At 52.2% G+C, this 269,326-nt stretch overlaps 14 protein-coding genes and 1 pseudogene across 26 annotated transcripts; 6 read left to right on the plus strand and 9 right to left on the minus strand.

Moving 5' to 3' along the window:
- The first annotated feature begins 4,190 nt into the window (after window positions 1-4,190).
- TLX2 (T cell leukemia homeobox 2) lies at window positions 4,191-7,668 on the plus strand. The gene is made up of 3 exons (XM_014876157.2): window positions 4,191-4,572; window positions 6,921-7,158; window positions 7,437-7,668. Exons 1-3 carry the CDS (start codon window positions 4,191-4,193, stop codon window positions 7,651-7,653), a joined length of 837 nt encoding a protein of 278 aa, XP_014731643.1. The 3' UTR covers window positions 7,654-7,668.
- Window positions 7,669-8,170: 502 nt separating this feature from the next.
- On the plus strand, window positions 8,171-10,356 carry LOC106853130 (alpha-internexin-like). The gene is made up of 3 exons (XM_088162939.1): window positions 8,171-9,121; window positions 9,751-9,875; window positions 9,939-10,356. Exons 1-3 carry the CDS (start codon window positions 8,672-8,674, stop codon window positions 9,988-9,990), a joined length of 627 nt encoding a protein of 208 aa, XP_088019065.1. The 5' UTR covers window positions 8,171-8,671; the 3' UTR covers window positions 9,991-10,356.
- A 635-nt stretch (window positions 10,357-10,991) lies between these two features.
- LOC106853129 (interleukin-12 subunit beta-like) lies at window positions 10,992-14,367 on the minus strand. The gene is made up of 7 exons (XM_088162940.1): window positions 13,085-14,367; window positions 12,863-12,932; window positions 12,298-12,519; window positions 12,009-12,117; window positions 11,742-11,923; window positions 11,493-11,641; window positions 10,992-11,233 (listed from the first exon to the last, which is right to left on the minus strand). Exons 2-7 carry the CDS (start codon window positions 12,930-12,932, stop codon window positions 11,093-11,095), a joined length of 873 nt encoding a protein of 290 aa, XP_088019066.1. The 5' UTR covers window positions 13,085-14,367; the 3' UTR covers window positions 10,992-11,092.
- A 103-nt stretch (window positions 14,368-14,470) lies between these two features.
- DQX1 (DEAQ-box RNA dependent ATPase 1) lies at window positions 14,471-20,563 on the minus strand. The gene is made up of 12 exons (XM_014876158.2): window positions 20,538-20,563; window positions 19,647-19,944; window positions 18,350-18,543; window positions 17,783-18,158; window positions 17,341-17,577; window positions 17,122-17,221; window positions 16,854-17,009; window positions 16,505-16,696; window positions 16,289-16,414; window positions 15,381-15,571; window positions 15,109-15,299; window positions 14,471-15,036 (listed from the first exon to the last, which is right to left on the minus strand). The coding sequence occupies exons 2-12, from the start codon at window positions 19,926-19,928 to the stop codon at window positions 14,856-14,858; spliced, it is 2,226 nt and encodes a 741-aa protein (XP_014731644.2). The 5' UTR covers window positions 19,929-19,944; window positions 20,538-20,563; the 3' UTR covers window positions 14,471-14,855.
- Window positions 20,564-21,833: 1,270 nt separating this feature from the next.
- Window positions 21,834-67,030, plus strand: LOC106853112 (dedicator of cytokinesis protein 2-like). The gene is made up of 53 exons (XM_014876159.2): window positions 21,834-22,647; window positions 24,148-24,231; window positions 24,335-24,375; window positions 24,629-24,684; window positions 24,792-24,885; window positions 24,966-25,114; window positions 25,470-25,605; window positions 25,699-25,853; window positions 26,254-26,335; window positions 27,201-27,336; window positions 27,645-27,720; window positions 27,873-27,952; window positions 28,125-28,250; window positions 28,332-28,456; window positions 29,023-29,121; window positions 29,532-29,604; window positions 29,704-29,807; window positions 31,762-31,951; window positions 32,807-32,904; window positions 33,036-33,125; window positions 33,404-33,504; window positions 33,787-33,921; window positions 36,903-37,014; window positions 37,531-37,601; window positions 37,990-38,096; window positions 38,255-38,382; window positions 38,911-38,961; window positions 39,612-39,707; window positions 57,911-58,009; window positions 58,125-58,219; window positions 58,458-58,536; window positions 58,625-58,725; window positions 58,867-58,925; window positions 59,080-59,228; window positions 59,383-59,468; window positions 59,972-60,128; window positions 60,442-60,482; window positions 60,666-60,756; window positions 60,829-60,948; window positions 61,475-61,564; window positions 61,675-61,779; window positions 62,261-62,402; window positions 62,577-62,658; window positions 62,756-62,840; window positions 63,064-63,150; window positions 63,785-63,961; window positions 64,041-64,124; window positions 64,223-64,360; window positions 64,671-64,760; window positions 65,147-65,308; window positions 65,549-65,657; window positions 66,040-66,173; window positions 66,246-67,030. The coding sequence occupies exons 1-53, from the start codon at window positions 22,302-22,304 to the stop codon at window positions 66,333-66,335; spliced, it is 5,793 nt and encodes a 1,930-aa protein (XP_014731645.2). The 5' UTR covers window positions 21,834-22,301; the 3' UTR covers window positions 66,336-67,030.
- On the minus strand, window positions 41,408-48,091 carry LOC148223839 (uncharacterized). Of its 2 annotated transcripts, XM_088162942.1 has the most exons (4): window positions 47,045-48,091; window positions 46,590-46,954; window positions 44,312-44,386; window positions 41,408-41,854 (listed from the first exon to the last, which is right to left on the minus strand). In XM_088162942.1, the coding sequence occupies exons 1-4, from the start codon at window positions 48,089-48,091 to the stop codon at window positions 41,626-41,628; spliced, it is 1,716 nt and encodes a 571-aa protein (XP_088019068.1). In that variant the 3' UTR covers window positions 41,408-41,625. The 2 variants fall into 2 exon arrangements, with proteins under 2 accessions (XP_088019068.1, XP_088019067.1); XM_088162941.1 differs by having other exon boundaries at window positions 46,590-48,091.
- Window positions 67,031-67,219: 189 nt separating the features above from the next.
- Window positions 67,220-69,322, minus strand: LOC106853113 (BCL2/adenovirus E1B 19 kDa protein-interacting protein 3-like). 4 transcript variants are annotated; one of them, XM_088162945.1, is made up of 6 exons: window positions 69,050-69,322; window positions 68,394-68,523; window positions 68,164-68,293; window positions 67,995-68,089; window positions 67,760-67,881; window positions 67,220-67,564 (listed from the first exon to the last, which is right to left on the minus strand). In XM_088162945.1, exons 1-5 carry the CDS (start codon window positions 69,135-69,137, stop codon window positions 67,773-67,775), a joined length of 552 nt encoding a protein of 183 aa, XP_088019071.1. In that variant the 5' UTR covers window positions 69,138-69,322; the 3' UTR covers window positions 67,220-67,564; window positions 67,760-67,772. The 4 variants fall into 4 exon arrangements, with proteins under 4 accessions (XP_088019071.1, XP_088019070.1, XP_088019069.1 ...); XM_088162944.1 differs by having other exon boundaries at window positions 67,760-67,909; window positions 68,215-68,293; window positions 69,050-69,272; XM_088162943.1 differs by having other exon boundaries at window positions 67,760-67,909; window positions 69,050-69,272.
- Window positions 69,323-69,436: 114 nt separating this feature from the next.
- Window positions 69,437-77,235, minus strand: AUP1 (AUP1 lipid droplet regulating VLDL assembly factor). The gene is made up of 12 exons (XM_014876216.2): window positions 77,095-77,235; window positions 76,668-76,805; window positions 76,099-76,249; window positions 74,845-75,032; window positions 74,659-74,731; window positions 72,657-72,730; window positions 71,798-71,864; window positions 71,171-71,276; window positions 70,912-71,058; window positions 70,623-70,783; window positions 70,401-70,489; window positions 69,437-69,620 (listed from the first exon to the last, which is right to left on the minus strand). The coding sequence occupies exons 1-12, from the start codon at window positions 77,142-77,144 to the stop codon at window positions 69,572-69,574; spliced, it is 1,293 nt and encodes a 430-aa protein (XP_014731702.2). The 5' UTR covers window positions 77,145-77,235; the 3' UTR covers window positions 69,437-69,571.
- Window positions 77,236-77,370: 135 nt separating this feature from the next.
- HTRA2 (HtrA serine peptidase 2) lies at window positions 77,371-83,143 on the plus strand. Its single transcript, XM_014876162.2, has 8 exons — window positions 77,371-77,943; window positions 78,761-78,965; window positions 79,048-79,242; window positions 79,373-79,405; window positions 79,778-79,886; window positions 80,285-80,354; window positions 82,461-82,556; window positions 82,800-83,143. Exons 1-8 carry the CDS (start codon window positions 77,582-77,584, stop codon window positions 82,963-82,965), a joined length of 1,236 nt encoding a protein of 411 aa, XP_014731648.2. The 5' UTR covers window positions 77,371-77,581; the 3' UTR covers window positions 82,966-83,143.
- Window positions 83,144-84,699: 1,556 nt separating this feature from the next.
- On the minus strand, window positions 84,700-102,200 carry LOXL3 (lysyl oxidase like 3). 3 transcript variants are annotated; one of them, XM_088162949.1, is made up of 15 exons: window positions 102,085-102,200; window positions 95,528-95,849; window positions 94,626-94,789; window positions 94,051-94,262; window positions 90,687-90,906; window positions 90,307-90,487; window positions 89,250-89,404; window positions 88,354-88,527; window positions 88,041-88,196; window positions 87,650-87,812; window positions 86,844-87,087; window positions 86,195-86,310; window positions 85,954-86,090; window positions 85,476-85,587; window positions 84,700-85,309 (listed from the first exon to the last, which is right to left on the minus strand). In XM_088162949.1, exons 2-15 carry the CDS (start codon window positions 95,835-95,837, stop codon window positions 85,236-85,238), a joined length of 2,418 nt encoding a protein of 805 aa, XP_088019075.1. In that variant the 5' UTR covers window positions 95,838-95,849; window positions 102,085-102,200; the 3' UTR covers window positions 84,700-85,235. The 3 variants fall into 3 exon arrangements, with proteins under 3 accessions (XP_088019075.1, XP_088019073.1, XP_088019074.1); XM_088162947.1 differs by lacking the exon at window positions 88,041-88,196; XM_088162948.1 differs by lacking the exon at window positions 88,354-88,527 and having other exon boundaries at window positions 102,085-102,198.
- Window positions 102,201-102,920: 720 nt separating this feature from the next.
- On the minus strand, window positions 102,921-115,957 carry LOC106853115 (protein O-GlcNAcase-like). Of its 6 annotated transcripts, none has more exons than XM_088162951.1 (17): window positions 115,392-115,957; window positions 113,599-113,650; window positions 112,756-112,853; window positions 111,860-111,990; window positions 111,241-111,313; window positions 110,894-110,992; window positions 110,330-110,614; window positions 110,095-110,223; window positions 108,265-109,649; window positions 108,013-108,187; window positions 107,097-107,153; window positions 106,334-106,419; window positions 106,035-106,139; window positions 104,744-104,835; window positions 104,198-104,390; window positions 103,946-104,117; window positions 102,921-103,651 (listed from the first exon to the last, which is right to left on the minus strand). In XM_088162951.1, the coding sequence occupies exons 1-17, from the start codon at window positions 115,429-115,431 to the stop codon at window positions 103,515-103,517; spliced, it is 3,309 nt and encodes a 1,102-aa protein (XP_088019077.1). In that variant the 5' UTR covers window positions 115,432-115,957; the 3' UTR covers window positions 102,921-103,514. The 6 variants fall into 6 exon arrangements, with proteins under 6 accessions (XP_088019077.1, XP_088019076.1, XP_088019080.1 ...); XM_088162950.1 differs by having other exon boundaries at window positions 111,241-111,412; XM_088162954.1 differs by lacking the exon at window positions 115,392-115,957 and having other exon boundaries at window positions 111,864-111,990; window positions 112,760-112,853.
- Window positions 115,958-117,924: 1,967 nt separating this feature from the next.
- DOK1 (docking protein 1) lies at window positions 117,925-124,623 on the plus strand. The gene is made up of 5 exons (XM_014876238.2): window positions 117,925-118,048; window positions 118,499-118,792; window positions 120,984-121,092; window positions 121,435-121,607; window positions 123,114-124,623. Exons 1-5 carry the CDS (start codon window positions 117,986-117,988, stop codon window positions 124,254-124,256), a joined length of 1,782 nt encoding a protein of 593 aa, XP_014731724.1. The 5' UTR covers window positions 117,925-117,985; the 3' UTR covers window positions 124,257-124,623.
- A 1,194-nt stretch (window positions 124,624-125,817) lies between these two features.
- M1AP (meiosis 1 associated protein) lies at window positions 125,818-137,731 on the minus strand. Its single transcript, XM_014876239.2, has 9 exons — window positions 137,422-137,731; window positions 135,070-135,252; window positions 133,346-133,520; window positions 129,541-129,714; window positions 128,864-129,014; window positions 128,189-128,330; window positions 127,492-127,698; window positions 126,818-126,973; window positions 125,818-126,656 (listed from the first exon to the last, which is right to left on the minus strand). The coding sequence occupies exons 1-9, from the start codon at window positions 137,668-137,670 to the stop codon at window positions 126,513-126,515; spliced, it is 1,581 nt and encodes a 526-aa protein (XP_014731725.1). The 5' UTR covers window positions 137,671-137,731; the 3' UTR covers window positions 125,818-126,512.
- Window positions 137,732-163,089: 25,358 nt separating this feature from the next.
- Window positions 163,090-228,294, plus strand: DNAAF9 (dynein axonemal assembly factor 9). 2 transcript variants are annotated; one of them, XM_088162956.1, is made up of 37 exons: window positions 163,090-163,204; window positions 172,282-172,361; window positions 177,544-177,663; window positions 178,494-178,618; window positions 181,935-182,031; window positions 183,114-183,220; window positions 185,504-185,581; window positions 186,678-186,776; window positions 187,545-187,600; window positions 188,371-188,506; window positions 190,033-190,114; window positions 190,754-190,790; window positions 193,417-193,504; window positions 193,944-194,020; window positions 194,301-194,345; window positions 194,809-194,854; window positions 195,201-195,312; window positions 195,770-195,840; window positions 196,506-196,556; window positions 197,368-197,455; window positions 199,430-199,533; window positions 201,970-202,116; window positions 204,760-204,848; window positions 205,084-205,182; window positions 205,443-205,560; window positions 206,347-206,435; window positions 207,532-207,690; window positions 209,522-209,647; window positions 211,578-211,615; window positions 215,789-215,924; window positions 216,275-216,361; window positions 217,823-217,929; window positions 218,594-218,668; window positions 218,822-219,024; window positions 220,576-220,641; window positions 220,962-221,055; window positions 222,382-228,294. In XM_088162956.1, the coding sequence occupies exons 1-37, from the start codon at window positions 163,122-163,124 to the stop codon at window positions 222,492-222,494; spliced, it is 3,528 nt and encodes a 1,175-aa protein (XP_088019082.1). In that variant the 5' UTR covers window positions 163,090-163,121; the 3' UTR covers window positions 222,495-228,294. The 2 variants fall into 2 exon arrangements, with proteins under 2 accessions (XP_088019082.1, XP_088019083.1); XM_088162957.1 differs by lacking the exon at window positions 163,090-163,204 and adding an exon at window positions 168,921-168,985.
- Window positions 228,295-233,055: 4,761 nt separating this feature from the next.
- Window positions 233,056-260,099, minus strand: LOC148223840 (uncharacterized; annotated as a pseudogene).
- Window positions 260,100-269,326: the final 9,227 nt, after the last annotated feature.

A 269,326-nucleotide genomic window follows, 5' to 3' on the forward strand; every position in this document is an offset into this window, starting at 1 on the left:
GACCCTGGGGAGGACGGGGTGGGATATGCGGGCACCCTGAGGGCACCCGGAGTGGGAGAGGGTACCGGTGTGCCCAGCCATGCTCCCGTGGCTCCTGGGCACTGGTCCCACTCACCAGTGGGGCTGGAGCTGCCTGTCCTGCAGCCCAAGGGGTGGGGGCTGTGTCTGCCCCCCATTCCCCCAGCATCCCCTCCTATCCCCTGCTCCATCCCCCTCCCCACTGCCCTCACCCCACCGAATGCCTGGGGGGCTCAGCTCCTGCTCCGCTGGCATCTATCACCTCTGCAGCCCCACAACTCAGACTGTGCCCCCCAGCCCTTCTGACCCTGCTCCCAGTCCAGGGATCTCGGGCCCCCAGGGGGTTTGAGGGGGATGGCCCGTGCTACACACCCCAATTCGGAACCGCAGCACTCCCTGTCCCCAAGGGCTGCAGGCTGGAGGTGGCCGGGGGGAGAAGCACCCGAGCAGCCGGGTGTTGGCGTCACCGTGCAGCCGCCCACGCACCCATGTGGCACCCGGCTCCTCCCCGAGGACACCGCGCAGACGCCGAGGGCCACCGTGACGTCCGAGCGGGCGACTCGGCTGTCGGGTCCCCGAGAGCCCGCGGGGGCCATCCGCGGCCACAGTGACCCCATCCCAACCCCACACCGGTCCCATCCTCGCTCCATCCCGACTGCATCCCATCCCCATCCCGGCCCCATCCATCCTCATTCCAGCCCTCTGTGCGTGTCAGCCGGGTCGGGGTGGGCACCGCGCCCACCGGCTGCTGCCGCCTCACCCCGCGCACCCCGTCCGGGTGCCGGCGCCCGCGGCGGGCGGGCGGCGGGGGGCACCGGGAGTGTTTCATGCGGTTAAGAAGTGTCTGATTGAGGCAGGAGGCGCCAGCAGCTCCCCCGGGAGCCGCAAGCCAAGGACTGGAGGACCAAATGCAGGCTAAAGTAATCCAATCTGGGCTGGTTCATCTAATTAGCCCAGAATTAACCCAGCAGCCAGAGAGGAGCTGACTGTCCCTCCAGTTTGCCAGCGGGTTTGGGGGGAAGCGGGAGGAAGAAGGGGACGTCCAGCGGTAATGAGATTACGGGGGGGAGCGGGCGGGAGCGGGCGCGCGGCAGCCTCTGGCCGGTGGGAACGTGGGGCCCTGCCAGGTCCCCGCCGCGCCATCGCCGTGATGGCCGGGGCACCGGGGAAGCCGCCGGTGGCACCAGGGACAGGCAGAGACCCGTCCCAGCGACCCTCACCCCGGCAGCAGCTACAGAGCCCGCGGCGTCCCCGTAGGGGGTACGGGGGCATCGGCACGGCCGGCACTGGGGACGTGGCACCACGAAGCCGCGAAGCTGCACCGGCAGCCCCGGGGCTACTGTGAGGGACGGGGAAAGGAGCCCCGGCAGCTTCGGGCAGCACCCCCGTGGTGGGACGGGCAGGTGGCAGACCCCACAGACACCATGCGTGACCCCCTGCTCCCAGGGGCAGAGGGACATGGAGGGAGCGGGGCGGGGAGATGCTGGTGCAGCTCTGGCGGTGGCAGGGCCTGGTGCTGCACTGGCTGAAGGCTGATTCCCTCCCGGAATTGGGCAAATGCCCTTTTCTGCCGCATTCCATCCAGCTGTCAGTGCCACCCACAAGAACAGCCAGGCCCAGCCCCTTGGGGTGGGAGGGGGCACACACTGAGGACACGGGGGTGCCCGCCGTAGCCGAGAAACGAGGCAGATTCTGTACTGGCACACTGGAGGGTCCCGGGTTGTGGGACCCCGCCTGGTGCAACATGGTGGCTCAGGGGACCCTGGGGCAGGCACAGGGACACGGCTTCCTTCCAGGTGGCCCAAGAGTCACTGGGAAGACAGAGCCAGCGGCACAAGGAGGTGACAGTGAGAGGCCCTTGACCAGCGGGGTAACTGGGAGGGAGACACCCTGCACCCACAGCCAGGGTGGGAAGGGACTCAGGACTCCTTGAGCACCCTCAGTTCTTCTCTGCGCCCTCCCAGGGCAGCCCTGGTCGTGGAGCGTGTGGGTGCCGGGCAGGGGGGCTGCTCCGGCCGGGGGTGCCGCCTGCAGACCCCCGTGGGCATGGGGCGGGCCCTGGCGCAAACAGGCGCCGAGTGAGCCCGAATTGCCCCCGGCCCCGTCACAGCCCCCCAATCCATCTCCCAGCCCGGCAGATTCCAGCCCCTGGGCACGGCAACATCTGCCTCCTGCTCCGGGTTCAATTAACCTGCTGCCGCCTCCTGCTCCGGCACCGGCCATTTCCTCCTCCTGCCACTGTCACCGCCACTGCCGCCACTGTCACCGCTGTCACTGCCACTGCCGCCGCCACGGCTGCACCCCACGGGGTCGCAGCGGGTCCCTTTGCCGTACCAGACCCGGAGCCAGTGGCTCTTTCCAGGTGGAAAAGCCACAGCGAGAACACTGGGATTTCTCCCGGCACCTGCCGGGCTGCGAGCAGGAAACGCCAGAAATCCATGGCGCCTGCAGGGCAGGGTCCCGGTGGTGTGTCCCCCTCCCCTTGTGGGCACACGAAGCTCCGTCCGTGCCTTTGGTGTGGAGAGGGGCAGTTCGGCCGTTCCCGGTACCGTGTGGGACGTGGGCATGGCCGAGGGTGGCACGGGCGTGTGCCCGTGCAGCCCCGGTTCCCGGCAGAGCTGCGTTTCAGGGATGGGCACCCCACACTGAGGCGAGCCTGGGACCACCCAGTGCCCCCCGGTGGCTGCGGTGCCCCTGGGATGTGAGGTGTCCCGGGGTGTGCAGTGCCTCCGGTGCCCCGGGGCGTGCCGCGCTCCCGGTGCGCCAGCTGCAGCCCCCGGTGCCGCCGTGATTTACAGGCGCAGGCCCCGGTAATGTCATTTGCCCCAGACCGGTGGCGCCAGGGTGCCCGGGAGGCCGCCTCCGCCCCGCCAGCCCCTGTCCCGGGGCCGTGACCCGTCCGAGAGCCGCCGGGAACCCACCCGCTGGACCGCCGCGTCGTTGTCGCGATAGTCGTCGGAAGACCTGGCCCAGCCCGTGCCGCTCTCCGCTGCCGTTACCGCCCGCCGACGTGTCCGGGCTGGGCTCTGCGACCGAGAAAGGCGGGGCGGGGAATAGGGGTCCATCCAAGGGAACGGCGGGTCGGGGACTGGGGGCTATCTCCGGGAACGGCGGGGCCAGGGTTGTGGGACTCCATGCCCCTGAACAGTCTGGTCATTGGAAAATGAGGTCCATGATACCGGGAACGGCAGGTCTCGGGGAAAGGGCGTTCGTGGCCCGGGAACGGCAGGTCTCGGGGAAAGGGCGTTCGTGGCCCGGGAACTGAAGGTTTCCTGGGTCGGTGCCCCAGGAAAGGCAGTTTGCTGAGAACTGAGATGCCAGCTACTGGCAACAGCGGCCCGAGGAGATTGGGATCCATATCCCGGGATGTGTCCCTGTTCTGGGAACGGCGGGTCGGAACAACCCCTGGGTACCCGCACCGGGCGCGTCCGAGGCCGCCAGATCCATTCCTCCCGTATGGACGGGCTCCGTGGGAACCGGGCTCGGTGCGAAGCCTGCGCACCCCATGAACCGGTCCGTGCGCCCCGCGATAACGGCGCTGGGGTAGGGGCCGCTTCGTGCGCCCTGGGAGGGGCGGCTGGAAGCGCCGACGGGGCTGCGGACAGAGCGGGGACGCGAAAAGGCGCCGCGCTGCTGCTCCATGCGACAGCGGCTCCAGTGGACCGAGTGTGGGGTCGGGCGGACGCCCCGGCGGGGAGAACGGGTACGGAGCACGTCTGTGCACGGGAGGCGTCCCGGGCGCTCGGGACCCGACGGGCCCGTCCGCTCGTCCCGGAGCCGGGGCGGGGGCCCGGAGCGGCGGGGGGCGGGGGGGGTCCCGGGGCGGGGGCGGGGCCCCGGGATGTCAATCACGGGGCGCGGCCGCCAATCAGGGCGCAGGCGGTGGGAGTTCGGCCGGTCCGGATGGAGCGGGGCAGAAAAGCGCGTCCCGCCAGGGCCCGCAGCCCACCCGCGCTCCCGCCCCGGGGCCGCCAGCGGCTGCGAGCCATGCCCCGCACCCTGCCCCGGGCCCGCACCCGCACCCGGCACCTGCCCCGCACCTTGCTCCGTGCCCGCACCCGCACCTTGCACAGCGTCCTGCCCTGCACCGGGCGCTCCGCGCCCGTCGCCGCCGCCGCCCCCCGCCGCCCCCCGGCCATGCCCGCGCCCAGCCGGCTGTGAGCGCGGCCGGGATGGAGCGGGAGGGCGGCGGCCCGGGGCCCCCCGCGCCCCACGAGCCCATCAGCTTCGGCATCGACCAGATCCTGGGCGGCCCCGAGCCCACGGGGCCGCACCGGGCGGCGGCAGAACCCGACTACGGGCTCTACGGCAGCGGCTACGGTCCCACGGGTCCGCTCGGCTCCTACAACCTCAACATGAGCATGAACGTGAGCGTGAATGTGACCCCCGCGCCCGCCGCGCCGCCCGCCGGAGTCATCCGCGTCCCGGCGCACCGGCCCGCGCCCGCTCCGCCGCCCGCCGTGCCCGCCGCGCCGCCGCCGGGGCCCGCGCTGCCGGGGCTCACCTTCCCCTGGATGGAGACAACGCGCCGCATCGCCAAGGACCGGCTCTCAGGTGAGCGGGCGGGACGGCTGCTGGGGGCTACCGGCAGCTGCTGACGATTCCGGGTACTCACGCGGCACCGGCCGCTCCCGGGGTTCCGTCGGGGCAGCGCGTTGCGGCGGGCGCGGCGCAGTCCGGGGCGGACACGGGGATCGGACGGGGGTGGCGGGGACCGTGCGCTCCACAGGTTCCCACAGCGCCCGGTCCTCGCTCGCCGCCGTCGGGGCCCGCGGAAGCGGTTCGGGGTAGACGCGGCCACCGGCGTCTCCACCGCGGCACCGGGCAGGGTCCGGCGGGTCCGGGTGGAGCTCGAGGGGTCCCAGCAGGCTCCGGTCTCGAGCTCCACTCCGTGGCCGGTCCCTTCCCCTGTTTGGAAGTGCCGGGTGGTGACTCTGTCCCACCGTAACGGGGAGCTGCTGGAGGCTGTGGGGAGCCGGGATGTGGGGTGGGTGCTCTATGGGGTGCGGAGTGAGGGTTCCCTTGGAACGGAGAGTCGGGTGGGGGCTCTGTGGAGTGTGAGATGTGATGGGGGGGGGGGGGGCTCTGTGGGGACACGATGAAGGGTGGGGGATGCACCGTGGGACTGCAGGACCAAGCGTGTCCATGCACAGAACAGATGCCCCGGCCTTGTGAACACTGGAGGATGGGGGCGGTGGTGAGGAGGGAACTATGGGGTGTCTGGGGATGGGATCCCAGATCTGAATGTGCAGAGATCGGTGTGGAACACTGACTGCCAGTGCTGTGGGAGAAGCCAGGGCAGGCCTGTGGGTGTTGGGGTAGCAGCGAGGGCTTGAGGAGCTGCTGCTGAAGCTGGGGCTGAATGCCGTGGTGGGGGCTGAGCAGCAGTGCTGGGGTGCTGGTTGCTGCACCCGAGAAGCAGGAGGGGTGCTGAGGTTGGGGTCCTGGGCACTGGGACCGTGTGTGAGTGCTGGAGACCCCTGGCCTGGCTCAGCTCTGCTCCCACCCAAGATGGCGGCACTGCCACGTCCACAGTGTGTGGCCGCATGCGGGGACAAGACTGGAGGCCGTGTGGAGCTGGGGGCCGGGTCCCAGCCATGTGGGCAATGGGGCGGTGTGGGGCGGGAGCCTGGGGACTGTGGGGGTCCCACCCGGGCGCCAGCAGAACCGTGTTCGCCTCCTGGCCCACCCCGCCATCGCAGCGGTGACGAAGCACCGTCCCCGCGCAGGGGTGGCGGGTGACGTCCTCGTCTCCTGCCTGGCGCCAGCGTTGGGTGGATGGGGCAGCCCCTCCCCGGCACGGGGTCTCCCAGCCGCAGCCATCACTCAGCACCGCTGGCCTTGGGGTGGGCTGTGGGCAGGAGGCATCTGGTCCCAGTGAGGGGCCGCCCCGTGTGGGGAGGGGGCACGGGGGCCTCCATCCCCCTGACTGCACAGCTCCACCTGCGTCAACCGTGTCCGCCCCCGCCGGCGGCCAGGCGGCCTCCTGGGCGTGGGTGGGAGGGAGAGTCTGTGGGCGCTGAGGGGTCCCTGGGGTGCTGTGGGCTGTGCCCCACATCCCTGTAGCCACCCATGGCCACCTATGGTCCCAGCCATGTGCAGCCCTGCCCATGCGATGCTGTCCCTGGTGACGGCTGTGGTGCCATGGCGCCATGGGGATGTGGTGCCATGGAGTCATGGCTTGGCCGAGGCCGCTGACAGAGCAGGAGGGGTGCAGGCATTGGGGGCTGACCCTGCAAAGCCTTCACTTTCCTCCATGCTGCTTCGCTGCTCTGATGCTCCCTTCAGCTCTGGCAGCTTCTGGGGTTGGGATGTGGCATGTTGGCCTCACCAGGGCTGGCTTACACCTCAGTTGAGCAGGGACATCTCCTTCCTCAGCCCCTGGCAGTGGCCAACCCAGGCACTGGTGGCACATGGAAAGAGGCACTGTCTGCCTCCCAACAGCCTCTGTGGTCCCATCCCCTCACTGGCAGGGCTGGGCAGCCCCTGCAGTGCCGCAGAGGCTCCTCAGGAGCTGCAGCAGGGCTCGATGTGAGGGAAGGGTGGGTTTGTGCAGCCCCACCTGATGGTCCAAGATCAGTCCTGTGACCAGGCCAGCCCATCCACCCCGACATTCCAGTGCTGACTGCCAGGCTGGGGAAACGATTGTGCTGTGGGGTAGGACAGGGGATGAGTCCTCCCTCCTGCCATGTCTTGAGCTGTCCCCATGTCCCCATGGTGGGGGAGCAGGAGGGGATGACTCTGGGTGTCCCCTTCCCCTACTCTCTCAGGGAGCACTGGTGGCTCCCCTGGAGCTTCCCATCCCCATAGCCCTGAGCCTCCTGGCATCCCCCCGGTGTCCTGCTCTGCTGTGCTTTGCTGGGGTCACCCCGAGTCCCCCCCTCACACCGCTGTCCCCACAGCCGCGCTGTCGCCCTTCGTGGCGACGCGGCGCATCGGGCACCCGTACCAGAACCGGACGCCGCCCAAGCGCAAGAAGCCGCGGACGTCCTTCTCCCGGGTGCAGATCTGCGAGCTGGAGAAGCGCTTCCACCGACAGAAATACCTGGCCTCGGCCGAGCGTGCCACCCTGGCCAAGGCCCTCAAGATGACAGATGCCCAGGTCAAGACCTGGTTCCAGAACCGCCGCACCAAGTGGAGGTAACGGGTGACTTTGTGACAGCAATGATGGTCACATCTCTCTGGCAGCCACCCCAATATGTCCCTCTGGCAGCCCCAAACCCCACATCCCTCCAGCAGTGAGCCCAGTGTTCTGGGAGAGGATGGGACTGGGACGGATGGGATGGGCTGCCCATCACCGTGGCCTCCCCGATGCGCTGCTGGGTGAGGTCTGGTGGTGTTGTGGGATGTGTGGGGCAGCGGCCCACTGGCACGTGGCAGTGCCAGCTGCCGTCTGTACCAATGGTGGGTGTCTGCAGGCGTCAGACGGCGGAGGAGCGCGAGGCGGAGCGGCAGCAGGCCAACCGGCTGATGCTGCACCTGCAGCAGGAGGCTTTCCAGAAGAGCCTGGCGCAGCCGCTGCCGCAGGACCCGCTCTGCATGCACAACTCCTCGCTCTACGCCCTGCAGAACCTCCAGCCCTGGGCCGAGGACAACAAGGTGACGTCGGTCTCGGGGGTGGCCTCTGTGGTGTGAGGGCCCTGCTGATGTGCCAGGAGGAGGCAGTGGGAGCCCGGTGGGCTCTGAGCCTGGACCATGGCAGGGACGGGGCTGCAGCTTCGTGAGAGCCCCCCACTGGCAGCCCCCTCCCTGCCATGGAGAGCCTCCCAGGACCATCCAGGAGGGAGGCCGTGCCCCTGCGGTTGGACTCAAAGCTTCACCAAACCCCACCTGGAGCACTGCTGTGGGCAGCCCCCTGCCTGGACCCCCAGGAGCCCAGGGATGGGCCCCCACGCCCTATGGACCTCTGCAGCCCCCTGCCTCACCCCCAGGAGCCCAGGACTGGGCCCCTGCACCCCACGGATGTCTGTAGCCCCCTGCTCAGACCCGTGGGAGCCAAGGGCTGGGCCACTACACCCCATGGACACCTGCAGCTCCCTGCCCGGACCCCTGGGAGCCCAGGGATGGACTCCCACACCTGGCAGGGTTCTGCAGCTCCCCCACCAGCAGCTCCGTGGGTCACACTGGCTCCCTTTGGGCCCCACAGCCTCCAGCCCACCTGGAGTAGGGCAGGACGTGGACCGCTCATTCCTGGTGCTGGAAGCCCCCCACCCTGAGAGCAGGGTCTGCACCACCCACACCACTTGCCTTATCCCGGTCGGAGTTTGTCACCTCCGGCTTCTATCTGTGCCCTCCGGGCTGGATGAAGGACTTAACCACCCTGGCCCCACCCCATGGTGGGACAGACTGATGGTCTGGACCCCCGGCCCCCCACCCACTGGTCTGTCAGCTCCCTGTGCCTGGACATGCCCTTGCAGGCCCCCGCCGTGGACTCGGGGTGTCCCCCATGCAGATTGCACCAGTCCCTGACTCCCCCCGGGACTGCCATCACCTCCCACAGACTGAGCCGTGGCGTGACCCACAGGACACTCGTGGGGTGCAGAGGGGCTGAATCCCCTTTCTTCTGGCAAATCTCTGCACCTCCCTCCCCAGTGACCCCCTAAGAAGGGGTTCCCCCGGCCAGGACCATCCAGCCCGACTCCAGCCTCTGCTGATGATGGTGGAGGGAATGAAGGGGGTGTGGTGGGGGGTGACAGCGGTGACCTTGACCCTGAACACGACCTTGCCCCCCACCCTGCCGCTATCCACGATGCTGCAGCCCCTCACCCCACTTTTGAGGGACAGGCTTCTGCCGGCTCCCCCTCTCCGTTGCTATCGGGAGGAGTCGGCCACCCGGTACCGGCGGGATTGGCTGCGGTTCCGTGACGCGGAGGGGTGGAACCGCATTACCACCGGGATGAGCGCGGCCGAGGGCCGGCCCCGGTGCCGGTGGGGCGGCGGCGGCGAGGCGGTGCTCCGTGCCCGTGCTGAGGCCGCCGGTTACCGGAGGCTGCTGCGAGCCCGAGCCGCCGAGGTGGAGGCGTTGCGGGGGGCGGTGGGCGCGTTACACCGGCAGCTGGAAGGGCTGCGGGACCGGCGGAGCGGGGAGCTGGCCAAGTACCAGGTGCGGGATGGGGGGGAGGCCGGGGGGCGCCTGGGGGTTTGGGAGGGAGCGGCGGTGGGGGCTGGGATGTGAGGAGGGGGTGGATGTTTTGGGGAGGGGGGGGCGGTGCTGGAGCTGGATGCCCGGAGGGATGGGGAGGAGGGGGGGGATGGGGAGGGGCGGGGGTCAGGGGTCCGGATGGGGCTGGGGGGCCCCGGGAGGCAGCGGGAGCGGATGGGGGAGTTCAGGTGGGACTGGAAAGTGGGATTTGTGTGGGTCGGGCCACCGGCTGTCCCTGTGGGTGGGTGTCGAGGCGGGGACCCCGTGGGTCCATGTGGGGTGGGGTCGGTGTTGGGAGGGGGTCTGAGCGGGGATCCGTGCGGGGTGGGGGGCGGTGCGGAGTTCCAGGGCTCCGTGCAGGCGGGGGTCGGGCCAGGGTTGCTGGGAGTCCGTGTAGGTGGGGTTCGGGGCGGGAGCGGGGGTCCGTGCGGATCGAGGTCGGGCCGGGGGTCTCGGGGGTGGGGGGGTACGAGGGGTGCAGGCGGGGGTCGCTATGGGGAGGATTCGGGGCAGAGGTCACGGGGGTCCGTCCGGGAATCCCGGGGGTCGCCCCGCGTCCTCGGCGCTGCTGACGGCTCGGCTCGGCTCAGGAGCGGGTGGCGGAGCTGGAGCGGGAGATCGGGGCGGCGGAGGCGGAGATGGCCCGGTGCCTGCGGGAGTACCCGGCCCTGCTGCGGCTGCGGATGGCGCTGGAGGCGGAGATCGCCGCGTACCGGTACGCGAGGGGGGCGCGGGGGGCACAGGGGGCGAGGGGCTTAGCCCGGCCCTTCTTTTTCAGGGAGATGCTGGAGAGCGAGGAGCTGCGCCTGGGCGGCCTGGCCCCGCCTTGACTGGACCCCCGGAGCCCCGGTACCACCACCGGATCCCGGTCCTGCCGTTACCACTGGACCCTCGGTCCCAGGACTGGATCTTCAGCCCCATAACCGGACCTCGGTTCCTCCGCCGGACCCCAAACCCCCGACTCCGCGCCCACGGTTCCCTGGGAACCTCTGGAGCTCTCTGGACTCACGGAGCCCCGGTCCTTCTGCCCCCGACCCGTTCCACGGGTCCCCCGGACTTCTGCGTGCCCGCCTGCCCCGGGACCCCCGGGAGGGCAGCGCCCGTGGGGACGCACACTCACCAGCCTCTCCGGGGTGGGGGTCCCGGCCCAGACCCGTGTGGAAGCACCTCAATAAAGCCCCGTGGCATCACCCGCAGCCGGCCCATCTGGAGGGGGGTGGGCAGCACCCCCGGCTGTGCTCCAGGGGTCTGTGGTGGGGCAGGGGCGTGCGGGGCTCCGTGGGGAGTGGGCTCATGGAGGGGTCTGGGTTTCCTCCTGCCTGGTGCAGCCCCTCACCCCCGAGCTGGGCACTGCCCAGGAACACTGAGGGGGCGCATTGTGAGGCTACAGCTTCAGTAGAAACTGAGCCCCTTCAGTAGTGATGGGTGGCCATGACCGTCCCCACTGTCACCGGCACTTTGGGGTTCAGGATGGGATCTTGCTGCCCGGGATGTGGGGATGGGGTGTTGCCCCCAGGACTCGCTGGGGGCTACCCTTTTATCTGGGAACGTTGCCCCACTGCAGAAAGGAGGCAGAGCTGGGAGGGGTTTTTGAGGGGTGGGGGAGTTCAGGGAACTCGTGTGTGTGTAGCTGAGCAGGGCTGTGGGGACCTTCTATCCCGCCTGTCCCCGAGCTGGGCTGGAGCACGGGTGGAGCCTGTCCCAGCCATGCAGATGGACCCCAGGGCTGAGTCTTGTGCCAGCCAGGAGCCCCTCGGGATGCTGTGGGGGCCCAGCACCTCCCTTCCCACACAGACACCGACCAGGGTTTGTGGTGGCAAAGCCAGTCCAGAGTTTTAATAGGGGGAAAAATCCTTTTCCGAGCGGTAAAAGGATGGGGGTTCTGGGGAAAGGAGGTGCCCGTTTGTGGGGTCAGCACTCTCAAAGCCACTGTTACCAGGGTGCATCGAGGCTCATCCATGCGCTCCAGGGGCTCCAGGCCGAGGGATTGTAGGGGTCCTGGCAGCTGATGCGCACCCGCCGCGCACCTGCCTGCACCGGCATCTCCTCCACACCCTCCACAAACTGCTCAACCTGCAAAGGGGGCAGGGCACGGTCTAGGGAGATCCTCGGGGAGAGGGGCACCAGCACTCCCTGACCCCAGCAGCGCTGAGGGGAGCAGGGGTGACAGCCAAGGGTGACAATTCATCACCCCAAGAAGGGAAGCACCAGAGTGAGGAGTGGCCGTGGCTGAGCATCTTCCCAGGCACAGGGAAGAGTCAGGGATGGGGCAGGGCGGGCAGAGGGCAGGGTGGGGACATGGGGTAGCTTGGTCAGGGACCCCCCCTGTTACCTGGGTGCCGTTGTGGAGCTCATACTGTAGACGGTAGAGCAGTGCAAAGTAGGACTTGGGGAGTGGCCAGGAGGCCGGGGGGGCCCAGGCCAGGTGGAGCTGCTCCCCCCTCTGCTGCAGGATCAGCTCCTGGGGCGGATCAGGACGCACTGTGGACAGAGGGGGCTCAGAACAGGGGCTGAGACTCCCCCCGGAGCCCCCGGTGTCTCTTGCACATCCCCCACCCCGCTGCTCCTGCCCTGAGCTCACCAATGTCGCGGACAAAGAAGTGCCTGGAGAGATTGAGGTAGGAAGTGTCCGAGAGCCCTTCCAAGTGCAGCTGGAGTGGGTGCAGCTCCTCTCCGAAGGGGCAGAACAAGGGATCTGCCAGACTGGTGTTGAACCAGCCATGGTCACTGGCCACTGGTACCCACGGCCCCACGGAGCCATCACTGTGGGGAGGGAGGTGTGAGCAGGTCTTAGGGCTACGTGGCCGTGGTGCTGGTGTGGGTTTGGGGGGCGTCTCGGGGCACCCACCTGCGTGTGAGGCGAGCACGGAAGATGGCAGAGGAGGGCCCGGGCCAGGAGCAGTGGAAGGAGCCATTGTAGGACTCAGCGTGGCAGGACACGTTGATCTCCTCCTCACCTGAGGGGGATGAGGGATGACCAGTCAGAGGCTGCAATGAGGCCAGGAGAGGTGCCCCTCTCCCTGTATGGCACTGCTGGGGCTCCCCACATCCATGCCCAGTGCAGCCCCATGGGCTGGGCACAAGAATCTCCTGGTTCTCCCCTGCACCCCATCACCCCCAGCCATGCCCCTCCGTACGGGAGCTGCTGACCACCACGTAGGTGGTGTCCAGCAGGACAGGGCCGGCCCAGCAGCTGTAGTTGCCAGTGGCTGGCAGGTCCAAGCCGAGGATGGTGAGGTTCTGGCCCTCAGGCACCAGTTCAGCCATGGGGTCCTCCTCTCCGTTCAGTGTCCAGTAGATGTGCTGCTCTGAAGTGTCACATTGCAGCACCATGTCCTGGTTGAGCTTCCCCACCTGGACTGGAGAGGCAGAGCCTGTGGTCAGAGATCAGCTGTGGTGGGGGCAGATTGACCCCCAAAGGGACAATCCAAGGGTCTGGGTGCCCCTTGGCCTCACAACCATCCTCTCCCATGGTCCTCACCCTGCTCCTGCAGTCCACATCTGTCCCCCCATTTCCTCACCCCATACCCACGCCACATCACCCTCACCCCCATCCTCTAATCTCCCAGCAGAGCTGTCCCAACTCTTATCAGAGGGATGTGGGTTTAGGGTGTCCCCCACTCCCTCTGCTTCCTCTACAGCTGCCCCAGCCAGAAGGTCCCCCTTCCAAAGCCTCCCCTGTGCCCTGGGAGCAGCACTCACACTTTGGGGGGAAGGCAGTCAGGGATTCTGCAGGCACAAGGAACAGCACCAGTCCCACCAGCACCAGCATCTGGGAAGGGAAAGGGAGGGGAAGGGCTGGAGATAACCCAGGAGAACGGCACACCCAGTGGGGCCAGCCAGGGCTGAGCCCTCAGCCCTGGGAGCAGCATCCCCAAAGCAGGATCCCCCCGAGACCCCCCAACCCTGCCGGTCTGTGCTTACCTCTGCGTGTGTCTCTCTGGTGGGCTCGGCAGGGTCGAGGGCTGTGGTCTTATAGTGGGCTGGACTCCATGGGGCTGCCCCAAGGTGCAGTCACAGCAGCATCACAGTTCTCAGAACTGGAGAATGGGACACACGCTCAGCCCCCTGCCTCCCACCCACCCAACCTCGGGACTCACCACTGGTACTTCCCAGGGCGGGGGGCACCGCACCCCCTCGTCCTGCCCCCGAATGCCAGAGGATGGGTCCCCCGGTAACAGCCGGGCAAGGGGCAGTGCTGGGCACCTGGAATGTTGGGGTTCTGGGTGGTCCCAGAAGGGTACCCCTCTCAGAGGGGTCTTGAGCCCTTGCACCACCTGAGGGTCTGCACATCCCCGTGTGCTGCACAGAACCCCTGCTATGGGGTGGGAGGACCAGTGAGGTCTATCAACACCTGTGCCAGGGGTCTGGAGAAGGGCAGCTCAGGGCTGGGCCCCTCTGGGTCCCCGAGGAGAAGGGAGGGTTTGCACAGAGGCTCAGGGTGAGGCCTCCAGCCTGGCACAGGTTGTCTCATCCCTTCCCTTCCCTCCTCTCCTCGGGCCACTGCATCTCCCACGGGATGCTGTGCAGAGATGAGGACGTAGGGACAGAGATCAACATGGGCACTAGCTGCCCCTTTGCCATCCCACTGATGCCAGCCCATGTTGAGGGCACGTAACAGACCCCACCCTGAGGAGGGGAGCACTGTACCCTTTCACGTACTTTCTGGAGTTCCTTGAAAGCAAAGGGGAAGTGGGGGCTGTGGGAGGCTGGGGGAGCCCAGCTCTCACCTTTTGAGGCATTGTGGCCAGGACTGGGCAATGGGACCTCCAGGCCCCTCCCTAAGCAGAGCCAAGCCCCTGTGTGTGGGTGTCAAGGCAGGGAGGGGAAGCTGGGACCCCCAGGTCCCCGGGCAGCAGCTCAGCCCTTGGCTGCAGCATTGTAGGGGACCCCGAGAGGAGAGGGAGGGATTGGGTGCCTTGCCCGGGGGTACACCCATGCCCTGCCCTGTCTGGGGGAAGTAGACACTGGCGGCAGGTTCGCCCCCACCTCGCCAACCACAGCTTCCCCTTGGCTTCTGCAGAAGAACCACAACCACAGAGGGGAAGTCCTGATGCAAAGGCCAGGGATGCCCTCAATGCCTTAGCATTGTTGGGACCCCAGCCTGGCACTCGAAACAAGGGTGGGAGGGGAGGGAGGCCTCACAGACAGAAACCATTCCCGGGAAGGGGAGCGAGGCCTCACAGACAGAAACCATCCCCGGGAGACGGGAGAAGCAGGGACAGAGCCCACGCCAGCCAGACCCCTCTGTGCTGATGTCCCTTGGCAGGATGGACCCCTCGCTGAAGTCACGGACACGAAGCCAGGAGCAAAGGTCATAAAACTTTATACAGGAGGGACCTGTGCATGTCCCCTCGGCGCCGAGCGCGGGGGGGAGCGGGACAGGCGATGCCTCCAGCCCCGCAGACCCCCGGGAAAGATGGGGTGAAGGAAGGAGCCCAGTGGGGAGAGCCCACACGACTCCCCCGGCGGGGGCCAGCGCTCCCCAATCCACGCTCTGAGGTGCCGGGGTGGTCCCACGGCCGCTGGCCCTCGACCGACTGCGGCGCAGTGCTGAGGCAGTGCCCACGCCTCCCTGGGAGCTGGGACAGCCCCTGCAGCCACACAGCCCCCCTGGGGCCTCCCCGGGGCTCCCCTGTCCCCAGGGTCATGGCCAAGCCCAGGCAGCCCCACCGTGGGGCTCCGGTGCTCCGGCTCACTGCAGGACGCAGACGTCGCCCTGCTCATGCTCGTGTCCAGCCGCCTCTGCCAGCTCTGCCGGCTCTGCTGGCGCCTCCTCTGCTGCCACCACCTTCTCCCGCAGCTCCATCAGCAGGTCCCGACCCTCGCTGGGCGGCAGGTTGCTCAGGTAATACTGCGGGGCCAACTCCACCAGCCTGTGAGGACAAGGTGGGGTCAGCCAACTACAGAGATCCCCTGTAAGGACGTGTCCCTTCCCGTCCCCTCACATTTGGGGCTGGATCTCCGAGACCACGCGCAGGCAGTTGTCCTGAGAGATGGTGAACTCGTGGTAGAGCACCCAGGGGGGCAGGCGGCGCGGGGGTGGCCGCAGCAGGTACCCGCAGGCGGGGGCCAGGTGGGCCACGTGCTTATGCGTCAGCATCACGTAGTTACCAGAGCCATCGATGTCTCGGGCGACCTGGGAGGGACCAGGAGGGAGTGGGGTGGCTGGCACCACTCCACAGCTCCCCTATAACTCCTCACAGCCCCCTGGGCCCACCTTGAGGAAATACCCGGAGATGAGGGCCCGCTGGATGTTGAGGGCGTTGGCGTCGGAGCCAAAGGCGGGTGGTGAGACCGGGAGCTCGATGCGGCGCATGACCTCGAGCAGCTCGGCGCGCACGGTGCCCGCCAGGCGCAGCGCCTCGGAGCACACCCCGTGCTTCCGGCACCAGCCCTCGTCCCCCGCGTCTGCAGGAGGGACAGCGGGGTCAGTGATGTGGGGACACGGATGGCACTGTGGGGGTAGTGATGTGGGGACAGAGATGGCACATCAGGGTGCGTGATGTGGGGACAGGGATGGCACAGTGGGGTGAGCGATGTGGGGACAGGGATGGGATACTGGGGGCAGTGATGTGGGGACAGGGATGGCACAGCAGGGACCACGATGTGGGGACAGGGATGGCATAATGGGGTCAATGATGTGGGGACAGATGGGATAGTGGGGGTAGTGATGTAGGGACAGGGATGGGATACTGGGGGCAGTGATGTGGGGACAGGGATGGCACTGTGGGGGTAGTGATGTGGGGACAGGGATGGGATAGTGGGGTCAGCAACGGGGATGGCACAGTGGTGCCATGGGGATGGGGACAGGTGAGCAGAGAGCCCGCTGGGCTGGGGGCCTGGAGAGCACAGAAGCACTGCTGCTCCCCCTGTCCGTGACCCCTTCACACAGTGGTGAGAGGGACTGAGCAGAGGGCACAGCCCCCAGGCTAGAACTGAGAGCCCCCAGATCCTCCCCCAGGCAGGCTGAGCACTGGGATGGGGTCAGGAATGTAGCTCCAGGGCAGGGGATATGAGGGGATGTGGGACACCAGGAGGAGCAGGAGTTGCAAAGGGGAGTTACAAAGTTTGTGGGATGCCCAGAGGGGTTCAAGCCCCCCACCCCCACCCCCTGCCCACACTCACGCTGCTGGAAGGCATTGAAGATGTTGATGAGGGTGAAGTGGTCCCCGTTGGGGTGCAGCAGCGCCCGCCGGCGCAGGGCCACGGCCTCCTCCAGGTGTGTGGACAGAGGCACGAAGCAGGGGGATGCTGGGGGTGGGCAAGGGGTCACTCTGTGTGCCCAGCACCTCCCCAGCAGTGCTGGCTCCTGAGGGCCACCCCATGCCCCCCACAGGGTACCTGTGAGCATGGCAGCCAGGCTGACCATCTCCTCCACGCAGTCAAACTCGCAGGAGGCGATGAGGGCCTTGGCCAGCTGCGGGTCCAGTGGGAATTCTGACATGATGATCCCCACCTCTGACAGATTCCCGTCGTCATCCAGGGCTGCCAGGTAGTCCAGGTCCTCCAGTGCTTGCATCAGGGACTCAGGGGCTAAGGTGGGACATCAGGCAGCTTTGCCCGTTCTGTCCTGCACCTGCCAGGCCCCCAGTCCCTCTCCAGAGACAACCAAGGTGCAGTGATGGCCACAGCCATGGCTGCCTCATCTGCTCCAGCCCCACACGCCATGCCTGGCCCCCGTGGGCTCTACCTGGGCGGTCAAGGAAGTCACACTGGCCCATGTCGGCGATGTCCAGGCGCTTCAGCAGCAGCACGAGGCGGCTCAGGCTGGTCTCACTGACGTGGGGCGCAGGGCTGGGGGGCAGGCGCTGCTCAAAGGCCTCCGAGTACAGGCGCAGGCAGGTGCCTGCAGGAGAGACGCCATGAGGTGGGACAGCGACAAGGCAGTGGCACAAGCAGGTGGGGACAGGTGCTGGCCCAGGCAGTCCTGAGGGGGGACATTGGAGCAAGGGTCTCACCTGGGGGGCTGCCAGCCGCTCGCTGCATGCGTGACTCAGCCTGGCTCCGGCTGATGGGCCGCAGCACCTGGGACTCGGCGCGGATGCGAGGGTTGTACACCTGCAGGAGGCTGCGAGTGGGACACTGCAGGGGACCCCTGCCATCCCTCACCTGCCAGTGCAGGGCCACCACTGCCACCTCCCCGGGGCAGACCCAGACCGATCCCCTGTCCCACTCACGCTGCGCAGCTCCAGCCCCGAGTCGATGACGAAGCGCACGGTGTCCAGCGAGAAGGACGAGTCCCCGAGCCAGTGGGTGACAATGACACGCCGCTCCCGGCTCTCCTCGGGTGTCTCGTAGAGTCTCTGTGCGGCCCGGCCCATGCCAGGGTGCAGTGGCAGCACCAGCAGCGGGCCCAGCGTCGGGCTCAGCGCCATGGCCTCCGTCTGGATGGCAGTGCAGCACTCGGAGATCTCCTGGGCAAGGACAACAGGGCACAGGTGACACTTGCCAACACCTGCAGTGTCCCCATTGCCAGGTCAGGGTGCTGCACCATTCCCTGCACCCACCTCCCACTGTAAAGGAATCCCAGCTCCCCCAGTTTTACCCCAGCCATACTTTGGGCTCCCCATTGAGAGGGACACCCCAAACCTTCCCTGCCCTGTTCCCCCATCAGCCCACCTGCTCACTGGCCAGGAAGACGAGGACGTGGCCGGGCTCCTGGCGCCGGTGGATGTCCAGCACAGCCTGGCAGGCAGCAGCCACGCTCCCATGGGCTGGTGGCTCCCGGTAGAGCAGCTGTGGCAGGGAGCTGTGCCCCGGGACCCGCACCACGGGGGGGTCCCCGCAGAAGGCACGCAGCCGCGGCTCCAGGGTGGGCGAGGTGACCACCACGAGCCGCAGGGCTGGGCGCTGGTGCAGCACATCCTTGAGCAGCCCCAGCAGCGCATCTGTGGGCACCGTGCGCTCCTGCACCTCGTCCAGAACCACCACCCCGTACTGCCGTAGCAGCGGGTCCGACGTCATCTCCCGCAGCAGCATCTCGTCAGAGCAGAACCTGCCGGAGCCCCACCCCATCAGGGTGAACCTCTGGCTGGGGGAACGCCTTTCCCCTCCCCACAGCAGCCCCCTCCCCACAGCAGCACATGCTGCTTTCCAGCGAGGCCAGGCTGGATTAAGGGATTACGTGGAGCTCAGCAGGATTAGGGCTCTGTGCTCCCAGCGCGGGCCCCGCCGTCCCTCCCGTACCTGAGGATGGTGTCGGCGGTGCAGCAGTCCTCGTGTGGCACGCAGTAGCCCACCTCGTGGCCCAGGTTCAGGTCCATCTCGTCTGCCACGCGCAGGGAGAGGCTGAGGGCGGCCAGGCTGTGGGGTTGGGTGCAGGCCACCAGCCCGTGGGCAAAGCGCATGGACAGGGCATACTCGGCGCACCACTGAGGGATCTGTGGGGACAGGGCATGGGGCAGCGTGGCTCCAGGACTGTCCCCTCCCTGCTGCGCCCCTCCAAAGGACACAGGGACCTTCCCCATGGATCTGGCTGCAGGGCCAGAGGCTGTCCAGAAGCACCCGTAGCTCAGGCAGGATATTCCCTCCCCACTCCTGTCATCTGTGAGCCCCACCCACAGTCTGTACCAGGAGCGCCATAGCCCCACACCTGCAGCTTCCTGCCCTGGTGTGTGGGACACCATGACCCTGTTCTCACATTAGGGACATGGGACAATGGCTTGGGAAACCCCAAGGAGAGACAGGGAAGGAAGCTGTTCCCACCAGGGAACAGCTGATGGCCAAGTGCCTGGCCTGACGGTGTGGGACAGTGCCAAGGCCACGTAGATGTCCCTTTGGCACCAGGGACCTGAGTCCTGCTTCCTCCTGTCACCTCTGAGACCCCCACGAGCAATGCCTGTGCCTCAGTGTCCCCAGGGCCCTGCAGGGACTGCAAGCAGGGTGTTGCACCAAAAAACACCATCCCTGGGGCCCGCACAGGAGCTTTGTTCCCCAAATCCAGCAGTGCCAGCCCAGCCCAGCCACTCAGCAGGTCACACCCAGGGAGTGTGGTTGAGATTTGGTTGAACACCTCGAGCCCAAGGCAAACACCCCGATAGCCTGCGGCGACCCAGCCCATTCCGGCCCCGCAGCAAACACAGCAGCGGCGCCGCTCCCTGCAATCCTTTCCCCGGTCAAAGTCTGCCAGGTGTTGTCCCCGTGTCACCAGCAGCTGGGACAATCTCCCCGGGGCAGCCGGGAGGGATTTGGCACCCCAGCCCTGCCACTGCCCCTGCACCAGGCCCAGCTCCGGGTTCCCCCCTCCCGCTGCCAGCCGAGCCCTTGGAAGCGATTCCTGGCTCGTGCTGCGGATTTGCCCGGTGCCCTGTGCTGGCCGCAGCACATCCCGGTGCCCGCCCACCCTGCCGGGCTCAGCGCAGCATTCCCGGGGGCCCGGCGCCCTCTCAGTGTGTCCCACGGCTCAGGCGCTGCCGTGGGGTCTGGGAGGATCCACACGCAGCCCCCGGCGGGGCCGGGCACCCCCAGCTGCCCTTGCCCTCACCTGTGTGCTCTTGCCGGTACCGGGGGGTCCGGACACCAGCACGATGCCGCTGTTGCCTTCCAGGTGTTCCATGAAGCTGTACTTGGTGGTCCAGACCGGCAGCTCCCGGCGCTGCCGCAGCAGCTCGTAGTAACGGGAGGAGAAGGGCAGCCCATCGTAGGGGTTCACCTCCAGGTCTCCGTCGCAGCCCAGGGACGGGTCTTCATCCTCCTCCTCCTCCTCCAGCGCGGAGCTGGGGCCACTCGGCCCGGGCAGGGGACCCGGGGCCCCGGAGCCGTCCATGGCGGGGACACCGGAGCTGCGAGGGCGGGTGGGGGTGGAGCGGGACCGGCGCTGACCCACCCTCACCTACGTCCCGGGAAGGAGCCCGGTGCAGCCCAGTGCCACGTCCCGTCCCGCGGGGAGGGGGGACCCGCGGATACCAGGGACGGGCAGGGGATGCGGGCACAGGGGCACAGACAAGTGCGGAGGGATGACACGGTCCGCAGAGACCAGGAACAGAACCGGAGTGTGAGGGACCGGGAGAACGGACAGGGAACCGGCAGGCGGGCAGGGAACCGGGGAAAAGGGATGGGGCACCGGGAGAGCCCCGCAGAATGCGGAGACCGGACAGGGCTGTGCGTGGAGACCGGACCAAGGCAGGGTACAGGGGCTGCGGGACAGGGCGGACACCTTGGGAGGGTCGGTCCCGAACGGCACGGGCCGACCAGGTCGGCGGAGCACCTGTACGGGACGGGCCGGGCCGGGCACCTGAGCACCGGCACCGGGCCGGACTTCAGCGGAGTAGAGCGGGGGGGCGGGGCGGGGGCGGGTCAGGGGCGGGTGACCCGCATCCCCCCGGACCGCAGCCCCGGTTCCGGCCCCGGTTCCGGTTCCGGTCCCGCCGCTCACCTGCGCGCGCCACCGCGGGCCCTGCCTGGGGTCACGGTCACGTGCCCCACGCGCCGTCACGTGCCCCACCCGCGGCAGCCAATCAGCGCCCGTCCCGGGCGGGGCCCGGATGTGGCGGCGGGACGGGAGCGGACGGGCCCCGCCGGGACCTGCGGTACCCCCGGCAGCGCTCCCGCCTCCGGCCGCGGCCCCGCCCGGCCCGGTGCCCTCCGCTGCCAGCTCCGGTGTGTGTCTCCGAGCCGGGCCCGGCTGCAGCCCGAGCTCACCCGCAGCCCTATTGGGATCGGACTTCCCAGTACCGGACATCTCGGTGCTGGTGCATCCCGTACTGGATCTGGGCATCCCGGTGCGCGACCGGGCGTACTGGAGCGGGGCATGTTGTACCGGCACATCCCGTACCGGAGTCGGGCATGTTGTACCGGCGCATCCTGTAGCAGTGCCGGCCATCCTCATTTGGGACATTCTGTACTGCTGTCGGATGTACCGGAGCCGGGCGTCCCGTACCGGTGTCGGTGTTTCCGTACCGGAGCATCCCGTAATGGTGCTGGTCATACGGTGCTGGGCATCCTGCTACCGGAGCGGGGCATCTCGTACCAACACTGGGTGTATCGAGGCCAGGCAATCCCGATTTCGGACATCCGTACCGGCGCCTCGCACCCGAAGCAGCTCCCTCGGCCGCGGCGGCTCCCGGCGGTACCGGCAGGTGGAGCTCCCTGACCGGCGAACGGCCCGGGCGGTCCGACCCAGCCAGAGCTCCCGCCGGGGCCGCGGGGCAGAGCCGCGTACCGGGCAGGGGCCGCTCACCGGGCAGCGCCAGGTGGGCACCGAGCGGTGCCTGCTGGCCCCGGGACTGCGGGAACCGGGAACCTCGGAGGCTGCGAGAAGTGCCATGCCTGCGGTTCCTGCTCTCCGACAGCACCGGCAGTCCCCGCACGCTGGTGCCCGTGCCTCATTTCTTTCTGTTCACCCCCGGTGCTGCCAGCCCCGGGGCGGGCAGGTCTGTGCAGTGGCGGGGTTCTGGCGGCACATCCCGGGCTTTGCCGTGCGGGGTGGCGGCTCCGGTGGCAGCTCTAGATCCTGCATGTCCCGTCCTCGCACCGGCAGGATCGCGTTTGGCTGATCCCACATCCACCCGGTCTCCCTCTCCCGCGGGGCCCTCCTGCTCTTCTCAAGGCCGTTTTTTTGGTCAGGGGGATCTGTTCTGGGGCTGGGGATGACCCAGAGCAGGATCAGGTTGCAGGGGAGTTTGGGGACATGCGAGGGGGTGGGGATGCAGGGAAGGAGCCGAGTCTGTCTCCAAGGGGCTGCTGGAGAGAGATGTGTCAATCTGTGGGAGCAGCAGCAGGATTTGGGGGGCTCAAGAGGGTCTCAGGGCAGCGTGGCCATGAGGGGGTGAGGGTCTGGCTGCGCCCTCATCTCTGTGGAACCGTCAGGGTTGGACAGCCAAGTGCAGCCAGCAGGAGGAAGGAAGTGGGTGGTGCTGAGCTGTTGCTCCATGCGCTCTCCTGGTGCTGCAGGAGCTGGACAGGGCTGGACAGGGCAAGGAGCCAGCGCTGGCACAGCTGGGTCTGGTGCTCTGAGGGGCATGGATGGAAATGTGGACAAGCCAGACCCAGCCACGATAGCAGAAACCTTGTCACAGCAGTGCCAGTTGGGAGCCTCATAGCTAGCACAGGCTCACGGCTCCAAGTGGATTCTCGTGTGGCCAGAGAATTCCATGCTCTCAGCTCCAGCTCCATGTCCTGCTAGCTGGAAGCTCTGGCCATGATGCTCACCCAAAGGGGTCACCACATGGCCCACCCAGTGACCAGAACCATCTTGACAGTGACCCCTGACCCACACCCTTGGGTGGGTGGTGTGGGGGTCCCGGGGGCTCCATCCCCACCGCGCTGCTCCCAACATATGGCAGGGGCAGGATGGTGGGGTGGGACCCCCGCGTCACAGCGTACTGAGGAAGCGGAGGTTTCACAAGCTGGGGGTACACGTGACACAGGGAGTGTGACAGGAGGAACCACCAGTGTCCCTGCAGCGCCCCGGTCGCCACAGCACGGCCCCGGTGGCCCGGTGGCCATGGCACCCTGGCTGCCCACCAAGGAGAAGTATGGCGTGGGTGAGTTGGGGCTGTGGGTGCTGGACCCTGCGGGGGTTTTCACTGGGTTAGAGGGGCACACGGGCTGGCAGAACGGGGTGCTCAGGGTGAGGTGACATCCATGGTACTCCCCTGGATCTGGTGGTGGCAGCTGGGTGATGGCAGCCGAACTGGTGCCATTGTGAGATGATGTGAGGAGGGGACCAGATCCCTGCGGTGCTGGTGCTTGCTGGGTGCAGGAACAAACAGGGCTAGCGGGGGCTGCAGGGCTGGTGACAGAAGGCTCAGGGAAGGGGGCCAAGCAGGACAGGTGCCAGCAGGACCCACGCACCAGGAGGCTCCAGAGCTGGTGCTGGTGGGGGTGGGAAGCACTGGGGTGGTTCCAGTCCCTCCAGGCTGTGGGTCTGGGCTCAGCCTGGCTGCTGAGGCTCTGGGGGAGCCTTGAAACACCTCAATAATTTTTCTCAGGTTCCAGCTGGGGCTTTGCCACTGCCTCACTGTTGGTGATGGCAAAGCCCTGGGCACCCCCATTCCTTGCAGCACCCCCAGCTTGGTCTCCCCGTGCTCTGCACCAGCCCTGGGCACCCCCACTCCCTGCAGCACCTCAGCTTCTGCTGGCTCTGGCAGCCCTGTGTTTCTTCCCGTTTCTTGTGGGGCCGTTTCCTGCACCCTTCCCTTGCACTTTCTGCAGTGCTGGAGTGAAGGCTGAGCTGCTGCAGGGTCCTGGGCAGCACCTGAGCGAGGGCTGAGCTGCTGCTGGTGCCAGCTGGCTCAGGATCTTCGTGGGGAGCTCAGGATGATGGGAGGGGTCCCGTGGGACCTTGGGGCTCTTGATGCACCAAGATATGAGGGTCAGCCTGAGGGGGCTCAATGGGCCAGGTGGGTCTGGGGGTGCTGCAGTATGAGCTGACCCTGGCTGGGACTCAGGGTGGGCACAGGTATGGTCCTAGGAGGGATCCCTGGGTTCAGGGACTGTACCCCTGGGGGCCAAACCAGTGCTGCCTGCCCCAGAGCTGTCCCTGCGGCCAGAAATAGCGACAGGGACAACCACAGCGCAGCCGGGCAGGAAGTGGCCGGCCATCAGAGAGCTCCTGTCCCCACTGCCCCCCTCCCCTGCCACCAGCTCCGCTGTCCCCAGACAGACCTGTCCCTGGGCCACCAGGGACTGGCACTTGCCTCCCTGCACCGCTTGTGCCAGGAGCAGGACTCACCATGGTGTGGGTGGCAGGCGGGGGGGGGGGGGGGGGTCCCACAAGAGACCCCTGAGTGCCAAAAGGGGGCTGGGGGCTTCTGCTGTTCCCGGCCCTGTGCAGGCTGTGCTGGGGTGTGGGGTCGGGGTGCTCGGGGGTCTCACTCTGTTTGTGGGGCTGGAGCTCTGCTCCATCTCTCGGGGGGCTGGGATGCTGTGGGGGGCACCCAGCCCATGGGGGGCTGGCTGTGGGGTGCAGGTGGTGCACAGCGCCTGGGGGCTGGTGAAGGGCTCCAGGCAGGGATCCCAACTCCCAACCCCTCTTCCCGCAGCCGTGTGGAACTTCCCGCGCACCAAGGAGCATCACCTCCCGCTGCAGATCGGGGAGATGGTGCACATCCTGCAGGCCTCCGAGGGTAAGGGGGACCCCCAGGTGCACCCCAACGTGGGTTCCTGCACCCTCCCTGCAGCAGGGGCCAGGACCCCCAGCCTGGCTGACGATGTCCCCTCCCCTCACAGGCTGGTACTGCGGGTACTCGCTCCGGAACAGGACTGCCCGGGTAGGTGAGGGGGTGCGCTGGGGTTTTGGAGGCAGCAGGGGCACTGCTGGTGGCTTTGCCTGTCCCTGCTGGTTGCCTGTGTGGGCAGAGGGGGCATGGAGAGCAGCTTGCCCTGTCCCTGGGGGGATGTTGGGGTTTGCAGGGAGCAGAGGGCACAACAGGCTGGGCACCTTGTGGCATTGGGAGCCCCCAGCTGTGCCCCACTGAGGGACATCTCCCAGCCCTATGGTGCCGATGGCTCTGGCTTCTTCAGGGCATCTTCCCAGCCTCGCTGATCCGGCTGAAGGGCACTGTGGTGGAGCAGCGGGGGTAGGTATGGGGCACAAGCACGGGCAGGGGCGGTGGGCTCCACCTTTTGCCCCGTGCGGGGTCCCTGCGGTGCTGGGGCACTCCAGGGGTCCCTGTGCCTCCCCCAGGGTGGAGGAGAGCGTGGAGGAGAGCACCCCCATGGTCCAGGAGATCACCACCACGCTGCGGGAGTGGGCCACTATCTGGAAACAGCTCTATGTGGTGAGGGACGAAGGTCTGGGTGTCGGGGGGATGTGGGAGCAGGACGGGGGAGCCCTGGTGACCCTGTGGTGCTGCCGCAGGCCGGGCAGACGGAGCGGTACGGGCAGGTGAAGCGGATGATGCAGGAGCTGATGGAGCTGCGCTCGCAGCTGCTGTCGGGGACACTGCCCAAGGACCAGCTCCTGCGGCTCAGGAAGGAGGTGACCGGCAAGATGGACTACGGCAACAAGTGAGGGCGGGGACTGGGCGCAGGGACCTCAAATCTGCCTCTGGCACAGGCTGAGCGGTGCCCAGGTGTGCTCCCTGGTGTCCTGGCTGGCGGTCCCTGTGTCCCCATCATGCCAGCTGGCTGTCCCGTGATGGCTGGGGACAATAAGTGTGCCACCAGCTGCTCAAGCCACCTGGCTAAGGGCTGACAAGCCGTGGCTGGGACAGGACAGTTCCTGGTGCTGCCAACTCCAGTCCCCTTTCCCAGTTGGATCTGTCCTGCCCCCTCAGACCCTGTGCAAGGACGAGTGAGTCCTGGTGGGACACACGGACCCGTGAGCCCCCAGTCCTGCCTTACCCCATCCTGTCCCCTGCAGGATCCTCGCGCTGGACCTGGTGGTGCGGGATGAGGACGAGAACATCCTGGACCCCGACAGGACCAGCGTCATCAGCCTCTTCCAGGCGCACAGGAGGGCGGCACAAACCCTCACCCAGCGCATCCAGGAGGAGACGGTGAGGGCGCTGCTGGCCCTGCCCCCAGAGCCTGATGTTCCCTGTGCTAGGGGATGTGACAAGGGCTGAGCCACCTTATGCCCCTCACCCCAGAGCCCGCAGCAGACAGCACCAGGCCACGGCACCCACGCTGCTGCTTCGCCCTCCCACAACCTCTACCTTTGCGTCCGCAATTTCGTCTGCCACATCGGGGAGGAGGCGCAGCTCTTCATGGCCCTGTACGACCCCGGCGAGCAGCGCATCATCAGGTGGGGTCCCGGGGTGCAGGACAGACCCCTGGCCGTGCTGTGCTGGGTGCTTGTCCTGCTGCTCCCCGTGACATTCCCCTCAGGCTGCCCGTCCTGCCCTGCCCAGAAGGACCCAGCGGGTGTCACAAGAGGAAGGGGCACGTCCCTTCCCAAAGGGCTTCTCCAGAGCGGGAGGGTTCGTCGTGGCGTGCCAGCCATGCAGCCATATCCCATGAGACAGCCCATGGCTCGTCATGTCCAGGCACTGGTGAGGTGGCCAGGGCGGTGACTGGGGACAGCCAGGCTGGGCCAGTGCCTGTGTCGCGACTGGGGACACTGGTGGGCTGAGGGGTGTGTGCGGTGGGAGCTGCCAGGGGCTCTGCCATCCCGGTGCCCACCTCAACCATCACCCGCCCCGCAGCGAGAACTACGTGATCCGCTGGGCCAGCACCGGGGTCCCCCAGGACATCGAGCTGCTCAACAACCTCAAGGTCGTGTTCACGGTGAGCGCAGACACCGGCGGAGCCGCGCTGCTGCCTCCCGCCGCCTTCTCCTGCAGATCTGCAGCATTTGGGGTGCCCCGTGTCCCCCCGCGAGAAGCCGAACCCCCAACAGTCCCCCAGCCCCTCCGCAGACCCCTGTCGTGGCGCCGGAACGTGGCGCTGCCCCTCGGGGTCCCCTCTCAGTTCTGGGGGTCCCAGGGTCCCCTCCCGGTACTGGGGGTCCCGAGGTCCCCTCCCGGTGCTGGAGGTTTCGGGGTGCCCCGTTCCCGCTCGTCCCACGCCCCTCAGCATCCGCTGACTCAGCGCTTTGGCTGCAGCGCAGCGCTGACCCCTGGGACGCCGCGGAGCCATCGATATGCAAATGAGCCGGGAAAATCAATGTTAATGAGCAGCATCAGCACTTCGGCTCCGCTGCCCATGGGCTCTCGTCCATCTCCGCCCTCTGCTCTGCTCGCTGCTGATGTCCCCGCGTGTCCCCACGCCTTGTGGCGTGTCCTTATCCCTTCTCCTTAGCGCCGCTGGAAGATTTTGGCGCAGGGGCAGCACCTGAGGGACCCGATCCCCTCCCCATTGTCTCCGGAGCTGGGGTACAGGGCCACCCTGACATCCTTACACCATTCCAGGTTGCCCTCTGCTTGCCAAACTGCCTGGGCTAGGGTGACCTGTTGGGACCATCGGTCCTGGCATTGTCCCCGTCCCTGGGGTTTGGGACTCCTGGGGCGCGCAGAAGCCTCCAGGGCAGCAGGGACCCATGGAAGCTCTGTGCCCACCGGTTCCCCCTGCGCAGCCCAGGACACCCCATGATCACCTGGCGCTGGCACGTCCCCTGTGGTGCTGCCAGGGTCACACGGCCTTTGTCCCCCAGGACTTGGGCAGCACGGACCTGAAGCGGGAGCGGCTGTTCCTGGTGTGCCAGATCATCCGGGTGGGGCGCATGGACCTGCGGGACAGCCACAGCCGCAAGCTCAGCACGGGCCTGCGCCGGCCCTTCGGCATCTCAGGTGGGGGTGGCTCCATGGAGACCACCAGGGACTCCCGTGCCACCACCCTGGCACCCCCGCAGCCACCACACCAGGCTGTATGATGTCCCTGGGCTGTTCCCATTGTCCCCTTTAACTGCCTGCACACCCCACCCCCCTGCATGGCTGCCCCCACACTGTCCCCCTCGGGCAGGGCTGTCCCTGCCCAAAGGACACAACACCTTGGGGGCATTCCCTGCCTTCACCTCCCCCCCACGATCCTGTTCTGGGCTTGGATCACTGGCTGGAGGTGCCACCCCTGCCACGGTGCCACTTCTGTGTCACTGCAGTGATGGACATCACCGACATCACCAAGGGGACGTGTGACAGCGACGAGGACAAGCAGCACTTCATCCCCGTCCACCTGTGAGCCCCATGGGTGGGGGGAGTGCTGGAGGGGACATCAGGCAGGGAGCAGCACTCCAGGGCCTGGTTGGCATGGGGACACCAGCTGCCAGGGGACAAGAGCTGCAAGGATCAAAGAGAAAAGGTTTTTCCTCTAAATGTGGCTTTTCCAGAGTGGCTGCTGATGGTGATTTCCTTCACAATATGATCAGGAAGGTGGTGGAGGGGAAGGACATCAACCACAAGGGACAAGGTAGGGACCCTGTGTCCCCGTCCCCACGCTGTGCCATGAGACTCTTCCTTGTGCCATCTCTTTGTCTCATGAGGCAGTCCCTGCAGTGTCGAGGACTTGCTGTGGCCCCTGATGGCCCTGGCTCCCCCAGCTCTTGCTGTCACCCCTTGAAAAATCACTGTGGTCCCTGCAGGGCTCTGGGTGTCCCTGAAGATGCTGTGGGGAGACCTGAGCCAGGTGAGGAAGGATCACCCACACCTGGTGGACCGCAGCACGGCAGTGGCTCGCAAGCTGGGCTACCCAGAGGTCATTATGCCAGGCAAGTGTGGGGGGCAAGCCTGGGGGTCCCTGGGGATGCCAGCATGGTGCCAGGACGTGGCTGACAAGGATGTCCCCACAGGTGATGTCAGGAACGACATCTACCTGACACTGGTGCAGGGTGAGTTCGACAAGGGCAACAAGAAGACGCAGAAGAACGTGGAGGTGACCGTGTGTGTCTGTGATGAGGCAGGAAATGTGGTACAGGTATGGCAGGTGTCCCCTGTATCACCTCACCTCGGGTAGAGCCAACACCTCCAGTAGCAAAACTGGCTGGAGGAGCCTCTTGGGCCACTGGAGCAGCTCGGAGTAGAGATCTGGGAAAGTGCTGTGAAGGGATAGAGAAAATTGTCCTCCCTTGGGGACAGGGGCCATTCCCTGTGCCCCCAGACAAGGCAGGGGGGAAGGAGCTGGGGGTGGGCAGGAGGGCAGGGGGGGTCAGACCCGAGTGTCACCTCCCGAGGCTGGCTCTTGCCTCTCTCCAGGTGTTCTGACACCAGTTCTTAGCTGGCTCCTGAGGAATGGGCTGGAATTGCTGAGGGCTCAGCTGAGCTGGTCCAGGGATGCATCCTCCATCTCCACCCACAGGGCCAAGCCCTGATGTGCCCTAGGAGGGCCATGTGTCACTTCAGAGGTGGCACCAGGCCTGGTGGAGGTGGAGGGGATGGGTTTTAGGAAGGTGTGGGCAGGGAGGCTGGGGGGCTGGCAGGGATGGGAATTCTCCCTCCCTGCGAGGTCATTTGGGCTGATCCTGAGGTATCTCCTCCTGGCAGAACGTGATCCATGCAGGAGCAGGGGACAGCCCCACCAGCCACTACCGCTCTGTTGTCTACTACCAGCAGCGACACCAGCGCTGGATGGAGACTCTGAAGGTCTGGGGAGCCCTGGGCCACAGGGGCTGGGATGGAACAGGGCTGCAGCACCTTCAGGCTGTGGCCTCACTCCTCCTGTACCACAGGACCCTGCTGCTGCAGGGGTCCCCTTCAGGGCAGGTGTTTTGGGGGGAAGTCCATGGTTCCATCTCAGGGATGATGGAGGTGTTGCCAGGGTCACAGCATGACCTCTGGATGGACACCCAGCATGACCAACACTGGGTCCTGGGAATGGGCACTGCAGCCCTGTCCCCATCCCAGTACTCCCAGTTCAGCCTCACTGGTTGACTGGGAAGGTTTGCAGCAGTGGACAGTGTGGCACGGCCCTTGCCCTGGCACAGAGGGACATTACCCAGGTGGGGGCTCACCCCATGCCCCCTGCCCTCACCTTGGCACACATTTCCACCCAGATTGCCGTTCCCATCGAGGATGTCCACAGGACGCACCTGAGGTTCACCTTCCGCCACCGCTCCTCCAGCGACTGTGAGTGTCCCCTGCCCCAGGCTTTCCACCCAGCATTGCCTCTCCCTGCCTGGAGGTGTGTCCCTGGTCCCCTCACCTCACCCTGTGTGTCCCCCCCAGCCAAGGACCGCAGTGAGCGGATTTTCTCCATGGCCTTTGTGAGGCTGATGCGCCCTGATGGCACCACGCTGCGGGATGGGGAGCATGACCTGGTGCTGTACAAGGTATGGGGGGGTCACAGAGCCCCTAGAAATGGGGGGGCTATGGGACAACAGCACTTCTGGGGCCAGGGTCTCAGTCTTTGCCTGAGCCACTGTGCTGGTGGCACGTACCCAAAGTCCCCGAGCGTTTGCAGTCCTCGTTGTCCTTGGTGGCGGGGGCTCCCTGCACACAGTGTCTCCAATCCCTGCGCTGCTCCTTTGGAACGACAAGTTTTGTTTGGGAAAAGGTGATTTAAGCGTTTGTGACGGGGAGGGAACGTCCCCGTGGTGTGGCTGCGCTTCACCTGATTTCACCAGCCCTGGCACTGCTCGGGTTTGCTCTGAGAGAGTGGAAGGGAGGGAAAATCGCTGTTCCTTTGGGAAAAACGCAGTCAGCTCCAATGTGAAGGGTCCCTGAAAGTGCTGGCCCCTTACCTGGTGTCCCCTCCCCAGACTGGGGCTGCTGTCACCAGAGGAGAGGAGGCACGAACTGGTCCCTGCTGCCAGGGTGAGCTCAGGGCTCTTCCCTGTGTGTTGACACCTTCCAGGATCCCTGCCTGGCCATGGAGCTCCAGTGTCCCTGGGGGTCACCTGCTCCCCTGCCCCTGGGCTGCTGCATGGGAGCGTTCTCTGATTTTGGCAACGTGACCACAGTTTCTCCAGGCAGAGCCACGTTCCTCCCTGAGTCTTGCCTTTTTTTTTGGGATTGTTTTTTTTGGATGAGCTGACTGGTCCTGCCTGCTGTGGCAACCCAGGACAGGGACAGACCACGCTGTTCTTTCCCGAGGCTCCTGTACATCTGAAATCATTCTTTTATCCCTCCTCCCTGCTTTATTTTTGAGCAAAAGACCCAAATTCTTTAACTGCTGCCATGGCCCTCGGCGCTGGCTCTGGTCCCTGGCTCTCTGGGGACTGTCCCCTCCACAGGAAGAGCATTGGGCACCTTTGGGATGTGCCAGTGCTGGCTGTGGCAGTGAGATCAAACCTCCCACACCTCCCTGCTAGGAGAACAAATCCCCCACACCTCTCTTCTGGGTCCCTGTTCCCCTCAGAGAGCTGTCCCTTCCCTCCTGAGCCGCCGCGTCCTGAGCTGCTCCATCCTCTCCCTTTCTGACTCCGGCTCTTCCCGGCACACACCAGGGGCTGGATTCTGGGACTCAGAAGCTATTTAATCGTTTTATTTCTGCTTACTAGAGGAATGTGAGTGAAGGGCTTTTAGCTGCTCAGACCTCTTGATCTCCAGGGTCTGAGCTCCACCCAGTTTTCCGTGTGCTGGCTTGGTCCTGGGAAGGAGCACAGGGCTCCTGTGTGTTGGATGCTTATAGCAGGTGTCCTGGAGGGGAAAATCCAACAGAAAACAGCTCTGTCACCCCCATCTGACCTTCAGCTGGAGGGGTTTCACCCTGTGAGGCTGCAGGCAGGGAAGGATGGATGTCTGTGAGCTGCAGCCTGGCTGACTGGTTCTGGTCATCCCTCGCATCCCAGGCTGGCCAAGGAGCAGGGAAGGTCATTCAGAGTCACCCCAGTGAGTCCTCCTGATGGAACATTTTCATCTTAGAGTAGGGGACACAGAAATAGGCTGGTATGCGGCTGTGGAGGCCCTGGAATGTCCGTACCGGTGCGAGATTTAGGGTGACAGTGATGTTGTGGGACTGGTGTCCTGCTCCAAGTCAGTGTCCCAGTGTCCCACTGCATGTCCATCCCTGCAGCAGTGCCCAGGTGTGTTCAATTTCCAGCCTCAGACTCCTCTTTGTCACTCTGCTCCTCCTGCCTGTTGTCCTGTCCCCACTGTGTCACACGGGGTTTGGTGTCACCCCCAGCCCATTGTCCCAGCTGAGCAGAGTCCCTCAGGATGCAGCTCTATGGGATCGATGTGGGGGAGCCAGAGGGTACCGTGGGCTCAGAACGGAGCCCCTGGGCACACCGGGGGCTAACCCTGTCCCCTGGTGCTCCAGCTGTGACCTGTTGTGCCCTGCAGGGTGACAGCAAGAAGCTGGAGGACGCCAGCGCGTACCTGTCCCTGCCCTCGGAGCGGAACCTGTCGGAGCCAAAGCTCCTCTCTGGCTCCTCCTTCCGTGTGAGCGGGACCACGACGGGTTTAGCCGTGTCCACCCGGGACAGCTTCCAAATCTCCACGCTCGTCTGCTCCACCAAGCTGACCCAGAATGGTGAGTCCTGGTTCCCCATGGCAGGGGAGGTGAGGCTGTGTCCCCTTCTCCAGTGGTGTTCCCACCCGCTGGAACACACTTTTCCCGATGTTTGAGGTGAAAACAGTGGGAACACTGAGTACTCACCGAGCGTTTGGCCGCAGTCAGAATGGCCAAGGCTGTTCCTGAGGAGATCAGCTCGATCTGGGTATTTTGGGGAGCTGCCATCCTCTGGAGAGGAGCAGCAGTGAGTGGAATTCCCACTTGAGTGTGGCTGCTGAAGTCTCCATGACCTTCCTTTGAAATGGAGGTGGGAATTGGAGCTCTGTGGTTTAACCCCCATTCCTGGGTTAGCTCAGGGGAGTTTCCAGCTCTGGGCTGCTCTACACAGGTCAGGACAGCTGAGAAGATTCATGCCCCCTTGTCCCTGACACATCCCCCTTGGCCAGGGGGGAATGCTGGGCTCTCCTCCCACCTGCTGCAAGGCTGGAAGATGGGAATGGCTCATCCTGCTCTGGCTAAAGTGCAGGGGGCTCAGGGGACATGGCCTCGTGGTGTGGGGATGTGACACACGGTGACACGTGGCTGCAGGGCACTGTGGTTCAGTGTGGAGGGGTCAGGGATGAGGCTGCTCCATTAATTCCCTTCCTGCAGCACAATTTTGTCTCCCACAGCCACGACCTATTTAAAGTTTGTGCTTTATGGCCCTGGCATCAGGGGATTTCAGCACTGAGCAGTGTGAGGGGGTTCTGGCTGCTCCTGACAGGGTCCTGGCTGCTCCTGGGTGGTGAGGATGGGATGGGGGGGCTGGGGGTTGGTAACACTGAGGTGTGACAGTGAGTGGTCAGTGCTGACTGCCCCATTCCTCCTGCCCAGTGAACCTGCTGGGGCTGCTGAAGTGGCGCTCCAAGCCCAGCCTGCTCTGTGGGAACCTCCAGAAGCTGATGAACGTGGATGGAGGGGAGGTCATCAAGGTACAGCCAGGATTTACTTCCCCACCTCCCTCCCTAGTTCCTGCACCCACGGACCCCCCATGCCCCGAAGTTGGGTCTTGAGCAATGCCGGGGTCAGCACTTGAGCCCTCACAGCCCTCCTGTCCCCCCAGTTCCTGCAGGACACACTGGATGCCCTGTTCTCCATCATGATGGAGCACTCAGAGACAGATGTCTATGACACCCTTGTGTTTGACGCCCTGGTGAGCAGAACCTGTGTGGGTCTGAGCCCCCCTCCAGTGCAGGGTGGGCTGGTTGGACTGGGGCAATGGGATTTGCTGGTCTGAGTAACCCAGCACAGGGCAGGGCTGCGTTCTGAGAGACACTGCCAATCCCAGCAGGATTCAAAGGTGTTTCTCCTACATCAAGACAAGAGTGATCCCAGTGATGGCACCAGGGCAGGGTGGGTTTGGGGTGGCTGTAGCTCTGCCCAGACATCCCCCTGCCCATGCCAAGCCATGCCCCTGCCTGCCGCCCTCAGGTTTTCATTGTCAGGCTGGTGGCTGACAGAAAATTCCAGCATTTCAACACCGTCCTGGAGGCCTACATCCGCCAGCACTTCAGCGCCACGCTCGCCTACAAGTTCGTTCTGTGGGATATGGCACGGGGAGGGATGGGCTGGGACAGCTGGAATGGTGGGGGACAGGGCTGGGACAGCCAGGATGGGGCTGAAACAGTGGGAACAGGGAGGGCCAGGGCTGGAATGCTCACAGATATCCCACTCTGCAGGAAGTTGCTGTCGGTGCTGACACAGTACGTGGAGCAGGCAGGTGGGGGACAGGGCTGGGACAGCCAGGATGGGGCTGAGACAGTGGGAACAGGGAGGGCCAGGGCTGGAATGCTCACAGATATCCCACTCTGCAGGAAGTTGCTGTCGGTGCTGACGCAGTACGTGGAGCAGGCAGGGCGGGGGGAGCCCTGTGAGTCCCTCCCAGGCACCTTCAAGGCCCTGGAGTACATCTTCAAATTCATCGTCCGCTCCCGGCGCCTCTTCGCCCAGTAAGTGCTGGCAGTGGCTCCCAGTGCTCCCAGTGCACCCTGCTGGCTGTGGGGTCTGTGGGAGGGAGGTCCTGTGAGGGTCCCTGTGCTATGGGAGCGGTGTCAGTGCCATCATCAGTCCCAGGGGTGTGGCAATGTCAGCTCAGCCCACCTGGTGCTGGCTGCCGTGGCACCCAGGTTGGCACCCACCGCTGCTGGCCATGCTGTTGTGTTGGCTGATCCCCAGGCAGGCTCCTCCATCGCTGTGGATCCTCTCCTTGAGGATTCTGGCAGTTTTCAGCTTCATGCCATCCTCTGGATGCTGCTGGGCAATGCTGGTCCACTGGGCAGTGCTGTCCACCTCAGGGTGGGAGAGCTCTCTGGCCAGCAATGCCCAGCAATGACCCTACCCCACAGTGACCCTGCACCACAGTGACCTCTGCCCCAGTCACCCCTGACAGGGGATTTCCAATGAGCTCTCAAAATCCTCCCACGATGGAGATGGCAAAATGTCCTGGGCAGTCTGTGTCCCTGCATGGCTGGCCCTGTGCTGGGAAGGTTTCCTGGAGCCCAGCTGGGGTCAGTGGGGGGTGTCCTTGCCCACGGCAGGAGGGTGGAGCTGGAAGGTCTTTGAGGTGCCTTCCAAACCAAACCCTGCTGTGATGCTGTGATGAGCAGAGGAATGGGCTGAGCACCTCCACAGCTCAAAGGTCAAGGTACTCCCAGGCACCTCCAGAGTGCCCACAGACCTGGTTTCACATCATGGGGTTCACATCCCGGTCTGGGTGATGGGACAAACACCCCTCCTCTGGGCTGGCGTGGGAGAGGAGGAAATCAGAGCACCACCATCGGCGTTACCAGAAAAAGCCGGTGACGTTCCTCTTTTGTTCCACTGAAAGCTGAAATGTCCTGAGCGAACAATGGGCAGCGAGGTGGGCAGTGAGGGACCCCCACTCACACATGGCAAGGGTCCACTGCACGGGGTGGGCACTGGCTGGCACTGAAAGCAGTGGGATCGCCCCATTCCCAGGCACTGTGGTTCAGGAGATGGCTGTTTTGGGGGGAATTAGGGTTTTGCCTCTTCCACCTCAAGCCCAGGATGTGTTGGGGTCCCTGTGGGTGCTCCCACTGGCAGTGAAGAGCTGTGCTGGGGTCCCTGTGCCCCCAGGGACTGTCACACACCTCACTTTGCCCCACTCTGTATTATTAACTGTGTGATTTGAGCCCTGTCTGTCCTCCCCACTTGTGTCCCACCCATGGCTCCAGGGTGCTCCAGAACATCACACCCAGCACCTGTCTCTCCCTCCTGTATGAGGACACAGAGCAGATTCCCAGCTTAGAGTGCTCCTGGCAGGAGAAATTAATTACACAGCGCGTTTGCAAACAGCCCCGTGAATGAGTTTGCCTGGAACAGAGACATCCCCGAGGACATTTAGCGATTTTATAGAGCTTCCCTTTATCTCAGCAATCTCCACGTGCAATAACACGGCCTCCTCAGATCCTCTAAGTGCTCTGAACGTGCTGCAATTTGTACAGGCTGTAATCGACAGGAATTGGGTTGTAATTAGAGTCAGTTGCTGCAGATTGCCGGGTCTGGGATTGCCTGTGCTGCCGCTGGAGCAGAGCCTGCAGCTCCTGTGAGGAGCCCAGGTAGCTGCAAGGATGATTGAGGGCCCTCTCCTCCACCTTGGGACACTTCCCTGTGTCCCCTCAGGGGCCCCCGTGGCACTGTGGTGACGTCTCTCCCTCGCTGCTTCCTCCTTGCTGGTTCCTCTGGCTGCTTCTGCTTTTTAGCCATCACCGAGGGTAGCAAAACTTTCCCTGCCAGTGCTCATTGATCCCCAGGATATTGAGGCCAAGTTGGACAGGACTTGGAGTAACCCATGGATGGGGGACCCTTCAAGGACCCTCCCATCCCAAACCATAATTCCAGGATTCCATAAATCCATAATTCCAGGATTTCCTTCCTTAGCTGGTGGCTGGATAATTTTTCCTGCCACTACTTGGTGTCAGTGATGGGGGAATTACCTCAAACAGTGCCCACTGCAGTGACTTGATTCCTGTCATCACAACTCAGCTTTGCAGTTTTCCTGCAGCTTTGAACATTCCATGGCTAAAATTCCCTCATTCAGTTTGCTCTGGTCCAGCTGGTGAGGGGGGCTGGGGGGCTGAGGAGCTCCTGCTCAAGTGGGACAGTGCTGAACTGCTTTGAGAGAGTTTTGGGCTGCAGAATCATAGAAAAGAGGCTTTTTTGAAACAAAGAGTTTTTGTGAGTGGGTCTGTGGACATGGTGGGTGCCAGGGCTGTGGTAGTGCCAGGGCTCACCACTAGATCCATAGATCCAAACACATGAAGGAAACGAATTTTCTCGTGTTCAGGCTTGGTTGTTTATGAAATCTTATCAAAAGTACAGAGAGTTCAGCAACACTTGTAGCCACCAGCTGAAAGTGAGCAAAATGGAGAGAGATCCAGATAGCTACAAGATCTCTTAAAGCTAAACAATCCAATAGAGAATTAACACCTGTATTATTGATACTTTTGACCCAATAACCAAACTCCTGTGACCCCCCAGTGCAGCACTGACTGTCCAACCAGAAACTACAACCTGAAACCATGAAGAAGGAAGATGAACAACAAAAGAGACACCACCCAAAATCCTCCATCTTGTCTCATACCTATTATTATATCATAAAAACTTCAAATTTAAAACCCTTCACCATGTGAAATCACACACTTCTATTTAACTACACACCCATGACTTTAACTCCATCATTCAAATTTGGAAGCTTCTCCAAGGCCTCAGGCCAAAAGCAGAGTTCTTCAGGGGGTCAGTGACAGAAAGCACAGAAAGCTCAAAAAACCCATTTTTTTGGGATCCAACACATGGATGAGTATAATTAACTGGGATGGCAGGTGACCCCTGAGCAGAGGCTGGCTGTGCCAGGGAAGGTGCGTGGCACGGTGGCAGCGTGGTGACAGCACAGTGACTCTGGTCATTGCAGGCTCTACGAGGGGAAGGAGGTGGCCGAGTTCCAGCACTCCCTGCAGCGGTTCTTCCTCGCCCTCAACCAGCTGATGGAGTCCCCCTTGGAGGGTCCCACACTGCTCTCCCAGGTAGGGGTGGTGCTGGGAGGGCTCAGCTCTGGTGTGTGGTGGGAGGGAGGGTGTCCAGGCCAGGCACTGGCTGTCCCCATGCTGGGGTGACACTGTCCATCCTGTGTGCAGACCTCCCACGGTGTCAGAAGGATCTGCCACCCTGTGTGCTGTCCCCAGGGTCCCCCCTCGTGCACCCTGAGACCCCAAACCCCTCACTGCACTGGGGCTGTGGTGTGGAGTGGGGTCAGCAGCTCAGTGGCACTGGGCAGACGCTGTCCTGGCCACCCATGTGCTGAAATCTGCAGAGGAAAAATCTGAGGAGGGTTCCTGGGGATTGTCCCCATCCTGCATCTGGTCTGTCCTCATTCCCTGCATCCAGACTGGCACAGGGGGCTGAGGGAAGCAGAGCTGGTGCAGGCTGGATGGGTCTGGCATGGGGCTACACTCTGCATCCCCGGCCTCCCAGATGGAGGGAGGCTCCAGAGGGTGCTGGAGGGAGCCCTGTTGAAAGGCAGCTCTCTGGTGTCTCTGCAGGGAGCAGCCCTGAAATATCTGCCCTCCATCCTCGAGGACGTGTTTGGGATCTTTGACTCCTCTGCTCTGGGGTAGGGTCCCTGTGCCCCCACCATCCCCAGCCCCGTGTCATGCTCAGCACCTGCCACAGCCACCTCTGTCCCCTCGTCCAGCACAGAGCTGGGGGTGAGGGCAGGCAGAGGGGTCTGGAATCACCTCCTGATCCCCTTCCCAGTGCGAAAACAGGAGAGTTCTGCTCAGTCTTAGCAGTTGCCTGTGCTTGGGCGAGGGCTGAGCCTGGGAACTCAGCCCTAGCTGGGTTCATTTTGGGCATTCAGGCAGGGTTTGTCTGCTGGGTGCCTGTGGTGGGCACAGCTGCCCTGTGGGACCATCCTGCCCCATCGAGGAGCTCCCCCCACCCAGCAGCCCCATCCTGACCAGAACCTGGAGCTCCTGGTTTAACTCCTCTCCTGATGGCAGGGCTGTACTGCGGGACTTTGTGGGGAACCTGGTGCCCCAGCGCCTGCTGAAGCAGAAGCTGCAGTCCCTGACTCACATTGCCAGCAGCAAAGCCTTCCAGTCCCACGGTGAGAGGGCTCCTGGTGGCACTGCCCTTGCCGAGCTCACCCAGAGGCCATGGCACACGATGGGGATGAGTCCCTGAGCAGGGATTCTGCCTCATGCCCGGGGTGGCTCCACAGGTGGGGACAATTCTCTCATGCCTGTGCCCTCATGTCCCCCCCAGAGTGCCGGGAGCTGGTGTTGCACGTGGCCCTGCCCATCCTGCAGGAGCTGATCCAGGCAGGTGAGGAGGAGGAGGCCTGCATCGAGCTGCTCAGCAGCGTCCTGGAAGTGCTGTACCAGGCCCAGAAGGTAAATCAGGAATCAACAGGGCAGTGACCTGAACAAACCCCTCTGAGTGAGGTTAAGCACCCATTCCTGTCCAGGATATGTTTGGAGTTCACTGCAGTCAGCCAGGGGACTGTGGGTGTCACAATCCCAGCAGAAACATGCCCAGGGTGGAGCAAAAACCTCATGCTTTCCACCTCAGTGAGTTTCTGGTGGGTTGCCCAACATCCACAGGGGTGGGGAAGGGGCTTCCAGGCCTCTGATGACACTGACCTGGGGGTGGTGGGGATGTCACCAGCTCTGCAGAGCTGGGAGAAAGGTGAAGGCAAGGAGGAAGAAAGTGAGGGAAGGGAGGAAGGTGAGGGCAGAGAGGAAGACTGGTCGGCTATTGCCAGTCAGCCCCCAGGCAGTATCACACTCCAAAATGAAGTGTGATGGCCCCAAATATGAGGCAGAGACATGGAGGGCACCCACCCACCCATGGGTGGTGGCCTGTCTGCGGTGGGCTGGGGGCATTCCTGGGGGTCTCAGCCCTGTTTGTGGTGATTGCAGAGTGCAGAGAATCTGCGAGCGCGGCACAAGGACCGTGGGGATGTGGAACTGGTGAGTGTCCCTGCAGCAACACAATATTTTGGGAATGCACAGGGCTCTATGCTCTGGTTTTCCAGGAGCTGTTCCTGCCCTTCTTGGCTGCTCTGAGGTTCTTTTCGGGGACCCTTTGGAGGTTCAGGTGTCACACCTGCAGTGCAGTGACTCGTGCTGTAGGAGTTGAGTTGGACACTGTGTCCTGGCACGGTGAGGTGGTTCTTTAATCCTCACAGCACCAGGAAGGCCAGGAATGGAATGGAAAGCTCAGAAATTGTGGTGAAATGTCTCGTGTTGGGCTTAACTCTTAAACCTGAAATAGCCTTTATGGAGGGCATGGTGGGAAGCTCTTGGGGGAGGGTTCTGCTCTTGCTTCAACCTCTTGAAAGTTGAATCCACCTTTGCCTGCCCAGTGCCAGTGCAGCCATCCCCATCGTCCTTGTCTGTCCCCATTGTCCCTAGCCAGGTGGCCACTTTTCCAGGGAGGTGTACAGAGCTGTACAAGATCCCAAATCCTATATTTATGCTGGAGCACATTGCCTTGCTGTGACTCCAGCTCTGGGTCAGGCTCCATTCCCATCTCACCACCCCAATGCCACCAGCCCTCAAATGAGCCACACCATGGGGGGACGTGCCCTGCCAAGTCCCTGACACCTCCTACCTTGCAGGCACAGGTGAAGAAGCACATCCAGGTGATCCTGGAGCAGCTGCTCCACACAGTCAATCGCAGGGTGATCGTCCTGGACCGGGAGAACCCGCTGAGGGTGAGTCCCACTGTGCCACTTCCCTTTGGGCCACACAGAGAGGCACGAGGTGTCCCGACTTTGGGGGTCTGGCTGTGTGTGTCTGGCTCTGCTCCTCGCTGGCCCTGCTGCCAGGACCCAGCAGGATGGGGATGGATGCCAGGGATGTGCCCAGGGGAAAGCAGGAGCTGTGCTGGGAGCAGGGCTGGAGCAGGGGGGAGTGGACAGAGGTGCAGGAAAAGCTGTTTTGGGATCAATTAAGGGTTTGGGCTGCATTTTCTGGGAAACAAGCAACTGAACCGTCGCGATTTTACATGCCAAGAACGTGTGTGAGGAGCACGGTGGAGGCGAAGGGAGGCGATCAGAGCTCCGCATGGAGCAGCAATGGGAGGGGATAGAACCAGGGCCAGCTCGGGCTCGGGATCTTCTCTGGGGACGTGCTGGCAAACCCAGGAGCTGCACTGCGTCTCAGGGTGGGCGATGAGCTGTGTTGGAGTGCGTCGTGGAAGCTCGGAGCGGGGAATTGCCGCGCTGTGCCGTGCCACGCTGTGTGCCGTGCCCGGGGAGCTGCGGGCAGCCGGAGCGGCAGCTCTGCCGCCGGGGCCGTGCCGCGATCTCAGCGCCGGGCTGTGATTCAGCCGTGACTCAGGCAGGAGATGCATGCGGGGTCGCACTGGGCTCCATCCTGCTTTTCGTCCTCTTTCCCAGGCTCTGTGACTCAGGGTCTGGGGCAGCGATGGAGGCGAGGGGAGGATGAGGATGATGCAGTGCAGCCCGTGGCAGCACTCCCATCCCAGGGAGGGATCCTTGGCTGCGCCGCGCTCCTGCTGCTCGCCTGTGGCTCCACAGGTGCTCCCAGCACTGCCCATGGTTCCCGTGCTGCTGCCGCAGCCCCTGCCCTCAGTCGAGGGTCCCAGACCCTCCGCCCTGGCTGCACCAGCAGCTCCAGCTGCTGGGAAGGGGTGAGAGGACCAAAAATACGCGTGCCCGCACCAGGACAGCGTCCCTCCATCCATCCCCTTGTTCTGGGCAAGAAGGGAGTTGTGTCCCCGGGCCACTTTCCTGCTGCAGTCCCCGAGTGTCCCTGGCACACGGGATGGAGTTTAACTTTTGTGCAGCTTCTGCTTTGGGGTGCTGCGGTGTGGACACCAACTGGAGAGCTGCAGCCAAACCTGCCCACCCTCCATTCCCCTCTGTGGCTGCAGCAGCCGCCCGTGGCCGAGAGTGGCCAGAGCTTTTGGAGGAGGCTGGACGATGTCCCCCTTCCTGAGGTCGGTGGCCCTGCTGGAAGAGCTGTGGCACTCCTCAGGGTGTGCTCAGACACCCTCTGCTGTCGAGTTTCCCCTCTCGTGGCAGCCCCACAGAGGCTGGGATATTTGAGCTCCTCGTTCCTGTCTCCCTACCATGAGCCACTGCATCTTCCCCCATCCCATCCTGCCCAGCCCACCCTTCCAGCCGGGGGTTTTGGGGACAGGTCTCCTCTCTCCATGCCAGAGTCTCATAGAGACCATTTTCCATTGTCTCTGACCAGTGGAAATCCTCGGTGTTCCCAGTTAACCTGCAGGAAGCAATGGGAGGGATGGGTGAGCAGCCCCCGCTGTGGGATAGGCAGTGATTGGAGCCTGGGAACCCCGAACAGAGGGAAATCCAGGGAAACAGCCGCTGCCCCCTCTTCATTCTCATCCTCCTCCAGAACAGAAGCGCACAGGCGGGAGAGGATGTAACAAAAATAGCGTCTCCGTGGAATTTATTGAATTCTCCTTAAATACAGCCGCTGCTCCCCTCGCCGTTTCCACACCCGAGCTCCCCGCGTTCAACGGAATGGTTAAAAATAGAAAAGCTGGTGCTACCCAAACCCTACCGTGGGAGGGAGGGAGGGAGGAGAGGTGGGCAGGGGGTCAGTGCTGGGACGGTGCCCAGGGCTCACCGGGCACCGCGCTCACAGGAACCAGAAGCATTTGCGCCGGGATTTCTTCACGTCCAGCTTTGCCGGCAGCCTGGACACGGGCGACAGCTCCTGCCTGGGCGGTGAGGTGGTCCCCGCCGCCCCCAGCGCCACCCCCGCCGCCCCCAGCGCCGTCGGGGGGGAGCTCGGCCCCGTGTCGCCCTCGATGTGGCTCAGCACCCGCTGGAAGCGACCTTCCTGCTGTCGGAAATCGTGCTCCACGCTGCGGCACGCGGGGCGAGGGAACCGTGTCAGGGGGCAGCATGGCATCCCCTTGTCGCAGCCCCCCGTCTGCCACAGCCCCTGGTACCCCAAACACAGCCCTCAGGGAGCTCAGTGTCCCCAAACACAGCCCCGTGTCCCCAACACAGCCCCCGGGGAGCTCAGATTCCCAAACAAGCCTCCAGGGAGTTCCTCCACTCAGGGCAGTCCCCCACAGCTAAGCCCTGCTGCACTCCCAAGGTGGCACAGGGACATGGCCAGACTTCCTGGGGTCACTGCACACCCCTGTGAGGGGACATCCTGCTGTGTGTCCCTTCAGACAGGCCCTGGCCACTCCCGTGGGCTGTGAGGGGGGGCCGGCGCTGGATCCCTCCCAAACAGCCACCCCATCCCACCGGAGCATCCCAGCCTCCCTTCTGCCAGAGGGACAGACCCAGTGTCAGCCTGACCTCGTGGCCCGGGGTCTTTTGGGGTGGATCCTTCTCAGCTGCCTCCCCTGCCCCATCCTTTTGCTCCATCCTCTGTATCCAGCCCACTGGCAATGCCATGGCTTTGTGTGTGGACACTGGCTTGGATGGGGACCAGTGCTGAGGTGGGGGGCCGAGCTGGGGGTCTGTGAGACTCCTGTGAGCAATGAGCCCCCTGGAGAGGGGTTGTGTGTCCCAGGGGCCATGGCTGAGCACAGCTGCAGCATCGGGAAGCAGCGAGAGCATGCAAGGCTCTGTTGCTGCCCATCACACGGCTGGAATTAGGGTAGGTGAGGGGGTCTGTGCCCCCCACCACAGCTCTCAGTTTTCCTGCCTATGCTGGAGCTCTCAATGTCCCCACAGGTCCAGGTCCCCGCAGCTGTTGCTGTCCCCTCCAGCCCTTGCTGTGCTCACAGTGTCCCTGCAGCCCCCGGTGTCCCCGCAGCCTCTGGTGTCCCCGCAGCACCCTGTGGTGCGGGCTGGCTGCTGGCAGCCGCGTGCTGCGATGTTCCCTCACACGGAAAACACGTCAATCTCCTCACACCAGCCATGTCCCATCGGATCAGCGAGGTGCCACCGAGTGTGCCCAGGAACGCGCACGTGGCGCGGCCACCTCGCACACGGGGAGAGCCCCAGGAGCCCCCCGGCAAGCTGACACCTCCTGTCACCTCCCCTCGTGAGGACAAGGAGTGTCCCAGCCATTTCTAGAAAAAAGAGTGAGGGGTGCAGGGTGTAATAGAGGGGGCAGTGCAGGGAGGGACCTCAGCTACCCCGAAGTGACACAGGGAGGGGTTGGCTCCGCTGTGGGGACAGGGGCAGGCAGGTCTGATCCCCTCCCTGGGCCATCCCTGGTCGGGTGCTGTCCCTGCTCCCTCTCTCTGTGTCCCCCCAGAGCCTCTCCTCATCCCATGGATAACAGTGAAACTCACAGCGAGTCCCCAGCAGGAGCCTGGCCATTCTGGGGAGCCACCTCCCCCAGATGTGACATCTGTGCCGCTGCCATGCTGCGTGGAGACAGGCTCGTCAGGCCTAATTAGCCTGAAGTCCCCCAGGAGCTACAGGGAGAGTGTGGAGCAAGTGTGTGTGTGGGAGCAGGAGTGCCGAGGCAGCACAGGGACACGAGGGGACCCCAGCCGGGCACCCCCAGCCCGAGGTGCCCTAAGGAGAGGGCACAGTGCTCACAGGGCAGTGGCACATGTGTGCCATAGTGATCAGGCACCACAGAACATGGCTTGAGACCAGCTCACCATGTCCTACACATCCCAGTGCTAACAGCATCAGCCTAATTAACAGCAAAACGGGAACACACCTGGCCAGCCACCTGCACTGCAGAGAGACAGAAGGACACCCAGGGGTGCCTGGAAGGGCAGACAGCTTTAGCAAAACTGCAACTCTCCCAATTCCCAAAGATGTCCCAAAGACAATGCTGGGAGGGCATGAGATGCCTTTTCCCACACACTAAATGGGATCTGAGGAAACAGTGCAGCAGAGGAAGGGGCTTCCACACCCTGGCCCAAAGCCAACGCTGGGAAGCAGAACCCGGGCCCTGTGTTCCCAGACTATAGCGAGGGGCAGGAACCCATCTGCAGCATCTGTGTGGAGCTGGCACAGGGACAACAGGATGCAGCCTGGATTTGGAGTGAGCCCACGCACCAGCCGCTAGCGAGGCTTCCCCGATAGATTGCTGTTACAGGAGATAAATGCTCTGCCATTGTGCCAGAGCAGCCTCCTTCCAGATGCTGCTCCTCCATGGAGATCACCCTGGCTGATCCTGGGAGCAGGAGCTGCTCCCCGTAGGGAGGAAGGGACAGATCCAGCCCAAGTGACAGCCCAGACACCCAAGGGTGGTCTGTGTGTGATGCCCCCCAACATGGAGACAGGAGATGCAGGCTTGACTGTCACCCTCCCTCCTGCCTCACAGCCAGAGGAGAAGTCTGGGAGTGCCGGGAAGCAGAACCCGTGGGATGCTCGGAGCCAGGGCTGGCCCTCACCTGTAGATGATGCAGGCACAGTCCCGGCAGGTCCCGCAGTTGGCGATGTCCTGCCCGGTCCGGTACGAGTGTCGCCTGTGACAGAGATGTGCTGTGAGCTTGGAGACCCAGCCTGTGTCCTCTGCTGCCCCTGCTCCCTCGTGTGCCTCTGGGCTCCCACCCCAGCAGCCAGGACTCTTCTCACTGGATCCCAGCTCCTTTTCCCCCTGGGACTCAGACCCCTTCTCCTCCTGAATCCCAGTTCCTCTTCCTCTTTAGGATCCATCTCCTCTCCTCCCTGGATCCCACCCCCTTTCCTTTCTGGCATCCCAGCCCCTCTCCTCTCATGTGATCCCAATTAATACCAAGCCAGGTGTTTCTCAGCTTCACAGATTTCCTGATGGGAGCAAAGCAGTGCTGGGCACAGTGGCATCTCCAAACCCTTCCCGCTGTGTCCTCCCATCCCAATCCTCATCCCAAGGGTCCCCACGGCTGCAGCCCCAGGTCACACATGTCCCCATGCCTGGTGCTAAGGAGGGAGCACAAGGCACATGGCAGGGCCCTGGCACGGCAGTGCCCTGGCAGATGGGCACCAGGAGATGCTCCAGACTAATCTCCAGCCTACGCCAGACTCAGAATTTCTCTTTTTGATGCTTTTGTACCAGAGCATCCTTCTCCTCCTCCAGGAAGGTACACAGGACTTGGATTAAGCTGATTCCTGCCTGAGCTCAGCTCATGCTGCTGCATCCTCCTTCCTCCCCACAGAAGGGGTCTTCACCCCATATGTCTCTACTGCTGGTGCCAGACCCCAACCCTGATCCCAAGGGCTGCACTGGGGTCCTCCTGCACCCCCGCACTGCTGGCAGGTGCTCCCTGCTGGTCTCTGCTCATTCTGCTCTGTCTAAAAGGAGCCCTGTGAATGCCGTTGGTCCCTTTGGGACCCCTTCTCCATTGCCCCTTCAGGGCTGTGGATTTTGGGGGCACAGCTGAAAGAACATGTCCCACATACACGTCACATTTCCCCATTGAAATTGTCCTCCTGTTACTCGACCTTGACCAGGGTTGTTCTCAGCCCTCAGAAACTGGGTCTGTTAATGCACCAAATTACACATTGCAATGGGGATTTATTCTGCCAGCACCTGAATTAGATCGTGAGGCCCTCTCTCTCTCTCTATATATATATGTGTGTGTATGTTACGTATATATGTGTGTGCCTCTGGCGTTGTACAACAGCCCCCCTCTGCTGGGAGAGCTCATTCTGGGATAGTCTTTCATGTTTTATATATATACATTTTTGTGGAATGTTGCTGGTGGTTGGTGCCAGGATGTCTCAGGGCTGCTCTGGTGCTCAGTGGGCACCTGGGATCTGACCTGTGGCAAACAAGGCTGTGCTGTTCTGCAGCATAAGGACACCAGGATAATGTTTTATGTGATTTTCTATCCTTGGATTTCCTATTTCTGGGCATCTTGTTTGCTTGTTTGACTGTAACAGTAAATGGAATTGAGGTCTTAATTAAGGTATCCCAGACCCCTGAGGGGTCTCTCCCCACTGACAGTGCTCCAGGGGTGGCACAGGGGCAATGTTCCCTGGGCTTCACCCACAGCTAAAACCATCTGATTTAATGGATAGATCATGGCAATCTTGGGCATCAGGAACAAGCCCCAGAGATTTTACAGGAGGTTGCCAGGACTGGCACCTCTTGGGGGTTTGTTGGTTGCCCTCGTGTGAGATGAGTTTGGAGCATTTCAGCTTCAGACCACTGTGGGCTGACCTAGAACACCTTGCTCTGTTTGGCAAATCTGCTTGGGAGGCCAAGGAATGCTGGCCTGGGAACAGCCTGCCCCACGGAGCAGGTCCTGGGCAGAGCAGGATGGGGGTGCTGGGCACCTCCCTGGGATGCAGTCACACCCATCACAAGGGCATCAGCCACTGGATTTGTGCCAAAGGTACCTCCATGGATGGGGCAGGGATGGGTGGCCTGCTGTTGGGATGTGACATTCTAGATCCCTGCTCCCAGTGACCAATGGACAAATCAGCTGCACCAGAGCTGGGCAGGGGCCCAGCACCCCCTCATCCCCCTGCACCCATCCCTGGGCACGGGGAAGGCACTGTGGGCATGTGAGGCCTCTCACCAAGACATGGAGCCACGTGCACATGGACAGCAACTCTGAGTTTCTCAGAGGGAAACACCTTCAGGAGGCAGCAGCAGCCAAATCTCTGTCAGAGTCCCCCATCCTACATCCCCAGCTCCCGGGGACATTGTCCCCACAGCCCCTCACTCTGTCCCCTCCTACTCACCCATCCCGCTGCGCCTCCTTCTTCTCCAGGTCCTGGATGACGTCCAGCAGCACCCGGATGGTTTGTTGGCTGGTCTCCAGCACCCCTTCCAGGGACTGCAGCTGGGAATGCAGGTCCCCCTGCTCCCCGGGCCCCCGGGGGCCCTCTCCCTGAGATGTCCGGGCGTCCTCGTCCCTCGCTGGTGGTCCCACCGGCCCCTTGGCCACCACCACCAGCTGCAGAAGGTCCTGGACGTGGTGCAGCTTGTCCGGCTGTTCAGCAGCGAGGCAGGGCTGTCCGTGCCGGGGGGTCTCCCCTGCCCACCCGGCCGCTTGTGTCCCCACGCTGGGGCCCTGTGAGGCTGTGGACAGCGGCTCCCTGGGCCCCTCGGGTCCTGCCCAGCCATGCCCGGGCTCGGCGGCGCGGAGCCGGCTGCAGGTGCCGAGAGCAGCTGGTGTTTTGTCCGGCGTGGCGGCGGCCGAGCTGTGCCAGCCCGGCGCTGGTGGGATGGGGGCTGGCGAGGCGCAGCAGGGCCCCCCCCAGAGCGCGGCGCAGAGCTGGTGCTGGGGTGCCGGGGGGTCCCGCGGGGGGTTGCCCTGAGGTGGCTGGCGGAGGCCGTGGGTGTCCGTGGCGGGGACGGGCTGCCGGCGGTGCGGCGAGGGCTGGCACGGTGGAGCCGAGCGGCCGCAGGGCAAGCTCCGCTCCGAGTCGCTCCGGCCGAGCCCCCGCTGCTCGGCGAGTGGCCGGGGCTGGCCGCAGGGCACGGAGGCCGGGCGTGGGGTGACCCCGTGGCTGCCCTGGGGGTTCCCGCGGAGCTGGGCACAGGCTGGGGGTGGCGGGCAGGGCTCGGGGGTGCAGCTTTGCACCGGAGGGGCGCAGCGGGCAGCGGGGCACCCGGCCGTGCCCTGGTAAGGAGGAGGGGGGTCCCTGGGTGGTGGCGGTGGTGGTGTGCGGCGCACCTTGGCTTGCTGGGCGAGGACCGCGGCGTGGTCATGGGTGGGGAGGTTGCCGGGGACCCGCGGGGGCACGGCCGCTCCCGGGCACCGGGCGCTCGCCACGGCGGGCAGTACCGCATCCTCCGCCACATCGCAGACGCTCTTGCTGCGGGGCTGGGGGGCCGGGAAGGGCTTCTGGAGGCTGGGGGAGGTCTGGATGGCGGTGCTCATGCACGCCTTCCTGGGCATGGGCAGCGTCAGCGAGCCTGGCTGTGCCTGGGGCCAGCTGCGCCGCGAGGCACGGAGAGCCGCCGGCTCAGGGGGGTCCCTGGGGGGCGGCGAGGCACGTGGGGTGTTGTGGCCGGGACCGGCCGCGGGCCCGGGCTGGGTGGGGCTGTCCGCCCGCCCCGCGCCGGCCTCCACCAGGTCCTTGAAGCGGACCTGCTGCGTGCGGTTGCGCCGGCGCTTGAGGCGGCTCTCGATGTCGGGCGAGTCGCGGTTGAGCAGCACCGAGCGCACCGTCATGGCTTTCTCCTGGCTGCCCTCGCCGGCGGGGGCCGGGCCGGGCACGGGCTCACGGCTGACCATGGCTCAGGGCCGCGGGGCCGGGGTGCTGCGGGGGGCCGAGCGCCGGCGGCCGGAGCCCTGGGCTGCAGCCGTCCCCGGAGCTGCTGGGGCGGCGGGCAGCCTTCATCCCGCGCCGCCACGGACAGGGGATGCTGGGCGGGAGGTGGGCGAGGGGCCGCCGGGCATGCTGCCCGCCGCCCGGCCCTACAGCCCCCGGCTCGCCGCCCCGACAGCCCTGCCCGGTACCGCGGCTCCCCGCCGGCGCCCGCAGCCCATCGTCCCGCCGCGGCCGCCCGGGCTCAAAGCCGCCCGCTGCGGGCCGCCCGGTGCCGGCCGTGCCCGCCCATGGCTCCCGGACCTGCGGGGACAAAGAGAGGTGCGTCAGACCCGGCCACGCCACCGCGGCCCCCCGAGGACACAAGTGTCCCCGTGGAACTGCCGGCCTCTCCCGCCTCGGCTCCCTCCCAGCTCCACCATCACCAAACGCGAAGAGACAGGCTTTGATCTGCGGCGCTGCCTCCTCAGCACAAAGGGAGAAAGGAAAAGAAAGCCCTTTAGCATAAACACGTTCCGAGTTCACAGCTCAAATCAAGCAGAAGCAGCTGTTAAAAATAGCTCTGCCTCGCCGGGGCTGGTGCCTCGTGTGCGGGGCGCGGGCAGCGGGAGGGCAGGGCAAGAGCCAGGGCAAGGGGATCCCGTGAGGGACAGACGGACACGGGGCACCGCCCGCACGTGGGACACCCGCCGCTCACGGGCACCAGCTCTGCCCGGGGGATGGACAAGGCGTGGGGCACCCATCCAACACGGGACATGGCATGGGGTCCATCCTGCCCGAGGGACACAGGGGACCCGTCACGAGTGAGGCATGGCCAGATGGGCACGGGGTCACAGATGTCATGTGTGGTTGTGGCCGGGCTGGGCACCTGAGGTGCTGGTTGGGCTGCAGGCATGGGGGACCAGCTCTGTGAGTGGTGGCGAGACAGTGGCTTGGGGACACGGAGCCACTTCAGACACATGAGAACCGGCAGGAGGGAGAACCTTCAGTAAGGCCGGGGGAATGCCATTGACACCAGCAGCGCTTCACAGGAGGCACAGGGGCAGGAGCCGGGGTCACAGGGGGGATTGCACCTAGCTGTATCTCCATCCCTGCCATCATCCTGGTCCCTGCCATTATCCCCGACCCTGCCATCGTTCCTGCACAGCTCTGCAGGGCTCCTCCTCCCCATACCTGCAAGGCGAACCACTCCGCAGCCCTGTCCCGGACGTACTCCCAGCTCCCACCCCCGTGCCCACCTGGCTCTGCCCCGGCCCATCGCGCTGCCCGGGCACCAGCAGCACGGGGCACACCGGGAGTCCTGCTGGGATGTCCCGGGGTGCAGGGGAGGCCGTCGGCTCGTTTTGGGACGCAGCCAAAGACAGAGATTCCAGCCGCAGCGAGCAGTGGTTCAGCTTTGTCGCACCACACCACGTCCCGTGTCCCACATCCCCCAGCCCGGTGCTCCCGCAGTGCCCCCGCACGCCGAGCCGGGAGCCTCGCTGGCTCCGCAGCCCCCCTGCCCTCACTGCGGACGGACACACGGCTCAGACACCCCCGGCCCCCTCCCTGTCTTGCCTTGTTTTTGCTGGCACGAAGCGCTGACTCAGCACAGCAGCCCGGAGTCCCCAGTGCCGGCACAGCCAAACTTCCAAGCGCTGCGTGCCGGTGCCCCGTGCCTGCCCACGCCGGCACTCAGCGGAGCAGAGAGCTCTCACAGACCTCCCTGCGCCCACCCTGGCCCCGCACGCCCCGGCGTCTCCGCACACCCTGCTCCGTGTTCGTCGGGATGCTGCTCCACGCTCCGGCCAGCCGCCCGGCGCTTCCCTTCCCGAGCTTGGAGCCGTGCCCAGACACCCGGAGATGTCTGCGAGGCAGGACGAGACGAGGGATGGGATGGGACTCCTCGTTAGTATGGACAGCAACAGGCGGAGGAGGGAGCTGGCTGGGGCTGGAGCCAGAGGCGCCCGTCCTCGCTTCCTGCATCACCACATCCCTCCTGGCCCGGGGCACGGGCACCCACGCTGGCCTGGGCTGAACCTGCCGGGATATCTGCGGCCGTGGGATGAGCCACCCCTGAGGTCCTCTGAGGTCACAGATGTGGGGTCACCTCTCTCCTTGTGCCAAAGCGATGGCCAGTGCCCAGAGCTTGGTGCCCCCGGCAGCATCCTCAGCTGTGACCGTGCCAGGGAGGGCAACACGCCGCGGGCAGAGGGATGCTGGCCACATCTCCGTGCTGGAGCACTCCAGAGGAGCCTGCGTGTGGCCAGCCCGCTCCGGAGGGGTCCTTAATGGGGGAGTGGGGCAGAGAGGGTGCTGGGATCGGCTCCAAGGGCCGGGCACGGGGCAGAAGCGCCGCTGGCACGGTCCAAGGGCAGGACCAGCCCTGGGATGCTGCGACAGGGCCCTAGCCAAGCCAAGGCTGGCGCAGCGTGGGACGAGGCCGTTCCCCTGCCGACGCAGCAAACGCGGCGCTGTCACTCAGCGGGGCCTCGCCGGAGCACCCTCGGCCTTCCCGAACCGCCGGGAGATCAGAGACGAGCCACAAGGACAAAGGGAAGCCTATAAATTATACATGGAGCAACTCCGTTTGGGAACAGTTCTGAGGATGTCAAACACCCACGCCAGGACCCTCCCACGCATCCCTGCGTTTTCTCTGTGCTGTGGTTGGATTTAGTGCCGTGCTCGGGCACTGTTTGCAGAACACTGGCATCTCCCAGCATGGACAATGTGTCCCGTTGTGGAATGGGATCAGGATGGTGCAACCTGGGTGCTGCCCTGTCTGATGGACTCTCCCTGGACTGTCCCTGAATCTGAGGAACTCAGTCTGCTGATGGCTCCAAAGGACATCTCTGATACACCTGGCATTCAGCTGCACCAGAACTTCCCAGCCACTCTTCAAACATTTACTGGGCAGTGGTGCTCAGTGCCTTAATCCTGGGGCTGATGCATCCCCTCCAAGGTCCTGAGCCCACCACAGCTCCTTCCAGGGTCTATTCCAACACAACCCCAGGGCTGTGGTCACTCTTCCCTCCAAGAGAGACCTGCACAACCTCCCGAGGCCAAAGCAGGAGCCCTGGTGCTCCACTCTGATGTGCCCTGCTGGACATTGGGCTCCTACTTGGAGTGATCATTGGACAGCGACCTCAGGAGAGCCCAGTGGGTGGGACAGGGAGCCACAGAGCCCTGGCATGGCAATCTAGGGGATGGAACCGTCCAGGGAATGGGTGTGGTGCTTGACAAATCCCCTCTGAAGGACAGCAGCGTGAACCAGCCACGCCAGCCAGCGTGGGGCTGTGGAGAACACGGCTCATCAAACCCATTTGCTGCCGGGCTTGATGAGGTTCCAAGTTTGGTCAGTGGAGGTAAAAGCCTCGGCGGAGCACACTCGGATTTCTGTGAGGCATTTGACATTTCAACGAAGAAAGCAGGATGATCCCAAAGCAAAGTGGCACACGTTAAGTGGATTAAAAGCAGCTAACCAGCACGTCTCTGCTCGTTACCATCCTGCACCCCTGACTGCAGAGGGAAACTGAGGAAAGGGGAGAAAAGGAAGAGCAAGGAAGGAAAAAGGTCAGTACAGAGGCAGGCAAGGGGCACAGGATGAGGCTTTGTGTGACAGCTCCAAGCTCCACTCACAGCAGCTGGAAATGCATGTTGGCAGGTCTGAGAAGCAACTTCCTTAAAAAGTGAAGCCAGCTGGCATAGGAACAGCTTGGAAAGGTTTTGCACAGTGGTGGACCCTCCATCTCAGCAATTTCTTAAGGTCTGAGTGTTTTTCTCCTCTGGTTCCTATGGAAATTCCAGGTACATGGATAAGGTGAGACAGCAGGTCACATCGGTGGCATACAGGTGAATGCAGGTGAGGCCACTGTGACCCAGTGGATGCCATGAGTTCTGCAGCAGTGGGTTCTGTTGGATGCTCCCACAGAGTGGGGAATGATCTTTCCTCCACTGAGTGACCCCGGGAGCTGAAGAAGCATCAGGAATCTCTTTTCATGGACACCCCTTAGAGAGCCCCAGCACTAGGTTTCTCTGGCCAGGGCAGATGGGTGGTGAATTTTGTGAGTAAGAGGCACTAAACCTGCCGGGTTCGCATCATGGAACACAACTCTGGTGGTGCAGGGCTGACCTCAGAGGTCACACTGCTTCACACTGCCCTGTGTGGAAAGTTACCTGCCAGCTTCAGCCCTTTCTCCACCTATCCTCTCCCTCACCCTTGCCAGTAATGCCGTGGAAGAGGGAAAAATGGAGCAGACACATAAATCTTTTCTTCAGGACACAGGAAGCCAGGAGATGAGATTTATAAGAGAGGAAGTCAGGTTCTCCTGGAACTGCAGAGGAGAGAAGTGAATGGCCCAGCTCTGCTCACAAGGTAGTGCCTTTGTGGGGCAACACGTCTGATTTTCCTGATTTCCAGAGGGGAGAGAGGTGCTGCTGGCAGTGGAGCAGGGCAGCACTGGAGGATGAGGCGCTGGAGGGGCAGGAACCAGGCACACATCACTCCTCAGCAGAGCCTAATCCCGCCTTGGCTCCGGGAGGACTCGACGCGTTTGTTCTCGGATCAGAGCATGTGTGGGACTCGAGGATGGAGGACTTGGAGCAGCTTCTCGGGCAGCTTGCACACCCGAAATCTGGTTCCTCGCTGAGGAAGCTCCACCACGAAGCCAGCTCATGCCCTGCCCTCATGCTTCTCTTGGAGGCTCTTCCAGAAGCCGGCTGATGGGAGCCTCACAGACCTTCTCATTTCCTGCAGGCGGTTAATCACGGCCCGTTTATATCCCACTGTACTCGTGCCAATGGAGCGCTTCCGCTCGAGCAGCTCTTCTCCCTCCTCGGTGCTCAGCCCTCGCAGTCCCCAGCAAGGAGACTCCCCTTCTCCAGCCACATTCCCAGCTCTCCCTGAGTCCAGCTCAGCTCCTGTCCCCAGGGCCAGCTCCCCATGTCCCTGATGGACCTCGCAGTGCCTGACCCTCTCCCTCTCAGCATTGCTCAAGGCTCTGCTCGAACACCACTGTGGCTCCCCCAGGATCCCTGGGCTGGCCCGGCCGAGGACACAGGCGCTGTCCCTGCCACCAGGGCCATGCCTGGGGTGCCTGTGCCCTGCAGTTCCCCCCAGCCCCGCATCGAGCATCGCCCAGGGGTTCTGGGAGTGGCACCAGCACGCCGGTCCCAGTGCGAGCGGCGGCTCACACGAGCCGAGGGATCCACACTCATCCCTATGTAGGTCACTGGCTGAAGTGCTCTGCGGGAACATTAGTCACTCTCCCAGCCACGGGGCCCAAGAGAAGGCTCTGGCACAGGGAGCCCCTGCCACCCACCTCCCCACGGCACCAGCACCCACGGCCACCCCGCGGGCTCCTCTCTGGGGCCACCGAGGCTCCTGGCTGGCGTGGCCACACGTGCCATCGCTTATGCCCATGGAAGGGATCCCATCGGCCAGGTAAGGAGGAGCGACATCCTCCCGGCACACCGAGGTCACCAGCCCCAGCTTCCATCGCTCCCCTCCGACTGCGGATGTGCCGGCGCTGCAGATGGAGGCTGCACACGGTCAGGAAGACGGGAGTACAAAGCCTCTGCACGAGCCTTCAGAAGCTGCAGAAACCAAATTATTCCTCTGTCTCCCGTGGATGCTAATACGGCTGTCATGGTGCCTCTGTTCCCTGTGCTACCTGCTGGCGTTCCCACCTCTCTGCCAGGCAGAGGAGCATCGGTATCGCTGTTTTAATGAGACATGAAGAGGTAGAGTGACCTGCCTCGGGGAGCACGGGCAGAGAGGGGCAGACAGCGCGTGAGGAGCAGGAGCAGCTCAGCAGGAGTTTGTTCCGTGTCCCAGGGCTTCCCTCAGCCACATCCGTGGAGGAGCAGGCGAACATTCCTGGAGCTGCTGCCGGCACTGTGGTTCAGTGCCACCCCCGGGGCTGCAGGAGACACCACCCTGGGAGGAAGAACACCCCGCACTGCTGCTTCCTTCCCAGTGAATGGGGTAGGGGCAATACCATCATCCTCCGAGCCCTGGAGATGCCCTGTGTGGCTACACGGACCTGGGAAGATGCTTGTGATGGAGATGCAGCCCAGAGAGCTCAGCTGGTGCCCAGCACTAAAATTCAGGGCTCTGCTGGCATCTCCAGCACGGGCTGATCCTGCAGCAGCGACAGGACAAGGGAAGTGGGACACGGCCCGGAGACTTCTGGCCACAGGAGACCCAGCTCATCTGCAGACCCCCGCAGCCCTGCACTCTCCAGGAAGGACGTTTCAGCTCTGAGAAGGAGTTGGGCACCCATCTGGAGCCCACCTGCCCCAGTGTGCAAAGCAGCTGCCTGGGCCAGGGCACCTTGGGCGACAAGGGCTCTGTGGGCTCCCTCACAGGCCAGAAATGGCATCAGAAAGCCACCAACTGTCCCCAGAGCACACTTCTGGAAAAAGCTGGAAAGGCTTCACCGCCCAGCAGTTCCTGCACCGCCCCAGCCGCCGCTGCACGCACCGGTCCAGGCTCGGGGGGCTCGGTCCCGGGTGCAGCAGGGACCCCCTGGGGCAGCCCCCGTCCCACCAGCTCCCACCGGCCACGGTGCCGGCAGCCAGCAGCACGGCCTCTGCAGCTGCAGCTCCCAGCACTGAGAACGTCCTTCCAGAATACAAATTCCTGCCTTTAAGTGCATTCCCGATGCCATCGAGCAGCCTGCCCCCCTTTATCTCCATGCGCTTTACACAACGCTGGCTACCAGGGGAATTTGGGAATTAGCAAGTGTCTTCCTGCCTCGTGCCTCAGTTTCCCCACCACCGAAGAGTCCAGACCATACAAAGCATGTCTGCAAACACGCGAGGCAGGCAGGCTCTGCCCACGGCACTGGTTAGACTGGAGTGGTGTTGTTAGCAGGAACAGGAATAGACCCACTGATTATCCGTGGCCTCTGGATGCCACCATGCTATTAAGTAATTACAATAATTATCATTTGTAAGGAAGACAACCTCAGTCCAAAGGAGCTTCTGCGACGAAATACGCCCAGCTCCTCCGAGCGTGCCGGAAGGACGAACGCTCCCTGCGGAGAGGGGACACAGGGAAGGGCCGGAGGTGCCATCCTCAGCCCGGCTCTGCCCGAGGGTCCCCCCGCTTCTCCCGGCCCCGCTCCTCGGGCAGCATCGCCGGGAGGGAGCGCAGCCGGCGGTCCCCGCGTCCCCTGCCGCCGCGGCTGTGCCGAGGGGCTCCTTCCCGTACCCCCGGGAGGGGCTGAGTGTGGAGATCGCTGCGAGCTGCTGCTGGCACTGAGCGCGCTGTGCCCCTCGGAGCGAGCAGCTGACACCGATGTCCCCGTATGTCCCCGTGCTGGCACAGCCGGGGCCCGGTGGTTACTCATACGTGTCCACCTCGTGCTCCCAAACACGAAACCAGCTCCGCGGAGATCTCGGCCCCTCTCCCGCATCGCTGCCGGCAGCCGCAGCTCCAGCGGGGTTTGTGTACGTTCCCGCGGGGAGGATCGGGACCGGAGCATCCCGAGAGGGACCGGAGCACCCCGGGAGGGACCGGCGCATCCCCATTTCGCGGGACTGCCTGGGGCTCGCTCCCGCCTCCCGGATCTCCGCCGGCGGACACAAGGCCTTGGGCGCGGAACGCGGCGCCAGGAGCTGCCGGGAGCAACGTGGGCTGAATCCCTCCAGCCTCGGCCGGCGTCACCGCGGCGCGCGGTACCGAAAGTGACATCCTTGGATGGATCTGCGTGTGCGTGTGTCACCCGGCACAGCCCCGGCTGACGGACGCGTTCCTGACGAGGGGGAGCGGAGATGAGCCCGCCTGGCTGCTCCCTAGAGCGGCTCCAAGCACGCAGCGACCCAGCGAGCGGCGGGGCCACGGGCCGGGGCGGACAGGGCGAGGCTGCGGCACCGCGGCACGACGTGGGGGTCTTCGGCCCCTCTAACGCTGCAGCTCCCACCATAGATGGATCTCTATAGGCTACACACCGTGTCACCGCTCCAGAACGGCTGTGTCCCCTAGAGACCCCCGCCACGGCAGCCGGCGGCCACCTCGGTGCGGGGTGCCCAGCGCAGGGGGCTCGGTGCACCCTCGGTGCGGGGTGCTCGGCGCACGGTGCCTGCCGTAGGATGCTCGGTGCGCGGTGCCACCGTCTCCGTGCCTCCAGCAGTTCCCCGGGCAGCTCCTGCTCGCCAGGAGCAAAGGAGAGGACAGGGAGGTGCCGCGACCCCCGGCGATCCGGGGACACTGAGGATCCCCCTCGCCAGCCCAGCTCGGCTCCTCGCCACGGCCCCGCCGGCCCCCGCGCATCCCACTGGCCAAGGGTACTCGCACCGCTCCCGCGCCCCCGGGGTCCCCGCACCGCCGCGCAGTCCCGGTTTGGGGCTCCCCGCACAATGTCGCCGCTCCCAGCCCCGGGGTTCCCACGCCCCGGCCGCGAGGCCACCCGGGGTCCCGGTACCGGCCGGCGCCTGAGGGCCGATACCCACAGCACCCGGTCCGGCCTCCGCCCTGCTCCCCGGCGGAGCCTCCTCCCCATCCCGCCCGGTACCTGGTGCTCGGCGGCGGCAGCGGCGCGGGTCCGGCAGCGGCGGGCGCGGGGCTCGGCGGGGCGGGGCGGCGCGCGCTCGCCGGTACCGGGGCGGAGCCGGCGGGGGCGGAGCGGGGCGGGGGGCGGAGCCCCGCGGTGGGGAGCGCGCCCGGGAGCCGAGCCCCGGAGCCCTGGAGGAGCCGCGGTCCCGGCACCGGGAGCGGTGCGTGGCTCCATGTCCCGGTCCCCCGCTGTGCCGGTGCTGCTGCGCGGGGCAGTGCTCGGCGGGGTGGCCGCGGGGCTGTGGCACCGCATGGATTCCCGAAGGAGCGGGAGCTGGTGGGGTTTGATCCGTTTGCTTTGCACAAGAGAATTCCGTGCAAACCCCTCGTAGCGAGGGCTGGCTGTGGGCGCGCGTTGCTTCTCCGTGGCAGCCCTCGGTGGGCTACGCCCCATGCCGAGGAGATGCCGGGGCTGCCCAGGGGCTGATGGTGAGAAGCTAGAGCCCCTGGCCACCAGCGGCAGTCACATCCCTTCCCGAATAGTCTGCTTTGGTCTGCATATAGTTGGTAAAGTGTGGCCTGGGGCTGCAATGAGGCTCCGGAATCCAGGAGGAATCTCTGGCAGTGCCCACCCTGCCCGAGCTGGAAGGTGCAGGGATGGGCAGTGGTGCCCGGAGTCCGGTGCTGCCCTCACAGGGCTCACGGCACGGCAGTCTCTGGGGATGGGTTGGCACTTGAAGCCATCCTCAAAGTTCTATCAGTGACACCGGGGCATGGCAGGGCCATCACTCCTCCTGAACGCGCCAGACGATGCTCTTACCCCAGAAACAGCTGCTCTTTCCCATAGTTTCCAGCCTCGGATGTGTCTCGGACAGCTTTCTGGGCAGCATCCTGCTCATGCACACTCCACTGGTGTTGATACAAAGCTGGGAGCCTCCTGGAGTGGAGCTGAGGACTCCATTTGCGACCCTTCACTGGAGGCACTCCAGAAGGGACCTGCTTGCCATTTTCAAAATGCCCTTACATCCACAGATGGCCTTAAATTATCTCAAAAATAACAGAGGTGCTTCAGCACCACTCTTTTATTATACCTGCATTCCCTGGCATCATGGTGGGATACACAGTCTGGGAACTGGACCTGAAGGGGCCAGAAGAAGAGGTCTGGGGATCAGAGAAGGTGGGGGTGAACAGACCCCAAGGCAGTTGGGGCTCTGGGTTACAAACTGACTGGAGGAACAAGGACAGTGTCCTTTTCCATGGTGCAGCTGCAGGAACCAGCAGGGCCTGACCAGCTCCTCTCCCCCAGAGCCACTACGTGGCCTGCATGGCCACCATCCTGAGCCAGATGGACAAGGACCACTACAGCACCTACATCCAGGCATTCCCCTCCCGGCCTGAGCTGATGGTGAGTGCTGCCCCACGGCAACACCGAGCCCTCTGGCACCAGCACCTCCCTCACAGCATCCCCCGGAGGGCACTGCAGTCCAGCCCAGCTCCTGATATCTCTCCCTCCCTTGCAGGACTTCCTCATGGAGACTTTTATCCTTTTCAAAGACCTGATTGGGAAGACAGTGTATCCCAGTGACTGGGTGGTGATGAACATGGTGCAGAACCGGTGAGGGCCTGGGGAGAGACCTGCAGGGGGATGCTGGGGTGGATGTGAGCACCTGGGAAGCCTCGGGACAGGTGGACACTGGAGCATGGCTCTGGATGTGCAGGACTGGTGTGCTGGACAGTGTGTGGGTGCACTGAAGTGGGCACAAAGGATCTCCCCCCTCTGTGTGATGATGGGCACACCAGGCTGGGCAGTGGGCATGCTGGTGCTGCCCTCACTCAGTGCTCACTCGCCCCAGGGAGTTCCTGCGTGCCATCAACCACTTTGCCACCACCTTAACCGAGATGTTCCTGAGCGACAGCGACTTCGAGCTGCAGGTGGGTGGGCTCTGCCTCAGTCTTGCTTCGGGCCAGGTGGGTCAGGAGAGGACCCAGCCTGGCACTCATCGCTGTGCTTCCACTGCAGCTTTGGAACAACTATTTCCACCTGGCCGTGGCTTTCCTCACCCAGGACTCCCTGCAGCTGGAGAACTTCTCCCCGGCCAAACGCAACAGTATCCTGGCCAAGTGAGTCCCTACCCCGCCCGACCTCGGGTCCCTGCCCCGGGCTGCCACCATGCCACGAGGTCAGGGATTTTTGGGATGAGCCAGCTGGGCTGTGCACACCCGGGGCTGCAGAGCGACGCTGACAGATCTCTGTCCCGACAGGTACGGGGACATGAGAGCCACGATCGGAGCATCCATCCGGGACATGTGGTACAGCCTCGGTGAGCCACGGTGTGCAGTGATGGGGGATTTTTGGGTACCAAAAAAATTTTGGGTCCATCAGCACTGTCTCCAGAGTGGGTGTGGGGAGCGGGGTTTTGCTGGTTTGGACATGGGTGTGGATCCGCCCCCACCCAGCTCTCCCTGTCTTCCTAGGCCAGCGCAAGATCGAGTTTATCCCGGGTATGGTGGGTCCCATCCTGGAGATGACGCTGGTGCCGGAGCTGGAGCTGCGCAAATCCACCATCCCCATCTTCTTCGACATGATGCTCTGCGAGCACCGGCTCACCGGGAGCTTCAGCCGGGTGAGAGCCAAGGCTGCTCCTGGAGGAGCAGGATGGGCTGGGATGTTGTGGGAACCACCCACAGCAGGGGAGTGGCACGGCCAGGGAGCAGGGACGGGACCCGTCCCTTTAGGATGGTCTCTGAGCTCAGCCCATCTTCATCCCCTCTCTGCAGTTTGAGGATGAGATCCTGCGCAGGCTGGACAGCGAGGTGGAGGGCGGCCGGGGGGACGAGCAGTACATGCAGCTTTTCAAGAGCATGTGAGTGTGCAGCGACATCCCTGCCACCTTCTCCCCAGGGCACGACCCTTTACTGTCACCCCTCCCGGCCATCCCACTCCTCCTCACTCTGTGCCTGGCTCGGAGTGTTCCACAGGGAAAAGGCGAGGAGGAAGGCTGATACCTGAGCACCATCGTGTGCTCCCTTCCCCTGCTTGCCCCAGGGGATGGTCCTGTCCCCGGTGACACCCCTGCCTTAGGAATTACCCTTGTGCTGCCCCAGGAATTACCCTATGCCTTAAGTGAGACCCCTGTCTCAGGTGATGCCATTGCCCCGGGTGTTATCTGTGCCCCAGGAATTACTCCTGTCTCAGGTGATGCCACTGCCCCGGGTGTTATCTGTGCCCCAGGAATTACTCCCGCCCTGGGTGATGCCCCTGCTCTGCCCAGGCTTTGTCCCTGCCCTTTGGTGCTGAGCAGGGCAGTGGTGGGAGCACTGCAGAGCTGGCTGTGCAGTGGGACTCGTGGCCCCCTCTCTTCCCCAGCCTGCTGAGCTGCTGCCAGAGCCACCCGGAGCTGGCCAAGCCTGGAGAGGACTTTGTGAGGCTGATGAGTGAACTCCTGGAGCGGCTCCTGGACTACCGGGCTGTCATGAATGATGAGAACAAGACCTACAGCATGAGCTGCACTGTCAACCTCCTGGTGAGCACTTGTGCCCTGCTCCAGCTCCCTGGGGCTGGTAGGGCTCATCCTCAGCTCCCTGGGGCAACTAGGGCTTGTTCCCATGCTTCCTCAGGTCCCCAGGGTGCCCCTGGCACAGCAGAGAGGGGGTGCACATGGAGCCAGAGCTGTCATCTCTTGGGAGTCACTATGCAGCTCCCCATGGCCATGGCCAACCCCATCCCTGTGTGGGGACAGTCCTGGCAGTACCATGACCCAGAGGGTGGCAGTGTGGGGGGCTGTGGCATGTGCCACCCCTGGGGCCACTCAAACAGCCTCATCTGCCTTTCCACAGAACTTCTACAAGGAGATTGACCGCCAGGCCATGTACATCAGGTGAGCACAGCCCTGGCAGCACCAGCAGCACCTGGGGTGGGGGGTCCTGAGCATTCCCAGCAGGATGGGGCTGGCAGAGTGGCCTGAGGGGCAGGGTGATGGTGCCCTGTGCCCAAACTATGTGAACTGTTGTGCCCCACACGTGGGACTGTCACTCCCCACACACAGTTCTGTCACTCCCAGGTACCTGTACAAGCTGAAGGACCTGCACATCAGCTACGAGAACTACACAGAGGGAGCCTACACGCTGCTGCTGCACGCCCGGCTGCTCACGGTGGGCACGGGGCATGCGGGGGGGGCTGTGAGGAGTGGGCTTGGTGTGACAGGTCCCCTCTCCCTTGTGCAGTGGTCAGAGGAGTCGAATGCAGCCCCTGTGCCAGGCCCACACAGCATCCACCTGCACACTCAGCGCCAGCTGAAGGAGGCTCTGTACAACCAGATCATCGAGTACTTCGACCAGGGCAAGGTGAGTGTGGCCACCTGCCCTTACAGACTCTGCAGCCTCTGAAACCCCGCAACTGGAGGGAGCTGGGCTGGCTTAGGGCAAGCCTGGCCCCCTTGTCACTACTTCCTGCTGTTCCAAGCTGCCAGACCCCATTGTCAGCACAGCCCCTCACTCCCCACTGCTGTAGAAGGGCTGGAGCTGCCCTGCAATGAGCCTGGGCTGGGTGATTCACCCCACAGCCACTGTCCTTCATCCCATCCCTATCCCATTCTGTCCCATGGCATCCCAGTGCAGTCCTTGTGCTGCCAGGGGCTGGCAGCTCGGACATCTCAGGACAAAAGCTTGACGGGGTGGGCTGGGGGGATCCAGGGCTGGAGGTGGTGGGAAGCCAAGTCCTTCTGCTGCCCCACTGGACCAGCAGTCCCCACAGGAGAGCCCTCTCCCCCTTCTCACAGGGGACAGGGTGGTCTCTGCTGGAAGTCCCTGGTCCCCCTTCCCCAGTTCACCCTGCACTGGGGGGCCCTGTCCTGGCCCCTCTCTTCTCCAGATGTGGGAAGAGGCCATCCACATCTGCAAGGAGCTGGCAGAGCAGTACGAGAGCCACCTGTTTGACTACGAAATGCTGAGTGACATCCTGGTGGGTGCCTGGCTGGGCTGGGGCTGCTGCTGGCAGGGCAGGATGGTGGGGATGAGCTGGGGGGGATGGGGGGCCCCATCCTGCCCTCATCCTACCCCTGTCCTCTGCAGCAACGAGAAGCCAAGTTCTATGAGAAGATCCTGAAGGTGCTGCGGCCCAGCCCAGACTATTTTGCCGTGGGGTACTACGGGCAGGGCTTCCCCACCTTCCTGCGGGTAAGCAGAACCAAGAGCAACTCCACAGCTGCCACCTCAATACCCAAGGAAAGCCACTCCTCGCTGGTCTGGAGCTGTGGACCACAACTCGCAGAGTGTCATCATCCAGCCTATTCCTTACCCAGCATCCATGTCTGTCCTGGAGATGGATGTGTGTCCTGGGGGCAAGGTCAGATGGTTTGCACAAGTACAGTCACTCTCCTCCCATCTGCCCATGCTGCCACGCCCTCGAAGAAGCCACCAAATTTGTCAGGCAGGATTTGTCCTTAGTGACATTGCTTGGCTGCCACCAATCCTGATTCTCCATGTGCCTTCTTTTTTCCTCTAGCTCCTCGGTTTGGGGCGATATTTTTTTTCTAGAGGGGGTTGTCTTCTGCTTGGCAGGGGGCTCAGCCTTTTCAGCACCAGCACCTCAGTGCTCTGGGGCTTGCTGGCCCTGCTCTGTGGCACAGGGATGAGCTGTCACCTTCCTACCCTGCAGAACAAGGTCTTCATCTACCGGGGCAAGGAGTATGAGCGGCGTGAGGACTTTGAGATGCGGCTGCTGAGCCCCTTCCCCAATGCTGAGAAGCTGAAGAGCACATCTCCCCCTGGCCAGGCCATCACCGACTCCCCAGGGCAGTGTATCCTCTGTGCACAGGGATGGGAGGGTGGCTTGGTCTCTGTCCATCACTCTCCACGTGGGAATTCTTAAATACCTCTGTCTACCCCTGGGGTTCACCCCTCAGGGCTCTGAAGCCCCTCTCCCCAGCATCCCTGTCCTCCAGTGTGTGCCCATGGCTCCTTCACTCCCACAGACATCCAGTGCTTCACCGTGCAGCCGGCAGAGGAAGCCAAGATCCGCCTCAAGGGCCGGAGCATCCCTGAGCAGATCACCAAGTGAGTGTCCAGCACAGGGAGCCCCTGCTCTGCTCTGGGTGGGTGGGTGGGACACGGTGGGGATCCTCTTTCATCTCTGCCCCTTTCCTCCCCGCAGCTTCTACAAAGCCAACCACATCCAGCGGTTCAGCTATTCACGGCCTTTCAAGAGGGGCCCGAACGATCCCGACAATGAATTTGCAGTGAGTGCTGGGAGGAGCTGCCAGGACCCTCAGCTGGGAGGGACAGGAGAGCCGAGGGGGGTTACAAGGAGCTGAAGGTCCAGGAGAGAGACAGGAGATTCCTGGTCCTGGGATGGGGAAGGTGGTGGTCCTGTGCCCATGGAGGTGGGAGCTCCCCATGCCATGGGGCAGCCAGGGATGATGGGAGAAGGATGGGAAGCAGTGACTGCTGCTCTTCCCACAGAACATGTGGATTGAACGGACAACCTTCAGAACAGCCTATCCCCTGCCTGGCATCCTGCGCTGGTTTGTTGTCACCTCCACTGAAACGGTGAGGAAGGGGCTGGGGGGGCAGCAGGGCCCTCCCAGGATCCTGTCAGGAGCTCAAGATGGGGCATGGGGAGCGTGTCCTGCCTGTGCCCTGCTCCAGGGGCAGCAGGGACAGTGTGTGAGGAGCAGCAGAGGCGCTGGAGGGGTGTCAGCAGCTGCTGCCACGGCTCTGTGCGTGGGCTTTGTTCCTCTGTCAGAGGCGGGTGCTCGGCCAGCATCCAGGGAGCCTCAGGAGCCATGGCAGTGGAGATGTGATATGTCCTGGTGGGCTGTCACAGCATGCTGCAGGCACAGGATGTATGGCTGCATGAGTGCTGCACGTGTGTCTGCTGTGGTGCTCAGGCTGTGCACCCTTCTGTGCTGCACCCCCAAAGTGGCACCAGTGCTTAGCCAGGTTTCCTGTAGCCTCACTGGAGCCTCGGTGCCCATGGGACTGTGCTGGGAGCAGGGACCAGCATGGCCAGCATGAGCTCTCCCTCAGCCCCAGGCACCTGAGGGGTCTGAGGGGCTTCGTGGGGTGAGATGTGCAGCCCCAGGGGTCCCTCCTGCTGGGCTAGGGAAAGCCCACCCTGCCAGCCTTAAGGAGGAGGGGCAGGTGACTGTGCCAGCAAGTGTTGACCCCTCCCTGTGCACAGATCATCATCTCCCCTCTGGAAAACGCCATTGAGACCATGATGAAAACAAACGAGAAAATAATGAGTGAGATCAACAGGCACCAGAATGACCCCAGCCTGCCCATCAACCCTCTCTCCATGCTGCTCAATGGCATCGTGGACCCTGCAGTCATGGGTGGCTTTGCCAAGTATGAGAAGGTGAGGACACGCAGGGGCTGCGTTGGGGCCAGCACCACTCTACCATCCCCAGTAGTGAGACTGAGGAGTGTCGTTGCAGGCTTTTTTCCAGGAGCCCTACATGCAGGAGCACCCTGAGGATGCAGGGAACATCGAGAAGCTGAAGGACCTGATCGCCTGGCAGGTACCAGGTGCAGCATCCCTCTGACAGGGACAGCTGCCCCTGGTGTGCGCTGTCCCTCCCCATCCCAGGGAGTCCCACGAGTCCCCGTTGTCCCACAGATCCCACTGCTGGCAGAGGGCATCCGGATCCATGGGCAGAAGGTGACAGACGACCTGCGGCCCTTCCACGAGCGCATGGAGCAGTGCTTTGAGCAGCTGCGGGCCAAGGTGGAGAGTCAGTACGGGGTGCGTGAGATGGTGAGTGCCACGGTGGGCATGGGCACGGCTGGGGGTCACAGGCAGTGCCTGGCACCATGGGGGTGACACTGGGCAAGCCAATGGAGGTGTGGGGCAGCAGGGAGCAGCTGGCTGAGGCCACAGCTGGGGCAGGAACAGGGTGAGGAGCACTAAGTGTGGGGATGTCAGGGTTCCTGCCTGCACCAGGAGGGGGCACAGCACTGCTGGGGGTGGCTGGCACTGGCACAGAAGCAGGACTGATGGCCCTGGCTGAGCCCAGGGAAGGACTGGGGGTGGTTCTACCCTCTCATCCCTCCTGGCTGTTTCTCAGATGTTCTTTGAGGACCGGCGGAGTGGCCGACCCCGGTCCATAGCCTGGGTACCTGACTGGGACCAGCTGAGCCACGCTAGAGCCAGGCAAGTGCTGCACTGGGGAGTGCTGGTTGTCCCCTCTCATCCCCTCAGCCCTCCCTGCTGAGCCTTCCTCACTCTGGCCCCGGAGCTTTCCTCCCACCTCCCCAGTCCTCTGCCCTTCTACCTTCCCTTTATGCCAAGTGCATCTCAGGGGTCTGTCCTGCCAGGTGGTCCTGTCCCTATGGGGGGCATGGAGGAGAGATACCCCATACCTCCCTAGGCTCACCTGGACACTGCTGTCACCTGAGCCATCCCCTCTAGTGCCCCAAACCTCCCCTGCTGAGCTCTGCCGTAGATGGTGCCTGGCTGAGTGCAGCTGCTCTCAGTGATGCTCCAGCTGGTCCATGGCATAGCCCTGCTCCTCCTTCCCCTGCTGCCCCTCACCTGTCCCAGTCACCCCACAGCATGGAAGCACCTCCGACCCCAAAGCCTGCCCTCCGCCCCTCTGAGAGTGAGGACCACAGGAACGAGCGCAGGGAGAACCGCGCCAGCTCCATCTTTGGGCCCCGGCGGCAGGAACCACGCCAGTCCGTGTCGGAGCTGCCAGAACCCAAGGTGATGCTCAGCACAGCCCTGGTGCTTCCCTGCTCGCACTCCCCTGGGCGTCCTGCTGTACCCAGAGCCCCTGGCCCTGCCTGCAGCTCCAGCCCTCAGTGTGGATGGGATCCCTCGAGAGGCTAGTGGCAGCTCCTGCTGTAGGTAGGGCAGGAGGGCACAAGGCTGGACGCTCAGGGCTGCAGGGGCTACCATCCAGCCTGGCTTTCCAAGGTGCTGAGCCTTCCTTCTGTGCCCTAGGATGAGAAGTGGAGACTCTCCTGCAACATGAGTGAGAGCAGCCTGAGCACTGATGGGAAACAGCCCCCGGCAAGCCGAGCTGCTGCCGGTGCTCAGCCCAGCGCTGCAGGTACAACCTGCCAGGCCACCTTCCTGACAGTGCCTGTAGCCCCACGAGCAGGGCTGTGCCCTCCCACACCACTCCCAGCACAGGTCCCCTCACCCCCTTGTGGTGGCACAGAGTGGGAGCACAGGCACATCCCCTGCTGAACACTCGCTGTGGGGATGCAGCCATAGATCCTGGACCTTGTGCCACTGGGTCTTGTTTCTGGTAGGAGTCAGGCCCCTGCTCCTGGCTGGGCTCACGTCCCATGGCACCTCTGTCCCCTCTGCCCAGCACTGCCACACTCCCGTAGGCAGGAGCGCTGGCCCTGACAGCCCTGGGCACAGTGATGGGCCCTATGCACCCCCAGGCTGGCTGAGCCTCCATCCCACCTCTCCTGCCTGCACAGGCTCATGTCTGTCTCCCACCGGCTTTGGAGGCCGCGTGAGAAGCGCCAGCAAGCTCCCACCACTGCCCCGCAAGTTCAGCGCTGCGGTGTACGAGACATTCCTGGAGCAGAGCGATGCTGCAGCAGGAGGGAAGGTACTGCAGGGGAGCCACTGGCTGGCCCTGGCCCCCAGCCCCACCACCCCTCACATCCCTCTCTGTTTGCAGGCATCCACATCCCCGACAGTGGACGGGAACAGAAACCTCAAGTCACCGCCACTGCCACCACCCAAGTCCAAGCGACTGTCACAGCTCTGACACCACCTGCAGCTGCACTGTCTGCAGGGGCCACCCCTGCCCAGAGTGCCCAGCCAGCTGCTGGACCCACAGCCCTGCTTGATTCTCACCTGCTGGAGCACCTCTTGACACCCAGAGCATCCCACATGGCCATGGGACTCCCTGTGTGTGTACCGGACACTGCCACCCCGTGTCCTGCCAGCTCTGGCTATTGCCATCCTCCACGTGTTCCCTGGGACCCACCTGGCTCTGGATGCTTCCTATGCCATGCTGAGATCACACACATGCAGCCCCTCCCAGCAATGAGGACACCCCTCTGTCCACCTGAGCTGCCCACAGACTGTGCCAGTGGCAGGGAGCCAGTGACTTCCCCAGTGACATTTCTGCATGATTCCTGCTCCCCTCAGTGACTTTCCCAGTGGCGTTTCTGCATGATTCTTGCTCCCCACTCGTGGGACAGCTCCCATCCCTTGGCTGCCCACCACATCCTGCAGCACCAGGACACATTCCTGGCCCGGACTGCACAGGAGCCAGCCAGGTATGCACACGGGCCCTGGCAGCCTCAAGCTCTGCAGTGCCACCTCCCCTGCCCACACCTGCACCACGCAGGTGTCACTGCCCTGACTGGCCATGCCACGCTCAGCTCCTGCCTCTGCACTGCAGCCACGGCTAATAAAGGACAAATGCATCAACTGGGCACCTGTGGGGGGCTGAGCACCCGTGTGAGCCCCATCACCCACTCCTGCTTGCCCAAAGTTCCCCAGGGGCTCATCCCCAGCTGGCACCACCCCAAAGCACAGGGACTTGCCCTCCTGCTGCAGGGAGGTGCCCCAGCGAGCCAAATGGTCACTTCCCAGCCAGGCTGTGCTGGCCAGACAGAAGGAGGGGACTCACTGCTCAGCCCCTGAGCTGACAAAGGGCTCTTTATTCAGGTGGGCTCAGTTTTATTTACAAACTGTTACAGGGGGATCTGGACCCGTAACCAGGGGCTGGGGAGGGCAGGGGCTGCCTGCAGCTGGGAGCTGCCATCAGTGGGTTCCGATCTACGGGAGAGAGTGGGATCAGCTCCCGAGGCAAGGGCTGAGGGAGAGGCATGGGGAGAAGGCCCCATAAACAGGAGGCCTGGGAGCGGTCAGGCTGCACTGGGGCCGGGCTCTCCCCGCATTCCCAACGGAGCAGCGGGTGCTGCCTGCCCAGTTCCTCACAGAGGGTTGGCCGAAGAGGCTGCCAGGCGCTTCCCAATGTAGATCCTGGATTGGAAAGAGTGACTGTGAGGCATTGGTATAGGGTGCTGGGCCCCAGCAAGCCAGGAACAAGGGGAGATGGCAGCAGACCACTGCAGCTGCTGGGAGCAGTGGTACGTGACAGCACCCAAGGATGAGCAGCCCCAATGCAGGAGTGTTCTCTCCTCCCCCAGCGCCATGGTGAGACCCACAGACACTCACCCCAGCCCCAGGGTCAGCAGGTGGCTGAGCAGGAGCGAGGGGATGAAGAGCAGCAGCAGCTCTGAACTGAAAAGTCTCTTCTTCCTCCCCACTGCACCTTCCTGCAGGCTCCACAGCACTGGCTGGGGGGAGCACACAAAGGCAAATTCCCTGGAGAAAGTTCATGGTTAACAAGGACACAGGGACAGCAGGATGGGGGCCAGCAGAATGTGCTGGTGAGGGACACAGGACTTACTTTGGAGACAGGTACCGAGGGCAGCGGGTACAGGCCCAGCCCAGGGACGCTGTCAGGCGTCGCTGCCTCCACTTGGCTTCCTCTGGCACATCCCACTGGAAGGAGACACAGGGCAGGTCAGAGCAGGGCCTGGGGGCACAGCAGGGTGTGGTGGGAGCAGCTCCCTCACCTGCCGGGGGTGGGGGCAGCCGGGTGGGGGCTGGCTGTGGGCAGGCAGCACCTCACTCTCCCCTGGCTGATCACTCCCATGGCTGGCTCCGTCGTCATCCCAGGCTGGGGATCCCAGCACGAGCAGGGCCCTGCAAACAGAAACCCTCAGTTACTGAGCCCAGCCTGTGGCTCTCAGTGCCAGCCACAGCTCAGCAGGGCTCTGGAGCCTGGCTCCCCCTCAGGACTCACCCGTCACTGCTCTCTGTCTCCAGCTGGGCCTCCAGCAGCATCTGCTCCACGTCGGCGTGGCAGGAGAACGGCGAAGGTGCCAGATCGGGCTCAGGGCAGCCTGGGCCACACCGCAGCTCCACCCAGGAGCCTGAAGGGGCTGTCAGCCCCTGCGCTGCTCCAAGCCCACCCGTGTACCCCATCCCATCCCGGCCAGGAGCCCTCTCCGGCACACCCCACACCCCTGCCTGCAGACTGCAGGAACACCAAGTGCAGTCTCCGACCCGGGACCTGCATCTGCTTCTGCCCCCACCCTCGAGGTGCTCATCACCCCCCTGATGCCCCCACTGACCCAACCCCTGGTGTACACCAGCCTGCCCGGGATCCCCGTGCTCCCCGGTCCCTGGCGCACGTTAGCCTCCCCAGAAACCCCTCCTGGGCTTCCCACTGACCCACTCCCCATCCCCAGTGCACATCAACCACCCGGGACTCCCGGTTACCCAGACCCCCACGTGTGCACGTTAACCCCTTGATCCCCGGGCTCCCCCCCACTGTCCCAAACGCCGCGGTGCCCTGGCCCGCCCGGATCTCCCATTGTCCCGAACCCCCCGATTCCCCGGCGCGCCCGGGTGTCCCATCGCCCCGATCCCGCCCCGGTGCCCCGGTTCCCCCCGGACCGTCGTCGCCGGCTCCCGCCATGGCCCCGCGGGTGCTCCGCGCGCAGCCCCCGCCGCTGACAGTCACGTGACGCCCGCGAGCCCCCATGTAAATAAAACCACCGGCACCGGCCGCCGGTCTCTTAAAGGGGCGCTGGCTCCGCCCGCTGGGGCCCGCGAGCCGCAGCTCGCCCGGCCGCGGGGGCGGCGGCCCCGCCGCGTTGCCTCTTTAAGCGGCGCCTACGTGCGGCGCGCGAGCAGGCGTCGGCTGCGGCGCGTGCAGACCCGCACGGAGCCGGCCCGGCCCCGCCCCCCGCCCCTTTCCCCACACTGGCCCCGCCCCTCGCCCCGGTGCCCGCACAGCCCGAGCCGCGCCGGACGCTGCCGCCGTTTATTTCCGCCGCCAGGGGGCGCGCCCGCCCCGCCCGTCCCGTCCCGTCCGCGCGGGGCCCGCGCGCTCCCGGTGCCACCGGCCCGGCCCGGCCCGGTCCAGTCCGGCTCGGGGCTCCGGTCAGGGGTTGCCACCGGCCCGGTCCGACCCGGTCAGGGGCTGCCGCCGGCCCTTGCCGCGCCGTGCTTCTCAGCGAAGCGCCTGCGGGAGAGAGGGCCCTCAGACACCGCGGGGCTGGGACCACCCGAGCGGCCTCCCGCGAACCCAGCCCGGGATCGATCGCCTGTGTGGCCACGAAGCAGCGCCGAGGGACCGGGAACCGGGGAAACCCTAGGGCCGGGCACTCCCTGGCTGCACGCTAGCTCTGATCAGACCCATTTCATTCCAAGTTCGCCTGGAGCCCAGGGAAACGGGTGACAGCAGCAGGAACTGCTCTGAAAGGGCCACAGGGGAGTTACAGTCCCTGCTGGGGACAATCCTGATGGAGCATGGACCAAGCGAGGGCAGTGAGGAGCTGCAGAGTCCCGCAGGACCACCCACGGGAGTCCCTGTGCCCCAGCAGATCCCAGACAGTTTCCCAACAGGATGGTTCCCTCGGCACCACCCCAGCCATCCTGTGCCCAACAAACCCGGGCACATTCAACTTCCCCTCAGACACATCCTCAATTTTCTATATCTTCCTCAACCAAGACCCACGCACCAGAACTGGCTTCTTGTGCCAGGATTTGCCTCATGAAAATCCTGTACAGAGATCAAACTCGCTCCCTGTGCCCTCACACCAAGGAGGATTGGTACTGGTGCCAAACAGGAATGTCCTGCCCACACCGAGGGTGCCACGGTGGGACCCCAGAGAAACCCAGTCCCACGGGGGCTCCTGTTAGCCAAGAGTTACACTGGAGAGCCCAGTGTCTGGGATCTGGGGGCTTGGGCAGGGGGAGATTTTGTGTGGCCCTGGCACGGGGAGGTGTGGGGGGCTCTCACCTCCTGGCATAGTCGTACAAGGCTCGTTTCCTCTCCTGCAAGGACAGGTGACGCTCCACGGGGGACTTTGCAAACTGCTTTGTAGCCGGCTAGAAGAGACAGGAGACAGATAAAGCCTCCTTGGTGGCTCTGGAAGGACCTGGCATGCCAGGCTGGTGCTCCATGCCCCTGGCTAGTCCTGAACACGAGCCACCAGAGCAGGCAGACACAACCCCAAAGTACCTTGGAAGAAGGCGCAGCCACAGAGCCCTGGATGCCAGAAGCAGCTGCAGCCTGGGAGGTAGACGGGGCAGGCAGGTCTCCAGCCTCTTTACTCTCAGGGAAGAAGGGAACTCTCCCCTCCAGCAAGTTGGCAATGGTGGTGTCCACACAGTTGGTTTGGACTGTGGGGACAAAGGGACCCGTTAGAGATCAGGACACTCCAAACTGGCTGCCAATGTGTTCCAGTGCAGTGGGGACAAGGTTTTTTCTTTCAGACCACATCCCTGCTGCCAGCCCAGTCCCTGCTCACCCAAGTCTGTCCTGATGACGTCCAAGGGCACGTGAGGCAGCACCTCCTTGACCTGCTGTGCCATGGCCACGACCCGCACGTCCTCGGGAGCACCCCCAGGCAGGCTGGGGGGCACCCTGGGCCGGGCTGCTGGGCTCTGGCTCAAGGCTGCAGGAGAAAGGACAGTGGGCACAGGGTGAGGGGCTGTCTGTCACTGAGAGCAGACAGAGACCCCACAAAAGCAGAGCCCAGGCTGAGGTTCTGTAACCAGGACCCTCACCTGGGGCAAAGGGCAGCCGTGCCGTGTGCCTCAGCCTCTTCATGTGCTCGGTCCTGTCGGCAGCGGTGATCCGTGTGGATACCACACCCAGCTCCATGGCCAAGAGCTGCAGAACGCAGAGGAGTCACACACAAAAATACACAACACAAACAGCCCAGGCAGCCCCTCCACACTGGGGAGCGTGTCAGGGTACATGGAGCCACGGCGAGGGCAAGAGAGCCTCTGGGATGCATTTCAGTGTTGCAGAGAGCACAGAAAGGACCAGGAATAGCAATATCATCTTGCCAAACAGGCTGACAAGGAGATATGAGGTGTCTGGAGCTGTGAAGTACCCAGCACACATGGGCAGAGTGAAGAAACAACTGCTTTGTTTGATTTGTGGCATTATAAAAAGGGGGCGAAAGGTCTGAACTTCGACAACTGCAGAAAGGCTCAATGTGGGGTGGCAAATCGATCACGAAATAACTGAGTTCTTGCAAGCGGCAATAAATATGTACCAGAGCTCCCATCACACAAACACATCCAGAAATGCCCTCTGCAACTCTGCCTGCACCCTGCTCTCCTCTGTGCCCACCCCAAAGTGCAGCAGTCCTACACATCCCTCTCCCTCCCAAACCACCTTCCTACCTCCTGAACTCGGAGCGCAAAGTCCTCAACCTGCTCGTCCGCTCGTCTGGGGACAGACGGCATCCACCTGAGTGGGGACAAGAGCACATGGAGCCAGCCCAGCAGGGAGCAGCCCCTGGGGACACCCTGCCAGGGACAGCCATGCCATCCACACCTTCATGCTCCCTGCTCATCCCGCAGGAGCACCAAACCCCAACACCCACTCCCAAATCCAGGGCATGGCACAAGACAGAACTGGCTCATTGGAGCTCTGTTATCCCTCAAGTGTAACACGGGGGATCTGCAGTTCCCAAAAAGGCCTTAACGAGGATCCTTGGCCATTTACATGGAAGTAGAAAACAGGTCACCCAGAATTCAGACAGATAGAACGAGGGAAAGGCTTTCCTTTGCTGACATACACCAAGCCCTACATTGGATTCCCAGTCCCTTCCACTGCCCTCATTACAGCAAAGCTACTCAGCCAGCCTGGCCTCAGTCAGGCCCTGGGCAGGGGTCTGGACCACCCCTGCACCATCCCCCTGGACCATCCCACTCCCAGGGGATCGTAGGGACAGACAGAAACACTGGGGGTGAGCACTGCTGGGCTCAGCAGCCCTGGAGAGCATCACTGCAGACCAGCCTCAAAAATACACCTGGAAACCTGAACTCCTGGAGAGATGAGACTCCTTTGTTTCCCCAACAAGGACCAGAAGCTCTCTCCACATCAGAAGCTGGTCCAGGAGCTGGACATGGCCAGGCTCAAATGGTGCTGAGCCCAGCCCTGCTGAGGCACCCTGGAATGGAGCTGTCACTGCCACAGTGACACCACGGCCCTGCCCACCCTCAACCCTGCCCCAAACGGAAGAGAGAGACGTAGTACCTTACTTGATAAACTGTGAAGGGAACAAAGAAGGTCCAGAGCAGCTCTGTGATCCAGGAGGAGTCAGCCACGCTCTGGGGAAGAGAGTACAGTGAGATCCCACCCATGGAACAGGAGCTGGTCCAGCTTCCACTGGGGAAGGAGGTGAGCAGAGCACACCTGAGTCGTGGCTGCAGGATTGGGAAAGTGAGAACAGCAAAGCCAGTGCAAGTAGGACAAGCCCCAGGGCAGCTTCACCCTCATTAGTCATCACCGGTTTTCACTGCTCCCAGTAAAAACTTTCCTCCCACTGAGACAGCAGCAAGACTTTCCCTTACTATCCCCATAATCCCTACTGGTCTGTGCCTTCAGAAAGCTACAAAAATGCCTGAAAATCTACAAATGCTTCCTCAGAGCCATGAACAATCCTCCCTCATTCTGGTGGCAACAGTCTCTCTGTGATGTCCCAACTCCTGCAAGCTCTCCCAGAGAACAGGACAAGAAGAAACAGCCTCAGGTTGTGCAAGACGTTGAATATTGGGAAAATTCCTCCTTGACAGGGCTGTCCAGCTCTGGCACAGTTACACAGGGCAGGGGGAAGTCCCCATCTCTGGGGGGATTTAACAGCCCTGTGGACGTGGCACTTGGGGACATGGTCAGTGGTAGCCTTGCTTGGGGAATGGCTGGACCCCACAGGCTCAGAGGGACTTTCCAACCCAAACGATTCTGTGATTCTCAGACAGGCTCATGCCTGGTTTATCCCACAGCCTGGGAAGAGGAGCTGTACATGAGGAAAGCCCCAAAAGCCCAGCCACGAGGAGAACAGAGAATCCTCTGGATAAAGAGGACCTCAGAACCCTAAACCCAAATGCCTGGAGTGATGCCCACAGCCAGATTTCAATTACACTGCCTGTGCCACAGAACACCCTCCTACATTACACGATAGGAAAACTTTCTATAAAACACCAATTTCAAAATATTATTATCTCCAATCCTTCCAGTTTCTGATGATTTAAAATCGCCCCAGAAATCCACCGGGATTTACTCAGCCAATGTGCAGGAAGCACAAAGTCCTGCTCAGACTCTAGTGGTAAAATCTGAGTGAAGTGACTGTAACCAGCACCTCCACACAGACCTGCTGTTCTCCCTGACATGCACGAGGGAAGGGATGCACATACAGACACACAGCTTGTCACATCCCAGAATTTCTCAAAGGAACTAAACTCATAAAAGCAGAGGCTATTCCTTATAAACTGTCCAGAACAGAAAAACTCTCCCATTTCTCTGGAGGAGTCATTCAAAACATAACTTATCCTCATTGCTAGAAAACTGTATCTTTGCCCATGCTTGTAGCCCGCCTCAATTTTGTCTCAGCTTCCCTGGCCTGGCAGGGGTTAACAAAGCTCTGCCAAATATTCCTGCAGTTCCCATCCCTGCACACATCCAGGTGACTCCTCACCCTGCCAAGAGTTCCTTTGCTGTGTCTCACAGAAACACCAGACCCACAACTGGCAGCCATGACTAGCAGCTCTCTGTGGTCATCAGATCATAAATAATAAATATCAAAAATAAGAAGTTCACCAAAGCCTCGTTGAGAGCAGTTTCCCTGCAATGCCTTTGGCAACGGGGCCATTGCCCTGGTGAACTTTATCCCTTGTGTGGGGCTGTTCCTGCACCATGTCCTGTGTCTGTGCCTGGGGCACCAGCTCAGGAACCTCCAGAGCCCTGTGTGACCTTTGGCACAAGGACTGACTATAGCTGGTCTTTCACAGCAAGGAACTCACTGCACTGGCCATGGAAGCCAGAGGCACAGTGACAGCCAGCTGGGCAACCAAACATCTGTCAGACTGGCCAATGTAAGCAGCAGAGTCCTGACTGGCCAAGTTCCTGGGAAAGGCACTGGCAACAGTGTTAGCCCTGAGCAGCTGATTCCAGGGTGCCAGGACTTGAGGCCACACCACAGGCTCCAAGGCAGGAGCAGAAGGACCTTGTCCCACACCTTGTCCCTGTGCCCAGCACTCACCACAGCCACCAACGGCCTCCGGACCTGCAGGGCAACGGGCTGGACCTCATCCAGGATGGAGAAGGGCCAGGAGCTGGAAGAGAGGAATTCTGCAGTGAATGATCCCGAAGTCACCTCGAGCCATTTTATCACAATACACCAGAGTCATTCCCAGCCACCCTGCTGCAGGAATTCTCATTCCCTCACCTGAAGCGGAGCAGCCCAGCCCTGCCGTTGGTGGCTGCCTCCTCTGGGAACAGCAGCAGGGGTGGGTTCCCTTGCTGGGCCGAGTATTCCTTCAGGGAATCCACCAGCTCTGCACGGCTGCCAGTCACTCCCAGCTCCATGAATCCCCGGGACCAGCAGATGAACCCTGGGGCACCACTCAGAGCAGGCTGCAGGGAGAAGACGAGTGAGGAGGAAACACAGCCCTGCCCACCCTTCCAGGCTCTCCTGCCCCTCCAGGCCCACCTTCCCAGGTGACAGAGGTGACAAAGTTCCTGTTCATTAGCAAAAACCCCTCTGGGACTGAGAGTTGACAGAACATGTTACTGCCAGGCCTCAGCCCCTGCTCCAGCCCCAATTCCACAGGAAATGGATTCCAAATCATCAGTGCAGACTGTGCCCTGCCTGCCGGACACATGCACTACCAGCTGCCTGTGTCCCCAGTGTTCTCTCCAGCAGACCCTGACACACTTGGCAGGACACACACAGCTTCCAGGAGTCCCCCCTCTCCAGGCCAAGGGTAAATCAATGGCTGTGCAGGACACAGGAGCCACACAGAGCCTGCTGACTCAGGAACTCCACACACAAAGAATTTTACAGGAGAGTAGAGACAGACCAGAAATACCCAAGCACCACTGACATGCAGCTCCCTCAGCACCCTCCATGCACCCCCCAAAACTGCCCACCTAGTGCTGGGGAAAGCCCCACAACCCGCCCTGCTCCCTTATCCAAAAGGCCAGAGAAGGAAGCAGCTGCTGGGATCTGTCGACTCTTCCACTAAAATCAATCCCCGTTGTAAAACTCCTGCTGCTCCTCACCCTGTTCCACTTTTTCATGCAGAGCCCAAGAAACAGAAAACACCTTAAGGTTAACACCCTGAGTTAATAAATCAGATCTGGAGATGAAATCTTCCAGAAACTGAACAGAGTCTAGAGGGAAGCTGGAGAGGGAATCTGCGTCAGAAACTGGAGCAACAAGACAAGGATTAATGGGTATAACTGAAAGAGAAATTTAGGCTGGATATTAGGAGGAAATTTTTTGGGTGTGAGGTTGCCCCTGGATGCCTGGAAGTGTCCAAGGCCAGGATAAACGGGCTGGTAGAAGGTATCCCTGCCCATGACAAGGGGTGGCACTGAGTGGGCTTTAAGCTGCCTTTCACTTTGACCACTGCAACACCGAATCGGGCAGAGCTGCCCGTGCCCCGCCCTCGGGGAGGAGCCCCGGCCGTGCCCTCACCGTGTTGCAGGAGGTGAGCAGGCTGACGACATTGTGGTCGAAGGGGGTGACGTGGTTGGCAATGAAGACCCTGGCGCCAGCCCCGCGCAGCCGAGGGTCGCTCTGTCGCACCAGCAACCCCAGCACGGAGCACATCACACGGACAATGAACCTGCCAGGGGAACAAGGATCTTCCTCAAGTCCTGCCGCCCGAACCACTGCTAGGTGACAAGTCCAACAGGCAAGGACACAGGAATTCTGGCGGCTGCACAAACGACACTGGGACCAAATGGAAATAACACGTCTGGAGCAGGACTGGGATGAAGGCAGCAGGTGCCCACAGAACACCTGAGCAACACAGCAGGCTGATCAACGTGCTCCAGACCAGTCCCTGAGCCCTCCAGAAGTGGCTGCCAGCTCCGGGCTTGACAGACGAAGCACCTCCAAGGCTCCTGAAGATAAGGAGTCCCGAAGGCTCAGCTCCCCACAGATCCTTCCCTGAGCCAAGCCGCCACACCCAGGGGCCGGGGCGGCCCTGACACCCCACACCCACTCTGGGCAGCAGCCGGAGCCCCCCCGAGGTCACGCACCGGCGCACGACGCTGTCGGGCAGGGCGCAGCTGACCAGGAACACGTGGACGCCGATGAAGACGCGCAGGACGAGCAGGCAGAGCCCCACGGGGGCGTAGAGCAGCAGGGCCAGGAGCAGGAACCCATCGGTCGGGAACCTGCAGGGGCAGAGAGCGGCCGGCGCCACCTGAGCATGGCCAAGATGATCCCCAGGACCCACCCTACGGCCGCCGCTCCGCGTGGTTCCCCCAACGAGTCTCCAAACCCACTTCGGGCACACCCCGGACCCTCTCCGGTCCCCTCACAGGTCACCCCGACCTTCCCCGCGGGGATTCCGTGAGACACCCCCGTCCTCCGCTGGCCCCGCGACCCCCGCCCAGGGTTCCCGCAGTTCTCCCGCGGCTCCCCCGGGAGTCCCCACCGCACGGGCCCCGGGCGGGCGCTCACCGGTGCGCGTCGAAGAGCCGCTCGGGGCCCGGGGCCGCGGCCGGCTCCATCCCCGCCGTGCCGGCGCCTCACAGCCACCCCGCACCCGCCGCCATCTTGCCCGCGGCCGCGCGTCCGGCCCGCGCGGGGCACGCTGGGAGTGCGCCGCCTTCCTGGTCCGCACCGCGCCGCGGCAGCACTCTCGCCCGACCGCGGCCCTCGGCAGCTCTGGCGGACTCGGTGGGCGGCTCTGACAATGGGGCTGCCCTGATCCGCTGCCGCGCTGGTTATCCTGCTGACGGCGGGAACCTAGTTCCCAGCGGGACTACAATTCCCGGCGTACCCCGCGGCAGAACGCGCTTCTGGCAGGTCCCACCTCGGAACTACAGCTCCCGGCGTGCTCCGCGGTGGAGGACAGCTTCGAGCAGACCCCGCCTCAGCACTACAACTCCCTTAGTGCCCCGCAGCCCGGCTCCGCCCCGGCGGGGCGCGGTTTCCCCTCGGCAGCATGGCGGCAGCGGCGCGGAAGGTGCGGATCCGGTGGATCCCGGTGCCACCAGCTGTACAAGGCTGGTGTCGAGCACTGACCGGGACCGCTGAGCCGCCGCTGCCTCCTCCCCCTCCTCCTCCTTCCCATACTCCGCCGCCCTCTGCCGGGGGCCGGTCTCTGGTGGCGGCGGCGGTGGGCGCCGGGGCAGCGGCGCTGGTGCTGCTGTGGGCCCGGGAGCGCCGCCGGCCCCCGCTGAGCGCCGCCGTGCCCGCCCCGCCGCCCACCCCTCCGCCCACCTCCCCCCGCGCCGCCTTCAACTTCATCGCCGACGTGGTGGAGAAAACGGCGCCCGCGCTGGTCTACGTGGAGATCGTGGGCAGGTACCGGCACCGGGAGGTCTCCGGGAAGGATTTCCTTCCTCTTTGCGCAGTATGGACCCGGCACCTCCGGAAGGCTTCCACAAGTGCCTCGGGAGGGACTGACACGCGGCTGCCACACGTCCCTGCCGCTTCCATGTCCTCCGGGGCTGTCTGGTGAAGTTGCCTTCCAGGCTGCCTCGTTACTCTGCCTGGGAGCAGCACTTGGCATTTCCCTTTGTGCTCTCTAATTAGTGTTCTCACCATCCAGTTCCTCCGGCCTCTCGGAAAGCCTCTGTGCAGCAGCTCTGCCCTCCAGCTGGGTGACTGCTGCTTCCAGCTTGGTGTCACCTGCGTGCAGTGTCACCTTCTCTGCCTCACAGTGTAAGGAGGCATCATCTAGTGCTGCTCCTTCTCTGGGTTCCTGACCTGCACTGGCAATATTTCACCACCAGCTGGGCTTTGGCCTTGCTGGTCTATCCGATTTTCCATTTACTTCACCTGACTACTAGCAGAGGTTGAGATAATTGACCAGGGCCTAGAGTTGTGAGTCTGCTCCTGCTGTCAGGAAACGTTTCTGTGGCCTCTAAGATGTTTGTTACTTGCTCCAAGGTTGGGCTCCCTGTGTTCTGCACAGGTCACAGCCCCTCCTGCTCCTGCTTGCCTCTATTCCTGATAGCATTATACCTTTGTGTCTGTGCATGAGCTCTGGACTCCTGCTGCATTCCTGCAGATTCCCTGCAGACTGTTGGGACAGGGAAAGATTCCCTCATTGTGCTGCTGCTGCTTCTGCTTCCCAGCCCTGTCCCTTCACCCCTCCTGACCCGTGCCCTCCTTGCAGGCACCCCTTCCTGGGCCGGGAGGTGCCCATCTCCAATGGTTCGGGTTTCCTGGTGTCCCCGGATGGGCTGATCGTCACCAACGCGCACGTGGTGGCGAACCGGCGGCGCGTGCGGGTGAAGCTGGCGAGCGGCGAGATGTACGACGCCGTGGTGCAGGACGTGGACCAGGTGGCAGACATTGCCACCATCAAGATCAAGCCCAAGGTGCGTGTCGCAGCTGTGGGGACGCAAGTGGGGACGTCCCCTGTGTCCTGCTTTGTCCCGCTGACCGTCTCGCTCCCCACAGCACCCGCTGCCCACGCTGCCGCTGGGCCGCTCGGCCGAGGTGAGGCAGGGGGAGTTTGTGGTGGCCATGGGCAGCCCCTTTGCCCTGCAGAATACCATCACCTCGGGCATCGTCAGCTCGGCGCAGCGCGGCAGCCGCGAGCTGGGCCTGGCTGCCACCGACATGGAGTACATCCAGACCGACGCTGCCATCGATGTAAGGGGCGTGGGGACGTGGGAGGGAGGAGGGGCTCACATGGAGCATGGGGGGTTTGGCTGGTCACCCTGGGATTGGCCTCAGGGTGAGGCTCTCGTGGTCTGCTCACACTCTCTCTCCTCTGCTGCAGTTTGGGAACTCTGGGGGCCCTCTCGTCAACCTGGTGAGTCCTGCTGCTTGTCCCCTTGCTGGCCGGGGCAGGGATATGCTGTGTGCTCCGTGCCCCTCTGTGGGAGTGCTTGTGGGTGCTGAGAGGCTTCCTGGAGGGAGAGGAGGGCTAAGCCTGGCATGAAAACCCTGTGCAGTATCTGAGGCAGCTGGAGCTGATGGGGCTCTGGTGGAGACGAGGTCTGGCTGGGCAGGGCAGAGCCAGGAACTGTATGGACTCATCCCCTGGGTCCTGCCCTGCCTCAGCAATGTTGGGACAGCAGCCTGGGAAGGGGTGGGCACACAGGTGGGACCCCTGGCTGGTGCAGTAGTTCCCCTGCTCTCGACAGTGATCCAGTCTGGGTATCCCAGTGCCCTTTCCCTGCAGGATGGTGAGGTGATTGGTGTGAACACCATGAAGGTGACATCAGGCATCTCCTTTGCCATCCCCTCCGACCGGCTGCGGAAGTTCCTGCAGAAGGAGGAGCAGCGCAAGAGTGAGTGGGGACCTCCCTGCTCGGGTGCTCGGGGAGGAGGATGAGGGAGGGAAACTTTGCCACAGCTTCTTCCTGAGAACGGCAAGGAGAGCAGAAGTCTTTGGGGGTCTCATCTGGTGCCACAGGAAAACTGCTGCTGCTGCCTTGCCCTGTCTGGTTCTCCTGTGACACTGGAATTCTCTATCAGAAATCTGACAAACCAGGGCAGGCAAGTCACGGTGCAAAACGCAGCACCTGGAATATTCCCGCTGGTGCTGGGAACTGGACTGAGCTGTTGTGGGGATTTGGAATGGCTCTGGATGCTGCCTGCCCTGAGGGCTGTAAGGGCTCAGCCCAGCATTGTTCTGAGCACAACTCTGTTTTCCAGCCGTGACATTCCATGTCCTTTCCTCCCATAGGCTCTTGGTTTGGCAATGCAGAGACGAAGCGCCGCTACATTGGGGTGATGATGCTGACCCTCACTCCCAGGTACCTGTCCTGAGTTCAGGGGCCAGCAGACCAGTCCTGTTGGGGCAGGGATGTGATGGGATCTTCCCAACTAACTGAGGATGCCTGGTTTGGGGAGGATTGTCTCCACTGCTTAAGCTTTCACTCTCATATCTCTTTGTGCTTGTGTTGTGGTTAGATTCCTGGCTGGCTCAGGGGTAAATTGGGAACTTGCAAGTTTCTACAATAGTAGCAGACTCTGTGAGCAGATAAAAAGTGCTGTCCCTGACAGGAGGGTGGAGCCAGGTGGGGGTCAGGCTCTGCTCCCAGGAACAAGGGACAGGACAAGGAAACTGCCTCAGGTTGTGCCTCAGGAGGTTGAGGTTGGATATTGGGAAAATTCCTTCTTGGAAAGGACTGTCCAGCCTTGGCACATCTGCCTAGGGCAATGGTGGAGTCCCCATCCTTGGGGGGATTTAACAGCTGTGTGAATGTGGCACTTGGGGACATGGTCAGTGGTGGCCTTGGCAGAGCTGAGGGAGTGGTTGGACTTGATCCTGAAAGTCTTTTCCAACCCAAACAATTCTGGGAAGTGCCCATGTCAGCAAGCAGGAGCTGTGCTCTCACCTCTGCGAGCACTTCTCAAGGACAACACCTGCTCTGGTTCTTTGGCTCTTGCAGCCACATTTAAAGGACCTTCAGCTGCCTCGTGGGGCTGGTGTTGTGCCATGCTGGGCAAACACCTTTTGGGGCTGTGCTCTGCCCTCCTAAAGGTCTGGTGAGTTCCCCAATGCCCAGCAGATGGTGCTGGAACCCGGCAGAACCCGAGGGATGTGGGAGCCCAGCCCAGCCTCCTCCTGCTTCCCTGGCCAGGCTTACAGGGACCCGGTCAGTCAGGAAGCAGCGTGAAATTCCTCGGACGCGGCTCCTGGGACCCGGGTCCAGCTTCCACACAGCCCCTGAGCTGGTCCAGGGAAACCACCTGACTGCCAGGCTTGTTTGTGCCCAGCAGGAAGGGCTCCCAGCAAGGGATTACTCGCCTTGGAATCGGGTGACTGCCCTGAACACCCTGAACCTTTCCATCTGGAAACCTTTCCCTGGCACAGGAAGGAGAAGCTCCGTGTTGGGCACAGGCTCAGGCACAGACCCTGTTCTGTCTGTGGTGCCCAGACCAGATAAGAGGCAGTGAGCACAGGGACATATGAGAGTCCATAAGAAAACCCTTTTTTTGCTGTGAGGAGGGTGCTCAGAGCCTGGCACACATTGCCTGGAGATCCTCAAAACCCAGCTGGACACAGTCCAGGAGCAGCCTGCCCTGACTGAGCCTGCTGGGGGTCGGGTGAGATGAACTTGAGAGGCCTCTTCCCACCTTTGCTGTGTGAAATTGGGAAGGGATGGCAGCTTGCACTGGGCTGTGGGACAGCACAATAGAGTTCAGCACGGACCACAGCCTTGTGGGGAGCCCTGACTGACTGAGCAGGGACCTGACGGGAGCAGAGCTGGGCAGAGACTGAGTGTGTGGGTCTGCAGGGATTGGAGCTGATGCAGTGTTTGAGGGAAAAATGCTGTCACTCTGGAGAGATCTAGCTGGAGTGTTGCATCCACTTCTGGATTTCATTCAAGATGGGTGAGGAGCAGTTGGGGAGAGTCCAAAGAGGAGCTGTGAGATATGCAGTTTAAATTTGGTTAAGAAATCCTAAAATCTGTGGGAAAGTTGGAGAAACTATGATTGTTTAGTCTCTAAACTCAGGAGGAGAGCTCTGCTGACACGTCTGGCAGGAAGAGGGGCACAGCCTGTGTTGTGTGTCCTGCCCGCTTAGGGCAGAGAAGTGAAACTGCAGCAGGGGAGGGGCGGGTCTGACCCCGGGAAGGCTCATGTGACATGGGGATGTACATCACCACAGCTCTGATCCAGCTGCTCCACGGATTTCCAGCTCTCCCTGGTGCCTTTGGGATACTCATCTTCTTGTTTTAACAGGAGGATTACAGTGTTTGGGGCTGGCAGCTGTGGCTCCTGCTTAGCAGGGTGCAGGGACATAGGAGGGGAGGTTCTGTGCCTGGTCTCTAAGCCTGTGCCACTGCAGGGAGTGGAGTGGGAGCCCTGCTCTGCCTCCAGCTCCATCCCTGATGTCGATATTCACTTTGCAGCATCCTGGCAGAGCTGAAGCTGCGTGACCCCACATTTCCTGACATCTCCTATGGCGTGCTGATCCACAAGGTGATCATCGGCTCCCCAGCACACCAGTAAGTGCTGCCCTGTGCCTCAGGAGTGTGTGAGGGAGCAGCTGGGGGATGTGTTTTGCTCCAGAGCAGCAGGGCTTGGGCTTTGCAGCAGAAACCACCTGGTGACCTTTTCCCAGGCTGGGTGTCTTGCTGGCCAACTACCAGTGCAGCTCTACTGTGCCACAGCTCCTGCTGCTCTTGTAGGATGATGATGCTGAGTGTCTCCCTCACCTTTTGTCTGCTTCATCCATGTTCTCCCTGCAGGGCAGGGCTGAAGGCTGGGGATGTGGTGCTGGAGATCAACGGGACAGTGTCACGGCGTGCTGAGGATGTGTACGAGGCGGTGCGGACGCAGCAGAGCCTGGCCCTGCTGGTGAGGCGTGGCTACGACACCCTGCTCGTGAGCGTCGTCCCCGAGGTCACCGAGTAGCAGAGACCACCCGGCGCTGACCCAGAGCTGAGGGCAGGACTGAGATGTGTCCGTGCTGGCCAGGCAGAGACGGAGAGCTCGTGTAGGGCTGGAAGGGGCCAGGAGAGGGGCCTGTGTGTGGGTGACTTGTGCTGCAGCCGTTCCCCTCTGTACTCCAATAAAGCACTTTTCTAGCGGCCCCCAAGGCCAGGTCGCCTCCTTCCCATGGCAGCAGCAGTTGCCTGGTGAAGGCTGGGCTGTGTGGGACCCTGCTCCTCCTGGTACATGAGACCCTGCAGCTGAGGGGGAACTTGCTGTGCCTCCAGGGACCTTATCAGTGTTCATGGTGTCCTGCCACCTGTTTGGTACCCACCTGGGCTGGGATCTGACTGTACTTGGCAGGCAGCTGCTGAGCCATGGATTGTGTGGCCCCTCTGTGGGTGAGAGTGGCCCCAGAGCGGGTCTGGGACCGGCATTACCTCTCTGGAGTGCAGCAGTGCTGGTGTGCCATGGCCATCTGCTCACATCCCTTCTGCTGGGAGCTCTGTGACTGCTCCAAGCCTTGTGTCCACATCCCCTCCCATGCAGCAGCTTTCCAGGCCGTGATGAAATTGGTGTCAATGCTGTGATGGCCGGGGCAGCATCTCCTGGCCCTGATGTCCAGGAAGGCTGAGGACGGGAGCCGCAGCCGGGCTCTTGCCTGTCCCGCCCCCAGCTTGCTGTCAGTGCTGGAGCTCTGCTCCCACACACACCCGGCCCCTGGGGACAGCTGGAGGCCGAGGGCCTTCGGGGAAGGAGCGAGCAGCTCTGGCTGTTCCTCGCCTTCCTGGAAGAGCCGCTGGAGCGGGAGCAGCGGCTCAGCGAGGGCAGCCCGGAGGAATGCGGCTGTCGGGCCAGGCCCTGCCCGTGACGGCGCTCCCCAGCCCCGGCCTGTTGCTTTTGGGACGTGAAAGGAGCACAGTTCCTCAGGGGTGCTGTGGCGAGGGGCGGCCCTGCCCTGAGAACAGGCCTCCTTTCAGCAGCCCCGGCCTCGCCGGAGGAATTTGCTGCCCCGGCCAGCGCCGCCGGCTCGGGGGAAATCGCGGCGTGTCTGGCATAGCTGCTCCGGCTGTGCTGACCGCAGAGCGTTCCAGGATCGAGCCAAGGCCTTCCTCCTCCTCCTCCCAGGCTGGGGGCAGTGCCTGGGGGGTCCCCGGAATGGAAAAGGGGCTGGTGGGGTCAGAGCACCCAGCTGAAGGGTGAGAGCTGGGCTGTGCCTCCCTCGGCCCTCGGGTCACATCCGAGTGTTCCTGCCCAGTGTCTTGGCCCCAGGCCCTGCTGGGCTTTGCTCCCACATGAATTAGGCAGCTCCTCTCTGCTGTGAGACCTCAGTTCTTGTGGGTCACAGTCCTGTGGACCCCAATCCTCAAGGGTCACAGCCCCAGGATGGGATTTCTGCTCGATGACATTCGCCCTGGATCTGGTGAGGGGGATCCAACTTCTTACCACATCCCTGCTCCTCAGTTCCCCCCGACACAGTGCTGTGGGGCTGCTGTCCCTTCCTCTCACCCACCTGAGGTGGTTCCTTCTCCCACCTTCCCCAGAGGACCAGCCCTGGCTGAGGAGAGTGCTGGGGTCTGGTATGGATGAGATATTGCAGGGGTCAGGGGATGCTCCCACACTGTGCCAGAGTGTGGTGACCAGCCCTGCAGCACGAACCATGCCACCTGCTCCTGACAGGCTCCTCATCCCAACCCAGAGACGTGCCAGCAGCCATCAGGAAATAGAACTTACAACTTTATAGAGGAAATAAAATTACAACTGAGAGATGGGGTAGGAGCCATCCCTGGGCAGCGCTGTGGGCAGAGACACCTGCACCATCCCCGGGAGACCAGGGGCTCCTGGGGCCCTGTGTGGGTGGTGGGCCCTGGGGCCAGCTGAGGGGTGAGGGAACCAGGGCTGAAGGGGGGGAATAGGAATTGGGGTGCAGCTGGGATAGGAGGGATGGAGCGGTGGGGGGTGCAGGACCTCCCAGACCGTACCCGTGTGCCACAGCCCAGGGGATGTGGCCACCATCTTCTGGCCAGTGGTTGGGGTGGCAGCCCCAGGCTGGGAGGTTCAGGTGTTGGTGCCTCCAGAACCAGCCCCCCTCAAGGTGGGGAAGGGCAGCCGGTGGCAAGTCCTGGGCAGTCCCCGGCAGGACACAGTGGCAGCAGCACTGGGCATCAGGCCTCCCTGCCGGTCTCCCAGCGGTTTCCTCCCACCCATATGGGGTGAGGGAGGGAGATGCCCGTCTCCCCAGGCCTGGGGCCCTATGAAATCTGGTTGTTGAGCTGACCTGGGTACTGCTCAAACCGCTTGTTGGCCTCCTCGCTGAGCGCATCTCCTGCGGGCAGAGGGCAGGGATTGTCAGCTCTGATGCAGTGCATCCCCTGCCCTGCCAGCACCTTCCACTGTAGCTGCCCCCAGCACCCCCATCCCAGCCCATCCTCATCCTCAAGGCTTCCTGCAGCCCTCCACCCTCACCCCTGTGCCATGCCCCGGGCTGTTACCGATGTGGCAGCTGTGCACCCAGATGCGGTGCCCGTCGTACTTGCAGTTGCATTTCATGGCATTGTTGGTGAAGTCACTTTCTGCCACCTCAAAGTTGGGGTTGATCACGACCTGTGGGGCACTGACAGTGAGACCCCTGCCCCAGACCCTCTGGGTGTGTCTCCCCAGCTGTGGTGGATGTGCTGGAGAGCTCCAAGGAGCTGGTGGCTGCTGATGTGGTGGGGTGGTTCTGTCCCTGTGCACCATATGCCCATGAGCAGTGCTGCTCAGAGTTGGAAAACCCATGTGGCAGCATGTCTGAGCAGCCCTACACGCCTGTGGGGATAAGGACAGGCACCGTCCCATGCCAGCACACCCACCAGCCCCAGTGAGCTCCAATGGGAAAGGGATGGGTGGCTGAAGTGTGTAGAGGGCTGAGGTGCAGGGACAGAGGCTGGGAGTATGGCAGGAGGGGCTGAGGAGGGTCAGGTGCAGCACCTGCAGGATGTAGTTGCCTGGCTTGACATCAGTGATGTCAATCCACTGGCAGTCGATGTCGTGCCTGTACAGGTCCCAGCAGCCCACGGTGATGCCCTGCTCCCCAAAGTTGGCACACTCGTACCTCTTGGCCACATCTGCAGGCAGGAGGAGACACAGCTCGTCCTGGCTGAGACCCCCAGCCTGTCCCCATGATGGGGACACAGGCAGGGACGGTGCTGCAGGGCCCCATGTTGCCTACCTTCCTCGCACTCAGTGTCCTCCAGGCAGAAGCTGGCCTTGTGTCCCTCGGCCACCTTGGTGCCATTGGGGGTCAGGATGTCATAGTGGGTGAAGATGTCCATGCTGTGATAGTGCCTGTGGGAAGGAGCCAGCACCTGCTGCAGACAGCCCTGCCCTGCATCAGCCCCCTGCCACCAGGAATGTCCCCATAGCCCCTGCTCTGAGGCAGCAGCACTGTGAGGTTGGGCAGAGCCGTGTCCTGCCCTGGAAGGGGACACAGCTGTCCCCAGCCAGCTAGCCTAGGTGAGCAGAGGGCTCAGCTGCAGGGCACATCCTGCAGCCCCATCCCTGCCCTCTTGGAGACTCCAGCCCCAACACTGCTCATCCATGAACAGCCCTAAGCCAAACCAATTAGACCCTGGGCAGCACACTGGGGCTATCCAGTGTCACCTTTCCCCAGCGTCACCCTCATCCAGCATCACCCTCGCTCAGTGTCATACTTGCAGAGTGTCACTCTCTTTCAGTGTCAACCCTGCCCAGTGTTGCTGATGCCTGGGGTTTTAGCTTTTATATTTTTCACTCAGCCCATCGCAGCACCACCACCCTGACTCCCAGCCCCATGTGTCCCCCTGCTCGCACGTCTCTCCCTTCCCGTGCCCCACACGCACCGGTGGCACTCGTGCCAGACCCAGGAGTGGCGGCCGGCCTTGGGGCGGAAGTCGGCGCGGCCGCGGTTGTGGATCTGGGAGGAGAAGCGGAGCAGGCGCCGGTGTCCGTAGGGCCAGTTGGCCAAGCGGGCCGAGCTGGCCAGGCAGTTTTCCTCGGCGGCACAGTACAGCATGTGCAGCGGCCGGTCCTCGATGTACGCCGTCTCCTGCACCAGCGGTGCGTGCAGCAGCAGGTCAGAGGCAGCTGGGGACAGGCGGCTGCTCAGGGACAGGCCCTGCTCTCGGCAGAGATGGGGCGGGTGGAGGGGATGGGGCAGTGCCCAGTGCTGGCAGGGCTGAGCCAGCCAAGGGGGGAACTGTGTCCTCCCCATTGGCTGGGCATTGGCTGACCCCAACCTCCATCTGCAAACCCCACTGATCACAGCCCCTGGCCCCACAACGCTGTTGTCTGCAGAGCCCAGTGCCCACAGACCCCACTGCCCACGGACACCACTGCCCACAGATCCTGCTGCCCATTGACCCCACTGCTTGCAGACCCCACTGCCCATGGACACTACTGCTCAGAGTCCATGCCCACAAACCCCACAAATCCTACTGCCTGCAGATCCTGCTGCCTGCTGCCCACAGTCCCCACTGCCCACACATACCACTGCTCCTGGACACCACTGCCCACAGACCCCACTGCCCACACATACCACATCCACAAACCCCACTGCCCACAAACCCCAGTGCTCACAGACCTCCTCCCTGCAGAGCCCCCACCCACAGGCAGCCCCCCATTGCCACCAGCCCCCATGGCCGCTCACTCTCGGAGCAGATGACGCCCGCAGCGAAGCGTGTGCCCGTGTTCCTGCAGCTCAGGCTGGCACCGTGGTGCTGGCAGTGGCTCAGGGACATCTCGTGGCCAGCACACTTCACCCCGCTCATGACCATCTCTGTCACGTTGCTGGCGTCCCAGTACCACGTCTCCTGAGGAGGGGGTGAGGCAGGGTGGGTGGCAGTGCTGGTGGCTGGATTGCCCAGGATCACTTATACCCAGGCTGCAGCCAAGCCCCCCACCAGAACTGCCCACATGGGTCCTGTCCTGTGACATGGAGCATCCCTCTGTCCCCACCTGTCCCCATGCAGCCCCATGGTCATTCAGGAAGTGCCGGCTGGTGCCTGTGCTCACCAGGGGCCCTCCCCGCTGGCACCTACCGTCACTGCATGCAGGGAGTAGCCCAGGCCGAGCTGACGACAAGCCACCATGGCCTCCTTGGTGGTCCAGCCATCGCTGCAGACCGTTCCCCACTTACTGCCTCGCTTCACCTCCACGCGGCCCTCAAACTCCGTCCTCCCGCCAGCCAGGCGGATCTGTGGGGAAGCCCTGGGGCCGTGAGCGGCCACCCCACTCTGTGCCACCTCCTGCTGCCCCACCACCCTCCATCCCCATCCATCCCTGTCCCGCATCCCCGTGAGCAGTGGTGGTGGTGGCTGCTGCTGCCCTGGCCAAGCTGGTGCGGGCACCTACTTGTAAGCCGTGGTTAGCGAATCCCAGACCCAGCTGGCGACAGGCCACCATGGCCTCGAGCGTACCCCAGCCTTCGCCGCAGACCAGACCCCAGCGGGGCTGGTCCCCGTCGCCAGCCCCCACCGCCACCTCGACCCGCCCCTCGAAGCGGCTCCGGCCCCCGCTCAGCCGAATCTGCAGAGAAAGGCAGTGGCAGCATCATCACCATCACAGGTGATGCTTCCCCTGGACTCCAGGACCGTCCCCAGTCCCTGTTCTGCGCTGCAGGGATGGGGAAGCCAGGAACTGAGCAGAGCCAAGCACAGCTTTAGTCGGCAGGGAACTCGGCAAAACTGGCGGATTTGGGGACAAGAAATCGCTTGTGAGTTTGGGAATTGTTTCACCAGTGCGGGGAAAACAGTTCATTTTGAAATGGCATCATTTCAGAAATGACATCATAAAGATCTTTTAAAAAGCTCAAAATGGATGAAACAATGGGCCAGGGCAAACAGGAACAAGCAGCTCCGTTTGTTTGTTTCATCATAGGAAAAAAAAATCTCTCTTGGTTGGCCCACAGTGATTTTTTTTCTGGTGTTTCTGTTGGGGAGTGGGCACAGGCTGGCAGCAGGAAAAGCAGCAGGGAGCAGCTGCCCCACACTTCTCCTCACATAGCAGCACCCACAGAGCACCCAGAGCCCCCACAACCTCCCCTCCACGCCCTCCTCACAGGGGCTCCCACCCACAAAATCCCTGAGCTCTAAGGGCAGCCCTTGCCCCAGAGCAGGGAGAAATGTGTGGGGTACAGAGGAGGAGAGATGAGGGTCCCGTGGATGCTGTGGGCCTTTCCCAACACCCCACTCTGAGAGTGGGGCTCTGCTGGGAGCCCCATGGAGCCAGCAGCCCCCCATGGTGCGCACCAGGTTCTCGTAGCCCATGTAGGGGATGTTGCAGCGAACAGCTGCATCCTCTGAGTGCTTGCAGTCCTCCTGTGTGATGTTCCTGAAGGGGCAGTTCCACAGGGACTTCTCGGTGCCCCGGCACTGCACCTCGTTCAGGTGGATGGGGCCCGTCCCTGCCGGATGACAGCAGAAATCAGGGATGCCCAGGGTCCCCAAGGCTGCCCTCTCTTTTTGGCAGGTCTGAGGGAGTTGGACACTCCAGCCTCCAGAGCTGCTGCCTGGGGCAGTGTGGTTGAGTGGCTGTGATCCCATTGGGATGCTCCATGTGCATCCAGCAGCCCAGTGCACACAGAATTCACAGAATGACTGGGTTGGAAGAGACCTTCAAGATCATCGAGTCCAACCCATGTCCTAACACCTCAACTAGACCATGGCACCGAGTGCCACATCCAGTCTTTTTTTAAACACATCCAGGGATGGTGACTCCACCACCTCCCTGGGCAGACCATTCCAGTACTTCATCACTCTTTCCGTGAAAAACCTTTTCCTAGTATCTAACCTATATTTCCCTTGGCACAGCTTGAGACTGTGTCCTTTCATTCTGACAGTTGCTGCCTGGTGAAAGAGACCAACCCCACCTGACCACAACCACCTTTCAGGGAGCTGTAGAGAGTGATAAGGTCACCCGAGTCTCCTTTTCTCTAGGCTGAACACCCCCAGCTCCCTCAGCCGTTCCTGACAGGGTTTGTGTTCCAAGCCCCTCACCAGCCTCGTTGCCTCCTCTGGATGTGCTCAAGTGTCTCAAGGTCCTTCCTAAACTGAGGGGCCCAGAACTGGACATAGCACTCAAGGTGTGGCCTCACCAGTGCTGAGCACAGGGGAAGAATGAAATCCCTGCTCCTGCTGGCCACACTGTTCCTCATATAGGCCAGGATGCCATAAGCCAATGGCTTGGCCACTAATGCACACTGCTGGCTCATGTTCACAGGACACCCTAGCCAAACAAAGCCTGGATAAATGCCTCACCCACCGCTCCAGGAGGGGATGCCTGGCCCCTCTGCCCCGGCAGTCTCACCTTGCCCCATGCGTGCCCCGGTGAGAGCCTCCTTGGCGCTGCCAAAGCCCAGCTCGCGGCACACGACGCTGGCCGACTGCAGGTTCCAGCGGTCGTCACAGATCGTGCCCCACTCGCTGCTCCTGAGCACCTCAACACGGCCCTCGCCGACCCTGGCACCGCCCTTCAGCCGGATCCGGGGCTGTGGGAGCAGGGACAGGTGTGGGACAGTGTGGAATGGCACGACACAGTGCTGGCCACAACTCCTGGGATGTGCAGGGACAGGACACCGCTCCCAGCTCCTGCTCCGGAGCGGGTCACCCAGCAACCCGGCACAGCCCAGGGGACAGAGACTGGCTGTGGGCCACCACAGGACTTGTCCCCTTCCCTGCAGGGCTCACCTGGCCCTGCTGCTGCTGGCGCTGTTTCTTCTTGTGGGCGTTGCCAGTGGCGAAGAGGGGCCCGGGCACACAGCTGACCACAGCAGGCATGCCGGCCCCGCAGGCTGCTGAGGAGTTGCCCCGGTAGAACTCGAAGGAGCACATGGACAGGTGCACCTCTGTCCCCGTGCAGGACACCGAGTGCAGGCGGTAGTTGAGCTGCTGCCGCTCCGTGAAGAGCCTGGGAGGGGAGAGGAGCCCTGAGCCACGGCCAGCGTGGCCAGTGGCAGTGGAGGTGTCACCAGCCACTCTGCCTGCAGCTGCGTGCGCTGGCTGTGCCTTGCCCTGTCCCCAGGGTGACACACAGCGCCTCCAGGCACCCACCCCTTGCCAACTGCTTGTCCCACACCCCCAGCAGCACAGGGACACACGTGGGGACACGCTCAGATCTGGTGGGACTGCACGAGGCTCCTGTCTCTGGCTCTCCACTGGAGCCATTTACCTCTTCTTGAGCCCTACGTCCTCCCTGCGCTTTTGTTTAGGCTGAGATTTGGAGGCCAGCCTGGAAAATAGAAAACAACCATCACGAAGCCCAGTGCCTCAGGCTGTCACCTCTGCCCGCAGCAGTGACACAGGAAGCACAGCTTGGCTTCACTAGAGGCTGAACTGGGCACCTTGGCCCCCAGGAAGACTCATGTGCATCCCCTTTGTGTCACACCGGGGTGCAACAGCATCATGTGCAGCCAGCAGTGTGACACAGCCACACTCCGCAGCAATGATGAAGTTTCCTGCATGCATCCCACCAGGAAACTGCTGGATGCAGCCACACCCTGCTCTGCCTTGTCACACGGCAAAAGATCAAACACCAGCAGCCACCATTTGATCGGTCAGGTGTGGGTGAGGTGTGTCTGTGTCCTCATCCAGATACCATGCCACCACTGTGTCCCCAAGGTGCAGGACACCTGGCAAGCAGTATCAAGCAAGCAGCACAGGCAGCCCCAGAGTGCTTGCCCTCGGGCCATGGGGCACGGTGGGACTTGCTGCAGGCTGGCAAAGACCTGCTGCCAGCGAGGGAAGCAGCCCTGGCACAGGCTGAGCCTTGAGGGGAAGCTGCCTGGGGCTCAGCACACACAAGGTGCAATCCCAACATCCTCAAATGCTTGCTTCCCTCAGGAAGGAAGATGCTGAGCAGAGCCAAAACCTCAGAGCCTACAAGGAGTGAAGACCTGAGTGCCCCAAAGAGGGCAGGGGACTGACAGCCCCAGGCACCAGACAGAACCAAGCCTGGCCACTGTCCCCAAAGGCCAGCACAGGTTGGTGTCAGTCTGCACAGCCCAGCAAGCCCCAGGACACAGCACAGGGCTGGGAGTGAGACAGCCAGAGGGCATCAGTGCCCATTCCCACTCAGGAAACCACATCTGGATCCTGCACCTGGATCTGGGTCCCCAGGACAAGAAGACGTCATGTATGTGGTGTGAGTCCCAGGGAGAGCAGCAAGACAGAGGTGTGGGAGAAGATGGGGAGGTGGGACTGTTCCAGCCAGGGCTGAGGTGGGAGCTGTGAGGATCCTGGCTCTTCCAGCAGGGAGGGAAGAGCACAAGAGAAAAGAGGCATGACTGACAACAAGAGGATCAGGCTCACGGTAAAGGAAACCTTTTGTCCAGAGGGCTGTTCCATGGAGCAGAAACCACAGGGCTGCAGAATTTCCATCCTTGGAAGGTTTCAGAAGCCAGCTGGATGAAGTCCTGGGTTTAACCCACAGCTGGCTCTGCTCCACACAGGGAGCTAGACCAGGACTCCCAGAGGTCCCTTCCAGCCTGGATTAGCCTGTGCCTTCATACGACTGTGGCTGTGCAGCCCCAGATTTATCAGCCCCCACAAAACAGCGTGGCTCTCTGGAGCCAGTTCCTGCTCGGGTAGAGGGACAGGACTGCAGCCTCATGGAGACACAAAACATCTCCCCCAGTGCTGCAGGGGAAGGACCTGCTCGCTGGGAAAGGGGCAGTCAGCACCAAACCAGCGAGGAAACAGCACATTGGAGCAAACAGGATCTTCAGGTGGGGGTTGAGGAAACCCATGGGATGAGCCTGCCTGAATTCCCATCACCAGCTGCAGGAGCTGGCAAGGATGACTGCTGGGGACACAGTCCTGGGAGTGCCACAATGAAGAGCTCACAGTGGGTATAGGGCATATTCAACACGAGGAAAGGTGGTAGGACTGGGGCAGAGCATCGTGGCAGGGGGCTCAGGAAAGAGCTCAGAGAAGATGGGCTCTGCTCATTGTATCCACCAACAAATCCAGCAGCAGGATTCAGGGATGGAGGGAAAAGGCAGCCAGACCATCCCCTGGCCTTGGCAGAAAGGCAGCAAGAGTGGGTGGGCAGAGGATGCAAGAGACCCCAGGCAGAGATGGCACTCGGGGCAGGACCTGCCACACTGTGCCCATCAGCAGTGCTGAGCACGGGCTCTGGTGTCCACACGAGCCCATCCTGCAGGGAATGGAGGGGTGCACAGCCTTTCCAGTGTCCCCACTGCTGCTTTCTGCAGAAAGCAGTCCATTTCCATAGCCCTTCCTCCCCATCTGCCAGGAGAGACAGCTCTGCTCCGAGGCCTCCTGCTCCCCTCCCAGGGTGCCAGTACTCCTGCCTGGTGTGCAGGACAGGGCTGCTCTGCCTGGAGCATGACCAGCCCGGGAGGGAGATCGTCTCTCGTGGGGAATGGGGGACCCCAGCATGCACAGGCAGGTTCCCTGGGGTGAGGTTTGTCCTACTGGGCCAGCACAGCCCAAGCCTTCAGTCTGCTCCGTCCGGATCTGTTTGTGCCCAGATCCATCCTGACAGCAGAGACTGGTGGGGCAGGACAGCCCAGCTCTGCCACGGCTCAGCAGATGGGGCACCCTGGCCCCTTACCTGCTGCCCAGCCTCGGGCTGGGGCCCTTCATCCTGGCTGCTCGCTTCAGCCTCCTGTGGAGCAACACCAGAGCTGCCTGCTCAGGGCACACACAGTGCCAGGCACGGCCTGTCCATGCTCCTCACTCAAGCCATGGTGTGGCTGGAGCATCCCCTGATGGCTGCAAACCTCCCCTTGGGATGGGGACACCACTGCCAGGCAGCAAAAGCGCTCCCCTTGGAGTGGCCTCTGCTGTAGTGTGTGTGGTAGGGGGCTAGCCATGGCCCCCCAACCAGCCCACGGCCCCCAGCCTGCTTAGCAAGAGTCCAGATGGCCAGCTGGGGCTTGGACTGGCGAGCAGCAGGGTGGGAGGGATTTTAGGAGCCACAACACCCAACAGCACAACCTCTACTGCCCCCCAGCACTACCCCACACCCCTGGCACCATCCCCAGCCCAGTGCCCCTGTCTCTGTGGGCTCCCTGACGGCCTCACTCACTTGTAGAAGTTCCTGTTGACTTTCTTCTCTGCCGGGAAGCCCATCATGCCACAGATGACGCGGCTGTTGTGGCTGTTCCAGCCCTGGTCGCAGATCTGTGCCCAGCTGTCCTTGTAGCGCACCTCCACGATGCCCTCTGTCACCGGCAGCTGCCGCCGCCCCCCGGACACCACCGGCCGCAGCCGCACCTCCTCCACGTGGCTCTGCTCCGTCTGCAGGGATCAGGTCAGCCCCAGCTCAAATTACAACCCATCACCCCTCCTGCTGCCAGCCCACTCCCAGGGAATCTCCAAGGATGCAGGAGAGGGGTACCCAGTCACAGGTGGGGCACAGGGACAGCCAGTCCTGCATTCCTGCTGGCCACATCTGACGGCCCTGGGCAGCCAAGGATTGAACCTCATCCAGAGAACTCAGTGCCTCTTGTCCCCTTGGGTCCCCAGGTGCATCTCTGGGGAGCACAACCAGGAAAGCCAGTGCTGCTCTCCTGCACCCCCAGGGAGAGTTCCCAGATTGCCCCACACCCTGTGGCATTCTGGACATCACCAGCTGCTCATTCTGGCCAGCAGCTTCCTCACCTCGATGACATTGGAGTCCTTGAAGCCTGGAATGCGTTCATCCTTGCAGACAACACCTGCATCTTCCTCGTGGCTGCAGTCACTGTTCCCCCAGCCCCGGTGTTTGCAGTCCCCGATGCTCTTCTCACTTCCAGCACAGTTCACATTGTCCAGCCAGATCCGCCCTGCCAGACACAGCCTAGGGGTGAGGGGGAGCCAAGCATGCCCTGGGAACAGGGAAGGTGCCCACAGAGCATGGCCAGGTGATGCCTAGAGGAGCTGGAACAGAGGCTACACAGAGTTAAGGGGAATAAAATGGATATTTATTGAGAGGCCTTCAAAGGCCACACCTGGCAGTGCCAGCACCACAGTCGTGGCCCTTGCCTGCATGGTTTTAAGATGGAAGCAAAAGAAGGTTTGGTCATGAGATCTCACACCTTTATAGGTTTTAGTCCATTTGCATGCAGGAGTCAATTGTCCAATTAATAGTCACAAATCGTGAAGTTTCATCCTTTTTGCTTGCCTGCTTGCCCACCCTCCTCTTTTCACATTGCTTATGCTTAGGGCCTGAAGTTTGAAGAAATTGTCCTTGAGTCCTTAGCTGGACTAGGACTGTTTTGTCTTCACTGCCCAAGCACAACAGAAAAGCACACCTGAGCAGAATAGAAAAACTTAAAACTTAAGGCATCACAGGGACCACAAAGCTGAGGCCAGTGAAATGCCAAGAGTAAAGTTCTGGGTGGGAGATCTGCAGATGGGGATCTCCACCTCCCCAAGGGGCTGCTCTGACAGACAGAGAGCTCCCACATGAGCAGAGACGAGCACACAATCACTGCAGGACACTCCTTGCTGACCTGTCAGGGCACCCACCCCGCCCCAGGCAGTGTGCCAGGGACATGCTGTGCCCACCACCCCTCTCTTACCGACTCCTTTGCCGTACTTGGCGCTGTGAGCCCAGCCGGTGGCAGCCACGAAGCCGAGGTGCCGGCACAGCACGTGAGCGTTGCCCAGCGTGAAGTCGTCGTCGCAGATGGTGCCCCACTCGTCGTTGTAGAAGACCTCGACTCGGCCCTCGTTGTGCTTTCGGGGGTACCCGGCCAGGCGGAACCTCAGCTGGGGCCCGGGGGGGTGTGTGGGGCTCGGGGGGGTGGGCTGGGCACTGCCCACCCACAGCCAGGAGCTGCCCAGCAGAACCAGCAGCTCTGGCCATGCCCATGAGCCACAGCCACCCATGGCAGTGGGACCCTGTAGGGACAGACAGGGTCAGGGTTGTTGGGAAGGACGAGAATTTAGCAGAGGAGTTTTGCAGATATACAAAAGGTTCTATAGGAATGAAAGCAAGTTTTGATAGAGAAAAAAAGAATTGCTGAGCCAGTCTTACTAGGTAACTAGAAGGCAAAGAGCAAGTGAGCTGGAAGAGGCTTTTACGGCTTAAAGCAAAGGATAAACCCACCTCAAACAAAAGATGTTTCTACTAAACAAAAGGATTTTCACAGGCAAACAAGAAAGCCAATGTTGCAAGTAGAGAAAAGATCTCAGAAATTTCCACTGCAGAACAAGTCCCAAAGTTTAACATATGACTACTAACTCTGGTAATTGGCTAGTCACTAACATAATACGGTAACTTTAGCAGTTTGGATAGGTTGTATGTGAATGTAAAAGGTATTGTGTATGATGTATGATGTTAGTCATGTATTAAGATGCTCTGTAATAAAAGGTATATAATGCATTGTATCCAGAACTAGAGGAGCTTCAGGACACATGGCTTGCCTACAGCCAGCAGCTCTGGGCTCACCCACGACCCTCAACTGCTGTAACCTTGTCTATGCAATAAACAGAATTTTAAGAGCTGGCTGAAAGCCTCTGTCTCTCCATCAGGCTCTTACAAGAGCTGGATTTGAGGTGGAACACCAGCATCACCATCCATTATCCCCATCCAGCATCTCCATCCAGCACCCCTATCCAGTACATCCATCCAGCACCCCCCTCCAGCCCCCCTGCCCAGCCCTGTGCTGGCTAAATCCCCTGCCCAGTGCCAGCACAGCCATGTGCCTTGTCCTGACCAGAGTGTCTCTGCACTGGCACTGCACCCCTGGGGCTGTCAGGGACCTGCCCAATGTCCCTTTCCCCTGTCCCCCTCTGCCAGCAGTCCCTGCTGAGCTCCCACTGTGCTGTCCAAAGGCCAGTGAGGGCAGATGGGCACAGGGGTGTGCACGCCCCCAGAGAGGTGAATGGAAAGAAGGGGATGAGCTGCCAGAGCTGAGGGAGCTGGAACAGGCTCAGGGCACAGGGAAAGCCCATCTGGACCAGCCAGGAGCTCGATCCAGCAGGAGCAGGGAACGGCTGCTGGCTGAGGGGATTCCAGCCCACGCTCTGCCCTCTGTGACAAGCGAGGCAGGCATTCCTCTGTGCCGCGTTCCTCCATTCCTCCGACAATATTTGTGGCTCCCTGAATACCTGAGGGAGATGTGGTATTCCTGCGCCAGTCCCACGGCAAACAATAGTGAAAACCCTTCTCTGTGAGCCTCCCTCCCCTCCCAGTGTGCAATTCCCATGGATCATGTAGCTCAGGAGCTGCATTTCTACACGGGTGGTGTTGCCAAGCTCTGACTGATGCTGGCCCACGACCACCAGCATGGCCACTTGCCCACCTCCCCGTCCACTGCAGCCTGGTGCCACCATCCCTGCCAGTCCCTTCCACGGTGGGAAAGCATTCCCCCAAAACACCCCCAGGGCATCCCCCCAGCAGCATGTCTCTGTCTCCAAGTCTCCCCTGAGCATAGATCCTGCCCACTGCACTCACACAGACCATGCTTGCCATTAGAAAAACATTAAAAGGAACAAATTTTGGCTTTCCTGGGGTGATTTAAAAATCACCATATTTAGCTGCAGTGTCACAGAGAAAGGGAAACAAACTCAAACCCCATGCAGAGCTGGGGGCTGGCACGGCTGCTCCACATCCCCATGAGCCTCCAGGACAGGATTTTCAGAGAGGAATCAGCCCCATTCCTGCTTGAGTCACTTTTCCAGATGATGAGGACCTGGCCCACACTCCAGCCTCTTGAGAATGCCTCCTGGGCCAAGGCAAGGAAGAACCAGGATAGTGCCCGGTGCCAGCGCCTTTTCCACACCCGTAACACCAACAGAAGCCTCCATAGGGTCCAGCCCTGCTGCCTGCCCGCCCCTTTGGGCACACATCACATTGGAGGTGCCACCAGGAGCAGTGAGAGCCTCGGGATGAACCTGGTGCCTGCAGAGATGCTCAGGAAGAGAGTGAGGAGTAACAAGCAGCAGCACTGCTGGTCCAGTTCTACACCAGACACAGTGGTGGGAATGACTGGGCATGGCACTCAGTATTCTGGTCTGGCTGAAAAGTGGGGATTGGTCACAGGTTGGACTCAATGACCCTGGAGGTGTTTTCCAACCCTATAATTCTATGAAGCACATCACTTCCCTTTGGAGCAACCACATCAGTGTGGGTCTGGCTCTCTCCTCTATCACAACTGAGGCACAGGGGACACCACAGAGCTGGTGGGGACATGGTCCAGGCAGCTGGGAGCCCTGGGGTTGGTGGGAGCCAGCTCTGGGCTCCTGGTGCCTCAGCTGCCTGCTCTGTGAGAACAGCAGAGCTCAGCAGGACGTGTGTTTGTGGGCAGACAGCAGGGAAATGCTCTGCTGAACCTTTTACCCAGCCAGCAGGAAGGAAGGGTGAGTGCAAAGGGTCACCCCAGCCCTGCCAGTGGCTTAGGAAAGGGAATCTCTGGGCTTGGAATGGGAATTCTCCATCCTCATCTCCACCAAGCAGCGAAGGGATGAGTTTGCCATCTCACAGCAGTAACAAAACTTCTTATTCCACCCCTGCGTCACTGAAGGGACATTGCCCTGCCCCGAGGAAAGGCTGTAAACCCTCAGAGCTGTCCTGACACCCAAATGTGAGTCCCCTCAGTGCTACCTGTAACACACCTTGGGGTATGTTTCCTCAGGGAAAGGTGGAGTGCACAAGGATTGGAGCTTCCCCAGCACTCCTGAGCGAGCAGGATGCTCTGCTGTGGAACTGGGCAGTTTCACAACGGGGTCAGTACAACCCTAAAGGACAGCAGCACAATTAATGCCAATCTCCATGGTCCAGCAGAAATAGCCCGTGTCAGGAAGCAGGAATGGCCTTTTATGAGATCACAGGTTCTGTTAATTGGAGTAACTGTGTTGATCTAACAGGCTGAGACTGGAAGGCATTCAATTCATCTTGCACCACCTTTTAATGAATAATTAGCACTCAACAAAATCAGTGCACCTTCTCCTAAGTGGATTAAAACTGGTCACCTGCTGGAACTAAAATGTGGTTACATGGGGAAGTCACCACTCTGTGGGCTTTTTGGTGAGGATCACATGCTTTTCAAAGCAAAACTCTGCCAGGAGGAGGAAAAAGTACCTTCCTGGTACAGACTGCAGAGACAGAAATGAGGGGAAACAGAGATGGGAATAGGGATAGCCTGGTAAATCAGCATTGTGCAGCCTACATCCTTGGTTACAAGGAAAATTTAAATCTGTGCATTGAGAAAAAAAACACAGAGGACCAGAGACCAGAGCACGGCACCTGAAAAGTGCTTGGGCTTTGTGCAGCAAATCATTGATTCCCCTCTGAGCTTCATCAGTGTGACCTCCAGGGTCTGTAATCCCTGCTCCTGGGTCCTGCTTCAGCTCTGCTCCAGCATCTCTCATCCCCACCGTGCTTCCTCTGCCCTGGGACCTCAGCTCTGCCACTCACCTCACAGTTTCCCAGTGACATTCCCAGCTGAGTTCTGTGCGGCCAAAGCTTTTTTCCATGCCCAGCCCAGGAGAGCTGCCATGTGAGCTCCCTGCAGCACAGCACGGCTCCTTCCCCATTCCTGTACCACCTCCCTCTCCGAACACGCTCCGTGTCCGTGTCCCAGGCAGTCAGGCTAACAGGGCTCTCATTGTCCACATCACTTTTTCCGTTCTCTGAGGCACAAGCCGTGCGTTTGCTCCTCTCCTGCTGCCCGGCTGCTCGTTCTGCTCGCAGGCTTTGCTCCAGCCCTGCCTGCTGCTCTGGATGAGGAGCCCACCCCAGCATCCCAACCATCCTGCTGTCAGCTCCAGCCAGGGACAGTCTCCTCTCGGACCTCTTGTGGCATTCTGGATGTGCTTGTGGCACTCTGGATGTGCTGCCCCGGGCACAGATGCTCAGCAGAACTCCACTGCAAGGCTAAAGGGCTCTGGAGGACGGGCTGGCTGGAGCAAATGCTGGGCGTGGGAGCCGGGAAGCAGCCCAGGTCCTTGCCACTGCCTGGGAAACCTCAGGAATGTCCCAGCCGGGTGTGCACGAGGCCTGAGCCACATCCCAGCCTGCAGCTCAGCTGGCACTGGTGGTGGGGTGTCTGAGAGTAGTGCACAGTCAAAATCCTGGGGCTCCCTCCAGTCCTCAGTCTCAGCTCTGTGCTGCTGAGGTTGGCATGGGTGAGAGGATCCTTCAGGGCAAGGGACAGCCCCACATGGCACTGCTCAAACTGCTCCCATGCCAGCCCACTGGCTCTGCTTGTCTCAGTGGGTGACAGAGTCACCCTGACAGGGCCTACAGCCCTTATGGCCAGGCACTGTCCCCATCATTGCTCTGCATCCTGCACAGGGGCTGCCCCTTCCAGAAGGGTCAGCTGTGCTGGTGGGGGGGTGCCCCGAGCCCAGGACTGTTCAAATCACTTCAGCACTCACTGGGCATACAGCAGCACATCAGTGTGCCCCACCAAAACCCCAGGGAACAGCCAACAGAGCTCGGGAAGGGGCAGCTCCTGGTGAGGCAGATCCTCGGGTAACTCCGTGTATTTGATCAGCACGGGGCATCCCTGCAGCACAGGGATGACATCCCAAGCCACAGCAGCAGGGAAGAGCCAGGCCACAGAGGCCCCTCAGGGACATGCTCGCACAGCAGCAGCCTTGGACAAACCCACATGGAGCATCCCAGGCACTGACAACTGGGAGGACTCAGAGAAGAGCAGCACAAGAGACCGAGGACCTGGGAAACCCGCCAGCACAAGGGAGAGGAAGCTCGCTCTGTTTATCCTTCCTTGAGAAGGTTAAGGGGTGACACAGTCACTCTCTGTTGATGTCCCATGCCAGGATATCCCTGAGAGCACGGGGTCACGTCCACAGCAGTCGGGGCAGGAGAAGGTCTGGTGAATCCCATGGCTTCAGGGCTCCATCCCTCCCCTTCTCCCCAGGGCCCCCTCGCACATGGCCCAGCGCTGGCCCCTTTCGCAATCCGGCCGCCTGCATGGGCTGCTCTGCTTTTCCAGCTTCCCGGCAGCCCTGGAGTGCTGGGATCTCACAAAGCAGGGGAGCCCTGACACCCCCACCCTGCTCAGACTGGGTCAGAGCTCCGGGGTAAGCACCACCAGGGTCTGGAAGTTCCACAAACGGGTCCCAGAAGCACCAGGAAGCAGCCCAGGGTCACCATAGGAATTCCCTGGCAGGATTGATGTCGCTCCCAAAACTACAACCTCCTGTGACTGGGAGCTCACTGCCCCTCGCTGTCCGAAGGGAGGGTGTGTCCCCCTGCCACCCACTGTGTGTCCCCATCCCAGGCAGGGACAGGGACCCTGCTGCAGAACGGACCTCGGGGTGTCAGCAGGGACAAAACATTGTCTGGGGCTGGGGCTGCACTTCCCCTCCCCTTACAACTCCAGGGTCCAGCCCCTTTGGGCTATGTGATGTCCCCATGTCCTGCTGCCACCCCCTAAGGCAGAGCAGGTCACAGCACAGCTCCGTGCAGCTCCTACCCCCACCCAGCCTCCCCAGGACACAGCAGGGCTCTCAGCTCTGCTCTGAGCTGTCCCGGGCTCGGGAGAGGCAGCCCTGGGGGAGCCAGATGCCGGCAGGAGGGAAAGACCTCGGAGGAATGCGCAAACATCAGCCATCCCCACGGGCTGAGGGGCGGGCAGCGGGGCTGGGGGGCTGCTGGTGGGGCTGCTGGTGGGGCTGGGGTCCCAGGCACCCTGGAGCAGGGAGCCAGCCGTCCTGGACCTGCTGGAGACGGGATCGGCTCAGCTGCGGGCTCCTCGGAGAGCAGCTGGGAAGGCGAGAAGCCAGCCGCGAACAATCACCCCTTCCCTTCCAGCGCCGCCAGCCCTCCCGCCCCACATCCCTCCATCCATCCATCCTCTCTCTTCCATGAGCTACGGCAAGTCCGGTCTTCATGGAAATCCTGAGTCCCCAGGTGCAGCTCTGTCCGCAGCCCACACGCTTTGGGGTGCGGTACAGCCCCGAACGGGCACCACAGCCCCGAACCGGCACCACAGCCCCGAACCGGCACCACAGCCCCGCCGGGTCCGCTTCCCGTGGGACACCCGCGCTGCTCGCCCCGGTCACGCTGCCTCCGGGAGCCGTGCCGAACCGAACCGAACCGAGCCGTAATGCGCCGTGCCGAGCTGTGCCGAACCGAACACAACCCAGCCGAACCGAGCCGTACCAAGCTCCGCAGTGCCGTGCCGAACCGAGCCGTACCGTGCCGAACCAAGCTGTGCCGTGCCGAGCCGTGCAGTGCCCTATCGTATCCTGCCGTGCCGAGCCGAGCAATTTCGGTCGGTGCCGCCGCGCTCCGCCCCGGCCCGCCCCGCGCCGTGTCCGTGTCCGGGGCCGCCCCGCAGCCCCGGCTCGCTCCCAGCGGTCCCGGCCCCGCCACCGGCACGGTCCGAACGGGCCCGAGCCCCCGGCCCGCCGCCCCGCCATGGGGCCGGCTCCAGCCCCCGCCCCGCCCGGGCTCGGCTCCAGGGACCGAGCCGCGGGAGCTGCCAGCCCAGCTCTCCCTCCCGGGGTTTTGGCGATCCCGACCCCACCCAGCCGAGCCCTCGCTCCGGGAGTTTTGGCCATCACGACCCCACCCAGCCGAGCTCTCGCTCCGGGGGTTTTGGCCGTCCCGACACCACCCAGCCCTCTCCTCACCTCCGAAGGGCAAGAGGGAAACAGCCAGGAATGGTTTGCCCCTGGCTGCCCTTTTCCAGTGGCTGCAGAGGGGTGGCTGGACAGATCTCCCCCACCTTAGTCATCCTGCCTGTCCTGGGCAGGCTGCGGTCCCCAAACCCCCTGATCCTGAAGGTCCCATCCCGCAGGAAAGCCCTACAGGGCTGGGGCCGTGAACTCACATTGTCAGTGGCTGGAGCAGCTGGGATGTGAGGAGAGCTGCTTTGTTTGAGGGGACACAAGAGCGACTGTAGCGACAGCCAGTGTGAGATGTGTGAGAGTGCATGAGGGTGTGAGAGGGATCTGCTGGCACCCCAACACTTTCCCCCAAGAAACGAGGCATGGTGAGAGCCCAGCAAACGCTTTATTGCCAAGGACAGCGCTTCCCTCAGGCCCCAGGCACAGAAATAGAGGCTGCCTCACTGCATCCCATACCGGATCAATCCATACAGACAAGCAGGTCCTTAGTGCTGAGAGCCAGCCCCAGCACTGGCTGTCTCGGGCTACAACAGGGGATGGAGAGAGCTGGACAGCCCAGCTTGCCTGATAGGGACACTCCCGTAGCACTAAGGCACCGTGCTGTGCTCCAGGACCACAAACCCCAACGCTGCCCATGGGCTCCTGCAGGCCTGAGGGTCTGCAGACAGCCTGGCTCCCCAGCAAAGGTGGAGGGTACCCAGCAAACAGGAACAGTCGGGGTGGCACAGAGGTGGCCAAATCCAGTGAGTATCAGAAATAGCTCTCTGCTGCCCAGGTACCTCACAGCCCTGCACACATCCCAGTGACATCCTGCTCACCCCCATGTCCCTTCTCATGTGTACCTGGCCTGCCCGAGGTGCCCCTCTGCTCCTGCTGCCTCAGGCCGATGCTGCGTGGGATGGGGAGTTCAGCCTGGCCTGGGGAGCCAGCCTGGCCTGGGGCACTGCCTCCCTGTGCCCATCAGAGGAGACGTCCCAGGAGCTGAGAGCCAGGAGAGCTGCCCCAGGCCACCGGCAGGGCGACAAAGCCCAGCTTGCTGTAGAAGCTCAGCTGCTGCCGGTCGGCATCACTGACCTGGCAGAACACTCCCCGTGAGCCTGGAAGGGAGGGGAGAGGTCAGGGCACTGGGACCCCAGTGCTGGGACTGGGGGCACAGTGATAGGGACCCCCTCCATAAGGGGATCGGTCTATCCCTTGCCCCTTTGTCACAGAGTGCCCCTGTGATGTCCTGAGACACAGATCCACGTCCCCCAGTGCAAGGGGAGGGGACAGTGCCTAGCAGCACTGTCAGACTGCACCAGAGAGGGGACAGCTCCCAGCTCTGCCGTGTGAGGGAGTGTTGGGATGGGGTTGTGCTGGATGAAGGGCCAGCACTCGGAGGTCATGCTCACCGTTGGCCCTGAGTGCACTCAGCAGGCAGAGGGCCAGGCTGCGGCTGGCCCCCACGTCCAGCACACGAGGGGCTGTGCCCAGCTGTACCAGGGAGGGGAAGCGCCTCAGCACAGGCTGGGGCACTGCCAGTGGCTCTGTGTGGAAGAAGAGCACTGCTTCCTCCAGGGCATCCTGCAGAAGACAAGCACAAGTGAGGGAACCCCCTCCACCTCTCCCATCCTAGCTCGCCTCTGCTCCAGGTGTCCTCTCACCTGTCCCAGAGCTGAGCCCCCCGTGCCCAGGTCTGGGGGGTATTTGTGTCTTATGGCTGGCAGCCAGCTGCTGTCTCGCTTCTGCAGGAAGCCTTCGGCGTGGAGCGCTCCAGCTGCGTAGCCACACGGGCCACCCTCATCCTCCAGCACAAAGGTGTACTCAGGGCTCAGGCTGAGGAAGCTGCCCAGGAGCCTGCCAGGCAGAGCAGGAACATGGCCGAGCTGAGTCTGGAGCCCCTGGGAAACCTCAGAGCAGCCTCCTCCTTCATGCACCCAGCACCCACTGACCACCCCTTTGAGACCCTCAGCCAAGGGGAGCCATTGCAGCCTCCAGCATCCAGGCTGGACATCCACAACGCTGGCTGCCATGACCCTGCTGGACATCAGCATGGGGATGTCTCTCTCTGTCCCTCCCAGTGAGATGGGGCAGCGCTGGTCCCCACAGGGATGCCAAGAGAGGCCAATGTCTCACTCCCCAGCCCTGCACCACATGTCCAGACTCGACATAGCCTGGCCAGTGGGAGCCTCAGAGGGGCCACATCTCACCTGTCACCGAGGAGATCTGGGTGGGCCACGAGGATCTCTGCCACTTTGGGATCACAGTCCAAACTCTCCCGGCACATGCGGTAAAGCTCTCCCTGGAAGACCCGGATCCATGTCAGCCCTGGCTGTGCCTGCTGTGCCACAATGCCAGCCACCACCTTCTGCTGGCCTCGGGCTCATCGCCACAGCACAGCCAGCCTTCAAACCAGAAATTGCCATTCCGGTCAGGCATCCTGAGAGCAGCCACTGCAGAGACAGCCCCAGGCTGGAGCGTGCTCAGAGCAGCCAGAACGGCACCAAAAACAACCCCGAAACTCAGGTCTCCAGAGAGCCTGAGCACAGCAGGACATCCCTAAATGTCCTGTCTTGGTCACAGTTGAGTTTGCTGCTGCAAACATTCTGATAAAAGCCTTGCTCCTGATCACCCAACAACAGGGGCAGGACCATGCCCTGCTGTGCCTGTTCCTGCAACGGGCTGATGGGCTCAGCTGGCTTTTCCTCTCAGAGTTTCACTGGACACAGACGTTGTTGTTGTCAAGGTTCAGCCTGAGCAGATGAGCTGCACTCTGTGGTGGCTGGATTTGTGGTGTTAACCTTTCCTCGAGCTGGAGAGGAGCAGGGCGAGGGAGAAGGGTGCTCGCTGCAGGTACATGGGAAACCTGGATTTGGCAGCACTTTAACATTTTGTCCCTCCATATCCAGATTCTCCCTTTCCCTCCCCATCCCATCGAGCTGCTGGGATATCAGGGGGCTGCCAACAGAAGTAGCTGACAGAAGCTCTCCAGGGAATCACCCCTTAAACTGGATGAGTGTTTGAAGAAGGGATTTGGAGATGGATCCCCACAGGCTGTGGCAGTGCCCAGAGCTGCAGACTGGTGAAGGCTGCAGGAGGTTGCCATCCAGACTTGTCCTGTTCTGGATTTTTCCTGACATCTGCTCACAGCCAGTGCTGGAGATCAGCACTGGGGCTGCTCTGGAGATCATCCACAACCTGGCAACTCTGCCCTGGTGCTGGTTTATCAGTGGCTGAAGGGGCTCCCTCTCCTGCTCTGCTGGAGAGAGATGGGTTTGCTGAGGCCACAGCACATTCTCCAGGCCAGAGTCTGACAGAGCTGCTCCAGGCCAGCTGGCTCTGAGCAGAGCTGGACCCAAGGACCCTCTCCACCTGTGTCACCCTACACTTGGGAGCTCAGCCTGGGTTCAGCAGCAGATGAACCCATAACTCGTCATTTTATGGGCAGCACAAGCCATGCAAAGGCTCTGGCAGGACACCCCTCCATGCCACGGCTCCCACCTTGTCCAGGGGTAGCAGTGGGCGCAGCAGGTACAGCTGGCTGGACGGGAAGAGTGGGGGTGGATGGTAGAAGAGGTCACAGCTGTTCCCCACGGGCAGCAGTGCCTGGAAGAGATACAGTCCATCAGTTCATCCTGGTTCCAAACCTTGTCCTGGAGGCAGCAGGTGAATGGCTCTGAGACTCCTGAAACCCTAGGAACCACAGTCCCGGGGCAGCTCTGCCTTCCCAAGTTTGCAGGATTGGGATACTGGCTTCCCCATGGCTCCTTCAGCCCCCACAGTAAGGGACACTCTCTCACCTGGAGTTCTCCAAAGAGGCCCCCACGACGTGCCCAGGGCTCAGCGTCCCTCCCCAGCAGGATTGGGGCAGTGATGCTCTGGCACCCTGGAAGCAGCAGGACACAGACACACATGAGGTGAATAAAAACCTGCTGGGCAGGGGGAGTTCAGCCTCTGCCATGCAGATCTCTGCTGTCACAGCTCCAAGGCCCTGCTGCCCAGCTGTGCAGCCCAGGATGGTGAGAATATGCCTTGCTGGCTGCTTCCTTAAGGAAGGGACTCAAGGCACACGGATCCTTCTCACATTGAACTTGGAGACCTCCTCAGGTTATCACCTGGTAGCAGTTCTTGGCTTGTAAGAAGTTACAAGGCTCACAGAGAAACCAAGGAGCCCTAAACCAGAGGAAAACTGTGCAAAGTGATGTACAGGCATTCAAAAAACTGCCCCACCTGTCACCCAAGGCATTACTGCTTCCAGAACCCTTTTTCCACACAGGTTAAGAGGTCTTTGGGATAAAAAGGCTGAGGAACCATATCCTAGAAATAGCCATTCCTTGTAGGCTCTGAGATATGGTGCAGATCTGCTCCCTCCCTGGCAGCAGTGCCTCATCCTGCCCTGGTGTGTTATTCCCAGTGCCATTCCTGTTCCACTCAGCAGGCAGAGTGTGGGGAAGGGCAGCCTGGTGGTGTGTGCTGGCTGCTGCTGTGGGGCTGGAAGTGATGGGGGGCAGCAGCCAGACCCCCTCACCCAGGTGGGTGAGCCAGGGCAGTGCCTGTACTTACAGCCAAAGCAGTTCCCCCAGGTGCCCTTGGGGTCAGGGTCGCAGAGGAGGTGGCCATCTGCAAAGGAGGCGAGGTGGTGAGCACAGGACACGGGTTAGCAGCAGGAAAAGTGTCAGGGAGAGGTGAGCTCCCAGGAGGGACCCTGGCACTACCAGCAGGACACTGGAACCCCAGATCTGGGTGAGTCCCAGCCACCTTCACCTCCTTTCTGGGGAAGCAGTGGATCCCCAGAGAACGAGCATCGGGTGTGCCCCTGTGGAGACCCAGGGGCCTGCCATGACCCTGCCTGCAGCCCTGCTCTGGAGTGATGTCCCTTGAATGAAATGTCCCTCGAATGGGCTGTGATTAGCTTATCAAAACCCTCCTGGAAGGATGCTCCTTAGGTTGGCACATCTTTTCTTACCATGGTGAGCTATCCCCCAAAGGTTTCAGTGATCCCACCATGCCCTAGTACCCATGTTAATCCTTTGCAACCCATTGCTCTTTCCCCCTTGGTACCACCCTTGCTTTCCCCCATAAAAACCCCAGTTTTCCCCCAGTTCTCTTAGGGAGCTGTCGTTCCTGGCTCCCTTCACAGAGCTGCTGGATGATAAAGGAATCTCTGTGGAATTTGCCATATGGACACTTCTGTCTCTCTGTCCCTGAGTCTGCCCGGGATGGCCTCGCAATCACGGATCAGAGCTGATCACTTTTGGCCACAGGCCATCACTTGCTGAGGCTTATCTGGTGGCTAGGAGACCTGCCAGAAGACCCCTAGAAGGCAGTCCCTTGCGAGACTCTCTGGGAAGTTTGGCGGCTTCCAAGGTGTGGAGCATCGGATTTCCACGGACCCCCCCTAGCAGCCAGCATGCCCCGGGGAAAGGAAAGGTGTGATGGGGGCTGCCAGGGGCTGCCAGGGCTGGCATCAGCCACGTACCCAGCCAGAGGACGAAGGCACAGGCTGCCAGCAGCATGTTGCGGATGTCCCACAGGTAGGGGTGCAGGTCGTAGAGCAGCGCCCGGCTGGCGGTGCTGACGAAGCGGCTGTGCAGGCGGCACGTCCGCGCACACAGCAGCTGGAAGGACTGAGCCCGGCCCCGCCACCGCGTGCCCTGGGGACACACCTGGTGTCAGCCACCTGGGGGACACGCGAGCCACCTTCCTGCAGCAGCACTAGGACAGGTCTTACCCCGCAGGGATCAGGCGCCGTGGGTGGGACCCCCACGCTGAGGCTGTTCGCCCGCAGCCACCGAAAATGCTCCAGGAGCTGCTGTGCCAGAGCCCCGTGGTGGTAGGGCAGGTAGAAGAGCTCCACCAGCATCCGCACCTCCTCCAGGGTCAGTGGCGCTGTAGGGCTGGACACGGCTTCCTCTGGGGTCAGTGGTGCTGTGGGGTTGGGTCTGGCTTCCTTTGGGGTCATCAGTGCCATAGGGCCAGACCCAGCCTCTTCTGGGGTCACCGGTGCTGTGAGGATGGTCCTGGACTCCTCTGGGGTCACCTGTGATGTGGGGCTGGTCCTGGCCTCCTTGGGGGTCATGGATCCAGACCCAGCCTCCTCTGGGGTCACAGGTGCCAGGGGGCTGGTCCTGGGCTCCTCTGGGGTCACCTGTGATGTGGGGCTGGTCCTGGCCTCCTTGGGGGTCATGGATCCAGACTCAGCCTCCTCCAGGGTCACTGGTGCCAGGGGGCTGGTCCTGGGCTCCTCTGGGGTCACCTGTGCTGTGGGGCTGGTCCTGGCCTCCTTGGGGGTCATGGATCCAGACTCAGCCTCCTCTGGGGTCACTGGTGCCAGGGGGCTGGTCCTGGACTCCTCTGGGGTCACCTGTGCTATGGGGCTGGTCCTGGCATCTTTGGGGGTCATGGATCCAGACCCAGCCTCCTCTGGGGTCACCTGTGCTGTGGGGCTGGTTGTGGCCTCCTTGGGGGTAAGTGGTGCTATGGGGCCAGACTCAGCCTCCTCTGGGGTCACTGGTGCCATAGGACCAGGGCTAGCATCAACCTCATCGATCAGTGGGGCTGGGGCACCAGGGGTGGCATCAGCCCCAGGTCCTGGGGGTGTCTGGGGCACATCAGTCCTGATGGCCTCAGGCTGGGTGCTGCTGGGAGACTGGACGGGGCTGCCATCCCCTGTCCTGGCATCACTGGTGGGCAGGGAAATGTTCTGACTGGTGTTGGCCCCATTGCTGGAGCTCATGGTGGAGCTTGGGCTGGGGAGGATCTTGGTGGCCACTGGGATTCCTACAGATATGGCACTGCCAGCCTCACTGGGCAGAGCAGAGGAGGGCTCACAGCTCTCCCTGCTCCCTGTGGAGAGCTGGTCCTCAGCCCCTGTAGGGCTCTGCTGATGGCCAGGGGGTGTCCTGTTCCCACTGTCCTTCTCAGGCTCTGGGGTCACCTCCCTGCACCCCTCCTCTGGTGCCACTCTGCAGGGCTCAGGACTGGGCTGATCTGCCCCACCAGGAGCAGAGTTTTGGGACTGAGGGTTGGGAGTGACCTCCTGTCCTCCCTCCGTGCCAGGCTGCAGCCTTGGTCCTCCCTTGAGGCTGACACTGGGGTGTCCTGGGGTCCTTCCTCCTGCCAGAAAGGAACAAGAGGGAAGATCCTGTGGCACCTGCATGGAAACTACTGCCCATGGGGCAGCACAGTGCTGGGGACCTCCATCTCTGAGCTGGCAGGGGATGAGCTGCCAGGGCCCTGGGCTCGAGTTCAGATCTTCAGGGCTGGTGAGGCTGTGGCTTTGCAGAGGCAAACATTGCAAAACACCAAGCTCTCCCCTGGCTGAACTCTTCTTCCAGAGCTGGCCTAGGCTCTGGTTCTGCCAGACAAGGAAACCCTCTCCAGGATGTGGCCATGGCAGGAGCACCCATGGATGGACACCCACACCCTGCTGCCACAGCAGCCCCAGAGACCCTCCAGATGGGCAGGGCTGGGGCTCCCTCACCCCCCACCCCCTGAGCTCCTGGCAGAACTGATCCAGCACTCCACTGAGGGATGCTGCATGCACAAATCCACTGCCTACCTGGCTCCAAGGCCTGCTGGTTTATCTCGGCCACCCAGTCACGCAGTGCCAGTTCCAAGGCTTCCTGGGGGCTGTAGCTTCCATCCTGAGCACCTTGGCTGTCCCCCAGGGCTGTCACCTCCTCCATTCCTGAGGAACTGCAGCTCATCAGCCTGGGCAGCCCTGGTTCCGTGCAGGAAAGCTGCAGGGCTGGCCAAGGATGGGCAGGCACAGAGCTGCCTAGGCACAGGGGTACCTGCATGGTCAGGGGGGGCACAGCTCCCCAGCTCGCTCTGAAACCAGGTGCCCAGCGTGTGTATGGGGATGAAGTTGGCCTGGAGCTCACAGTTGGGGTTGAGGAGCAGCCCATGGAGCCTGGACATGAGGCCAGGAGCACGGCCCATGTAGGGACCCAGGAAGACACGTCTGCAGTCGTAGTCGTTGGCATAGAGGTTGTCCCAGATGACCGGGCAGCGCCTCAGGACAGCCTCCACCTCCTCCAGCAGCACTGCTGAGAGCTCCTGTGACACCACCTTGGGGCCTGGGGCATCAGGGCAGGGACACACGTGGGGCACAGGGTCCATCACAGACACACAGCAGGGACAAGGACATGGAGATGAGGTTCCAGTCACCACACTCACACTCCCAAGTCAGGAGAGCAGACTCACAGCTCAAACTCCTGCCTGGCTGGGGCTGCACACCCCAATGTGAGGCACCAGAGTGGGGTCACTTGCTGGTGGCTCTTCCAGGACAGCCCATGGCCACAGGGTTTGCAGACACTCCACGTGGCCACACACCCAGAGCTGGTCCTGGCACTCACCTGTCCAGATGACACCGATCCCTGGGAGCAGCTCCTGGCCGATGGTCTGCAGGTAGCAGGACTGGCTGGGGCTGGGAGAGCACAGCGAGCTGCAATATTCTGGGGAGAGAGCACAGAGCATCTCCTGAGAGCTGGGAGAGGAGGGAGTGCCAGATCATGGACAGGGGCCCTGCTGCAATCTAATCCTGAGATGTCCAGAGCTCCTCTGGGAATGTGAGGAGTTCAGGGAGAGTGTGGGGACTGCCAGGGCACTCAGCTCTCAGCAGGAACAGGGGCTGGGTGCAGCCAAAGGGCGGCCCAGTCTGAGGGGGCTCCCCAGTTTGGGCAGCTGGGGCTGTGGGCAGTACCTGTAGGGCAGAAGAGGAAGATGGAGGGTTGGCCCAGCTCCTGGTACACCTCGTTGGCCACAGAGGCCTGAGCCTGTGCCAGGGAGGGGAAGACATCTCTGTCAGCTTGGCACATGCAGGGGTCGATGTCGTCAAAGAGCAGCGCGAAGGAGCGGCACCCCATGGCAGCCACCTGTGGGCACAGACAGGGGCTGCTGGGACCCCCGGGCAGCAGAGAGCCCCAAGGGGCTGGAGAGGACATCTGGGCACAGCACAGCACAGGGCAGCTCCTGCCTGGGCTGTGCCAAGGGAGCAGCAGCTGCCCACGGAACAACCCCACCGTGCCAGTGGCTCTTTGCCCTCCCTGGGGCTCTGCTCCAGCCTGTGCCAACCCTCAGTGCTGCCCAGCGGGTTCTGAGGCTCGGCTGGTCCTTCTCCTGCCCCCAGTCAGGCATCCATGGAGCCCTCAGCTCTCTGTCACCATGACAGGGACAGCACTTTGGCCACTGGGCACCCCAGAGCTGGTCCCTCTGTGCAGCAGCAGGACCCACAGCAGCCCACGGGGTGGGCACAGGGACCACACATAAACACATGTGCCCCTTGCCTGGGAGCAGTGGGATGAAGGAATGGCCCACGGTACCTGCCTGAGTTTTTGCTGCAGCAGGAGGCGATCTCCAGCACTGGAAAACACCATGTCCTGGCCAGCAGAAATGGCGAAAATAAACTCCACACCCTGCTCTTGGGCAGCTTCGATGAGAGACCGCATGCGGGCTGGGGACAGAGCACAGGGGGTCTGTGAGAGCTGGGAGACACGGGGAGGACCGGGACAAGGGGTAGAGGGGGACAAAGGATGGAATGGGACAAGGGATGGAGGGGGACTAGGGATGGAGGGAGAAAAAGGATGGAGCAGGACCAAGGGATGGAAGAGGATGGAAGGAATGGAGGGAAATAAGGGATGGAAGGCGACAAGGAACAGAGGGGGACAATGGATGAAGGGGGAACAAAGGATGGAGGGGAATAAGGGATGGAGGGAAATAAGGGATGGTGCAGGACGAGGGTTGGGGGGAATAAGGGATAGAGGGAGGAAAAGTATCGAGCAGGACAAGGGATGGAAGGAAACAAAGGATGGAGCAGCACAAGGGATTAAGGGGGACAGGGAGTGGAACAGGACAAGGGGTGGAGGGAGAATGAACCCCAGAATTCTGAAAGGAAGGAGCTGAGGTCATTGGAAGGGGAGAGGCTCCAGGAAAACCATTCCCACTCCCTTAAGGCACAGAGGACTTTTGACAAGGGTCTGTGGGCCTGGGTATAATCAAGCACATTGCTTGAGCCCCATATGGGAAGCTGGGTGGTCCCTGAGGCAATTCCATCTGATGGGCACGACCTGGGAGTCTTCTTGCCCTTGGCAAGGTCTGGGGGCCTCCGTGCAATGGGCAAGGTCCTGGCAGGATGGAAACAGCTGGGACACAGCCCATGCTTTCCCCTCAGGGACCTGGGATGCCTGCAGCCCCCCGAGGGGCCCAGCAGAGCCGCTACCTGCCTCATGCTCTGTGTAGGGCTCCCTCCAGAGCAGCCGGTGCTTCAGCTCATCCTTGGGTGCGTACATGTAGCAGTTCAGCCCCCGGCGTTGCAGCCTGTGCAGGGAGAGCAAGGAGTCACCCAGGCTCTTTGCACGGCCACATGGAGACAGAAATCTCAGCCAGTGCTCCCAGTGCTGAGCTCTAAGGTTTGTGTCAGAGAGCAGTAGGATGTGCCCCCTGGGAGGGCAGACACCTCCCTCTTTTGGCACTTCTGTATGGAAGCCATCTGATATATCCATTTGGTTTTATTTATCCTCCTCAGCAGACAGTGTTTTACATTTTCCCACGGTGAACAGAGTAGAAAGCATTTCAGGTATCTCATGATAAAAGTCCCTTATTTTGTTTTTTTCCAGATAAGAAAAATATCGATGGATTATCACCCTAATGCCACCATGTGAACACATCCTAGTCCAGCACCAGACAAGGCCTCCATTAGATTTTCTCATTCCTGAGGTACTTTAAAACATCGCAGCTTGTTTTCCTTCCAGTTTTTGTACCTGCATCTCTGGTCCTTAATTACACTTGCCACTGCCCACACTGTCGCCACTGCACTGCCCATGGGAGGCCCTGCAGAGCCCCGGTTCATTGGTGGCAGGTCCTTGTGCGGAGCCCCAGCACCACCTGCCGGCACGGGGTGGCCCCGCGTCCGTCCGTCCGTCCGTCCGTCCGTCCCTCCCGCAGCACCCACAGCCCGGCCCAGCGCCGATCCTGTTCCCCGCTGGGACAGGGGGACACTGCAGAAACATGAGACCCCTCGGCTGTTACCACCCCTTCAGAGAGGAAAATTCAGGGTACTTGCCATTGAAAGAGAAGTTTCCTCTGATCCATTGACCATGGTCTCCCGTAGAAACCTGTAAAAGGGAGGGGGAAAAAGGCAAAATGCAGTTGCTGGAAAGTGCCTTAAAACAGTCTTGTTCTGGGCTATCCCTGAATGCAGCACCCATTCTGCTGTTGGGACCACTTCTTATTTCTGCATGTGGGAGGATCTGGGAGGTGCAGAGCTGTCTGCAAAGCCAGAGAGAAAGGATATCCAGAGGAACACAAACCCCTTCCCCTGGGGACAGGCTGATAAATGAGAGATGCAGATTTGTCTGCTCCTCAAAGCAGAGGTTAAGGGGAACCTGTCAGTGTCCCAGCCTGCGATTTAGCAAGAGAAGAACCTTCAGCCACTTAAATTCTCTTCAAGATCTGGCAGATGCAATGTGAAGTCTCACAGAAAATCCATTATGTTTTGGACAGTGATGGCAATTGGCCATCAAGACATCTTTCTCCTTTTTCTCTGCATCATGGGCGACTTTTGAATCAATCAAATCCAGCACTCAGGGCCAATGGAGCAGATACTTGGGAAGTGACGACACTCCCAAAACTGGGTGGTGCACAGGGCAGGCTGCACTGACTCCATTAAGCTGGGAGAAAGGATCAGCTCTCCGTGTCTGGCATGAGGCCAGTGACGCCCAGGGAAGCACCTGCATTTCCCAAAGCACTTCTGTGTCCCTGAGCTCATCTGCCCTCATTCTCTTAGCTCCCTTTGGCAGGAGCCCACCCTGCAGCCCCCAGCACCAGTCCTGGGCAACGGTGAGGGTGGTTGCACCACAACAACACCCACTCTCCATCTGTCTTCTCTCTGCAGACAGATTTTCTACCTGCCTGAACACCTACATGGTTATTCCATATGCTTTGAATTAATATATAGTCACCTTGCTATCCATCCCCCACTGTGCATGGGGCCAAATTTGTGGCCACTTGCGAATCCCAGCAAATATTTTGCCCAATAAAGTTATTTCTGTGGTAAATAAATTGCTATTTTGAGATCTCAGCGAGGTCCCCAGAGTCCCTGTATGGCAGCTGCTAGTGACACTTTCACAGCACGTGTTGCTGTGAACTGATGTGGGCTGGCAGGGAGGCCACTCAGTCCTGCACATGCCCTGCCAGCAGTGCTCTCCTGGAATGGATTTGCCAGCATCATCCCTGTCCTCTTTCCCAGGTCAGCTCTACTATATCAGTGATTCACGTCTGACTCATGTCAGCTTCTCCACCCCTGCATTTCCTGTTTATTTTACATTTATTTGCATGGGTGCTCCTGCTTCCTCTCAGGTGAGGCAGAGAGCACTGCCCCTCACAGGGGTACTGTGCTGCCAGGAGAAGGGCAGGTGATTTTGCCTGGTGGGTGCCAGGCCTGGCTCAGCTCCAGAGGGAGTTTGGGATGTGGGGAGGGAGAAGCACAGAACTCTCCCTGGCCAGCTCTGGGCAGGGGTCCTGCACTGCTGTCCCATGGCCAGGGGGAATACGCTGGCAAGCTGCCCTGAGTCCAGAGCAGCCAGGAATGCCGTGTAGAGCTCTGGAGGTTGAGCAGAAGGTCCCTGTGGGGGTTTCGGCTCTGCTGGGGTGGCTGCAGGGCTCAGTAGGGCTCTGGGTAGACCTGGGAGCATCCCAGAGCTGCTGGTCCAGACCCCTGGCAGAGATGGGGTGCTGTGCAAGGGCCCCGCTCCCGCCTCCCCCAAAACCTGGAGCCCTTCCTGACCCCGGTTCACTTCGGGTGGATCGGAACAGCCCCTGCAATGCCCGGGCGGCCGCGGCCCCGGAGGGACCTACCTTCCACCACGCCGCAGAGGAAGCGCGGCCGCTCCGCCATCCCCGCGCAGGAGCGGCCCTGCCGGCGCGGGGTGCGCGGGGGACACGGAGTGATGCGCGGAGGGATGGAGGAATGGGGGGAGAGATGCGCGGAGAGATGGAGGAATGCGGGGAGAGATCCGCGGAGGGATGGAGGAGTGCGCGGAGAAACGGAGGAATGCGGGGAGAGATGCGCGGAGGGATGGAGGGTGCGCAGAGCGATGCGCAGGGGGGATGGAAGATGCGCGGGGGAGACGGAGGGTGCGCGGGGAGGGATGAAGTGTTTGTCGGAGGGGATGGAAGGTGCGCGGAGGGGTGGAATGTTTGCCGGGAGATGGAAGGTGCGCGGAGGGGTGGAATGTTTGCCGGGAGATGGAAGGTGCGCGGAGGGGTGGAATGTTTGCCGGGGGATGGAAGGTACGCGGAGGGGTGGAATGTTTGCCGGGGGATGGAAGGTACGCGGAGGGGTGGAATGTTTGCCGGGGGATGGAAGGTACGCGGAGGGCTCCGCGCAGGGGCGGCTCCACCACCCGCCCTCCCCTCGGGGACGCGCTCGCCGCAGCGCAGGGGGCGGCCCCGCGGGTGGGGCCGGGGCGCGGGGAGGAGCGGAGTGGGGGGGTCCCCGAAATCCGTGTGGAGACCCTGGGAGGCGATGCTTGAGCCGCGGAGCTCACGGACCGGAGCTCCCGGAGCTGCAGCCGCCTCCGGGCACCGGGGCCCCGTCTGGTGCCCACGCCAGCCCCGGTGCCCCACGTCGCCAACTGCGGGGGTTCTCCCGCTGCAGCCCAAGGACACTTCCTTCTCCTGCCTTTGAAGCTTGCCGGGACCCCACAGCCCCAGAGTTGTTGCCGAGGAGTCGAGTGTCATTATCTCCTTGTGTTCACCACTGAGCTGGCACCTCCCTGGCCACACCCTCATGCCAGGCCTGGGGTGCGATGCCTGTCCAGGTGCGTGCCATGTGCCTCGCAGGTGACTCACCTGCCTGTGTCAGGCTGTTTGCCTTGTGCCACCCTGCTCTGAGCTGCTGACGCTCGTCTAGCTCGTGGCTGTGTCCGTCCCACGGGCTGTGGTTTGCAGATGTGCTGCCACGTCATGAGCTCCCTGTCCTGCAGCTGCACACCACAGAGCCCTGCCTACACGCTGGCCGGGGTGTTTGACGCCATCTAATAATTTTGTTCTTTTTCAGACCACCTTGCCTGTTTGTTGATGTCATTGTTTTGCCAGGGTTTGTGGTCTGATCGTTCATCTGTGTTGTACACGGTGTTATTGGTATTGCTGTGGTTACATCCCACTGCTGTTTCTAGTGCGTTGTTCTTATCTCAGCCTGTGTGATCTTTAATTTTTGTGCCTCCAATTCTCCTCTCCGTTCTGCCTTGGGGGAGGGTAGGGCTGTGAGCAATTGGTCTGGGATGTTTCAATGTGAACACTTAATTGGGGAATGTCATTCCTAAACCAGGACACCAACACAGTTTTATTACCATGCAAATATGAGGGGTGGAGCTGGGACAGTGCAGAGAGTCACCCCTGCATCCATCCAGGCACTGCAAAGCTCCACTCAGCAGCTCTCCCCACCTGCAGTCGTTTCATCAAAACCACAGGTGGAGAAATGGGCACGAGGGCCTGGAAAACCAGGATCTGTAGCTTCTCCCTCTTCCCTTTGCAGGTTTATGTTGTGTCAGGAAAACAAGTCATGGTGCCTGGGCCATCAAAGCAGCAAGAAACCCAAGAGTGTCTGACCAGCAGTGACCTGGCAGGATCACAGTGCCATCAGAGTGCCACCACACTGGGTCACCCACGCTGGGGTGTGCTGAGCACAGGCTGTGCTTGTCCTTATCCTTTGCCTCACAGCCAGCACCTGTCCCACCTGCAGCTGGGAACGCTGGATTCAGCCTGGCTCTGCAGGAGGCTTCTGGGGCAGACTGGAGTGGTGTGCCATGGCAGGGACAGTACTGGGAGCAGCCCAGTGCCCCTGGAGCGGCCTCGGTGCCCAGGGACATGGCATGGTTGGACCTAGAGAGATATGGATGGGATTACTCCGTCCACAAAGTCAGGGAATGAAGTCGTGCCGGGCTGTGCATACACAGCTGCGATTTTGCCTTCTCTGCTCTCTCTGCGAGCACCTGGTTATTCCACGATTTTCTTGGACTATGAGCTTGATGTAAGCAGCCTCTAGTTCTCCACTTCTTTTTTTCCTCCTATCAAAGCCATCACCCGTTTTTGCCATCCTGTGAAAACCTCACCTCTCCCTTGTCCGCTCCCCGTATTGCCCTCGCTTATCCTCCGCCCACCCGAGCGCGTTTTCCCGTCCCCAGAGGGAGCGCACACCTGTGTCACGCGTGTGCGCGCAAGGTCACAGGTGTGCACACGCGCGCTCACACTCGGGCACGCGCACATGTTCACACTCGGGCACGCGCGCACACGCGAGCACGCCCCGCCCCTGACACGCGTGTCCCCGTCCCGGTCCCCGCCCGGTCCCCGCCCCATCCCCGTCCTTGCCCGGTCCCGGTCCCCGCCCCATCTCCGTCCCCGCCCGGTCTCGGTCCCCGCCTCAGCGGCGCGGGCGGAAGCGCTCGGGGATGGAGCCGCCGGCCATGGAGGGGCCGCTGCTCGTGCAGCACAGCCACAAGTTCGGCGCTAAGGTAGGTCCGGGGATCCCTTCCTCCCTCTCCTTCTTCCTTCCCTCCTTCCCTTCCTCGCTGCCCTCGGAGCGGAGGCGCCCCGGGGGCCGCTCCCGGTTGAGCGGCCGTGCCGGGTGGGGAGCGGCCCCGCTCCGGCGTTCTGTGACCCCCGCGCTCTGTGAGCCCGGCGCTCTGTGAGCCCGGCGCTCTATGACCCCCGTGCTCTGTGACCCCCGCGCTCTGTGACCCCCGCGTTCTGTGACCCCCGCGTTCTGTGACCCCCGCGCTCTGTGACCCCCGTGCTCTGTGACCCCCGCGCTCTGTGACCCCCGGAGCTCTGTGACCCCCGCGCTCTGTGACCCCCGCGCTCTGTGACCCCCGTGCTCTGTGACCCCCGCGCTCTGTGACCCCCGGAGCTCTGTGACCCCCGCGCTCTGTGACCCCCGCGCTCTGTGACCCCGCTCCCCGCAGCGCTGGAAGCGCGGCTGGTCCGCGCTCTACCCCGCCAGCCAGCACGGCGTGGCCCGGCTAGAGGTGTTCGACTGCAAGGAGCCGTCGGCGGCCGGGAGAGCGGGCACCCGGCGACTCGCCCGCACCGTGGTGCGGCTCAGCGACTGCACCAGCGTGGCTCCGGTGGGCGAGGGCGGCCCCCGAGCCGGCACCACCACTTTCCGCCTGGAGACCCGCGACCGCAGCTTCCTCTTCGCGGCCGAGAAGCAGCAGAGTGAGGAGTGGGTGGCGAAGCTGTGCCAGATCGCTTTCCCGGTGAGCCCCGGGGTGGGCGGAGGGGACAGGGTGGGACACGGACATCGCTGTGTGTTGGTGATCTCTTCTCACCTGGCAGCTCAGGGAAGGACACCCTAAGGCAGCTCCAATGGTCCCAGGTTTGCAGCGCCCAGCCCTGGCACTCCGGTGCCCTCTCGATGGCTCCTGCTGTGGTTTGCGGGACTCCTCAGCGCGCTGTCAATAATTCGTGGTTGTGGCTCCAAATTTCAAGTCGGGCTCTGCTTGCCCGATGTAGAGCCCATGCTCGCCCCTGCAGAGAGCTGGCAGGAGGCCAGGTGATGGCCGAGGAGCGTTTCCTCTTGGCCCAACCACTGCTGCCTTTCCTGCCACAGCGGAAGCGCAGCCTCCAGAGCGTTGTGGTGCCTGGCTCCAGGACCCTTCTGGTTCCAGCTCTTGGATCCCCCTTTCCCAGCCTCGGGGCTCGCTCCTGGCTCCTGCTGGGGACACCCCATCTGTGCTGGGTCTCTGGAACAGCTGTCCAGCCCCCCATCCTCTGCAGTCAGCCAGTGTGACCAGCCAAGGCTGTTTGGGCAGTGGGTGCCCTCAGAGCGTGGTTTTCCATGCCCCCTGGGACAGCAGCCCACGCCTGCCCAGCTCCACAGTGCTGGCTCTCCCTCCTGGGAGGTGTTTGCAAAGCCCTAGGTAGGACTCCAGCCTATTCCAGGCTTGGAGTGCTGGGCAGAGCTGCCTGGTAGGAGGATGGGTGTACAGCTCCAGGATCTCCTCCTGATGGGTGTTTGCTGAGTGTGATTTACCTTTGTCCCTCATGTGTTTCTCTGCAGTCTTCTGCCAAGTGCATCTGTGCAGTAAATGTCAAGGCTGATGGGGCTGGGCGGCACTGGTGGAAATGACTCTGTGTCTCCTGGTTCAGTCAGGGTTGCAGCCTTTGCTCTGAAACTGGCTTTTGGGGCTGAGCTGGGGACACAGCACACCCCTGGAGTGGGGCACGGTGGTGGCCAGGCCAGGGAGCACCTGCTTAGAGCAGGGCTGTGCTCGCCCCATCTCTCACATGGGAGCCATCATTTGTGTGCCTGAGGTCCAGGAGCAAGCTGACGGTTTAGGAGGTTGTGAGCAAAAGGCTGCAAGGCTGGCATGTGTTTTAAAAAGGCCTGACCTGGAGCAGGAGACACAACAGCTGCACGTGGCCTCTCTGCACAGAGCTGGAGATCCTCAGCTGGGATTGCTGATTTTTTGCATGGACAATGTGATTTTGTGTCATGTTCCTACCCGGAGGGTATGCGGGGTCCAGCAGCTTGGGAACTGGGACCAGAGATCATTTGGAGTTCAGAGCAGATTTTTTTTTCCTTTGGAAGATGAGGAAAAGTGCAGTCAAATGGAGCCTTAGAAGCTCTGGCAGATTTGGTGCCCCTTGGCTTTCAATCCCAGGCTGAAGCCCTGCATTGGATGCTTTAGCTGAGGAGGAGCTGCTGCTATCAGCTCTCAGGACATGAGATTTTAGGACCCAAACACAAGGGCTGGATGGTGCTTTTCTTGGCCCTTTCTTGTTAACAAGCTCATGTGTGTGGGTTTTAAACTGAAATTTTGGTACTTGATTTGCAAGATGTACCCTCTGCTGCAACCCCAAGGAACAGCTCCAGCTCCTGGCCACACACTGAGCCTCCCTTGTGCTGTAATCTGTCAGGGGCTTTTCTGCAGGAGGATCTCTGAAAGCACCAAGGGTTTGTGTCCTGCCCTTTGAGGGCCCTGCTGCTGGGACATGGTCGCTGACTGTGTGTTGCATTTTCAGTTCTGCATGTGCTAAAATAGAAGCACTCGCTTCCCCTCTGCAGGCTCCCCTTCGTCCTGGGCAGGGCAGGACACAGAGCCCGGTGTCAGCAGGCCATCAGCCCCCCGTGTTTGTGCTGGTATGGCCAGCAGGGTGTGTTTGGGTTGTGCCATGATTTGGGGACAGCTCTGTGGGTTGTGCTGCCCTGCACCCTGTCAGTGCAGAGCCCAGGTGGGGACAGGGTGCTGCCAGGAGCTCAGGGAAGTCCCCCCTGCGCTGCCTGGCCCTGTTCATCCGTGTTCATGTGGGCTCAGGGGATCTGTCACTGGCTCTGGGGTGGGCAGGGTGCAGGACAGCCAGGCTGTGTGGGGCTGGGGAGGGCAGCAGGGCCCAGGGGCTGATGTGGGAAGAGGACTCTGGGTCTGATCTGCTCTCCTTTGCCAGGGAAATGGCCCCAGTGATGGCGTGGTGTCACAGTATGGCCGAGAGGGCAGTGGGGAGTCGCCAGCCCTGGAGATGTCTGTGAACTCCATCTACTACTCCAGAGATGAAGGTGGGACCTGCTGCTACCCTGACTTGGGGCCACCTTCTATCAGCCTTGTCCTGCTCCTGCCACACTGGGCATTGCCTGTGTCCCCCTGCCCTGAGCAGACCTGTCCCTGCAGTGGGGCTGGGTGTGTCCCTGTCCTGAGCAGCCCTGTCCCTACACTGGGGCCATTTGTCCCCCTGCCCTGCCCTGCCCTGAGCAGCCCTATCCCTGCAGTGGGGCCGGGTGACCCCCTGTCCTGAGCAGCCCTGTCCCCGCAGTGGGGCCGGGTGTGTCCCTGTCCTGAGCAGCCCTGTCCCCGCAGTGGGGCCGGGTGTGTCCCTGTCCTGAGCAGCCCTGTCCCCACAGTGAACGCCTTCTGGGTGACAGTGCAGAGGACCGAGGCTGCAGAGCGGTGTGAGCTGCGTGGCACCTACGTGCTCAAGGCTGAGCGTGACAGCCTCGTCCTGAAGGACCCACGGACAGACAGGATCCTCTATGTGTGGCCCTACCGGCTGCTCCGGAGATACGGCCGGGACAAGGTGGGCAATGGGGGTGCTGCAGGTGCTCCCCTGTAGCTGTTCCCTTGTGGAAGGCTGAGCTGATGTCCTGCGGCCAGCCCTGCCAAATGGCAGGATTGCTGTGCCTTCCTTGTCCTCAGTTCCTGTCTGTGTCACCTGTGAGCTGGCAGGACACTCATCCCCTCTGTGGTTGTCCCACTTTCGCTAAGGCCATTGCCTCTGCTGCTCTCTTTCTCCATCCCAGCACTTACCAGCTTGTGCCATGAGCAGGGACATCCCTCAGTGCTGCACACAGGCTCTCCCCAGGCTCCAGGAACCTTGACTCTGCTCTGGGTTCAGTCCCTCCCTCCTAAGGATGGTGGCCAGAGCAGAGGGGCTTTGAGACACCAGTTGCTGTGGATTTGTTCACTCTGTGGGGTGAACTGCTCCTATTCTCATTGACATTTGGAGGTCTGCCCTTCTCCAGAGTCCTCCTGCAGTGAGTCCCCAGTCTGCCTTGTTGCTACCCTGAGTGCAAGAGGTCTGGGCCACGCTGGACAGGAAGGAAGTGGTGGCCCTGGGGCTGTTTAGTGGTGGCCCTGGGGCTGTTCATAGCAGTGACCATGTTGGCCACACTCTGCTTATGGTGCTTTCTGTGGCACATTCCCAAAACAGAGGTGGAAACCGAGCTGCCCTTGTGGGGATGTCCAGCTCATCTGCAGAGTCTGTGCTGGGGACAGGAGAGTTGCAGGGTGTGGGGAGCTGAGCAGTGAGGGGCTGACTGTGCTTCTGTTCAGCAGCATGGACCCACAAAAAGAAGTTTGTCCCCAGAGATCTTTATAGATCTTTATAGCAACCACATATAGCAACCACAGGGGCTGCTCCTGTCTGTGAGAGAGGCAGAAATCCCCCCAGTTACAGGAATGAGGCTCAGGAAGGGTGTGGGTTTCAGCTGGTGGGAACCTGCTCACCAGAGCAGGTGTTCGGGCCAGAGGAAGCACAGCCCTGGTGCAAGACTTCTCTTTAGAGGACCTTCTACCTTGAATTAATGCTGGTAGGTCAATGCTTTGCTTACTCTTGGTAACTGAGCTGCTGCTGCTGGCTTTTCTCCTGTGGAAAGCCCTGTTCTTCCTCTTGCATCTCTTGCTTCCAGATTGTTCCCTTCTCACCTAAGGTTCCGTATTAGCTTCCCCTGCTGAGCTGTCACCTCCTCACCCTACTCCTTTCTCAGTGTTATTTCCTAGACTATCTTGTGCCAGTGGTTGAAAGTGCTGGAATTGCTCACGTAAGGCAGCAGGGCTCCAGCAGGAGCTGCAGCTCTCTGGGACACTCACAGTGATGTTCCCTCAGGTGTGCTCCAGTTCCACAGCTTGTTTTTGGCTGCTGGGCACAGGGTGGCCCTTGCTGTGGTAGTGGAAGGAGCAGGATTTCAGGGCAGAATGTGCAGGATCAGTGCAGCAGCCACACGCCCTTTGGTGGGAAGCACAACCCACACAGCCCGGGCCAGCAGATGCTGAGCAGCATGTGACCCTTCTGCTTCCCCTTCAGGTGATGTTCTCCTTCGAGGCTGGCAGGCGCTGTGACTCAGGACCTGGAAACTTCACCTTTGAGACCAAGCAGGGCAACGAGATCTTCCGCCTGGTGGAAGCCTCCATCCAGGAGCAGAAGGCGCAGGTGGAGGAGAACCGGCAGAGCTGCGACTCGCTGGAAGCCGACAGCCCCGCCATGGTGCAGATCCGCCAGGCCCTGGCTGACAACCTGAACCTGGAGCTGCCCGCTGAGGGGGACGACACCCTGGCACCCAAAGCAGGGCTGGCACCCAGGGCTGCAGCAGCAGAGGAGAGAGACGCCGCATCTGTGCTGAAGAGCCGGACTCTGCCGGATCTGCCCGTGCCGCCGGCCAAGCCCACGGTGTCCAGCACTCCCCCACGCTCCCCTCTGCCCAAGGTGCTCCGTGCTGTGCCGCCAGCTGAGGACCTGTCCAGCGTGTACTCGGAGCCCCTGGACTCGGTGAAGGCCCTGCAGCCGTGGCCGGACCCGCTGTACTCAGACCCGGTGGACAGCAAGGCCATGAGCGTGGCCAAGGTGCCCGGCGGGGCTGTGGAGGAGCCGAAGCCGCCGCGGCTGCCGGTGCCACCGTACTCGGGTCCGTACGAGCAGGTCCGGCCTGAGGGGCAGGGCCGGGCCGAGGGGCAGGGCCGTGCCGAGGGTCGTGGCCAGGCTCCCCCTGGGCACAAGGAGCACATCTACGACGAGCCCGAGGGCCGCGCTCCGCGCTCGCTGCGCCCCTTCACTTACATCTACGACGAGGCGCGGCCCACGAGCGAGGCCTGGCGCACGCAGGGCCATGATGGCAAGGGTGGCTATGAGTACCCCTACAACCCCAGCACTGACGATTACTCGGTACCCACCTTCCCTGCCAAGGCCAAGAACCCCAAGCCAGTGCCAGCCCCCAAGCCCCAGGCAGCCTTCATCCCTAAAGGGGCAGAGAGGGTGGAGGAGCCTGGCCGGCGATGGGGCAGTGCTGCCCCTGAGAAGGTGCTCACCAAACCCAGCCTCAACAGCAGCAACAACAACAACGTGGAGGTGCTGTACAGCCAGGTGGTGAAGCCCCAGCAGCTGCAGAAGAAGGAGCAGTGTGTGGATGAGTACAGCTTGTCGCCTCTCTATGAGGACTTAGGGGAGATATAAAGGGACTGGGCATCCCAGTGGCAGCTGGGCTCCTCCTTCCCGGGGTGACTTGGGGCTCTTTGGGCTCAGGCAGAGCCCCTTTTGCTCACCAGTGCTGAGATGCTGTGTTTCCCTGGAGGGAAACAGCAAGAGCAAGAGATCTGTGGCTGGTGCAAGCCTCAGAGTGTTTCTCCAGTGCCTTCTGATCTGCAGGAGGGCTGGTTATTTTCCTGTACCTGCTGCTCTAGCTCTGCTCTGGCTTCCTGTCTGACCAGGCTGCAGGGCTCTGGTGCCTGTTGTGGTATGTGGAAGGCTGCTTGCCATCAGTCTCCAGAAGTATTTTTCTACAAAGTTATTTTAATATTAAAGTTTGTATGTCTCAGAATGACACGTTTGCCTGTGGCATGGATGGGGAGGTGCAGGTGCATGTTTGTGTCTGTGCCAGAGCTACTGAGCTAAGAGGGAGCCTCAAAGAAAAGTGCCTGCCGGGTTGAGCTGTGGCTGGATGCCCTGATGCCAGGGGATTAAGGGAAATGAGAATCAGGCTCAGATATGTGATGGCCTCCAGGCGTAAGGCTGGGCAGGGACAGGCACCAGCTCTGCTGCTCTGCTGCAGTTCAGTGGCTGTTGATGACTCACAGGATCTCTCCTCCAGCTTGATCCCACTTCTGATCCCTCCCTGCTCCCAGCTGCTTTGGAAGGCCTGGAAGGGCCCAGTCTGGACCCCATTGACTTTATGGCAAAATCTGTGATACCTCCTGTATGGTTGGATGTTGGGTGATTCCTGTGGGGCCACACATTGGGCAGAAACCTTCCCAGGAAAAAAAAGAGGTTGTCCTTTCTGTGTGGGGCCACACCAGGCATGCTGGCTTTGGCTGCCCCCATGTCTGGATGAGGCTGCTGGTAACTTCTGCAGGTTAAGCAGCTGATGATACCGACAGGACAGCCAGGTGAAAGGCAGCACTGTGCTGTACCTGTGCAGAGGGCTAAACACAACCTCTGCAGCCCCAGCTCAGCCAAAATGTTGGGGAAGTCTGGAGGTTCAGGCTGGTGAGATGGTGACAGGACCAATCTGTGGCTGTTCCCCTCTGCTGTGTTCTCTTCTCCACTGGGGTTTTGCTGCAGGAGTAGGGGAAAAGTCTAATGGGTTTTGGGAAGTCTGAGGGAGGTTGATTCCAAACACTTTGTTGCCTCCCTGCTGCCCCCTCCCTAAACCCGATTTTATCATTTTTATGTTGTCGGTTGGTTTGCAGGTGCCAGGCTGGGTCATTTGTGTGTTCCTTGGCTCCTTCCTGCAGCCAACAATCCCTGTGCCTGCAGGGGTGTCTGCCCCAGCAGCTGCCTGATGAGATGGCTCGGCATGGGAAGAGCCAGCCCTTGCCTTTGGGCCTGTCAGAGCTGGGATCCCAGGGAGAAGAGATGGCTCTGATGGGATTGTGGAACTTGCCTCATGCCCCTTGCTCCCCTGCAGCTGTTTCCCAGGAAGCACAGGTCAGTGCTGGGGTAGCAGTGCTGGATATGTCAGAAACCATAGGCAGAGAGTGAATTCCATGGAAGATAACTTTATTTTGAAACAGCTTTTCAGAACCAAGTAAGTAGAACACAAACTCTGCTGGTGCTTGGCATCAGGGGCTCAGTGAGACCACACCTGCCTTACACCTGCACTGAAAACCAGGCTGGCAACTGGGCAGGAATTCTCTGGAATTGCTCTGGCTTGGCTTTTACTACAACCCCCTTCATGAACTAGGGCGTTGGACAGCAAGGCAAATTTTGCAAGCAACCAGATTATCTGTGAGAGCAGAACTCTAGGCTTTAAAATTAAATCCAATTTTCATTCCTGTTCAACCACCCCACTGAACCTGCTGCTGTGGGATGAGGGCAGCTCAGCGTGACTGCCCTGCCTTGTCTGTCTGATTTCCTCCCTGCCCTGCCTGCAGCTTTTCTGCTCCCTCTGACAGTGATCTGTCATCTGTGGCCTGTGCTTGCCCAAATCAGAAACCCAAATTTGAGGTAGGCTGGTGACGTGTGCTGGCAAGAACAGGAAATACGTGGTGCTGCTGCTGCAGGGGACAGCTGGATCTCTGGACAGAGGGTCCCTGAGCTGCAAACTTCCTGCAGAACTGGCTTGGTGACGAACACAACGGTGAAACAACAACAAGGAGGAACAAACGATGGGAAGTGCTTGCCTGACCAAGGCCAAGCTCGGTGTCTTGCCTGACCACATCCGGCCAGCTGCTGAGCCAGGACCTGTGCCTGCCCAGGGGCAGGTCCTGCTGCTCACTGCAGGAACTCCTCGTACTCCTTGGGGAGCAGGGAGCCCTCACAGGAGCCTCTCCTGGCTGTTGCTGCTGGTCTGAACGTTTGGAGGGGAGAAGGAGCCATCAGCAGGGGAGCCACTGCAGCTTTGGCTCTGCTCTGAGGCTGCAAGACAGAGACAAAATGCAAATCCTTGTGGGAGGAGGTGCTGGCTACATCCAGCCCCTGCAGGGCACAGGGAGCTGCCTGCAGTTCCCCTGCAGGAATCTGAGCAGGAGGGGACATCAGAGCCCATCCAGGCTGCTCACACACAGGGACTCACTCACCTGCCTGGGCTGGTGCCTCTCTGGGCGCTGCTCCCGGGGCTGGGGCTGCTGCCGGTGTGGAGGTTTGTACAAGGAACTCTTCAGGTGTTTGTAGAGGTTGCTCTTCAGGTGCAAGGGGTTGTAAGCAACTTCCACTTCCAGATTGTTCAGGGCGCTCTACTTGGAAGAAAGAAGTTGAGTTTGCTACAGGATGTGACAGGTAAAGGCTGTGGGGTTTGTGTGTTTGTGGTTTTTTGGGTTTTTTTTCAGGTTTCTTTTTTTTTGACAGTGTTGTAGACACTCCAAGCCACCGTGCAGTGAAAGGTAAAGGGATTTTTGGCTGTGCTGCAACCCATAAGGAGCACTCTTAGCTGTGTACAGAACAAGAGGCATCTCCAAATAGATGCTAATGGGTTTCAACATTCCCTTGCAGGATGCAGTCCTACCCTTTCCCATGCCCAGAATAAACCAACAAGCTGGAGCACCCCTTCTGGCCACTGTCACCCTCAACTGTGCTTCACAAAGGCCTCTTCCCTCCAGCAGACACACAACAGTGCTCCAAAGGACAGGTGTTTGCTGGGAAGGAGTTTTGGAGTGCTCTATCACACTCCAGCTGTCACTAGAGATTGTCACAGCCATTTCCTTCTCTCTTTATCTGCTGAGGTGATAACGAGAGCTGATAATGAGTGACTCACCTCGATGGGGCCCCTGACTCGCTCCGGGTGTTCAGCCAGGAGGGCTGGGAAGGCTGATGGCAGCAGGAGCTCTCTGATGGCCACAGCTTTCACCAGGAGAGTGGCAGAGTCAGAGGGGATGATGACAAAGTAGGGATGCACCACCACGTTCCAGTTCGGTCCAGTGTTCTGGGGCTCATGCCTGGCCAAGAGCATCCACTTCCTTTTCTAAAGGGCAAAATCCAGGTGTGAACAACAGGCAACAGCCACTTCCTTCAGCACTGCACACTCACACGTCAGGGAAAGGAAACTTCTGCAGCAGGGCTGAGGACAGTATGGCTTTTCTTTTGTTTTTTAGCAAGTCAGTTCTTAAGAAAAACACCCAATTTTGCTTTATGGCCGGTTAGTAACAGCCGCTTCTCCATACTCCAAGCCTTGGTTAATTATTTTTGCTGTGAAAGTCACAAGTCTAACTCCAACCCTGGCATTTGCACTTCACACCTCCAAACATTAATTTCTCACAGGTTTGAGGGTCTTCCCTAAGATCTGATGAGCTGTAGCACCTTTCCAGCAGATGGAAGGATTTACAAGCCCAACTCTGGCCCATGAGATGAAGTTGCAGCTTTTAAAATGTTTCCTGGTGCAGCCAGACAGATGTTACAAGGTGTGCACTCACTGTTCCTTTCCCCACATCACACTACAGTTTTCACACACTCACCAGGAGACTGTGACACAAAGCATGGAAGCTGTGCTGGTTTGTCTCCAGTTCATCCCAGTCCAGCTGCCAGCAGCTCGTGGGCTTGATGATGAAGGGCAGCCCATAGAGTACAGACTCACAAACTCCTTCAGACTTCAGAGCCCTGCCAGGATACAGCTCATGTTATCATCATTGTAAGAACAACTGCACAGCTTAGAAATTACACTTGTCTTTTCCTAGAAATACATCTCAGAAAAGACACTGGAGAGCATCCCTGCTCATGAACTGCTGCCAGAAAAGTGAATTCTTTGGTAAAATCACAGTGCTGTGAGGCTTTGCTTAGGCTCTGACATCCAGTTAATTGCTGTGGCCTCATTAGGTAATGAGAGAGCAGAATTACTGCAATAAAACATTTCACTGGGGTGAAAGAATTTTTGCATGAATGACACCTGTGGTGTGACACTCATTGAGTGCTGTGGTGACACCAGGTATGACTGTGGTCTGCACGTGGGCTGTGCTGTTCCACGAGAGGAAGAGTGATGGAATTGGGGTTTTTTCACACCAGAATTTGGCTCACCAGCACCTCAGAGCCCCCTGGTGATGTCAGCAGGCCCCACGATGATGTAACACAGGAAAGTGAAGCTTTTCTTACCCCTTCTCCCAGTTAGCCAGTGGAAGACAAGGAGCAGCACTCACTTCAGCACCCGGAGTTTGTGCAGAGCTGTGGATGGCCAGGCTGCCACGTGCCAGGGAGAACTGGGATCTGCTGCTCTCCCAGTGCCTTCAGCTGGCCCTGAAATCCGGCCTGGGTCCAGCAGCCTCTCCTGCAAATCACACTTCAGGCACACTGGGAGGAGGAGAATGGTTTGGGTCACTGGGATTGGCAATGTTTAGCACATGACATGCTCAAAGCACTTAAAAATCAGTGTTTTCTAGCAACTGTTGGGGAAGGAAAACACTAAAGCCTGGCACAATGCATCAACCTATCCCCAAGTCCCTCTGCAAAACAGCTTTTATTTAAGTGCAGCCCTGGCACAGACTCTTGGTTTTGAACACAATTTTTAGGGCTATTCAACGCTCCAGATGCTTTTTACCTTGACCACATGGCTGTAAATTCACATGCCCCTCCAGGCACATTTTTGCTGCAGACTGGAAACAATTGCAGCCTCAGCAGCCACAGCAGCAAAGCAGCAGCTGAGGATTTTCCAAGTTATCCCCAGACCTCACCTGGGTCTCTAAATAAGAGGGAAAGTGCCCATAGCACAATCCTGGGTAATATTTAATAATTGTAATAATTGTAATTATTAAGTAATATTGGATGAGGGATTCAGGAGCTCCTTGAAGGGGAGCAGAGGGGAGAGAAAATGAAATACTTAAGGTGTTTTTGGGTGCAGCAGAGTGGCCAAAACTTCCTGAGGGAAGGAGGAGATGGAGCTGTTCCCTCTCTGTGCCATGGTCATGGAGCCACGTTTTAAACAGCATCTCCAGGCTGATGACATTGTCCTCTACAGTTTGCACCTCGATGTCCATTCCCAGGATTGCCATATCTGCAGGAAAAAGTTAAAAAATAGGTGAAAAAGCACCAATATTTTCAGCCATCAAAAAGATTTCTCTGGTTTCTCATACCCAGCAATTATTAAAGTCCTTTGTTGGAGGTGCAGACAAATGTGGTGTGATGTAGCAACAACTTTTAAGCATGGGGAAATGTAGGCTGGACAGGAGAGTTAGGCAGGGTATAAACAATATAAACCCAAAATAAACCCCAAAACCACCCACAAAAAATACCTCAAAGGTGCATCCAGATGAGAAGCTAGCTTGAAGTCCATCAGATAAAGAAAAAGAAAATGGAATAAATAAAATAAAGTGAAGGAAAAAATAATCAATTTGCAAATTGCATAAGACATGCAACATAACCACTTGTAAACACAGAAGGTACAGTCTGCTAGCACTAATAGCTTTACCATACAGCCAGGATGTGGAAAGGCTTTCTGAGAAGATGAATAAATAGCAGAAATAGCCTTTTTCCCCCCTTGTGTTTACCAGGCCAGCAGGGGGTTTAAAAAACAGTGCTGCATCCATCTACACTGAGAAATCTCTTCTTTATGCATTAGCATTTCTAATGCCATTTGGCAATAATGACACTTACGTATTAAACCCCCCCCCAAAAAAACCAACAAAAAAGCAAAACAACCCAAAACAAAAGAAAAACCTCCAGAAATGGATTCATTTCTAGCTGGCAAATAATCCAGGACTACTGTAATGATTGTGATTCTTCAAATGCTCTGCAGGACACACTTTTTTTTTTTTTTTTACTGTCCCCACCTCCCAGCTCTGAGGAAGAGATTATGTTGGTTGTGTCTCTGTAGCAAAGCAGATTCGACTCCCACTCACACCAGGAGATATTTCACACTGCCCTTGATACTAAAAAACTTTCCTTATCATCTTCCCTGGCTGCCAGGACATTTAATTCCTTTTTTAAAAAAGTTCTTTACTATTTTTTTGGTTCTTTTTTTTTTTTTTTTTTTTAGTTAGAAGCTGTTCTTCATGAACTGAGCTGTTCCCACTGCCATCCCCTTGCCCTGACACTGAGTCTTGCTCCCATTTCCCTGCAGAATTCACTGCTGCAGGATGATCCTGTTTTGGATGACTTTCCTACAGATTTTAGATTTGGGTTTCTCTCAGGGATGTGCACTGAAGAGAGCATTAACAGCTCAAAAGACAAAACACCAGGAAATTCATTTAATTGACTTTTACAAACAGCAAAACACAGCTGACAAAGGGAATTATTTGTGTTTTGGGGCTGGTAAATGCTTTAGTTCTTCTCTCAGTAAATATTTCCCTGTTGTTTTTTATTTATTTCCTCTGTAAGAGATTTTTAATCCCTTACACAATTTTAAAAGAAATTCACTGCATTCATGAGGAAAAGCAGCCAGCATCTCCTTTGCATGGGGTCTCAAACTTCCTGGAGAGCAAAGCCACAAAGAGAAAAGAGCCCTGGGGCTTGCAGAAATGGGCTGTGGCCATAAAAAAAGGCATTAGTGCTTTATCTGCACGACTTGTTTTTTGTTTTTATCAGACAGAAAGAGCTGGGGGCAGTCATCTCCAGCACATGCAAATATTAACCTTTGTTAGCAAAAGATCTGGCAAGGCTCAGCTGCTTTCAGGGAGTGGAATGGGCCAGGGGAAGAGAAATAATAATAATAATAATAATAATAATAATAATAATAATAATAATAATAATAAAAAGGCCAAGCATCCTGTTGGTTACTGCCCCTGATTATTCCCACCTCAAATGTCCTGCTGTCCATGGGGTTTAGTTAAATCAGTTTGCTCTGGTTCTGAGATCTGAGCTTTTTCAAAGCTGTTCTAAGATTTGCCAACGTGGGGTTTTCAAACTACTGAAGTCTTTTCCAGCTGCACTAACCTGGGAATGAGCCTATGGAAGGGATATTCTGCTCTGGATATTAAAAATGTAAGTAGGTTCAAATAACCCCTAAATAAACGAATGGAAGAAATATCCTCAGTGAAATGAAGCTCTTGATTAAATGCTGCAGCACAATATTTATTTTCTAGTTCAACACAGCACTAATCTTGCATTTCCTGTATGATGGATCTTGCAAATTCACTGTAATTTTTTTGTAGTAAAATTGATTTTTTTTTTCTGAAACAGAAAAAGGGAGCTCCAGTGGGTATCATAAACCAGTTTGGCTAATTTTTCCAATTATCTCACCTATTCATCCCCTCTTGCTTTTCATAGTTCATCTACTCAGAAAATTAGAATTTCATCACTTGACATTTCAATGGCCTTTATGCCCACATTTATGTTTTCATTCCATTTACTGGGTGAAAGGGCTACACAAAAAAAAATCCACTTTTAAAAATATTATGGGTGGGGTTTTGCCTTCCCTAAAAGAGAAGCACAGAACATTTCCTCCTCTGTGGAGCTGAGCCTTCCAAGGCTTCCCTGCAGGATTCCCAGTCCCTGCTGTGACAATTGAGCAGAAATTTGTTACTGCAACCACGAAATAAATGAACAGGCAAGAGACAAATAACACTGCCTGTCCCTCAGTAAAAAACAGAAATAATTTTCATCCTCTCTCCCAGCTGCACATTTCTGGAAAGAGTTACTGTCACTAACCAAGCCTCTTAATTAGCTTTAATTAGGTTTTTTTTTGTCTTTGATACAGTTCCTGCTTACTGCTGCTGCTTTTCTCCATGCTCAGACTGAAAACCTACACTGAAACATACAAAACCAATTATTAGTTTACTATTTTTAAAATAGTTTTTTTATTTATTTACTTGGAAGAAGAGTTGTTTTTTTTTTTAGTTTATGGAGATTTTTTCACAACTTTTCTTGTGGTTTTGATGTTATAGTGATTAGTTATTAGGGAGAATGGAAATTTGATTATTATGTAATTTATTTTTTTTACTAACAGTTTTTATAATTATTATTGAGGATTATATTAACTTACGAGGCACACTTTAAAGATTATAATATTTTAAATAAAAGTTTATTTTTGAAAACTGTTTTTTTGGGGGGAACATTAGGAGTTTTTTATTATTTAAACTTAGGGGATTACAGTAATTTTAACATGTGTTTATTATGTATTTGTTAATTATGTATTTGTTTTGGTTTAGGATAAATTTGGGAGAAAACTTTTGAATGGGATTTTTTTAGGAAACAGATTTAAAGGAGAGGAAGGAAAGGAAAGGCTGAAAAGCCTTATCCCCTGCTTCTCCTTTAATAAACTGGATATAATTACTAATAAATTTTTAAAATATATTATTGAAACTGGGACGTAGGGTAGGATGAAGAAACTATAAACCATACATATTTGGAATAAATTTTAGTACCTTTATAAACTTTTTATAAATCATTACTCAGAGTGTGTTACCCCCATAACTCAATGCCTTTTTCTCTTTATTCCCCCACAGTGAAGCTGTGTCACAGATGAATTTCAAACAACACCAAGAGCTGAAGTGACACCCGAGGTCTGTGAGTTCTACAAGCCCCAGAGAAATTCTGTGGTGCAAACTTCCTGCAGGCACAGCAGTTCCCACTGACCTAAGGGACATTCAATGGCCCAAAGGGAAGTGACAGATGTTGGACCAGAGCAAGAACCAGTGGCTGTCGTGCTGCCCAAAACCAAAACTTCCCTAAAAATGCCTCCCACTCACCAGTGCTGGGCTCCTCTGCTGGCACACACTGCTCCACGTCCTCAGGCTGCTGGAAATCTCTCTTCAGAACCTCAATGACCTGTATTCTTCTCAGGCTCACCAGGTCTACATCTTGTAACTTCTTTTCCAGCTGCTTTACCATTTCTCTGCTGGGCTGGCTGGTCAAAACTGTGATCTGAAACACAACTCAGAGCATGAAGAAGCTGCCTCTAGCCCAATTCTCTCTTGAGAGGTGATGATGTTGAGTAGAAGTCTTGCTGAAATATCTCACCTATTCCAAAGCAGATTTATAAGCAATTTTTTTTGAGCTTTGGCTCACATTTAAGCCAATATGATTGAGAGGTTCACTGGAGGAACACGTACAGGTTTTCTGCTCTGTGCTTTGCACTTGTGATCACTGAGTGTGTGTAAGAAGGGACTTGTACATTAATTACAGTTCAGACAGACTAAACTTGGCCTTCTCCCTTGAAAGCTGAATGGGAATTTGATATATTTTTTAACATATACAGTCTATCCTAAAGATATTTCCAAAGAGAGCAGCAGTAGGTGTGAGTCTCACCACCCGGTTTTGGTCTGATACTGAGAAAAGGAAACAAAAATTCAACTTACTCTGCATAAAAAAATGCTTGTGATTGCAGGGGGAAATTGCAATCACTTAAGTATCTGAAGCAGAAAGAGGCCTTTTTTAAAAACTTTTTTTTTGGCCTTTTGTAAGGGTAAAACTCCCTCCTGCCTGTCAGTGATCAGAGCCTGACCCTGCAGCATGTCTTACATCCTCTTGCAAAGAGAAGTACAATAAAATTGCATAATCTAGAGGAACAAGGATTGCTTAGGGGAGTAAAAACTCCTTATATCCATGGACTAACTTAATTTTTAATGTAGCTTGTTCCTTCAAGTATACTAGAAAATATCCTGGATTTTGTTGTATGTCAAAAAAGGTCTTGTCTCCAAAGCATGGTCTATTTGTTCCAACCCTCAGCTTTAGAGTTAAAGCACAAATCACCTTTCAAATGTCAGGAAAAATACCTTAAAGCCCCAAGAAAAAACAGAAAAATCAGTAGAAAAGTTTCCTGGGCAGACACTGGGAGTGAGTCTCCATTGCAGCCTGATCACAGTGTGACTCTGGAAGGGTTTAAGGACCTAAACAAAGCAGAAAGACTTGGAAAATTTCACTTGTGGGAATCTCAATTTGTTTTTTATGACTGGCAGGTGGATCCTGAGCCTGGGAAATCTGAAATGCAAGATTTTTTGGAGCTGATATTTTCTGCTGTCTAGAGGAAAACACCATTTCTGTGTGAGTCCTTTCCCCTCCATAACTCCCTGTCCTTTCATGTCAGTTGATACTGCTTAAAAAAACACTTCCTCCTGTGAACCTTGCTCTGCTTTCTGCACTCACACGTCTGTTCTCATGTGTTGTTAGCAGCTTCCCTCCCTTTTATGCAAAAACACATTTAGAGCTGAAAACACACACAGCCACCAGTGTCCACCAAAATCTATCAGATCCTGGACCAGGACAGCTTTCCCTAGAAATGTCCCCTTTTCCAAATATCCTGAGGGATTTGATGACTTGCTATCTTCCTTCAGGACTTCTGGACAGTGGATTTCTGTAACAACCAGAGTGCTGAATATCTAATTTTTTCTGCACGTCCACTGCACACGAAATACACATTTATAAAGCACAACGATGTGGGATGGCTCCCACTCCCTTCCCAGCATTTTCTTACCTCAACAGAACTATTTGTGGAGCTTCCTGCTGCTGTGTGCCTGCTGTACTGCTTGAATTGCTGCAATCCATCCTGCACAGCTTGCACCACTCCATTCCCTCCCTGGGGGAAGGAGCCTTCAGCTGGGAGCGAGCGGAGCTCCGAAATGCAGGCTTGAATTCGGGCAAAGTTTTCTTTCACTTGCTGCAAAACAAGGTTCAAGGAGCAGGAAAGGCTGGTAAAGAGCATGGAATGGCTCTCCATAATGTGGAGGAATGCTGGTGGTCACAGAGATGTCAGCTCACCTGAGCCTCACTAAAAACTCAGAGCTGAGACAAAGCCAGCAGGTGAACATTGGGGCCACAGGAAAGGCATTGAGTGAACTCTACCAAATTTATTTAAAGCAATTCAAGACATTGCTGCCTTCCCCAGTGAAGAGGCAGCAGGTGAACATTTCACTTATTTGTTTCAGGATTTGTGGAGCTCTGAGTCACTGAAACACCCCTGAGCCATGGGTTTGCAGGGTGGCCTTTCAGTGGGAAGCTGCAAAGGCTCTGCTCAGTCCTCACTCTGTCCCACATTACATTTTTTTGATGCTTAAATGCTGATTTCTTATCTTGTCATCATTTGCTGTCCCCCACAGTTACCTACTTTCAGTCTGGCTTCTCTTTCTTTGCCCTCCCTGCCCTTTCCAGGGAAGCTTTATGGACTCTCCTGCTGGGGACAGCAGTGGGAACAGAGACCATAAACAAGCACTGAGAGGAGATTAAAACCAGGGCAAGTGTGTGTGACACTTCCCCATGTACTCTCCCCATCTCTATTTTCAGCTCTGGGGCTTTCCTGACTTCATGATTTGTCTAACAAGCACCCTTTAACACAGCTCTGAAAATCACCTTTCAGTACAGCAGCTGATGTCTACCATTGGAATGTAGCACCCAAAAAAAAAAAATAGCAGAGTGAATACAAAGAATGGCTTGAAAATTATTAAAATTATTGTAAAAATGTTTTGCAGTTAAACTTATAATTTGTTCTTGTTTTACCAGCCAGAACAGAGAAGGGACTTACTTCTATTTAAAGGAAGAAAGGATAAAATACAAGCATGTTCTTCAATTTAGCCAGAAAAGTAAATATATTAAGAAATCCATGGAAGATAAAGCAAGTAAATGCAAATTAGGAACGAGGTACAGGTTTCACAATGACAATTATTAACCACTGGGTGAAATTATCAAGAAAAGCACTTGATCACCCATCTTGTCTTTAGATCAAAGCTAGTTGGCTTTCTGGAAGGAAGTTTTAACGAGATAGGGGTACTTTGATGAAATATAATATCCTGTGATATGAAGAAAACAAAACAGTGATCTAAGGGCTCCTCTGTCTTTAAAAACTGTGACCATCAAAATGAGGAATTGTTGTTTAAATAAAAAAGACAGCTGATCATGAGCAGCAGTCAAAAGATTGTCCTTGTCACATTATGCATAACCTTTTCTACAAAATAAACATCAGCATTAACCAGAGTCTTCTTGCAGATCACGTTTGCTAATTTACTCTTGTTTTAAAATTTTTCTCAAGGTGTCAAGACTTGACAAAACTTTTCAGAATGTTTCCACCATCGCTGTATAAAGTGGAAGGGTTAATCCTGTGTGTTTACAGTGATGTTGTGTAAATGGGACTGCTCAGTGTGATTGTTTCTAACAGGATGGCTTCAAAAATTCCTGTGAACGTTAAGATGCATATTTATATTCCCAAACTATTACTGCAGAACTGCTACTCATTCTCCACCTACATTTATTCCTCTGCAGAGCCCTAAATGAGAGCAAGATTTTTTCTTACTGACTTAGATCTCTACATTTAAAATCTGTGTGGATGTGGCACTCAGGTACATGGTTAAGTGGTGGATTTGGCAGTGCTGGGTTTAGAATTGGATTTAGTCTTAGAGGATTTTCCAGATAATTCTGTGATTTCAGGATGTTTCTCAAATTCAGCACAGATGTTTAACTCTGCACCTTTCCCCTTCAATATCTAGAACCTCTCACACATTAATAATATTTATCCAGTGTCCAAATTATTACAGCTCGAGTTGTGTGTGATAATTCTGACAGAGAAGCAGCACATGAAAGGTGAAACAGATGCTCCAAAACACATTCTAGGAAGGAAGAGCACAAAACCTAATTTATCAGGTTCACAGATCAAAAATGATTTTTTTGACTCCTCCTTTTAAACTTTATCCTTTCATAAAATTCACCTCGCCGTGACACGATCATTCTGAGAACAGCTGGTTTTCAGATATAAACGTGTATGCAGATTTTCAGCTATAAATTTAGACAGAAATCATAATTTTTTTAATTTTTTTTTTTCCCCTGAGCAGCAGCATACCGTGAAAGGCAGCAGACACTCCTGCTGGGGCTGCACCACGTAGAGGCTGAGCAGGGGCACTCTGCAGGGTCCTGCCAGGCCACATGCCAGGCACAGGACATTCTCCAGAGCCTCAGAGAGCACAGAGCAGGTGCTGGCCCAGGAAGGGGAGGTGACATCCACCACCAGGATGCGAGATGGCTGCTGGCTGGGAGCTTTAGCAGCAGCAAAAACTCTCCTTGGTTCTGAGGGTAATTTTCTGGAATTCATGGCTTCTGCACGTGGGTTTTACATGCACAGTGATGCATCTGAATGGGAAAAAAATAAATAAATAAACAGCAATGAGTGAGTTTCTCTCTTTGCCATTCACTAGCTCAGTAATAATTTAGACTCCTACATCTTTTTCTCCAAACCAATTGCTGTCCATACTCTAATAAAGCCCCACAAAATGCATGTGGTCAGGAAACAGAATGTTTTCACTAATGAGAAACGTGGCAGAGAGGCTCTTACAGGTGCAGCTGGAGCAGTTCCAAAGGTTGGAGCTGTGTGAGGTGAGCCCCCAGCCTGGCTCTGGTGCATCCATCAGCTGCTGGAAAGCAAAAGTGGGAACTTCACCTCCTAATTCTGCACTGGCCAGGAGGTTGCACCCAAAGCCAGGGGAGAACAGTCCCTGTTGCTTCATCCCCAGCAAAATGAGACAAATAGCTGGAAAAGCCAAGAGAGGCCTGCAAGAAAATCTTGAATATCCACGAATTTTTACTTTATGGGTGTGAAGAACTAACTTTTATCCTTCAGTGTCAAACACCTGGGATGAGCTCCTCCACAGACCTTGAATATGACATTTGTTCCCCACTCCCATCTCCCTTCAACCTTAAGCACAAGAGCATTTTCCTGCTAAAAAAATTTCTTTTTTACTTTGTGAGCAAAGAGCCTTTCTAAAATCCTCTCTTCACTAAATCCATGCAAAACATTCAGTGCTGTTTCTAAAGAGACAGGAAATGCTTCAAAAAAGAAAAATGTTGGGATAACTGCAGACAATTTCTTGATATGAGCTAGGATAATTTTTTTTTCTTCCTACAGTTTTCTTCCTGGCAGAATTAGTAAAAGTTTGAAGAAACCCTGGATTTACACCCTTGGGCTCTGGTCAGAACCCAGGCCTGTCATTTGTGTGGTGTGTTCAGCTCACACAAACAGCTCTTTTATGGTCTCCAAGGAGACAAGATACTGCATTTCCTACAGCCTCCAGCACTTTGGATAAGAATTTCTGTAAAGCTTGGGAAGAAATGAGTTTCCATCCAGCTGAAGAATCATCAGGGAAAAAAAAAAAATCTGAATTTCTAGGATTCCTTAGGATGCCTGTCAGTACAGGCAAAACAAGAGTGATCACAAGCTGAATTTCAAAACGGGTTAACATTTCAGAGCTGATGAAAATGTTATAAATACAGATGTAGATCATGTAGGTATCTTGCTTTGATTAGTCCTCTGGTATAATTTGATTGCCAAATGAAAAACTGCCAGATACCATTTTAATCAGTGTTTCTCCTGGAGCTTTTTAATTTACAGCAGAGTTTACTCAATTACATCACTGAATCTGGGAATGGACTTGTCTGTCTGAATTTTTTGTGATGAGGCTTCAATGCTACTGAACTCTGCAAGCCCCCAGAGCTTTCTCAAACAAGGAAACAAAACCCATCCTGTCAGAAATCCACATTTCCATGGCCTTAGCATTGCTTTCAGAGAGGAAAATGAGCTTTGATGCTGAAGCAGTTTTCCGGATTTTGAATGAATTCTCTCATTCTTGGCGCTCTACAGGACTATGCTTATTTTAAATTGATTTTGTTAAAATAGATTGCTCATCAACTCCTTACCAACTGAATTTCATTTCTTCATAATTGTGGTGTCTTAATTAATATTAATGCGATTTAGACGCATCTCTCTGTACAATATTTGACAATATTTGACCTCTTTTGTAGCTCTAGTGAGGAATTCAGTGGAAGTGGCTGCTGTGGTGAAATGAAATCCTCATTTAGGCATTGGATGGACTGACAGAGCCCATCCCGAGGGATCCCTCCACAATTCTCTGAGAACTGTGCAAACTGTGAGTTCTGGCAGCTGGTTTGACATTAAGTTATTGCTCAATAAAACAGAACTCTGCAGGTGTCAGGGCTGGTGATGTGCATTTTGTTCAATGCAAGGAGACACAAATTCTGCAGGACTAGAAAGGGGCAGAAAGGAAACTTCTTTATGGTGAGTGATTTGTGACTGCTGAGGACACTCTGCAGTTGCACATCATCCTATGTGCTTAGTTTGTTATAAAAAAAATTATTAAATAATATCTAGGTCTATAAACGCATAGCACCAAACCAATGGTTAAAGAGGCTTAAGGAGAATTGATTTTAAAAGGTGCCATTTTCAGAGTAAGCTTCAAAACCCTGGGAAACAGGAATATTCTCATGTGGAAAACAAATCAAGCTGCATAAATGACTGGGTTTACTAGAGAATAAATTGGCTGTGCAGTCTGGATGGCCTCTGGTGTGAATAATTTTTTCCACCTAGCCTAGAAAGGAAGGTATTTATCTAAAAAGGTCAGCATGAGTGGAAGAATAAAGTAAAAAAAGCAAAAGAGTTCATAGAAAATCAAGCTACTAAAACCAAAATTATTCCAGACCCTATATAATAGAAGGTATTATGTGTTACTCTATTCATCAGTGCTAAAATCAATCATAAATAAATGGCTTTAAGCTTGTGCTTTTATTGGCATAAAATCATCAAACCTTAGTAAGAACTGTCACTTTATATTAGTGTTAAAATCCCTCATTATAACCTTTATAGGTTTTTCTTTTTCCTCAAAATAAGAGGAACTGTAATATTATAGGAGTTTTGGAAAAGGGATTTTTAAATCCTGAATCACTAAAAAAGAGCAAAAATAATAAAACCTTAACCAGTGTGTGGACAGAGCAGCAGAGCAAGGACAAACTCCTGCAGAATTCCCAAGTGCTCCTGTGGAGGAGCAGCCAACTCAAAGCCCACCACGAGAGCTGTGTCATCAGGGGGACCTCGTGCTTGAGTGACAGGCTGGAATTCCCAGAATTAACCTTGATCAGAACTGTAATAACTCTGTGATCAGATTATGGGCACAGCTAATGAAGCCTCAAGGGGCAGGGGCTCCATCTTCCCTGGCATCTTGATTAAGAATCTGGGATGACACCGTGTCAACACACACACACTAACCTGATAAAAACCTGCATAATTCATGGTGCTGCAGGCAGGGAATCACCACTGAGGCTGCTCAGAAAATCCTGGGATGCACCCACGTGTATCCCTGCATTTCCATGGATCCTACAACCTGAACTCTTCTACCTCGGATGTCACCTCAGAGTCTAAGGTTTCAGTCTTCCTGTGACATTTTAATATTCATATTTCCTGTACTGTTTTGGGTTTGGTTTTTTTAATTTTAAAGTAGCAACTCTCCCTCACTGGTGGCTGAATCCTGGGAGCAAAAGGGAAAGCAGCATTGTCCCACAGGAAATCCTGTGGCATGTCCCACCTGGAACACCACACGTGCAGAGGTGGCTCTGGCTTTGGAGGTCTCTGCAGGGACTGGGAGAGCTCTGCTGGGATGTACTGGGATTGGGACAGCTGAACTGGGCTGAGACAGCTGTACTGGGCTCTACTGGGACTGGGAAAGCTGTACTGGGATTGGGACAACTGGACAGGGATTGGGACAGCTGTACAAGGACTGAGACAGCTGGACAGGAACTGGGACAGCTGTACCGGGCTGTACTGGGACTGGGAAAGCTGTACTGAGCTGTACTGGGATTGGGACAGCTGTATAGGGATTGGAACAGCTGTACTGGGCTGTACTGGGATTGGGAAAGCTGGACAGGGGCTGAGACAGCTCTACTGGGCTGTATTGGAAATGGAAAGCTGTACTGGGATTGGGACAACCGGACAGGGATTGGGGCAGCTGTACTGGGCTGTACTGGGATTGGGACAGCTGTACTGGGCTGTACTGGGATTGGGACAGTTGTACTGGGCTGCACAAAGACTGGGACAGTTGTACTGGGCTGGACAGGGACTGGGAAAGTGGTACAGGGACTGGGACACGCCTGTACTGGGCTGTACTGGGATTGGGACAGCTGTACTGGGCTGTACTGGGATTGGGACACCTGTACTGGGCTGTACTGGGATTAGGACACCCGTACTGGGCTGTATTGGGATTGGGACACCTGTACCAGGCACCTCCCAGCCCTGAATTGGGCTTTTCCCCACATTTTCCTTCAAGTTTGCTCCACATTTACAGTGCCGCCCTTGGATGCCTTCATTGCATCTAACAGAGGAAGTGAGGACTAATTATTAACACAGGGAGCACACGGTGACGTTTTCACCTCCCAACTCCCAAATCCCCTCGGCAAGGCTTTCCCTCAGGAATTTGGGAAGGAATTTGGGAAGGAATTTGGGAAGGAAGCTCCGTTCCCGCTGCCGTGTCCGCGGCTGGGCCGGGCCCTGCAGCCGATCCCGATCCCGGCTCATCCCGGGGCTGTTCCCATGGGAATGCCGCGATCCGGGACCGGACCCACCTGGGCGGGGCCTTTCCCGGTCCTGTCCCGAATCCCGGGGGGATCCCGGTGGACCCTGGAGGATCCTGGGTGGATCCCGGGGCTATTCCCGGGCGGATCCCGGGGCTGTTCCCGGGAATTCCTGTGGTAATGCAGCAATCCAGGCCCGGACCCACCTGGGCGGGGCCTTTTCCCGGTCCTGTCGGGAATCCCCGGCAGATCCCGGGCGGATCCCGGGGCTGTTCCCGTGGGAATGCCGCGATCCGGGCCCAGAGCCGCCTGGCGGGGCCTTTTCCTGGTCCTGTCCCGAATCCCGGGTGGATCCCTGTGGACCTCAGATGGATCCTGGGTGGATCCCGGGGCTATTCCCGGGAATTCCTGTGGGAATGCCGCGATCCAGGCCTGGACCCACCTGGGCAGGGCCTTTTCCCGGTCCTGTCCCGAATCCCGGGTGGATCCCGGGTGGGTCCCGGGTGGGTCCCGGTGCATCCCGGGCGGATCCCGGTGTTTGGGATGCTCGGGATAACGGGGATCGCTCTCCTTCCCCAAAATCTCCGCTTTGTGACCCCCCCCCAATCGCCTCCAGCACTGCTTAAGTTGTTTTTACTTCACCACCAGATCACCCAAATATTAATTTTTGCAACATTAATCCCGGGAGGCCTCAATTAAAGCCAAAAGGAGCTGGAGGATTGGATATCTGGGATTGTAAATTTATGGCCCTTCAAGGACTCTGGAGGAACCAGAAGATGCAGAAGGGATTAAGGGCTGGAAAACTGGAAAGTCCCCGTCTGAGAAAAAGATGATTAAAGGGCTAAAGAATGTGGGCAAGATGAGAGTGAGAAATCATTGACTAATAGGGATAGAATGCTAATTAATGAAGATAATCACATGAGTTAGAACAAATGGACATCAGCAGCTGGCCAGAGGTCTGTCCTAACTATGACAACGCAAAAATCCCTCCTTGAAGGGTAACTCTGTATTTTGGAGATAAAAATTTAATTTGCATCAGTTTGCAGCTGTGCCAGTTCAGTGATGCAAAAGGAAATCCAGGATTTCTCTAGAGGGAATATTTTTCCTGGATGTATGTAAACAGAGGGAGTATTTTTACTGGATGTATGTGAGCAAAGCCACATCTTTTTACTGTACAGTGAGTTATTGAGATTTGGGTTTGTTTTTCCAGTTCACTCTTTACATTTTCACTCTTGACTTCCAGCTCCATTGTGGCACAAGGGAAAGGATAAGTAGGGAATCAAGGGGGACATTCACAAATTCACGAACTCGCAAAAAGGGAGTTTACAGCCTCAAAAATGCCTGAAAACCCACAGGGAGTGTGTGTGTGTGTGTGTGTGTGTGTGTGTGTGTGTGTGTGTGTGTGTGTGTGTGTGTGTAAATGCTAAAAACTGTTAAAGTTCCTCATCTTTATACATACTGACAAAATTAATATAGATAAAAATTGATTTCAAAACAAATCGCCGTGTCTGCTGTGCCATAGATAGGATTTTAGGAGATAAGAAAGCTCTGTCTATAGAACCGTAGGGTTTGAAACAGCAAATATAACTTCTGTATTTATAAATTAAAAGAATAAAAGGCTTGGAAAGGAAAGGAAAGATCGAGTCCGGGATCGCGGCTTGACTTGAGTCGCTGCTGCCACCGCGTGGTGAAAACGAGGAACTGCAGCCTCCCCATGACTCAGTGGTACGACAACCAAAAAAAAACCAAAACCCAAACCCACACAAAACCCCTCCGAAACGAACAAAAACCGAACCAAACCAAGCCATAAATCCACCAGAATCCCCAGAAAAAAAAAAGCTGAATTCCCTCTCCATCCTTAATTAAACAAAGAAAGCGGCGCATGCGCAGTGGCTTCCCTCGCTCAGTGCTTCCGCCCTGTGGCGAAGGTCGGTACTGCAAGTCGACGTCATCTCGAGAATTTTGGGGAGAAAATGAAGATTTTAGGGATAAAATGAACATTTTGGGGCTACAATCTGAGTTATCTGCGCTGGAGAAAATAAAACTTTAATGTCAAATTAATAGGAGATTGTTAATGAGGCGATTAAAAGGTGATTTTTTTGGGAGTAAAACTGAGTTTATCATTAGGGGCCAGGTAGGGTAAATTTGAAGGATAAAACCTGTAAGGGATGGAATGAACATTTTCTGGGGAGGGGGATGCGGGGTAAACTAGAGAGGACAGAGGGAGCATTTTGTTTTTAAAATCTGAGGTAATTTATAGGGGACAGGGAACACCTTGGAGGGAAAGACATCTGTGAATTGGTCAGGGAGGCAGGGGTGGTACTTTGGACAGATTAAAATCAATAAATATGCTGATATTAATTTTTAAAAAGATATATAAGCAAAGCGTCTGAAAACACTCCACAGGAGGCTATGAAACCTGGGTGCTCTGCAAATCAGGATAAATTGTGACTTTATTTCCTGGTTTTATAGTTAGGAAATTGCTGAAGTGTACACAGATTAATTTTTTATATTCTTCAGCTCTGCTGATTGAAGTAAAAGCATCATTCCCTTCCCTCCCTCCCATAATTTCAGGGTATTTCTTCTTTTAGAGCTGGAATTTGCAGAGGGAATGCTGCCTGGAGTGTGCTTCCAGAACATTTTTATTTTTTTTGTGAGCTTCACGCAGCTCGTTTTTTCTGCTGCCTGACAAAAATCCTGGGATTTTTTTTTGTTTTATATTTGAGGAGAAATACAAGGAAAGGATAAATGGATGGCAGAAATGAGACAGGATGCAACAACCCTGTGATGGTATAGCCTTGAAAATGGAAACACTCTTTGGCTTATTCCAAATATTTAATATAATGTTAGAAAAAAAAAATCCAGAAATAATCACCGGGAATCGGAGCCCTGCACTCCCGCAGTTCCCTCTCCCTCCGCGGTTTCCCGAGCAAGGAAATTTCTGCAATTTCCAGATTTTCCAGCCGGCGTCACTCCTGGGTCAGGCAGAGCCCTCCCAGCCAGGAGGGGATCCAGGATTTTTTTTCTGGCTCTATGGAAGGGCAGCAGTTCTTAGTTTTTATAGCTTTTACAAACAGAAAAGATTTTTGGGGTAATTTTCCCTTTTTTTTTTTCCCCTTTCCCTGCTGCTCTGAGGCTGCTCTGTGATATCCTGAGTTCCCTGCTCTGCTCTTGTGTCCTTGTCATGTCAGATCCCACATGTGAGTTCTTGAAACACTCAAAAAAGAGCAAAACTCGTTTTTATAGTTCAGAAAAAGAAATGTTGGGCTCCATCCTTAATAAGTTCCCATGGCAAACTCGCTAAAGTAGATTTAAATATTATTTATTTGCAATTGTCTGAAGGCATTCTGTGAAAAAATGGTTTGGAAGATGTTTCCTGTCTTGGATCCCCAGCTGAACTCTGAACTCAGTTACCTCTGGAAAAATCAAATTTCTGCTCCTAATCCCATCCATCCAATCAGAACAGCTGAAATTGTGCAGAGCCAAATCTGATTTTCAGACCCTACCAGACCCACTGAGGAAAACGTGTTTGTTTTACAAGTGCCCACCAAAAATTAGAATTAATGGGAGGGCTCTGCATCACAAAATCCCTGTGGGCTGCAATTACTCAAACTCAAAATATTTTTGCTTTTGAAATTAGCCACTTGATGCATTATGGGAAAGGAAATGATTGGCACTGACAGCTGATTCTTTTAAATGCAGTGCAAAAAAATAAAATCACTAAAAATACACCTGGAGTTGACCATTCCAAAGGTTTGAAATGCTGTGAAATTCTGTTAGCAATGGCTTGTATTTCCCAAAATTCCTCATTTTCCAGGTATTTCTCTGTCTTATTCAGAGCTATTGATGGTTCCTGGGCACTTTCAAATGTTTTGAAGACAATTTTAAAATAAAGATTTTCAACTTCATGCTATAGATATCCTTGAAACTTGACTCCATGAAGAGCTGGGGACAAGGTTTGACAAACCAGGACAAGGAAGCACAAATTGTTCCTTGTTCATGAACAATTTGGTTTAAACACTGAATATTGAAAAAAAAACAACCCCAGACAAATGATTTTTATTTTAAAGAGAAATCTCTGCATTTCTACTGGAAAGTGGCTGGATTTGGTCACCTCTAGTTTAGATTTAGGTGATGAGAGCTCCTGGAGAATTCCTCCACCTTTCCTTGTCCATGAAAATCACGTGGGTGTTGCTCAAGGAGCAGTGTTGGAGGTCACAGGAAATTTCATGGAATGGAATTAAATGAATGAAAATGAAATTTCATGGAATGATATGAAATGAAATTTTTGTGCAACGCAACGAAATAAAATGAAATTTCATTCCATGAAAGGAAATTTCACTTCACTTCATGGAATGAAATGAAATGCAAGGAAATTTTGTGGGATGAAATGAAATAGAATTTCAAAATTTCATTTCATGACAGGAAATTTCATTTAGTTTCATGGAATTAAACGAAATTAAAAGCAATTTCATGAAATGAAATTTTGTGGAGTGAAATGAAATAAAATAAAATTTTAAGTGCCATTCTATTTCATGAAGTGTAATGAAGCTACATGGAATGAAGGGAAGTGAAATGGAATTTCATGGAATGAAACGAAATTTTTCTGGAACTAAATGAAGCGAGATGAAATTTTATGGAATGAAATGAAATTTTGAAATGGGGCTGCACTGCTTCTGCCTGAAGGTGAGGGCTGAGTTTAGACTTTCAGTTTAAAGCAGGGTTTAAAGAAGAAGAAATTCCTTCCTTGCCCAGATTTGCTGTGGCTGCCCCTGGATCCCTGGGAGTGTCCAAGGCCAGGTTGGACATTGGGGCTTGGATCCACCTGGGATTGTGGAAGGTGTCCCTGCCCATGGCAGGGAACTGAGTGAAATTTGAGATTTTTTTCCATCCCAAACCATTCCATGATTTTCTGATGTGTTCATGCTTCCCTGCCCAAGTGATTTCATTATCCTTGTAGTTAATTAAGAGGCTGTTTGTGTCACTTTGTGTTCAGACACAACCAATTCACATTTATGGGTTAATTTTCCAATCACTTTCGTGCCTGGCTAACCCAGAACAGCTCTGATCCCATTAAATTCATGCTCCACGTACCTGGAGAAGATAATGAAATTACACCACAGGATTTAACCTGCCCAGCATTAAACACTGCAGCTCTTCCTGATAGAGGAACCAGGAAATGAAGAAGAAAACAAACAGGAAAATAAAGATATTAAGATATTAAGCAGGCAGCACATTCCTGATTCTGATGGAGCCTGGCTTAAGGGCAACCCTGTGGACCAATGAAATCAGAAACTCCCCGGTGCCAGACCATGGTTTGTGCAAATAAATCATAAATTCCCTTTTCCACTGGAATATCAACATCCATGGCTGTCCTGGGCTGAGCCTGGTGCCCATCCTGTGCCTTCCAATGGGTGACATTCATGGATATATTTGGAGAAACAGTGACTTCTGCCTCCCCTAGAAACAGACTTCCAGGTGAGAGAAGAACTCCCTAAAAGGCCAGGATTAATTTTAATTTTGTTCAGTGCTGGACTATCGAGACAAGGACTTTGCACACCAAATTTGCCAATTTGCCATGGAGGGAAACTCTGTCCCAGCAGTTCCTGGGCAGTGCTTTGTGCAGTCTCTGACCCTAATCAGGATGGTGATTTATGGGATCATGAGAGTCCCCTGATTTACTGAGCATCTGTCTGGGAGATCCCACAGACCCTGCCCTTCAGGGCTGCCTTCACACAGAATTTACCAGGCTGGGGTGAACCGGCTCTAATAAAGGGTCTTGAAATCACAATGGATGGATGGATGGATGGATGGATGATGGATGATGGATGGATGGATGATGGATGGATGGATGATGGATGGATGGATGATGGATGATGGATGGATGATGGATGGATGATGGATGATGGATGATGGATGATGGATGGATGATGGATGGATGGATGATGGATGGATGATGGATGATGGATGGATGATGGATGATGGATGATGGATGGATGGATGGATGATGGATGGATGATGGATGATGGATGATGGATGATGGATGGATGGATGATGGATGGATGATGGATGATGGATGGATGATGGATGATGGATGGATGATGGATGGATGATGGATGGATGGATGGGTGGATGGATGATGGATGATGGATGGATGATGGATGATGGATGGATGATGGATGATGGATGGATGGATGATGGATGATGGATGATGGATGGATGGATGGATGGATGGATGGATGGATGGATGGATGGATGGGTGGATGGATGGATGGATGGATGGATGGGTGGATGGATGGATGGATGGATGGGTGGATGGATGGATGGATGGATGGATGGATGGATGGGTGGATGGGTGGATGGGTGGATGGATGGATGGATGGATGGATGGGTGGATGGATGGATGGATGGATGGGTGGATGGATGGATGGATGGGTGGATGGATGGATGGATGGATGGATGGATGGGTGGATGGATGGGTGGATGGGTGGATGGGTGGATGGATGGATGGGTGGATGGATGGATGGGTGGATGGATGGATGGATGGATGGATGGATGGATGGGTGGATGGATGGGTGGATGGGTGGATGGATTCACTCACTGCCTCCCTGGGCTTCTGTAGTTATCCCAAATTCATGCCTTTAGGAGCAACGCTCATAAAATAACAAATGCTATCTCCATGTGCATGTAATTAAAATCCAAGCATGAACACACAATTATGTGAAACTCATTTCTTCAGCTTCCAAGCCCCACGAGGCCAGCCTTTAGGTCTGGGTTTCAGTGCTGATTCACTGTGTCTTGAGTGTCTGGCAGGTTGTTATTAATTTTAATGACTTGTGTTTTCCTGCACTGGTGCTGGCCGTGGTGATCACAGCCTGCAGCAGTCTGGGTGTAATTGGTGTACAGATCCTGGCAGCACAGGAGGAGGGAAATGCATGGACAGATGACAAAAACCAAGCAGAAAAGCTGACAGAGCCTGCAGGAGGAAGCAGCTCTGTGAATCCTTTCTCTGTGAGTCCAAACCTCCCTTCCCAGATGGATCCAAGCCCCATCCAACCCAGCCTTGCAGGGAGCATCCCTCTAATTTTCTGTGCATGTTTCAGAGAAGGGACCTGAGCAAGGGCCTCCTGCAGGTAAAACAACTCCTCAGGTTGATTCTTTTGGATCATCAGTGTTGATTTTTATCCCTTTGTCAGGAAAATTAAACCACAAACATCAGAGGTTTATGTCCAAAAAGAAGACAGAGAAGTCCTTTTACTTTATTTGAATAAAGGGAGAGGCCATGGGACATTCCCCTGGGGTCTCTCAAATTTTTGGAGGGCACAGCCTCCTTTTTATCCTAATTTCCCTGTCTCTTTCCCCTTGGGCTGAGGTACTTGAGAGGCACAGACTTCCCAGAACCCCTGATACCCGAGATTCCCCTCTGAGGTACAACCCTCCCTTTTAATTTTTAATTCTTATGGAACTCATGGTTTTTTCCCCATTGCTTCTTTCATCTTTCAATATCCAATTTCATTTATCAGCAAACCTGCAGTTCGTTTGCAAAGGCAAATATCTTTTTTTTCTCCATTCATCAATGAGTGGAATTCTTCCCATTGTTTCTTTTATCTCTCAGTGCTGGTCTTACCTACCAGCAGACCCACAGCTTGTTTGTAAAGACAAATCCATCATTCCTCTCAGTCACGAATGCTCCTGCAGTTTTCAAGCAGCTGGGGACTCGTGTCACAAATGTCGTGGTCACTCCCAGAGATCCTGGGGCAATACCTGGAATCTGGGAATTCCCATTGCAGGCATGAGCCATCCCTGTATGGCCCTTCCGGGACAGAAATCCTCTCCTGCTCTGCTCTCAGGGCTCCTTTCTGCCACTGGCTGCATCTCCTGCTGCAGGTGAAAGCAAATTCCAGGATGTAGAGGAAAGGGACAGCAGAGCCAGCAAAGCTCTGCAGACCCAGAGGAAGAACCTGCTGCAATTAAATCCAGGACCAGGGTGCTATTTGCTACTTCCCCAGCTCAGCAAAAACCACAGGAGGCAAAGCAAGAGCCAGGATATTTTTTTTTCTTTGCCTTTACAGCTTTTTTTGTGGTTTTGCTGCCTCCTGGTGCCAGTGGAGCAAGGAGCTGGAGCAGCACAGCTCTGACAACAAAGGCGTGAGAGATGGAAAGCTCAGCTCATGACACAACACGCATCCAGCCTCAAATATTTCATGTTATCTGTTAGTAAATTTATGACATCGATGCTTTTAGAAACCAAGCCTTGCCGACCTCTGCACAGACAGGTGCACCTATAGAGAAAGGATTTTTTTAAAAAATCAGAGTGGGAGGTAAAAACCTTCCTGGGGCAGAGAATTTCCTGTATGAGCAGAGATTTCGCAGATGTGTGAATATTTCTGAGCGTCATTTAAGTGAATTACAACGTGATACATTTAATCATGGCATATCCTGAGCTTGAGGGGACCCACCAGGATAATTTCAGGAGAAAATAGACCCAGCTCAAGCGAAGGTTTTGCACATGCAATGGGCACTCGACTCTCACCCTGCTGCCTTCTCATCTGCCCTTTTCTGTGTCTTGGCTGAATCCCCTTCAGATCATAAACATGGTCAAGAAATGAGTGATCACCAGCTCTAAACCTCCTGATATTTAAAAGGTGCATCCCTCAGTGGTGTGGGGTTTTTGTTTGATGTTTTTGTCCATTCTTGGATATAATCTTTCCTGTTTGTTTTTTGGTTGTTTTAAAGTCCAATGAGAGTTTTTCTAACTGCTTTTGAATTCCAGGAGGAACAGGGTGAAGCTGTTTGTGCCTCATTGCAGCAAGGTTTGCTTTGTAATTTCAGCTCTACCAAGCTGCTTTTGGACAGTTTTAACTCATCTGCATCAACATCTTAAAAAGGGCTGATGTGTCTTCTTTCCATTTGATGATGGGATAAGTGAAATTAGATGTCAGGAGTGAAAGCCAAACCCCTCCACCCCACTCCCCTGCCTGAGCTCCCTACCAGCGAGATCTTCCAACAGGAAACTAGAAAGAACAATTATATGGAAGAAATATTTTATGATAAGAGTAGTGAAGCCCTGGGACAGGTATTCCCAGAAAAGCTGTGGCTGTCACATCCCTGGAAGTGTCCAAGGCCAGATTGGACAGGGCTTGGAGCAACCTGGGCTAGTGGAAGATGTCCCTGCCCATGTCAAAAGATTGGAACTTTATTTTTTTTAAGATCTCTTCAAACCATTCTATGATTCCAATAATAAAAACACCCCTTCTGACTAAAGAAAAATAAGGACATTTCCCGTGTTTCCTTTCCGAGGTTTCGCATCCTTGGGAGCAGCGCAGCGCCGGGAGCCGACGAGCCTTGCCTGGGGAGCGCTCGCTAATGAGATCAGGGGTTTGTTCTGGTTTAATGGGCTGCCCGAGGCCGTGGTGTAAAACCCCAGCCCCTTTGTTTCAGCTGTAAATTGCCATTTAACTCGACAGCTCCGCTCCTATTGTTCCTCGTGTAAAGATGGAGCAAGGTAAGGGAGGGGATGAAAAGCGCAAGGGAGAAAAGGCAGACGGGGTCAAAGTCAAGGTCAGAGCCCGGAGATTCCCCACGCCCTTCTCTTGACAATAGGGCAATTTATTTCTGTTCCCTCGGTGGAAGATACTTTTATATCCTAATTTTCGCTTCCTTTTGGCTGGTAAACAGGGAATATCACCGCGCTGGCAAGAACAGGAATCGCATTCACACAATTCCCCGCTTGCAGATGCTTTCAATCCAATGCACAGCCCTTCTTCCTCAGGTTTTTATTTTACAGATAAAAAAGCAGCAGCCACCGAATCTCGTTTTGTATCCCCAGCCCTTCCCTTGTTTTATTGTGTTGCCAGCACAACACAGAGGAGCAGGGAAAAAATGAAGCGAGCATCAACACGAGAGGCTTTGTGGACGGTCCTGCAGATGCTCTCCCAGCGATTATCCCGGGCAGCTTCACCCCCTCCTCCTTTTTTTAGCTCTTGTCTCGCTTTTACTCAGTGCCCTCCCCTGCACAAAGCCCTCCCTCGACTCCGAACCTCTCCCAGCTGGTCGGGAAAGAAGAATTTGTGATCATTGTCCCCATCTCTGTCAGCGTCGCGGCTGTGCCAGGCTCTTCAGACAACAGAGAATATTTCACAGATATTTTGCAGGCAGCAGTTTGGCTATTTTCTTGGCTCTGGCGCAAGACTGGATCATTTCTAAATATCTGGGATTGTGACTTAAGTGTCCATTTTTGCGCAGGGAGACGGCAGATTTCCCTATTTATTATTATTATTTTTTTAATCTAGGAAAATAGCTTTTCCTTTGTCTCCCAGAGAACAAAGAAACGTGAACACACGATTTAAACAGCGAGGGCTGTGATGGGCTGAGCCCATCCCCAGGGTGAAGGCGCTGCCTTTAATGGGGTTACACGCAGCAGAAATAAATTTGGCCGGGAGTCTGTAATCACTGCCTGAATTAATGGAAAAAAGGGAGTTCTTTGGTGCGGGCTGAATAGCCCAGCTGCAGCAATTATCTCGTCACTCATCAGAAGGACGACAAAATTAGTTCCAGATATAAAACCGGGCAGGGGAGGCGAGACACCCACCGGGGATTTATTTCCCAGTTCAGGACACTGGAGGTTCCCTTTCCATCCATGACACCCACTGGGGATTTATTTCCCAGTTCAGGATACTGGAGGTTTCCTTTCCATCCATGCTGGTACCACACACTCCTGGCTTGCTGGGACAGGGACCTGGATGTCAGTTTGTGCAATTTCATTCATTTTTTCAGGGATTTGACAAAGTTTTGTCTCAAATCACCTCCCTGTTCCCCAGTTCCTGCCTTTGAGAGTTCCCAGTGTGGCTGAGCCTTGTGCTCAGAGCTGGGGATGCAGGGAGCAGCATCCTCACACCTACAGTGACTTACACAGATATTTATCCATCTTTTGGGAACCCACATCTCTCTTGGGGCTTCTAGGTGGGTGATTTGGTTCTTGGGAAAGCCAAACATGAGATTTTTTGGCTGGACATGTTCCAGCCATGCTGACCCCCAGAATCCCCCTGTGCTGAGCTGGTCCCCCAGAGTGGGCAGCAGGGGAGGGGGATTCTGCCCCTGTGCCCTGCTCAGGTGAGACCTCACCTGCAGAGCTGCCCCAGGTCCAACATCAGAAGGATGTGGAGCTGCTGGAGCCAGTCCAGAGGAGTCCACAGAGCTGCTCCAGGGGCTGGAGCCAGGCTGAGAGAGCTGGGAATGTTCCCCTGGAGAAGGGAAGGCTCCAGGGAGAGCTCAGAGCCCCTTCCAGAGCCTAAAGGGGCTCCAGGAGAGCTGGAGAGGGACTGGGGACAAGGCACGGAGGGACAGGACACAGGGAATGGCTCCCACTGCCAGAGGGCAGGGATAGATTGATAGTAGGGAGAAATTCCTCCCTGTGAGGGTGATGAGGCCCTGGCACATTGGAATATCCCATTCCACCCCCTGCCATGGGCAGGGAACACCTTCCACCATCCTAGGTTGCTCCAAGCCACATCCAACCTGGCCTTGGACTCTTCCACAACTTCTCTGGGCAGCTTGACCATCTGACACCACAAATCTCCCTGCCGTGTTCAGTACAGCATAGGCAGCTCCAAGACTAAAATAACTCAATAAATGCTGCATTCCCTATTTTGGGGGACTTCAGCTGGTGCACACACTCTGGCAATTTGCATAGCAGATCCAGCTGCATTGGATGGTGGTCAAAAAAGAGACTGGCACATGAATTTTGTGTTTTCATTTGAAATATCTGCAGGAAGGACTTTTTTTGAAAAATTATAATAGCCTCAGTTGACTCTCTGCACTCTCCCATTGAAGGAGGTTCAAAAGACACTAGGAGGAAAAGCCTGTGATTTATTTAAAGAGGGCTTTTTTTTCCCCTCCCTCTCCTCCTGGTACTCAGAGGCATGCAGAGCTTTTACTAAAATGAAAGCCTTGATTGCAGTTTGGCTTGTGTGCCCTGCATCCCTCTGTGAGCAGCTACCAGGCACCACTTTGTGCATTGTGCTCATAAATAACCCAGCTGCTGCCACCGGGTGTCACACAGGACTTCCAGGAAAGGGTTGACAGTGCCCCCTCCCCGAGGAAAAGCTGGAAAATGTGAACCTCATGGGAAAACCCTCGGGGAAGAGGCTGCCCAGCTGGCTCAGCTCTGAGTTTCTCAGGAAAACCTGATATTATCACCTGGTTAGTGGTACCACGTATTAGTGGTTGGCTTTTTAAATTTTTTTTGCTTTTGCTTTTACTCAGAGTCAGGATTGAAACTCAAGGGATGGATTTTCTTGTTCGGGCTTGGCTGTTTATTAATTCTTATTTAAAGTAAAGAGAGTTCTGTAACACAGTTAACAAGCTAAAAGAGAGTGAAAATGGAGGTAGATTTAGTTACAAGGCTTTTTAAAGGCTAACTATTCAATTAAAAGCTAACATCTATATTATTTATACTTTTGACTCAATAACCAAACACTTGTGGCCTGCACTGCAGTACTTTTTATCTAACCAAAAACTACTACTTGAAATCATAAAGAAGGAACAGAAGGAAGAAAAGACAACGCCTAAGAACTTTCATCTTGTCCTATACTACATTTTAAAATCCCTTATTCCAAACCTTCTACCGTGTGATATTTACACATTTCTATTCAAACCACACACCAGTGATTCTAATTTGATCACTCAAATTTGGAAGCTTTTTCAGAGGCCTCAAGTTAAAAGCAGTGCCCTTTTGGGGGTCAGTGTCAGGAAGCACAGAAAATTCAAAACTCCCAGGTTTCAGAGTTCCAACACTGCCTGTCACAGTCACAGTGAGTGACCTGAGTGGGATTTCAGGAGGTGAATCCCATCTTTGGGGTGAAATACAAAAAAAAGACATCACTTCCCAGCCAGTCCCCTCAGCCTTTTCCCAGCTGGCAGAGCTCTGGGAAGTTCTCTGTGCCTGTGCAGAGAATATTTTAATCTCCTCTGCTGTTATTAGTATTATCACTGCTAATGGCAATCGATAAATTAAAGGCTGTGGGATTCCCCACTGAGATATTGCTCTGCTGAGTGTTAGCACTTTGCAAACACCCGCTGGGAAAGCCATTCCTGCTGGAATCGCTGTGCAGCCGCCTGGGATAGCCCTGGGGGAGATAGGGAGTTGTAAATCAGCGTCTTGTAGAGGCTGGTGCTGGTTTAGTGCAAGGATAAAGAACCCACAGAGGCTTTTGTGCTGAGGGTTGGAGTGACACAATTCCTGCCCATACCCAAGGGATGAGAAATCAGGGATGCTGTCCTTATCAAATCAGGATTTTTTTCTTGTGAAGAGCCCAAAATCTTTGGATTTGGGCCGTAGTGTGTGTGTGTGACAACACGGTGAGGCTGGCAAAGGTGAAATAATCTGAAATATTCCAGGTAACAAGGGACAGGATAAGAGGAAACAGCCTCAGGTTGCTCCAGGGTGGGTTAGATTGGATATTAGGGAAAATTTCTTTATGGAAAGGGCAGCACAGGCTGCCCAGGGCAGGAGAGGAATCACCAGTCTTTAAAAGCCATGGGGATGTGGCATTTGAGGATGTGGTGTAGTGGAGAACATGGTGTTAATTCTTGGACTTTGTGATTTTGGAGGTCTTTTCCAACCTCAGTGATTCTATGATTTGATTCTCTGAAATCATCCCCTGCCCAAGTGCTTCCTGCTTGTCCCACAGCACAGACCAGTGGCTCTCCCTGCAGTAATTTGGGGAAAAAACTGATGGGAGCCACCGAAAGGGGCTGGGGTGATGCAAGATTTGAAGTTTCTGGAGTCATGGAGAAGTAGCTCCAGCAAAGCCTGACCCCTTCAACACTCAGGACTCAGTTCCACAGCAGAGAGCAGCCAAAAAAAGCAGATTTTAGGCTCTCATTTCTTAAAACGTGGGGCCAAAACAGAACTCACAGGAGCCTCTGCAGTTGTCCATGCCCCTGCTGTGGCTTGCCAGGAATCTCTTCACAGTGGGGTCTTACTTCTAGATCTCCCTTAAGTTCTCTGAAGATTTTTCAGCTCATGAAACACAGCAAAGGCTGCTGGCCAATGCTGGAATGGAGCTCTCCTGGATCTTGTTGCCAGCTCTCTTTCTCAGTGGCGATTTCCCCAGTGTGTTAAGCAACAGGTTGGAGCATTTCCCTTCCCAGCTGTCCTAGACAGGGAGAGAAGATTTTATTACTAAGCCCAGATTTACAGCTGGTTGTGCCTGTGTGCTTTTCCAAGCTGTGTAGTTCACAAGAATAATTGGGAAGGGGGAAGCTCTCCACAGCTTCCCTTCATTAAACGAGCGGCTCCGTTTTTCTTGCCCGCAACCGCGAAAACGCCGCGCGCCAAGAGGCAGCAAATTGACCAAATGCAACCTTTTTCCACGTGCATTCCCCTCCCAAATCTCTTTAAGTGCATATTTGATCTGCAGAGGATCCTTTTGTGGTGGCCTCTGGCCTGACCTGCTCGGAGCAAGCCATAAAATGAGCCGTGCTCCTCTAATTTGTCTTGGTAGCGGAGGGATGCGGCGGCTCGCGAGCCCGGAATGCTGCCACGCAGAGAGGCCTTGCTGAGCACATCCCAGTCTGCCTCTGGTACAGCTCCAGGATCCATGCTGAGCATCAAATCCATGATTAAATGGCACCAGGGGACACAATGCCTTCGTCCCCATCCATCACTGAACAAAACCTGGGAGCTGAGCCCGGCACGGTGCTCCGGCTGCTGGCTTTGTCCCAGTTTTGTCCCTGCTGGTTCCCACAGCCCCTCCACCAAACTGTGAGCTCAGCCTTCCTCCCTCTGGAGCGAGGCAGGATGGAAGAGGAGGATGGAGTGCTGCTGGTTTTGATTATCATCACCTTTGTTTTCGTGGATGAGTGAAAATGAGTTTAATTTCAGTTTCCGCAGAGGGTGAAGGGAATCTCTGCTCGCCGTTTGTTGACCACACTCCTGGATTTCCACTGGGCAAGCCAAATCTGAAGGAAAAAAAACCATCTTTCCAAGTGATCTCATTGTTGTTTCCTTCCCCTGGAGCCAACAAACAGAGTGCACAGTGAAGTGGTCAGCAAGGTACTGCTCCATCGGATATCCAGGAAACGCTGCAGGGAACCTGCTCAGGAGCTGCATTTTGCCATGAACGAGGCTCCAAAGGAGATTGGGAGGCAGTGGTGACTCTGCAGGGTGGAAATCAGTGAGGGAGCCTGAGGACATAAATGTTCTTTGGAGAAAAAGGAGGGATTCAGAGGATTTAGGTCCCTGATCCCACTGCAGTGCTGGTGGTTCCCTCCCCTTGCAAAGGATGTGGGAAGCACTGGAATGAAAGTGGAGGTGGGTGGGAAGCTCTTGGAGATGAATCAGCAGCATGAAAATCCTGCTTAAATGAAATGCTGACAAAAGGAGATGAAAAGTCTCGATGGATTTTCCCTTCCTGACATCCCCAGCATTCTCAGCTCACATTTCTGAGACAGAAACCATTGCAAGCTGAAAACGGGGAGTCTGGGAATGCAAAATTTCTGCTAAGGAGAAATTCTGGCTGATTTCTGGGAAAAATGGTGGGTGAAAAATGAAGGGAAATGGTCTTAGAGAGAAAGAGCTTCTGCAAGTCTGTTCGGAAGAAAAAAAACAGGAGAAATTTTTATGGCTCGTTCATTACAAGGGCCAGGAGTGCCAGGACAAGGGGAATGGCTTCACACTGACAGAGGGGACTTTTAGATGGAATATTGGGAAGAAATTCTTTGCTGTGAGGGTGGTGAGGCCCTGGCACAGGTCGCCCAGAGAAGCTGTGGTTCTGCTCATAGCAGGGAGGTGGAACAAAATAATATTTAAATCATTTACCATAAATCATCCATATCTTTATAGAAACCCTAACAATTTTGCAGCACGATGCAATGGAGTTACAGTGAACAGAAGCACCCTGGCCAATTTAATTTCTTAATCATCTCCTGTGGATGCCTTAGGAGGAGCCCAGAGCTCTCCAAGGACCACCAGCTGAGGAGCTCTGCCCAACCTGGAGAAGCTTGGAGATGCTCTTCCCTTGCACATCCAGCCTTTGAAGATGCTGCACTGCCTGAAGTCACAGCCTCTCCCCAGACCAACAGGCAGAGACTTGAGGGTGAGCTGGGGAGCTGCAAAAATCAGATGGTGCTGGCTTAAATCAGGATTTAAGCAGTGTATCCTCAGGCAGTGTTGAGAGGAGGCTCCTGGAAGGGAGAAGCACAATGAAGGGAGGGATTTGAGCTCAGGAGGAAGCGGGATGGGAGAGGTGGGAAGTTGTTCCCGGAGATAAGGAGATACAGGAGAGGCTGTGGGGCTTCCTCTGTTCATCTGAGGCTCAAAAACAGGGGGAAAAAAAAGATGAGTGTAGGGCTGGTTGGCTCCAGGAGGTGGTGGCCACACACCTGGAATGCTGGGTTGTGGGCAAGCAGTGGCAGAGGAGCAGAGCCCAGGGGTATCTTTGGGGTTTGGGGTACCAGGGAGGTTTCACTGTCTCCATCCTTGGATGTTTTCAGGAGCAAACTCCAGAGCAAACTGCTCTGACCTCATGGGTGACCCTGCTTGGAGCAGGAGGTTGCAGTAGAGACATCCCAAGGTCCCTTCCAGCTGAATTTCCCCTCATCCTAAGCCATATCCAGACTGTTCTTTCTTTTGAAGAACCTTTCCAGAGCATCCAGGGTGTCAGGGAAGAGAAACCAGCCCACCATTCCAGGCAGCAATTTCCTGATTTTTTTAGCAGACCAAATCCCATTCTGGTAAATCTGATATGGCCAAACAAGACAATCTTCAAGTCCCTTCCCAAGTTATTAATAACCCAAGTTATTCCACAATCCTATAGCACCTGGGGATGTCCCAAAACATGTTGAAATGAAGAAGCCATGACATTAAATCATTCTCAGGGACAGTGGTTCGTTCCCCCATCTGGCAGCAAACATCTCTCTGCTCCATCCAGTGTTGGAAAAGCCAAAAGGAAATTCAGCAGCGACCACCACCAGCACCAAATCTCCTCCTTGCATGGAACCAGTTTGCAAACAGAACATCTAAAAAATCCTTTTCATTTCCTGGTCACTCTCAGCCCCCTCTATTTCTCAGCCAAATTATTCATTTACAAACAGCAGTGGCTATAACAAAACAAGTCTGGGTAACTCGGGGTCAGCATTATTATTTTTTGACACGTTTCCTGTGCTTGCAGGATCTTGGTGTGTTGTGTCTCCATCACCTCCTGCATCTCCACCCTGTGTTTGATGGGTGTGTGGTGCCAGATTCAGGGTGGTATAAACAAGCAGATCTCAGCTTGTTGAAGTAATTCACCCTTTTTTATTTTCTTTGACCTGGGGGCTGCTTTTTTTGCGGTAGGAATAAAACAATAATTTCAGGGCAGAGGAAATTTTAATATCTCTCTTCCCAAAATAGCACTAGAAAAGAATGAAGATCTTCCAGCCTGAAAAACTTGGACAGATGGAGTAGGAGGCTTTTTATAACCATCATCATTTATTACTTAATTTTCCCTCCCCAGGTAAAAATGGGAAACTTTTCAAACAGTCTCATTTTATCCATTTCTCAGGCTACTCATAAATTTTTCAGTAAGAGCTCTGTAGGCAGCAAGTTCATTCCCTGAATGAACATCTGTTGTCTGGAGGGTGGACTCCTCTGAAATATTCATGGGATCCCAAAAATACAACAATTTATGGGATCCCATATATCTGAGCAAAAAGGAAGAAAAACAATTCTTACAAAGCACAGCAAGGGACTACCTTGTTTGTTTACCATGCAAGCACAGCACAGTTCATGTTTTCTCTCCAAGAAATCAGAATTATTTCCTTAAAATGCTGTTACAGTAGGAAAATATCGCCTTGATGTTACAGAGAATAAGGAAAAAGCAAATTGAAATCCCTAAAGAACAGATCCTCGGCTCTTAGGATGCTGAAAGTGGAATTTGTGAGTCATAAACCTTTTCTGTTTGGTTTTATTTGGAGCTGCTGACTCTGGGTTTATTTCTGGGGTTGCTTTTACCCAGTTGAACATCAGAGATGGAGACAAGGTCATCCTGGGGTTCCACCACCCTGGGAAATCCTGCAGGATGGCTCATGGATGGTTCCTTGGTGTGCACCAGGATGTCAAAGCCATCCCACAGCCCACATTCCCAGCAGCCAATCTTTTCCATGGGGAAGGGCTGTGCAGGGGTGCAGCATGGGATGTATCCATCAATTTTTAAATAAAATTCAGCCTCCAGCCTCAGTGAGCAACCACCAGCCCAGGGTGGGAAGTTCAGGTGTTCCTCACGGATGGGGGAATACAGGACCTCTCCAGGTGCACATTTCAGGGTGAACAGTTAATTTTGGCCTCTCTGTGTGGACAACATTGTTTTCTCCAGCAGGGATTTGCTAAAAATAAACAGGTATCCAGGGAAAAGGGTGTGAAAGCAGCTGTTTCCATGGGCAGATGCCAAAGCTGAGGTTCCCAAGCTGAAAACACAGCGAGGAACAGCCCTAGCAGGTCACAGGAGCAGACTCAACCCAGACCTGCTGTTTGCTTTTGGACAAGATCTAGGTCAGGAGGATCCACCAAGGACCATCAGCAGCAGCTTTTCCCCCTCTTCCCAAACCACTCTGCTCCCCTCTTCCTCTCTTTGGGAGTTGTTGTGGATTTCATTCAGCTTTTGCAGCCCTCAAAACGTGCAACAATAGTGGGATAGTAAAGCTCAGGAAGCTGGAGAGCAGGAACAATAGCTGATGTCACCTTCTTTCCCCTTCCACATCACTCCTTCTCCAGGAAGCCTGACCTCTCTGTTGGGTTTTTTCCAGGTTGTTGACCTGAGTTTTCATCCCGAGGGAAATACAGGCTGCAGGTCACAGCTTGGTGCAATGCACCAGTGGTGTGAAATGTTAGCTGAAAGAGTCCTGGGGGCAAAATGTCCCTAAATCCCACCCTGGGAAGATCCCTTTTCCCTCTCCTCTGCCACCATAGCCTTGCTGTGTTCCTGGGGCTTTGGAGTCCCTGGGCAGGCTCATGGAGATGAGGAGGAGATGGAAGGAGCCAACACAGCACGCAGATGTTAAGGATTGTGTGTTTTGCAGGGAAAGGATGTGCTGTCAGGGCATGTCTCCTTCCTTGTGTGAGTGTTGGATGCAGAGGGGGCTTGGGAAAGCCTTTTGGAAGCTGGTGGTTCATGGACCGGGATGGGACAACCAGCAGGAGCTCTGCAGGAGACTTTCCCACTCAGAAAATCACAGGAGAAGCAGGAGGGATGCATTTTAGGAGTTTTCTACAGGGAAGCCAAAGGTTTTTAGCAGTGATATCCACTTTTCCTTCCAGGCCTTCATCTCTTGTTGCTGATGCTGCCTTAGCAAGCTCAAAGTGTGTCCAGGGGCTCAAAAAACAGGGAAAATTTGGGATTGAGAAGGGGCCAATTCCTTGTCAGCACAACCCATGCCATCGGGACGTGTCTGTACATGGAACCATCAGAACTTTATCAGGGCCAGCTAAAATGCTTCCCAGTGCCTGCAGGGCAGCTGGGCCATGGCCCAGCATATTTATTTATCTTGTCTTTGCTCTGTGGCAACGAGCAAAGTCCAATTTGATTTTTGGGAAAAAAAAAAGGAAAGAACGCTTTGGAACATGTTCTCACCTGCACCAGGTTAAAAGCAAGGTGGGAGTGAGAGCCCCTGAGTGCTCCCCATTGGATTGGGGTCCTTTGGGAAGGGAAAAGGAGTTTGTTCTGAGAAGCCCCATGTCTCCATCACACCCAAAAGCTGCAGGTTTTGGGCTTTATGCTGTTCTTAGCAAACACTGATGTAATTAAAATAAGATGCAGACAAGGGGTCTTATCCCACTCTCCACCAGGGATGATGAGCTGGGGTGATTAACAGGGATGGACAAGATGCAGGAAGCTCGTCACAGATTAGCACTGGGGGATGGGGATTAATGTTCCAGGGGGGAATGAGAGCCTCCACAGCAAATTCAGTTTTCCTTAATGCTTACTCAACCTCTTGTCATGCCATGGGGCAGCTCTTCCTTCCCCCGGGGTTGGATGGTGAGGCAGGAGGATGCAGGAGGAGCTGAGGGATGTGTGATTAATGCGTTTCCAGCCATGTGCCCCTCACGCTTCATTAAAGCCTGGCTCCAGATCCTTCCCTGCTTTGGGATGACCTCAGTCCTTTATAGATCCTTGGAGGTTTTCTGTGCAGGACCCAAAATCCTTGCTCCTGCTCCCTGGAAACTGAGGGTGCTGGCTTAGAGTTTTGGAAATGGTGACACATCAGTAAAATGGGAAAAGAATGGGGAAAGGTTGTCAGAGGCACAGCCAGCACAGACGGATGCTGGTTGGAAAGGGGAGGGTTATTTTTGGGGGATAACAAGAAAAGGACCATGTGGGGTGCTGGTGACACCCAGAGGGGTGCCCAGATGGGGCTGTGGTGGTTTTGGGGGAAGCGGGATAGGGGATGACAGCTGGGGAGGGGTCCCATGGGGACTGCAGTGCTGGGGGGACACGGGGAGCCAGGGCATGTCTGTGTGCTGTAGGGTGTTTGAGGGGGCAATATTTTGGGGAGACCGGGGCATATCACTCCGTGGAGCTCCAGGACACATCGTCCCTCGGGGTTCTGCATGGGATGTCGCGGGTCTCCGTGTCCCCCTGCTCCTCGGGGCTCCGTGTCACCTCTCCCCGGAGGGTTTTGTGTCACCCCTTCCTAGGGTTTCAGGGGGTTGCAGAGGACTCCGTGTCACGCCTGCCCGGGGGTTCCAGGGGGCTCCCGGGGGTCCCTTGTCCCCCCTCCTCGGGTCCCTTGTCCCCCTCCCCAGGGACTCCCTGCCTTCGGACGAGCCCACGCCCCGTCGTGGGGGGGGACATCAGCAGCGGTGGGGGCTGGACGCGCCCATGAGCGAGCGGAGGGGGGGGCGTGAGGGGTGTGTGAGCAGGGGGCTGGACATGGACGAGCCCATTCCTATCGGAGGGGGTGTCCATCCACATCCTCTCTATGTTTACTCCCAACCAGGGCGGCTATCCAAGAATTCCCGACCGCGCTTCCTTCGAGACGATAAAACAAACTCAGGATAAATCCTGCGCGGACAGAAAGGCTGGGAGCGGAGGGAGCGGTGCGGGTGTCCCATATCCTTGTCCCCCCCTGAGCCGAGTGGTACGCGCGGCGAGGGGCGGGGCTCCGGGCCGCAGTGGCGGAGCCGCCCCGTCCCTCCGGCGCATCGCGGTCGCCATGGCGCTGTGCGGCCGCTCCGCGCTCCTCCCGCCGCCCCCGAGGCACCGGCCCCGGCCCCGAGCCCCGGGGCCTTTCGTCAGGTACCGGAGGGAGCAGCGGGGAAGGCGAGGAGGGGGGTGACAGCGAGCGGAAAGGCTGCGTTGAAGGGGCCGTGGGGTGGGGATGGGTATGCGGGGTGTGGGGGTCCGTTGGAGGGGCGCTGAAGGGGGGGATATGGAGGGTTTTGATGAAATAAGAAGGAGTTTGGTGTGCGAGAAGCTGAGGTTTTCACAGGTGTGGAGGAAAAAGCGTTAAACGCCTGTTCGTGGGCGTTGGGGTGGGAGGGATGAGGGGCGCAGAGCTTTGGAGGTGCTGAAGTGCGCTGGAATAGAGGGGTTGGGGAGAGGTTTTAAGCGGTAGGATGGGATGTTAAAGGGTTTGATTTGGGGTGTTCACAAGGCTGACGGTGCTGATTGGGGATAAAATAAGGTTCAACACCTGATTGAAGGCGGTTGGGGTGGGAAGGATGAGGGTGCGTGGCTTTGGGGTGGGACAGAAGTGATGGAGCATTAATGACAGGTTGCGCTGCGATTTGGGGTCATTAAGGGGGTTTTGGAGAGCTGGGAACGGCAGGGAAAGGATCGGCCGTAATGGGGACAGGTAGATTTGGCAGGTGGCTACCGGGAGGGAGGTGTTGGTGGCCCTGACAGGAGGGCAGACAGGGGCCTGATGTGACCTTGTGGATGGAGGGATTGTCCAAGGCGGAATCCTGTTGAGGGAGGGTGTGTGGGAGGCTGCGGTGGATGAGGAGCAGCAGGACATCAAGGGGGGCTTGGTGTGCACAGAGTGGGTTTGGGTTTGTTTCTATAGGGGATAAACCTGGGACTGATTTAGGAGGGGGTATCTTGGTAATAAGGAAAAAAAAAAAAAGGCTTGTGAAAGGCAGGAAAAGTCAATTAAAATAGGGATAGCTGAGGTTTGGGAGGGGCTGAGGGATTATGGAAAGAAAATGCTGTATTTGTGTGGGTACCTGCTGGGAGGGCTCGTGCATACGAAGGTAATAAAATGTCCTAAACTCTGGAAATATGTTGGGTAGGGCTTGACAGGAGCTGGGGCGTGGGGACATGTGAGATGGTGGCATTGGCTCTGTGGCAGCTCAGGTGTCAGCTCAGGTATCCTTAGGTTGCCAGAGCTCTGTTTCCTTTTGGAGATTTAAGGTGCACCCGTGTGTATGAGGCTGCAGTCCATTATCTGAAGGGTTTGGATAGAGGAAACAGCCTCAAAGTTGTGCGAGGAGAGGTTTAGGTTGGATATTAGCAAGCATTTTTCTGCTGGAGGGATTGTCCAGCAATGGAACAGGGTGCCCAGGGCTGTGGTGGAGTCTCCAGGTATTTAAAAGGCAATTAAAAAACATTTTTGTGGTTCTGAAGGACTGGGTTTAATGGTGGCCTTGGCAGTGCTGGGGTCACAGTCGGGCTCGATGGTCTTAGAGAGCTTTTCCAACCCAAATTATTCCATCATTTTATGGTACCACAAAGGACAACCCAGGAACTGAAGTGCTTGATGCTTTCAATAGTTCCAGCACAATACATGGAAGTATTCAGCAGTGGGAATCCAGATAATCAGGGAATAGAGACCATGCACGTGAATCGCAGACAAACACTTGGCCAAGCTACCTGGGTCTGTGTTTGCTGTAGATTTTCAATTAAAAAACAAACAAACACCAAAACCAAACAGCTTTTTATGTTAAGTACAAGAAGGGAACAAAAGCATTTTCACTTTTTGGACAATGTGCCAGTGAAATGAGGAATTCTGCAGTGAGAAGGGAGAGAAATGGAGGTTGTTCTGCTTGCTTGAAACACATGAACATGGCTGTTCTGTGCTGGTTATGTTCTCTTTCTGCCTGCAGTTAGAAATTGAATTGAAAATAAGACAGAAAAAGGTGACCTTTTAAAATATTTTTTTTTCACTGAATAAATTAATTATTTAGGAAGAGCTTAGTATTTCTTTAGAGCTGTAAAGCACCTAAAAATTCATGGTGGGTAAAGAAACGCCAAGATGGTAAAAAAAAAAAATGCTGAAAGAGAAAATGGTTTCCACTCAAGCCTTCCTCTTCTTGAATGATTTTTGTAATCTGAGACCCTGTTTTAGAGTTGTCATGAGAACATTCAGACTCTCTGAACATCTGCAAGCTTTTGAGCTCCAGTGGGAGATGCAGCCAGCAACTGTAATTTGGTGCATTTGTAGGAGCCATGTCATCTGTTAAATTTTTTTTTCCTCCTTAGCATTCATTCTTGTGGAGCTCTTTTTCAAATTTTTTATTGTCAGGCCAGATGGAGGCCAGTGTTTGCAATAAATTTCCTAGGCAGTCAGCAGATAGGAGGCAGTTAATAAAAAAGAACTTAAAACAAAACAATCCATTACCCTCCTCCCCCTGCCCCCAAGTTCCCAAACAGGAATGGAAAAATTCTTCAGACTATATAAAGACTAGAGAAGGGGCCAGAGATAATTCTTGGAGTTCTTCCACATACTCGAGAGTTTTGGTCTGCCATGTGGCACCTTGGGAGCTGGCGACCCTCGGCTTTGTAACAAGTAAAGAATGGGTTTGTAAATAGAAAAAAATCCCTGAAGTAAGAGAGGAGTGCTGCCCAAAAAAGGGGAAGTCTTTTTGGGAGGTGATGTCATGTTTCATGTGCTTGTGTTTAGTGGTGAATGAGTGTTTTCCTCGTGAATACAGGCATTTCTGAGCAAAATTCCTGTCAAGTGCTTTTTTAAAATAATCTGCATCAGGAAATCAATGCAGATTTGTTCTATTTCAGAGTGCTCTGCACCCACCCAGTCTAAATTACCTTTATGTAAAACAGAGGAAGCAAATCCTCATTATTCATTATCCATGGTGGTAACATAAATACAGATGAGTTCTCACCATGTGTCCATGTGGGGAAATGCAAAATGAGTCCTTGGGTTAATTTTTCTGTTGTCTCTTCCTCAATGCTTAACATTCTCCTGTTCTAAACTGTTAATCGCATCGTGGTTAAATATGTGGCTTTTTTTTTCATGAATGGAGTATTTGGGAGCATGGCACCAAAGAGCTGTTGTGGTTTCCCAACCAGTTTTTGTAGGGGACTTGTCTGTGATGAAAGATTAAAAAATTTTTTTCTGTGCCCGTGTGTTCCTTATATAATTACACCAAGGTCCAGGATTTTTTAAGAGCACAGTTTCACTGGATTTTTTTTTTTTAAGGGGTGTGCTGTATTTTAGCAGTGCAAAGACAGAGCTGATTTAACTTGAAGTACAGGAGGAAAAAAAGAGAAACAACCCCCATTCCATGAATATGGATGGTTTTCTGTCACCTTATGGAAATAAGAATGCTTAGGGTCTGCTCCAGTGAAAATTGAGGGGTGTGGAACCATTTGATTGATGGGAATAGAGAGGTAAAAGGGAAATTTGCCAAGGAGAGGATGAGAGGTATGGCCTGGACCTTCAGCTGGAATTATTCTCCCTTTGTGATCGGAGCTTTGTGGCCACGTGGCTGCCGAGCTTCTGGCCCAGGAACGAGCCCTGAAGGTGAATTTAGTCTTGAGGCACCAAAAATCAATTTCTGATTTCTGCCCCAGTGTCAGGCAGTGCCCTGTCCTTTTAATCACAGTGAGTGATGGCAGAATAATCAGCCTCGAGCTGCCGGCCTTTGTCACCTTTTCAATTATTGTCATTTTCTCAGCTGATAATATTTTTGGAAGAGAAGAGTTGATGCTTTCCATAACGTGCTGCAACATAAGAAAATGAAAATACAGACGTGTTTTTTGTAAACGAGCCTGTTAAAAGAGAGAGAACTTAAGGCTGAGGGTTTGACTGGTGTTGAAGTGATGGGCAACCCATCATTTGATAAATATCCTCAAAAAAGTTGATGATTGTGCAGTTTAATATGGAGAGATTCAGGCTTGTTACTGTGTGCTTTGAGGTCTTTGGATTACAGAATTGAATGTCCCTGTCCACTTAAGGTCAAGATTTGGTCCTGAAAACGCACCCAGTTAAAATTTATTTATCTATGTCCAGTTCTTTCTCACTATTACTAAAAAAAAAAATTACTTGATCTCCTATTTCTAGTCAAGATCTGTATGCTCGCTGTAGAGAAATTTGCAAAATAGCTGGAAAATTGACATGTATTTTAGAGTGGGTGAATGTTGTCTTTTATGCCATGCAATGAAAGAGTTATTTTGAAATCAATGAAATTCTGAGAATCTTTAGCTCAGTCTGACTTTTGGTGTCTGTTTTCACAGCTATGCTAAGGTGGGGATAAATGTCAGAAATCCAGGAAAATCCTGGACTCTTAACACAAGCAGAAAATGTTTCTGACAGAAATCGTGAGGTCAACAAAAAGACCCAAGAAATATCAAACTTGATTTTTCGGGGACTAAAGTGGAACCAGCTGTTCACAACAGCGAGTTAAGAAGTGAGGCTTGGTGAAAAAAAAACAACCCTGTGATTTATCATTCTATTTAATTTATTTATTTAAGGTAAATCGGGCAGTTTTTGGTAAACCCATTGACTGCGGTAGGCAGCAGGAATCTATTCAAGTTATTCCCTACTGCTGTGAGGATTCTCGCTGGTTTTTCAGGGATATCTCTGATTTTTTTTTTTCCCCCCCTCGTTCCCTTCCATCCATCCATCCATCCATCCAAGCCCGGCCTCGTGCGGGTTTTTTTTTTTAGGGCTGGCAAAGCCCTTTGTGGGGGAGGAGCGAAACATCTGCCAAGATGAGGCGAAACACACGGGAAGCAGCAAAATCCCAAGCCTTTGTCAGCTGAACCGGGTGTCGGGCACAGCTGCCAGGCTCTGGGAATCCATCGGGAATCTGGAATCCACCGTGGGGAATCGATGCTGGAATCGGCGCTGCCTCCGTTCTGGATTACCACGTTAATTGCACTCAGGTTAAATCCAGCCGGCAACAACGACAAAAAAAGCGCCGCAATTGTTGGCGAAAAGAAAGGAGCTCGAATAGAAATTCAAGCACCGCGTGGCTTTCTCGAGGAGATGGATTTGTTCTTTGTGATTGAGAAAGGCACAGTTGTTAATATTCTCTTTATTTGCCAACAGACGTGCCTTGCAGCGCCGTGTCTGTTACCAGGCTGTGACAGGCTGGCTGTTGTAAAGCGAGGTACTTTGCATAATTAGTGTGAAGACGTGAACAGATGAGCACTAATTCTTAGAAGTTAATGATTGTCAATTATCTTCCCCCCCCACACTTTTTTTTTTTTTTTTTTTTCTTTGCTGGATCTAATCCAAGCTTAGTGGAATATCAAGTACTTCAAGGTATAGTTCTTTAATTGGCCCAAGCACGCTTTATTGCCAGATGTCACCCCAAAACGTGGCTTTGCCTTTTGACCTGCCTTCATCAGCAGTCAGGTCAGCTTGCTGCCGCTTTGAAAGCGTTGTTTTCTTTTTAATTCCTGGGCTGGAGGTTGTTTGGATCCATAAGCTGATCCGACCTGACACATGGCTTCAAGATCGTTAGTGCACACAGAAAGGCAGGGAGAAGAGAGAGACTTTTCCTTACAGCACCAGGAGATTTTATCCTGCCTTAAACCGACAGACAAATCCCAGCTTCTGCTCCAAAGTGGTGCCAAAATTCCTCCTTCACCTATTTCAACTTTTTACCCATTTTAAAAGTTGTCTCCTAGGTAGAGCTTCCAGTTCTTGTCTTGCCCCAATCTCGTTGAAATCCAGCATTTTGGAGCTTCCTTAGCTTAGTGTGTTTCCAAACACACCTCATTTTTTTTTTTTTTATTTTTCCAGCAGCAGGTTACTGTAGGTTTAGCTGTGGTTGTGTACATGGTGGATGCAGAGCCACAATTTCCAGGGAAGCATCTCAAGGCCCACAGGTTTGTGTGGATTTGTTGTTTCTGTTTGAATTTGTGCTGCTGGAGTAAAATGAAAAAGAGTAAAAAAGTCAGTGCTTGTTTTGGAGATGGGAAAAGTCATGGATTTTTGTTCCCAGGACAATCTCTTTGTTTTTGTCAGATGACTGTTTTAATGAGAAATCCAAGAAAATGCCTTTTTTTCCCCCCCTCTCTGACTTTATACCCAGTTTAGACTGTATTGTTTAAAAGCATGTTGTAAGAATTCTAATTATTCTCTTCCCTATTTCTGAATGGCATCTTTCTTCAGGCACACAACTCTTCTGTGTTTAGTGTCAGCCTTTGAATGTAATGATTTATCCACACTTGAAATGACGTTGAAAATTTTTCTGTGAAGGAGCTTTTTCAAAGAATTCTCTCATAGAAACCGCTTCTTAAATAAGGCAAAGAAAAATATTCTGCTAAAGGTCTGTTTAATATTAAGAATGAAATAAATATCTTTATTTGACATAACATCTTATTGTGAAATAATGAACGTTTAATTTGCTCTGTGCTTTCATGTTTTATGTCAGGACACACAGCACTGACATCCAGATTTACCTGGCAGAAATGTTGTAGCAGCTTAATCTGAGATCTTTAGATATTTTTAAGGGATGCACCAAAGTTATAATTTATTTGAAATAAAATGGAAGTAATTACAGGAGAGTAAAATTCCTAACCTGAATATTTAAAGAAGAAAAGTCCACCCAACCTGTGAAGACTCTCCTCTCCCAATTCTTCTTCTCCTTTTCTACCCAGCACTTGAACTGAGCAGAAAATACTTTCCCAGAACTCAAGAAGACAAAAACCCCATTTATTTTGCTTTTCTCTGCTCTGGTCTTCTTGCACAGGCTTATACCACTACTTCTTTTAAATGATAAATGTGTTTTATTGGGTCACTCTTTTGTGGAAGCCTTTGAAATGAAAATTTAAAGATCTTAGGAATAGCTTACCTTGTTTCATATGGTAATGTTTTTTAATAAATGGAAAAAAATCTTTCCCCATGAGTTTCCATACTTGTTCTTTGTCAAATTGAGTTCTAATCATTTTTCTATAAGTGATCAGTACAGGAAGGGAAAAAATGATTGTAAAATCAAGGTGTGTATTCCTGCTGTGTTTATAATGCACAAGAGGTTTAAAAAATGTTACTCACTCCTTAAAAACCTGGTTAAAACCTCTTAAATTTGCCTTCAGAGTTGACCACGAGTAGCAGAGGAATTATTGCACCTTTTTTCTGCGGTGCTGAAGGAAAATCTCCTTGTGCCCTCAGCATTTATTTTTTTCTGTTGACTGTTTCTTTCCTCACTTTGAGCAGGGCCGTGCATCCTCTGATACGGAAAATGTTTGATTAAATGTTACTCTGTCAATGCAGAAGTCCTTGGACTTTTTTTTTTTTTTCTCTCAGTCTTTCCAATTTGTCCTTCAGATCCTCTCAGAAATCATGGAAACAATTCCTTTGCAGGAAGGTCAAGAAGCATTTTGAGAAGGATTTTACTTTTGGACAGCTTTGTACAAAGAGTTGCTTTCACGTTCTTGGTTTTTTTTTTCACAGAGGCTCCAGCAATCCTGCAGCTCCTCAAATAATTTTGGGCTTGTGCAACTTGTGTTGCTGTTTCCATACCAACAAATGAAATAAGTCCAGTTTGTGCCCACAGTGAAGAGTTTGGGCATTTTTTTTTTTTTCTGCTCTCTATCTCGTGATATGGGAAATACAAAAATCTGAGCTCTGAATCATCTGTCACCCAGCTGGTTTGGGCTCCTGTTAAATGATGGGATGAAAATTTTCCAGAATAAGATACAAAACCTTCATTTTGTATTTTGCATAGCTGTGAGATTCAGATTTAAGTAAGGTTTGAAAGAATGAATAATTAGCAATTGCTTAAATGTGCAGCAGAAAGTTCAGTGTGGTTTTCATGGATTTCCTGGCATCACCCATGTGGGCAAAAATCTCATAGTACCTGATGAAGTCTTTGCTGTCATCAGTGGCTGGAATTTCTGTTTCCATATCTAAGATTGGATCAAAATATCCATCCATCCATCCATGGAATATGAATTGAAATGTTCCAGGTAGAAAGAATAACTGAGGGATTCAGAATTCAACCATGTGACCTAAAAAGGGGGAAAATTAATGCTGGCACTGCAGTGACTTTGTGCTTCCCATGAAAGTGGCTCCTAATGAAGTGTTGTCTGTCCTTTATCACTGATATTGGAATTTCACTTAGATTCTTCATAATGGAAACCTTTCATGTTCATCCTTTCTTTCAGAGAAAGTAGAGCACAATAATTGTAATATTATTGAAAAGAACTATTTGCTTTTTTACTTGGCTAAAGTAATGCCGAAAATAGAAATATTTGACCTCAGTTTATTGTTTGAACTGCTCATAAATTCAGTTTTGTTTGAGTGTTTCTGTGAGAGACATTTGTTTCCTGGAGCTGAACAGCTCATAGTTATATAAACAAGTCTATAGACAAGAAATCCCATTCAGTAATATCAACAGTGAAATTTCATGCCTTTTATCTGTATTTAAACAAACTCACAGAATGTTGCCTGGAAGCACAAATTGTGTTGCTCTCTGTGTGCCTGTTGTAGCTGAAAGATATACATTGGGCAACTAAATTAAAATTTATGGGATAAACTATTCACTTTGATTATAAAAAATCTGGCTGTTGCAGATGGAATTTTTGCCTGGTTTAAAGATAAATATTGGACAGCTGAATTAAAATGTATAGAATAAACTATTCATTTTTATGGTAAAAATTCGCAGCAAGATTTGGCATTGTTTTGATTTCTCTTTAATGTTTGAATTGATGATCTTGGAGGTCTTTTCCAACCTGATTTCCAACCTAATGATTTTCCTGATGGTGCTAGAGGTGCCAAAAGTCTTTCCCAAACTCCTGTTGGGATGTTGGTGCTCCTGTGGTCCCTTCTGAGGTTATTTTGCTTTTTTCTTCTCTGCTGGAAAAGGGAATTTCTGCTGGCCTGGTGAGAGCAAACCTGAGGAGCAAATTTTGCCAGGTTGGAGATGAACAGAGCTCTTGGGAGCAGTTAAAATTCCCTTTCTTCTCTCATTGCTGTGGACTTCATCTTTTAGTGGGCAAAAATAATCAGGAATGGTTTGATTTAAGGTCCATGTCTCAAAAAAAAAAAAAAAAATCTCCAAATTGAAGTGTGCCCATTTAATTTCTGTAATAAAGAAAACAAAGCTGGGTGAGCTCTTCATCCTCTCAGTTTGACATTTCACAACAATGACCTTGGGGACAAATTCTCTTTTCTTTTGCAGCTGCAGTCGCCTCCGAAACATTCAGAGCATCCTGACCCAGAGCAGCAAATCTCAGCCTGATGGAATCCTCTGCATTTTAGGTCAGTGTTACATTTTTTTGTTCTCTTTATATTGAAAAAGGTACCACGAGTTTGAGAAAGAAGAAAACAATCTTCCTGCTCCAAGCCCCAGCCTGGTTTCTCAGGGAATCAACAAGATTGTTACACTCTCTTCTCCCAAAAAAAAAAAAAATTCTTCAACTTATTTACAAATATAGGATAAAGAATTTTAAAGAGGGGCCTGAGAAATCTGGGAAGCAGTTAAGAGTTAAATGTTGGCACATAAACAGCCTGAGGTTTCAGTGCTTTATTTCTTCTGGGATTGGGAGAAAAGGGCAGCAGGAAATAAAAGTGCATGTGCAAGTGTGCTGTGGGAAAATAACAGGGGTTTTGTGCTGCTTTAATACCATTTCATTGGCACTTGTTTCATATTATATAATCAGTGTCAGGATATTAAAGGAAAAATGCTGACATTACTATTGAAAACTTGAGTCCTTGGAGAAAAGGACTGAGGAGTAATTGTTTAAATAATACATTGCACTTAAAGAGAAGTCTGATGTAGCCCTAAAGAAGCTCTGTGTAGGAAGTGGTACCACAATCTGCTTTTTTAGGGTTTTATTCTATTTTTTAAATGATGTAGCAAGAGAACTTAAAGCTCATTTACTGGACCACAAAATAACATATATGAATATGTACTATATATATTTATATATAAAATATATATTTACATATAAAAATAGATATAAATATAATACATATGTAAATTTATAAATATATATAACCTCATTCTGTCTTAGTCAGGGTTAGCTGTATAACATGACCCTTCCTACCCTGCAGTTTCTGGGGTAAGAGGTTAAGTCTTGGCTAAGCAGTGACTGTACAGCCAGAAGCTCTGTGAGGTCACTGTGTCAGCCTTCCAGTGAAACTTAATCATGCAGGATAAACTCCTTGGGTTTTGTCTTTGCTGCTAATTTAATTTCATAAAACCATCTTAACTGATGATACTGCACTATTTCTGAATTATTGTTAACTCTGAGACTGCAGGAAGTCCCCAGGTGAAGAGCACTCACTGAAAACATGGCCCAGCTTTAAGGAAAGCAAAGGAATTGCTTTATGTAATTCTCAGTGTTGTGTAGAGGATTTAATTCTTTTTATAAGAACATACCTTTTAATAAATAAGCACTTGTGGTATGAAAATACAGGAGGTGTGTTTTGTTGGGAGATTATGCTTTGCCCTGATCTCTCAGCACCCACAATGGGGCTCTTGTGTGCTCTGCCCTGGCTCCTGCAGAATTTCTGGCATAACTTCTATGAAACAGGCATGTCACTGTTATAAATGTATTAAATCTGTCATCAAATACAAGCTTCAGATGACAAAACCCATGTAGTTTTATATCCCGAGTCCTCTTGACTTGTGTGGGAAGTGGATACTCACAAATATGGGTTTTTTTACAGTCAGTGCATGCTCTGTTTCACTTGGCTGCTTTTAATGGCCTGGAGTTAATGCAGTTCCCTCACCTCAACTTTAGTTTCATACTGGGCTGTGAGATAAAACCAGTATAAACTTCCACAGCTTTCCTTCAAGTTCATTAATATTTGTACTGAAATTAAACCCAGCATTGTGAGATCCCAGGGAGAGATGAGAACAGACCCGCTGTTGATAGAAATATTTAAATGTAGTTACAGCTGATTTTTTTAAAAAGAATCCTCTAATCTGATGTTGAAGTGGTTGCAGGGTAACATTCCTGCATTCCTTGCTGGGGAGAAAAGGCCTCACAACTGACAGGAAAAAGGAATTTGGAGGTTGGCATGTCAAGTGTGTCTCAGCTGAGTGCGTTGCTCTTCAAACTGGTCTACTTAAATCATATTGTAAACTTTTTTTTTTTTTTTTTTAATGATAGCGGTGTTTCTTGGCATCTTACCTTTCAGCAGAGATTTTCAGCTCGTGCTTCAGTTGCTCTGATTTCTGAGGATGTGCATTCAGTGGCAGTGGGGTGTGTCTGTAACTGGAGTTGTAGCTGCTCTGATTGTGGATTAAACTGTTTCACCATTGAGCACAGCTGAGCTGAACTTCTGCAAATATTCGTATTTATTTTTTATTCTCCTCGAAGAGTGTGGGGGCACATTCAAGGCTGTTCCAAGAAATTTTTATTGTACCTTGGTTCTGTTCACACACATTGCTGCTTTTTTAGATTATTTTTTTCTCCATTATATGCATCCCACACAGAGCTCTCCCAGCTGGGGTTTCTCCCACATTCTGAGAACATTTGGTACATTGCACTGATTGTTCATCCCATTCCCTTTCCAAACAGAGACTATTTTAAGGATTATTCTGCCAGCAATTCCAGAATTGTGTGTTGCTTTTGGGCCAATATTTTAAGGTGATGTGTCCATTCCCTCCAGCCTCTCCCTGCTATCCCCACGTGCATTTTGCATCACTGCTGGTTCTGTTCAGTATCTTGCACTCACTTTATCTTAGCGAGCAGACAGATTTCCCCCCACGGATTTGGCCAGAATGTTTTCTGAGCAAACTGAAAGGGGAGCAGGAGCAGCTCCTGGGGCTCAGCCTGACTCACTGTGTGCCCACACCCCGATGATGAGCTGGGAACAGGCCGGGGGAAGTTCCCAAATTCCCAGCTCAGCTGGAGGCAGGCGTCGGGGTTTCCTAATTAATGGCTTTGCCCATTGTTCTGGGGAGGACTCCTGATATGCTCTCGGGGGTATCTTATCTTGGTCATTGTTTCATTTCCTGTTTGTTTTCTGCTAACTATATCTGTTCCTTTAACTCCATATGTTGCTGTAGAATAGCACTGAAGCCTCACTTTGAAAGCTCCTGTCTGGACAGGATACTTGAAAGACCCAAGCAAACCACAAATCCCAAATATTCTGCAGAATTCATGGTTTTATGTTAAAAAAATGCCTTCCCTGCGTGTCTATCTGTGCTTTGCAAGCAATCAATCCACCCTCTATTATAAATTAACTCTCTATTATAAGAGTTACATTTGTCTCTTCCCCTCCTGTCATTTACTGAAAAAGCAGAGTTTTGGAGTTTGGCTTGGGAGATCTTCCCTGCTCGAAGCTGCTGTACCCAGATAAAATCTCAAACTTTTCAAGTGGTGGTGACATCATAACCACCTTTTTTTTTTTTTTTAACAAGGGCAGTTCCTCATTTTTGATTCTGAACTTCCAGAAATTAGAATCATAGGATCATAGAATGTGTTAGATTGGAAGAGACTCTAAAGAAGATGTAGTTCCAACTCCATGCCATGGGCAGGGACACCTTCCACTGTCCCAGGTTGCTCCAAGCCCCATCCAGCCTGGCCTTGGACACTTCCAGGGATCCAGGGGCAGCCACAGCAAATCTGGGCACCCTGTGCCAGGGCCTGCCCACCCTCACAGGGAAGAATTCGTTCCCAGTATCCCATCTAACCCTGCTCTCTGGTACTGGGAAGTCATTCCCTGTGTCCTGTCACTCCATCCCTTGTCCCAAATCGCTCTCCAACTTTCCTGGAGCCCCATTAGGCACTGGAAGGAGCTCTGAGATCTTTCTGGAGCCTTGTCTTCCCCAGGCTGAGCACCTCCATCTCTCTCAAGCTGTCTGTGCCAGATTATTGCTCCTCTGAGCCTTCAGAAGGTGCTTTAGTTAGGCAGGTAATCAGTGAAACAGATTATCTTCAGGACATGTGTGTGCTCACTTTCCAAGGCTGCAGCTGATTCCAGGGAGACTGATTACATTTAAATGCAGTTCCCTAAAACAATGGGACAGTTTCTTCCTGAGAGAAGGGAGTTTCCATTTGTTTGTAACTAAAATCCCACCTAGACACAAGGCTTTGGCAGCAATATTTGTGTGTTGAGTGCCATTGAATTCCAGATTACATTGGTGTGCCTGCTTTCATGGGGCTGAAAATGTAAATAAAATAGAGGGATATGTATGAATGAGAGCTCAAAAACAGCAGGAGAATGAGGATTCAAAGATTATAGAAGGAAAAAAAATTTGAGGGGTGAGAAAGCTGGGACAGATGTAAGGCAGCTTTCCACCAAATATCAGATACCTTTGTGAGCTGCCCAAAGTTACTGAGCAAACAAAGAGTTTATTAAGATGTGGGATTCAGTAGCTGGATGCAGACACATCATCTGGTTAGCACTTTAAAGCTGAAGCAGAACATGAAAAGGAGCATAAATTGGAGAACCTGAGGTTTGTTCCAATTTTTGCCAAGTTCAGGTGACTCCTGACTGGTTTGGTTTCCAATTCATGTCCTGAGACTCAGATGTTCAGGCCATGTTGTTACATTATCAATGTCCTGATCTCTCCTTTAGCAGTGGTAACAAACCCTAATTTGTTGGCAGCCATTCCACTGTATCCTAATTTAACAAATCCTACTTTGTTGGCAGCCATTCCACTGAATCTTAATATAACTTGATAGGAAAATTTGCCATTAGAGGAATTTTTTGGCAGTCAAGACTGGTCACTTCTGTGAAATGTGGATGGCAGAGATGCTGCTTTATGTACAGTTGTACTTGTTTGAGAAAACTGGATTTATTACAGTAGAATTATGATTGTGACTGTCATCCAGAGACATGAAGATAGTTTCTAAATATGTGGCCTCATTCCTTTCTTTTTGTATTTATCTTCTATTTCTTCATGCTCCAGATCTTCATTTGTTTTCATTTAAATTTCCCAAGGACCAGGAAAAGTTTCCTTGGAAGCTCTTTGTGCCCCACATGTTTTGTCAGAACATCTTTTCACGATTTGTCAGAAGTCTGCAGTGGCTCTCTGGTGACTCAGGGATTGCTGGAGCTATAACACTGATAAGATAATGTTTAATCATGTATTCTAAAGCAGGAGATTTGGGTCACAGGATTAGTTTGTTAGGAAGCTTCAATCAAGAACATATTAATTAAAATGCATCTTGCATCCAGACAGATGTTTGAATTACTACAAAATTACTAGAAAAAATGGAATTCTGGATGCAGAGCACTGCAGAAAACAAGACATTTAAATTTTAAAAGAAATATTTGTGGATTCAGGTTGAAAGGGGGATGTCAGCACGTGGCAGAGCTCTTGCAAAAACTCCTTTTTCCCTACTGTTCTCTCAGTGTATTCAGTTGAGGAGCTGAGTTCATACTCCTGCTTTAAAGCTGAATAAATTGGGAAAGAAAACAAACTTTTCAGGTGTGCAGTGTTAGGACACACAACAATTCTCCTGTGGTTTTGCTTTTGCAGGGATAGACAGTCGATACAATGAAGGGTGCAGGGAGCTGGCAAATTATCTGCTCTTTGGTTTGTACAACCAGAACAACAACGACTTTGAAAGGACTGGCTTTCCTGAGGAAGTTCTGGATGGTGAGTAATGTTCTCAACATTTTTACCTGTTCTGGACAGAAGATGAGCAGATAAAATGACATGGAAAAGAAAAAGTAAAGGTCATTAAGTCTCAAGTTGTCTGTATATGCCTGAAAATATCTTGTTAGAAACACTGCTAAAGAACTAATTTTTAAATACAAAAAGATGTATTTCATGTTTGATGTTCCACAGTTTATCTCAAATGTTGTCAGCTTAGACAATTACAGTCCATGAGTTCAATGTATGTGTGTACATGTGATTAATCATTGTGTGATCACACCTCTGCACTTCTAAAGGACTTGAGCTCTTTTTTACTTCACCACATTAACTCACCTCTGTCATGCTTGGAATGTAGACAGACCCTGTGATCACAGTTTACTTATTATTCTCTTATTTGCCTGGAACTTTGGGATATCTCCCCCACAGGCTGTGGTGTTGAGAGTTTTTAGTTGAAGCAGCTCTGATGTAATGTCAGGCAAGAGCAGCTGGAGTTGAGAGTTCTCCAAAAATGCTCTGGGAAAACTCATCCTGCCCCTCTTGGCTGCACAAAGGACAGGCTGATGCAAGTTCTGTGCAAGACTTGGGAATGACCCCCCAGTTGTCTGGAACAGTTACAAGTGCTCTTGTACTTGGAACTCTCTGTGGCTGCCAACTATTTCTTCTGCTTGTTGAAAAGAAATCAGGAATTGCACTGCATTCACATAGCTGAACAATTTTCTTTTTTAATGAGGTGCTTGATTAAAAAAAAACAACAACAAAAAAAAGTTTTCTGTTCAGTTTCTCTCGTGTGTGGAGTCCTGATGGTGGAATGTTTGTTTTGCTTGTTGCAGATATAATCATATTAATAAAACCTGACAGTGTTCATCTGTACTGCAACCCTGTGAATTACAATCATCTTTTGCCCTATGTGGCACACTGGAGGAACTTGCATTTCCACTGCCTGACTGAAAATGAGGTAAGTGAAAAATGAATGCAGACAAGATTCGTTAATAAACGTGTTAATGAACTAATCCTTCAAGTGAAACTTTTAAAAACATTCTTTCCAGAAGCTTTTTTTTCTCTTTCCTCCTCAGCAGGGGAGTGATATGTGTATATATCTGAGTATCAGATATATCATTTGCTGAAGTGTGCAAGAAGAATATTTTGTCAATACTTTTATTTATTGGAGTGTGAAGACAAGTTGCTCCTCTCTCCCACTAATTGCTCTTGTTTTGACCCGAGTCAGTGATCTTTTAATGAGGAAAAAGATGTGGGTTGTGAAAAATGCAAAATGGGAATCAAGTATCACAGTCAATGCTGAGATTTCCCACATCAGTCTTGTTTGCTGCCAAAACAGTGTTTGTATTGGTTGCCAGTAGTTTTAGAATATTAGAAAAATGTGGGCTTGGTAAGTCCTTTAAAATCAAGAAACTTCATTGTGTATTTTCATTTTGGCTATTAAATCTTGCTGTCAAGAGCTATTAATGTAACTTCCTCTACATCCCATGACTGATGTGAGTTTCATCTTGAACTTAAAAGTCAAAGTATTATAGAAAAAGGCCATTTATTGTTGTGAAGTATTTTTAGAGGAGTAAAAAATGAAAATATTCTTTGTCTGGGTATAGAATAAGGACCTTTTCATCTCAGTGGAGCCTGGAAATGCTTCTTCCTACATTGAGTTCTGTGTAGTTCTAAGTTAGAATGATACTGAATTCTGCAGGGAGTGGGTTTGGAGCCTGTGATGGTGAGTGAAGCCAGTGGAAAAATGAATGGGAAAGTCAGTGAGAAAAACCTTTTGTTCCCTTGAGTTTCCAGCTTGGAAAAGATGGAGTTTATAATAGACTGGTTGTGTTTTTATGTGTCTGGTTGATAGCTTAGATTACAGAATTAGGAAATAATTCAGATTACAGGGGACCTCTGGAGATCATATTGTCCAACGTCCTGCTTCAGTGGTGAGATCAGATCAGGTCACTCAAGGGCTTTTTGCAGCTGGGTGTTGAAAGCATCCAAGGGTGATGACTGCAGCACCTCTGCTGGTGTCTGCTCCATTTCCCCTCTGTCCTCATAAAAAAAAAAAAAAAAGTGTGAAGAAGTGTTTCCTTTTGTCAAACCCAAACCTGTCTTGTTTTAAATCATGACTTGTGTCATGACCACTTTGGAGAACCTGAGTTCACCATCTCAGTAATGTTTTGTTTGGTTTGAGGTGCAGATATTGAGCAAAGCTGGATCTCTCCTTCTGGAGCAAGTGCTGCATCCCACTCATTGTGGTGGCCCTCCACTGATCTTGCTCCAGTTTATAAATACCTTGTCCATGAATCCCAAAACTCGTTGTGGATACAATCCCAGGAGTGGAGCAGAGAGGGATAATTCTTGTTAGGATAAAAACAGCTGAGCTCCAGGTTAAAACATGCCACAGCAAAACCTAAAGCCTGGCTTCACAAAGCTTTTCTGCTGCCAAAATCCCTGCTGAAGGGCAAATCTGATGCTGGGAGAGCACGTGCACTTTGGAATCAGGAGCAGAGAAGTTCTTAGCACACAGTTGCCAGTGCAACTGCAATCTCAGCTATTGAATTTTAAGCTTCATCTGCTTATGGGCTTTGATATGATTTATTGTGGTAAGCAGGAACCTTAATCACACAGTGTTGCCTTCAAATAATGATGTAACTGGCAAGGTAAACCTTTTTTTTTTTCATGGAAATGAGGGGAAAGGTTTGATTTGGGAAGCTGAAAATACAGCTCTGTTTCATTGCTGTTCAGTGTGAGTGAGCTGAGCACTTCCAGTCACGTTCCCAATGTATAAGAATTGCAAGTTTCCTAGATTGCTGCTGACAGACAAACAAAACCTTGCTGTGTGCATCCTGTTTACAGGAGAATTGCCTGCAGTGGCTTTTAAGTACTTACTTTAGTGATAGAAATAACTTCATAAAAATGAAACCAAAAAAAGTGCAAGAATTTTAGAAATAAATAAAGCAGTGCTGTACCTGGCTCTGGCAAAACACAGAGCTTCTCCTTCCTTTTTTCCCTTCCTACTTGTTTTAACTAGACCACAAGAATTTAAGAGAATGTCCTAGTTATTGGGGAGAAAAATCCCATATTACTAAAAAAATGCCCGTGGTCAAAGTGGCTAAATAGGATAAAATATGGAAATTTGCTGCAGGAAATTTTGGGGTTGAACTGACTGTGTTTTTCCCTGCAACAGCAGATTGTGAACAAGCCTTTAACACCCTGCCAAAATCCAAATTCTTATTCCAATGACATTTCTAAGTCTTGAGAAACTGGCAATTGTTTGGGGCTTGGCTTTGAACTGCAACTTTGATTTGGTTTCCTGGGATTGAGGAGGGAACACACCACGGAGGAGCTGGGGCTGCATCTTAAATTCAGGCTTGGCTTAAAAGAACTTGTTCTCAAAATAAAAGTGTTGGGTGTACCCTGAAGCTCTCAAAAAGTTCATAATCATGTCATTTGCCTTGATAAGAAGCTCAGAGCAGTGCACATAAAAATGAAATAATATAGGCAAAACACCTCTGCCTTCTGATCTTGCTCCAGAAAACAAGTGGCTCTTGAAGAAGCCAGCAGGGCTAAACCTGTTGGTTCCAGATTTGTTGCTAAACTGCTTTTCAGGTCAAAGTCAATGTGTTCTCAGGTTTGTGCTCTGTTATAAAAATGACTTTAGTGTGATTTATGTCTTCAGTCTGGTTTTTGTGCTTTTCTGAGTTAGGATATTTGCTCTTCAGTCTGCTGAAGTCTTTGGTTCAGGCAGTGTTGCATGAAGGTTTCTCCTCTTGTTGCCTCCTCCTTTTCCTGCAGTTCACCTCTCCCTCAGATCAAAACTGGTTCTCATTGCCTAATCTGTGGCCTGGGGCTAATTCTGTCATTGATTTTCCTTGCTCAGTGTTGTTTAGCTGGTAATACAGAACCTTATTTTGATTTTTTTTTCCTTCAGTAGCACGTGTTTTGTGGCACATCAGTTGGTATCCTCAAAATGGCTTTTATCTTTCAAATCCAGATGTTGAAAGACTTCACTGGAAGTTGGAAATAAAGTCTGTAATTATGCCTTCATATGTGATGATTAAAAACCTTGCTTTGAAGTTTGATTTTTTTTTTTTTTTTTCAATTTCCATTGGCTTGAGTACATCCCTGCCGTGATGGGATTTCCAAAATACAAAAAGATACGCTTGAACTTCTAGAGACTGTAGGTGATATTTTAATGCTTCAAATACTTCATCTTTCCTTTCCTACCAATCAAATTAGGGCATGCTTAATCCAGTTTGATTTGAAATGCCTTCTTTCAGTATGAAGATGAAGAAGCTGCAGAGGAATTTAAGATTTCCAGCTTTGTGGACATGGTCCGGGATTGCAGCCGCATCGGGATCCCCTACAGCTGCCAAGGTAGGGTGGGCTGTGCTCACAGTGGAAATGTTTTGCACCCTGCAATCTTCAGAGAATGAAGTTTTCCTTGCCTTAGGAGAGAAATAAGGATTAGTAGGTCATTAGTTTCTTTTTAGCCTCTTTTTTCTTAAGAGTTGAATTTCTTGCTGAGAGCTGGAAGCCCTCAGAGTTCATTTGGGTAGTGAATGTCCCCAGTGTGAGACAGAGGAATGATTTGCATTCAGAGCAGTGTCTTGAGCTGCTACAGAAGTTCTCTGTTCCCATGGGAGCTCCAGATAAATCCTTCTTTATGAAAGGGAAGGATAAACATTTCTTTATGCAAGTTTCCTTTTTTAGAAGTGAAAAAAAAACCTGCCCTGCATGGCTTCCTGTTGGGATCTGGAGCCAGCCTTGAGTCTCAGCAATGTAATCTTGCATTCTTTTTTTATTCCTAATGCTTTATTGCTTCCCTTAGGGAAGGGTGATGTGCTCTGACTGCCTGAAAAGTCATTAATGGAAGTGCCAGGAGGAAGAGTTTTCATCTCCCCTAACTTAAAATTTTGATTAAATGGGGATGATAGAAGAAATTCATCCCTGTGAGGGTGGTGAGGCCCTGGCACAGGGTGCCCAGATTTGCTGTGGCTGCCCCTGGATCCCTGGAAGTGTCCAAGGCCAGGCTGGACAGGGCTTGGAGCACCCTGGGATAGTGGGAGGTGTCCCTGCCCATGGCAGGGGTGGAATGGGATGAACTTTTAGGTCCTTTCCCATCCAAACCATTCTGGAATTTTCTGATGTTGACATGTTCAAGGCAAAGTATTTGAGCAACTGGAGTAAGCAAAGCTTCCTGTTTATTATCTTGAGTTTTAATTGTTAACTTCTAATGAAGTTTGCAAGGAGATGTGGAATACCCTGAGAAAAAAAAAAGCCACAAAATTCAGGGCGTAGAGGAGCTTCTAAAATCGCACAAAAAAAACCCCCAAATCACTTCAAGATTCCCAGCTGTACAAAGATGAGGATAACTCAAACCCTGTGTGAATCCCAAGAACCGAGGGAGGAGAAAATGCCAGGATATGTGAGGGGAAGTTGCTGTGCTTGCTTTGCAGGTCACCTGCAGATATTTGACATGTTCATCGTGGAGAAGTGGCCGATCGTCCAGGCATTCGCGCTCGAGGGGATCGGCGGCGACGGCTTCTTCACCATGAAATACGAAGTGAGCGCTTCCCTTCCTGTCGTTTCCTTCCCCAAGCACAAGTTACTCACGACGTTTGTTTGGTTTGGTTTGGTTTGGAAAGCACTTTTTTGAGATAATCTAGTCGTGATTCACTGCTAAAGTGAGCTGCTGAATTGGAAGTTTTTCGGGATCTTGTAAAATTGTGGCAGGGTGGTGACCCTGTGGTGTTGCTGAGATTCTTTTCTGGGTTACACAGCACTTTTTCCTGAATAAACCATTATTTGGACATTCTCCCCAAGCCTCTGCTGTGATTTAGAACTTCTTTCCTTTCCTTCTAGAGCCACTTGTACCAATAACCAATTTTTTTTATCCCTAGATGGATTTTTTTTTTTACCCCAGATTTTTTAGATGGGTTCTAGATTTTCAAAAGCAGAGCAGGAGGAGCTAGTTAGTGACAAAACATCTTGAGATGAGCTCAGAAAATAAGAAAAGACTATTTCTCAGGTTTTGGCTAAAGAGATGCATCTCCTTCTCTCACTGACATTGTATATTCATGGGTCATCATATCCTGCTGAATAGGGCAGCAGTCAGGAGTTAATTGCTCCTATATTTAATAATGATTTGCTGTTCCACTCTGAGCAACTTATGTCATTGATTTGCCCATTTATTAATTATGCTCTGAACAGCATTTTCAGATGACAGCTTTGCATTTCTGTGCTTGTTTAAAGCTTATTTTATTTTATTTTTTGAATCTCTGCCACAGCAATGCAGATGTCCCATTTTTTCTTATCACTCCTCCATTTTTACAGCCACAATGGGCTTTTGTCTGACTCCTGATAGCTGGAAAAATTCCAGAGAATTAATAGTGCCATTGTTAGAGTCTCATCATATCTAGAATTGTATTTGCTTGCTCAGAAATATGCTCTGTGAGTTCCTTTCTGAGCACTCTTCTCTTTCCACTGGTTCCTTTCTTCAGGGATTTTTTTATTCCATCACTGCTACTGTAACACCTTGTGGTGTGAACCTGCCCAAGCCATTAAACACAGAGTGCAAACAGATGAGCAGCTTTGGAGGAGGCAATTAATCACCTTTCTTGATGTCTGAAATGAGTCAATGAAAATCTGACTCTCAATTCAGGAGCTGTTTGAGTCTTTAATTGCCCTTTAATTACCCCAGTTCATTTCACAAATCTGTAGGGGCTCTGAAAAAAACGTTCAGACCCGGTGGCACAGACAGAACCTGTCCTGTGTGATCCAGGGAGTTGTCTCTGAGCACCCCTGGATGCTTCAAAATGGAAAATTCTTTGTCTCCTTTTTTAAGAGCAATCATGTTGGCTCTGGCAGTGCAGGAGCTTTTGCTTCCTCCTTGAAATCATGAGGGGATTTCCAATGGGAAGTGACATTCTTCACTTTCTGTGTGTTTGTGTGGTTTTGTGTCAGGCAGCTGCTCTGTGTCACTGGTGGGGGAGGAAACCAGGCTGGAGGTGCATTTGGGATCACTGTAAATGATTTATAAATTAATTCTCCTGCCATTATTAAAAGGGGAGCTTTTTGGTGCATTTTTAGCTTGAATTTTCCCCTCTGAGGTTTTCCCTCTCCTGTGTGTTCTCTTAGATTTGAATATAATCGAAAAGTGATAATTCAGGATTTTTCCCAGTCTTTTAAAGGCAGTTCTCTTTTACTGCAGAAATCAGAGTTGCTCATGATGCTGTAATTTAGAAAATTTACTGTATTTATAGGAATGGAATGAAAGGGAGGTCTGGGAAATCGTTATTAACACACCTAATTACATGAATACCTGGAATAACTGTAAAGCAGTGGGCTAAAAAAATTCCAGCCAGTGTTGCATTTTTAACTAAGTGGGTGATGAGGAACCCTGTAAATGCAGAATTGTTCAGCTAGAAGTATCCCTTAAGAATATATTTTTTAAATATTCTTCTCATATGCATCATCATGCTACTTGGAAGAGAAAGTATTGCAAAATTAAACTGTTTTAGCCTAAATTTACATCAGCTTGGAGCAAGTATTGGCTGAGTAACCCTGGAATTGGCTCTTGGCTGTCCTAACTCAGAAAACTCATCTTGCCCTTTTGCATGCAGTTCTTTGCTATTAAATTGAAAAAATGTTGTGAAATTATTTTTTGGAGGATGCAAAGAGATCTTTGCACAGAGTTCAGGCCCTCACTGGTCGGGTCTTTTGTAACAGAGTAAAAAATATTTGTGAAATCAGAGTTAAGGGCAGTGTTCCCCAGTGCTGTCTCAGCTTAAACTTGAATCTTTTTCGTGGTGTTTTTTACAGAAATGTGATTAAAATCTCTTTTCAGTTAATGGATGTCAGTGCTGACTTGTGGAAGACCTACAGCAAAATGGATCCTGTGTCCTTGGAGGATTTGCTCTTTGAGGTAAAGCAGGTGAAATGTTCTGCCTCAGCTCCTGCTTGGTGTAACCACAGAGTAAAAGTGTTGGGATTTTGTTTGGTTTTAATTAAGTTTATGGGCTCTGCCTGCTGTTGCTTGCAGGGTCTCCTCCCATTCCTTAAATCTGCCCCAAACTCTGTAAAACACTAAAATAACTTGTCTTGATTTCCTTGAATTTATTGTTTTGTCTGAAAATCTCTTGAAAATTTTCCTTCACGTCATTAAACCATGTACAAAATAAATGAAGTTGCTGTGGTTTTGTGTGTTAATCCTCCTTTTGCAGCAAGGAGGGTTAAAAAAATCCCCTTTAACACACAACCATTCTTCCAGGAGCAAAAAAAAAAAAAAAAAAAGGCGCTTTTCAGATGTTTTGTAGCTCCTTTAAATGGGGAACAGTGACACTCAGTGGCTGCCCTGATGCTTTGGGAAATTAAAACAGTGGGAAGGGATTCTCACATTAATTCCTTGCTCTGATCTCAGTGCAAGAGGAGAAAGCATTGTATAAATATCACTATTTATAATTACAATTTTTAATTTATTAGTATTTATAATTAATAGTATATATATTTTTTTTAATTATTGGTATATATAATTTTTAATCTGTTTCTACCTTGACAGCAATTTAATATGTATGAAATTCAGCAGTAATTACCCTTTATTAATAAAATATTGGTGGTTCACACCAATTTGGTTGTTCAATCAACTGCTGTAATAAATATTAAAATATTGAGTTTTTACAAGGCTCTAAGTAATCACTCTATGAATTTCACTTCCCCTCTCTGTGTGGAAGTGAGATTAATGTTTGGGACTTGTCCTATACTCTGAGCAGACCTGTTAATCATAATTTAAAGTTTTCAACCTGAAAGTTGTTAAATTGACTTAAATTTTCTGAAAAAAGTAAACATAAAACTGCACACCCACAAAAAGACACCCTGAAACCCAGCAGAATGTCCTTATCTTCTAAAATATATTTATTTTCCTGAGCTTATTGTTTCATTGGGGATTTTATATTCCAGTGAAATGTTACCTTTGCCTTCATTTCTCATGCCTTGGGAAATAATATCAGATATTTTCCTTCTAGGATTTAATGATTTTTGAGCACCAGTGGACCAACTTTTTTGCAAATTTTGACACTGAAATTCCCTTCATTCTGGAACTCTCAGAATCTCAGGCAGGGGAGGTAGGTCTGCTTCAGCAATCCTTGAGAATCCTGCTGGTATCCATGCAGAAGGAATAATTATTCAGCATTATTTTTTTTTTTTTCCCCTATTCCATCTCACTTTTCATATTTGGAAAATAAAAACGCATGGTTTGGGTTTTTTAAAGTCATCACCCACCTTAAAAAAAATCCATGGTATGATGGTTTAGGACTGCTGGGGTAATTCAGTCAAGTGTTTGCTCACTGATAATTCCATTTATATCTGCACAGGAGATATTTGTAGGTAGATTTAACTTGCAGTTGGATGGGATCTGGTATGTGCAGGCCTTAACAAACTGAATTTGCACATCTCAAACTTCAAACATAACTGAGGGGGTTGCACAGAGCATGGGAGGAAAAAAAGCACAGATTTGTAGGGTTGGCTGTTGTTTTTGAAGCATTTTGATGCTTTTTTTGATGCATTTTGATGCTTTTTAATAATTTTTGAAGCATTTTGATGCTTTTTAAAAGCTTTTTATTGCTTCCTCTGGGATGGTGGAACTTGTCCCTGCCCATGGCAGGGGGTTGGAACTAAATGGGCTTTAAGGTCTTTCCCAACCTAAACCATTCAATAATTTAATAATAAAAGAGAATTGGTGATGTTTGTGTTTGTTTGTGGAGGTTGGAAGGATTTTTTTGAGGGTTCAGGAGTTTTCTCTGAGAAGGATAATTCAGGTTTAATTAATGAGAGGATATTTCATGTTTCTCTTCATGTACTACTTATTAATTTTTGTTTTCAATTCTTCACAGCCCTTCAGAAGTTATTTCAGCCATGGCATGATCTCAAGCCATATAACAGATAACAGGTAATTATTACTCATTATTTCCTCTGGTGTCATTACTACCTCAATATTTTATTTCCATATCCTTGATACCATAATGCTTACAATTCTTTTTGGTATCACCTCAGTCTATCAAACCTCATACATAAAAAAAAAACCAAACCATCCTGTGATTCTGTGAGAGAGTTTTAACCAAAAGTTATTGTTTAGTTGAAGTTTGTGTTGCAAAATCCACATTTTGCTATTTTGAGCTAATCAGTTTTTTTTTTTAGCTACTTCAATTTCTCTGCACATTTTCTTGTATTTGGAATAAACCAGTGGAGTTCAATGGCTTTTATTGCTGGCAGCATCTTCTGGTGTTTGCATTGCAATAAAAAAAAGAAAATCCTTGACCTCTCCAGCTGAGTCTTGGGCTCAAAGCCAGAATTAAACCCAAAATAGTTTTGTTTATTTCCAGCACGATCATTTCAGGATTTTTCAAGATGGTGAATTTTAAACTAAGCAGCTTTTAAAGGCAGTTTAAGATAAAAGAATCTTCTAAGAGTATTTGGGAACAACCTTGAGATAAGTTTATTGTATTGAAAGAAATTATTATCTTTTTAATGCCAGTAGATTTTTTTTCTTTAGAACTTTGTCCTTTCACTGAGAAGCTTTGTGCAGCTTTAATAAATTTTTTTTCTTACAGTGAGAAATTCAGCAGTTGGTCCATCACACTTGAAAGATTTGGTTTCATTTGTTAGTTGTAAACTTCCTGCAGGTTTTTTGGTGATGATTTTTTTCTCTCTCCTCCTCAGCCCGAGCCGGCAGCCCTTTGTCCTTTTCGGCAGCCACTCCACAAAGGAAAACTTGAACTCTGGGAACTTTAATTTTCCATCTGAAGGACATCTGGTCCGAAATACTGGCCTTGGTGGAAGCACTGCCAAGCATATGGTAAGGCTTTGGAGAAGTTATCTGAGATTTTGAAGCATTGTATATTCTCTTTTTATTTGTATTTTTTTTGTGCTTGTCTTCCATGTGTTAAATACTTAATTCTTCTTAACATAAAACACCTTAGCAGTCCATAGGTTTAAGGAAGAAATTTGATTTTTCTTGCTCTTTGCAAGTTAAACTGTAGTGGATTCTTAATCAGGGACTGCTGAATGAGTTAAAATAATTTTTTCTCTGGAAAAAGACAATTTTTGCTGTAAGTGGATGGGGGAGAGGGAAATGCTGTTTGTGTGAGGATGTGTGTCCTGGCCACAAAGTGAAAACCTGTGATACACTTAACTGTGACACACAGATTCTATTTTGATCACATTTATTTAGCCATTTCTTAAAAAAGAAATGAAAAGCCACTTTTTTTTTTTTTTTTAATAATACCTTTGTATATAAACGTGGGATACCGACACGTATCCAAATTCCAGTGTGTGTGTGTGTGCTTCAACAACTCTTGATGAAACTCTGAAAAAAAGCCTTTCCCAGTTCCAGGACTGTTGTGATGAAGTTGCAAAGATTAACTCGTTTCCATTTCCGAGTAAAAGCTGGGTAATTAAACATTTGCTGAGGTCCGTGGCTCGTTGCTCTGCGGCGCAGGGGCCGTACCTGGGCAGGCGACCCCAGGGATTTGGGATCCTCTGCCTGGAGGACCTGGGTGGCTCCAGAAGGCAACTGGCAGCGAAGGAGGAGAGAGGTAGAGTGTGGAGAGAGCTCCCTGCTGCCTCCAGGGGCTCTGGGAGTGCTGTGAGCCCTGGCCAGGTGGATGTGGCTGAGAGCAGGCAGTGCTGGAGTGAGCGCATGAGTGAGGCCATGAGTTCATGAATTCAACATTTCCATGTGCAGCTGCCTCAGGGATGGATGGACGTGGGGGCTTCTGGGCACAAATCACCTGCCCAGAGCCTGAGAAAAGAGTGGTTTTGCATCTTGGTGAAATCTCATCCTCCATTTGCTGCTGTTTCTGTAAAAAACACTTTGAATTCTGTCTTTCCTTCCCTTGTTTACAATTAGATACCATTTGATGCCTTTGAAAATGCAAGTACTGTGTTATTCTGATGTACTTGCTCCTTCTGTTGTCCTCAGATTCTGATGCTGTTCTTAAAAAGGTGGTTTATTTACAGGTACAGGTGATACTGTTTTAATAGGGTGTCATGAAAATAGTAAATAAGACCAAGTGCCAGCATAGTTATGGGAACGTGACACACTTTCCTCTTCATGAAAAGAGCAGTTGACATAGGAAATTGAAAACACAAGTCAGAGCTCATCTCTCCTTTGCAAAGTCTTTCAACCATTCAGGTCAAGTCAAAAGTGAAATAGACCTTTGAAAACGTAAGTTGCTTTTTCACAATCCAGTTCCGTCTGTGTTGTAAACTTCTGTAGTCTGTCAGTGCTTAGAAGACTTAAGGGGAATGTAGTTAATTGTTAATTAGTGCACCAATTTGTTTTACTGATGTCTTTTGTATCTCATTAATACTGACTGCTAGGTAGTGCAGTGTGTATCTCCAAAGGGACCTCTGGCTTGTTCAAGGACCTATTTTTTTGGAGCCACTCACATTCCTTTCCTGGGTAAGTTCATTAAATACAGCAAGGCAGTTATTACCTCAGAATCCATGAAAATTTATAGCATTTAAAAGCTTTCCTTCCTTTATAAACATCAGGCCATGGAGTGGTACATTCTGTAGCCAGTGCATGATCATTGCAGATTTTGTGGGTAAAATCTGTCAGATTTGAGTGTTAAACATAAAATCTGACAGATCTCAGTGTACAGACCCTTATTTAAGTCCATGTTCCATATGAATTTATAAAAAAACAATATCCAAAATACAGTAATTCAAGTTAGTAGCTGTCAAGTAATGAGGATTTTTAGAAGGATGAAAAAATTCTTTCACTTCTATGTTTTATTCTCACTATAATGAGTTACAATAGCTGTATTCCCAAATTAAAAAAAAAAAACATGTAAAATTTAAAAAAAAAATTTGCTTATATATTTTAAATGGCTGGAAGAGTCCATGGGTCAAGTCAGTCCTTAGAATTATCTTTAACCTATACTGGGCTCAGAAAAGCTGAAGAGAGGATGATTGGAGAATTGGAATTACAGCCTTTGTTTGTCCTAGTAGCATAAAATACTGGATAAATTCCAGGTAAGATGTGCAGCAGAAATCTTCTCAGAGTGCTTTAACCAAACCTTTTTTTGTTTTAATACAGGAAATGACAATGAGATGCACAAGCCAGCTGAGCAAGTGTAAGCTGCCAATTTTTTTATTTTATTCCTTAACTCTTCTCTCTTTCTGCCTTGTGGCAGTAGGTGAAACCTGCTTTTAGTGGCTGTTGGCATTTGCAGAGATATTTTTATGCTGAATAATGTGCATGGGACACGGTTTCAAAAGCAAAATGCTTGTGGGGAGTTTCAGTGGGTACATGAGGAGTTGTTATTGTGACAGCAGCAGAACAGGAAAGGAAATATTGGTAAATTTTTGCTCAAATTGTAGTAAAAAAATAGCACTCGAATAATTATTAAAGATACTTCATGTAAACCAAGGGGAAAAAGTCTCTCACTCTTTAGCATCTTGCACAGATAGAACAAAAAGTAATTTTTTTACCAGTTTCATTTGTGTAACATTTCCTGATGCTTAGTGAAAATGCCAACAGGGAACACTCAAACTTGGGAAGGAATTCATTGTGTTAAAGTCAGCTCAAAGTTAATTTTCCCCAAAAGTTGGGAAGCTGCAAAGCTTCTGCACATTTTAACCTTCTCAAAATCCCACTTTATTTATCCATGTTGATCTCCACTTCCTCTGCATGTTGTAGATCCCTGTCCAGCTTGGAGAGCACAGTAGATAATCTGCTTTGGTTCCTGCTCTATCTCTTGATAAACCAAAATTTTTCCTTAGAGATTTTGTCCTCCTTATTAGTTGGGGGTCATTTTAGGAGCCTGTTTTTGCTTCTGCAAAGCTGCACGACCTGGGAGCAAGATATTAAAGATATTAAAGATGTGTCACTCTAAATGCTGTTGATTCTTGATAATTGTGAGACATAAAAATGGAGTTACTGCATTGAACAGCAGATTTTCCTTTTTTTTTTTGAGAGAAAACTGAACTCCAACAGGTATTTTTTTCTTGCATCTACGTTCTGCTCAAACATTTTTGTCCTCCTTCAAAAATCCTTTGCACTAAATGCATTTTAATCAAGATGAGGAGAGCAGCTCTAAACAAAGCAGGGGTTGATAGAGGCAGTAATTTAAAAAGAATATATTTTTATTGGAAGCATCCTTATGTTGGTTCCAATAATCTAATTTCAGCAGTAGTAGCATAATTGGCTTTTTTTGACTAACCTGAACTCATGATTTTGGACTTAGTTTTCAGTTGGGTCCTCTAACTGCTTCTTAAAGTTGTCAATATTTTATTTAAAAAGTGAAATAAAAAGTATTTTATGAACACTGTTCATCCCAAATTTGGCTGTAATGATTGCCTGGAGTGCATAAACCAATTCTGTAAATGGAAGGATAAACTGGGATAAACTTTGTGGTTGTATTTTAAGAAAATACTTTGAAAGCAACACAACAGAAATCCTGTACCTTGTTTCTTTTTTTTTTTTTTTCACTGCTAGCTTTAAAATGTTTAAATGGAAAGAAGAATTAAGATAAAGGGCACCTCACTGAGGTGTTTTCTTGCAAATATTTATGTGAATTTGAGGGGAAAATAGGAATGGTAACAAAGTCTGGAAGAATTATAATATAAAGGAATTATATTTCTTTACTGGGTGCAGAGAAAACGTGCTAGGTGCATATGGAAAGCACAGGAAATGTCAATGCAGAAACCTGAAAAAAATAGTGAGAAATCTGAATTTTAAAATCTCTTGCTGCTGTTGGGGATGATCAAGGACAAGCTTTGGTGCATTTTGAGGTTCCTCCATGTCTGGGATCTTCAGGTGCTTTTTTTTCTATCTTTGAGGAATGCTTTGCATTTGGCTTAAATGCTGTATCCTTCTCTTCCCTCCCTCAATATTGGCAGTGGAGTAATGAGAAAACTTAAAATTTAGGGAGTAATTTTGTTGTAATTCAGCAGGAAAACAGAGGCTGATGTTCCTTGGTTTGGGACAAATGTGGGTTTTTCCCATTGGTTCTGGAGCTGTAAATGTGTCAATAACTGAAAGTCACTCCTGGCTTCACCTGACTTGGATTTATTTCTGTACAGTTTTTTCAGTCCCCTTTTAAGAAGGGAATTGGACTGAGCTGAGATGGGGATTTCATGGAATTGTGGAATGGTTTGGGTTGGAAGAGATCTTTAAAGGTCGTTTCATTCCAATCTCCTGCCAGGAGTGGGAGGGACAGCAGGGACACCTCCCACTGTCCCAGTCTGCATCAAGCCCTGTCCAGCCTGGCCCTGGACACTTCCAGGGATGGAGCAGCCCCAGATTCTCTGGGAATTCCTTTCCAGGGCTTCCCCATCCTCACAGGGAACAATTCCCTCCCAAAATCCCGTCTATCCCTCCCCTCTGTCAGTGTGAAGCCATTCCCCCTTGTCCTGGCCACTCCAGGCCCTGCATTTAGGATGTGATTCTTAAACCCCACTGCAGCAAAAGTCAACAGTAAAACAGATTTTTTTTTTTTTTTATTTTTTATTCCTGACTATCAAAAACACCTGATACATTTATGTCGAGAGTTACTTCCCCAAAATATCCTGTAATTTGAGCAATTTCCTCGCTCTAATTTAATTTTCTTAAACAGAAAAGCTTAACTATAAACAACTTCACTTATTTCAACAAGGACCCTTTCCTTATTATTAACGAGAGGAAAAACTGCTCCTTTAAAGAGAGGAGGAAGGAAACTCTACCTGTCCAGTAAATGTTGTGTTTGTATTTCTCTTCAGTACGCTGTTGTCGCAAATATATTCTGCTGTTGTAGAGGCTGTGCTTGCTGGCATTGAGTGCTATGCTAAAACTTCCACTGAATCCAAGGTAAATGAAGCCCCCTGTAATTTGTTCTCTCTCTCTCTCTCTGTAATTGTTGATTTGGATTGCTTGCAGCATGAGATTAAAAATGAAAAGCAAAAGGATTTTAATTCACGTGTTTTCGTTCCGTGGAATGATACAAGGTTCATACCCTGGCCTCCAATCAGGCTCTGAATTCTATTTAAAAAAAAAAAAAATAAATAAAAGAGATCTCAGACTGTGTCTAATTTTACTCATCTCCAGTTGATTTTCCATCTTCTCATGAATTTTCTTGACCTCATAGTGAGGAAAATGAGATGTGTGAAAAAACAAATTTTAGCCTGGTGCATCAGTGTGTTACTGTTGAGTGTCTCTTGTTGATCTTAGGGGTGCTTCTGGAGCTGCTGGGATTTGGAAGGATGGAAAAGGATTATTTGATTCTTTTATTTCCTTTTTTTTTTTTCAGGCAAAGGAAGTGGCAGAGCAGGTGCTCCTGTCTGTGTTAGACACCCTTGGCTTAGCACAGCTGAAATCTGCTTTACGGTGTGTATTTCCAGAGTTACTCATTGTCTCACTGCATTGGTTTCTTTGGGGGGAAAAAAATACCAATTATAAACTAAAATATATAAATTTTAAACTGAATTTGCCTGACTGCCAGATTTCAAGACTTCATAATGCATTCAGCCTTTAAAAAAAATCAATATAATTATTCAATTTTCCAGGTTTTTTTAATCACTTCTTTTGTTTTAAGTCTATTCCTGCTTATTTTTGCCATTTAAAAGTTTAAACCACACATTTCACCTGTACAATTTCTGTTCTACAGCTCCAAAATCGCTTTTCATATTCAGGCTGTGAACAACCATGGCAGGTTTGTATCACCATCTTACAACTTCTTCTTATTAATTAGTACTTTTCATGCACTAATAAATGAATTTTTCCTCCTCTTGGAGCTCCTGCAAAAACCCTTGTGTTTGTTTATTTTATACAAGATGTGCTAAATGCTTTTGTGTATGAGGTAGTTCAGTGATTTCATATCTGTAATTCTGTGGAATCTTCAAAACATTGAAAGGAATAAAAAGCAGTTGGGCAGACTTAATTTTATTAACTGTTAATGAGTAGAAGCAGCATGAGCTCATTAAGAGCTTCCTTTCAAAAATGCTTTTAACTTGGTTGATATCACAAACTTGTGCTTATTTAATCCCCACACTAATTGGTTGAAGTGACCTGCATAAATAAGAGTTTATTTTAAAATAAAACAGCTTTTTTGCCTGCTATGGAGTCACAGAAAGATGATCTAACGTTTAAATATTTAATTATCATTGTTGTTCTAGAATTATTCCATTAGATAACGAGGACAGCCTGAGTTTGATCAAAACGGTAAGAAATCATAATATTTATTTATTTAATTGGAAAATAGAGCTCAAATATCTTTTTCTGGGGCATGCTGAGATTTTTATGTGAATACAAGTATAAATGAAGAGATGAGAGAGATTTCAGATGCTAGAACAGATTTAACAAGAAGTCAAAATCCAGAATAAAACATTAACACAGATTTATGATCTCAGGCTTTAAAACCAAAAAGGAAAATATTTCAATATTTCTTTATTTCAGTATAGAAGTAGTGGTTTAGGGTGTTTGAAAAAACGCAGATTTTTCTGTTTCAAATGAAATATTTCAAGTTTTGCTTTCTCTTCCCTTCCCTCCACCTGCTGGATTGCTGCAGGCATCCATGATGGTGTTTGACATTCCAGACCTGCTCACAGGCAGAGGCTGCTTGGGATCTGTTGTGTTTTCAGAATCCTTCCTGACATCCCAGATACAGGTCAAAGAAAAAGGTGAGTGGTTTAAATTTTAACACCATTCTTATCCTTTTGCTGTGAAGGAAAAGCCAGAGGAATTTAATGGATATTTTTGCTGTTACTCTGAGTTTGGAACACTAAGAGCAAAGGAAGAAGCCATGGAAAAATCAGAAAAAATCAGGATTTCTTTGGAACTCTGTAGCAGCTCTTTGTATGTCAGAGCACAAGAGGACTCTGAGTTAATCTGCTGTGAAAGCTTCATTTAAACACTCAGAAATCCTTAAAATAATAAGATTTTCATATTTACTACAGAAATTCAAGTCTTAAAAGTAACATACTGGGCATTCTGAAGTATGGGGGTGGTGGCCACGGTGATACCAGAACAAAAATTGGATTTGGTGACCTTGGAGAGATTTTTTTTTTTTTTTTCCAACTTTAATAATTAAATTAATTCCCTGATTGCACTGCTTTGCTTCCCGTGGCTTCCCTGCAGATGGCAGCATCCATCCAGACTGCAGGCACGTTATCCTGACCTCAGCCATCCCCAGATTGGCGTCCTGGCTGGTGAGTGACAGCACCGAGCAAAACCTGCTCCGGGACTGGGAGTGTCTGAGGGAAAATAAAAAAAAACAAAAAAACCAGAATTTTTTTAGACTTGGATAATAAAGGAAAAATCAAGTGGGAACAAGCTGATGGTTCCATCCATAGCACTGGTTTTAAATTGTTTCATTTTTACCTCGTTATGGTTTTAGCTCTTTAAAGGTCTGGGTGTTTTTTGAAGTGCACAATGTGAATTTTGGGAATTCTGTTTATTGTGAGGTATTTTACATCACCCCAAAAGTAAGTAAAGTCTGATTCAAGACCTCTAATGCACTGCACTGTGAGAGAGATAGAATTTCAAAGAATATGACAAAGCTGGGCATTGCCCTTTGGCAATGCAATAATAAAAAATAAACCTGCATGCTTTCTATCTCTACAATATTATTTTAGTCTATAAAACAAAATAATGTTGAGAATGTAATGCAAGAAATTATTTTGGTCCCATGGTAACAGAGTATTAAGGGCACAAAATTGTTTTTGAAACATTCTGGGCTCAGGTATTTTTCTGTCAGTGGTACCTGAGGTTCTTGATAACCTCAAAACTTCTTTAATGTTTTTTATTTAATATTTGTTAGATTTGCTTTATTTATATAAATCACAATTCAAATGGAAACTGTTTCTGGCTGCAGGTTGAAGACAGTGATGTGAAACTGTCTGAAAAGGCACAGCAAGTATTGAAGGTAAAATTAAATATTTTTGTTAAACTAAAGAAGATGCACTTTGATGAACCAGTATTTAAAAAACTTTGAGCTACTACTAAACTGTCTTTTTATTATGTGTGTTACTTCTCTGCTACAAGATTTTCTGTTCTACCCTTTTCCAAACTTTGGCATACAAAATTATATATTTTGTGTAAAAATCTGAGGGTTTCTTTATTTCAAAGAATCACACAATCCAAGAGCAAAAAGAGGCCTAATAAAACTATGATTTCATGGAAGTCTCACTAAACATTACTCATGGAGCTCATGTGTTTCCAAAAACCCCTAAAACTTGATGCAACTTTCTTTTAACTTAATTATCATGCTAATGTCTAAAGGAAAACACTCTAAGCACTAGGAAAAAAAAAAAAAGAGTTTGGAATCTGGAAACATCTTAAATCACATGAGTTTCACATTTGTGGTGTAATTTGTGGTTCCCAGGAATGTTCATTATAAGAAGATTTATTTTCATGTAATATACTTTTAGCTCAGTAGATTGACAAACTAAAAACAAAAAGCTCAAGCCTTGTGGTTGTGACAATAACTTGTAACTTCATAGCTGCTGGCAAAACCAAAATGGGGGAAGGCTTTTAAAAATTATCCTCTTGCCTTGCTCTCTTTCCCTGGTCCTTCTATATCCATGCAGATAAAACTCTTCTAAAGCTCTTGACAGATGCTGTTTGAAAAGAAAATATTTTCTCTTGGAGCAAAAGCAGGAGAAAATGTTCCTGCCTGGATTGGTCCTTGATCCAGCCTGTGATGTTGCTGTTGTTTTTTTTTTTTTCCTGTTTAGGAAGACAAATCTTTCCTGGGCACTTTACTCACTGGTGGTGATGGAGTTTATATCTGTTCCAGCAATCCACAGGCCATGCCTGAAGAAGGTGAGATGCAGCTGGGGGTTTTGGTTGTTTTTTTTTTTTTTTTTCTTGTTTTGGTGGCTTTTGTTGTGTTTTTAAACACGAGAGAAGAGTGAGCCAAGCTGTGCCATCACCTTAAGCTTTCATTTTGCCTTTACAAGTCTCTGGTGTTTAATTCCACGTGGTGATTCTTTTGTCCCCAACTTCTGCCCCAAAGTCGTGGTCCTGGAAGGAGAATTCCTGCTGAGCTTTGGTCCCTGAGGCTTTGCAGAGGTGGGAGGTGCCTGTTCCCTGTAACTCACATTCACAACATGCACACACTGGCTCTTCCTGCCCTGAACAGATGAGGTGCCAGATGTTTTCTGCCTTTTCTGTCTCTTATAAACGTGAGGTTGGAAAGATTGGCCATTGCAGCAGTGCTGTGGGCTCCCAGCTCAGGAGGAGAAGGCAAATATTCCTCTCAAAGCCTCTTCTTGGAGCTGATGTGTCCCAATTTTCTGCCATTGGCATTTTCTCTCAGGAATTCAGAGTTTATCAGCACAGGTGCTCACTGTGGTACAGAAAAATGCCTGATTTTGGTCCTTCTCAGATCCCTGACAGCAGTCTTGGATTATTCCTCCTCTTTTTGGTGCCTTTTCCTTCAAGAACTTAAATAATGTGAATATCCCAGGAATAAGACTGAAGACAACTCGATAGGACTGTTAGATTTCCCTCCCTCCTCATGCCTTGAGTTAACAGATCCTTTTAAAGGCATAATATTTTATATTCTATGTATATATTTTTTGCAGGGGAGGTGTTGCTGTCACAGTGCTGATGTGCAGAAGGTGGTGAATATGACATTAAGTGCTTGGTGCTGACAGGCTTTAGAGGAGAACCTTCAGCTTTATTGTCTTTGGCCTGGAGTGTTGAGGATAAATAATGATGTGCAAGGCAATTAAACAGCAAGCCTCCCATAAGGGAAGCTGCTTTTGCTCTAATTGATCAGATTTCAAAGGAAAGAGGTTAATGCACAATGTGATGTTCAGCTCTTTTGCAATGCACTGCTGTGGGCACTTGTTCACTCAGTAAATAACTGGAGAATGCTGGATAATTTTTTTTTTTCTTTTTTTGGGGGGGCTTTGTTAAAACTGGCTCTGTGTGCCCCAAAGGAGCAATTTCCTTTTTCCTTTTTTTTTTTTTTTTTTTTTTTTTTGAGTTCAGTATTTTACTAACTTTTGAGCTGGAGAGTTATAAGTAGGTGCTATAAAAGATGAAACACTGCAAGGAGTGGGAGTTTTGTTTTTTTTTTTTTTTAGATGTCAAGTGACAGTAAAACTGATGTTGTTGCTCAGTTTGTTGTGGTCAAATCTGGGCTCTGCTGAGGTTGCAGCCCTGAGGTGCAAAAGGTGCATAAAATTCATGGAATAGTTTGGGTTGGAAAGGAACCTTAAGGAACATTTATTCCAACCCCTTGCCATTGGCAGGGACACTTCCAGTAGCCCAGGTTGCTCCAAAACATTTAATTATTAAGTTAAATTTAAAAGGTAAATTTTAAGTTACTTTTAAAAGTTTAAATTAAACTTAGTGCTTAAATTTCCATTTAAATGTGTTTACACTGTTCAGTTTATTACAATATTGAAATTTTCAATTGTTTGAACTTTACTTAAGTTCTTGTGTTGTCAAGTTGTATTTCTGGAAGTTGGAAATTTGACTGGATGGAATTTTTTTGCTTTCAATTTTTAAAAAGTGCTTCAGAATAATTATGGTGAGTGTTTCTGTGGGGTCACATGAACTCAGATGCAGACATAGTCATGATTCCTGCCCTTGGTAGCAAGATCCAGTCAAGACTGAATGGTTGTGCTCATTAAATATTATCCCAAATCAAATTTTACTGCTTGTTAAATACAACGAAATCCTGCAGGAATCAGAGATTTCTACCTCAGGAAGACGAGACAGCCATCATGAGAAGCTGAAATGTTGATTTCTATCTCTTACAATTCTTTTTCCTTCTAATTCTAGGCAAATTGTATTTCTTTTCTGATGGAATTCTGTTCTGTGATCCCCACCACGGCAGCATTTCCATTTCCAAGAACCACATGAGTTCCATTTCTCTTTATGATGGGGTGAGTATTTTGTCTCTTTTCAAGTTTATATCAATTTTTAGCAATGATTCTTTTGGGTCCTGGTACAAAGTTTAGATTTCAGCTTCAGTTTTAAGTGTCTGTAATAAGTGATGCAAATCCCTGCAGTTTTGGTGCTGATTAACTGAAATGAGTGAGTAAGGAGGGGAGAATTTTGTGTTGGGAATTAGCAATGTGGTGTTAATAGTGTGAAAACTGCTTTATATTAAAAGAAAAATTACAGAGCACAACATTCATCAAACATCTGACAGTGTGAAGGGATGGACAGAGAAGAGTTCGAGGTGTGGTGAAGTCATGGGGTGTTTGGGAGGGTGAAATTCTGCCTTTTATTAAAAATATATTTGAATCTCTCACTTGGCCACCAGAGCAGTGTTCAGGCTCAATGGGAATTGGGAGGTGAATGATGGCAGCTCAGCTCTGTCCACCTCGAGGCAGAGACACTGGGTTAACCATCACTTCTTCAGGGTGGAAAAGAGATTATTTGTGTTGGTTACTGTTTCCTAAACGCTGGGGGAAAAAAAAAAAAATCGGTTTCCTTTAGTTTCCCTTTTGTTCAAGTACAGTATTCCCCATTTGTTCAGTGGCCTCCTGCAGCATTGTGCTGGGTGATTTCATCACACAATACAGGAAACCAGTAAAATACAATAAAAGTGTGTGATTCAATTGAGATGAAAACACAGCAGCTCAGAGAGTCTTACCTTAGCTGCCTTTTCTTGGACATCATATTGATGTTTCTGAAGCTATTTTAACACTGACCTTCCTTTGATTGTTTGTGTCAAGACACTCACTTTCATAAAAGTTGCTATTTCTGGGACCTGGCCATCATTCTTGAAATGATGCCAGATTTTTTTTTTTGTGAAGCTAAGCCTTGACAGGGGAGTGTATTATTGTTCTACTGACTTGGCAGAATATGAGGGTGGAGGGATTTGAAACTGTTAAGAAGTGACAGGAGAAGCAGGCAAATCATTGGTTGCTCTTTCCAAAAGTTACTGCAGCAATATGGATGGAAAAGAAAAAGGAGAATTTAATATTCTGATTAAAATAAAAGATACCAAGCCTTGAAGTGATGCAAAATGAAGTTTTTTTTAGCAGCTTTAGCGTGATGCCTGTGAAATATTCTTCTTTTTAACTTGAAAGTATCTGTACTTGTGCTCCAGCATCTGCTGTGAGGAACTGGGCACTGAGCTCCTGAAATCCTTGGAGCTCATGGAATGCACAGAGGGCAGGGGAGATCCTGGCCATTCATCAAGTGAACAAATATTACCAAAGCAATATTTAGATTTCACAACGATTTTAACATCTTGTAAAACTTGGAGCTGGCTCCTTTCAACCTCCTGTCCGTGGGGATTATTGCTGCTGCTGCTGCTGCTGCTGCTTTTCAGCTTTTTTCAATTTGTTGAAGCCCAAAATGTTTTCCAGGAGCAGATTTTTTTGGACACTTCTCATGCTGACAGCAGTGTGGATGAGTTGGCCTTGGAGTCACTTCTCAGGAAATCTCTTAAGCCATCCTGCAGAATCCAGGATCCATGGATTCTGTTCCAAAAACCATTTTCTCTTAAAAGAAATTGTTCTCTCTGAGGAGAATATTTTTGTGTGCTCTTCAGTAACCTCGGTGACTTTGGGAGGATTATTTTAGTAATTAATCCCTCAGTCAGCAAAGCAGAGAGATTCTGTTTGCAAATGTCTCTGAGTTGATACCAGTTTTTATGTAACAGTTCCCCAACTTCAGCTTTTTCTTCTCAGCAACGAGTACAGTGAGTTCTTTGCCCATTTCTATTGCAAGTGAAGTGGATGCCACGAAAATTCTGATTTGAGCCCTACATAATTGAATTCCCATTTCCCAGAAATGTTTTTGTGCTTCTGAATTGTTCTGATTTTCTAAAACTTCGATGTGAAAAGGGTTACAAGTGAGAGCTTCAACATAAAACACTTCAGCATCCTGCAGATTTGGATATAAGATCCTGTCCTGGATTCTAGAGTCATGGAATGAGTCATGGACTTCCAGGGATGGGCTATCTCCCACCACTCTGGGGAAAAAACCCAAAAACAAACTAAAAAATAACCCAAGGAAAACAAGTCAGTGTTTTCTTAGAACAAAAATGGAACCTTTTTAGCTGGCATTTAATTCATTTTTCATCTGGTGTCTGTGTTGGAGATGTGGCTGTACAGAGTTTGTTGTTTGTAGCAGTAGCAGAGGAAGGGTCTGGATTTTGGTGTGGACAGAAGAATTTATTAAAATCCAAGCTTTGTTTTCAGGACAAAAGTTTAGTGGTTTGATCAAACTTTATTTTAAGCTTGTGATATCTCCAGTAGCTGCAGAGTAGAAACTGAGGGGTTCTCCACCTCTCCTGCTCCATCCCTGTGCCATGCAAAGCAGAAAATATTAATTTTAACTTGTCCTGTTTCTTCCTTTTCCAGGATTCCAACAGCATCGTTGCTGCTCTCTTTATAGACTTCAAAAGTTCCCTGCTTCCTCATCTCCCCATTGAATTCCACACCCAGAACAACTTTCTGATGTTTGCACTTTTCCCCAAAAGAAAGATTTATAAAGCTTTTTATTCACAGGTAAAGTAAAAAAAAAAAAACCAAAAAAAACAAGTTTGGTTGGGGTTGGGGGAGAAACCACATAAGTGCTCTGTGTGTTTAAGATGTGTGAGAAACTGGAATTTCTGTCTGAATTTCCAGTGATGGTGCTGCTCGTTGAGTTTCATGCTCCCCATGTGCTTTCACTTTGCCTTCTGAAGGCAACGAGGGCTCTAAAAACTCCCTTTTCTGAGCTGCATTTCAATGTAACTCTGGTGTCTAATTTGCTACAGGGATTGTATGGAGTGGCAGAGGTTCCATTGTGTGTTTTTGTGGTCACACACATTTGGATGGTGATCCGTGGGGGAAGTGGAGTTAAAAGTTTTGAAGTCTCCCATATGGCATTGTATTATTCCCTAAGTAGATTGGATTGGTGCATTGTGCTGCAGAGGCTTTTAATAAACCCAACTTTACAACAATAGTGCTTTTGAGGAAATGAGCCTTGGAGATTTTTAGGACTTCACAAGGGTTTTAGGATGTGCTCATCACACTGGGTTAGAAAAGACCACCTAGCTCAGTGAGTAGTCCCCACTGGATGTATTAATGGTACCATAAAATATCTCCTCCTTTTATCTCAAGTGTTTAAATTCCTCCCACTGTTCCACTCTGTGAATGGTTGGCAATCTCTTGTTTGTTTGTATTTGAATTTTCAGCCTGTTTTATTAATGCTACTTTTATATCTGTTTTATTTTTCTTTTCTCTACCAGAAGACGTCCTTGAGATACTCACAAATCTCAGAGCTATTCTTTCTGCTTTATTTGGTCTAATAAAACAAAACCAGATTCTTTTTAATCTGTGCCTATAAAAAGTTCTTTCTTTCTTCTGATATTTGTAATGCTTTTCTTTTGATCTGGTTTTTGGCTGTAGATATCCAAACTGTGTGTAGTATCTGAGATGAGGGTGTTTGTTTCCTCTGGTGCTTTTTCTCAGGGCTATTTATTCCTTTCTTTCTTTGAGTTAATTTTTTTTTTTTTTTGGCTGAACAGTTCCACACTGATGTTCAGTTTGGGCAGTTTAAGTTTCTCATCTGGCACCACACCAGTTGCTTTCTTCAAGCAGATAAAACAAACCTTTTGTCTTCAGGATATTCTCTCATGAACAAAACTTTTCATCAAATTGTACCTGATTGTGTAAACCATGGAAATATATTTTTGTGCTTTGTCAGTATTTGCCTTAAGGTGTGTATTGATTTCCTCCAAAATTCTGTCTAAAAGTCTGTGTGCCTCACAGGTTACAAAGATTCCCTAAAATTTTAGGTGCTGCTTCTACTCTTCTCAATTATCTGGCTTGATACCTCACTCACTGCACCTATACTTTGATTATTCCAAGCCTGCTGGAAATAGGGAATTGGAAGTGCCCTGTTACCCAAATCTGGGTTTGTTAAAAAACTGAGATATTTGTTAAAAACAGAGCAGAAATCTGCTGTGCAGACCCTGTGAGCAGGAGGAGGTGATGCCTTTCCCATCCTCCCTCTAAGGTACAGGAGGAGAATTTGTTTAGGCTTAGGGATGTGTTGATTTCTCTCTCTTTTTTTTTTTTTTTTTCTTTGATGCCATAGCAGCTCTTTTTTAAACTTTCCTTAAGTTATACAAAAGGGCCTAATATATTTCCACTTTTTAGCCTGACCTATGTTTTCACTTTATCCCCAACCCTTTGACTCTCACAGAACACAATTTTCTCTTGATTATTCCTTTTTTTCCATCCCTCCCAGGCGTTTCTTTGAGTCCCTTCTGTTTATTTTGAAGTGGTTGTTTCTTTAGTTGTGTGGATCCTTCTGCATGAGCAATATTGCCTTTGTTAATATCAAAAGTATATTTTATTTTGATGTATTTTATCTCCTACCCTTGTGTTTGGGATGCTGAGTTTTTAATGGAAAGCATTCGTGTTCCCCCCCCCCAGTTGTTTTGTCTTGCAGACAGTTATTGTGAAAAATGACAATGGCTCTTGTCTTTACTTTATGAAAAGAAGGGAAATTCCAAACCCTGACAGGACTTTGTGATTCATCTGAATCTGATTTCTAGGTTCCCAATGCCATTCAGATTAATGTGTCTTGGCTGGAGCAATTGGATGTGAGCCAAAACATTCCCTAGAGAAACGAAGAGTTTCCTTTTCTTTTGGGAGGCAACAGAGTTTTTCTGAAATTTCGAGTAATGATTGCAACAATCTCACTGCATGAAAATTACAGCAGTGCTTCAAAGAGCAAAATATTAATTCAGTTGTGCTGTAAAGGACTTAGGCTATAAACACCTACATTTTTATCAGGCAAAATGAGGCCATTTCAGTGAATTCCTAAAGCACTTCCAGTCTAGCCAAAGAAAAAAATGGAAAAATGTGATTGGTGGATTTGAATTCTTTTAATAGTTTGGGTTGGAAGGGACCTCAAGGCACATCTCATTCCAACCTTTCACTATCCCAGGTTTCTCCAAGCCCCATCCAACACTTGGACACATCCAGGGATGGGGCAGCCACAGCTTCTCTTGCAGCAAAACCTTTTTCTGTGCAGCATTTAATGGTTTGTGAAAATGTGCCTTTTTTTTTAGGTGAGCAAAACCAATTCCTGAACAAATTCAAAGCAAATTTGGGGGAAAAAAAATGACACTCACGCATAGATCTGGTTTATTCCAGGTTTTCTCTTCATGGCAAAACCAGACAAACTCAGGATTATCTTTAAGGGTTGTCCAGGAAGAATTCCTGTCTGAGGAACAAAAGAAAATGTAAGTTCCTGCCAGTGCAGTGCAATTGCCCAGAAGCTGCAATCAGAAAAAAAGCTGTTATTTATTGGTTTTGATAATAATTAAATTTTGATAATAATTAAAAAAGAATGGTTGCATTCTTAGTGCAACACTCACTTTATTTTTTTTAGTACCATTTAGTGTGTAGCCATATGGCTTAAAGAGGAGAAATTTTTAGATTTCTCCTTTAACTGATTAATTAATTTTCTTTTCTCAGGCATTCCAGTGTTCAGAAGCTCTTCAATGCCTTGTCTTTTTCTTCTGGGGAAAGATGCAGGGAGCTGAAACTGTCTGCTGCCATTCCAGAATTGGAGAGGTGAGAAATTCCTTTTGTGTACAAGGGATTCATTCTGTCAGAAATGATACAACAATGTTTTGGTAGATGTGATAGCCATCTAAAAATGTTTCTTAAATAATTGTGTCTTTTACACTGGAGTGTTTTTATTCTGAGATGAATTATTTCCTCTTTAGCTTGACCTTTTAATACTCTTGTTTTAGTAATTTCCCAGCTATTTATATGGATGAAATCTTTTTTTGCTGCCAATTGTAAAGAAGTAAACCTTTTATTTTTGGAAGGTTTATGCAGCATTTCACAGTCAGCAGTGTCAGTACCAAGCCAGTGATGAGAGCACATCTTCCTGTCCTTCTCAAACAGTCAGAAACCATTTCTGACAGCAAAGCAGAAGGTGATAAGGTAAGGAAACAACCCCCCAAGAATTCCTAGCCCTCATTGAGAATATTTGGAATATTCTCTCAGTGGTTCTGTTGTAGTGTAATAAAATATTAATCATGCTCAGCCATGCTCTGCCTCCTCCTTCACTACCACCAGCTTTTTATCTTATTTTCCTGGTGATGTACTTCATTTTTTTCCATTTAAACATTCTTTTGGAAGTGCAAATGGCCTTTCAGCCTGATGAAATAGAGGCAGAAAATGAGGTTTAGATCTTTAAGTGAAGTGTTTTCTCTACTGTCCAGAGAGACTTTGCCCTAAATCAGCAGCTTGTTTTTATGAATTGATGAATAATTTAACTGAATTGTTCTCTGGAACATAAAAGTCCTTTAAATAGCATAGAGGTAGCACATGATATTTAACATTTGCTGATATTATCTGTACAACACTCCTTTCTCTATAGGGGCAATAACAATTGTCCAACTTAAGGCATGCTTTAAATAGCATTTTCAGACAAAATATTTCCTTGGAGCTTCCCAGCTTTTGAAATCTGCTGAAAACAGAGCCCAAGCAGCAGGAATAGAATCTTACCTTTGAATATTGCTGGGTTCAAAGACCATTCTGACAATTAATAAACCTTTAGGAACGCTTTAAAAATCTGATTTTAAGGTTGGTTTAACTGGGAATTTTTATAAAAGAAAGAAAAAAAAATTATGTGATTCATGGAAAACAGCCTTTTTGGTGTCTGCACCAGTGTTTCTGTGGTTATTTTGTGTTTACACTTCCCTTGGCCCTGTTGCTGTGTTGCAGGTGATCATCACCATCATCACTGGGCTGCCAGGGTGTCGTTCCAGTGACCTCTGTTCTTTCCTGGTCACTTTTACCAAGGAGCACGGGAGGTTAGTGCAGCTCTGCTTACACTGATCACCAAAAAAACCAGCTTGGCATGAAAGAAAAAAAAAAAATTATCACTGTTTCATTTTTTTTAAACCTGATTTCAGACTGCCAGGTAATTTTGCCCTTAAATTTATAGATTTAGAGAGAAAAACAACACAGAAGATTTCCTTGGTGCCTATTCCACGTGGTGAAGAGCTTCCATTTGTTGATTTATAGTGATTCTAAAATGCCTTTTATTTTTTTTTTTTTTGAGAGAAGATTGTACTAGCAGTCCTTACCACAGCACTGTTTTGAATTTAGCCTGATTTGAGGTACATTCAGGACATCTGTTGTATGGCAGTAAGATAAATCTGCTGTAGGAATTTGCCACTCTGTGTGTTGATAGAGCATCTGGAAAATAATAAAAAAATATCCTTTTAATTCTTACAGCCAAACACCTTAGCATTTAATCTTAGCCATGTTCTGCACTGTTTTTTTTTTTTTACTCTTAACTCAATGTCTTGATTTTACCAGGTTGAATCAGAACAGTTTTATGGTTTTGTTATAGGGCAGACATGTAAGGTGACTTTTGAAGGATGTGTAATAACACATCTCCTCATGTTTTCTGCAAATGTCATTGTTACTTTCCATTTTTGCAGTGAAATATTTTCATGTCCAGAGTCCTGAATTAGATTTGTCTAAATTTTTTGTTTACTGCATCACTGCCAGTGATCAGAATTACTCATATGATGCACAGCTTTCAAAAAGCTGATGAACATTGTTTTATTGAAAAACAACATAAAACACCCACAAACCCCTTTGGCAGTCATATAAAGAATGTGCTTATGCTGGAAATGATAGAAAAAAAATAGATTTAAAGAAATAGATTTAAAAGAATAATAGAAAGCCAAGTCAATTCCCCTTTTCCACGAGTGGAACGAGATCACCATGAGATGTGGAATCTTTGGGCTTGTCAAATTTTCATTTTGGTCTGTTGGTTCAGTGGAATCTTTGGGCTTGTCAAATTTTCATTTTGGTCTGTTGGTTCAAAATAGGAAGGAAGCAGAGCTGTTGTGTCACAGCACATGAACTGCTTTCCCTGTTTTGTGTCTGTTTCAGGTGGATTGTTTATCGACAGACCATGGATAGTCCTGAGTGTTTCAGTGCCTCTCACTTCCAGCGTTTCCTGACTGGGCTCCTGGAGGCCCAGCAGAACCTTGGGGTCCATCAGAACCCCCACAATGGGAAGAGCAGGAGGCTCCTGGTGGTGCTGCAAGGGTAAAGCTTGAAACTCTTGGGATTGTTGTGTGGAATAAGGGAATTCTGGTTTACCTATGGACCGAACTCAGATTTTGGGTTTTTTTTGTCCCTGTTGTTTTTTTGTTGTTCCTGGAGAAAAGGTGTCCTTAGCCTTCCTTCCATGTTCTGAAGCACTCACAGCCCATAATATCCCTGTGCTGATCCCAGGGTGGGCAGCAGGGGAGGGGGATTCTGCCCCTGTGCCCTGCTCAGGTGAGACCTCACCTGCAGAGCTGCCCCCAGCCCTGGGACCAACAGCAGGAGAACGTGGAGCTGCTGGAGAGAGTCCAGGGGAGGCACCAGAGATTCTCCAAGGGCTGGAGCCAGGCTGGGAGAGCTGGGAATGTTCCCCTGGAGAAGAGAAGGCTCCAGGGAGAGCTCAGAGCCCCTTCCAGAGCCTAAAGGGGCTCCAGGAGAGCTGGAGAGGGGCTGGGGACAAGGGATGGAGGGACAGGACACAGGGAATGGCTTCAGATTGAAAAAGGGGAGATTTGATTGGGATATTGGGAAGGAATTGTTCCATTTGAGGGTGGGCAGGCCCTGGCACAGGGTGCCCAGATTTGCTGTGGCTGCCCCTGGATCCCTGGAAATGTCCAAGGCCAGGTTGGAGCAGCCTGGCATAGTGGAAGATGTCCCTGATTGTTGCAGAGGGTTGAACTGAGATGACCTTTAAAGGTCTCTTCCAACCCAAACTATTCTGTGGTTCTGTGATTGTGATTCCAGAATTATCAGCAGAACTCAGACTGTCAAAAATCTCCCATTGCCTGATAGAGCAGGTGATAGCAGAGTAAGGCTTAGTGACATGTTTTGGATAAATGCCATTTTCCTTGTGGGATAAAGGTGAAGACTGAGCCACCTCTGTTTGACATTTCCATCTCCAATGTAGCATTTGAGAACCAGGATCACCTGCAGGATGTTTTCCCCCTCTGGTTCTGAGTCATTAAAAGGTGACATAAACCAGTGTGAGGGAGGCACTACCCTGACCTGGCTGGAATGATTTCCACTTTATCCTTTTCACTGAGGATTTACAAATGGAGCTCAGCATTTTCTTCATTATGATCCATTCTGATAGTGCTAAAAAACATCATTTTTTCCATATTGGAGCCAGATTGATTTATTTTTTATTGTGTAATTATTAGGGATGATATAAAGTCCAGTGATGGGCAAAAGAGCTGATACTCTGGTAGCAGCACTGGCTTCAGGAACACATAAATGGAGGTTTTTCATTCTTTCTAGATAGTTGGATATTGGTATAAACAGCTTTAGAGTAGCTGGAGTTCTCTAAATATCCCATTCAGTTGATAACTGACAGTAGAGGAAAGTTTGTAACTTTCTGAGAAATAACTACTTAAAATTAAAAGTGAGGTTCACCTAAGCCTTGATGTCATACAGAAATAAAATACAAAAGTCCTGATAAAAAATGATGCATAAATGATAGAAACATGTTTAAATTGGGATGCTGATAAATGAGAGGTGCTGTTATTTTATTCCCTTTTAAACTCAAATTGTGCTTAATTTGCTTGGCATTAGGATAAAATATTTGTGTTATATGGTGCTTTTTGTGCTTCCTGCAAGCTGGGCTTTCCAGTTGTTCAGTGCAAAGTTTACATTGCTTTTCTCTGGACTTGTTAATAATTTATTTTTAATGTAACTTCCAATCAGCTTGATTTGTCTGGATTTGCTTAATTTGTTTGGATTTGCCAAGTTCTGAGCTGCTTTCCATCTCTTTTGGCTGCTTTTTTAGAAATCCAGTTTTTCTTCTGTGTCCTTCTGGTTCTCTGAACTCATTTTTCATTTTGGTTTCTTGCAGGTACACTGATGTCATTGATGTTGTGCAAGCTCTGCAGACTCACCCTGACCCAGATGTGAAATCTTCTTTCATCATTGGAGCAGTCAACACTTGTGTGGAGCCTCTGAGCTGCTACATGGAACACAGGTGTGCCTGGAAATATTTTCACAAGTTTAAGAACAGATATGTCTATTTTTGATATCACTTTTATAATAATTAGTGGTTTGTGAGGGTTAAAAGCCACTGAACTGACTTAAATCTCAAAAAGCTGCTTAATAATCCACCTTGGAGGAACTTGGAAGTGCTGTTTGGTTTATCAGGATGGCACTTGATATATAATTATATAGAATATCAATAAAAGTTCAGCTCCTAGAAGAATAAACAAAAATTGTTTAAATACAAATCCTCTGCTTAAGGGCTTTGTAACTTTTGGACAGTCAATTGTCCTCTGAATAATTCTCTTTTTTGCAATGTTTTTATAAGTCAGACTAAAAACGGAGACGTGCATCTCACTTTGGGTTATCAATTCTGCCATTAATTTTGGATGTTTAAAAAGACTTTGCAGGATTAAAATATGGAATTTAAGGGAAACAACCCCTTCAATGGGGAAGAGAATGACAAAGCACGGAAGCCAAAAGCATTGCAAGTGTTAAAATCTGATATCCTGGGTTACTGCAGAGCCAGGGTGGGGAGGAAATGGTCACAGAGCCAAGTCACTGACCTTTTGCAGTACTTTGGTTTCATAGTAAATGTGTGTGCTCCAGACTTCCACAAACATGGAAATCGTTTGTCAGACCTATCTGTAAAATTGTAACACTCCAATTTTTTAATTATGCCTTGCAGCTGATTTGATAAAAGTAAGTTCCAGCAGTTAGAGTTTTCCGAGTTGGTAGCACTGCTTCTGTTTGTGATCAAACTGTGCATCACAGCTTAGAGATGAACTGCCCAAGCAGTTTCTGAAAGTGCATTCCTGACATTTCCTGGCTGTTCTCAAACACTAACCAATGTGCTGCTTGTGCTTTGCAGTAGTCAATAAATAGACCTTACCTTGCTGCTTCTTCTTGTCTCCTTGACAAAGATACCAAATAAATATTGAAAAATACATCAAAAATTGGTGAATTGATGCTGGAGTGCTGTTTAAACTTGTTCTTTCCATAATTATAGGAAAGACAAGTTCCACTTCTGTTGTATTTTTAACTTACTAACGTGTTACTAGTCATGGTACTGTGTAGTGTTATAGCAGCAGCCTGCACTCCTTTAACACTGTTTGTCTCCTGAAGTGCAGAAGCAATTGAAAGAAGAGGCTCAGCCTGTGCTGCAAATTATTTTTGTTTTGCTTTGGAGTTTGTTCTGATAAGAATTTACCAAATAGCCACACAGTGCCAAACCTTGCAGTTGGGAAGCTTTGGTTATTTCACTGTGAGAATGGATCAGAGTGGATTTCATGTGTGGCTTGGAACTTGCACTCAAGAAAATCAAACCCCTTTCCTGCCTCAGAGCTCACTGCTGTAGACATTCAGCTCTTCCATGAGCATGGGATGAAGCTTTTCCCCATTCTGAATTAGCAGACCCAGAGCAGGGGGGAGAGGGAATTGAAGGGAACAGGTAAAATACACTCCTGAGGTTTTGTATCCGTGATAAAATAAAGCTCATGAAAATAATTGTCACTCGTTTGATACAGCAGCAGAAATTGGCATTCTGTACATCCAGTCTTTCTATGGAAAGCTCCCACTCTTTGAAAGGCACTGTTCTTTAGGGCAAACTTTAAATTCCTATTGTTTAAATAAGAATTCAAATAACATTGAAGCATTTTTGACTCCTTAGAATACAGAATAAATTGCATCGTGGGAATTAGCTCTCAAGCCTATTGGAGAATTAAAACTATCTGCAAAACTGATTTTTGGGGGAAAAGTCCTAAAAGACATAACCTGTGAGGATGTTGCAGTTTTATGGATTTGAGGGAAAGAAGCATGAAAATGGTTTGGTTCATGAGACTCTGTCAGTGTCCAAGTCAATGTAAATGTTTTACTTAAATAATAATATCCATTCTTGATATGTGAACTTTTTGTTTTTTTAGGCTTCTTTTCCCCAAGTTCTTGGACCAGTGTTCACAAGGTATGTGTCACTTTTCCTGACTTTGAGCTCTACAGAACAATAACTGAGCCATGTGGCCAAATAAATATCTGTATTTCTTATTTTGTGCTATTAATGCACATAGCCAAAGGATCGTGATAAACTCTTGGAGGTAAGAACAGACAATCTCTGCCTACACTGTCAAACATCATGGCAGGAAATGAAAAAATTCTGGAGCATGATCCATTTGGAAGTCCTCATCTGCAGGATGGATTTTCTAAGACTATGAATTAAATTGCTCACCTTGAACTGCTGTAACTGGGAGTGAAATGGATTGGATTGGAGTTCCACCCTCCTTTGGGGATGTGTGAGGAAATGGAGCTTTCCTTTCATTTCTGCTCTCTTAGAAAGGGAGAAATGAGGGGTGTCCTTGTTCCCCAAATCCTCCTCTTGGTGTGGCCTGAAGGGTCCTTGCAGGGCTCATCTCACACTGCAGCTTATGTTTAGTTTTATATCCTGAAATGAATCACTTTGCCTGCATTGTCCTCCTTGTCAGGCTTGGCAATTAGGGCATCAATGGGACATGATCCTTCCTCAGCTGCCCTCAAATCCCTGCAAGTGTTCAAGGCCAGGTTGGCTTTATTTTGTTTATTTATTTTCATAATTTAAATGCAGTTGTAGGAGAATCAGAGTAGGATGCTGTGCTCTTCTTAACCCTTAAACTCTGATTGCTCTGCTTGGCTGTCAGAGTGGTGCCACTTCTTTTTCATGTGTGAAAAGAACCCTAAAGAATGAAATTCTGAACAAGCTGGACAGAAAGTTGGTGCTGTTACATAAATCAGAATTTTATTTGAAGAAAGAATTGTTGGTGCTCCAAATTGGGAAACTATCATGTGTACAGCCACGGGTAAAAATGAAGAGAGCAAAATGAAGAAAATCTTAAGAATATAAAGAATTATTCATAACTACACAGAAGTTAAAAGTGCAAAAATCCCTTTTTGTTTTATGAAAGAACAAATTAAAAAATACACAAAGCTTTATTTTTCTTAAAGTGAATTTGTACAGATTAGATTGGGTGAGAATTGGTCATTGTTGAAGGCAAACTGCAAAATGCCAGGACGAGAGTGGCTCATTTTCTTACAGTCAAAATACTGCAGGAATCACAAATACTGGAGGTTAGAGGAGTGTTCTTGTGGCAGGGAATAATTTCTGCATGTTGCAAAGTGTTGTCACCAATTCTCTGGTACAGAAAAGTTTCAGGAGGAAAAGTGTGCTTTGAAGTGAGATGTGGCAAACTTAAACTTTCCAGGCTGATGCAGAATTTACATCTGCATAATTCATAGAATCACTGACTGATTTGGGGTGGAAGGGACCTTAAAGATCAATTTGTCCCAACCCCTGCCATGGGCAGGGACACCTTCCACTATCCCAGGATGCTCCAGCCTGACCTGGACACTTCCAAGGTCTTTGTTCTGCTGGACATTGCACAGATCTGGAAACAGAACATGGTGGGTGTAAGAAAAGCCAAGTGCAGCCACAGGCAAGTAGGAATTAATTACAGTTTGGATTTGTACCTTCTCAGAATTATCTTCCAAATGTGAGGAGTGAGTTGGGTTTGCCTTTTGCTGCCTTTCTCTGCATCACAGAGGTCCCTGGGTGTGGTACCAATGTGACATTTTCCAAAATGTCTGTTTGGAAAGCCCCAGGACTCACAGAGGCAGGGACTGGGGAGAGCTGACAAAGCCTCGAGCAGAATGACCAACATGAGTATCCCATGCTTAAACTTGTCCAAAAAATCCTGCCACCGTCTGTGTGCTCTAATTCCCTTTTCTCTCTCTTTTTTTTGGTCTTTTTTTGTCTTTCTTTCCTTTCTTTCTTTCTTGCACAGAAGCAGTAAGATGATGCCTTCCTAGTCTAAGGGCACCCTGGCATTCCTTGTGAAACAATTTCATATAGAACACAAATTAAGACGTCACCATTGTTAAATTTTCCCATTGTAAGTTTAGGAGCAAAGAGGAGCCATTATTTTCTTCATACAGCATATGTATTTTTAATCCATCCCTCCTGTTCCTTTCCTGCTTCCATTGAACATGCTATTCCCCAGGCTGCAAGGGTTCTTTTCTTTAGAGGAGTGTATAAATAAAGATTTAAACAAAACTGGGTGGTCTTCAAAATGCATCTCTTAGAAACAGAGATGGCAGTGGCAATTTAAATAGAAAAGGTTAAATTGGTTCATTACTGAAGCTGTGGAGGCACCTTCCAGTTCTCAGCAAATTGTTTTGCTGTTGGATTCAACTCCCTGTCCATCAGTCTGGGGTCATGAACTGGTGCCTGTGATCCCAACACCTCCAGGATTTACAGCTGGGTGTGAGCAGAGGCAGAGGCTTCTCCTGCTCCCAGGCTTCTGTGGGAGTCCCCAGGGAGTGCCCTGGGCCAGGCACACAGGGAGCAGAGATGGATGGAGGAGGAGGAGATGAGGTGCAGAGGTGTGTGATCTGCTAGATTGGATTTTCCCACAATCTTTTTTTTTTTTTTTTTTTTTTTTTTTTTTTTTTTTTTTTTTTTTTTTTTTTTTTTTTTTTAACTTTGAGCTTTTCCAGCTTAATCCTTGACAGTTCTGGATCCTGTCCAAGGTGTGATGCTGCCACTTGTCACATGGTCTGGGTGGCATCTCTGTAGCACAACCACAGGGTGGTGGTGGGTGATTGAGAAATCCCAGAATGGTTTGGCTTGGAAGGCACCTCAAAGCTCATCTCCCATGGGCAAGGACACCTTCCACCATCCCAGGCTGCTCCAAGCCCCATCCAACCTGGCCTGGAATATTCCAGGCATGAAATTATTACCTTAATCATGGTATGATTATCTTATTCATATTTTTGTCCTTATTTCATCATGAATATCCCCAAACTCGATATCATTTCAAGCCTGCACATGGCATAAATTTCAAAGGGTGCTTGCTGTTCTTCCCTTTCCCCCCTCCTCCAAGAGCAAGTGTGTACTGGAGAAACATGGATATTCCAGAAATTGGAGTGGAAAATTCTGTGCAAGATTAAAAGAAAAGAGAAATAAAGTGATGGAGATTTGTGCTGTTAGCAAAGTTCTGACGTGGAAGGGTCAGTGATGCAAAGAGCAGTGACTGGGAGTGTGTGGTGTAATGGAAGTGCTCCAGAAATATTTGGTGCAGGAATTGGTGTGTAAAGCAATTTTTGCACGGATTAATGTGATTTTAAGATTTGTGTGAAGACCAGGAATTACTTCAGGCAGCAGATCAGGTGTGATCAGTTGTTTCAACTTTGCTTTGAATAGTTGGAGGCAGAGGAAATGCATCCTGGCTCAGTTGTTCATGGATTTTGGAAATTTTCTGTTCTTCCTTCCACTCCACTTGTAGTCACAGGAAAGTGTCAGACAGGGCTGCACATCTTGAGCAAAGAAATAACATTTATTGTAAAATGACAGAATTGTTTAGGTTGGAAAAGACCTCAAAGATCATGAAACCCAATCATCAACCCAGCACCACTGCCCTGGGCAGCTGTGCCAGGGCTTTACAACCCTTTTCATGAAGAAATATTTCCTAATTTCTCATCTAAACCTCCCCTGGCACAACTTGAGGCCATTTCCTTTCTGTTTCCTCTCCATCCTCACACATCCTAGGGAGTCACCAAGTGTTGCCACTGCAATGTCTTTGAGGAACTGACCTGAAACTCAAATCATGTATCCTATAACTGAAATTAACTGGATGGTTATCTGTTATTTTTTTGATGACTCATAGGTTCAGTCTTGCTGTCTGAATACCCTTTGGAGTCTTTAAAGACAAAAAATAAACCTAAACCCTTCTCTTCTTTTTGGAAAAGAGATCTAGAATAGTGATTTTTAGCTTTTTAGTCTCTTACTGCATGTTGAGTTCAACAAGAGATTTTACACCTTGGTGTTCTGGTTTGTTTTTTTTTTTAAACTAGTCCTGCTCAAATTGATTCTTGTATGGATTTGTTGTTTTCATTAATCGATTCTATGGATTGAGTCTAAATCAATTCTATTAGATGAAAGCTTCTCTGCTTGGTTTTTTTTGTTGTAGTGGATTTTCTTTTTCTCTTTAATGAAAGAATGCAGCGAGAGGGAATGAAAACAAGAATGGTTGGACTATCACTGAATGGTTTATTAGTCACTGTTTCCATGCCTGAACTGTGTAAATTACCCCTTGATTTCCTTTCCTCCCAGGACTGGTGAGTAACGTGGTTTTCACAAGTCATGCCACGGAGCAGAGGCACCCACTGCTCGTGCAGCTGCAGAGCCTGATCCGAGCTGCAAATCCTGGAGTTTCCTTCGTGCTGGCAGAAAATGGAATTGTAACGAGGTAACATTAATCAGGATTGATGGCTTTTGGCACAAAGGCCACGAGCTCTCACAAACTTCTCCTCTCTTGTTTTTTTTTTACTCTGGTGATTTATAGGAAGGAAATGCAGATTTTTCTTAATTGCTTCTCGTGCAAAAGGGATTTTCCCTTTACATTTATGGGCATATAAATACAGGGATAAGGAAATGTGTTTTGTTTGCAGAGTGTGATTTATGTTACTGTTACTGCCATACTAAAGGAACAGTGCTCTTAATTTTACTGTCACTAGCACATTATGTTTTATGTAAGTAGATAGTGGCCATTTTATTTAACTTAGAAAATGAAAAATCTTCATTTTTATCTCTTTACAGGAACGAGGATATTGAATTAATTCTCTCAGAAAGCAGTTTTTCAAATCCTCAGATGATGAGAGCTCGATATTTAATGTACCCTGGCTGGCAAGTATCTAGACTGAGAAGTATTAAAACTATTTTTCTAATTAACTTGAAGATTAAAATGTTTCACTAACTTCATTTATATTTTTTTTTTTCTAAGACTACTCATTTGGAACAGGCAGCAGCTTCGTAAATCATTTTTAAGAGAGCTGATGATTATTCTTAGTGGATACAAGATTGCTGCCCTTTTATGGGGGGGAAAAAGCTCCTTTCTGGCCACCATTTAAATCAATGGCAAGATTACTGTTGCTTTCCAGAAGAATAGGCAAGAACCCTTTGGGAATAAACTGGGAAGGATTGGGATGGGTGAGGTCAATAATGACTGAAGTAATTTCATCCTGACAGCTATTGAGCATTACTGGAATGAACTTGCTCTGTCAGTCTGGCCATTAGCAGAACAATTATTCACAAAACCCAGGGACCTCAGTGACAGCCTTGGCACAGCTGAGCCCACAAACCCACGTGGCACCAAACTTTCCACTGAACACCGAGGGACATTTCTCCTGCCTCAGGGCTCCTCACACACATCTTGTTGCAGTTATCTGTGCTGCACCTTTTTGGCACAAATCTGCAGCTGTCAGCCATCATTAACTCCTGGCTGACTGATGACTGAAACATCATTTATTTATCTATCATACCTTGCTGTCCTCTCTATCTCTTCATTAATAAATTTGGTTTTGAATTGGATGCAAGTAGCCAAGTAAAGCTACTGGAGTGAACCAGCACAAGGCTTTTGAGGATATTGAATTCATATCATCAGAGCTGCTTGTGGGTTGCATGGAGCCAAAGAGAGAGGGCAGGAAAAGGAAGTATTTCAAACTTTTGGGCAGCTGTTAATCTATTTGATGACAGTATGAAAGAATTGGATCTGGCTAGTGTGGAAGAGAAAGAAAGAAGAGCAGGAAGAGCATTAAAAGCATCCAGGGATATCTGACTGCAGCCTTGCAGTACCTAAAGAGGGCTCTATAAAAGGAGTAGAATGAGTTTTTACATGGGTAAATGGTGACAGGACAAAGGAGAAGGGGTTTAAGCTAAAATAAGAGAGATTTAGATGAGATGTTAAGGAAAATTCTTCCCTGTGAGGGTGAGGAAGCCCTGGCACAGGGTGCCCAGAGAAGCTGTGGCTGCCCCTGGATCCCTGGAAGTGTCTAAGGCCAGGCTGGACAGGGCTTGGAGCACCTTGGGATGGTGGAATTTGTCCCTGCCCACGATAGGGGTGGAATGAAATGACTTTTAAGGTCCAATTCCGACTCAAACCATTTCAGGACTCTGTGAAAAGGAGCCCCGAGTGCTTTGACCAACCTAATGCTGTTGGCAGCACATTTTCACGGAGAAGAAAACTCTGTGTTTTCCTTCCTGTGAGAGCAAGGCTCACGTGTGATGAAAGAGCAGATGTTCTTTGTTGGAGAGAAGCAGAAGCTCCTGTGATTTCTGTGTGTTGAAGGTGTTTGTTGTTGTCTCCAGGTACGAGGGGAAATACGGGGCTGGGCCCGTGTTCCCTCCCATGGTTCAGATCTGTGTGTGGTTCAGTCGCCCTCTGGAGAAAACAAGATTTGTGACCAAGTGCAAAGGTACCAATGAACTTTGCCTGACTTGATTGAAATCCAAGTTTGGGATGCTGAGGGATAGAGGGGAAGGAAGGCACTGACGTAAGGCAATTATTTAATCACTGCTGATGTTCAATTTTAATTGAATACTCAGCTTTCCTTCCTAAAAGTACAGTAAATTCTGTTCCTTAGTGTCTGCTCTGGAAAATTGTCCCATGATTTTTGTTCAGACGAAAATCTAATTGAATTTTTGGTTTTTAGGACTGAGACAACTTCCTATGTTTGCTTTTTATTTTATGTTTCATTGTATTTGGTAGTGTTGAAATAGAGTTTTATGAGTGACCATCAGCTTCTACTTTTTATGCCAAGTAATTCTTTGTAGCTGCTAGAAAACAGGCTCAGCTTTAGAGTAGATACATTATCAAGCCCCTCCTTCTCTCCTTAGCCAAGTAGTGTTAAAGAGGAGGATTTTACCTCCCACATACACTGTGAGAGTTCCTTATGCCAAACTCCATGGCAGAGAATGAGAGATAAATAATACTTAGTGGGACTCCAAGGGACAGGGCAGCTTTTCCTTTGGAAGCACTGGGATGTGGATTAGAGATGAGTTGCACAGGTTTTGCCAGAAGCTCCACCAAGGAGAAGAAAAATAAGTTGAGATAATCTGTTTGTCTTCTGTTTCAAACAGCAATTAAGTCGTTGCTCAAGCCAAGTCCTTTTTCTGGAAACATTTATCACATCATGGGCAAAGTGAAATTTTCAGGTAAGGGAAAATTACTCCTGAGGTGTTGTGATCACACTGCATGTTATGGGTACTTAAAAAAAATATTTCTTTCCTGGATTCTGTCTGCATCAGAGTTGATGTTAGATTAGATTAGCAATTATCAGACCCTTCCTTCTGTCTTCTCCTTGTTAGATGCTGATAAAGTCATTGAAGTCTGTCACAACACAGCAGCAAATTCCCTAAGCCTGGTGCCTGTTCCAGAGGGGCCAACTCCTCCTGATTCCAGAAATGATCCCAGAGACTGCAGCAGTCAGCAGGAATATTTCCTTGTGTTCATTGGCTGCTCCCTGAAGGAAGAAGATATCAAAGATTGGCTCAGAGAAACTGCAAAGCAGGTTTGTGGGCAGGTTTCCTTTTGTTCAGTGCTTGGCATTTCTTAACAATTAAAAGAAAAATCCAGGTGTCTCAGTGAAAACGTTTGGGTTTCTTAATTAATCTCTTTTTTTTTTTTCTTCTACCAAGCTATTGACATTCTAGGGTGCAAATGGATTTCAGGAAGGGGACTAAGAGTTTACAAATGTGTGTTGTAATCTCTGTATTGTTTTAGGGCTTGCTACAGCTTATTCATGGATTGATCTGTTCTTGAATGCTTGAGCAAATGGATTTTGTCCAGGATAAACACAGGATGATTTAGCTGAGCTGTGATTGCCAAGGGCTGAAGTGTGCTATGAAATAAATCTTCTTCAAATACCTGAATGCTGGCAAAGCTGAAAATTTGTTTTGATTCACTAAATTAAACCTCCTTGGAAGTAATCCACAGAAATAGAGGGGGTAGAGTCTTGTTCATTTTGTCATCCTTAATTAGTCAAGTGTATTTCTGCATGGCTGATGTATCCATGCAGTAATGAGTAGGGAACAGGGAATGTGGCTGTTGGAGGAAGCTCAGAAGGCACAGTTTGCACAGAGGGGCTGCCACAGCTGAGTGATGGAATCACAGATCCATAAAATCCTGGAATGGTTTGGGTTGGAAGGGATCTTAAATCCCATCCAGTTCCACCTCTCTGCCATGGACACTTTCCATTATCCCAGATTGTTCCAAACCCTGCCCAGCCTGGCCTTGGACACTTCAGGGATGGGGCAGCCACAGCTTCTCTGGCCAGGCTGTGCCAGTGGAACTTTTTGGAACATTTGTAAATTAAAAATGCTCCATGCTACTTGTGTATGGATTAGGATTTGCACAGTATTCCCTGTAAAAAATTTGGGTAGGAAGGGAACAGTGTTTGCTGCAGACTGTGGCTGGAGCAGTTGCTAAGGTTTGAAGATTTCTGAGGTTCTCATCTCCTGTTCCCCTGTGTTAATTCAGGGAATTAATTCATTTTCTGTGCTGATTATCTCATGCTCTGTACTTATCACAGGGGTAATACATGGAGACAAATGCTTTGCCATGTAAGAAAAAAAGCTCTTTGTGGAATACTACTTAAATTTTATGAAAACTTGGAACTTAAATGCTTATCTCAAGTGTGAAGTGTTTCCTCTTTGAGCAATTCAAGGCTATAAACACTTTTTGTACAGTCATGGCTAATTGAGGGTTTCAGATAGCTTTAAGAGTTACCACATGCTGCAAGAAAGAAAAGGATTACAGAATTTCTCTGGCTCAAAACTAAGTTGTTTTTCTGTTCCTGTGCCAGCTTTCTTACAGTAAAGCTGTATTTAAATTGTCTGGTTTAAGTACTTACAGAATTTTAAATTTCTGAGTGTTTTCTTTAAGATCAGGGAATTTTTACTTCATAGAACTGAATAATTTTAGAAATGAATTTTTGAAATGCATGCTTCTGTTTGGTGGTTTGGGTTGGGTTTTTTTTTTGTTGTTGTTGTTAATTTATTTTTAAACTAAGTTGTGATATCACATTGTCACTCATATCACTGGAATCTCCTTCTTCATACAGAAACCTCAGAGGAAAGCCCTGAAAACCAGAGGAATGTTAACTCTTCAGGAAATCAAAAACATTCATGTGAGTAACAGCAATCATTTACAAACCCTTCTTTTGGCTGATTTCCCTGAAATATCCATCTGGATGACAGAGCACCTGCCACAGCAAGTGTGCTGAGCACTAAATTATTAAAATACTTATGGAGGTGCTTGGAGCACAAATGGAGCTGTCCAGGAGTGATTTGAGAGAAAAATCTGTTCTCAGAGCTCCAAATTCACTCTGGAAAGTAGAAGAAGGTGTAAAATTTGTTTGCTCTCATGTCCTTTCCATTTTCTTTTATCTTTTTGAGTTTGTAAAGACTGTCCTTACAGGTGTTTAATTTAAATTCTTTCCTACTGCAGGTGAAACGTCACTTGGATCCACTTCCAGCTGGTTATTTTTACAATGGGACTCAATTTGTGAATTTTTTTGGTGACAAAATGGATTATCATCCATGTATCCTTTCAAATGGGGAGTTTTTGGGGAAAGTTTTAGGGAAGCAATGAACTGTGCAGCTCTGAAATGTAAAGTGTCAAAGCAGATATGGTAAAGAGCCAATTCTTTGCCAGCTAAGCTTAGTGTTCAAACCTTTTCTGAGAGATAAGATCTCAGAAACAGAATAGAACCAACAAAACAAACCTCAAACTGCCCATGAGCTCACCCAGGGAATAATTTATGGACCACAGCTTGTCAAAGAAATACTTTTGCAACCAAATAATGCTGTAATAGCACTGAATGCCTGGGCACACTGATAAAACTTCCAAATGAATGTAATTTCATGTGTGCACACACTCAAGTGAAAACAATCATGTTTTTGTGCTTAGTATTACCCTGGCATTTCCTTTGCCAGGGTTCCAGTGTATTCCTGTTGTCACCACCTGGGGACATGGATCAGCTTTAATGATTCTGTGATTCTCTCATTTTCATAACCTCCTATTGCTTTTGTCTTTGGTCACTGACTTCCAAATTGGTTTTATATTCCCAGTTTACTTTTCATTGTAACTTCACCAAACTTGGTGAAAATCCCAGGTGGGTTCTGCTTTGGAATAAGAACAGACTTGAACATTTTAAACCAGCAGATTTCTGTCTGCAGGGCACAAAACCCAACAGCAAACTTGGACTTCAATATTCACTGGAAAATTATTGTTTTCCCATCCCTGGGAGTGTCCAAGGCCAGGTTGGAGCAAGCTGGGATAGTGAAAGGTGTCCCTGCCTATGGCAGCAGGTGGAATGAGATGGACTTTAAGCTCCTTCCATCCCAAACCATTCCAGGATTCTTCACCTCCCCCTTGGTGTTTGGCAGTGAAAGCTGCAGGCCTGGTTATCCCTTTCTGGGGAATTTGAATTTTGGGCAGTTTTAGAGTTCTGCTTCAGCAGAACAGCTGGAAATGTGTTCTCAGAGTCACTGAATGGTTTGGCTTGGAAGGGACCTTGAAGCTGATCTTGTTCCAGCACCTTCCAGGCATGGGGAGTCCAAAACCTCTTTGGGCAACCTGTGCCAGGGCCTCACCACCCTCCCAGGGAAGAATTTCTTCCTGACATCCCATCTAACCCTGCTATGGTTCTGCTGTCCTTAAATCCTTCCTCCTGGCTGGGAAATATCCCTTTATGCCCTGGGAACCCTGAGTTGGGGTAGCTCTGACTGTAGAATTCCAGAAAGTAATATATTGAATTTCTGCTTTCACTGAGTGTCCCAGAACTGACCCTTCCTTCAAACCTGGATGTTCTTTTTTACTAAAATTCCATTTGCACAAATATTCTTCCTTCACCTTTCCCAACCAGTAATGGACCAGTTCATGAATGATTACTTGGAAGAAGCCAACAGGGAAATTGAGAAGTACAACAGGGAGCTGGAGGAGCAGGAGTACCACGACCTCTTTGAGCAGAAGACTTAAGCACGTGGGTCCTTGGTGTTTCTGACCTCATGTCAGGAACCAAAAATGCTATTTTGTCCTTCTGGCTCACAAGAAATAGAGTGAAACATCTGTTTTCAGCACTCCTTCCCAAACTAAGGGATTATTCCCCTAAGGTTGGCATTTAACACAGTAACTGCTTAGCTGTTTGTACTGTCAGGTTTGCTTCCACTTCACCTTAATTCCAGACTGTACAAAGCATCACCTGGAATCTCTGGCTTGTGGTGGAAACATGGGAAAAAAAAAAAGAAGAAGAAGGAGGAAAGAAGCAAAACTGGATTTAATTTCCTAAAAGGTCAGAATGTAATTGTGGAATTGGGCCGTGGTGCAGATATCAAACAATCCTTGGGTGTCCCTTGGAAATCACAAGAGCAGGGGGGGAATTCAGGATTGTGGGATTGGGGTGTTCCCAAAGCGAGAAATGGGGGAACAGACTTTGAAGAGTCCCCAATCCCAGAACTGTTTGGGTGTTCCCAAAGCAAAAAATGGGGGAATAACTAAAAGAATTAGAAGAATCTCTAAGCCCACAACTGCTGGGATGTTCCCAAAGCGAGAAATGGGGGAACAATGGGAAAAACTCAGAACTGGGTCCCTAATCAGCAGCTGTTGGGATGTTCCCAAAGTGAAAAATGGGGAAACAGTGGGGAAACCTCAGAATTGGGTCCCTGATCCCACAGCTCTTGGTGTGTTCCCAAAGCGAGAAATGGGGGAACACTTTCTCAGAGTCCCTGATCCCACAGCTCCTGGGATGTTCCTGAAATGAGAAATGGGGGAACAGTGGGGAAAACTGTGAAGAGCCCCTGATCCCAGAGCTGTTGGTGTATTCCCAAAGCAAGAAATGGGAGAATGATTCAAAAACTTAAAAATTGCTGAATCTGCAGCTGTTGGGATGTTCCCAAAGCGAGAAATGGGGGAACATTGGGAAAAACTCAGAACTGAGTCCCTAATCCCACAGCTGCTGGGGCATTCCCAAAGTGAAAAATATGGAAACAGTGGGAAAAACTCAGAAGAGTCCCTAATCCCAGAGCTGTCAGGATGTTCCCAAAGCGAGAAATGGGGGAACAGTGGGGAAAACTCAGAATTGAGTCCCTGATCCCACAGCTCTTGGTGTGTTCCCAAAGTGAGAAATTGGGGAACACTTTATCAGAATCCCTGATCCCATGGTTTTGATGTATTGCCAAAGTGAGAAATTGGGGAACAGAGGGAAAAACTCAGATGAGCATCTAATCCCACAGCTGCTGGGATGTTCCTAAAGCGAGAAATGGGGGAACAGTGGGAAAAATTCAGGATTGAGTCCCAAGATTCCAGAGCTGTTGGTGTGTTCCCAAAGCAAGAAATGGGACAATGATTAAAAAATCTAGAATCCCTGAATCTGCAGCTGTTAGGATGTTCCCAAAGTGAAAAATGGAGGATCAGTGGGGAAAACTCAGGATTGGGTCCATGATCCCACAGCTCTTGGTGTGTTCCCAAAGCGAGAAATGGGGGAGCACTTTCTCAGAGTCCCTGATCCCACAGCTGCTGGGATGTTCCTAAAATGAGAAATGGGGGAACAGTGGGGAAAACACAGAACTGAGTCCCTAATCCCACATCTGCCAGGGTCTTCCCAAAGTGAAAAATGTGGAAACTGGGGAAAAAACTCAGAAGAGTTCCTAATCCCAGAGCTGTCAGGATGTTCCCAAAGCGAGAAATGGGGGAACAGTGGGGAAAACTCAGAATTGAGTCTCTGATCCAGGAGCTCTTGGTGTGTTCCCAAAGCGAGAAATGGGGGAACACTTTATCAGAGTCCTTAATCCTAGAGCTGCTAGGGTGTTCCCAAAGTGAAAAACGTGGAAACAGTGGGAAAAAACTCTGAAGGATCCCTAATCCCAGAGCTGCCAGGATGTTCCCAAAGCAAGAAATGGGGGAACAGTGGGGAAAACTCAGAATTGGGTCCCTGATCCCACAGCTCTTGGTGTGTTCCCAAAGTGAGAAATGGGGGAACACTTACCCAAGTCCGTAATCCCACAGCTGCCAGGGTATTCCCAAAAAGTGAAAATTGTGGAAACAGTGGGAACGACTCAGAAAAGTCCCTAATCCCAGAGTTGTCAGGATGTTCCCAGAGCAAGGGATTCAGGAACAGTCCCACCCCCACCCTTGCCCGGGCACAGCCCATCTCAAAACCTCAGCACAGTTTGAGTCTGCACTCGAAATTCTGACTTTAAAGAAAAGCTATTTATACATTTCAGGGTGAAATCAGTGGAGAAATCTTAATTTCTTCCCAGTGCTCTCATTGGGATTCTGGAAAATATTTCCTTGCTGGCAGCAATGTGCACCTTGCTGTTGCTTAGATTATCCCTGGAGGATTCCTATTTCAGTCCTAAAAATTAAGCGAGGCGAGGCAAGGAGGGGATTCTTCAGCTGAAGAATTCCTTTTCACAAAGATGAGTGATTTCCAAAGGTAAAAAATAGCAAAGGATGTTACTTGAAAGAGGCAGGATCACGTTTGTGGAGCTTCCAGAAGAGTTTGCACACTGTTAACATTTCACTGTGCTGGTGAGAAAATCAGCTTTTAAGTACTTGCAACAGAATTTTTATTGTTCCTAAATGATAGAACAGGAATGCTGGCAGCCTGTCCTGACTTAATTCAGTATCATTTTAAAGGAAGCTTTATAAATCCCTGACTGAAGGATTATAAAGTACCTTAGCAGCTACTTACAGGTAATTATTGGAGTTTATTTGAATAAGCTGATTATTGTGGCATGCATGTGTTCAGAATTTAGGTGAGAACAGCCCAGCAGGAATTGTTTTATTTTCATATTCCTTTGCCTTAGGGACAGCTCAATCTTTTACTGCAACTGCAGCTTTTCTTTATGACCAGATGTTTGTGATACAGGAAGAAATGGAATGAAAAAATCTCTTGCAGGAGACTTAAAATATTTCAAATGTATCTGCACAGCCTCATCCCGTGGCAGGAAAATGAGATTTAACCCCTGCCATCAAACCAGATGCTAAATTAGAGTTTATGCTTTACTAAAGAGATGTATTTTTTACCTTTGGAATATAAAATAAGTGAAATTTCAGTGACCCGAAGCACATTTTAGGTGGCTTTGGTCTTCATTGCTGGGTGTCTGTCCTGTGAGTGTTCCACAGTGCAGGGGTGGAATTCCAGGTGCTGCAAGCTGGGATAGAAAAAATATTGCTAAGGTTTCATCCCTCACTTTTCCTCCTAGATATAAAAAAGCTGTCTGAATCGAATACTTTAATATTTTGTTTTATTTTTTATTTGCACACCACGAGACTTTATATAAAAAAAAAAACCTACTTGTATCCTGTTAGAGGCCAGTAAAAGCCAGCAATTAGTTTGTGTTTTTAGGCTTTCCTGGGTTATTCCCTGGATCACAAGTGTGGAGCATCCTGATAAAGCTCGTGAGTTTTATCTATGCATGGCTAAATTTTAGTCTTAATATCCTGTAGTGCCTGTAGAGCAAAGGTAGCTAGCAGTGGGTTTGGGAGGGGAGGAGCTGCCAGGGGTTTACAGCTAAATCCACTTGGTTGCATGAAATTCTTTCACAGCCCAGAATTTTTTAGGAATCCCAAAATTCTGGTGGTAGAGCTGCAATGGAAATGGAACTCCCAATTGGAATTGCTTTGCCAATGAATTCAGTGTAAACCCAGCTGTTCCAGTCCCAGTTCTCTCATCTGCAAAGCCATATTTTTTAGAGTAGTGGGATGTTGATGTGGGAAGAAATTCCAGTGTTTGGGACAGCAGGCACGTGGTGGAGGCTTTGTCTCAACTCCTGAGTGGATACAGAGTAGATTTAAGTGCAATTGATTGAAAAATAGATGAAGATGCTGTAGCTGATTTTTTTGCTCTGCTGAACTCTTTTTAAGAACTCCAATTTGTGCAGCTCTCAAATCAATATAAATGGGGCTGATCCAGCTGGAATTCCAAGCCCTGTGAACAAAAAACAAGACAAAACAAAACAAAAAGAAATAATTGGGGTATGACTGTGCAAATTGAGCTGTTCCTTAAAAATTGGAGCAGAAGAGCTCGGAACAAAGGCCTAGAACCCTCCTGTGCTGTGCTGCATGTGCTCTATGGTCATAGCTGTGTATTACAAAGACCTTTCACCAGACTGGTACTGGCTCAATTCATGTATTTTGGTATTTGAAAGAAATTGATTACCTCAATTTTTATCATTTATTTTTGAACTGTGACTTTCAACCAGAACGAAAAAGAAAAAAAAAAAAAAAAAAAAAAAGAAGAAAAATACCGAAATAATGAAACTGTGACAATGGTATCCTTTAAATGTAGTAGTGCCTTGGAGATGACACCATTTATTCCCCAAATAAATGGATGTCAGGGGTTGCATCCCCCCTCTTTTTTTTTTTTTTTTTTAAAGGAAAATAACGGTTTTGGTGAAAGGACTTAAAAATTTAACCTAGTGACAAATATTAGCACAAATGGTTAAACTGTTTAAAAGAAAACTCTTTGAGGACTGAAATATGTAAATGCCTGATGCTGCTGCTGTTGAAGAGCAGTTGCTGATTTTTTGGGAGTCGATTCTAACAATCAGCAGCGCTTTTTGAATTTTTTTTTATTTTTTTTATTTTTAGAAAAGTGTAACTTTTGTACTCTGGTCAGAGCTGTTTTTGTACTGTGTGGAATCCCCAGCTCAGGGGATTTGGTGTCCTCACTCCTTTGGAAATCGAAGTGAGGATGGAGCCACTCCGAAGGATTGAGGTTTGAATTATTTTTTTTTTTTTTTTGCTACTGTATAATTAAAAAAAAAAAAAAACAACCAACAAAAGCACCATTTCTAACCCACTGATGTTTGGATACAGCAAAAGTGCCATTACAACTTTCCTTTCCTCTTTTTTACTGTACTTGGAAAAATTTGTGTCCAGGCATTCCTGATCTTGGGAAGTGCTGAAGAGTCCTCAAGGGGTTTCCACGCTTTGCTGACCTTTGTTAGCAGCTTGTGGTGGTGTTTTTTGTTTTTTTTATTCTTTCTCCTCACCGAGAATGAGTGTGATCAGAAGTTACTGAAGTTATAGGCATTCAAATGTGACAAACTTAGCAGGGGAACTTTTGCAACTTGGAGCTGCTCTGCAATCTGGGAGTATTTGAATTTTAAGCTGTGCAATTTGGGATTAATCCAGTTTTTTTACACTTTGCAATTAACACACCGGATTGCAGGGAGGAGTTAAAAGTTGCATGTGAGGGTTCCCTAATAAGTTGAGGTGTTTTGTTTTTTTTTTAAAAAAAAAATTATTGTTATTTTTTAATTGAAACTTGTTTGAATTTGCACAGATTTAAGCTCTGGAATACTTTGGTATTCTTGAAAAGGGAAAAAAAAAATTGTGACTAGTATAGTGAATTGTGAACTGTGAGTTGGTAGAATCACAAGGTTGATCTAATCTTAGGTTGTTAAAAACGTACCTCAGAAAGCTCATGAGAAATTGCTTCATTTTTACACAACAGCCACATCCTAATGTAACACTTCTCACTTTACAATGTGCCAAAATTCACTTTTATACTAGTTCTCAATGCTTTAATATTTGCAACTCTTAAGTTAAAAAACGTGTTATTTACAAACACTACTGTAACTTCAGTTCAGCTGAATGGTGTGATTGAAGCTTTTTGCCTCTCGTATTTATTACACAACTTGATTCAGTAAATATAAAATGACCTTTCCATTTATTTTTGTATTGTTTTACATGTTTATACCTGCAGTTTGTGTGACTTTTACACCTGTAACTCAGATGTGATGGAAAGAACCAATAAACAGTATCCATCCACTGCCTGGCTTTGACTCCTTTAATAAACTCACAGGTTCCTAAACTGGAATTTTTAAGCTTTGAGTGGTTTTCATTTATTAATTGTTAAGCTGGCAAAAAGGTGAGTTGTTTATATTCAAATTAAAAGATAAGAAGTTAAGGTTTTGTGTTTTGTTTTTTTTTTAGCTGCTGTTTTAAGTTTAGACCTTCTTGCTTGGGTTTTTAATTGGGTAAAATTCAAACTAGGAGGAGATTAATCAGTTTTGTGCTGCTGGCTCTGTTTTTCAGCAGCTGTTTGTGAGCATGAGTTGATATTTACAGATTTACAAATCCAGGGAGGTGCTAAACCTTCCTCTGTGTGCTCACAGAAATGAGGATGCAGCTTGAAGCTCCATGGATCTGAAATCTGGCTGCCATGGAGAGGGCAATCCCACCTTACCCTTCTTTTCCCTGAGGGGCTGAGCAGAAATCTGATTTTTTTTTGCTGCTTAAACCGAGCCTGCAGCTGATTTTCTGTCTCTATTTTACATCACTTTTGCATTTGTTGGTGGGAGGTTTTGTGCTCAGTTTTGTTTTTATGGAAGGTTTATGTAAAACCAGCCTGTTCAATCCAACCTGCTTTGCATATTCCAGGTGTGCACATAAAGCAGCAGCTTCTGGGCCGTGGACTTTGCACTGAAATCCAGGAATTTTTCCTTTGCTGGGGTTTGGAAAGCAGCTCCCAGCTGTAAATCAGGAATTTGTGTGGCAGCAGGGCCAGGGCAGTGCCTGTCCCCTGTGCTGGCACTGCTGGGACACCTCCAGTGCTGGGGGGGTTTTTGGGGTGTTCAGGTACAGGACAGACATTGAGGGGCTGGGGAAAAGGGGGATCAGGGGCTGTAAATGTGGTACCTGCACCTCTTAATTAGTGGCTTGTTTTTATTTTCTTTTGTTTTTAGTCAGTTAGGATTGAGAACACAAAGAAGATGAATTTTTCTCGTGTTTGGGCTTGGTTGTTTATTAAATCTTTATCTAAAGTACAGGGAGTTCTGCAACACTTCTAGCTACCAGCTAAAAGTGAGCAAAATGGAGGAGAATTTAGCTAGTTATAAGGTCTTTTAAAGCTAAGCAGTCCAATAGAGAATTAACACCTGTATTATTGATACTTTTGACCCAATAACCAAACTCCTGTGACCCCCAGTGCAGCACTGAGTGTCCAACCAGAAACTACAACCTGAAACCATGAAGAAGAAGGAAGAAGACAGAAAGGGACAACACCAAAATCCTCCATCTTGTCCCATTCCTATCATTATCTTATAAAAACCTCAAATTCCAAACCCTTCACCATGTGAAATCACACACTTCTATTTAACTCCACACCCATGATTTTAACTCCATCACTCAAATTTGGAAGCTTCTCCCAGGCCTCAGGTCAAAAGCAGAGTTCTCCAGGGGGTCAGTGCCAGAAAGCACAGAAAACTCCAAAAACCCAGGTTTTTTGGTTCCAACCAGGGGGGACCTTGTGGTTCTCACAGCTCCCTGACAGGAGGGGACAGCCTGGGGGGTTGGGCTCTGCTCCAGGGAACAGGGACAGGAGGAGAGAGAACGGCCTCAGGCTGGCCCAGGGGAGGTTCAGATTGGATATTTGGGGAAATTTCTTCATGGAAAGGGTTTTTACACACTGCTCAAAAGCTTTCCAGGATTACCAAATCCAACCATTCCTCCAGCACACCCCAAGTGCCACATCCACGTGGCTTTTAAATCCCTCCAGGGATGGGGACTCCAGCACTGGATAACCCTTTCCATGAAAAAAATGGAAAATCAAAAATGCTTTGAGGGGGTTTAAATGATGGGGGACAGTCTGAGTTTCATTTCCCAAGAGAGATGAGGTAGATTTTCCTGAACATTCCCCAAATCAGGGTTTTTAGTCCCGTTTCTTGCTCTTAATGATCTTATTTTGGTCAGTCTGGTTGTATCTGGAGAGATTTCCAGCTCCTCTTCCTTCCATGTGAACTCATCTGGAATTTCTTTGCCTACGTGTCCCGCCAACAAATGGTGCCTCTTTAGCTTCATAAATTAGCAGCCTAATTAAAGTAATGAACTCCCAACAGGAATTGCATGGAAATGGGAGCACTTGTTAATTGAATAGCCCTGGGTTCGGCTCCCATTGTACACGTTCCACAAGGTGCTTGTGTGATCCCTCCTATTGAATTGGCTTAAAATAAACCTTCAGGGCAGTTTGATGTCTTGGTAGGAAAGAAAACACCCAATGGGCAAGGCCTGGAGGATTTCAATAGCTTGATTGCTCCGGGACAGACAAAAAAAAAAAAAAAAAAAAGAAAAACAAAAAAACCAACAGAAAAAAAAGCATGGAAAGTAAAAATGTGGGTGACCCATTCATGGCTAGGAAATCAGCAGGCACACAATGCATTGTATAGATCACTGCAAAACAGCCCCACACGAGTGAAACAGGAAATTTCTAATGGTTCAAATTGAGCCTTCACTCAACCCCACCAAAAAATCTTCCATTTTTCTGTCTTATCAAAGTTAGTTCAATATTTGCTTTATATACATCCTGTTCCGGACTTTGATTCCTCTATACAGCACTTTCCTGCCTTCTAATATCTGATTTATTGCAGAGTCCTTTTTCTTCCAAAGCTTTGGCTTTGCCTGCTTTAACTCTTTATCTTGTCAGCCTCGGAGCTGGGTCTTGGCCATGGCTTTTCCTTGAGCCTCTGCTTGCTTTGGGAAGCTCTGGAGAGAGGAGAAGGAAAAGAAGGAGAGGCTGCAGGGGCTGTAGGGGTGGGTCACAGGATTTTCAGGACGGGGATGTGGAATATCCAAGGTGCTTGAGTGCATCAAAGCAGGAGTTGGGACATAAAAGCCAAGCCAGTTGCACCTCCTGTCCTGGGCAGGGACACTTTCCATCATCCCAGGTGGATCCAACCTGGCCTTGGACACTTCCAGGGATCCAGGGGCAGCCACAGCAAATCTGGGAATTCCATTCCAGGGCTCCCCATCCTAACAGGGAACAATTCCTTCCCAAAATCCCATCCAGCCCTGCCCTCTGGCAGTGGGATCCATTCCCTGTGTGCTGTCCCTCCATCCCTTGTCCCAAGGCCCTCTCCAGCTCTCCTGGAGCCCCTTCAGGCACTGGAAGGTGTTTGGAGGTGTCCCCAGAGCCTTCTCCAGGATCCAGAGGCTTCCCACACCCTCCTGGTTGTGGTGCTGGATTGGGATCGCTGCCCTCCCCATGCTCTGGGGTTCTTTCCCTTTGCCCACCCCAGGGAAATGGGGAGGAAATTCTCTGCTCTGGGTCAGGAGGGATGTCAGCAGCACTCAGGGAGGCTGGATGCTGAAGATTGCTGAAAAATGTTTTTCCTGTGTAACAACAGGGAATTCTGTTGTATTTCCCTGAGGATCCTCTTGAGGTAAGTGCTGAAGTTCCTCCTGTACCAGCAGACACATCCCTTCTCTCTTTGGTGGCACAAAGATGAGCACAAAGAGAGAATTGCAGATTGTGGTGCCTCCTAAATGCCTTGAGCTGTCAGAGCTGCCCTGCCCCATTCACTGTATTCCATCCTGAACGGATCATTGGGATTATAGGACACAGGGAATGGTTCCCACTGCCAGAGGGCAGGGTTGGGTGGGATTTGAGAAGAAATCCTTCCCTGTGAGGGTGGTGAGGCCCTGGCACAGGGTGCCCAGAGAAGCTGTGGCTGCCCCTGGATCCCTGGAAGTGTCCAAGGCCAGGTTGGAGCAGCCTGGGAGTGGGAGAGGTGTCCCTGCTCCAGGGGTGGAACTGGGTGAGTTTTAATGACCCTTCCAACCCAACCCATTCGATGACTCCCTGCCTTCCTTGCAGCTTTTTGCCGAAGATGGAGTAAAAAAAAAATCTCCCTGAATTCTACAACTTTCCCCCTAAAATCCCCTGCTGTTCCCTGCCCTATCCCTGGCACTGGGATGTGGTCATGACAGAGCAGGGCTGATAAGAGATTTCTCTTCTCAAAGGCAAGCTTGGTGTGTGCTGCAGATTAAAATCACTGCTGCAAAGCAAATGAAACACAAATGTTTTGGGCTTGGCTGGGTTTGGGAAGGGTGTCCCTTCCGCTGGCCACTGTTTTTGTGCTTAGGTGAGGTGGGTGCAAGTTCTAACAATAAACTTTCCTGGCAGCGTGGTGGCTCTTGGAGAGGTCAGGGAAAAAGGACAAAGCAGCAAGAGGCATGGGATGGGATCCTGGGGGGGAATGTGGGAAGATGGAGTGGGCACAGAGAGAGTTGGGATGTGCTCCTTCCTTTGTGAGACTCATCCACCTCACAGGGACAGAGGGGCATTGCTCTGTGTCCCTTCAGCCTCTCCTGCCAAGGTCAGTCATTAAAGGGATGGAATCAGTGTGGAGTGAGAGAAGAAGGGATGCAGGGTGGTTATGGCTGCCCCTGGATCCCTGGAAGTGTCCAAGGCCAGGGTGGATGGGGCTTGGAGCCATCTGGGACGGTGGAAGGTGTCCCTGAACGTGGCAGGGGTGGAACTGGATGATCTCTAAGGTTCCTTCCAACCCAACCATTCCATGATCCCATCATTATAATTTAAGGAAAGGAACTTGCAGTTTAAACCTGGTTGAAACAGGGAGAGAAAAACCCCATGGTCAGGTCAGACCAGGCTGCTCCAAGCCCTGTCCAGCCTGGCCTTGGACAGTTCCAGGGATCCAGGGCAGCCACAGCTTCTCAGGGAATACCTGTCCCAGGGTGTCCCCACCTTTAGAGCAGAGTTTCTTCCTAACACCAGTCCTAGAAGCCAGCCCCTCTACCTGGTGCTGAGGGACACGAGGAGGGACAGCTCAGCATCACCCAGGATCTGCCAAACTCCATCCTGCACTCCCTGCTCCCTCTGGGATGCAGAATTCAGTTCCTGGGAAGCTCCTGCTGCCTCTGGCTCCCAGACAGTGCTGAGCTCACCCATCTGCTCTGTCTTGGCAGCAGGGGAGTGGAGGAACAACAATCATTTTCAATCCAAGCTTAATGTGTGCACAAAGAGCCCCGAGGATTCCTCTGGCACAGCCCGGCTGCTGGAATGGGCCAGGGAGGCTTTTCCCCCTGTCCTGGCTCAGCCTTTTGTTGGAAGTGAATATTCCTGACTGTCTGCAGCCAGCCTGCCGTGCCTGAGCGTCTCCTGCTCTCCATGGAGGTGTTCTCATCCCCTTTGTGCCTTTGGGAGTCCTGCCCATCCAACATTTCCAGCACAATTCCTGCACTGTTGCAGAGAGCCTTCAAAGGCTGAGCCACTGGTTTGGGACTCACCGTCCTCTCCTGCAGTTTTCCCATTGCTGTCCAGGCCAGCAATGCACATTCCCATCCTACTGACAGGGCAGTGAGGAGCAAATCAACATTTCTTTGTGATCTGGACATTGGAGAAGTTTTGTTGTAATTTAAATTCCTTTTTTTTTCTGCTCTGGGTGTGTGCAGTTGTCTGTGCAATCTCATCCAGACCTGTTTTCCTTCCTGTTCCAGCCCCAGGTGTGGGCACAGAGCAGCTTTGGCTGCCCCTGGATCCCTGGAAATGTCCAAGGCCAGGCTGGATGAGGCTTGGAGCAGCCTGGGATGGTGGGAGGTGTCCCTGCCCATGGATGGGGTGGGATGAGATGATCCTTAAGGTCCCTCCCAGCCCAGCCCAGCCCAGCCCAGCCCAGCCTGGGATCCCATGATTCTAAAGCAGAAGGTGAAGGATGCTCTTAGCTCTTCCTGAGGAACACGTTGCTTCATGGCTTGGAAAAAACCCTCAAGGCTGTCAGCCAGCCCTTGATGAATTCACAGACACCTGCACAAGGCTTAGAGTTTAGGGAAAACTGTCTCAACCAGGCCATCACACCAGATAAATTATTGTGAATTAATTGAATTGCCTTTTTTTTCCTCTCTCTTTTTTCCCTTTCTTTTGTCTCGAAGTCAGAGGCTTTCAGTTATTTATGTATCATATGAAGGCAGATTTCCTCTCATTTCCAGTGGAAGAAAAGGGAGCTGGTAAACCCTGTCCAGAATGAAAAGATGGGAAAAATGGGGGAAATGGTGGTTTCTGGTTCTAAGCCCAGTCCTGGTGCTTTTTGCTGCTGTATCACACCAGGTTTGCATGGAGTGAACCCTCTGGATTCCTCCTTCCTTGGAGTATCATCCTTCTTTCCTTGAAGGGGTCACTTGATCCACAGAGGGGGTTTTGGACTTTTCTGTTGTGTTAAAAATCCATTCTCAGCCTCAGTGCTCTTCTAGAGCTGTCTCTGGTAGGAGAAAAGTGGAGAAAAAAAGCAAAACAATGGCAAAAAGATGCAGAGTGAATCCTCTCTCATGCTTGGGAGGAAAAGCTCAGCTAAAGAAGACTCTGAACACCAAAATCCTCCCATCTGCTGCTGCTTTTTAGTTGACCCTCCAGGTGATGTAAAGGAAGGGGACAGCCCTTGATCCAGCTGGTTAAATCCAGGTCAAAGTGCTTAAAAAACTCCAGTGTGAAGCTCCTGTGGGGCTGCAGATCCCTGCGTGGAGCCCTTGCCCCAAATCAGCAGAGCAAGGAGCAGAAATTCCTCTGTTCTTCCTTCCTAGTGAAGATAAAAAGAGGGTTGGAGAAAGAAAACCCAAGAGCAGAGCTGTTTCCCTGCTCCTGTGTTGCCTCTGCTGATGGTTATTTTGGGATCTGAGCTGTGTTTTGTTCCTTTTTGGAGATACCTGAAATGTTCAGTTCAGAATGTCTCAGGGGAAGGCTCAGGGAAAAAGAAAAGAGCGGATTCAGCACATTTCTAGGAAAGATACCTGAAGTAAAACCTGAATTTAAATGTTAATAAAGTGACCTGGAAACGGACCCTCAGCTTGGCTGTCCCATCTTGTGATGCCACCTCGGCCACAGGCAGCCAAGTTCTCCAAGGAAAGGAGAATTTCTGGAGACAAAGCCTCCTAAAACAGCTAAAAAAAAAAAAAAAAAAAAAAAAAAAAAAAAAAAAAAAAAAAAAAAAAAAAAAAAAAAAAAATCCATTCTGTTGTGCTTATAAAGCACAGGTGAACAAAATTCTGGGTACAGCAGCTGGATGATCCCTCAAGTCCTGTCTCAACTCTTGGAAAGAGGAAATCAGACACATCCTTGGAGTTTGAGGCTGGAAAGTGTAAAGTGAGGAAGTTTATTGATCACTGGCTCCCTTGTTGCTTTTTGAGATCTGCAGCCTCTTCCCAGGAGGTTCAGGGGTGTTTGATCCTCACTTGGCTCGTGGTCATTCCCAGGATCAGGGGTGCAACATCCTCTCCTGCAGCTGGAAAATCAGGAATGCCAGAAATCCATCATTGCCTGTGAGGGCTGGCTCAGTTCTCCCCCATTCCTTACAGCTGGAACTGCCCTGGGATGAAAAACATAAACCAAATATCAGAGTATTTCCCAGCAGGGCTGGACTGAGATACCAAGGTCCCTTGGGGCTCTCTTGGGAGCAACCTGCAATCCAGCCCAGGAATTCTTGCTGTGCTGCAAAAGAATTGGAGAAGAACTCCTTGAGGAGGCAGCAGGGAAAATGGAAAGGTAAATTTGGTGTGTGCCAGGGTGGGGGATGCAGGATGCTGGAAATTGGAAGGGGAAGGGGAGGTGAAGCTCTGGTTGTGGAGAGCAGGATTTTGGGGAGAGCTTCCAGAACCTAAAGGGGGTTACAGGAAAACTGGAGAGGGACTTTGGGGCAAAGGATGGAATCACAGGACGAGGGGGATGAGCAGGGTTAGGTGGGATTTTGGGAAGAAATTCCTGGCTGTGAGGGTGGGCAGGCCCTGGCACAGGGTGCCCAGATTTGCTGTGGCTGCCCCTGGATCCCTGGAATTGTCCAAGGCCAGGCTGGGCAGGGCTTGGAACACCCTGGGACAGTGGAAGATGTCCCTGCCCATGGCAGGGGGTTGGGAGATGATCTTGAAACCCCTTCCAAGCCAAACCATTCCACGATTCTGTGATTTATTGCCTGCTCTCTTTAGGGGCTGGGACCTGCTTTGCTGTGCTCGGGGTTTGTTCCATCCCATCACAGCACCCCCAAAAAGAGGGAGGGGGAGTTTGGCTTTCCCTGGGAAACAAAACTCACAGGAGCAGAACCTCAGTAACCTTGGTTACCAAATTCCATTTGTGCTGAGCAGAAAGGCTGAGAGGAGGTGTTGGAACCCAAAAACCTGGGAATTTTGAGATTTCTGTGCCTTCTGTCACTGACCCCCTGGAGAACTCTGCTTTTGGCCTGAGGCCTTGGAGAAGGCTCCAAATTTGAGTGATGGAGTTAAAATCACAGATGTGGAGTTAAATAGAAGTGTGTGATTTCACATGGTGAAGGGTTTGGAATTTGAGGCTTTTATAATATAGTGATAGGAATGGGACAAGATGGAGGATTTTGGGTGGTGTCTCTTTCTGTCTTCTTCCTTCTTCTTCATGGTTTCAGGTTGTAGTTTCTGGTTGGACAGTCAGTGCTGCACTGGGGGTCACAGGAGTTTGGTTATTGGGTTAAAAGTATCAATAATACAGGTGTTAATTCTCTATTGGATTGTTTAGCTTCAAGAGCCCTTGTAACTATCTGGATTCATCCCCATTTTGCTCACTTTTAGCTGGTAGCTAGAATTGTGACAGAACTCAGTACTTTAAATAAGATTTAATAAACAACCAAGCCCCAACATTAAAAATTCATCTCCTTCACCTTTTCAATCCTAACCCTGAGCGAAGAAAATGAAGACAAGAATGAAGTGGTGCAGTTGCCCCTTTTTACAGAGGAGTCCTTTCCTTGCACCAAGCACCCACGGAGGGGAAGCAGCAGAGCAGGGAGGATTTTGGTGGGGCAAGAGAAGCGTTGTCAGTGTGGTGTCACGGGGCTCTCATCACTGCAGTGCCCTTGGCAAATCCCTGCTGAGGAATTCCATCCTTGAAACAAACACAAGTTGTTCCTTCTTATTTTATTTTATTTTATTTTATTTTATTTTATTTTATTTTATTTTATTTTATTTTATTTTATTTTATTTTATTTTATTTTATTTTATTTTATTTTATTTTATTTTATTTATTTTGTTTTGTTTTGTTTTATTTTATTTTGTTTTATTTTATTTTATTTTATTTTATTTTATTTTATTTTATTTTATTCTATTTTATTCTATTTTCTTTTCTTTTCTTTTCTCTTCTTTTCTTTTCTTTTCTTTTCTTCTATTCTATTTTCTTTTATTTTATTCTATTTTATTTTCTTTTATTCTATTTTATTCTATTTTATTCTATTCTATTCTATTCTATTCTATTCTATTCTATTCTATTCTATTCTATTCTATTCTATTCTATTCTATTCTATTCTATTCTATTCTATTTTCTTTTATTCTATTCTATGTTATTTTATTTTATTTTATTTTATTTTATTTTATTTTATTTTATTTTATTTTTATTTTATTTATTTTTTTCTTTTGCAGCTCCTGGAGATGAAACAATCTCTGATTGAAAATGCTAACGAGGTACCCGTGGTTGGATGGCTTTGTAAAAAAGGGGGTTTTGGGAAAAAATTGTGGCTTAAATCCTTAAAAAAGAAAAGAATCCAGGTATTGTCCTGGGTAGGCTGAAGATTGGGCAAAAACACCTCCCAAATCTAACAGGATTAAATATTTTATTTTTAAGTGCAGATTTTAGGCCTTTTTAGGCCATTTTTATTGCGATTTTTGGGGGGTTTTGGCCATTTCAAGCCGGATTTTCCCTTTATTTTTTTCCCAGCCTTTTCCCAGATTTTTGCCCCCAGGAATCCCTGAAATCTCGCTGGGTTTGAGGCTTTTTTTTTTTTTTTTTTGTGTTTTAGTGCAGATTTTGGGTGTTTCAGTGCAGATTTTAGGGCTCCCAAGGCCATTTTTAGCGTGATTTTGGGGATATTTTTTGCCATTTATAGTCTGATTTCCCCTGGATTTTTTTCCCAATGTTTCCCAACTTTCTCCCGGTTTTTCCTTCCCTAAAAATCCCTGGAATCTCACGGGATTTTGGGACCATTTTTCTTTTTTTTTTTTTAGTGCAAATTTTAGGACTTTTTCTGTTATTTTTGTGCCTTTCCCTCCATCTTTTGGCTCTGGAAACTCCTGCTCAGAATTTCCTCCCTTTTCCCATTGGAAAAACCATGACTTGTGCTGTGTCCTCATTCTCCTCCTCAGGGGAATTTCCAGATTCCTCTTTCCCCAAAATCGTGTCTGGTGAGGAGGTTTTCTGTTTATTTCCACTTTCACCAAAAAAAAAAAAAAAAAAAAAAAAAAAAAAAAAATAAAAAAAAAAAATAAAAAAAAAAAAATTTTAACCCTTCCTCCCTCCCACTCGTTTTCCCAGAGCAGATCCCCTGGGACCTTGCTGAACGAGATTGTTCTCACTTACAAAGTCTCTGGTGGCTGCACAAAAGAGCTGAGCTCTGCTGTCAGAAATTAACTTCTTACACGTATTTTTCTTGTCTATACCCAGTTTTTTTGCTTTTTTTTTCCCCCCTTGCATTTTCACACAAATCCCAGCTGTCAGGCCAACGAGGGGAAGTTTGAAGCCTATTTGAATTTTAACTTGAAGTGGGTGATTTTTTTTTTTTTTTTTTGAATTTTTTTTTTTTTTTCATCTTTCTGTATTTTGAAGTCCTTTGGGCAATCCTGTTGTTCCTGACCCCATTGACCAAAGTTTTTTGTGCTGTTCTAATTTTGGAACTTTTTTGATGATGTGCAGGCTTTTATTTAATCTGGTCTTATAAAGCTGTGGGTCCTTACCCCAGTGCAGATATTGTTGCTGTTCTATCCTACACTTGATCACTGGGCTGGATGACCTTGGAGGTCTTTTCCAGCCTTAAGAATTTTGTGAATCTGTGGGAGCAGCACAGGGGGATCCCAAATGGACAGAGTGGGGTGAAACCTCCTTGTACTGCCTTCGTATGGCCAGGTTTTGCCAGCCAGGGGCTACAGGATCGGCTTCTGGGAAACTGCTGGAATAAATTAAATTAAATTAATTCCCCCAGCTGAGTCTGTTTCACCCGTGGCAGTAAGTGGTGAGTGATTCCTGTTCCATTTTTGGCCGTGCCTGCCTGGAGGCCTCCTCCTGACTTTTTGAACCGAGTTTGCTCAGAACAAGGTGTGTCCTATAGCTGCAGGTATGTGCTGTAATCTGTGATTTAATCCTGCTGGGCAGAGGGGGCCAGGAGGAGCAGAGATGTGTGGCTTTGTTCCCGTTGCTGTCTCACGAGGGACGCTCAGCCCAGGGCTGTTATTTTTGGAGATTTTGGTGCTCGTGTTTATTGCCGAGGCTCCTCGAGCTCTGGGGCTTTGAGGTGTGAGTAAATCTAAATAAGGATGACATTTAAAATAGGTTACATGCTCTCCCCGAGTGTGCAGGGAGGAAATATGAGCAGGCTGACTTCAGATCCTTCAAGTAAAAAATCCCCCGTGGGAGTGTCGTTGAAGTTCTCAGCACCTCCAGGTAATTAGATTCTGACATAAGTTGTTTGGACCACAATTCAGAGTAACTCTAATCTGGGCCTCATTATGACGGATAAAGAGGAATTAATCACTGAGCTGGAAGTGGGATTGTTCCCTGGAGGCACGTGGTCGTGACCTGCCTGCTGAAATTTGGGCAAAGATGGGGCAGTTTTGGCTAAAACCGTGTGTGTAAACACAGATGCAGGGAGAGGTTCAAGAGGGCCGGGCAGAACAGCTGGAAAAAGTTAAAGGGAAAGGAAGGATTGGGGAGGAGAAGGAAGGATTGGAAAGGGAAAGGAAGGATTGGGGAGGAGAAGGACACGGAGAGGGAGATGGAATTGGGAACTGAGAGTCATGGAATGGGTTGGAAGAGACCCCAGAGATCACCCAGTGCCACCCCATCCATGGCAGGGACACCTTCCACTGTCCCAGGCTGCTCCAAGCCCTGTCCAGCCTGGCCTTGGGCACTTCCAGGGATCCAGGGGCAGCCACAGCTTCTCTGGGCACCCTGTGCCAGTCATTTTTCCTCTCCCAGACAAAATTTTTCCACAAACCACAAGAGAAATTACAGTTTTTGGGAGCCTGCTGGGTGTGCAGGTACAATTTGCCTTCCAGAGCTGCCCCTGGACAATGAACAGCTGGGGAGCTCTGGACAGGGGAGGAGCAGAATTCCATTTGTCCTTGGAAAGGAAGGCTCCTGCACAGGCACTCAGCTGATGGGGCAGCCTGGGGGACAGCAGCCACTCCCAGCAGTTTTCCAGGCTCTGATTTTAGGCCTGGGCTCTGGATTATCTGCTCAGCCTAGTGGGGAGCAGAGGTTTTTTTTTGTCTAGAAAAATGCCCAGAGCAGTGTTGGAGTCCCCATCCCTGGAGGGATTTAAAGCCATGTGGATGTGGCACTTGGGGACATGGGTCAGTGGTGGCCTTGGCAGTGCTGGGGAATGGTTGCACTGGATGATCTGAGTGGAATGATGGAATAAATGATTCTGTGAGTCTGATTTTGAAAGACACACAAGGGATCTGAAGTGTCACTGAGCTGGGAAGGAGGAGGATTTGACAGGAAGGTCTCACAGATATCTGTGTAACAAGAAGATCTTTGAATGTAGAAGCTGAAGAAGGAATAGAAATGAGAGCAAGTTTTGATATAGAAGAGAAGAATTGCTGAGCCAGTCTGGCTGGGTAACTAGAAGGCAAAGGGTAAAATGAGTTGGAAGGGGCTTTTATGGCTCTGAGCAAAGGATAAATTCACCTCAAACAAAAGATGTTTTTACCAAGCAAAAAGATTTTCACAGGCAAAAAAAGAAAGCCAGTGTTACAAGTAGAGAAAAGATCTCAGAATTTTCCACTCCAAGAAAACTGAAAAACAACTTCTACCTTGGAATCTTCCAACACACCAGCGTGGCCCCAGCAGGTTTCATGTCCAATGTGGATCCTGATATTTAATTATTTCCTGGCCCAGAAAAGGTTCAAACCTACTTGAGCTTTTGCTACAGCTCAAATTTAAATTGCCAGACCTGAAGAAAGCAAACCATGTTCCCCCACTACCTTTGGTGCAGCATCCAAAAAAATAACCCCGTGTTTTTTCCTTCATTATTGAAACCAGAATCACCCTTCAAAGCATCAGTCCAGGGCAGGTATGGAGCAGCATTTCCTCTGTGCATCTTTTAACCCCCCTAAGTAGGAACATGGGGTTGTATTTCAGGAATTTGGGGGTTCTCAGAGTTTGAGGGCAGAGTTGTCTGTGCTTTCTGTCCAGTGATATGTTTTACTTCATTGCCTGTTCTCTCAGTCCTTTTTATATCAGTCCTCAAGATTTACACACCACCTTTGATAACAAAGGCCTGTTAGATATTATAAAGATAGAAATGATAAAATACTGCATGCCTACTTTCTTCCCCCTTTCCTTTGCTCAAGCAAAGAGGCTTTATTATATATTTACCCTTCAAAAATCTTGCTGCCATCTGAAGCTGCTGGCTCCAGTTTGGGGCTTTCTTGGATTTTTTTTTTAATTATTATTTTTTTTAATTCGTTTTTTGTTGCTGTTATCCTCTCGAGAGAAAGAAACCTCTCGGGTTTCCAAGTTCCTTGAATAAACGTCAAATAAAACATTCCAAACAATTATTCAAGCTGGTAATAAGCAGTGAGACATCCTTCCTGTAGAGAAGCTGAACAATGGTTTCCTCTGACAGAAGCACAATATTAGGAGCCTTCCATATGTTGGTGCTGATTTAAATGAGAGGGATTGTGAGTATCTGGATATCCTGTGGGAAGAAAAACTCTGTGGGTGCCACCCTGATTCCCTCCCATGACAAAATTCTGGGAGTTTTGTCCCCTGTCTCCTCATCATCCTCCAGTTTTGAGAGCTTTTGCTTCTTTCCCTGGGGTTTTTAATCCTTAATGGGATTTTTAATCCTTCCCAGAACATCCAGGCTTGCCCTGAGTGCCTTAGGGAGGCAGGTGAGCCTTCCCTCACCTCCAGCTCCACGATGGCCTCCAGGGAGGCTCCCAGTTTGACCAGTTTGTCCCTGGTGAGCACACCCCCTTCCCATTTTAGCTCCAGCAGCCCCCCCCCTCTCCTCCAGGGGCTGTATTCCCTAGGGAAGGGATCCCACCTGGGGTGGGAGAAGCAGCAGGTAACAATCACAAATATGGGCAAACTTATTTTCCTTCCTTCTCCCAATTTTTAGCTGCCCAAACGTGGGAGCACAGAGCTCACAGTGACTTCACTCCTCAGGTGGTGACCAGGATGGGACTCCTAAACCCTGCACAAACCCAGAGAGCCAGGAGTGACCCCGGACAGGGCACAGCTCCTCAATCTTTATGAACCAGTTCAGCCATGGCCAGAAAAGCTCAGGATGTCTGGAGAGTCAGGAGCAAAGCTCCCCTTTGGGCTGCTCTCCTTTTTGCCAAAATCTTTCACTTGTTGGTGAAAACCCCAGGAATTAAATGGGTTTTTAGGCAATTTTTCTCTGCTGTGTGGCCCCAGACAATGGATCTGGTAGAAGCACACCCAGCTGCTGTCCTGGTGTGGTCAAACAGGCCCTTGGCTGGGGGAGTCACCTCCATGGTCACTTGGTTTTGGACACCATCACCATCCCAGGAATATCCTCTCCATTTGTGGTGTCCTGGAGTTCAGAGAGCTGGAGGTGAACCCTGTTCCTTGCTTGTTGGAGATCCCAAATCACTGCCATGTTTTTAGGAATCAATTCCTAATGTTTTCGGCATTAATTTAATTTTCCTGTTATTATCATTAGTAGTGTTACTAAAATAATTTTTTTCCTAAATTTTGGCCTCCCCAAATCACAGAAACCCAAGAGCTTCTGGCTGGGGGTGTGTGCTGAGCAGGGAGGAGGGGAGAGCAGGAGGTCCAAGGGAGAGGTGCTGGTGCTGCAGTAGTGCTGGGGCTCTCCCCCAAAAATTTTTGCTCCTTGGGTGGACATAACCAACCTCCTGCTCAGGATCACCACTCTCCACCACCCAAGGGTCACCACCAGCAGCTCCATCTGCTCCTCCAGGCTTTCAAACCAACCTGGACCCACCTTCCCAGCAGACACGAGGTCACCTGGGGGAGAAGTGTCCTGGTGGCTTTGGTTTCACCCCAGCTCTCCATGAGCCGTGTCCTGCTCCTCACAAACCCACTCTGCAGTGCAAAGGGACCAGTTTTTGGTGCAGAGAGCCTTCTCAAGGGATTTCCCTCTGCTCCTGGGCAGAAGGGATATCTGGCTGCTTTTTCAACAGGGGACAGGGAAAGGTTTCACAAGCCATGAAGAAGTCGAAGCTGCCTGACCTCAGCACCTCACCACCTCCATGGGGCAGCCTGGCTGGAAAACCTTCATTAAATTATATTTCCCACCTTTTTTTTTTTTTTTTTTTTTCTCCAGGTACCACCAAAACCACGAGGAAAACAACAACCACAGGGAGCAAGACTTGGAGTTCTTTTAGCTCTGCAGAGCTTGGAGCTGGCACAGGGATGAGCTGCGTGCCTCAACCCAGAGCCCTCGAGGCTGTGCAGACCAAGCCTGCCCTGCTCCCCAAGTGCCCAGGGATGGATTGTCCCAAATCCAGCGTGTGGCTGCTCTGCATCCTCCCATCCTCACCAGGATTTTGCTGGGGAGAGGGGAGGAGGCAGCCCTGGCACAGCGGCACCCGCGCTCTGCACAATGTCCATTTGTTCTGGGTGCTAACACGAAATGACAAAAGACTCCAGATTCATGCTGAACAAAATTGTCCCCTCGCTAATTATTAGATTATGAAATGTGTTTCATAATGTAATGAATAATGGGGGGGACTCTCTGCCTTCTTTTTTTTTTTTTTTTTTTTTTTTTTTTTTTACTTCTCCCTGCTTGAATCTGGATTTTTTCATTGTTTGCCCCGGAGTTTTTGTTGGTAGGTTGAAACAGAGATGCGAAAAGAATGGGAAAGGCTGGGTTTTATTTGTGCCTTGCCTGTTAAAGCTGTGACTTGGCTCACACAGTAAGTGCAAACAATTCTCTCCTGGCAAGTGTTCAGTGGAGACATTACTGATGACAGACTTTATTAAGTGCAGGTTTGCTTGTTATTAAATTCGCTCTGTGCTTGTTTCCGAAGCTGCTGGCCTGGCTGGCTGCATCCCATTAGGATCTTTAGGAAGAAAGAAAGGAACAGAACATTGTATGCAGCACAGGCAGCGATGAGGTGATAGGGGAAGCCAGCACTGGGGAAGGAGACCCAAGGAGATAATTAATTGCTACGTTTAAAACAAACATTTGTTTGGTTTATTGAGTTAATTCAAAGCTGTGCCTTGCAGGTTCCTGGTTTCCAGGTGAAGCTGGGCATGTGTTCCCATGTCAGCACACTCAGGGCTGTGGGAGGTCAATGTATGTTGCATTAATTGTTTTTTTTTTTGGGGGGGGGAAAAGCCACCATTAAATAGAGGCATGTTTCTAATTTCTCAGAGCCTCGTTTAAACTCTTCCCTTTTCCCATCCCAGCCATTGTATGGACAGCACGCCACCAATGACAGCTTTTCCATGCAAAATAAATATTTTATAAAGTCTTCATCTCATGGCTGAATGTCTCCATTGCTGCACTTCCCAACCCTAATGGCCCCAGGCCACGTTAAAAATTAAAAAGTTCCAGTGTCCAGCAGGTGGGTGCCAGGTATTTCCTGAAAATCAGGTCCCTTTTTCAAGGTGTCCCAGCTCCAGATGCCATCAGAGGGTGATTTGTGTGAGGAATCTTGGCTGATAGTTTGGAAGCACTTGAAGCAAATGGGAGCTGCTCAAATTTAATAGAGCAGGAGTCAAAGAGGAAGAATAGGCTGATTTTACACTGAAGATTTCAAGGGTTTTTGGACTGAGATTTTTCAAGTGTACCCTGTGAGGTGATACCTTGCTCCCATCAGCCTAGATCAATATAACCATAATTTTGCATCAACAACTGGTTTGGTGTAGACATCTGTTTTTTTTTTTTTTTTTTTTTTTAATTTTTTCCCACTCTGAGTTTCCAATTTGCTCTTTAAAGCACATTTCTGATATGGGGCTGGCTGTTGGGGCTGCTTGCAGTGGTGAAACAGCTCAGGTTACGTGCAGGAATTACAGCTCTTTCCCTCCACAAGGTGAGGAATTCACAAAGAAAAACAGAAAAAAATTAGATTTATCCTTTTCTTTTCCTGCTTCTAACGGAACAATCTCCTTTCAGCTCAGTTTTGGGGTGAAAAAGGAAACTGTGCCTGCCACCCAGTGAATTTTGTAGTTGAGGGACAAGAACTCCTCCAGGCCAAGGAATGACAAGGCTGGGATGTGCCAGGCAGGTTTGCTCCCCTGGCACCTCTGGGTTCCATCCCTGTGGCCTTTGACCATCAAGAACCACGGGAGGGAGGGAGGGAGGGGACAGAATAACAAAATTTTTCTCTTCCCTCGTTCTTTCCTTCAGGCTTTTGAGGCACCACTAATGACAGTGGGTGAGAGTCTGTGTTTTGCAATTTATCACTTTGGCACCAGATGAAGGGACTGGCTGCACTCCTGATCTCCTCTTTTCCCTCTTTTCCCTCTTTTCCCTCTGAGGTCACAGACTTTGGTGTTTATTTTATTTTATTTTATTTTATTTTATTTTATTTTATTTTATTTTATTTTATTTTATTTTAATTAAAAAAAATAGATATATATATATTTTTGGGGTGGAGAAGAACCACGAGAGCTTTACAAAAGGCAGAATTGACTTCTCAGCTATTCCCAATTCCATCTGATTTGCACAGGCCACTCTCTGCTCAAAAGCTCTGTCCCATTTTGGCATCCTGGAAATACTAGAGCAGTTTGATTTCTGGGTAAGTAATAACCTGCCTCAGTCAAAAGCTTTCCAGGGTGCTTTGTCTGCTGTCCATTTATTTTCCATAAGGCAGATGACTCCCCTCAACCTGAGATTGTTTTATCTCCCACTTTGCTCTCTCGCTGAAATAAATTGCAGGAAAAAAAAAAATCCATATACTCCTGGGAGAATCCAGGGGAATGGATGTACAAAGGGTGCCTGGGTAAAATAAATATTGTGCTGATTCCATCTGAAAAATCATTATAAAGCTGCAGTCCCAGAAAACCAACTCCACCCCTCCTCCTTTCATTTTAAAAAAACTGGAGCATGAATGTTTTAGGCCACTTTCTTTTTTTTTTTTTTTTTTTTTTTTATCTGGGAGTCTCCCTTCCCAGCTTGGGAACACAATGAGGATTGTGTCCCAGGTATGTCGGAGTTATTTTGCTACTGTTGGTGAATTTAGATGGGAAAAGTCAGGCACAAAAGGGCTTAAGTGATTTGGTTCAATTAACTATAATTTATGAACCCTAATTCCCAGTTTACTAATCAGAGTATCACACAATAGCCCTGATTTCTGAAATTGCTTAAATATGTGCCTCTGCTCTGCTCCATGTTAAACATGTGCCTAAAAATAGGCAGATGGGCCATTTGGGGAGGAGAAATGTTTTCCCAAGGAGATTTTAGATCTCTAAAATTTCGCCCTTGTGTTTCATTTGATGAGGGGAGATTTTGGAGAAAGGAAGGAGAGCTGAAATCTGATGTTTTAAAAACTCTCTGCTCAAAGTTTTCTATGGCTGCCAGGGAGGGCTCTCAGGGTTTCAGTGAAGTGCTCAGGGTCAGAAAGAAAGGGAAAAATAAAAAAAAAATCATCATTCCTGCAGGGTGAGAGGAGAAGACACCGTGGAAGGAGCAGGAAAACCCTCAGCATCCCGAGTGGTCATGATGGGATGGATGGAAAGGGAAGGGAAGGGAAGGGAAGGGAAGGGAAGGGAAGGGAAGGGAAGGGAAGGGAAGGGAGATTCCCCCACAGCATCAGAGCTTCACCAGCTCCAGCAAAGGAGGACTGAGCTCACATTTGGCATTTCACTGTCCCTGCCATGATTTTTCTCTCTGTTTTTCTTACAGAGATGCCCAGAGACTGCAGTTCCCAGCTCTCATCCAGCTGGGGTGACCTGCAGAGGAGATAATTTTATGGAGTGATTCCCCTACCCAGGCCTGTAACTCGAGGACACATTCCAATATTCCATCTGATCCCAGTTTAAAGCACTTCCAAGAATTTATGATTTAATAATCAAAAGCCCTCTTGGTTCCAATTTGTGCCTACCCTGACTTTTCAAACCTTGTGGCTCTGCACAACTCCCTGACAGGAGGGGACAGCTGGGGGGGTCGGGCTGTGCTCCAGGGAACAGGGACAGGAGCAGAGGGAAAGGCTTCAAATGTGCCAGGGGAGGCTCAGGGTGGATATCAGGGAGAATTTCCTCATGGAAAGCATGGTCAGACACTGGAAGGGGCTGCCCAGGGAGGTTTGGGGTCCCCAAAGTCCAAGTGACACTCAGTGCTCTGGGCTGGTGACAAAGTGGGGATTGGTCATGGCTTGGACTCGGTGATCTTGGAGATCATTTTAACCCCAGTGATTCTGGGATTCATCCTGTACAGTCCTGAAGGTTTGAGGACACTCTTGGATCCAGGAAAAGCTCTTATCTCTGCCCCTTGCTCCAGGTGATGTTTCATTCTTCTCCTCTTTTCCCTGTGCTCAGCTAAAAACAACCCACACTCACTGGTGTTTTAAACTGTTCTCAGCAAGATAATTACCTATTAGAAATTCCACAATTATTTCATTATGTATTATTACAGAAAAAAAAAAATTAAAAATGCAATCCCATAATGCAGTTAATGGCAATTATTAAGTTCTACAAATAACTTCCATGAGAGTCATGATTTGCTGAACATGGGCTGAGGAATCCCAGGCAATTACACACGGAGCCACATCAGAGCAGAGCTGCTGTGAAAATGAGGATTTGTCACTTTGGAAGTGACACTCACCACAGATTAAAATCAAGCTGCAGGGGGAAGGTCATCATCTCCAAAGTTCCTGCCCCAGGAGTGAGGATGTTTCCATGGAGATGATCCCTGTTTCCATGAGTCTCCATCCTAGCTGAGGATGAGCAGGATAACTCCACGGATCTGCGAGGAGTTCTTGGGGGGTGTCCCTGAAAAGAGGTGAGTCCAGACTTTGAGGAAGGGTTGGGATGGCCCTTCTGGGATATGCCCAAAGCCAGGATGAGCCCTGTGTGTGCTGGGGATGCTGCAGGGGGTCTCACCTGGGCATGACCAACCTGTCCCCAGCCAGAATCCAGGAGGCACCGCTGTCCTTCCATCACTGCGGCATTCCAGATGTGGCATTCCAGATGTGGCATTCCAGATGTGGCATTCCAGATGTGGCTGCTCTCCTGCTGCTGCCACCACCTGCCTCCACCAAGGCTCCATCACAGCCAGCAGGGCTGATAAATGCAGACCAAACCCTGCTCTGCTCTTGCTTTCTTGGACCCCAACCTTCATGGTGAGTGCAGCTCCTTCTTCTCACAGCCACACCCTGCTCGTGCTGTTGGACAAGTCCAGCTTTGATCCAGCTCCCTCCTGTCCCCACAGTGACCCCAAACCCTCACCCCTCATGTTCCTGCTTCTGGTTAATGTGCCAAAGCCAGATGTGCTCCTCCATCCAAGAGGAGGAGGAGGAGGAGGAGGGAGGCAGCTGCTTTGCCCAAGGAAATGGTGTGTCCATGAAATCATGGAATGGTTTTGGTTGGAAGGGACCTTAAAGCTCACCCAGTGCCACCCCCTGCCATGGGCAGGGACACCTTCCCCTATCCCAGGCTGCTCCAAGCCCTGCCCAGCCTGGCCTTGGACACTTCCAGGGATCCAGGGGCAGCCACAGCTTCTCTGGGCACCCTGTGCCAGGGCCTCCCCACCCCCATAGGGAAGAATTTCTTCCCAATATCCAACCCCAAACCTCCTCTCTGCCAATTGAAATGATTCTGTTCGTGTGGCAAATCCCGTGTCAGACCTTGTCCCCTCCTCAGACCTTCAAGAAAGAGAAGAAAGCCCAAGGTGAGTTTTACCTGCACATCTCCTGGCAAAAATGGACACAACCAGAACACAGAAGTTCGCAGGACCTGCTCTGGCACTTGGATCTTCTGAGACAGAGACCCGAGATTCCATCCCCATCATATTCCAGGAAAGGGAAAACACCAAATTTCAGGCCAACATAAAGCCCTATTATTCCCAAAACGATCCCATTCCTTCTGCCCAACCCTATTTCTGTGCCTAGCCACCCTGGAGGCCGTGAGAGCTCTTCCATCCATCCATCATAACTCGAGGAGCAAAGAGCTGCCAAGGCCCTGGGGCTGCTGAGCTCCCATGTGAACAAGCCCTGCCCCATTCAGGGGAGCACAGGACACTGGCATTGTCTGCCACACATGGATGTCATAGGGTGAAGGACACAAAGCCACGGGTTGTGCTGGCATTCCCGTGTCCCCAAATGACTGCTGCCAGCCCTGCTGCATTCCCATCACCAGGGCAGCAGCCCCAGTGCACTGAGGGGGCAGCAGGGGGGTTTTACTGGGCTCACCTGAGTGCTGGAATAATTTTCCATGGTGGGAATCAATGCCTGCTCCAGGCATTTTCCTGGGTTCAAGAGGGGGACGTTTCAGTTCACATCTGCAGCAGGAATTCTGTGGAGCCTGCTCTGCTCTCTCCCTGTCGGGATTTGATCCTAAAAGTCTGTTCCAGCCTTAATGATTCCATGCAGGACACGAAGAGCCTGGATGCAGGAGGTGGGTTATGATAAAATGAACCTTTGCTGTCTACAAAACCATGGAACCAGACTTGGGGCCATAGTGCCCACAGCATCTCTGGGATTTGGGATCAGTGGGATGATAGCCTGGATGGACAACCTGGAACACCCAGATTTCACCTGAGGTGAGGAGGATGGGTGAGGCAAGGGGAGCTGGGTGGGTGGGTGACAGTTCCACCTGTTGGATTTGCTGCAGAAACAATGCACACCACAAAAAAAAAAAAAACAAGCCCCAAACCTGCTTTCCCCTCCGCCACACTTGGAATTTAAAATGCAAAAATACAATCTGTGGCAGAATGGGGTGCTTCCCCCCTTCTTCTAGGCCTGGTTTTAGAAAAGCCTGAGGGCTGGGGTTGCAGGCTGGAGGAAATGAAGGTGGAATTTCCCATTCCTTTGGATCAGCTGGCTGGGATGGGCAGTGTCATTGTCCTCTCTGTCCCTTCAGTGTGTCCAGTGGCCCACAATCTCTTGTCCTAGAGATGGATCTCTCCAGTGGAGAGACTTTGCAACACTCAAGCAGTGCCAGAAGGTTTCCAGCCCTTCCCCAATTATCATCTCCCTGTATTTATGCAGAAGAGAACCTGCCTGGTAGCTCAGTTGGTTTTTTTGAGGCTGTAAAACCCCCCACACAAACCCATGCACCAAACTGAGTGGAAAGGGATTTTTTTTTTTTTGCCCTACCACTAAAATTTCACTTTTTAAATCCCTCACCTGACCCCAAAGAAAGCCTTCCTGCCCCTTCCTCCCATTCAAACATTCCCATTTCTGGGCTCTTCCCTCCTTTGTGATAGCATGAGCATTTTTAGCAGCAGGCTTTTCTTTCCCTGGGTTAAATTTAGTCCAGGTCATTCCTCCAACGTCCTGCCCCTGCTATTTCATTCCTCAAAGACTTTCCTGTCTCAACCATCTGTAAGATAGTTTCACACAGATGGAAATTCCTTTCTTTTTCGCTTCTGGGAAATGGTGGTGTTGTAATGGCTGGAGATTTTCTTTGGGATGTGGGTTTTGAAAGGAATTAATTCAGCCAGGAGAGCACCTATGTCTAAATGCTGCTGCTCCTGCTGCTCATCCACGTTTCTGGCAGGAGGCTCTTGTGAGTCTGCAGCTGTGAGGCAAACAAATAATAATAGTTATTCCCAAGGGAAAAAAAAAATCACTCAGCCATCCAATATCTACCTCCTTGCCTGTCTGAACACCTCAAACTGATGCCAAGTCTGGGCTGTTCTTTGTTTCAGACACTGAGGGTAAGGAGTAGGTCCTAGGTAAGAGCTGCAATGTTCCCAAGGAATCCCAGCCCTGATTATCACAAGGGTTTAGGTTGGAAGGGACCTTAAAATCATCCAGATCCACTTCCTTGCCATGGGCAGGGACATCTGGACTTGGAAGACCCTGAAGAAATGGGCCAGAGCATTCTGTGTTGTTGTAGCTGCTGGTCCAAGCGTTTGGAGTTGAAGGATGGAGCTGTTTCCTCCAAAACCACCCAGGAAATGATCCTGCCACCACCCTTCCACAGGGCCAGGATGGATGGATGGGTGTCAGCAGTCTGGAAACTACCCCTAAATGGCCAAAAAAGCAGGTTCAGCTTTGCACCTGCACTGCCTGGGGACCGGCAGCAGGGCTTGGTGGGGACAGGGGACAATCCTGTGCCCCACAGCAGCAGAGCCCGGCAGCAGAGGGGCAACACCCCACTGTGGGTGCTCATCGAACTCCTCCACTGCTGCTCTTGGCTCCAGTGATTCCTGCCTTGGAGGAAGAGATGAAGTGCACCAGGTTTTAGTGCAAAGCTGGAGCTTTGAACAAACAGGGAAACAACTTGTTCCCATGACTCCCCACTGCCTTGGAGGTATTTTTGGTTGTTTATTACCCTCTTGTTCCTATCTTCCAAATCCCTCCTCCTCTCTCTTCTCTTTTTAATAGACTAAGTAGACGCTGAAATCCTCAAGCATCCTTCCTCCCGAGGGATATCTGGCCTCGGGCGAGGTACAAATTACAGGTTTAACAAAAAGGGAGAGCACAATTATCCCTTGTGCCTGTCAGCTCGCTAACGAGCTGGCACAGGAGCTGAGAATGCTGCGAAGGTTCAGCATTTTCTGCTCAGGAGATTGTGCTGAGCCTGGGGCAGAGATGACTCTCTGGACAGTGCCTGGGTCAGGGAAAGGGGAGGAATTACAGGAGATCAGAAAATCCATTTTCTGCCCATTTTACAGCCCAGGAGTGACTGAGTCCCTTCTTCAGGGGGTTGGAGCTGCAGGTTGGTCTCTAAGGTCCCTTCTAAGCCAAACCATTCCATGATTCTGTGATTAACCCACGTTTAATCACTGGCCTGCAGGAACTGCAGCTCCTCCTATGGAACAGGAGCTTTGTAAATATTCAGAGGACACCCTCTACTTTGAAAAAAATCTCGGCTTAAGTTCATATAATCACAGTCAGGGATGAAAATAAGAATAATGAATGTAGGAAAATGGAAGAAATAGGAATAAATTTCTGACTGTGAGGATGGTGAGGCACAGGGTGCCCAGGATTCAGGTCCCTCCTTCTGGGCTCCTGACCATCCAGAGCATCATACAGAGAGCCTGAAAGGACACAACCAATGCTTCCTCCTCGAGGAAAATCAGGATTTGGGCTGCAAGAGAGATGAAAGGGTGGGTGGACACCACAGGCTGTGGTTGTTGCTGGATCCATCAGGTTTTTATGGAGGAAGGACACTGGAAAAACGCAGCCCGCGCTGCCTCGGGGCATCTCTGTGTCCCTTCCTTTCCTCTCTTTCTTGCATCTTTTCTACAAGGTTTTCCAGGATCCCTCCAGCCCCAGCAATCCTGTCTGGGACCCTGAAAAATTCCTGTCCCATGAAACCAGCTCTCCATCATCATGTGGGGGCTCAGCCTGGAGAGAAAAGGGGGATCAGGGGGGACCTTGTGGCTCTGCACAACTCCCTGACAGGAGGGGACAGCCGGGGGTGGATTTGGGATCTTATCCCAGGGAAAAGGAACAGGAGGAGAGGGAACAGCCTCAGGCTGGGCCAGGAGAGGTTTAGATTGGATATTTGGGGAAGATTTCCTCATGGAAAAGGTGTTGGAGTCCCCATCCCTGAAGGGATTTAAAGCCACGTGGATGTGGCACTTGGGGACATGGGTCAGTGGTGGCCTTGGCAGTGCTGGGGGAATGGTTGGACTGGATGATCTTTGAGGATTTTTCCACCTTTAATGATTCAGTAATTGGACCTGCTGGTGGCACCATCTCTGTTCCTGCTGAGTGACACCAGGACCTGCTGGCCCACGTGTAGGACAGGGGTGTCTACATGGCTTAAAAACTTCCAGTCAGAGAAGAAATCCCTCCTGGATTTTCCTCTGGGAATTTTTAGCCTGTTTCTTTTCTTCCAAGCTGCCAAACCCTTCTTCATCATGGAGGGCAGGAGAGCAACTTCCCACAGGATGGGTGAATTCTGCCCAGGGAGGTTTGGAGTCTCCATCCCTGGAGGTGTCCAAGGAATTCCTGGATGTGGCACTCAGGGCTCCAGGCTGGGTGACAAAGTGGGGATTGGTCACAGGTTGGACTCAATGATCTTGGAGGCCTTTTCCAACCTCAGGGATTGTGGGATTCTATGAAAATCTTTCCCTCAGGAGAAATTTCCCTCCTCCTCCCCCTGTTTGTTTCTGTTTTGCTCTGATCCACTTCGGCCACTCAGGCAGGAAAAAAACCCCATCATTTTTGGCATTATTTCTTTGCCCTTGAAACGTGGGTGCTCTGGGTGAGAATCTTGCAGGAGAAAACATGTGAAGAAGTGGAAGGGAAGGTTGAATGCAGGATCAGTGAGGTTTAGGGGTTAAAGCTGTGGGTAGAGCCAGCCCTTGCACCCCCTCAACCTCTGCACGGCGCTCGCCAGTTTTATCTCGGTTTCGCTTCTATTTGCTGTTGTTGTTTTTAATCATAAAATGACTATTTGTGCAATGCAAATAGCAGAGCCTGCTGTGAGCCACTTAGCAGAGCCCAGAAATGTCACTCTCTGCATTCATCCAGCCTCTCCCATGCTGGGTTTTCAACAGCTGCACTGGGGCGCCGGCCGCGCTCTTCCAGGAAAGCGCGATGTCACTCATCCCTCTCTCCACCACCCTGCTTGTCCCCTCCTTGCTTGGGTTTGAGGCTTCCAGGGTTGGGACAGCATTGTCCAGGAGGGATGAGAGGTTGTGGCCACTCCAGGCTTGCCCGTTTTTGGTTTATTTTTGTTATTAACACACACTCGAACATTCGAACGTCGAGAGGGTTCCAACAGCTCCAAAGGGTTAATCCGTGCTGGGTGCTCAGGTTCAATTCCTGACGTGGTGGTGTCCAGTCAAACCTTGGGTTTTAGGCTCTTGGAGGCTAAAATAGGCTCATGTGGTTCTTGGAGGTTTTTTTCCAAGCTTTGTGATTCTGTGATTCCACACCCAAAGGGTGCCCCAATGGCAGGATGTCCCCTGGGTCCATCCTGAGTGCATGGGATGGTTTTCTTTGTAGGACGATCACAAATTGTTACTCTTTGTTTGAGGAATTGAGGGGTTTCAAGCCCAATTTTTTTCACAGTCGTGTTTCATGAGCACAAGATTCTGTCTTGCCTTCCTTCATGGCATTTGGGATAAATAGTTTGGGAGCAGGGTGGAAGATGCTCCCACAGCACTTAACCCATCTCAGAAAAACTGGAAAACCTGTGTTCTCTCTGCTGACTGAAAATCCTCACTTTTTTTTGCCCGGTTTTATTCTTTAATCTGAGCACTTTTCCTTGAGTTTGAACTAATATTTTAGTTCAGTTCTGTGTTGCTCCTACATCTATGGCTCCAAAAGGAATTTGGAGCTTTGATATCAGCCTAAAGACTTTCCCCTCATGCCTCGAACATGATGCTTCACACTGAGAAATCCCTAAATCACTGCTTGCCAACAGCCAGAGCAGAGGATAACAGGGCACTGCTGCTTCCTTACATTCCCCAAAATTTAATCTGTGGCTGGAGAGGACAGGTGCCATCCCAGGGACACTTGTGCTATCAGCAGGTTCTTGACTCACAATCCCAGACAGCCATTCCAGTCAGCTCAAAGCAAATAAATGCAATTTGAAAGCGCCCTGGGCAGCATTAATTCTGTCAGCCCTGTGCAGTGGCAGGAGCACAGGAATTGCTTTGCCTTGCTGGGCTGTAATGGCAGCAGCTCCGAGGGAAAATGGATCAAGTGGGAAGTAAAGATGAAGAGGCCATCTGACATCCCTGCAGCAGGCAGCCTGCGAGGAGGTGGAGAGGGAAAGGGGAAAGGCTTGGGAAGGGCTGAGCTGCCAAGAAAACCCTGTTGGGGTGCAGAGGATTTGGGTCGAGGAAGGTGGAGCAGGTCAGGAGCCAGAGAATGGGAAGGGGATGATCTTCAAGGTCCCTTCAACACAAACCATTCTGTGATCCTGTGATAAAGAGGGAGAGCCAGGCTGGATCCCCACTCCACACGGGGATGTGACATTTTCCCTGCTGTCATGCAGGGGATGAAGTGGATGGAGCCAAGGGAATAACTGCAGAGGGGACAAACAGCGGGGAGATGATCCCCAGTGGGATGTGGGGTGGCAGGAGAGCCTGGGGAGACACAGAGGGGCAAAAGGCAGAGCCAGCAAAACCTTTGGAAAAGGAGGATGCTCCTACTCCCCCTGCTCCTGACACAGCCTTGGCTCCCAGGAGACTCCTGCCAGCCCCTGTCCCTTTTTCACAGGTGCCAAACCAAGCCTGCCTTCCTTCCTGTGCCTCACTTATGTCAGGAGGGCTGAGAATGCTGTAAAGCATCGGGGAATGTGCCAACAGAGCTGCTGCCAAGCAGAGCCTCTGCAGCCCTGGCACTTCTGCTGAGCACAGGGTGCTGTTTGCAGGGGGTTTGGGGGGAGATAAGAATTTTTTATTTTATCAGTGGCCAGGTTTTGGCAGGGCAGCCTGGCTGGCTCATGTCCATGCCCTCTGCCTGGGGAGGGAGCTGCCTAAGCAGCCAGTTTGGGTATTTCTGCAGGGTTTTTTCTGCTTTGGTTTCATTTCTGGGCATCTTTCACTGTGTTCTTGCAGTGATTGGAGTTTCATCATCCTGAATTTGCCCTGGTAGGGATTTGGGGAAAGCCATGAGCTGGTGTGCTTGTCCTTTCTCCCTCTCATTAGCACTGCTTGGAAAGATCTTGATGTCTTGTGAGATGCTCATGGAGCAACTCATCATTGCAATCCCTGAATTTATTGCACCCCTGATTTCCCCACTCTTCTGTAAAATTTTCAGTGCCATCAGGCTGCTTCTGCAGGATTGGAAGGGAGACTCTTTTTTCTGGTTTTTGACAGCTCAGGCTGCTTTGAAAGCCCTGTACTCTGGGAAATCTCCACTGCTCATCAGGATTAAGAGCACAGTCTCATAGAGGTGACCAAAAATTTGCACCATGGATGTTGGAATATTGCTCTTTATTATTATCCATGTTCCACTAAGTGGCATCATATCCCTTGTTTCTGTTCCCTCATCTTAACTCTGTCTCCAAATATTGAGAATTTTCTTTATCAACCAGACAGGAAATAATAAGGGAGGAAAAATCCTTTGCCAGCTGAAGGGAAATGTGTTTTTGGAAGAATTTTTTCGCAGTTTCTGGCTGAGAAAATCGGAGAAACAATTGCTTTGGGGAAAAAAAAAAGAGAAACATTTCATTTAAACTCCCTGTGCTTGGGGTTGCACAGGCTCCTGATCCTTCAGGTTCTCCCCAACCCCCCCAGTGCAGGGTTTGCTCTGTTTTGGGCTCAGCAGCCACTGTGTCATTCAGGTCCCTGCACTGAGACCTTTCTAATTTGCAGAAAACGTTTTCAAAATGAAATTTTCACAGCGAGTGGGTTTTGGCAGCAGGAGGCTGGCACAGGGAGAGCCCCGAGCCTTTGGGGAGAGGGAATGAGATTCCACAGCTCCAAGAGCTCCAAGATGTTTCCAGTTGTGTGTGGCCAATGGTGGGTCTGGTTTGGAATGAGTGACCCTGTGCTGGTCCCTGCCCAGTCCAGAGAGCCAAGGAACCACTGCAGGAATTTCTTCAGGCATCACCCCCATGGCTCATGGGGCTCTGGAGCAAAGGGCAAGAGGAAAAGAAAAGAGGAAACAGCTTCAAATTTGCACCAGGGGAAAGTTTAGGTTGGATATGAGGAAAAATTTCTTTACAGAAAGGGGTGTCCAGACCTGGCACAGCTGCCAGGGCAGTGCTGGAGTCCCCATCCCTGGAGGGATTTAAAAGCCATGTGGATGTGGCACTTGGGGACATGGGTCAGTGGTGGCCTTGGCAGTGCTGGGGGAATGGTTGATTTTAGATTATTTTAGATGATGATTTTAGAGGGTTTTTTTCCAGCTTAAACAACTCTGTGATTCCATGATTTGGCTTCTCCATGCTCACCAAAGAACCAAATGAGGATGAACTTGGATACACAGGAAATTGTCTCTGTCCTTGCTGAGCAATTCTTTTACCAGATGGGTAAAAAAGGGGAGACTGAGATTAGAAATTAGGAAGAAATTCCTCCCTGAGAGGGTGGGCAGGCCCTGGCACAGGGTGCCCAGAGAAGCTGTGGCTGCTCCTGGATCCCTGGAAGTGTCCAAGGCCAGGCTGGACAGGGCTTGGAACAACCTGGGCTAATGGAACCCCCTGTTCATAGCAGGGGATGGAATGGGATGATCATTAAGGTTCTTTCCAACAATGATTCCACAGTGTCTGAAGGGTGAATTAAAGCTTTTGCAATCAAAAAGGAAGGAAAAACCCACACCAGGCTGACCAAGGGCTTCACCACAAAGTGATGAGCCAACACAAGCTGCCACAGCTGGGCAGCTCCATCCAAGAGAGGCAAAGGCTGTTTGCAGGTGCTGCAGGAAAAGCTGAATTTTCAAGGAGGGTTTAAAACAGGGGGAGAAGCTGCTGCTGTGATTGTACTTGGGGGCTTTCCTCAGCATGCAGCCAGACAGGGAAATAGCACAAAATTCCTTGCTTGGAGATCCAGCAGCTCGTGGAGGATGGAGCAGGAGCCTGGAGATGGAGATGGGACCTGAGGTGAGACAGGAGGGGGCACAGAGGCTTTGGAGAGCAGGAACAGCCCCTGTAACCCTGGCTGGTGCTGGATCTGAGACAAAGACACGGCACTCTGTGATCCATGTGACAAAAGTGTTTTATTCCTGTGAATTCTCCTTAAACAGAGAGTTTGGAGCTCCCAGGCAAACACATATCATTGCTTGGGAGCTTGGATTGCTCAGCTCACTGACCAATGGCTTCTGCACTTTGGGATAGATCTCAGTGGGTGAAATCCCTGTTTGGGTTTAAATCTATCCTATTATTGTTCACCTAGGGGCCTGTTTATCAAACCAGCCTCCCTGAACCAAATCTCTTATTTATGGCTGAATTAATTGCCCAGCTACAAGCCAGCTTGTGCTGTGACAAGTCCCTTCTCTCATCTCACAGGGGGAAACAGAACAGAAACCTTGACCTGACCACTTTGAGGAGCTAAAAATCCCCTTGCAGAGAGCTGCTCTGCAGGTGCAGTGAAGGCAAATTTGCATCAGAGGAGCTCAGAGGAGAGGCTGTGGCAAAGACAAGATGAGCTGTTGGGAGGGCAGTGCCTTGAAATTCCAGGGGCAAGGATGAAGGCTGCAGGAATGGAAGAAAACCTGCCCACACCAGCTGAGGCTGCTGGATTTGATCCTCGTTATCCACAGGAAAGGGAATTTATATTTATGTTCAGGTGTGTGGATATTTGAAGATGAGGCTGGGATAAACAGAGCTGTGCTGAGCCCACCTCTGTTCCAGGACATGGAACAATGTTGGAACCCTAAAACCTGGGAGTTTTGAACTTTCTGACACTGACCCCCAGGAGAACACTACTTTTGGCTTGAGGCCTTGGAGAAGGCTTCCAAATTTGAGATAGAATTGGAATTTTGAATAGAAATGTGTAATTTCACATGGTGAAGGGTTTGGAATTTGGGGGTTTAGAATATAATAATAGGTATGGGACAAGATGGAGGTTCATGGGCATTGTCTCTTCCTTCTTGTTCCTTCTTCATGATTCAGGCAGTAGTTTTTGGTTGGATAGAAAGCACAGCAGTGCAGGTCACAGGTGTTTGGTTCTTAGGTTAAAAGTATAAATAATATAGATGTTAGTTTTCAGTTGGATAGTTAGCCTTTAAAAGACCTTAGAACTAGCTGGATATACCTCCATTTTCTCACTTGTAGCTTGTTAGTTAGAGGTGCTGAAGAACTCCTTAGATAAAATTGAGATAATACTTGAGATAAAATTTAATAAACAACCAAGTCCAAACAAGAAATCCGTTTCTCGAGCATTCAATCCTGACTCTGAGTGAAGGCAGAAGAAAAAAGCTGACCACTCTCAGAACAAGATAAAAATGTCCTGTTGGGTTGGACATCCCCATCTCTGAGCCAAGACAAACTCTGCAGAGCCATGAGAAACTTGGGATTCCAGGGCTCTGTGGGAGGGCCCAGCTGGGAGCTCCCAACTCAGGCTGTGTGGATCGTGGTCCTGCAGCTTCCACATGCACAGAAATTGTCATTGTCATCTTTTCTTTGGCTTTTGCAGCCTTGCAGACTCGGGCAATCTCTTGGCTTAAAAGCTGGGAGCTGGTTTTTATATCAAGAGCTCAGCAGGAATCTAGAATTTAAGAGACAAGAGAATTGCCCATCCTTCAGATATTGGCAGCAAGCCACTGCTCCAGTGTATTTCCATGGAAAGAGGGGAGGAATGCATGGAAATAGATCAAAACCAGTGTTTTAAAACCCTCCAGATATGCACCTTCACACCTAAAGTAGGTGTGGGATGGCTTTTCAAGCCAGCAGCTTTCCTCACCTGGCAGATCCAAGCAGGGAAATCCAGAGCTGGAAAACCAGCACTGAGATATGCTTGAATGGCTGATTCTGTGAAAATATTCAATGGAAATGTGCATTTTTTTGTGAGTCAGGGTCACCCTGTGCTGTTTGTACCACACCTGCTGGGCTGGGGTCAGTGTCTGAGGAATGCTGCTCGTGTCTGTGATTCCAGCAGACCCAGCTGGGGAAGGATTTGTGTCCTGGAGCTGTGTTTGAAAGCAGGAAATGTGAAAAAAAAAGAAAAAAACCCCCAAAAGATATGAGTAGGTGATGCTTCACAATGTGTTGATTTGGAGGTCTGTGTAACACTGTATTTTGAAGGGTTTTTTTACGGTGTCCATGAAAAAAAAATTGAAAACTGGGATTTCTGCTTTCCTACCTGAGGCTGTAAGGTCATAGTGGGTCATGGAGTCATGAAATGGTTTGGGTTGGAAGGGACCTTAAAAACATCCAATTCCAGCCCCTGCCATGGGCAGGGACACCTTCCACTGTCCCAGGCTGCTCCAAGCCCTGTCCAGCCTGGCCTTGGGCACTGCCAGGGATCCAGGGGCAGCCCCAGCAAATCTGGGAATTGCAGCCCAGGCAGGAATTCCTTCCCAAGATCCCAGCCCAATCTCTCCTTTCCCAGAGGGAGCCATTCCCTGGGTCCTGTCCCTCCAGGCCTTGTCCCCAATTCCAGCTCTCCTGGAGCCCCTGCAGGCCCTGGAAGGTCACAGTAAAATCTCCCAGAGACAAATCCCAGAGGTTTGGCCACTCCCAACCCAGTGTAGGCTGTGGTGGGTCCAGCTCACCCCTCACCAGGAGCTGCTGTGGTGCCAAGGAACTTAAAGAACAGCAGAGGAAATAACACATCACACACCTCTGTCACCAGGCTGCCTCATCTTGTGCATCACTGTCTTTGATGACCTTTTCCAGGAGATTTCTCTTAATGAACAGTTATTTTGACTGAGGAGGGACACAGCTCTTCCCTTCAGCCAACATTTCCTTTGTTTGTCTTTGCTTCTTTGTTTTGTCATTTCTTTCAGGTGAATTCTTGAACCAGAAATGAATCAACTCCTTCTTTTCTTTTCTTTTTTTTTTTTTTTTTTTTTTTTTGGATCAAAAGCACGGAATGTCCCACAGAGCCATTCTGCTTTTCTGAACTCAGTGTTGGCACCACACGATGATGAGGATGTGTTTGACGAGCTCCTAATGACACTGCAAAGAGCTGTCCCCTGCTCCAGTGTGACTCTGGAGGCTTTGGAGCCTGGACAAGTTTAATTTAATTGACATCACTGAGCTGGCCCGGTGTCACCGTGCTGGAGCTGTCAGAACAAAGTGAAGGAACAATGGAAGTGACCTTTTTGTTTAGAGGATGTTGGAGTAGTGGAAAGAACAGCCAAGAATTAGAGAAAATGGGATTCCTGGGGCTTTTCCATGATTTTCTACCCTGTGGCATGAGGTGTAGAAGGGACTCTAAGGATCATCTTGTGGGCAGGGACACTTTCCACTATGCCAGGTTGTTCCTGTCCAAGCTGCCTTTGGACATTTCCAGGAATGTGGCAGCCACAGCTTCTCTGGGAAACCTCTGCCAGCGCCTCCCCACCCTCACAGGGAGGAATTCCTTCCTAATTTATAATCTAAACATCTAATATCTAATTTAACTCAAAGCCTTTCATGCTGCATCCCAGAAGAAATGAGATGTGCTGGATATCCAGGAAGGCTCTTAGCGCCGGGAAAATTTCCAAATGCAGTTTTTGGGGTGGAGGTGGGAAAAAAAATTGTTGACCAAACCTTCATTTCCTTGAGATCTGTTTGCCAAAGACAGAGAGTCCAGGGGATCCATGTGGATCCCACATCAGGTTCCCAGAGTGAGATGGAACAAAGATGTGACCACCAGCAGCAGAAGAGGAGTGTGATGACAAAGGTGCCCTCCAGCCTGCCCTGGCCATGTCACCGTGTGCTGTCTGCTGGTTTTACTCTGGTTCCTGTCTCCTTTTCATCCTCCCTGGCTCAGAGCAGCCAGGACAGGCTGTTAGCACAGAAATGTGCTGCTGTTTGTGTTTACACATCCCTGCTTCGTGAGGATGGAGAGTGTGGGAAGAACAAATGCTCTGTCCTTGGAGATTGGAAAAGAGGGAAGATGTGAACAGGAGTTTGAGGCAACATTGGGCTCGAGAACCACCAAGATTTTAAACTGTGATTGGGCTCAGAGGTGACTTTACAAGGAAAATGGGTGGCTTTTATCCTTGGCACAAGCAGGAGAAGAGAAAGCCAGGCAGGAGAGAGCTCTGAGAGAAGGAGCCAGGTCCAGCAGGCACTGGCTGAGCTGGGACTGTAACCATGGAATCAGCATGGAATCATCATGGAATCATCATGGAATCATCATGGAATCAGCATGGAATCAGCATGGAATCATGGAATGGTTTGGGTTGGAAGGGACCTTAAATCTGCCATGGGCAGGGACACCTTCCACTATCCCAGGTGGCTCCAAGTCCTGTCCAGCCTGGCCTTGGACACTTCCAGGGATGGAGCAGCCACAGCTTCTCTGGGAAATCCATTCCAGAGCCTCAGCATCCTCCCAGGGAACAATTCCTTCCCAATATCCCATCCATCCCTGCCCTTTGGCAGTGGGAAGCCATTCCCTGTGTCCTGTCCCTCCAGGCCCTTGTCCAAAGAAGAATTTCTTCTTAATATCTAATATTGGATCATGCAGGATTTGTGGGCACCCATGGATGCTGCTTCCCAAGGGTTTTGTCCCTTTTAGAAGGATTTGGTCAGTACTGGATGCTTCAAAGGAAAGGTCTGATCCTGGCTGGCCTCAGCTGTGGATGCAATGTTCCCAGCCCTGGACTGTTTTATTGGATTGATTATCCTTGCTGGTGTGACCAGCAGCTCTGTAATCATAACTCTTATTCTTCATGGGTCTCCACAGACCCATTAAACCCCATTGTAATCTGTAGGATCCCTGGAGGATAAGAAAATTAATAGCAGTGCCTGTGCATCACAATTACCACCAGGCAAAACTCAGACATTCCTTTTTACTGGAAAGTTTAATTCTCTGGAAAACAGTGATTCAGAATGACCAAATCTTAAGAAAACAAGAATAAAACACCAGAACTCCTTTTTCTCAGCTATTTCAAAACCTCCACCTTGAACTGCTCTAAGGGAGGCCAGACTATTTTTCTTTTAATTTACTCTTAGTGTTGTATTAAAAAAATCCACCACAACCAGCTGCTGCTCTAATTAACATCGAGTGAAACAGCTTCTTTAACCATCTAATTCAAAATGTCAAACAACTCCCAGCAGTGAGACACACCTCAAACAAGCAGATAAGATGTTTCATTAGAGCAGGAGCTGCTTGCAATATTGTGGAAAATTGATAGCAGGCGAAAAGAAAAGCAGAAAAATGAGGAGCTGGAGTGGGAGGCAGGCAGGAGGAATCTTAGGTGAAGTTGGCACCCAGCTGTTGTCCCAGGCAGATTGTTACTTGCAATTTTTTTTTTTTTCTTTTTATTCTAATTTTTTTTTCCCTGGGAAATTGATTTCTAAGAGAAATTTTCAGTCTTGCCAAAACATCATTTTTCTGAGAAGCTGCAGTCGTGATCAACCTGCAGCACCCACGGGACCTCTGCTGTGAGGTTCATGCACGCCCCCAGGAGATCAGAAAATCCATTTTCTGCCCATTTTACAGCCCAGGAGTGACTGAGTCCCTTCTTCAGGGGGTTGGAGCTGCAGGTTGGTCTCTAAGGTCCCTTCTAAGCCAAACCATTCCATGATTCTGTGATTAACCCACGTTTAACCACTGGCCTGCAGGAACTGCAGCTCCTCCCATGGAACAGGAGCTTTGTAAATATTCAGAGGACACCCTCTACTTTGAAAAAAAATCTCAGCTTAAGTTCATATAATCACAGTCAGGGATGAAAATAAGAATAATGAATGTAGGAAAATGGAAGAAATAGGAATAAGTCCCTGATGGTGAGGATGGTGAGGCACAGGGTGCCCAGAGCAGCTGTGGCTGCCCCTGGATCCCTGGAAGTGTCCAAGGCCAGGCTGGACAGGACTTGGAATAACCTGGGATAGTGAAGGTGTCCCTGCCCATGGCAGGGGTGGAATGAGATGATCTTTAATGTCCCTTCCAACCCAAACCATTCCAGAATTCTGGAATTGTATAAAGCAGCCTAATTCCCCATGGAAATGAAGACGAGTGGAGGCTGCAAGATATTCCTGAATTTGGCACATGACTGCACCCCCAAGCCTTGCAGGCAGCACCTGAGGTGAGAACCAGGACCTCAACCTTACAATGACACTTAGAGCTGTGCAAAATGCCTGGGAAATGTGGAATTACAGATTTTTTTTATCATGGAAAAGCCCTCTAAGATCATCCAGTCCAATCATTCCCCCAGCACTGCCAAGGCCACCACTAAACCACGTCCCCAAGTGCCACATCCACATAGTTTTTAAACCCCTCCAGGGATGTTTTGCTAAGCTGGACCTGAACTTGTGCTCTGCTTTTGCCCCTTGGTGCCCAGGGAGGGCTGCAGCCACCAGGTGTGGCCGTGGGTTGGGTTGGGGAATGAGTGTGGACCTTTGGTGGGGGTCAGAAACTCTCCCACAGCCTGACCCCCTTTCTACTATTCCCTTTTATCCTGGAGGCTTTCAGACAGAGAATTTCTAGAGGGATTCCTGCTCTGCTCTCACTGTAGCTGCCTGTGCAGGGTGTGTGGGCAGCAAGGGTCAGAGAGGGGCTGGCACCACAGCTGGGATGAGAAAAAAGGTGGGAGGAAGCTCAGAGATTGTTTGACTTGGCTGGAAGTGGTGGGAGAAGCTGGGAAGGCAGCTGGAGAGCTGTCCCTGGGAGAGGTGAGGAGTTCTGCTCCCTCAGGTGGTGTTTTTAGAGTTCCCCAGGTCTGACACAGACAGGTTTCATGGGATCCCAGATTATCCTGAGCTGGGATCTGTAAGGATCACCCAGTTCAGCTCCTGGCCCTGCACAGACACCCCAAAAATCCCACCCTGAGCACCCCTGGAGTGGTGTCCAAACCCTCCTGGAGCTCTGGCAGCCTCGGGGCTGTGCCCATTCCCTGGGGAGCCTGGGCAGTGCCCAGCACCCTCTGGATGAGGAATCTTCCCCTGAGATCCAAAATAAACCCCCCTGACCCAGCTCCAGCCATTCCCTGGGTTCTGTCCCTGTGGCAGAGCACAGGGATCAGAGTTTGCTCTGGGATCATTGTCACCCCCAGGGATCAGAGTTTGCTGTGGGATCATTGTCACCCTGAGGGATCAGAGTTTGCTGTGGGATCATTGTCACCCCCAGGGATCAGAGTTTGCTGTGGGATCGTTGTCACCCTGGGCGGGCTCTGTGTCCCCTCTGCTGAGCCAGCAGCGCTCACAATCCATCCTGAACTCCCCAAAGTCCATCTCCATCCTCATCCCTGCTCCCTGCTGTCCCAAGGGACACTCAGGGACACGGGGACAGCAGGGAGCACACTGCACATGAGGAGAGGGCAGCTGTGCTGAGTGAAACCGAGTCTCCTCACATTGTTTGAGTAACAAACAGAGGAAATATCTGTAATCTCTCTTCCCTGCCACTCCTAGGGAGCTATCTCGTGGCCTTTCCTGTGGAGTCCTCTGCTCTGCTTCTGCCTGTGGGAACTGCTTCTCAAAGGGATTATTCAAGCTTGGAGCAGTTCTTCTCGGTTTTTTTATTTTTTTTTCCACAGAGTTCCCCTTTTGCACATCTGTCTTTCCTGGCAGAAGGAAAAGAAACAGAGGGATCTCCAGTTTGTGTCAGAGCTGGGATGCTCTGGCAGCTCCTCTCCTGCCAAAGTTCACTTCTTGATGCTCTGATTGTTGCTGACCCTTCTGAGCCACAAGGTCCCCCCTGATCCCCCTTTTCTCCAGGCTCAGCCCCTTTCCCAGGTCCCTCAGCCCCTCCTGGGGCTCCAGACCCTTCCCCAGCTCCGTTCCTCTGCTCTCAGGTCGTGCCACGGTCACTGAGCTTTGGAGGGCAGCTGAGGATCCTCACTGCTCTCAATGCAAGCTCCTAATTAAATCCCTGCCAATTAAATCCCTGTCTATATTCTCCCCTTGAGCAGATTCCCACCCTGCTGTGCCTGTGCTCCCTCCTGCTCCCTGATGAACAAACCCTCGCCCCAGCTGGCACAGAACTCCTTCTCTCTATATTTTTTTTGGGGGAAAAAAAAGATCTTTCTAAGTTTTGGAGGTTTAGGATGAGCCCTGGCCATCCATCCGTGCTGGGAGCCTGGATGCTTTTCCCAGTGAGCTTCTCTCCCAGCAGCACACACCTGCCTGTCAAACACCCTGGAAGAGAGGCAGGACCTGCTTCAGCTGCCCCAAATCCCCCCAGTTTGGCTGAAAACTTCGATTTTTCCATTCCCACTCGCCCTCGCACCACTCCAGCATCTCTTTCCTCCAAGCATGACAGTTTGGGTTCAGCCTCTCAGCAAAATAAATTTTATCAGAACTACCCAGGATGCTCCAGGTGTGGTCTCACAGTGGCATCAAAGTTTCCTGACCAGCATCCCACATGCCAGGATGACAATTTTTGCCTCAGTTTCTCAAAGATAAATATCCCCCATCTCCATATTTTCTCCCCTTTCACCATTCCCAAATTGTATTTTTCCCCCTTTTAATCAAAGTTTTTGTTTGATCTCCTCAGCACATGCTTTCATGCCTTATTAAATTCTACCCTTTTCAGCTCTCAGGCTTTTTGTCTTTTATGATAATTTCCAATTCTTCCCTCTGCAGAATCTTTATCTTTCTACCCACAGCAATCATCAGCTTCCTGCTCTTCCTTCAGTCCTAACTATTAGTGAAAAGAAATATTTTTAAAGAAAGGTGCCCGAAGTCTCACATTTCAACTGCATCAGGAATTCCCATCCATTGCTTTCCCTCCCATCAAAACCTGGCGTTCTCCACCCCCTGGTGCTCCCTCATCTTTAGATTCCAAACAAATCCTCTTTTCTTGGCACTTTACTGGATAAATAAGGTGCCAGGCACGATGCCAGCAAATAGATCAGCGAGGCTCTCAGACAGGAGACCTCTCATAATTCACTTTTCTGGGAAAACTCTGGTCTGTGGCAGCAAATCAGGGATGGAATCACGGGAGAAAAGGCACGGAGGCAGCTCAGGGGATTGTCTTGAGCTGCAATTGATTTCCTGCCACGACAACTGGGGTTCATCCCACCTGGATTTTGATGTCCCAGGTTCAAGATCCTCTTTGAATCCCTCGTGCTCGGGTTGAGGAGCAAGTCCAGGTCTTTCCCTTGCTGATTTTATTGAAGTGATGCCACAGGTTTGTCTATTCCTTGTAGTTTAAATAAAAAAGCTGCAGCTGCTGGAAGGGCTCCAGGCTGAGCTCTGGATGGTTCCTTGGCATGGGAACATTTCAAACATGGCTTAAAAACGTGGAAAAAACCTCAAAATCCCTAAACTGTGTGGGCAGGACAGCCAGTGGGAGGTGGGCAGCACAGGGAGGGAGGGAGGGGGGATGAACCCCCAGGGCTGAATCCCACAGGAGCCCCTCTGCTCTGGAGCCAGGCTGGGAGAGCTGGGAATGTTCCCCTGGAGAAGGGAAGGCTCCAGGGAGAGCTCAGAGCCCCTTGCAGAGCCTAAAGGGGCTCCAGGAGAGCTGGAGAGGGACTGGGGACAAGGGATGGAGGGACAGGACACAGGGAATGGCTCCCACTGCCAGAGGGCAGGGATGGATGGGATATTGGGAAGAAATTCCAAATAGAATGATAGAATCATGGAATGGTTTGGGTTGGAAGAGACCCTAAAGATCATCCAGTTCCATCCTCCTGCCATGGCAGGGACACCTTCCACTGTCCCAGGTTGCTCCAAGCCCCAACCTGGCCTTGGACACTTCCAGGGATCCAGGGACAGCCACAGGAAATCTGGGAATTCCAGCCCAACCCCTCCCCACCCTCCCAGCCAGGAATTCCTTCCCAAGATCCCACCTAAATCTCTCCTCTTTTATTTCCAGCTCAGTGTTACAAAGCCAAATGTTGCTCCTGTCTTTCTAGACCAACTCCAGGCTTACACTAAGACCCCCCTAAAAGATAAATTTTCCCACAAGGCACCCAAGAAAGAGAAGAAAATATAAAGTGTGCATGTGTCAGGTAAAATATTCAGTGGAAAAAGAACCCATTTATAGGGTCAGAAACCCTTTGTTATAGCTGAGATGAGAGGTAGGAAAGACTTGCTGATTTTTTCAGAGCACCAAATTTTCTTAATTGGCATTTTCTTCACATGGAGCTGTTGGTGACAGTCCCCAGGGCAGAAGAACTTTGCTCCATTTCTTTTTTTTTTTTTGTTTTTGTTTTTGTACTATGCAATCTTTCAGGCACAGGCCTGAGGTTTATTTTGTCACCCCAGGTGGAAAGGATGAAGACACGACCATGAATTTATATTTTCTATTTCCTTGGATCCTTTCCTTCCTGAACTGGGCATTAATGAAGCCCACTCGCAGGCAGAATTGTCTCAGCAGCCTCATTTGTGTGCTGAGAGATAAGGGGATGGATTTGGCTGGCTGTCAGTTCATTAACAGGCCACTGATGAATTTGTGCCACTCTCTGCAGGGTGTTCTCACCTCCTGGGCACCTGCTGAACGCTGGGGCTGGAGGACAGAGAGTTCTGTGACATCTCTGATGCAGAGCCTGGGGCCCCTGGGGTCTGTGCCCCCCTCCAAAGCTCAGCCCTGTTGTTACTCCCAGATACCCCCAAGCAAAGGATCTCTCGAAATTAAAATAAGAAAATCCAGGGCAGGGTGCTCCCGTGGCCTCCATCTTGTGCACACCCCCAAATATTAATTATTCAGGCTGAACACTTGCAAGAAAATCACACTTTTAATTTTTTTTTTTTTTTCTTCTCTGAACAAATTAGAAAAAAATCTCAGGGTTTGGCAGTGCAAGGCTGCTGTCAGCAGGAGATGCAGGGCAGATGTGGCTTTGGGGAAAATCTCTTTCTGCTGCACATTTTGGGGTCTGAAAACCCTTTCCTGAGCAGGGGTGCATCAGCTGAGGGATGAGTGAAAACACGGGGCAGGGGAAGGAAATGTGCAGAGAATCATCTGAGCTCAGGTGTGAAAGTAAGCAAATAACCATTTGGGTTTTTGACCCTTTAATTCTTCAATTTTAACTTAAATTCTTCAATTTTCTCCATTCTGTCTTGTTCTCCTGTCTTTGTTTGTAGTCTAGAAGGAAAGAACAAAAAATTCTATATAATAACCATGAGACATTTTGGATTTTGGCTGCATTCAGCTGCTCAGAGAGGTTGTGGGCTCCTCTTTAAGCTCATTCCAACCCAAACCATTCCATGATTCTGTGACTTCCATAACATCTGTAGGATGGTCCAGCTGTTCATGAGAAGTTCCAGTGGCAGCCTGAGAAGGTTTTACAAAGAGAATGGGACAAATTTCTTCAATTTTGGTGTTTTACAGAGCATCCCATGATGCTGTGCAGAAGATTGACCTCGGGGATCTCAGAAAAGCCCCTGAAACACAAACTCATGGCCTAAATGAGTTTATTTCCACACCAATCCAGAAGAACATCAGGTAAGCCATGTTGGGATTCCATTCCCAATGGAATAATCCATAATAATGGAATTAATAATGGAATAATGGAATAATGGA

The sequence above is a fragment of the Sturnus vulgaris genome, chromosome 4 (genome assembly GCF_052056855.1).
Source record: "Sturnus vulgaris isolate bStuVul1 chromosome 4, bStuVul1.hap1, whole genome shotgun sequence".
In the NCBI taxonomy this organism is placed as follows: Eukaryota; Metazoa; Chordata; class Aves; order Passeriformes; family Sturnidae; genus Sturnus; species Sturnus vulgaris.

Bases quoted from the DNA above. Each gene is read 5' to 3' on its own strand.
- LOC106853112 (XM_014876159.2), top strand. From the start codon at position 22,302: ATGATGCTCACCCAAAGGGGTCACCACATGGCCCACCCAGTGACCAGA. The intron at 24,685-24,791 runs GTAGGTATGGGG...TGCCTCCCCCAG, and splicing joins ACTGTGGTGGAGCAGCGGGG to GGTGGAGGAGAGCGTGGAGG. The intron at 58,537-58,624 runs GTGGGTGGGCTC...CTTCCACTGCAG, and splicing joins ACAGCGACTTCGAGCTGCAG to CTTTGGAACAACTATTTCCA.
- DOK1 (XM_014876238.2), top strand. From the start codon at position 117,986: ATGGAGCCGCCGGCCATGGAGGGGCCGCTGCTCGTGCAGCACAGCCAC. The intron at 121,093-121,434 runs GTGGGACCTGCT...CTGTCCCCACAG, and splicing joins CTACTACTCCAGAGATGAAG to TGAACGCCTTCTGGGTGACA. The intron at 121,608-123,113 runs GTGGGCAATGGG...CTTCCCCTTCAG, and splicing joins GGAGATACGGCCGGGACAAG to GTGATGTTCTCCTTCGAGGC.
- LOC148223839 (XM_088162941.1), bottom strand. From the start codon at position 48,091: ATGGTCAGCCGTGAGCCCGTGCCCGGCCCGGCCCCCGCCGGCGAGGGC. The intron at 44,387-46,589 runs GTGAGTAGGAGG...TCTCTGTCACAG, and splicing joins AAGGAGGCGCAGCGGGATGG to GCGACACTCGTACCGGACCG. The intron at 41,855-44,311 runs GTGAGGGCCAGC...CGCGTGCCGCAG, and splicing joins TGTGCCTGCATCATCTACAG to CGTGGAGCACGATTTCCGAC.
- DQX1 (XM_014876158.2), bottom strand. From the start codon at position 19,928: ATGGACGGCTCCGGGGCCCCGGGTCCCCTGCCCGGGCCGAGTGGCCCC. The intron at 17,010-17,121 runs GTGAGACCCTTG...TCTCTCCTGCAG, and splicing joins AGCGGCTGGCAGCCCCCCAG to GCACCTGCCTGCGCCTGTAC. The intron at 15,300-15,380 runs GTGGGCCCAGGG...GGTCCCTCCCAG, and splicing joins TCTCCGGGTATTTCCTCAAG to GTCGCCCGAGACATCGATGG.
- TLX2 (XM_014876157.2), top strand. From the start codon at position 4,191: ATGGAGCGGGAGGGCGGCGGCCCGGGGCCCCCCGCGCCCCACGAGCCC. The intron at 4,573-6,920 runs GTGAGCGGGCGG...CTGTCCCCACAG, and splicing joins CGCCAAGGACCGGCTCTCAG to CCGCGCTGTCGCCCTTCGTG. The intron at 7,159-7,436 runs GTAACGGGTGAC...GGGTGTCTGCAG, and splicing joins AACCGCCGCACCAAGTGGAG to GCGTCAGACGGCGGAGGAGC.
- AUP1 (XM_014876216.2), bottom strand. From the start codon at position 77,144: ATGGAGCCGGCCGCGGCCCCGGGCCCCGAGCGGCTCTTCGACGCGCAC. The intron at 75,033-76,098 runs GTGAGGGCACGG...TTCTCCCTGCAG, and splicing joins TGCTCACCTCCTGCAACACG to CCTGCTCTGAGTGGTGCCCC. The intron at 72,731-74,658 runs GTGAGTGCTGGG...TCTCTTCCCCAG, and splicing joins GGAGGCCGTTGGTGGCTGTG to AGCGTGGCTGACTCCTCCTG.
- LOC106853115 (XM_088162950.1), bottom strand. From the start codon at position 115,431: ATGGCGGAGCGGCCGCGCTTCCTCTGCGGCGTGGTGGAAG. The intron at 111,991-112,755 runs GTAGCGGCTCTG...CTCTGTCCCCAG, and splicing joins CTACACAGAGCATGAGGCAG to CCCGCATGCGGTCTCTCATC. The intron at 109,650-110,094 runs GTAGGCAGTGGA...CCTTTCTGGCAG, and splicing joins CCAGCAGGCCTTGGAGCCAG to GAGGAAGGACCCCAGGACAC.
- LOC106853129 (XM_088162940.1), bottom strand. From the start codon at position 12,932: ATGCTGGTGCTGGTGGGACTGGTGCTGTTCCTTGTGCCTGCAGAATCC. The intron at 12,118-12,297 runs GTACGGAGGGGC...CATCCCCCTCAG, and splicing joins CGTGGTGGTCAGCAGCTCCC to GTGAGGAGGAGATCAACGTG. The intron at 11,642-11,741 runs GTGAGCTCAGGG...CTCTGTCCACAG, and splicing joins CTTCTTTGTCCGCGACATTG to TGCGTCCTGATCCGCCCCAG.
- LOC106853113 (XM_088162943.1), bottom strand. From the start codon at position 69,137: ATGGGGGCTCGCGGGCGTCACGTGACTGTCAGCGGCGGGGGCTGCGCG. The intron at 68,090-68,163 runs GTGAGGGAGCTG...GTCTCCTTCCAG, and splicing joins GCTGCCCCCACCCCCGGCAG to TGGGATGTGCCAGAGGAAGC. The intron at 67,565-67,759 runs GTGAGTGTCTGT...TTTCCAATCCAG, and splicing joins CTGCTGACCCTGGGGCTGGG to GATCTACATTGGGAAGCGCC.
- LOXL3 (XM_088162949.1), bottom strand. From the start codon at position 95,837: ATGGGTGGCTGTGGCTCATGGGCATGGCCAGAGCTGCTGGTTCTGCTG. The intron at 88,197-88,353 runs GTAGGTGCCCGC...GCTTCCCCACAG, and splicing joins TCGCTAACCACGGCTTACAA to ATCCGCCTGGCTGGCGGGAG. The intron at 86,091-86,194 runs GTAGGCAACATG...TCCTGCCTGCAG, and splicing joins GGACACTGAGTGCGAGGAAG to ATGTGGCCAAGAGGTACGAG.
- LOC106853130 (XM_088162939.1), top strand. From the start codon at position 8,672: ATGATGGTGGAGGGAATGAAGGGGGTGTGGTGGGGGGTGACAGCGGTG. The intron at 9,122-9,750 runs GTGCGGGATGGG...GGCTCGGCTCAG, and splicing joins GGGAGCTGGCCAAGTACCAG to GAGCGGGTGGCGGAGCTGGA. The intron at 9,876-9,938 runs GTACGCGAGGGG...CTTCTTTTTCAG, and splicing joins GCGGAGATCGCCGCGTACCG to GGAGATGCTGGAGAGCGAGG.
- HTRA2 (XM_014876162.2), top strand. From the start codon at position 77,582: ATGGCGGCAGCGGCGCGGAAGGTGCGGATCCGGTGGATCCCGGTGCCA. The intron at 78,966-79,047 runs GTGCGTGTCGCA...CGCTCCCCACAG, and splicing joins CCATCAAGATCAAGCCCAAG to CACCCGCTGCCCACGCTGCC. The intron at 79,406-79,777 runs GTGAGTCCTGCT...CTTTCCCTGCAG, and splicing joins GGGGCCCTCTCGTCAACCTG to GATGGTGAGGTGATTGGTGT.
- DNAAF9 (XM_088162956.1), top strand. From the start codon at position 163,122: ATGGCGCTGTGCGGCCGCTCCGCGCTCCTCCCGCCGCCCCCGAGGCAC. The intron at 204,849-205,083 runs GTAAGTTCCTGC...TTCTTTTCTCAG, and splicing joins TCTGAGGAACAAAAGAAAAT to GCATTCCAGTGTTCAGAAGC. The intron at 205,183-205,442 runs GTGAGAAATTCC...TATTTTTGGAAG, and splicing joins GCCATTCCAGAATTGGAGAG to GTTTATGCAGCATTTCACAG.
- M1AP (XM_014876239.2), bottom strand. From the start codon at position 137,670: ATGAATTCCAGAAAATTACCCTCAGAACCAAGGAGAGTTTTTGCTGCT. The intron at 133,521-135,069 runs GTAAGAAAATGC...GTTGTGTTTCAG, and splicing joins CCACAAATAGTTCTGTTGAG to ATCACAGTTTTGACCAGCCA. The intron at 129,015-129,540 runs GTATTTCATTTT...TCCTCCTCCCAG, and splicing joins TGCACCCAAAAACACCTTAA to TGTGCCTGAAGTGTGATTTG.